The 255375-nt window shown below is 39.5% G+C and overlaps 3 protein-coding genes and 1 long non-coding RNA gene across 5 annotated transcripts; 2 read left to right on the plus strand and 2 right to left on the minus strand.

Moving 5' to 3' along the window:
- The first annotated feature begins 114335 nt into the window (after positions 1 to 114335).
- On the plus strand, positions 114336 to 136596 carry LOC130904443 (rho-related GTP-binding protein RhoA-D). Its single transcript, XM_057817192.1, has 5 exons — positions 114336 to 114541; positions 123959 to 124114; positions 124930 to 125050; positions 135584 to 135714; positions 136102 to 136596. The coding sequence occupies exons 2-5, from the start codon at positions 123959 to 123961 to the stop codon at positions 136273 to 136275; spliced, it is 582 nt and encodes a 193-aa protein (XP_057673175.1). The 5' UTR covers positions 114336 to 114541; the 3' UTR covers positions 136276 to 136596.
- Positions 136597 to 138415: 1819 nt separating this feature from the next.
- On the minus strand, positions 138416 to 163413 carry LOC130904435 (putative helicase mov-10-B.1). Its single transcript, XM_057817182.1, has 23 exons — positions 163137 to 163413; positions 162959 to 163058; positions 162506 to 162675; positions 156710 to 156803; positions 156469 to 156610; positions 156138 to 156378; positions 155545 to 155655; positions 152171 to 152348; positions 151809 to 151951; positions 150447 to 150623; positions 148368 to 148480; positions 148095 to 148294; positions 147740 to 147837; positions 145571 to 145668; positions 145399 to 145497; positions 145227 to 145329; positions 145034 to 145151; positions 144740 to 144922; positions 144599 to 144670; positions 144374 to 144499; positions 139001 to 139089; positions 138809 to 138921; positions 138416 to 138738 (listed from the first exon to the last, which is right to left on the minus strand). Exons 1-23 carry the CDS (start codon positions 163289 to 163291, stop codon positions 138671 to 138673), a joined length of 2991 nt encoding a protein of 996 aa, XP_057673165.1. The 5' UTR covers positions 163292 to 163413; the 3' UTR covers positions 138416 to 138670.
- Positions 163414 to 177847: 14434 nt separating this feature from the next.
- LOC130911920 (uncharacterized) lies at positions 177848 to 240068 on the plus strand. Of its 2 annotated transcripts, none has more exons than XR_009062502.1 (3): positions 177848 to 177994; positions 191178 to 191256; positions 239973 to 240068. It is a non-coding gene; the product is annotated as an uncharacterized LOC130911920 (long non-coding RNA). The 2 variants fall into 2 exon arrangements; XR_009062501.1 differs by lacking the exon at positions 239973 to 240068 and adding an exon at positions 224711 to 225276.
- LOC130911919 (protein Wnt-2b-A-like) lies at positions 187769 to 223657 on the minus strand. The gene is made up of 5 exons (XM_057829595.1): positions 223237 to 223657; positions 208790 to 209010; positions 205553 to 205830; positions 203258 to 203522; positions 187769 to 192545 (listed from the first exon to the last, which is right to left on the minus strand). The coding sequence occupies exons 1-5, from the start codon at positions 223401 to 223403 to the stop codon at positions 192316 to 192318; spliced, it is 1161 nt and encodes a 386-aa protein (XP_057685578.1). The 5' UTR covers positions 223404 to 223657; the 3' UTR covers positions 187769 to 192315.
- Positions 240069 to 255375: the final 15307 nt, after the last annotated feature.

Here is a 255375-nt window from a genome sequence, read left to right on the forward strand (position 1 = left end):
CGAATAATCTAAGAATCGGAAATTTCGCACGCCTCTAGTGTTATACTTATATAGCGCTTTTCCACCTTTCAAGGCACTCAAATCACTTTACACTACACCATCCACCTACTGGTGACGATGAATCGAACCCACAATCTCAGGGTTGGGGGACAACTACTCTACCACTGAGCCACGCCATCTCCAAAAGAAAGACAATAAACACGTTCATAAGAACACTATTTCTATGGTCTTTAATGCCATTAGTAAGAATATTGCTGTGCAAGTAGCCATTATATTGTTTTAGGGTGATGAATATAAATAAATGAGTTGATCACAACCCCTTCATACAATTGAACTTAAATTCAGCCCTTTAAGACCATTAAGCTGCAGTGGTAGCAAGATGCTGCCTCAGCAATCTTTACAATTTGGTTAATGTTATGGTTTCCCTTGACAAAAGCATATCCACCATTGGAATGGAAAATTCTCCATGCATGTAAATAACTCCTATCAACATTTTAACTCATTGTCTGCCATTTATGGCAATAGAAGTTCCATTTAAATATTTCACAAAGGCATATCTCATACTAAATCATTTCCAGCCGTTTCGTCATTGGCCACTGAACATGAGTCATGTTATGATGAGCTCTGTGATTGGTGCATTAAGTCCATCAATTCGTAAAGGCGCGCTTCCCTCGCATCAGCACTTTCTCTCACACTGCATTCATCAGGACAGATCATTACATCCTTCCACTCATCTCCTCCTGAGCCTCTCCCATTCTCCCGTGCCATCGCTCAAATGAAAGAGGTGGTGTGTCTGTGGCCGGCTGGTGGCTGAGCCAGAGGTGGAAAGATGAGGGGAAGAGGAGGAGGAGAGTTAAAGGCAACTGTGGCTGATGAGTCGACATTATAACTCTGTGGAAAGAAAACTGAAGAACTACCAAAGCAAGTTTGACACTCATACCAATAATAAGATTTGAAAGCACTCTCCCGCCACTTTATGTATAATCACTCCAAATACACCAAACTAGAGGTGTGCAAAATTTCCGATTCTTAGATTATTCGCGATTCGGCCGTGGAAGATTCGAAAACGATTCACAAACATCCAAATTCCGATTATTGAAATATGCCAAGTAAAGCGGAAGTACAACACACTCAGCGCGCCGCGCGGTCAATGAGCAGCGGAGCGAGAGTAGCTAAACATCATGCTTCTCATTACCCGGCCCCTCGGGTAATGCCAATGCTCAACTCACGGCTCTAGCTCACTCATGCCACGAGATAAAAAAACACAACAACATACCTGACTGCTGCTGAAAAGCTGCGCTGCAAAGTACGTCATCTACATAATGTTACGGTAGATATCATTTATATACGACTAGATGCCCTAGGGTAGCGGTAGCGGTAGCAGCACATCTACAAAAAGCTAGATGCGGACGTAGTAAACGGCCGCCATCTTAAAGCAGTACACTTCCCTGCAAGGCTGTTGTAGCGAACCTTCCAAGCGAACCTAATTAACTTTTTATCTAAAATACTCCTAAATCGGTAAAATATTGACTTGAATCTATCTTTAAAATAGATTTAAAACTTTCACATGTCTAAAGTAGACAAAAGGGAAATTATGGATAAACGGGAGCAATTTTATCAACTTTAACGGCTGATTCACAACATTAAATTAATTGAATGTAGTTTAAAGCTGCTGATACAGAATGGGGACTGGAGTTTTTTATTTACTGTTATTTTTGTATATTTGTTTACTGCTATATGTTAACTTGATACTGAAATAGTAGTTTGGTTTAGCCTGAGAGGATTTTTGAACAATTTTGGAACTAATGTACAAAACATTTAAAAAAAAAAAAAAAAAAAAAAAAAAGGAGGGGGGTGCATCAATAATCGTTTTAGAATCGAATCGGAGCCTCTGAATCGTAATCGTAATCGAATCGTTAGGTGCCCAAAGATTCCCAGCTCTACACCAAACCATGTACAGTAGCTGTTTTTCTCATTGCAGTATGACTAAAACCCATGCTCACAGTCAAATTGGTGGAATCATCATTGACTCATATTCTTAGCCGAGATGTCTACGTGGCCAAATACTTGAACAAATCATTAGCGTTTCATTCAGCGCTTATACTGTATTGTCATTATGGCTTTACTTCCCGTTTTGTTTCAATGCCGTATGCTTGATATAACTCGATGACATTGAACAACATATCTAGGAAAAACGTGAAATAATGTAACATAATAAATCCAGTCAACAAAACAGGTCGAACCCCTTCTTTTTGAATCCTGACTTGGGTGGATAGCAAAGAAGACTGTGACAAAGAAGAGTATAAATAAAAGACTCAACTTTTGTCTGACTACAAACTACATTTGGACAGGTTTGAGTGGTTCATTTGTGTTGCTTAAAGTTTTACATGAAGAGTTAGTGAAGAAAACAACTGATGTGTCCCTACAGGCAGCTACAAGGGACTGCTTGGTTCAGATAGAAATGTTTTTATTTTTCATTTTATAAACACGTGAATGTTCCTTATTTTACTAGCAACGGTGATTGTTTTATCTGTAAAGGGGCAGCCCATAAAGCCTTCAGGATCCTCTGGAAAAGGCGTGGGTTGTGTCCAATATATCATCACATTATTGCTAGCCTTTTCCCTTGCCAAGAATCAGAGAGACACTGTTGTGGACTAGACTGATTATCAGCCAAGGAACAATCACCGTGAGCTAAGTGGGTGTGGAATATGAATCCCATAAGCCTCTTTTATGAGCCAGTCAGACTATCATTTGCAAAAAACCATTAAAAGAAAAATAATGGTGATCTTGTACAATGAAAAATTATACTTTAAAGAATTTGTACAGTAAATGTAATTGATTAATAAATTAGATAACAGTAGAACCTTAAACAGCATGGTATCTTGCCCAGAAGCGCTTGCAAGGTTCCAAAAAATTCCACATTCCAAAAACACTCATGTCAGTTTAATTGAATACTCTGAAGATGCTAATGTGAGCTGAATGGTTGTTATTAGGGATGTCCCGATCATATAGTTTTGCACCCAAGTCCAAGTCACCTGATTTTGAGTATTTACTGATACTGATTGCTTATCTGATAACTCGGCAATGTATCACAGAGAAAAATCACACTTTCTTTTTTTTTTTTTTTTAACTTTTCAAAATGTTTGTAAATTATGTAAATTAAATTGCAGTTGAAATTCTGTGCTTAACATTTTAGCTGTAAAGTACAGTTGCAACCAAATATAATTTATAACATTTAAACATTTATAAATAATTGTTAAGTTTTTCGATGTTTAATTTTTTTTTTCCCCTTCATTCTCTGTATAACGAGGTATGGTAATTGAGAATATTTTCAATTGCAATCGCTGGTTGCCAATAAGAGTAAACAAAACAGTTGCATCTATGAAAAAAAGCATTAAATATATGAGATTAAAAGTATTGATGAATTAACCCTGAGAGAAAGCCGTTGTGTTCACTCATTTACCTACATTTATCTACAAATTAAAACATTCATATCACCGTTTTTCCATCGTCTATGGGTGACAAATAAAAACTGTTTGAAATCTGCACTTTGAGTTACGTTGACAGCAACGGTCTATGTGTACGAGAATATACAGTATTGTAGACGCTCATTGAGTGATAACATCAACGTTATCATAGGACTCAGTAATCTTTTAGCACTGTAACATTGTGTTATAAGATAGCATAACCACATTTTCTATTCCAATCACTGTTATTAACGTGACATCAAACAAATTTGTAGCTGTGGAATGTGCTAAAGTGAGTGAAACATCTGCAGCGCCCTAGCTAGGCTCAATGTGCTTTCAAATACTTCTCAATTACTGATTTAGAGGTTTTTACATTTCATTCGTTTTCACCAGGTAATTATTTTCGTAGCCTTCTTTGATCAAGCAGGGTGCCGGCTGGTGCGTCCCACTAAATGGTAGGCTCCAATGGCACGGTTTTGGATGCGCTGTGTCAGGAATCGAGAGCACCTGCTTGTGGCTTCTTTAAGAGGGTCTGGAGGCAGTGGCGCTCTACTTGACATTCCAGGCAAACCCCCAGTTGAATTAGATAGAGTCAGTGGCTTTGGCTGGTGTTTAGCTTAGCTGTTAGCTGGCGCACTCAACTCACTACTGCACATGGGTTTCCAAATCAGCGCACATACACGGAGGTGAGAGACGAGGCAATTTTAAGTTAAAAAAAAAAAAAAAGTTAACGATAACGCACTTGCAAACATCATCACTATTGCATGATGCTATATTTCCCTATTGCATGAAGGACAGCTACTGGAAGATCCTCCTAGCTCTGGCATGTTTACTACCGCTTTAGCTTTTTCTCAGCTATGTTGCGTATTGTAAAACGTATATATATATATATATATATATATATATTAGAGATGTCCCGATCGATCGGCATCGCGATTGATCGGGTCCGATCACATCATTTTCAAAGTATCGGAATCGGCTAAAAAATATCGGCCATGCCTTTTTTTTTTTTTAATTAAATTGTTTTCTAATTGTATTTAACGTTACAGACATAATATGTTACACTCAGCCAGAGTCTTTAGTTTAGGCTTAAGATAGGGTTATCAAATTTATCCCGATAATGGCGGTAATTAATTTTGTTAAAAATGTATCACGTTAAAATATTTAACGCAATTAATGCATGCGCTGCACGACCCACTTACGCATTGTTGCGCTCGATCTGTAATGGCGCCGTTTTACCTATATAGAGGGATAAAGGCAGCGTATAATGAGTAGAGTGAATTTTGGCAGCCTTTATAGCCTTTTTTTTTTATTGGCTAAAGCCTTACAATCCCTCTCCCTATGATTAGAAATATCATGGGAAGCATTGTGGGAAAGCAAGGTAGCAATTGATCTTTTTCTTAACACCTCATGTTATTTCCCAACGCAGAGAAGATATATCAATTGGTAGCACTACGCACAGTCATGGTTCCATTTCCCATCATGCATTTGGGCATGGCTACAGTATCATTTACTGAAAGCTCAACAAATACACTAGATGGCAATATTTAGTCACAATATACAAAGTCACAAGTCTTGCTATCCGTGGATCCCTCTCACAGAAAGAATGTTAATAATGTAAGTGCCATCTTGAGGATTTATTGTCATAATAAATAAATACAGTACTTATGTACTGTATGTTGAATGTATATATTCGTCCGAGTTTTATTCATTTTTTCTTAATGCATTGCCAAAATGTATATGATCGGGAAAAATTATCAGGAATGATTGGAATTGAATCGGGAGCAAAAAACAGTAATCGGATCAGGAAATATCGGGATCGGCAGATACTCAAACTAAAACGATTGGGATCGGATCAGGAGCAAAAAAAAACATGATCGGAACAACCCTAATATATATATTTTTCTTCTTTTTCCGATATCTTTATAACTTCGGATTATTTTGTTGCATTGTTGCATTGTAGCCCTTAAAAAATTTAAATTCTTAAAACCCGATCTTTTTCAACTGATTCTGATCCTCTGGAAAATTACGTGATCGGCCTGATTTCCAATCATGTGACCGTATTGGAGGAATCTCCCGTTGTTAGTGTGATTTACTGGCGACCAGTCTGGTACATACCTCACCTTTCAATCAAAGAAAATAAGCACTATATAACATGAATGGATTATACAACCTTTTAGGATGCACAAAACAGGAATTTGAAAGATAAAAACAAAGCAAAACTCTATGGGATCAGGGATCTTTCCACTTTAGCATGACTGCTCAAAGTATATAAATACTAAATAAAGTTGATATACCCGACAAATATACAAATATATACGAATATACTCCAGAAGGAAGCATTTTTTCTGGAAGGTGTTTCCAAAAAAAAAAAAAAAAAAATTTCAATTAATCTGAACTAAAACAAGCATAAACACTCAGCAGGGATTGAGTGATTTGTGCTTTAATGCAGCCCACAGAGTATTTACAGTGGTGTTCCGCAAGGATTAGTCGTGTGTGAGAGGATTAGTAAAGCTGCATTACTGCTGTTTTATTTAACTCACAACAGCAAAAGACTAAAAATAAAAGCCTCTTAACCACATTTAGGCAACATGAGAGGCCAAGCCTGACAGTTAGACAAACACGATGTTTGTGTCCTTTTTAAAGACACGACACGAGCTGGAAAAGGATGCACACAAATACAAACGCGTGCGCACACAGATGTTCTCACACGCTAAACTTTCTGCATGTAATCTCTAATCTAGTAATCTGCTGAAAGTTGCCCTGTGAAGCATATGCTCGGCATGAAACACTGTGTAATATTAGTTAAGGCGAATGTAAGAGTGCAGTATATGCGGGGAGCTAGGGAGTCGCTTCAACAGACTGGGAAACTCATGTAGAGTGCATGGGATTAAATCAAAAAGAGGAGGAGAGAGCTGGGGAGAAAATGAGAGCAATCTGCAGAAGCGGCACATTACCTCTCCTTCCCTTGCTGTCCATCTCCTTTCTTGCATCAGCATTGATCACAGAACATCAGGAAAGTAAAGAGCACGGCATCCATCAGGGCTTAGCTGCCCAAGTTGCTGTTTGAAATACTGAGGCTCTTGCCATTGTTCACAGAGACACATTTACCTCATTTTCTCCAAGGTGGAGGCAACTGAATACAATGGAATACAGTAACGCCTTGCGATACGACTTGCATGTCATTTGTTCCCATTTTTTTACGATTTAAATTGCCAGTTAAAATTTTAGAAACTGGATCCGGTACTGTATGGTAAAACAGACAGGGAATGTGTTCATGATAGTTTAAGTCAAAGTCACTACTGCCGCATACAAGCTGCTATAAAAAAGGCACTTTGTGAATAAAAACTATCTATCTATCTATCCATCCATCCATCCATCCATCCATCCATCCATCCATCCATCCATCCATCCATCCATCCATCCATCCATCCATCCATCCATCCATCCATCCATCCATCCATCCATCCATCCATCCATATACAGTGTGATTCGAAGAAAAGAATTTGCCAAAACTATTGCAGTATATTTAAAACAACAATAATAATAATAATAACTAGCTGGATACAAGTATTGTATATAACTTCAAGTTTTTATTTCATGCTTTACACGTGCTCAATGTGACCACCACCAGTGGCATGGACAACATCAAGCCGATATGAAAAACAACCCAAACTAACAAAACTTCTGCTGAGGAGTCGACATTTTGAGCGTGAATAATCAAGTGATTTTCAGACAAAGACAAATTGAAATTGACACCCAGTTAAACAAGGAAAAATCCTGCATCAAATGGCCGCAAATTGTCTATTTCAATGATTTTAAAATGAATAAATGCGTGATGCTTTTGGCATATTCTTTTTGAGAACACAGAGAAGGCTGAAAAAGCAGTTTCTGCTCTTACAACCCTCTTTAAAATAAAGTGCTGTATTTTACGCCAAAAGAACTGTTGTGTTTGATAGAAAAATGTCTATAGGCCGCCATAGCAGTTTCATGGTGCATTGAGCCCCCGAACTATTCTTAATTTGTCTGTTTTACCCTAAAAACCCCCATTTACAGACACCATGCAACTACTTTTGTTTCAAACCAGCCATAAAAAGAAGCTAAATAATTATATTTATTATTCGAAATGTCTATCATTTTTAGCTTGGAATCATTAATTGATGTCTAATATTTAGTTTTAAAAAATTAATTAAAAAAAAAAAAACGACTAAAAAAAATTATTCACTCGCATATTTTAAACTTTTTTAAAAAATTACGTCACAATGAAAAATGTTGTGTCTGTAAATGAGTATCGGATATCTACCTCATAACTATCGCTTAATTGTATTTTTTTGTTACTGTCGCATGATAAATAAACGATCCAAACAAAGAAAATTTGAAAAAAAAAAGTTTAAAAGGGTAAATATATGAAAAAGAAAATCTCGACCACTCCTTGATGACCCTTGTTGTATTACCATGTTTCACATATAAAATCCCCCAAAAATCCGGCTGTGGCCATTCACAGCTGTGTCTTGACACTCGGTGATACATACTCCAGGGAGTTTTTGGATCGAAACAAGGTAAGTATGCGATAATATCTCGTTAAAATCATGGTGTCATTAATTATGCTTTCTCATGCTCTCACCTACAGTTACGGTTAGGCTGTTCAAAAAAAATATTTATTTATTTTTTAAACGCCTTGCTGTTCAAAATTTTTCTTCCCCCAGAAAATAGAGATTTTAAGCTTTCCAATGATGTATCACACATGCATCAAGGACGATTTTGAAATTTCGCCAAATTGGGGGTCTCAGAGCAGAACTTCAAGTCACCTGAGTGTTTTCCGCCATGTACAAACTAGATCCGACATATGCTTGCTAGTCTTAGGGTTTAGCAAGGGACACTTTTGAATGGGGCATTACGGGACTCTGTGGTTAAGCAAAGGCAGTACGAGTGTCCGTTGCATATTTTTTTCATATTATTGTTATCATATCTTTAAATAAAAGTTGTGATTGAGGATGTTTCGCGGTTCAGTTGGTCTCTTAAAAAATGAATGGGTCCGATCGGTGCAGTAAGTTACCGTATTGGCCCAAATATAAGACGGCCCTGATTATAAGACGACCCCCCCCCTCTTTTTCAAGACTCAAGTTTGAAAAAAGACTTTTTGAACACCAAATTTTTATACAGAAAATAATTACAGTACATCTGAAACAAATGATTACAACAATATATTTGAGAGAAAAAACATGTTATTTTGCCTCATTCAAATCTTAATATCTGAACATTTAAATATGTAAACTAAATTGCAATCACATTCGTAAATGAATGGCTTCTGGTTTTTGAAATGTGAATAAACCAATCTATTGTGATAAAACAACAAAATTGCAATAACTGCATTAACCATCAAAGTGAAGTCTAACTGTAACTGTAGTCTTGAAACAAATCTGAATAAGGAAAAACATTGCGATAAAACGCAAACTGGTTAAACTTGAGAGTAGCTGAGATCTGTCATGACAGAACATCACTTCAATGATATCTGGCGCCATCTAGCGTCGGTAATGGGGAGATTAGCTGAGATCTGTCATGACCAGAGGTTGCGCTAGACTTTTTCGTTGTCTGTCATTTTGACTGACAGGGTCATAAAAATCCGGTCATAATCTATTTTTACCCGTCACTTAAATTTTTAAAATGATGATAATGACCTTGTGGTGACCCTTTGTTTGGCATAATTCACCTTCCGTACTTGTGTGTCCATTTGGCCGAGCGCGTTACCGGCTACGACACAGTCACGTGACAGAGACACTTAAGAGCCGAGCGGCTTGAATAGGGAGTTCACAGAGAGCAGCAGAGCTACAGCGGCTGGACACAGCAATTCGAGCTAACAAGACTCTTAACATTGCATACCACTTCAACATATTCAATAGTATTTAGTTTTCATTCATTTTAAATTAATATTCTGTCCGAACAAGCTTAACAGAGAATCCACACCGTGCCATCACACATCAAGCAGATGAATATGTAACTTTTTCTCAGCAGTGACAAAAACAGCTGACTGTGGCCCCAGTAGGTAGGCTACATTAAGGAACAATGAAATTAACAGTTCACCTGCTGTGGCCTGAACGGAGTCTTACACCTTCCTCCTGGTGCGCATGGACTTGAATTGCATGCCCGCTTGTGCAGTCCCTGTTTTTTCACCTCTTTTATCAACACCATCGTCGTTTTGGGGCTTTTTGAAGAAACTTCGGACACTCAGTTGCCTTGACATTTTTCAGAGTCAGGCCAACAACGTCATGCATCAAGAAAATTTTTATACAGAAAATAATTACAGTACATCTGAAACAAATGATTACAACAATATATTTGAGAGAAAAAACATGTTATTTTGCCTCATTCAAATCTTAATATCTGAACATTTAAATATGTAAACTAAATTGCAATCACATTCGTAAATGAATGGCTTCTGGTTTTTGAAATGTGAATAAACCAATCTATTGTGATAAAACAACAAAATTGCAATAACTGCATTAACCATCAAAGTGAAGTCTAACTGTAACTGTAGTCTTGAAACAAATCTGAATAAGGAAAAACATTGCAACTAAAATAATGCAAACTGGTTAAACTTGAGAGTAGCTGAGATCTATCACGACGGAACATTGCTTCAATGATATCTGGCGCCATCTAGCGTCATGAATGGGTATAACGTCTAGACCGCGAATATAAGACGACCCCCACTTTTTCAGTCTTATTTCAATGCAAAAAAAAAACAAAAAACACCGTCTTATATTCGGGACAATACGGTAACTTTATTTCTTCAGCAGAATCTAAAGAAAGTAAAGTTAAAGACTGCATTTGAAAGCTGCCGAGCTGAGTAAGTACTGCTACATTCCCCTTTAGTGTAAATGCGGCCGAGCCGGTAATGTACCGGTACATTTTCCTATGTCTGAAAACCAGTAGCCAAGTGATTCCAGGTCTAATTTTACAGCAATGTTCCAGTATATTGTGACTGAAAGCAGCTGCACATTTATATCTTACTTGCCTTTAAGTAAGAGTAAAGTCTCAGAAAAAAACAAAAATGATTTGAATCATATTAGAGGAAACAGGGCTGAAGAATCAGAATATTATCGATATTGCCAGATAACCTGATTAATGAATCAAGATCTGATTGGAAGTGACGAAATGTGGACCTGTGCATCCCGAACGCACGGTAGATGGCTTCTTTTACACCCCTTTCCTGCTAATTGTCCTACAGTTCCTATCTAGAATTTAGGCGATGCTATCCTCAAAGGAATGTCCCTTCTTCTTGTGATTCAAACGAATTGCTGATTCCAGATTTGAAGAAGCTAGCTACCCGGCGATGCTGCAACATGCGATTGTGAACCAACTGTTGAGTCTCTCCAATGTAGACTAGGTGATTGCACTCCTCACTGCACTGCACAGCTTGATAAGAAAGCTGAGTTTGCGTCTCTGTATTTTGTCCCTGGCGTAAAACAAATTTTGTCGGCGGGTGTTAGTTGTCCTGATTCAACCTATTTTCACAGACATGCAGAGACTTATGAACTGAAGCAGTGTAAGTCCCATATTATCTATCATCCAGCACAAACTACTCATGAGTCAACCTATTCACATTCTGAGCGTTGGCAGCAAGGATGACTATTTTGGAACAGTGATGTTACAGTACGTTAAAGCTGCATGAGCGCAATGGAAACACACTTGTAAATGTTTCCTTCTAATGGATAGCCACATGTTTTCAAAGCACGCTTATTGAGCTTTTATATAGGATAAGTACAAGAATGCACCCCATTCATTATTCACAACTTCGAGCACTTCTAGAGAACTACAGAGAAAAGTAGCTCAGAATCTAATCGGGACAACTCGGGGGATTCATGAACGTAATTAAAGAGTCTAGAGGTGAGGTATGGATATCTTTATTGTTGTGATATTAATATACATGAAATATATAATGACGAGAGGCCAGTCCAGCACTTCTGAAATTCAATCCATGACTATAAAAAAATATTTGGTTGCTTAGAGGGTAAATTAGTCCTTATTTTTTACCCATCTGGTCATTCGAAGCATCTCATGAGAAGGCCTAACAAATTGCAAACGGGAATTCAAGCAGGGGAGTAACACTGGAATACAAGCACCATGGGGGGAGACTTCATGCTGTGATATGCTTCCAGTTTGGCTGCAAAAACAATATCGTTCAAGATGATGTAGTGCAATGAATATAATGTACATAACTTCATTCGATGAGTCTTCTTAAAACGTGTAAGAATTGTTACATTGTATAAAAGCAATAACCGTTAAGATGTTCCTTATCTTGGTCAGCTTAGCATATCAATGGGAATTTAATGGGCTATGCCTTCATTGACAACCAGTGTTGTTAATCTTACTTTAAAAAGTAATTAATTACAGTTACAAATTACTTCGCCCAAAAATTAACTGAGGTAGTAACTCAGATACCTCAACGTAAGGGTGATTAGTTAATTGGCAAAGTAACTGACATTACTTTTCATGTTCTACACATTATTACATGATCCATTCTATAACATCTTTCACATCAAATATGTTTTTAGTAACTGATTTAATTGAACCGTCTTTTTCATTCCAAAAAAAACATAGGTCATCCTTTTTATATTTTTTAAAATTTCACCTTTATAAAAGTGTAATGGTATACAAACTTTAACTTCCAAATGCTGTGAGAAAAGCGCCTTTTTCCTGTTGTACTGAAACGTGACTTGTGTGTACCATCACACCCCTATTATATATCGATATATTTGTCACTATGCAGGTGAGGCTTGAATGTCTTCCCTCCTCTATCTTTGCTCTAGTTTTTTTTTTTTTGTTATTAAAAAGAAAAATATAAATATCAGGCACGGTTTAAGGATACGTCATTCAAGAAAAGTTTAGGGCAAGTGGCTATTTTTGGTAATAAAAAACTAAAATTATTATTGCAGCATCTACAAGGACAACACCCACTTGGTGATGATAATGCATACTGAACAGGAAAACAGTCCATTATTTTCAATTAATTGTACCCACCTGAACGCCACGAACTGAAAAAGTTTCCCGAGCTTTTAACATGACGCTCGTTGCGTTAAATGCTAATGCTAGCGAGAATTTGAATGTTTTGCTAATGCTCCAAGCCACCTAACATTGTTTGCACCCCATTCCCCCCTCCCCTCTAACGCGCTGCTCTCTCCGTGTCTCTCATACATTTCTAGCGACATTCAACTAACGTAGTAACACGCGCCTTTACACCCTCAGTAATGGTAATGGCTTTGCAAAGATGGGAGAAGTAATTAATTAGATTACTCACTACTGGCAAAAATAACGCTGTTAGTAACGTCGTTATATTCTAAAGCCGTTATTAACAACCAGTGTTGGGCACGTTACTGTAAAAAAGTAATTAGTTATAGTTTCTCACTACTTCTTCCAAAAAATTAACTGAGTTAGTAACTGAATTACTCTATAGTAAAAGTAACTAGCTACCAGGGAAAGTAATTATTTCCGTTACTTTAAAAAGAAGTTGTTGTATGTCAAAGAATTTGAAATTTTCTGAGCAGTATTCGAGTCAGTTGAACGGAGAACAGCAGACAGGTAGTTGTGTGAAAGAACCTTGTAATATTTATTGCACCTCACCAGCAACAGATTTATCCTACACTTGAAATGCAACAAAAATAAACAGTAAACAATATAATAAAATAACAATCAGCAGTAAACAATATAAAGTGAGTTTAATCAATTAAATCTAACTCTCACAACCTGAGACAACTGGTCAAGTAGACATAGCCTACTGTACTTCAAGTATTTTGACTTGAAATAGTGTTTATATCTCCACCTCATAAAGGACAAATTTTCCTCAGAATGCTCTGCCGTCATATCCCTCTGCATCTGTTTTGCGTGTGTGTGTTTGCCGCACGCGCTGATCCGGTTTGTGTGTGAAAACACCGCCTCCGATTGGCTTACCATGACACATGACTCTAACCCTCAGCCAGTCACAATCACTACCATCGAACCAAGTGGTGCATTCAGGTAGCCTCATCCCCTACTCCTCCCGTCACCCTCAAAGCGTCTGCCGTCCTCAAGATGGAAGCAGCATTCTTGCTGGCTGACAGTGGGGGATGGGAACGAGGCTAGCATTCAGTATAGCAAAAACAGAAATGTTAGCAAGCTTTTGAAAGCATTGTCTAATTGAATGAGCAGGGACAAACAGCTTGGAGTCATAAGAAGTACGTGCTGTAATATTCTGATACAGAATTATCCGAGGCACCTTAAAGTGCACACGGCACCAATATTGTTTTGCTCACATGATGCGGGACTGAGTTAGAGACCCGGCCTGCCGAGAGCTGTACGTTTGTGTTAATGTTGAAGTTATATGTGCTATTAAAGAAACAGAGTGCCAGCACGTCCTGTGTGGTATATCTTTGCTAAGAAAAAGCACAAAATAAAACACGTGCGCTATTCTCGAAACTGAACACAACCCAAGTCTTGGATGACCATTAAACAGAGCACAGTAGACTCGTTACGGCTGGTAGTTTCGTCAATTTATTCAGAGTAAGTAACGCACCGCTTTTGACCGTCAGTAACTGTAACGGCGTTGTAACGGCGGAAAAAATAATTAGTTAGATTACCCCGTTACTGAAAAAAATAACACTGTTATGTAACGGCGTTATTTATAACGGCGTTATTCCCAACACTGTTAACAACACTGTTGACAACGTCCACTATTAACTATCAATTACAATGCTGCCTTCAGATATAAGTAACCTGGCTAATACAGTAACAGTAAGGGGACTTTCACATTAGACCGGGGGTGGGCAACCAGTGTTTTAAGACCCGCATGCGGCTCTTTAGCACTGCCCTAGTGGCTCCCTGGAGCATTTTCAAAAATGTTGAAAATGGAAAAAGATGGGGGAAGGAAATATATTTTTATGTTTTTTGCATATGGTTCCCATAGAAGGACAAAAAGGACACAAACATTCTAAACGTTTTTAACGTAAATATTAAATTTCAACATTTCTGTCAATGATGATTTGCGTCATAGCCTGCGACACACGTTTCTATTAGCAGGGCGGGATGCCAGGCAGGTAGCTGTAAACAAACCGGCTGCCGTGTGATGGGCCATGGATCCGTAAGGGAAAAAGAGAGAAAAATAAATTAGGAGAACAAAGGGTCCAACGTTCCTTGGACCGAATTATTTGCATTCATTGCCAATGTGGAAGGATTGCCTGGATGTTTACTCTGTGGCGAGAAGTTGTCAGTGAGAGAAAAAGTGCAATTGCATTACTTCCGGAGAACTTAGAGGAAAACAAAAGGGGGGGGTCGCTACGTCGCGGTTTTTCACTTAGCGCGGTGGGTTCTGGTCCCATTAGCCACGAAAAACGAGGGATCACTGTATAGTAAGGGCTGTAAGGTGGAAGTGACTCAATTCACTTGATAGTGAGAATCAGTTTGGCAGATAATAAATAATTCTTAAAAATTGGCTTTGAACCGTTTATAGTTAAACCCAGTTAAATTTTGAAGTCTGACTTAACTTCAAAGACAATCACACGTTCTGTATTTCCAGCAATCATATTAATTTGCTTTTGAGGGCTCGGTTTATCTTAAATAATATGTCTATTCCTTTCAGTGAGGAGTTATTATTTGAGATAAAAGTATTTTGAGTTACAAGCTCATTCATGGAAAGAACAAAAGTCGTATCTCAACGCATCACTGTATTGCATTTTTACTTTAAATCCGGATAATCACTTGCAATATTCCAAACACATTGCAAAAATTCATGAATAAGACGTATGCTCTGTTTTTAATTTTTCAAGCACAAAAAACAAGAACAATCAGATTTTAGTTATTGGTATCTCAGGTTAAAGATACATGTTTGGTTAGTAAAATACTGCTGACCATTTTTGCTGTTGTTTGCGCCGTTACCTTCTGCATACATTGTGTTATTTGATTGTATTTATGTTTGTGCCTCTGCCCCTCCCTCCTGAAACCTGGTCCACTTTGGGCAGGTGTGCCTGTTTTTATCTGATTGCAGGTTGGTGGAGCGGCTACAGTTGCTGGCAATAACAATCAGCCATCTATAAAAGCCAGTGGATGTCGCCACCTCGTCACCCGATCAACTTGTCTGTTTCCTACGTCAGTTGCATCTCGCGTTCTTTATTGATTTCTCTGATCACCTGTTCTCGACTTATTTGCTCTCGCCCCAGGTCCTGCTTTTGCGCGCCTTTCGTCGGATTCTACACCTGCCATCTTCCCGATTTTCATCACCTCAATCCGGCTCGACTATCCCTATCGATCAGAAAGCTCGACCATCTAATTTTGATGCAAATAATTTGTTTTGTTCAATACATCAATAAATCAAGTGCTTGAGTCTGCTCAGGGATCCTCACCATTCCGCGAATCCACACAATTTATTGGTAAATTTTAGTGTTGCACCAGTACCATTTTTTGGGCCCGATACCGATACCTGGCTGTGCAGTATCGGCCGATACCGATACCATTCCGATACCACTCCGTTAGCCAAAACCCCCCCCCAAAAAACCACATATATATATATATATATATATATATATATATATATGTATATATATGTATATATATATGTATGTGTATATATATATATGTGTGTATATATATGTGTATATATGTATATATATATGTATATATGTGTGTGTATATATATGTGTATATATGTATATATATGTATATGTGTATATATGTACGTATAAGGGATGCAATGATACAGTTAAGTCATGGTTCGGTACGATTTTCGATACATTTCAATACATTTAATGCTCTGAAACAGAAAATACAACTGTTATTTTTTCATTTTTTTTTTTATTTGCTAACAAGCAAAAATAACTTCATATAAACAAACATTTTAGTGCATAATATTTATGTGCTTACTTCTTACTGATCTGAAGAAATTTTGTATGTAAGCGCTGAGAACAATCTTTACTGTTTGTAAAGTGGGGCACACTGTTGATTGCTGCAGCTCTCTTAGCAGCTATATTTAAACATCGTATTAGTGGTCCGAGTCCATCTGTAACATGTACTGAATTAACAGTATTTAAATCATTATCTATAGTCACTGGTATGGATTGATTTGGCCTGCTTAACTTCCATTCAGTCATGGCGGTTTCTAATTCATCAATGTAGTATATGGACTACGTGTCGCTCTAGGCTCACGCAGCTAATGGCATGGGATCTAATGTAGCACATCCAGGTTGCTATTTGATGATATCTAGTGTGTGCGCGCGAGAGTTGGCATGGGATCTAACACAGGACATCTAGGTTGCTATTTGATGATATCTAGTGTGCGCGCTGCGCCGCTTGTTTTCTGGCCACAGAAGTCACTTCTGCTCATTACTGCACAACACGTTTGACAACCGACTTTCATTAACAGGACGAGTTTCAAGTACAGCGCTCTTAATTTGCCACGCATTGTTCATCATGAAACCATGAGTTTGCTTAGTCTCCCACGGGTTTAAACTTTCCGATCCCATCGGCGCTATATTAGCAGGCATTAGCTTACGCATGCTAGTCGTTTGTGAATGCCCTGTTAGATGAGCAGCGTAACATCGCGGATATGCGTTGTACTTTACATCCTTAAAATTGAAGACGAAGGATTTAATTTCGTTTGGTAATTTCAAGACAAAGACATACAGATGTCATGCATCGGGATTTGGGAAGTTAGCTCACGTGGAGAGGACAGTACATTTGCGTTCAAGTGATGCCAGTAGATGGTATCGGCGCCCTAAATGTTGGTACTCGTTGATACCGATACCACCAATTCAGGACGGATCGGCGCCCCCTGCCGATACTAGTATCAGTATCGGTGCAACTTTAGTAAATTTATCATTTTTGAAAAATGATAAAGAAAAAAAAAGAGTACTTATCTCAAAAGAAAATTTAATGTAATGTTCTTTGTGTGATGCCAATCTGCAAATTCAAATGCATTTACTGCGGTCCAGGGAAGACCGAAAGGTGAGCAGTGAACAAAAAAAAAAAAAAAAAACAGCACTGCACCACCCACCAGGCAAACACCTCTGGAGGACGAAATAGGAATGGACTCATAAACAACAAAGCGGCAAGGTTGAGTTTGGGTAGGAGAAGAAAAGAAAGGGTTGCATTAAAAAAAAAAAACAAAGAAAGAAAAGTTCATTCTGTCTCTCTGCCTCAGCGGAAGTTCACGCTGTGCGAGCTGATTGAAATTTCCTGGTTTAATAGCTGTGAAATAAAGCAAAAGTTGGCAAGAGTCAGGTAGAAGTACTGCGAAAAAGAGGGCAAAAGTGAATAAATCGAGAAGGATGGAAAAGATAAGAGTGACAAAAGGAGAGTTTTTGAAAGGCAGAACGATTAGAGCTCTTTTAACTGATTGAATGGAAAGTATTACATATTACAAATTACAATTAACAGCAACAAAAAGAGCACTTTATTTCTGCAAGTAGCGAGAAGGAAGCCTCATTTGACACCATTAAAGAAAGCCTTTATAGACCTTGCTGTGTCCAAGTATCAAGGGAGGGTTCTGACTAATTTCTGATGGATTAGTTGAATGATTTTAGCGGTGCATCTCAGCACTTGTGCCTATCTCCTACACTTGCATGCATAACAACCAGCCAGCCTTTGTGAGTCAGCTCCTCACAGGCTGCTCTGTTCTGTCAGCTCCAGTGTTAAGTAAAAGTCATGAATCACAAAACCTCGAAGCAGAGTTCACCACCTTTCCACGTTCATAGATTATTATTTTCAGCATGTGGTTTTCAAACAAAATGGCTAAACACATTTTCCTCATCCAGAAAGAGCCATTTAGGCTGCTTTCTGATGTCCCGGTTTAATATTTTAGCAAGCAGGCAGTCTGCCTCGCAGACATGAGTAACTCTATTCCACACATGAGGCTCCGCTGAATGTACAAAGGGACATTATCGTGATGGAACCCAGAATGGTTAAAAACACAGGTGTTACAAGGACTTGCTGTCTGATGGTATCCTGTCTTATGTTATCCTATTCATTTGCACTTTGCGACATGGTTGTTGTGCCACTGTCGTGCAGAGTGCTTTTGGCTGTTTTGATTATGTTCATGTCAAAAATGTTCCATGAGTGCTAAATTGTGCTTTTAGCTATTTTGTTTTTGTTCGACTTTATGTGTTAACGCCAGACTGTCTGTTCTATTTGAAGAAGCACAAATCCAAACTAGACTACTACCGTATTTTTTGGACTACAAGTCGCACCTGAGTATAAGTCGCACAAGCCATAAAATGCCCAACGAAGAGAAAAAAAACATATATAAGTCGCACCGGAGTATAAATCGCATTTTTGAGGGATAAAATCCAACACATAGAACAGATATGTCATCTTGAAAGGCAATTTAATATGAAAATACATTAGAGAACAACATGTTGAATAAATGTACAGTGTACAGTGCATGAACAACGAAATGCGAATATACTGTCCTCACCAGGACGCTGCGGCTCGGTCCTGGCTATACAGCGAAGTCCCAAATGACGATGCTGGACGTCCGTATAATTTGCTAAATCAATTTGGTCCTCGATACCATACAGGTTCGCATCAACGTAAATAAATGATAATTAGGTTGTTTTACAGCAATGACATAAACGGTTAGCACGCGTTCGCTAGCATTAGCACATCTTTCAAACACCCACACAACTGGCTCTAAGTGTCCAATCGCGAGTGGAAAACACACAACAACAACAGAAAAGATGATACACACAGGCGTTGCTTCTGTACAGATATTTTAAAAGCATAAACAATGAACGTAGGTTCGCAGCCGTGTTTCTCTCTCGCTGACTCACCCACTCACTCAGAGCTACGTAGCTGTCCGTCTTCTTCTGGCGTGTGAGCGCTCTTCACGTAAACAAGTGTGAGTGCGCCCCCAGGTGGGCGTGAAAGCACCACAAATTAAAAGCATGCATTTCAATATGAAAAAAAGTCAACAATACATTTGAACACACATTGCTAAAGGCAGAACGCGAACGTGGCCATAGCTATTAAGAATTATTCAGATAACAAGTTACCAAACCATCAGTGTCACTCCAAAACACCAAAATAACATGTGAAATGATATCATAATGTGTTAATAATTTCACACATAAGTCGCTCCTGAGTATAAGTTGCACCCCCAGCCAAAATATGAAAACAAAAACGCAACTGATAGTCCGAAAAATACGGTAGTTCCTCTTCCATGTTTGTTCTGCTGGGCTCCATGACACCTGTAACCATAGTCATGAATGATGATGCTCATCCTTCATTCACTGAAGCTCTAAAGGCGGAAGACAGCCTGATGGCTTTTTTGGGGTTGGGGGGGGGCACAAAAGCCAGTGGCGATAGTCAGTAAATAATTTAAGGAGATGATGTGGAATGATGAAGAAACATGAACTTCAACTGAACTTCACTTGCTGCTGCCGAGTGCAGCTGTTGTCAGGAGTTGGCAAACCCAGACACACTTGAAATAGAATCAGTGGGAATATAAAATAATACCATGAGTTCAGACCTCGTCACTTCAATGATACTTTCTTGACATCAAATACTACATATATTCCAATCAGCAAGGGTTATAGCTCCATGTTGTTGCATTTTACAGGAAAATTACTGTATGTAGTTGACCAACTTGGGCCGATCGGGCCATTTTTCAGAGGCTCAGAATCGTGTGATCATGTTTAAATCTTTAGAATTGTTTTATTTTGTTATTTTTTAGGGAACTAAAAAGTAATGAAATAATCCAGAAATACAATGGCAGGACAAAAATATATACATTTATACTCCACAACACTCCTGGAAAAAACAGAAGAGAAGGTACTGTAAACCCCAATAGGAAAACATTCTTAAAGTTAACGCAGGAACTTAATGGGTAGCTGCTAGAGTGGTAATGTCTGCTGTGTGGACATATTTTACTATCAAACGGGGAGACAGTGACTTGCAATTTGTCAAAAGTGGGCATTTCGCATGGTGGATAGAAATTTGTTTTGGGCAATGTACCCCCCAAAAAATGAATACACCCTTTTGCAGCTGATAACATGACCTGTTCATACTTGAACTGTAATTTCATACTTCCAATAGCATTCAGTCATCATTATTCAATGGGTTTAATCTACAAAGAAATCCATAGACAATTTGTTTACCAACTGCTTAAGACTGTATAATTTTTTTGGGGACACCCTGTATACCTACGCATATATAGGTCAATAGTGCAAAAAAATAGTTTTTCGGTATTGGATCGGGACTCTCAGTAGATTCTCAAACTCAAGTGACTCGGACTCGGGTGCAAAACTGTGCAATCGAGACATCCCTATTTGCAAACGTTATTGAAAAAATCCCTCTTCTTGTTTTGATCAGCAAATTCCCTGTGAATCTTACTAAGTGCTTGTACCTTTGTCAGCATGAAACTTTCACATTTCTAATTTTCAGTTTGAATTTTTCATCAAGCCATATGGAGTCATGTCGGTGAAGCACGAAGTGTAACTTAAGTGTGGAGCAGCTTTTGGAGAGGCCAGACAGCCTGTCTCCACATATCACATTAGAGAGCTTCTTTGACGACCCAACACACGGGGGCCTGTGTGCATGTGCGAGTTCTTCCGTGCACGCTCGCTCAGAAGATCCTGCCGACGGTTTTTTAATTTGTCTGAGAAGAAACTGAATTGTAGCTCTACTGTATGTAAATTCAGGGTGCCTTACAGAAGAAATGAACCTCTGAGGCCGTTAATCAGAGGCGTTATATGGAGATTGCTGTCGATAGATTTTGAATCAATGAGCCGACAGTGTGTGGGAAAGTGATCAGCATAATCGCTGCTCTGCATTTCTTCAAAGTCCAAGCCAAGCTCTTTCTGAGACAGATGTAACTGCCACCAAGCTGAAGCTCAAATTTGACTTCATTGAAGGCTGTCTGCAGGATATCTGTTATGTAAAGCCCTGAAGCAAAGCCTATTCATCTACTTTTAGACTAAGTGGAAGTCCTTCTGGTCAAGGTGTGTGCTTTGCAGCTTTTGATTTTTCTCAATGTGGAGCTTAGGAAAAAGGTTTGGACGCCTCTGCTGTACATTGTTGAATAGTGAATGGTACATCGTAAATAGATCAATACAAGCTAAAAAGTAGAACATCACTGTGACTACCCATCGTCCAGTGTTAATTAATTAGTTAAAAATTTTGTATCATGCTAGAAAATAGCTTGATACAAAATTTCCGCTTTTATGCTTTTAAAATGCGTGAACTGAATGTTTTTTTTTTTTTAATGATTTAATGATTTTTTGATTAATGATTAATTGTTAGTGACACTGTTGTTTTTGTCAAAAATTACAATAATGAAACTATTTTATCGATGAACATTTTTTTCATGACGATGGCATGACAATGACCAGTGTTGTTCATCATACGTTAAAAATGTAATTAGCTACAGTTACAAATAAATTCTCCCAAAACGTAATTGAGTTAGTAACTCAGTTACCTCATTATAGAAGTAATTAGTTACCCAGCAAAGTAACTGATTGATTGAAAAAGAATAAAAACACTATATACAGTTTTTAGAAGATTTGGTATTTACTTGGATAAAATATATTACATTTTGTTTAGGAAAATAAAACTGTAATCTGACCATTAACCAGTTCAAATCTCTGAAACTGTATGTTAGGCCTACTGCATAAAAAGCAGAAAATAATTCAAGTTTGAGAGTGCTACCTTTGCAATTTCCTGGCCCGCGACATTATCTCTGTCTTGTTGTGTTTGCCAGAGCATATAGTGAGGCTAGGCATGATCCGCCCATCTAGCCAATCATCATCGCGTTTGCAACAGCATCATCCCTCCCCTTATCACCTCCCCCCTTTCGCTCTGCTCTCACCGTTATACTCTAACGCCATTATTAACAACACTGATGAGGACGAACTAAAAACATGGTTTGGAAGACGAGAACATCACGGGAAGAATGCCAGTCTGACGAAACAACAACGAGATGAAAATGCAATACAGTTTTCTGTTATTTGTACACAATGTGTGATCTTTTCATATTGTACGTCAGCTTGCATCATAGCCATGTTGAGATGTGCTGCACCTCTCCTTCAATCTCCTCATGCACCGGACTTTAAGATGCGTTTCAAGCTCGGCTGCGCTCCATCTTGCTTGTGTGAAAACACATGGTAAGATTTGTTTTCTTTACCTTGGCAAGAGAGAATATGCAATGCTATTTCAGTCTTTAAAGGTCTGCGCTGAGTGATCATAACACACTAAATGTAACTCATCATGTTAGCATACCATTTGCGTTAGCCTTAGCATCAACTTTAGCGTGGCGAGCATCCTATCAAATGCTCAGACTATTTTTTACATACAGTTCGTGGCTTCTAGATGGGTTTTATTGAAAATAAGGTACTGCTTTTCCTGTTGAGTGTGTATTTTCATCACAAAGTTGGCGTTGTCCTTGTAGATGCTACAATAAGTGCGCGTCCGTCTAAATTCATTTGAAATTGTTGGAAACATTTACTTTTGGACTAAAACATTTTAAATTTACAGACGAAAACATTTTAAGTAACTGTCGACTAAGACTAGTCGAAATTCATAGGAGATTTTGTCGACTAAAACTAGATGGAGACGAACACATTTTGAAATGACTAAATCATGACTAAGACTAAGTATTTTCATTCAAAATACTAAGATTAAGACAAAAACTGAAAGGGCTGCCAAAAACAACACGTATAGTCCATTGCTCAGTGGCCATGAAAAATGCAATATAACATTAAACAAGTTAATGATGTGTGTGAGAGACAATGTATACATATTGCACATTGGTGCATCAACCTTGGCGTGACCTCAGGGACAGTCTTCAGTAATTATCTGATTACATGTTTGTTTCCACCCATGCGACAAGCCGTAAATGGATGCTGCAAATCCCTGATGACAACTTGCTGGACAATCAATCATTAATTAAAAGCAGGACTGAGACACGACACACCTTCACACAGCCAGCTGGTGTTAAACTACAATACTGACATCAGCGTTATTGCCGCTATTTATTACAGCCATCAAGAAAGTGTGGGCTACATCAGACAAAGACAGATTGACTCCATCCGCGTTAAAGAGCACATTTCAGTCGTCTGCCCAAGTAGATAATGACGCCTGGCAGCTGGAGAACATTGACGGTAATATTTTGTGCCAACAACACTCATAAAATCACAGTTATAGCCATTTGCGCACTTGCTCATGTAAACTTCTAGAGAACGACAACCACACCCTCTCTTAGTCACACTGTTTGCTGAAGTGAAATTCTAAATTCCAGTGGATATCCAAGCATGGTAGTTAGTAGGGTTGCCAGCTATAATTTACTACACCGAAGGTCATTGCATTTTTTCATGTGTGTGTTTTTGGCTGTTTTTTTTTTTTTTTTTTTTTTTTTTTTTTTTTTTTTTAAATTAGTTGACCTTACAGTTTGTGCTGCATTTTTTTCATGTGTGTGTTTTTGGCTTTTTTTTTTTTTTTTTTTTTTTAGTTTACCTTACAGTTTGTGCTGCCAAAATTCCCTACCTCAGTTACCTTAACTTCACAAAAAAGTTTTTTTTTTTTCCATTACAACATTCAATGTTCCCTTTGCAATAAAAGTTTTTCAAATGATCATGCCAAATATAATGTGGAAATACAAATGAAATTGATGACAAAATATATATGGTAAAAGTGCAAGCCACCCTTTTGCTCACCTTGCGACTAATTTGTGCTTATTTTCTCAACAGCAACACCGAGCCTTCCAGCACATTCAAGAAAACTGCAGAGCCGCCATTTCTCACCAACTTTCCCTTTGTTTAATAAACACATCTTGGACTTTGGATTTCTGACTTCTCTTTGCTGTGCTTTTGGGTCACACCGTCTAGCCCCCATAACCAGTGTTAGGCACGTTATTTAAAACAAAAAACAAAAAAAATAGTTATAGTTACTCACTACTTCTTCTAAAAAGTAACTGAGTTTGTAACTGAATTACTCTATAGTAAAAGTAACTAGTTACCAGAGAAAGTAACTATTTCCGTGACTTTAAAAAGAAGTTGTTGTATGTCAAAGAATTTGAAATTTTCTGAGCAGTATTCGAGTCAGTTGAATAGAGAACAGACAGGTAGTTGTGTTATAGAACCTTGTAAAATTTATTGCACCTCACCAGCAACAGATTTATCCAACACTTGAAGTGCAACAAACAGATTTGAATTGCTTACCACAGATGTCGACAAAAGCTTTGCCCCGGGACATAAATTACACTTTACATGCACGTTCTTTCCTTTAATTTCGACCAACTTGAAATAGTGTTTATATCTCCACCTCGTAAAGGACAAATTTTCCTCTGAATGCTCTGCCATCATATCCCTCTGCATCTGTTTTGTGTGTGTGCTTGCCGCACGCTCTGTTCCGGTTTATGTGTGAAAACACCGGCTCTGAAGTACGTGCGCTATTAGGCTCGAGCGTTTACGTCACAGAATGGGGGATCACGTGAGATTTGACAACAACACAGCCATATTGGAAGCAGGTCTGGCTCGCGGGACATTAAACTTTAACTTGCCAGTTCGATAAAGAGACAAACTCGTTACTAAGGTGAAGAACAGATATGTGATCAAATTTAAGGATGTGAACAATTTTGACCCTTACGAGCAAGCCGAAGACACATGGAGTAAAGATGTCCACGGGCTTCCACAATTACGCGAAATGGACATTCTTCTGTATTTATAATTTGGTGTATGTTACTAAACTCATCAGCGAGTCTGAAATTACAAATCGCTACAAAGCTACGAACAGTTTTGCTGCGGATGGATGCAGGACCTGCACATTATGACCATATCAAACGGCAACTCCATCGTTCTTGCAAAGGTAGGCTATGTGCGTTTACTATTTTCATTGCCATGAACCTGAACGCACCTAGTCATGCGCCAGTTACCGGTTTCAAGGTTTACCGTGGTATGAAAACGCCACGGTTTCAAAACCACTAAAATTTTCCGTCATACTGCAGCACGGTATTCGCTATTTTACATGTCCCAAAAATGCAGCCAGAAGTGTCTTGGAGCGGGAGCGCTCACTCCTCCCTCTCCTCCGATTGTTGTTGTGGGTGTGTCAGTAACGCTATTCTGCTAGACATCTAGCGAACCAAAAAAGAAACACTCCAAACAAAAGGCGTACTTTTCTTGAAGTCATGAAGGTCTCATATCATGGTAACTGAAATGTACAAAATGTATACATTTAGTATTTTTAACGCGTGTGAATAGCTTCATTAGCACAAACACAACAGAATGTGAGGAAGTTATATCCATGAACGCCATGAAAAAGTTCGCTAAAAATAAAACATATTTTCCTTTCAAATTCAAAATACAAACTAACCAAAATCTTACAAAGACGAATGTTAGCCTAGTCTTAGCTGGGAGAGCAACTTCGTCGAGGTTATAGCCACTGAGAAACGAGCTTGAACGAAGGGGAAAAGAATGGCGTCAAAGATCGCTAATTGAGACAGATGATCTTGCCCTAAGCACAAATCCACATCCACTGGACAAGGAGAAGTCTCACTCCCAATGTTTTTTTTTTTAAGATGAAACCTTTACACAACAATATTTACATTTTGACTAACTTATACATTTTTAACTAACTTTATAACTTAATAACTTATGAATTCTTTATGTGTTTTTAACAAAAAGGCATGACATGTAGACTAGAGTTGACACAATGGCTAAAAATGGTGAAACTTGATGTCTTTGATGACAAATAAACAGAGCAGAGTACACTCGCTACGGCTGGTAGTTTCTTCAATTTATCCAAGGTAAGTAACGCACCGCTTTTGACCGTCAGTAACGGTAACGGCGGAAAAAATAATTAGTTCGATTACCCCGTTACTGAAAAAATAACGCTGTTATGTAACGGCGTTATTCATAACGGCCTTATTCCCAACACTGACCGTAACAGTGTAGCCCTTGTGTGCAAAAACAATTTCCCGGGTCATCTGACACCGAAATGACGCTGACATTTACCGAGTCAGGTCTTATTATAATGTGTGGGAGTTTCCCTGCATGTTTTTGTAAAGCACCGTTCCAGTATTCATTGGTTCTACCTATAAGACACTATTTTCGAGTTTCATTATAATAAGGGACAAAGCCTGTTCGTTGAAAGCTCAATACGGGACACGTACTTTTGTTTATGAATACGGGATGATTCCATTTTTCAAGGGATGGTTGGCAACCCTAGTAATTAGTTTTCGTGACAATTAAATGCAACAAAGACGACCAGTTCAGATGAAGGGCAGCCTGTGCAAATCCTTCTCACCACACGTGAGCCAAAGGCAGAGCTTAACATTTTCAAGCCATCACTCTCTATCTTCTAAGGTCAAACTAAACATACAGTAAAGCCTACTTTAATAACTTTCTGCTTTTCTCCCCAGGTGATGGTGTCATTGGTTATTAGTCAGTTTGGTCAGATGTTGTTTGGGCCTGATTGTGTTTAGGTTTGGTGTGCAGGGACCATGATATTATCTTTTTTTTTCTGCTAAATGATTGCATTTGTAAGAAAAGCACGAGAAGTTCAAAACAGATGCCTGGCATGTTGCAAGGACTGACGATGAAAAGTAAGTGTGACAGCACTGCACTGTGCATTGCTTTTGTCTAAATTTGTCTGAAATTGAGGATTTGTGAGAACGTATTTTTTTAAATTCATCTTAATATGACTGAGATGGACAAGATAGAATATTTGTTCTTTTTCAGCCTGACTCTGTTGCAGCATCTTTATTACTTCACTTGAACCCGAACACCCAATTTCATTGCAATGCACACCACAACCATGATTTCTGTGATTGACACATCACTGCCTACCATTGAGAAGTGGAATGGATGTCTATCGCCACCAGTGACATTGAAGGAGTTGAAGACTATTGGAATCCATAACACTTTACAGAGCATCTCTACTGTTCCTCAGAACCACAAAAATAATCAGTCCACCAATGATTCAGATAAAATCCAATCATGCAGACATGACAGGTAGAAACAATGCAGCAAGGTCATTTTCACTAACACACAGGTGATCACGGTGGACCTAAGGGGGAAAGATACCCAGCCCTCACAAGAGAAATAAAATGGAGAGGAGTAATAGGCCTGTGGGCTCAATTATACTTGTGACTCAGCCACTCGGTTCACACGGGAGCGATATCATGCAACAGAGGATTTCAAAAGCGTAAGACTCAGTCGCAACCTGCAGGCATTTTCCACAGTCATCCTCCCCTGATGGGACTGCAACAATGAGAAAGCACCTTACTTGAAGACCTGTTTTGTGGGGGTTACTCATATCCCTCCTTCCAGTTTATTGGACAATTTTAAGAAGGAGCTTCCTGGAGATTTGCCTCAGAGGTCTCATACATCATTCTCAATGCCAACAGGTATAAAGTCTAGTTTACTGCTCCAATTTTTAAATATATAAAAGAGGTTATATAGCGTAGTGGGAATATACAGTAGTCTGTTGTATAGCTGCTTAGCAGGAATTCCCCCCCCCCCCCCTTTTTTTCTTACAGATGCCTACAGTCATGTCATGAAATTGGTGAGCACATAAAAAAAAAATATGATAGCGCAATAATTCAAGCCAGATTTGTAGAATAATTATTGCAGCATTGTTTCAAACACAAGCAATCCTACCTGTGTGGCTCCTGTGTGCATGAGTGAGAGATGCCAGACACAGTGACAGCAGTAGGCTCCACACACCGACTCCGCACATATAAGGGCCCCGCTCCCGCATTCTGCCAGAAAACAATAGGGGGGAAAAAAATACATGCATACTTTATTGGAGAACATACGCACATTTTGTGACATCAAATTGTCATAAACGCAGGTTAACTCCCTTCCCCTTTTCTGTTTGCGTAAAGCATACATGCATAAAACATGAAGAGTTGCATGAAAATGGTACAACAAACCAGCCCAACAGGCATTCACAAGCACTCTGAAGTACCTCACCATCTCAGCAGAAGGAAAAAAAATGTTCACGCATGGGAAAATATTGTTTCCTGCCTAAATGTTCACATGGCTGCGGAGGCTGAGAAAGAATATAGGGACGAGGAAACAGAAACAAAGACATAAGGGTGAAGTCAAAGGATTTGGGAGAAATAATTGGTAATTTTTCGTGTTCACAGCATACTGGAACACAGCGTCAATATCAAAAACAGAAATGTCAGGTTCACTTGTGTTAATACAGGAGCCGTGTCAGCGTGTGTGAAAATTTGCAAATAGTTGGCATCTGCTAAATGAAGAGCACTGTCAACCCATACCAAAACGATTTCACAGCTTTCCTGGGTCTGCTGGGAAAACACAAGCAGTAAAAAGCCACATGATTAAAAACCAAATAAACCAATCATATTTTATGTATGACCAAGGTTTGATTAATAATGAATCACTTTGCCTTATTACATTCAGGGAGAGGAAACATCTCTCCCTATATGCAACGTACTTTAAGTCCCAAATAGCCAAATTACAGCATGTGTTTTCATAAAGTTGTTGAGCAGTATTGCATACAACTGCAGTACTTTGTTATAATCTGACAGAGGAAAATACCTGCAGACAACAGAGAAACAAACTGCATTCATCAACTCAGAAAAATACAGTTTTGTCTTTGAGCTAGTTTGCCTTGTGTATTCACTAGATGTCATTAATGGAGGTTAACCAAGAAAATAGGTGTGGGCTATTACACCCATTCAAAATTGGAATCGGGAAAAGGAAATACAATGTATAAATGAATGCTAAAATTAAACATCGTCAGTGTCCTGCGCATGGATCTGAAAGTATGTTTAACAAAACACAATTTAAAGGTTAATTCAAACTACCTTGAATCCTGTAAATGGTTAACTACTTGTATCAATTAAATACAAGTATATCAGTTTAAATCCTACATAATTTATATATTTTTAACATGTGTGCTACATCTCATATAAACTTGACTTTCCTTCAACAAAAACAAAAAAATTGTAAATTCACATCAGAGCCGTGTACCAAAAGTGTGTGTAGTTCACAGGAATGTTGAACATTGATGAACAAACGGCCATATTTTTGCACACAAACTTAACTTCTAGTGAGCCAATAAACAGCTAATATAATGATCATACATGTGTATTTTAAAATGACCTACTTCAGTTAATTTCTGAAAGTTGTAAAAAGCAACATTGAAACATTGATCTTCAGTAATAGGATTGAGAAGAAATACTTCCTGTTTTCATCCTTCTTATTTCGTCAAACAAAAATATTGTACAAAGGTAACTAACTACAAACTCAGAACTGGCGGTAGAAGCAGAATGCTGTATACTTTTTCATTTGTCAACCAATCATAAAATTTCAAGCTTTATGTTAGTGGATATTATTCTGGGGAAATGTGCATGTGTGTTATTTAAGCCTTGGCTTCACTTTTAAGCCGTAGTGTGAGTCATTTGGCTAGAGAAGCTGCAGAGCCACACAGGCTAAGCCAAGACTTTTTCAGACAACAGCCCATCACATACAAGGAACTATGTGCATGTATGTTTTATTGCCACATTTGCTGCTTTTACCACTAATTCATTTCCACCCACACTTTCTTCTCCTCACATAAGCTCTGCTGGTCAACAAACAGTCCCCCCTCTCAAGTGTGATAGCCTATGCCAAGTGTAGTGTGTGATAAGGCAGCAGCATTTCACAATGACTCAATCCATCCATCCATCCATCCATCCATCCATCCATCCATCCATCCATCCATCCATCCATCCATCCATCCATCCATCCATTTTCTCACGTCTATCTGAGGTCATGTCATGGGGACAGAAGCTTCAGCAGGGAAGCCCAGAATTCCCTCTTCTAGCCATTTCATCCAGCCGGGAGACATAGTCTCCCCAGTGTGTCCTGGGTCTGCACCGTGGCCTTCTCCCAGTGGTCTGGTATGACACCTTATCTCTACCTTTGATAAAAAGTGTGAGCTTCCCATGTTATCTAGAAGGGAAAGCCCAGACAACCTACGGAGGAAACACATTTCGGCTGCTTATTTCCGGGATCTTGTTATTTCGGTCACGACCCACAGCTTGTGACCATAGGTAGGTGGGAAGGTGGATCGATCAGTAAATGGTGAGCTTCGCCTTTCAGCTCAGCTCCCTTCTCACCACGAGGGACCAATCCAGAGTTCGCATCACTGCAGACGATGCAACGATCCACCTGTCAATCTCCCGTTCCATTTTCCCTTCACTCGTGAACAAGACCCCGAGATATTTGATGAAGCCAAAAGAACTACATCATCTGCAAAAAGCAGAGATGTAATATTGAGGCCACCAAACCGGAACCCCTCAACACATCGGCTACGCCTAGATATTCCATAATAATCCATAAAAGTTATGAACAGAACCTGTGACATAGGGAAGCCTTGGCGGAGTCCAACCCTGACTGGAAGCGGATCTGACTTACTACCGGCTATGGGGACCAAATTCCACCAGACTGACACACTGATCCGCGGCCAGGACGAAAACCACACTGCTCCTTCTGAATCCAAGATTCGACCTCCCAACAGACCATCCTCTCCAGTACCCGAGTATACTTTCCCAGGGAGGCTGAGGAGTGTGATCCCCTTATAATTGGGGAACACTGCTCGGTACCCCTTTTTAAAAAGGGGCGCTACCACCCGGTCTGCCAATCCAGAGGAACTGCTCTTGATGTCCACGTATGTTGCAGAGGCGTGTCAACCAAGATAACCCTACAACATCCAGGGCCTTTAGAAACTCCAGGTGGATCACATCTACCCCCCGAGACTTTGCCACCGAGGAGGTTTTTAACCACTTCAGTGACTTCGACCACAGAGATAGGAGGACCTGCATCAGAGTTCCCAAGCTCTGCTTCCTCATGGGAAGGAATGTTACATGGGGCTGGGTTCGTGATGTGACGATGGCCACAGAAAAGAAGGGGGATGGGACAAAAGAAAGTGTACCAGTAGCCACGTTTACATGCTGACTTTTATTCATACCGATTCAAATCATTCCGAATGGAAATTTAACATCAGCTGTCTACATGTCACTTCATCTATTCCGATCCAGCGTTTACATATGACTGCCTTTATTCCGAAAGGACGTTTGACAACTGCCATCTGACATGCGCAGATTAATCAAAACAAAGCGTCACGTTGCAAAACATGGAGATCGATCGTCAGATCAGCTGCTGTTTTAACTTTTCGAGTGGAAACAAAACTTCAGAATGATACGCCGTTCATTTAAAAAGTTGTGTGGGTGCGCTGTGCGTGTGCTTGGAAGCCATGTGTCAAGTGACGTTACTTACGTCACCAAGTGACGTCACCACGTCAGTACGGAGCATGCGCAGAAAGAACCCAACCAGACACCATTCCGCTTCCCTGTTTACATGATATAATTTTACTTCTAATCAGTTTGGGAAAAGGAATATTCCACCCCTGTGAATCGGAATGAAATTCCATTCGGTTTGGGCCTGTTCATTCCGAATGAGGTGTTTATATGGAACACATTTATTCGGTTTGAACAAATATTCCGATTGTAATTGGAATATTTGGCTCCATGTAAACGTGGCAATTGACTGACCCTCCATTATCACTAAGTGTGCGCAATATTGCTAGGCATTACAATGATACATAGTGCCAAAATAACAGTAAATTATGTTGTTAAATAAATCCTTTTCCTTTAAAAAAAAAAAAAAAAAAAAAAACTCTACAGTGACAGCTGATATTTCTTAAATCAAACAAAACGGCCACTAGATGTTCCGATACCCAGCAAAGAACGGTTGTGATAAATGGCCATATAATGCAAACGTGGTGCAAAAACAAAACAAACAGTGAACTCGATGGCTGTCATTGATAGTGAAAGACATCCATTCTATTTGAACTCAAACTCGTATCCTACTACCAGATTCAAGAACACACCAATTTTTAAACCGACTGCATACAGATGTTATCATTTAAATATTGTTCATAACGGTGTGTGTTGGAGATGTTCTATGCAGGAATCTCAGGTATTTCTCATAGATGTCATATAGAGAAGCCTACACATCTTCATGATATCTGCCAGGCAAAGTGGTAAATAGAAGCAGCGGTGGATCTTCCAAGCCTGCATGATGTAGCTTTCATTAATCGAACTCCAAGGAGCAAAAGAGAAAGGAAGAGCGAGAGATAGTTAGAGAAAAAGTGGTGGTCTCTGATGAGTTGTGCAGTCTGTTCCATTTCTTTAATTAGTCCCGTTGGAATGCACACCCAACTCTACACACGCAGTCAGCTTCCCCTTTATATATACGCTCTGTATTTGAGCGTGTGCGTCCTGGGCATGCATGTTGGTGTGCATCCTCACTAAACCCGGACCGGCGTCCAGAGGGCAAGTTTGAGTTCCCTAAGGTTTGATCGAAAATGTAGTGGAAATACATTAACATTCAAGGTGTAGCAATTCCCTGTGATATTTGGAATATATCCCACAAGACCAGTTATAGCAGTAATTACAAGCAAGTGGTTTTGGCAACCAAAACAACAACACAAAAAGCAAGGAATTTAGTTCTAGAGACCTGAAACAATTTAAATTTGACCACAAAAAGTGTCTCTTTTAAGGCTATGACATCACCTGATCAACTCCATAGCTACGCTCATTACTCAAAACACTTGTATCTCAAATAAAAGGATAACATCTGGGAAAAACTCCCCTCAAAGATTGTTTTTGATCTTTAAACAAATAATGACATACAAGAATGTAAATCTTGCACCGTTTTGCGTTTTGCCTCAGTGGACATTGTCCAGAGCATTCTGGTATATGCCTAGCACCAGGACACAGTAAAATACAAAAAACATGGCTTTGTGTGAAGGTCAAAACGCCTCAGTAAACCACAGCAGTAATAGCCATTCTTCGTAAAGAACAAAGAATGCATCCCTGAGTAATGATACGTGTCCCCCATCTTTTCAAGGTTCCACTGCTTTTGCTTCTAAAGTTGTAAAACTGATTATAAATCAGAGAATTTTTTAGAATAATCTGCTCATTAAACATATTTTTACACATTACTTGAAATATAAATATAAATAAATATATCTAGGTATTAGTACGCGCTTTCTCAACATCAAGGTCAGAATTCATGAGAAGAAAAATAATAGGGCAAAAACATTGCACCTCAGAATGGAAAATTACAGGTATAAATGTCATTACCCTTTTTATGGAATAGCAAAAGGACTGATTCTCCTCGGTAACAGAGTTGGCAAAGGTCAACACGATACTCACAGCAGCTGGGCTATTTATATGGCGGAAAAAAGTTTCTGCTCTTGCACTCCTCTTTAAAATAAATTGTTGACTGTGACTTCCGGCTTCAGTCTCGGGTTTAGGACGAATACAAATGTGACGTCACCCGGGTCAGCATCTCACAATACAGCATTACTTTATAGCATGCAGATGGACTGCGGATTCAGCTGGTTTTGCAGATTCATTTGTTTATTTTTCTCATCACGCCAGCCAAACGGCTGCAGAAAATTGTTGCTGCACCAGGGAGAGGCGTGTAAGCCTTTTTGGGCTTCAAAAGGTTCCCGTTCACCGCGGTAATTGGCAAAAACAAGCCCTATTCCTGTGGGACAATTGGAATTACGAGGAAGTGAGTAAACATCGTATTTTGTATTATGTCAAATACTGGGATCATGGCACACGTTTTAATACGGAGGTGGCTTGCATTTTCTGGCTGATTGTCCAACGAGAATATCACTCAGCCGACGACCGGCGACTTGTTTGCACACACCCCTCTATACTCGGTTTATTGCCCTCTTCGCGTGCCCGGTGTTATATCAAATTTTCAACCCCATCAGAAATTGCAACTTTGTGTTAAAAATGGCCATGAATACAGTGATTACAAACTAAACACTATAAACTTTCTTTAAATAAAGGACTATTTACTTACGTTTGATCATGGACTGACATGTAGAGAAGACATTCAATTCAATTTTATTTGTATAGCCCTATATCACAACAAGGTTGTCTCAAAGAGCTTTGCAGAGATAATATGATACACAGTCAGAAACAGTATCCTGTCATGTTAGCTGCAAAAAAACTGCAAGCCGCTCTGTGTTTATGTCGTCGCCATGTATTAAAGCATTATTTTACGTCTTATTCGTCGTGACAATGTGGCAGATACGCGCTCCTCCGACGTTGGCCGGTTTGTCCGGCGGTACTCTCCAGCTGCTTTCCTGGCGAGCTCTCCCGTCCGTAGCAGGGAAACAAGTTGTAACTTACTCGCCGTCGGGCGGTTTGCCGATTTCCGAAGATTGCTGAAGAAAAGTATTTTCGTAGTCAAGGGCGTTGCTATGGGTTAAACAAAGAATCTGGAAGGGTTGTGTTAAAAAAAAAAAATGAAAATATGCTTATAATTGTTTAGCCATTGATATTATTCAAAAACATGGTTGGCCAACCTTAGTTCACATTTGGCCTTTAACCAGGGTACATACCAAACCGTGACTAATGTGTAATATATATATGGCAGAAAATACTCAGGTGACTTGAAGTTCTGCTCTGAGACCCTCCATTTGGCCAAATTTCAAAATTGTCCTATATGCATCATTGGAAAGTTTAAAATCTCAATTTTGTGGGGGAAGAAAATTTTTGAGCAGGAGGGCATTTAAAAAAATAAAATAAAAAAAATAAACAGCAAAACCCTAACTGGAGGTGACATCACCATTGTAAACCGGAAGAGGGTCAACATAGAAGCGCGTTCGCATACAAGCCATGCTACTACTGCTTGTTTTCTGCCGGTAATCTTTCAAAAAAAAACATGCCGAGTTAACACTGCTGCTATGGAACTTGTACAAAACAACTCTAGACATCACGACATATGAAGGATGTTTTCTTCATACGTTTCCCGAAGCCATAAACTTAGAGGAAAAAAATGTGAACAATGGATCAACTTGTGCTGACGTCCAAAAGACCAGTTTAACGCCAGCAAGGTGACGCCAGTCACCTTCATATGCTGTAAAAACTTTTGTTGTTGGCCATGGTCCTACAGATGACAATGCTGATCAAACCCTGCCACAGCCTGCCCCGAAGTGGTAAGCCATTTTTATATTTTTACTTATTTTTTAGCCTGCCGTTTTGCCCTGTTGCTTATGTCTGACAATGAATGACCTGAAAAAAAATGAAATGCTATCTGACTGCCACTGTTGTTACATTTTCTGTTGTAAAAAAGAAAAAAAAAAAAACTTTAGTAAGGGGGAAGTGTAAATAAATTAATAAAATTAAGATTTGTTATTAATGAAAAAATTTAATGTGTTGGATGACTGTCACTGATTCGCATTTGCGATCGCTACACAATAAGAGTAATATAAATTACCTCCAAGAACGGTCAGAGAAGTAAGACAACCAGAGAATATATATATTATTATTATTATTATTGTTATATTATAATAAAGACAGGTCATATGGTGGTAAAGGATAGCTTGTTGAAACAGAACGTCATTGTCAGTGGCGTAAGGCAATGCACACAAGAAAAAGTGATAAAAAAGCTACCTCTGGATCAGGTCCTATCGTTTTTCCCGTCTTTTTCAGCCCTTGACACTCAAGCCATCTCTTTAACTGAACATTTGTATGTTCTTCCACATCTTTACCAGTGAATTTGGCACCAGGGACATCATTTTTGGACAGAATTGTTTGGTTTAGCTCAGTAAACATCTCGTTCGTACACCATTTACATGCATCCAGCATTAAGGGACAAACGCAAGTTTGACCCCCCTAGCAACAGTTGCTAACATCATGAATATTAATTAGCAAAGGTGACGTATTACATGCGGTATGCTATTGAATATTGATTGTAGTTCGTGTCTCCACAATGTGTGAAAGTCACCACACACATCAATATTGCCTATGAGCTTCCCACCGACACACCTACTTTACTGACAGCCCATGAGAGCAATGAGTATTCAAATTGGATCCAGTCAGATGTATATTAATGACAAACTGCATGCCTGAAAAAGTGCCCTGAAAGGGCCAACGAAAGGAGCTTGAAATATACATTTTGGCCACTTTCAACGTAACCTGTTTTGCTAAGAAAAAAAATTGTTTAAGGTTTCTGCTTTTCCCTTTTACACAGGCAGCATCTTACAGTATACCTCCAACTAGAGTATATACTGTAATAATGCTGTTTGAACTCAGACCAAATAAAAGCTGAAAAGCTAAATGAAAAATTCAATCGTCAGAGCAACTCTGTGTATTCCTCTGATTTATTGAAAGGAACTACGGTTGCGGAAATCCATCCAAACTAATTGTGACCTCAAGACAGTTCAGTTGTATGAGGGTCCCCAAGTACAGCCAGGAGCATGCATGTCTGTGTGTGTTTGCATGCATTTTTGAGTGGTTGAAGTGTGTATTACCTAATGAAATCCATAACTCCATGTGGCTTGTATATGAAGCCAGTGGCTCTCTCAATGGAACATGAATTGGAGAATTGAGCTGTGTATGAGCGCGCACTATCATGCTCTCATTAAATAAGGAGTATTCTGCGACTCCAGCAAAATGCACATCACAGACCTGACATTTCCCTACTTCAAATCAGCTTTTGCCTCTTCCTGCCATACATGCATGTCCTCAACATGTCCCCCAACACATCCCGAAAGCTTGATTCAACTCAAGGGTGTCACACTCCATCCATCTCCCCCTTCCCTCACTCCATCTCTCGTTCTTTCGCTCTGCATTGCTCTGTCGCTTGCTATGCTAACCTGGAGACCTTGTTTCACCTCAAGGTACAATCCCGATGTCACTATGAATTCATCGTTTGCAAGGCCACTAAAACATCCTCGGGTCAAACAGACGCGCACACGTGTACAAATGAGAGTGTGCCTGCTGACAGTGCAGATCCAGGTGGTAAATGCAGTAATGTTGACTGAGACCAACACCATCTAATAATGCAAGAAATGACATATAACCCATTGCATGCTGGATCCTGCGACACAGACGACAAGTATATATCATTTCATTTTCAACCTGATTTTGAAGCATTAACAGACACATCGAACCCAAAAAAAAAAAATAAAAAAATAAAAAATAAAACACCAGCCAAATGTCAAGAAAATATGTGCTTTGTGGGAGGAAGGCCGTTTTAAGCATGGGAGAACATGAGGTAGAGCAGCATGTTCAGTGGGAGGAAACGGTTGTTTTAATTCAATTTCTTTTCAGAAAAAGTATAAACTGGAGCACAAAACCTGAATTGAATTAATAGAGGGATGTAATCGTTTAGGGAAGGTGTCATTTGAACGTGTCTAAATACAAATTTGCAGTGGAGATGGACGACATAGAAGCAAGAAAACAGGGTGATTAAATGCGGGATGACGTTTGAATATCTTTGCAAAGGAGACCGATACATATTTTTAAAAAAGGTAACCTAACCTTTACGTATGTATTCATTAGGTGTAGTAAAGTGAAGGAATAGGGGTTGAATCGTGCTTTCTGCCATCAGGACCTGTAATTTGCACATAGTCCGTTTACCTTGATGACCAGCCTAAGAAAGTTAACTAGGGTTTTTTTTTCCAAACTATATTGCCATGCCCACACCTTATACATAGACATTAATTGGTAGCTATTGCATGAGACAAAGGCTGCTGCAGCTACAAAACACAACTGAGCTTAAAAAAGAAAAAAAGAAAAAAAAAAAAAGAGTTTGTCACACTAGTGGATGTTACGTTTATCTCTGAAAGGGCAACTTTTGAGGGAGAACTAGCGAAGGGTAAATGAAATAAGCCAGACTCATGAAAGATATTGAACAACTTTGATATCTGCACTAAAAAGACTGGAGGAGGAGGAAAAGGAACATATCTGTGACTACAGTGACATCTCGACATCCGATCGGTTCGACGCACAATCTTTTCGACATCCGACGTAAAATTTGACTCACCATTTGTTTCTACAGCCAACGAAATGCTCTAAATACTACAATATATGACAGCGCTAGATAGTTTGTTTTCTCGCAAGACGGACGCAAGGCAGATTTTCTTGCGAGAGAAGTCAACAGGGGTTCCAAAAATGTTAGTGCAGGGGGTGAAAAAAAGGAAAAAGGTGATGCTTACCATTGAAATGAAAATGATACAAATATATGAGCGTGGGGTGCGCATCCGTGAACTGGCTTGACAATACAGTACAGCCGTAGAATGTCTTCTCTCGACGGTCCTCCTCCTACCTCCTTTCGCCATTCTTTATAAGTTAAGGTGACCATTATTATTGTGGTAACATCGCCAAAGAAATCGCCAGGTTTGTCAGGTTTCTTATCATTTATTCCATCAACTTGTGCAACGCCTACATCTACTGTCCCCCGTAGCTGAACAAAGTAAACAAGATGTAAGTAAAAAGACCCATCTCACTCGGCCTCACTCTGACTCTATTATATTATTATGCAGTTTTTATTCATATTTTGTTTTGTTTTGCTCTGTGTAAATGCTATTTGCTATAGTACTAGCAGTATTTATTAAGAATTTAGTGAAGGTTTTCGGGCTGTGGAACAAATTAATGGAATTATATGTATTCTCATGGGAAAATCTTGCTTGACATACAAGCATTTCGAGTTACAAACCAGGTCCTTGAACGAATTAAGTTAGTAGGTAGAGGTATCACTGTATTTTTATATTTCCAGCAGTTACATAGTTGTCGTAAACTGTCACAGGAAAATTATGAATTTTTAAACAAGCAACCGAAACAGCACTTTGAGAGAAATGATATGTTAAATTATAACTTGCATGCAGTTTGATTACAACCAGCTTGGGCTAATAGAAAGTGCCAAACTATTTTATTGACAGACTGTTATCATATGTTTTGGCAAATCTGGAATCCTCTAGACATATCACTTGTCCGTTATGTGATACTATAATATATAAGAGGAGAGAAAAATGGGCACTGGAATTTTTTTGCCTTCAGTGTAGAGTAAAGATATGATGTTGTAATGAAAGGAATGCATTTAAAAGTGCAGTAGTATTTTTTTAACATAGACTCAAACAAGGACAGCTTTTCTTCACTAATAAGAAAATATGTTGTGCATTTTCTCTCCATCAATGGCATCATCAGGTCACATCCACTTCATTCTCATCATATGAAATTCAACTTGAAATCATCGGGAGTCCTGCAACACAGAACACTTAGAGCTGGAGGCTAACACTTACAATGCTGTAAGTAAATGCTAAGCAATATAGACACATCCCAGCAGAAAAGCACACTGACAGCAACACCTGCCTCTGAGTTGCACGCACACTTAATGGTCAGCACTCCTACACAAAGTGGCACGCAATCCAAATGAAAAACATTTGCCTTCCGTGTGTGCGGGTTGAGGGGGCCTGTCAGTGTCTTTCTTAACGCTTCAAGTAGACAGAAATTAAGATGAAAGCGATGGAAAAGGATAAAAGTATGAGGTGAAAGGAGAGGTAAAGATGACTTAGAAAAAGCCCTGTAGAATGTTCTTATTTTAATGAATGCCGAGAAGGGAACAGAGCCCAGGTGAAATGGGACTGGCTCATCTTCTTTGCTTCTATCCTTTTATTTCCTCATTTCCTCTCAAGCAAGATTATCTGACGACCAACATGGAGATCAGAACGGTGCATTGCTCTAATAGCTGTGGCCTTTTTCTCATCTTGTTCAGTAACTTTCCCTAACACTGTCGGTTAAGACCTATTTCCTTGCCCTAAATGCATAATTTCGTAAATGAAGCATCTGCTTGGGTGGTCTCACTCGCCCCTTTTCTGCATTTGGCTAAAGCTCACACACATGAAAACAGGCACGCCACTCAAAAATAGTTTGCATTGCTAACACTTTAAAGGGAAATGGCAACTTTCATTGAAAATATTCAATACCACTGTAGCATTGTCTTAAATTTGATTGTTATACATTGATATATTCCCTATTGTGGTCCCATCCATTCATATGGCGCACTGAGAAATATAGTCACATTCATATTCAGACCTTATTGACGATTGATACTAAGTCCAACTAGTAAAATGTGTTTCATTGCACAGAAAAAATCATTTTGGGAGTGATAAAATGTGACATATTTTTTACATTTGAAGTGATTAAAAAAACATATATATATCCACACACATTTTTTTGATTATTCTTTGGGGAAAAAAGTGGAATAAACATGTCTTGTATGTGTCTTTTCCATCCATCCATCCATCATCTTCCGCTTGCTCAGGGGTCATTGAACACACAAAAAAGGGGGGGTGCGCTACTTCACCGTTTTTCACTTATCACGGTGGGTTTGATTGATTGATTGATTTTTATTTCGAGCAATAACCCATTAACCGCGTAAAACGAGGGATCACTGTATTAAAAAATTGAAGCAAACCTCTTTTTCATGAAAGAATCCCATTTAGCCAAATCCGAAGAGAAATATCTTACTAGCTAAAACTTTAACTTAATGTATTCAGCTAACTATAATAGCAGACAAAGAGGAGTATCAATATTAATCCATAAAAAAACTTTATTTACATTAATGAATGCACAGCGGAAGGTAGATACATAATATTACAAGACACAATAAGAAGCAAGCTGTACACATTAGTAAACATATATGCCCATTGCAAATGTATTACATAATTATATATTTATTTATATATTTAAATAAATAGCAACCTATTCCAAACTAGTAAGGGTCAACAAACACCTTGATTTTCCTTTCAAGGCATGATTTTGTTAGGATTCCAGATCATACCTGTCACTGTTGGTGTTTCCAGGGTTTTATTTTGTTAATTTGGTAGGTGTTCACTTCCCCAGCATTACTTTCGGCTTTGGGTGTCTTTCCTCTCCCCTCGTTCATTCTGATCTCACCCACCTGTGCAACTCATCCAGCACACCTGATCCTAATCATCTGTCCCCTACTTAAGCCCTCTCTGTCTTCAGATCACTGCGAGTTTGTTAGCCTTTAAGCTACATCTGAGCGTTTTTCTGACCTTGATTAACTGGATTCTTGACACCTTTTGACCTAGTGGATTTTGCCCCAGCCTGTGCCTGCGCTTCTGCCTGTTATCTGCGGTATGCGTTTTGACCCTCAGCCTGCCCTGGACGTCGACCCAGCTTTTCCGTGCCTGTACCACTTCGGACCCCCAGCGCAACAACCCACGGTTGCTATTTCCTTACCCCCGTTAGCATGAATTAACGCCCGACTCAAGCTGCAGTCTCTTGCCAATAAAATTGTGAAATATACTTCTGTCCCGGAATCTGCATTTTTGGGCCTATTTGTCCCTTGGCACGTGACAGATTGGTGCTGCAAGTGGTAAATATATTAAAAAAAACAAAAAAACAATATGAATAAGCCTGCTTGGTGACATTATAGCAGGGCACACGCTACGCAAGTGATTTTATGTTTGGTATTTAGCAAATAAATGATGCGTATAGCCTGCTTTGAACCTACATTGTTGTTATAACAGTGTATCTGTGTGCCCATACTCAAACGAGAGAGCTTGCAGTTTTCTCAGAGCTTATTCACTTCCTACTGAACACACTCAGTTTCACTTGCTCCAGGTGAGTTTCAAATATAAATTGTATGTGTGCATTTATTCTTCTTATTAGTTTTTAAGCAGCAACATCCTCCCAAAGTAGCAGTACTAGTACTAAGCATGCAAACACATTACTAAATATTGAGCTATAATAATTTAATGTCCATAACTATGTGCGACCCTCTTAAGAGACGCTCTGGACGTGTGGGCTGTGACATAGGAGCAAGCAAGAGAGTGGAGCGAGAGAAAACGGGCTGGGAGCTAGTGACAGCTCTGCAGCAGCATTATTAGTATTATTGTTTTTATTGTTGTGACATTAAAGTGAGTGAAGCCATCCCTGACTCCACTCCTCTCTCAGCCGAGGGCATCACAGAATATAGTTTTATTTATTTTTACTCTTGACACTGGATGTGTGCTGGTCACTATGTTACATTTGTAAATTGATTTATGGTGAGTGGCTAGCCTAGCTTGTTTAAAAGGTGGGACTGGGTATTGGGCTAATTTAGAGAGAAAAAGGCTTCTTCGTGAGAGACAAATCGTTAAGCAACGAATGTTTAGGAGGGCACATAAACATTATTTGTTACCTCTGCGTAGGGGCTGCAGGCAGGGGCAAGGAGACTGGGTTGATGGAAGCTATTGTACTATGCTGCGGTGTGTTTCCACGTTTTGAGGACAGAGGGCAGTGTCACAGTGATTATGGCTGCGGCGCTGGGGGGGGCACGTGGTACTAAAATAATAATGGTCATGACTTAATAACCTTGACAAGGGCACTTGCTCGGTTAAGAAGACAAGGGCCAGTGCTGAATTGGGAATAAAAATCAAGCAACTGACTAAGGAATATGCCAAAAACCCGACAGACTCTACTAAGAAAGAACTCTTCAATATTACAGAACTGCTTAAAAGTATTCTATCAAAAAAAGCAACTACGACATACCAAATTTGAGCATAATAATAAATCCAGGAAATTCTTACCTAACCAACTTGAACGTAACAAGGAAAAATAATTAATCACAACAATACAAGACTCAGCCGGCAAACTAACACAAGCCCCAAAGAAAATTAATGACATTTTTTTTACAGTAACTATAAAATCTTATACTCGGTGAATGAACATAATGAAAAAGACATTGATTCATTTGTCAGTAATCGTAACATACCGCAAATACCTTTAGGCAATAGACAATTGCCAAATACCCCACTAACCCTTGCCTAACTATGAAATGCCTTAAAAGGATATCCAATGAGGCAGGGCGCCTGGAACAGATGAATTTTCTGTGTCGTATCGCAAACAAACTTCTGGAATATGCTGGCACCAATATTCTATAGAAACAAACTTCTGGAATATGCTGGCACCAATATTCTATAGAATGGTACTAGAAACAAATAAAAAACAATCAAATCAGACACAATATGAACACTGCAGTAATCAAACTACAGTCAAAAGCATGGAAAGACCTAACCCAACCAGCAAATTATAGACCAATATCATTAATGAACACAGACATTAAAATCATTGCAAATGCTTTAGCTGCTAGATTGGAACAAATCTATCCTACTATAATTCACAATGACCAGACAGGCTTTATCAAAGGAGTAACTCCAGCATCAATATAAAATGACTGCTAAACCTCATAAATTGGGTACAGAATAACAAAGAGAAAGCAATTATCCTATTTTTAGACGCAAAAAAACATTCAATAGAGTTAATTGGATTTTTCTCTTCAAGATACTGAGAAAATTTGACTTCGAACCATTTATCCGTTGGATAATAACATTTTGCAATGCCCCTAAAGCCACAGTTAACACTAACGGGATAAAATGCAAAGTTTGTGTCTTCAAAGAAGACCTAGACAGGGTTGTCCACTCTCGCTCTTACAATTTGCATTATTTATCAAACCGTTGGCAATTACAGTAAGTCAAAACGCTAGGATTAAAGGGATCTGCTTTTAAATACCAGAACACAAAATTGATTTATATACAGATGATATATAATTTACAAGACCTGGAATCTTCAAGCGGATTTTGAATTCATTACAAAATTGTCACAAATATCACATTATGCTATTAATTGGTCAAAACCAAGTATACTGCCCTTAGTGACAAACTATCCTGCAGATCAAAATGTAAATCACAATATTTCAATATCCCCCACACAGTGTCCAAGGGTAAATATAATTAGCTAACGATAGCATCACTATGTTCATAGGTAGCATAGGTATTTAATGTATTGCCAGTTGTTGTTTGTTGTTCTCCTCTTCTGTCTGCGTCCTTCCCTCTCTGCCCCCCCATAACCCATTCTTGCTCATTGCTTTCTCCTAATAAACATAATGAACAATGGGAGTATATCAAATTCCCACCTTGATACAGCAAAACTTCTAATCGTAAGGACACTCAGATTCCTATTATCCATGTCTAAGCAGCTGAACAGGACAGGTAAAAAAATATATATATTAAAAAAAAAAGTACATCTGATAAAACTATCTACTGAGCACAAAAAAAAAATCATGCTTCGCGGATACTGTAGCTCACTGTGTGGATATAATTTTGAGGGAGTTCTCTGCTCTCAGGGCCTTGAGACGAAAATCTACGTGCTCGAATTTGGTGGCCTAAAGAGGTGTCCTTACCACTAACTAGCTCATCATTGTTGTTGTTGTTTTTGTTGATGAGTATGTTCTTAGTCTGACTTATGTGTTTGTTTAAAATCAACTCTTACTATGAATGACACAAGGTCACTGATGGTGTTGTGTACTTTCACCTGACTTTGGCACAGGCAGCGTAATATAGATTACCACTCAATTGCTGTGTGATAGTGCGTGCGAATGGTTGTCTGTGTTTGCCCTATGACTGACTCGAAACCAATTAAGGGTGTAGTCCGAAATTCACTACTCAGCTAGGATAGGTTACAGCACCCCATGATCCTGAAAAGAAAAAGTGGTATTGAAGATGGATGGATGGATGGATGGATGGATGGATGGATGGATGGATGGATGGATGGATGGATGGATGGATGGATGGATGGATGGATGGATGGATGGATGGATGGATGGATGGATGGATGGATGGATGATGGATGGATGGATGGATGGATGGATGGTCCTTCTAGTCATTGCTCACCATCTTCACTTGAGAGGGTGGTTTCCTTATTATTCATGTTAGAACATTGAGTCACCAGCTGCTTCTGAGTCAGCGTGGAAGTAGGTCTCCTACTGATACACAGTTCCCACACATATGCACTTTATATAATCCATCTCCTGGGGACTGCTCTTAAAGTAGCACTCCATCAACTCAAGGCCTTCGACCTCTTATTTGGCTCGTGCAAAGGGTCTACGTGTGATGTCAAAGAAGTCTAAACTCAGGAGTTTGAAAAGGCGATGGCAGTTTTAGCATTTTGCTGCGATAGAGCAAAAAAAATTACCAAATAGTCCATTACATCTCAAAGCAATTTTCTTCTTTGCACAAGTTTTTTTCATTCACATCCTTCTGTGACAGTGTTTTTTTGGAGGTCAGCCAACCGCCAGAGGAAACGGGCTGATAAATGGATACGTGATCACGAGATGTAATTACAGTGTCAAATGAATTGCTATCTATCTAGTATATACACAGGTTTTGTGTGCGCGTGTGTGTGTATTTCAAACGTCCTTCGTAGCTTCCCGCAGATTCACTTGCAATTTCAGCGCACATAACAACAGATGGGCTCCAGTGACACACATATGCATGCAAATCCACACACAGGCAAGCAACAAAAATTACCATACTAAAAATTAAAAGGAGCATTTTTTATGTTATTTTTTGAAGAATGTGCATTCTCTGTGTAGGGATGGGGTTGGGGGTGTACTGGCATCATAGCAAACAGTTGTGTAAATCCTCATGGTGAGGCAAAGCAGGTTAGTGGCCACATTGTGATTTGTCACATCAGGATACAGTTTACAGAGACAGGATGTATGCTAAATCTGGAATACTTATCACACAGACACACAAAGCAGCAGTTACATCTAAACTACTAATGTAGTTTGATATAGCATTGTGTTCAAATTTGATTTTAACTAAAAGTTCGAAATAGGGACCTTCTGGCCTTTAACATATAAATTGTAATTGTCCCTCTATCATTGCCATGGTAACCACTCATTATGCATTTCAATATTCCATTATAATTAGTTAACTCGCACAAACACCTGTCGTGATGTGTTAGCACTTACAGTATATTTTGAAGCAAAATGTCGCAAGGACTTTTTCAGGTTTTTTTTTCTTTTTGTAAACTAATGTACACTGTATCACAAAAGTGAGTACACCCCTCGCATTTCTGCAAATATTTAAGTATATCTTTCCATGGGACAACACTGACAGAATGACACATTGACACAATGAAAAGTAGTCTGTGTGCAGCTTATATAATAGAGTTAATGTATTTTCCCCTCCAAATAACTCAAAATATAGCCATAAATAGCTAAACTCCAGGCAACAAAAGTGAGTACATCGCATGGGAACTATATACATCCCTAAATGTCCAAATTGAGTACTGCTTGTCATTTTCCCTCCAAAATGTCATGTGACTCGTTACAGGAGTGCTGTCAGCATTGCTGCAGAGATTGAAGAGGTGGAGGGGTCATTCCCACCACCATGCTTGACTGTAGGCATGACACACTTATCTTTGTACTCCTCACCTGGTCGACGCCACACATGCTTGAGACCATCGGAACCAAACAAATAAATCTTCGTCTCATCAGACCATAGGACAATAGCGGCATCAAAAAAAAAAATATATATATATATATATATATATATATTTTTTTTTTTTTAAATGTACATAGTTAATTATGTGAGCAAACATAATTTACCGTCCATTTTTTATTTATATGTTTTTAAATGTACACAGTTATTTGTGTTTTGGGAGCAACATAACCTCATATGTTGCTCACAAAGCATAATTACTGTAACTGTACATTTAAATGTTTTTCTTTTTTTAGTTCACCCTCCTGTCTTAAGGTAGATCACGGGAGGTTGTCTCATTTAAAAGTAGATCTTGGAGCAAAAAACATTAAGCACCCCTGATGTAAACAGGGAAGCGGAATGGTGTCTGGTTGCGTTCTTTCTGCACATGCTCCGTACTGACGTGGTGACGTCACTTGGTGACGTAAGTAACGACACTTGCAACATGGCTTCCAAGCACAGCGCACCTAATTGGAGTCCAGCGGAAAGTTCGTATTTAATTCAAACTTTAAAAGAATTGAATATAATTGCTCGCTTAGACGGGCGTAAAACGAGGAACAGTGAACTATTTAAAAAAGTTCATGTGAGGTTACACGAAGCCGGAATAGACTGGAGCGTTGACCAGATTAGAAACCGGTGGAAAACGCTGAAAACCGGCTACTACAAGGCAAAAGAGCAAAACAGCAGAAGCGGATACAACCCCACAAACTTTCCGTTCTTCGAGCCGATGGACGAAGTGATGGGAGGACGACCACTGGCCAACGTCGATGTCCACGGCGTGGACGTGGGTTTTGAGGAGGAACTGTGTGATGGGGACAGTTCTTCTCTGAAGTTAAAACAGCAGCACTCTGACGATCGATCTCCATGTTTTGCAACATGATGTTGTTTTGATTAATCTGCGCATGTCAGATGGCAGTTGTCAAACGTCCTTTCGGAATAAAGGCAGACACATGTAAACGCTGGATCGGAATAAATGAAGTGACATGTAAACAGCTGATCTGAAATTTCCATTCGGAATGATTTGAATCGGTATGAATAAAAGTCAGCATGTAAACGTGGCTAAAGTTCCAGTAATCTATGTGCTTTGGTGACATGTGTTCAGCAAATTGTTTGCGGGTTTTCTTGTGTACCGTCTTCAAAAGAGGCTTCCTCCTGGGGTGACCGCCATGCAAACCAATTTGATGTAGAGTACGGCATATGGTCTGAGCACTAACAGGCATTACAGGTTTCAGATATTAATGGTTATATTTTGAGTTATTTTGAGGGGAAAATAAATTAACTCTATTATATAAGATGCACACAGACTACTTTTCATTGTGTCAAAGTAGTTTCATTGTGTCATTTTGTCAGTGTTGTCCCATGAAAAGATATACTTAAATATCTGCAGAAATGCGAGGGGTACACTGCTTTTGTGGTACACTGTATTGGCTGCTGAAAGTCACTACAATGGTTTCAAAGCAGTGCTGTCCTTTTTTTTTTTTTTTTTTTTTGAAGCAGTGATGCTCAAATTGGTCCCAGGGGCCATTTGCGGCACATGAAAAGTGTGTTAAGGGGGGTGTGGTGGTAAATGTGCTTTCACTTTAGCACTTTTCTACCTTTAAGGTACTCAAAGTACTCTCCTCATTCACCTACTGATAATGCAGCATCAGGGGCAAAAAAATCGCCATATCTTGCTCAGGATCTTGCTCAAGGATACTCCAACATAGCCACAGGGCTGGTTTGGGAGATGACTACTGTGACATCTGAGCTATGCTGTCCCCCAAAAAGTGTCTGTTTTGGGACAGGAGGTTGACACACCACAATATCACACATAAACACCTGCACATAGACAAACAACCACTCACCCAGACACTCACACCTACGGACAATTTGGAGTGTTTAATCAGCCTACCATGCATGTTTTGAGGATGTGGGAGCAAACCGGAGTACCTGGAGAAAACACACGCAGGCATTGGGAGAAAATGCAAACTCCACACAGGGACAGGTGTATTTTATACCGATAATGAGTTAAAACAGGTGCCATTAATACAGGTAACAAGTGGGGCTTCGTTAGACCTCGTTAGACCTTGTTAGAAGAAGTTAGACCTCTGTGACAGCCAGAAATCTTGCTTGTTTGTAGGTGACAAAATACTTATTTTCCACTCTAATTTGGAAATAAATTCTTTAAAAATCAAACATGTTGATTTTCTTTTTTTTTTCCACATTCTGTCTCTCATGGTTGAGGTTTACCCATGTTGACAATTACAGGCTCCTCCAATATTTTCAAGTGGGAGAATCTGCACAATTGGTGGTTGTCTAAATACTTATTTGCCCCACTGTATATAGTTGATACCTAGGTGACACCAACTTTCTTCAACTGAATAAAATCTCTGCTCATTCCTCCATATGATATATAATATGATAATTTAACGTGATATTTCACATGTTAAAATAAGGCATTTAGCATGTCAAAGATGAAACGTTATACAGCAAATTTTTATTTTGTGACAATCACCATTTGAACACCTTGAAATGTGAAATGTGTTAAATTTTACCATAATGGCAAAATTTTAGAAAATATATCTATTGCACATGTCACCGTGCATTTTGAGGAAGCCTAAACTCTATTCTCTTTCCCCATTTTCAGACAAGTGTGATGTCCAAATAATTGTAGCACAAAAACAATACGATAAATTAGAGTAATGTGGAATACATTTTTAAGATCAAAAGATGCCCCTTGCTGTACATCAAGCAAGTATGGGAAAGAATTCAGCCTGCAAAGCTTCAACAAATAATGTCCTTAGCTTTTAAACGTTTATTGAATGTTGTTTGAAGGGAACCCTGAATTAAAATCACGTTTGTTCGGTATGCTGTATTTTAATGTTCATAACTCATCTATAATACACAAGCTGTGAAAATAATTTGCAGCTTAACTCAATATTAAAAAACTTTATTACGACATAAGTCGCCATTGTTATTTACGCTCCACTGTGGAGACTGTCAAATGGTGTCGCTGTAATTATGTTACGCATTATAAATTGACTATATTCATTTCAGCCCGCAAGGACAATTATTCTTTTTTTGTGCTTTGTTTTATCACATTACAACTGGAGAGTATTCCACAGTCCACGAAAGGACAGTGTTGATTTATTAGAAAGAAAAAAAAATCTCTTACTCAGAAGAAATAATATTTTGCTGAGAAGTTAATGCTGAGCCATTCTTCTGATCAAATTGCTGTGCACATGTTTCTGTACGTTCATCTTTGTCTTGTGCCAGCCATGTTACGTGCTTGTGTTATCTTTATTCGTTAAATTAGATAGTAGGCCTATGTGTTCTTGGATAGTGTAAGCTATGCTAAGCTATGCTAAGCTATGCTAAGTGCTAAGCTATGCTAATGGTGTGTTACTTCGATGACACTATGACTCGATGACACTATTAAAATTGAGGAATGTATTTTTTTCAGTAGTAGGTGGAGATTCCCAAATGTATTTTCTTCCAAAAGCGCCCATGGTCAAAAAAGCCCAAAGTGGAGCTCTGTGAGACTGGTAGACTGGCGCTAACTAACCCACAGAGCTATTAGACACAACCCTTTTGGGGCATTTATGTCTGCTAGTACATTGGAATTGGTGATTTGCATCATTTACCACAGACACACCATTGAACATGGCCAACTAAAAATTCCTCCTGCATGTCGTTCGACTTTTACTTCTGTCTTGGTTAGCCTTCATTTTTTCCCCCATTTTGCACTGACTCTAAGCTGTAAAGGCTGAATGACTGAGAGCTCATCGCTACAGCCGCCGCACCACATTAGATCACCACATTGCAACGTAAACAACAGTGTTGACTTATGTAGAAATACAGTTTTTAATAATTTGTTAGATAGCAAATTATTTTATTTAATAGATGAGTTATTAACATTGTTTATATAAATATACCGTACATATATGTATTTATATAATATATAAATAAAACATAAACTGTACAACCAACATGTCATTTCAATCGAGTTCTCTTTAAAGAAAAGGTGATGTAACACAGTGGTAAACACCCTGTCCCACCTGAATTGGAACGGGTTTAACCCATAAAATTCAAAGTTAATGATTATTTTCTAATAGCAATAAGTTTATCCGTTTGAAGAGTAGATATCACATCTTTGTAGCATTTTCCACTGAATATACAGTAGGTTGAACATGATTTGCAATTCTATTCTGTTTTTATGTTCAACACAACGTCCCGACTTCATTGGAATTGGGGTTGTATGATGAATTAAAGGAATATCACAGTCAAGCTCCTATGCTTCAATTTTTTAGTATCACACTCTCTGGGGAAGATGTTTTTAAATGTATTACACTTAGGGGCAGCTTAAGCAAAATGTTGACATGAAGAAATACTGCTCTGAACAAATTCTGTTTTGTAGTTGCTCATTATTATTCCTCTAAAAAAATGCGGTTTCTATTCCATGTATTTACTCACAAGGATGTAAAAATAGAGCAAAGAAAAGTGTGATTAATTCATCATGAATCATTTTGTTGAATTGTACCAGCAAAAATTTGACATTTGGAGCATTACAGTGCCTTTTAATTTCTGGTTTAGTTGTGTATACCCACTAAATCTGGGCAGATGTTACCCACACTCTTTGTAATTTGAGTACTGTATATAATACTTGGCATTGTGAACTCGTGACCGTCAAGACACAAGCTGATATTGTGGATGTGTTAGGAAAGCTTGATTGACAGAGGTCTGGTGATACACTCTGGACTGATCGCCAGCCAATTGAAAGACGCTCAAACAACAATTAACATTCATATTCAGAGCAATGAACAAGTTTGAGCCTGAGATTACGGTAACCCAATACTTTCTGGGAGGCTGCTGGTTGGTTTATTTTGATTACAATACTTGTATTAAGCTATTAGCTATTTTGAAACGACTAAAATATGACAGATATATTTTCGTCCAAAAGACAAAGACGGAACTTAAAAGGGCTGCCAAAAACAATAATGCTTGAAGTTAGAAACGCACGAAACATGTGTAACCCCTCAGTTACACCAGGTACAGCACTGATCTGATCAGACCGATGTTCCCGAGCGAACCGAATTCGCATCCTTTATAATCAATGTATGTAGTTACACATCCCACAGTTGCTGTTGCGTTGCTGCTCCATCTGTCAGAGAACATAAGGAACACTTTTATTTTTGTCGGATGCCACAAGCAAAACGCAACAATCTAGCATACTGCAGTCCGAGTGGTTGCGCAAGTTCTATCTAGCGACAGCAGGAGTGTCCTTTTTTTTTCCTCAGATGGTCACTTTTAGAAAAATCAAAGGATGCGAGGGCCAACTTGAAATCCTTCCACCTTCATTTTCAGCCCTTGAGTTTATGAAAATGCTCACTAGTGTGTCCGGGCTTACAAATGACGGCTTAAACCAAATATGGTATTTATGGATGGAACATTCACCGTCAAACAAGTTGGCTACCATTGAAAGCGACAGAAATGAAGTGGAGCTCTTTTCAGCAGACCTTCTCCATTTGCGTTGGCATTGGTGAACCACGGACACACCTGCCACCTCTGTCTTGGTCAGTCTTCATTATTTTCATTTTGGCTCGAACTGGAAAAGGTTGAATAGGTGAGCTCATCATTACAGATAGCCGCTACAGCTGGCAACCATCAATTTACCTCACTATCCATACACAGTATGACCTAAACAATAATGGCCACTTTCGTGTATTAAATGCGCTATATTAACTAAAGCTGCTTTGCCCACCTGTACAGATTTAGAATGTTTGTCGGCTATTCCACAGAGGCTTGTGAGTGTGGTTTTCTGTATTACCCATAATTTCTTTATCAGAACTGTAAGTATGTGGTCACTTTACCACATTCCTTTTGTCACACAATCAAGAGAGCACAAACATTCTTAAATGTAAACTGGCCTCACTTTAGAACCTGGTCCAAAGAAAAACAAAGTGTCATATGGTATGAATATTGTATGTCTGTGTTGTGATGAAAATAATGTAAGCGTACGAACCTTAGATGTGAAGTTTTGTCAGCTTACTGAAAAGTAAGGTCAATAAATTAGGGTGACCATATTTTGATTTCCAAAAAAGAGAACACTCATCCGGGCCTCGAGATACTTAAATTTTACTCGAAGTTCACTCATGATGTCTTATCACTTTAATATATTTAAAATGTGCCTCCTCCGTCAGGATAAAAAATTCCGTTTTATGACAAAATAATGGCTATAGTATATAACCAAAGACACAAATTCAAATTCTCAGGGGTTACTCAACGGGATTTATTATTCCTAAAATAATAGAACGATAATAATGTTAAAAAAAAAATAGAATGAAATAATGATTTTTTTTGTAATTCCTCTTCTGTTTTAGCAAATCATCCTTGCACAAAATAATAGTTGTCTCTTCAATTCTTATTGTACAAATAAGTAATCTGAAATTATGTTCCAAATAATACCTCTTCTGTAGAAAATCCAGCTTTGACAAAAAGCTATTTTCTCTTTCCAGTGAAATAATGTAAATCAAAACAATCACAACAATACTAATTAAATTTAGAAAAAGAAAAAAAAAAAAAAGTTTAGCGAAGGAGATAGGAGTACCTTTTCTCGTATTTACCAATCGACTGTTTGTATTACTCAAACACACTTAATATAATCAATCAGGGAATAGTATTGTTTCTCGTATTTACCGTTTGGCTGTTTGTATTAATCTAACACACCCAATATAAAATAAATAGCACTTATACCATAGTTTAAGGAAAACAAGCAGAACATATGGCATAAGAGATACATGACGCCTTCTTATCACGGAAGCCCAACGTGTGCGTCATACAACTGACTGAGCAAAATTGACGCTGACAAGCCCACGTCTGCACCACCAACTCTTGCAATCAGTTCTCACACACAGTCCAGAACAAATGGTGGGACACCCTGTCCCAACACAAGGAAGACAGGAAAACGCCCAATATCCAAATGATAACATGACTGATAAGACTCCAAGAGCCCCTTTGACGCTTAGATGGCAAAATCAACAACCCTCGTTGCCCTGACAACAGTAACTCCCGAGTCCTCCTGTCCAATCCACAAACAGACAACAATCTTAAACAACGCCCAAACACGCCCTTCTTCCTGCCCACAGCTCTCCCAGCGATAGCCTTCAAAAGACTGACTGTTTAACTCTTTCAAAATGGGGTCAGTACAAAGGGTTAAGACTAAGGTGAACGCGTAGGGTTCTGCCTTTTGGCCGGGATGTCGGAAACCCGCCGGCCCGGGTCGTTGGAGCTGCGCCAGCACGGGTCTGGCGGTTCGGCTGGCGTGATTCCAGCAGTCTGGCTAAAGGGTCAGATTCCTTTATTAGTCTTTAATTTTCTGTGTTTTAGCACTTTGGGGTACAATGGAACACTGATCCAACGTCTGTTTTCTCTGTTACTGAACACATCAGAACCAAACCACTGGGAAGGCTCTCTGGGAACACGTCACAGGCAATAAAGTACCGTGGTGTTCTTTGCAAACCGTCAGTCAATTTCAACACACGTTAATTGGTCCCTTGAAAAATAATGAAAACTGGTCATTTTCATGAATTTATAAAAAACCCTGCCAGACGCTCCAGAGAGGATGTGAAAAGTGAAAATGTCTGGGCAAAAGAGGACGTTAAGTCCCCCTACAATAAATGCCTTTCAAAATTAAAAAAGGAAAGAATGTCATGTAACACCAATGACTGAAAAAGAGCTTGAAAAGAACTTGAATTTTCTTCTTTGCCTCCAGTTGCATTGTCACCTTCAATCTTGAAATTCTCAAACCCGAGTCAGAATTGCTATTCCATTCCCTGCACACTCTCTGCACTTCAAAGACACATCTGCTGATACCGTATGAGGTGTAAAAATGGAAAGTAAATGGTAAAAGGTTAAGAAAATTCTCAGATAAGCATCACTGTGGCAAATGTGTACTCATTAACACCCTGCTGTTATAATGTACACAGAGAACATGCACTCTTTAGCGGCTTTCTCTCTTGCTTGTACAACTTAATGTTCTGCTTGATTAGGCTGGTTCACACATTTTTCATTATTTATTATCAAGTAATATTTCTGCATAAACACTGCAAAACTTGGACTACTGCAGCCGTACTGTACACCAAATCCACCCTCTGATATAAAATCCTATCTATAACACACAGGGTTCTCAGCTCTCATGCATTGCGTGTGTTTCTCATGCATTTCAGGCCGGCATTGCTCACTCATATTTTGTTGGTCTTGAAAGATCAGTCTGAAAGCTCTTAAAATCACGTCTGACTTTCAAAATGTTAGTTTTCTGAGATTTCATTATTTTTGTATTTCTACTGATACTCTCCAAAGGGATAGTCTATCTACTTTTGTTGTTATTTATCAAGTGAAATTCTATTTTTGTGCCGACCTTTTGCTATGTCGCCGTTTATTTCATGTTTTGATATCTCTGCCTTGTGCGTGCCTCTTTTGTATCCATGTTTGATGTGGACCTTTTATTAAAAAAATAAATAAATACATTGTACATTGTACTGGTCTTTTGCATCTGCTTTAGGATCCTTTTTATCTTTTTTATGGTTTATTAATACTCTTGAAGAGATTATAAGTCATTTGTGATGTAAAACAGACTTGTACAAAAGTATTTTGTCCTCTATTTATGTGTCACTGTGATAATTTAGTTTAAAAGAACAACTTTTTAATACCTTCTGTTCAGTGTGTTAAGCAGCACCCATGGCTCCAAATTAAGCACTAATCGGCTAAAGAAGGTGGTGTCATTAAATGATAGTGTTGCTTCTGCCCCTTACTGGTTTTACTATCAAGCAGCTTTATTTAGCTGTTGGGTGCTTTTACACAGAACACAAAAGAGAACAAACAATTAAGTGGACACTGCTATAAAAAGAATTCAAATAGCTGTTTTTTATTTTTTTCACATGAAACATTCGGAAAGTCAGCTCTTGTGAATTTTGTCCACAGCTGAAGCGTACGTGTGATGGATCCAAAATCACACCTGATTCCTGCTGAGTATCTCCAGAGATAAACACATGTGCATGTGCAGTCATGCATAGTGCCTCATTATGTCTCATTACGGGGATGCTGTCTACAAGGTGTGCCGTGATCTACACAAATGCACACGCAGAAACCGAGAGTCAGGGTCCCATCGGCCCTGATGGCATGCTGCCAAAAAAAACAGCATCAGCCTTGTCGACACAGATCTCGCTCTGCAAGGACAACATCAACACAGAACTGCTTGTCTCGTACATATACACACTTCAGTACAAATCTGTCTGCACACAATAGAAATACATCTGTCAGACATGTGCTAAAACTCAGCAGGGAGAAGAGGATCAGCAGGATATTGATATCGCACACACGCAAATGAATACAGCTCGAACAGTGATTTCCAGACAACCGCCTTTAATCTCTGCTAGCTGTTTTTATAGTCGTGCCAGTTAATAATAATAATAATAGAGTTAATAATCAACTTTTTTGAGTTACTGTATTCAACTCGAATTAATCATCGTTGTCACGCTTTTCAAACCCTTTTAGCTCAATCCCAAGGACCACTATGGTGCAGTGACGTGCGCTAAGGTTCATGACGAGTGAGGCACTGAATTCCAGTAAGATTTACAAACAATTCAAATTGAACCTATTTCAAGCCAAAATAAATAACTTTATGATCTTAGCTTTACTTGTACATGAAATCCATGCGTCAATCCTTCTGGACAAAAACCTTGTTGTCCACCTTGTTGTCCTTAAGTTTTAAAAGTCTTTCGGTTTCAATAAAGTCAGCGCCCTCTATAGGACACTTGCAGCATAGCTATCATTTACATCTCCCTTCCAAAGCGAGTGGTGCTGTATAACATATGCGTACCTGTCAAGTTGTACGGTTTCGGCGTAATTTGTACAAGTGAGCACTGATATTTAAATGTGTACGCCGTACTTTCAAAATCTTTACGTTTTTCGTGCTTTACGGGGGTTTTTTTACGCCTGGATTTTTTCACCGTTTCGGCAAAGAGGCAATGTGCGTTACTACGTTGGTTGAATGACGCGACAAAAGACACTGTGAGAGAAGAGTGTTGTGACGCTGTAGTAAATGCGATGCTAGGCTAGGTGGTTCCAATATTTCCTGACTGTAGCCGACAGCTTACAATACACCCCTAGATATCAAATGCTTATAGAACTACATCCGAAATGACAGACGGCGGTGTTAATAAACAGCCACCATTTTGAAGCAGTAGACTTCTCAGAAAGGCTCTGTTGTAGTGAACCTTCATAGCCAACTTATGTAACCTTTTTATCTAAAATACTCCTAAATCGGCAAAATCTTGACTTGAATCTATCTTTAAATGATGAAACAGTTTTAAAACTTTCGCATGTCAAAAGTAGACAGAAGGGAGCTAATGCAAAAACGGGAGCAATTATAACAACTTTAACAGTTGATTCACAACATTAAATGATTTCCAAACATAGCAAAGGTACTATGTTTTTGTTTTTTGTTTTTTTAATGAAAAAAAAAACATGAAAGGTAACACTAGTTACTTTGCCAGGTAACTAATTACTCTTACCTTCAGGTAACTGAGTTACTAACTCAATTACTTTTTGGGAGAAGTAATTTGTAATCAATTAATTACTTTTTAAAAGTAAGATTAACAACACTGGTCATAAAGATGAAGTCTGCAGAAGGAAAAGTGACAAAAGCGGAGATTTCATTCTGCCAATTTGTTGCTGAACACAATTTGCCCGCAACTATTGCTGATGACTTCTCAGAATTAGCTAAAGAAATATTCCCTGACTCAAAGATTGCATCGGTAAGTTAATTTTATCAATTGGCCGTTTTAATTTATAATTGGACACACTAACAAACTACCTTCAAGTCAAACTGAATTGCGAGCTGAAGTGCCATGAAGTGCGGCCACCAAGCGTGATAGAAATTGCCAAAAGCGCTACATACAATTATAACAAAAGTCACTGTTAAATTTTAGTAATCACGATGTAGCTGAGGATATTGATTGTTCTTTGATTGCACCAGTATTATCTTGGGGAGGTCGGGCAATAACATGGGCTCTCTCACCTGTTTATAGTGATATCTTGTATATATCTCATATTTTTGTATCATTACCTCTATGTCTTTGTTACTGTAATACCTGGGCCTAGTCCTCTTCCAGCTGTATGTTTCGATTTTTTTTTTTAATGCTGAAACGGACTAATTTTTAAGCGCTGTCTTTTAACATTAGTGGCTGATTGTTCGTGCTTATTTAGGCTTCAAGGCATATTCTTTATATTGCAATATCCATTTTGTGTCCAGACACTGACACTCGTTGAAAACAGAGGACAGGGAAAGCAGAAAGTGACGTTTTTTTTCTTATTCTTTCGTCTTCTTCGTTAAAGAACGAAGGCTCATAGTCCATCTATGATAGGCGCCCTCTGCTGTCCTGTGAGGCAGGCGCATTTTTTGCCTCACAGTGTGAATTATTTATAGCCGTTTTATAATTAATCAAAGAGTTTTAAAACCTTTCAGAAAAACATTTCATACATTACCCAGATTATGAAAATACGGGGCCAATCATAGTGTTTTATTTGTTATGTTTAGCAGAACAGAGACACAATATTTTCTGTACATACAAACAGGGTTACTGAGAGATTAAACCGCGTGCCAAGCAGCGCAGAAAGGGCCTGCCTCACAGCGCATCTCCTTCCTGTTTTGAAGTTATGAAGCATGGAAAATTAAATTCCAAATCGGGGGGGGGGGGGGGGGGGGGGGTTCCTATTGAATTTTAATGGAAAACAGTTTATAAATATATACCAAAATGAACAAAATTAAAATGTACTATATATAATAAGTTTTTTCTTCCAATGACTGACGGGGAGGATCTGCCTCCCTTGAATGCACGTCACTGCGTGTGACAGTATTCCTATTAGAGATGTCCCGATCGATCGGCATCCCAACCGATCAGATCCGATCACGTCATTTTCAAAGTATCGGAATCGGCAAAAAAATATGCCATGCCTTTTTTTAATATATATATTTTTTGATTAAATCGTTTTCTAATTGTATTTAATGTTACTGACATAATATGTTACACTCATCCAGAGTCTTTAGTTTAGGCTTAACGTAGGGTTATAAAATATATCCCAAAAACGGCGGCAATTAATTTATTAATAAATGTGTCACGTTAAATTATTTATCGCTATTAATATATACGCTGCACGACCTTGTCGCCCTTAATCTGTTATGACACTGCTTTACCTATATAGAGAGATAATAGGCTGCGCAAAATGCCTAGAGTGCATATAGGCAGCTTTTGAAATAGTTCTTCAACTGACTAAAACCTTGCAATCCCTCTCCCTGTGATTAGACATATCATAGGAAGCAATGTGGGGAAGCAAGGTGGCTGTAGATTTTTGTCTTGACACTTTAACTTATTTCCCAAAGCAGAGAAGATATTGGTAGCATGACGCACAGTCATGGTTTTACTTCCCATCATGGTTTCACTTCCCATCATGCATTGGGGCATGCTGCAGTATCATTTACTGAAAGCTCAACAAATACACTAGATGGCAATATTTCGTCACAATACACAAAGTCACAAGTCTTTCTATCCGTGGATCCCTCACACAGAAAGAATGTTAAAAATGTAAATGCCATCTTGAGGATTTATTGTCATAATAAACAAATACAGTACATACTGTATGTACTGTATGTTGAATGTATATATTCGTCCGAGTTTTATTCATTTTTTTCTTAATGCATTGCCAAAATGTATATGATTGGGAAAAATTATCGGGAATGAATGAAATTGAATCGGGAGCAAAAAAAAGCAATCGGATCGGGAAATATCGGGATCGGCAGATACGCAAACTAAAACGATCGGGATCGGATCGGGAGCAAAACAACATGATCGGAACAACCCTAATTCCTATGTGATACACTCACTTACTACTGTTATGAATTAAAGGGAGCCTCTGACTTAAAGACTTGTAGGCTCTTATAAGCCACAATTATTTTCTTATACTAAAACATGCTATGAGAAACACATATATTATTGCCATGGATTTATAAATCTATCATATTTAGTACATGTCTTAATCTCCGGAGGGCTCCATGTTTTATGCACGCAACGCACGCTGGGGGTGATGACGAGATTGGTCTGGACTGGGAGACTAGCTGTGCTAGCTAGCAAGCGAAGCTAGTGTGACGACTGGCATGATTTTGTCACATTATGCTGCTTGTCAGATTGTTTTGTTACAGAGATGTGGGATAAGTTCCCAACGTTGTACCTGGATCCAATTCCAGCTCATTAGCAGTGTCTTTAAACCGATCGTAGGCGGCTTGCCGAGATATTGACTTGCTGCAATTTGACAGTTTGTATATCCCTTTGTTGCTAGTTGCATCAATGCCTAGTTTTTTTTTCGTCGTCTACCTCTCACCGCAGTTTTCCCTCGTTTTTTTTTTTTTTTTTTTTTTTTTAATTGTTCCCCACCTACCGTCATGTATCCTTTTTGTGTCTCTGTTTTGTTTTTTTGTGTGGTCAATAAACCTTTTTACGTAATCCCTATGTCATTGTTGTCTGCTTGCTGTATGTAGAGAGCCGCGTTTTCCAATTCTGTTGTCAAGCCAGCTTTTTTTCAGTTGTTTCCCTTTCAGGTTTTACTGCACACACACACAAAACGCATTGTGGTTTGTGATTGCTTTATAAAGAAAATCATGACCCTAACGTCATGCGGAAGTATAGTCTTTTGGTCCACGCGCTCGTCTGTCCCACGGGAAATGCAGGTTCGAATTCCGCGGAAGACCTTCATTTAAATTCCTTTGCTGCTCGTTTTGTGAATCACTTTTCCGCTCGGGTTCAAATTGGAAGGGCAGAACCGACGACATGTTTATGTAGCTAACAAGTGACACCGTGAAAGTACGGCAGCGCTCCCCAGTGACATCACCACCCAGAGTGCATTGCGTGGTCAACAACAATGGTGACCTACTGATTAAACAAATGTTTTTAATTTTATGAAAACAAAAACATTAAGAGGGGTTTGAATATCAAATTATTATAACTCATATTAACATTCATCTTTTAAGAACTACACGTCTTTCTTAAGGCAAATTTTGCATTGTAAAAAAAAAAAAAAAAAAAATCCATTATCAAAATGTAATATTAATGTGACATGACATTATAAGCGGTGTTGAAAATGGAAGGATGGATGTTTTATGTTTTTAACACGTTTAACAAGTGTCATGTTTGAACTGATAGACTTCATACTTACAGGTTTATTTTCATCTAGTGGAGGAAATATTTTTAGATGAATGAACAAAGATACACTATTTATTCATTCTTAGTAAATGAAATAATTTCCTGACCAAAGTTAAAGTGAAATTGATATGGCACACCAATCTTTGTTAGATAATAGTCCTCATTGCTGTTGTTGAATAATGAAAATTGCTCTTCTTTTCAGTACATTTGGTGGCACCAAAGTTTTGTTTTTTTTTTTCTACGCTATTGCACAGTCAAAAAAATATATTCACTGACTTCCCACTCCAGCTTGAGTGGACTTCTTTGTGCGCCTGGTGAGCGTATTTCATCCAGGAGTAAAGCTTATGCTACTATTCCTGGTTCCAAAATCCTGAGATATTCCTTATTTCTACTTTAAAAAACTATTCACTCACATTGTCATATTGCAGACGTCCGTATGCAATGCACATGAAAGAGAAAAAAAAAGTTGATTCAAAACCAGGCAGAGAGGCTGACTTTTGCCAGCGTGCAAGCCGAGCAAGGTGCCTCTCAGCCAGCCAGAAGGCGAACCGCAGAGTGGAATGGACATCGCGGGAAAAAAAGTGAAAAAGGCAGGAACTTTTCGTAGGACAAAATATTGTACAAAACCACAGCAAAGGCACAGGTTCAGATTTATGTAATGTATGCTTAATGCGGCAGAGTTAAGAACCACGAAGTGGCAACCGCCAGATGGCTTTTCTCAGTGCTAAGAAGCTCTAATGTTAGTGGGTATGGAGGAAGAACAAACAGGGCAGATACTTGCATCATAAGGCACGGTGTGATGCGATTTCAATCAAAAAAAACAAAAAACAACTAAGAACTAAGAAACACTTCAACGAGAGCACACTCCCGTTGTGACTTATTTCATTAATGAAGAAGTTTAAAACATAGGAAAATGACTTTAGTCCCTCTTTCACAACTTCTAACAAGTCAAACATACAAAACAATCTATTTCCATGGCCCAGCATGTTCATGTTCCATGTTCATATACTGGACTGTCTCAGAAAATTAGAATACACAATATTCTAATTTTTTGAGACAGTCCTGTGTATATATACAGGACTGTCTCAGGAAATTAGAATACACAATATTCTAATTTCCTGACTGTCTCAGGAACAAATTGTGTATATTGTGTATTCTAATTTTCTGAGACAGTCCAGTACAGAGTGGAGCATCTCAAACCCCAGCCCTCAAAGAACCAGCAAAAGAGGATGTTCAATCTTCTTTAAGAAATGCAGGTTTTCTACACTCGTGTGCTCCGTCTGTGCTGGCATTTCCAGCTGAGCGCCTGTTGAACTCGTTTGTAGCATGATGGTGGGGGTTGCCAGATTGAGTGCTGCGGGGCTTGGTATGGCGCCAGCAAGGCCAGGTGGTGGGAATCTGTAGGAGATTAAAGTGCTCGCTGACTGGCTAACCAGCTCACCCTTGCCCTGACGCTCACGCCACCTCTGGCTGAATGACCTCCGTGGCAGGTGGCAGACGGCTGGAGGACGGCTCACTGGGTGCCCTTTGCTTCTCCGTGGGGAGAGAAGAGAATATGAAGGACAATTCATACGTCATAATTGCCAAAGTAATTTTTGATCAAATTAGGATGTTTTTGCGTGGTGGAGCCAGGCATCCAAAATGAAAATACACAAAAACACACACAAAGGTCAAGCTGGATGTTATGTCTTTAAATCCAAAAGCTACATTTTTTGTGACTGCATTTATGAATGCCCATCTTTAAGTTTTTCATGCTTAACATGTTACACTGCGCCCTCATTCAACCTGGTAGGCATTTGAATAATGAACACAGGGGCATAGCCTACATTTAATATCAAATATCCAGATTGGATTTTACCAAGGATGTCTGCCATGTGTATTGGTTTTACAGAGTGCGGACAGGATGGCACTAAATTTGTGGTGGGGTGCAACAGAGATACTGACAGTTTCATGTTTTATACAGTATGATAGGTTTAACATGATTAACCCATTGACTGTCGTTGTTGACGATACGCGTCCGATCCATTTAAAGTGGGTGGGTTGGCAGTGAATTCGCTGCAATCTCTCACGCTTCAAATGGATTGGACGTCTACTAGTGATAAACTCACAAGTGACAAACAAGAGCTACATGATTGGAGGCCGATTACTGTCAACGGCACTGAAAGCCTTTCAGGCTATTAAGTGAAAGATTTTATATTTAACGTGACACGACAAGGATAAGCTGCGTTGAAAATGGATGGATGGATGTTTTATGTTTTAAAATATTCTTAATATAACTCGTGTGTTTTTAACATGATAAGTTTTCACATTTTAGCATGATAAATTTCATGTTGTTTTGCCAAATGAGGAAGTCAACCTTATCATGATACATAACACGCATTAAACTAATCCATTACATTTATCAAGTTACAAGGTGACTTGGAACATTTTTTTTTATGTGGTTGCAGTAGACTAGTGTATATTTATAACAAACTGGATTTTTTTTTCTTCTTATGCAGGGCAGCAAAGTCATACCACTTATGAATTGTGTTGAATTTTGTCTAGCAGAATCTGAATACAGTTTTTCACAATTCTTAACGAACGTTTCTAAATGCAATAACGGCTTTCTCAATACTGCACACACAAAACTCAAAACTGCACATACAAAATGCTAAACCTGACAGTCCCTCTGCAAGAAAACTCTTGCCTTCAAATCTGTACATTGTGTTCACTCATGTTTTCATTTGCTACACACAGTCGTACTTCCAATTACAAAAATACCATTCAAGTACACTCAGCTAGTCTTTTGCTGCACACTACCAATCATGTACAGTACATTCTAGTGCAAAACTGAAAACACTATAGTCAAATGGAACACAACATATGAAGGAAAATGAATCTGGAAAATATGATATTTTCGCTTTTGAAAAACTGACTGAGTTTTTTCATACTTTTTCATAAAACAAACCTTCAAACAGCACACAAATATGCAGTCATTTTTTTCCCCTTTTTGTTCATGATTGAAGATTCATCATGATGAAACAGCATCATCATGCCTTTCATTTCTGTAAGGCCAGAGGGCCTCGTCCACATCACAGGCGATGTTCTCCCAATCTAGACATCTCTGGAAGAACCGCCTTGTGTGGCTTGTGTGGATCGTATTGAAAGCTGCATTATCTGCTAGGATCTTCTGTTTAATTTGTCTAAGGGTAATTGCATTGTTTTTACGAACAATGTTCACAATTAGGGGCAGTTTACATGATGACGCTCCAAGAATACGACAAATTTCAAATTTGCATTTACATGGTTCCGTCTCCATTCGAACAATGTCGCAATTTCGTGTGAAAATGATGTAGTATTTATGCCAGGCCCTAGGGAGCAGATTTATAAGTTGACAACCAATGATGCACTTTGACGCTAACAACGTCCTAAGCCCAGAAGAAAACATACCTGCCCACTTCTAGCAGTGGCATTTTTCTTTTGCTCCAAAAGGCACAAAAATTGAAACATTCAACACATTTAAATTAAAAATACTATAAAAACAGTAAATTAAAGCTGACGTTCTGCCATATTTGCTGTTTTTAATGTTTAGTAGCACCGCTGCGCACACCCAATGTGACGTGTGCGAGTGGTTGCGTGGGAGCTTTCCATTGATATAGATGCGGAGCAAGCCCCCACACTCGAATCCTTCCACTTTGGAGACCGGATTCCAAGGTTTTTGTCTTCGCCTTCCGTTTTCGCCGACACCATACAAAGGCAAGGCCATTCCGCAACACAGTCATTGCATCTTGGTGTCGCAGAGTTGCCCTGTAAACTGCACCTGAGCGTCTCCGGGTCTTGTGTGAAAACATGTCTTTTGCCCCCACTGTGAGGCTGTCTTTTGGTCCTGCAAATTAGAATTACTGTGAGCACACTGCATTACTGAACATTGAAATGCAGTATTGTATTACAGTACACAGTATATACAATACACAATGTGTATACAACACAAATACTGTATTGTCTGTATACTAGACATAGATTTACCTATTCACCATCTGAGATGTTCCCATGATGGCACCAACTGTGTATCAGCTAAGATTGGGCTGGACTCGCAAGCCAGCCTCCCTTATGCTCAAACTATGTTCAGCATGTGGTCTATCACAGTCTCTCCTTTCTGTTCTCTTCATGCTCTTTGTGTTCCTGCTCCTCTCTGTCCTCAAATCTGTCTTCCTCCTGCTGCTCCTTTGTTTTTCCAGTTCAGTTTAGTTTATTCACACATCATTCAAGGTATACAGTACATGGTCATATGTCCATCTTCTTCTTCCTCATCGTTGTTCTCCTCCTGCTCCAATCCGTCCTCCCAATCCTCCTCTCACTGTTGCACTTCTCTGGTTGCCTTCTTTAAGGTTCTCCATTGTACACCAAAAACAGAGGAGGAGGTGCAAGGTGCTATTTGCACGCCAGACTTGAATGTGTTGAGTTTTTGAACACTTGTGTGTTGCTGGTTGATACCACTGACATGTTACATGAGAAATGTGTGTAACAACAGATCATTGTGTGTAGTGTTTAGACAACAACATGATGTGCAATGGCATCAAAGTGTGAAGAAGGAAAATCAGAGTCTAGGAGGGAGAAGGGAGTGTGACGTAGTGACAATTCAAGTTCAACAAATGGTATGTGAAGTTAACGTGCAAATTGTGTGATAACAATCGTGAAAAACTGTAGGAAGCTACCAAGTTTAAATCCACACTTCTATTTCCTTTACAGCTTTTGCCTTTCACGTGTGTGTATGTGGATTGTGTATCGTCACGCTAATTAACATGCAAACCAACCAACCAGCCAGCATTCATTCATTCATCTTCTTTACCATTTATCCTCACGAGGAGCGATACTAGAGCCTATCCCATCTAACTATGGCATGGAAGTGGAAAACATCCTGAACTAGTTGCCAGCCAGTCGTGGGGCACAGACAGACAAGGAACCTTTCACATTCACAATCACACCGATTGAAAGTGTTAAATCAACCAACTATGCATGTTCTGTGAGAATGTGAAAGGAAGCAGGAGTATCCAGAGAAAGCCCAAACCAGCACAGGGATAACATGCAAACCCTACACAGGAAGGCTGGAGGCTGGATTAAACCCTTGACCACAACCCTACACAGGAAGGCTGGAGGCTGGATTAAACCCTTGACCACAGAACTGTGAGACGTACATGCTAATCACTTAAACACTGTGTCACCAACATAGAAGCAGAGTAATTTAATTTAGGTGCAGCAATAAGATTTGACAGATTCAATAAAACATGCGGATGCAGTCAGGCAGGTGATACAAAACAGAATACAATTAAAATCTCACACCTTTTTCCATCTCATTCCTTATAATAATTACAATGTATTTTGTAGGAAAGGCCAAAGAATCCGGCATTACTCAACTTTATCACACCCTGAGACGAAGCAAATATTTTATTTGTGCTGCTCACACATCCACCACTGGAGACCAGTGTGCAGCATTTTCAGAAATAGAGAAGCCACACTGAAAGGAGGTGAGTGTCAGACAAGCCAAGAGGCAGCAAGAGAGACCTGTTATAGTCAAGATGCTTTGGGAGAGGCAAACAGGTTGTAGGGAGAAGCTAGAGATTTAGAGAAGCTAGAGAGTTTTTTTTTTGTTCTGGGAACACAAGTGGCTCACCAGACAGCTCTTGACGAGTGATTCAAAGTAACATCGTCGAAATCAATCTTTTGCAGTGTGGCCAAACACCCTAGCGCTCGATAGCAAACACAATCAGCTCGACAAGACTAACCAAATGCAACATTTCCTGTGCTTGACCATGTGTTTCTTTACTGAGAAGAATTTACACAGCCAGTTAATTGGTAGCCACAACTAAGACCTGTCCAAGAACAGACAGACCATCCGCCTACACGCACACACAAATGGCCCATCTCCTTTTCTCTGTGCTTATTTATTCATGTCTGGGTTGGTTTCTTTTAGTAGGTTGACTTTCAAACTGCTTTTGTAATTGCCACTATATTCTCAGCACTTATTTAGCTTGCGTCTCTGCAACACACACATTCTGACATCATAATGCATGGGTCAACAGAGGGCTACTGCTTAGAAACACCTCATGCACCCCAATGTGACACATTAAAACTTTCCATTCTGCATCTCTGTGCAGCTGAACAGGACAGGTGAAAAGAAAGAAAAAAGTAAATTATTGAAACGCCTCATGCCTATCAATATGCTTTCAGAATCAGTCCTAAATGCTTGTTAAGGCCATGATTATTATTATCGTGTGTTGACGTGCAAGTGACCCTAATATGATTCATGATCCAATTTTATCTATTTCAGTTTATCAAGATACAAGCTATTGTTCAAAAAAAAAAATTCGCTTCGACTTGCAAGGAAAAATCTACGATACAAGTGTGGTACAGTGGCAATGAGCTCAAATAAAATCTCTTAACAATGAGTGGCAGTTTGGCACACAATTCTTAAAAAAAGGCTTTGTGGTGCTTGAAAGCACTTCCAGTCAAATTTTGTCAATTTCATCATAAAACAGACAATTACATGCGGTTTACTTAATATAATCACAGTCAATAAGTCGATACGTCGATAAACCGAGCATTTCTTTGTGTGTTTGTAGGTCATCAAACCGCGCGTTTCTGTTTTCATTTTGCGTTACGAAGATGGTAGTTTATCGGTTATCAGGGGCAATGTCTAGAGAGCGGTAACTAGTGGGCAACTTGGGGGATTGAGCACGGACACTAAATAAAGGACTATGAACGTGAAATTGTGCATATTTGTTGTTGTCTCGAAAAGGAACAAATATAACTTTGTGGAGCAGCAATTTTCCAAAGTTCATTTTTTTGGACCGGTCTAATTTATACATATACGTATATATTTTCACAATCTGAAAATAAATGCACCCAATTTTAAAAGCTTTCCATTTACATGCGTCTTACGTGGGGTGTCAGATGTCAGTACAATAATAACTTGAATCCCCTGAACAGCGGGTTGTCTATCATTTGGATGGCAAACTACGTGAGTGGGCGAAAAAATACTGCAGTTTGCCTACACCAGTACTTCTCAAATAGTGGGGTGTGCCCACCCAGGGGGGTGCTGAGCGATGCCGGGGGTGTTGCATGTGACCTCGCGGAACACACTTTTTTTTTTTGCCGTACTAGAATAAAGTGTACTTGTACATCCACTCAGTGGGTGGCAGTGGCGCTCTCATTTTCAGAGTGTGCGCAGTATTTTTCAACCAAACAAGAGCACAAAGCAAAGAGATATTATGAAGAGCTGTGCGCCGTTCTCGGGCCGGGCTCATGTTGTGAGCCAATGTCTTCTCCGGTTCTCACATGTCTGCCCGAGAAGCAACTTGATCGGCTTGGGAGCGTCACGATGACTGCTCTCACCTCAGGTTCTCCCCCAGCCGCTGAGAATGCGCCGTTTTCGGGCCGTTTGGCTTTTCCTACTTGAGAGACGAGGAAAGACCACTCCGTTTACTGTGTCTAAAAATGTGTATAGTGGAGAGCGGGAAGCCAAATCAATTAAGACGAAACTTAAAGACATTAGACCCCAATCTCATTGATATAAGCCACTTGATTCTTTTTCAGTGAAAACGTGCTGAATATTACCAACAATTGTCCCGCTTTGTCAGTGTTATATTAGTAAACTCAGTGCTAAATAACCCCACATCATTGCAAAAGAGCTGATATTGCGAGCAGCAAAAATAAAAACTGTCGCTCTGTCCAGTGACACTATCGTTTTTGTTCTATTCATTTTTGTTTATTTGGTTAAATTGTTTGGCATTTTGTCCTTATGACAATCTTGCTAATCAATTTGAATTTATTATAATTTATTGATTTTATTAAATTTTATTTTTCTGTATCAAATGGTCATAAAATGTACCTTATGTTTTTTTTTGTTTTTTGATGTGACATTTTTTTTAATTCAGGCAAATTGATGTGCTTTAAGTCTTTTCTGCTACAAACAAAACAATGTTAATAAAATTGTACTTTATTGTAAGTTGATCTATGTTACTTTTTTTTCTTCAATAGAAAAAAAATACACAATGCTGGGCAGAGGTATACTTATAATAATAATTTTATAGACAAATACTATTTATAGTGGCAGCAGAGACTTGGGGGGCGGGACATTTACGCCTTCCTGGGGGGGGGGGGGGGGGTAACAGAAAAAAATTGAGAAGCAATGGCCTACACAAAGCTACTCATAAAGACAAATCCTTTGTTGTAACTCTCCATCCACCTCTCAGCAGTAATAGTAAGTAAAGCATCTTTTTTTATTTTATTTTTAGTATTTTACTGTTTTTATATGAAGTATTTTGACATGAATTTCGATTTTAACAGTCAGAAATCTGACATATGCTGAAATTCTTGTTACGTCGCGTAGGAACGTAACACATTCGTAACTCGAAGACACCCTGTATTAGGCTACTGTACCTTAATGGGCAATTGTGACTGTCAACTTCACATATAAAATTATATCTGCAATATTCTGCGTCAAGATGGAACAGAAGAATTTTAATGCTTTACCTTCTATTGAATTCATCATGGATATAATTACTGTAATAGATGAGTGTACTCATGGAACAAATAAAATTAATCTCAAGGGTCCACTATATTTTATAGATTCTAAAGATATGAATTTGCTCGCATTTGTTCATTCAAATCATTAGTAAAGGGAAAAAAATTGAGACAGCAAGTATCTGGGAGTCGAGATGAAATCCTCCCGTCAGCACATCCTACATCCCACTTGCAGTAAAAATAGCATCAACCCCAGCACAATCTCGGGCAATGTTCTATTGACAACATTGAAACAGCATGGTGCACGAGAGAGACAGAGGGAGAGAGAGAGACATGCTAAACATGATTACATGATGAGAAGGATGTTTGTGTGTGTATCTGTTGATGTAGTGTGTGCATGTGGCTATGTGGGTCGGCAGGACGGGGGGTCTGCAGGGAGTGATAACGGCTCAAATCTGTCCTCTCCTTCTCACTCACACCCTTCTTTTCAGGCCTCTAAAAGCTTACCCCCAGGCTTACCCTGCGCAGCACACAGACACCACACACACACTAGCTCGGTTCCTCACATCAACCCTGAATCCAACTCTCATTTCAGTCACAGGCAAAGACAGATGGGATTCATTTTTAAGGGAACCCTGATTAAAATGACATGTTGGTTGTGTATGCTTTGTTTTAAAGTGGATTTTAAAAAGTCTTAAATAGCATTATTATGTGAATTAGAATCATATTTTGAGATGATTCGACTATATACAACAATTTGGCAAAGCGAAGATGAAGAGAAATTAAGTCTTTTAATTTGCTGTTTAGCCACGCCTACCATTATAGGTACCACTATACCACCAAGCCGCCGGTCGTCAGCCGAGTGTCATTCTTGGTGGATAAGGAGCATGTCAGCCACAAAATGCAAGCCACCTTTGTACTAAAACGTGTGCCATGATCCCAGTATTTTACATAATACAAAACACGGTGTTTACTCACTTCCTCCTAAGTCCAATGGTCCCACAGTTGTCGCACACTTGTTTTGGCCGATCTTGGCTCACACGCCTCTCCCTGGTGCAGCTACAAAAGCCTGCAGCCATTTGGCTGGCGTGATACGAAAAATAAAGGAATTAATCCGCAAAATCAGCTGAATCTGCAGTCCATCTGCATGCTATAAAGCAATGCTGTATTGTGAGATGCTGACCCGGGTGACGTCACATCCGCATTCATCCTAAACCCGAGACTGGAGCCGGAAGTCACTCATTCTCATGGCGCGGGATTCAAAAATTGAATATATAAAATGATTGCTTCCACACACATCCAAGTGGTCCATTTCATTCAGGAGCATAAATCACCACATGAAATATGAAATAAACATGCTTTTTGGTGTCATACGCACTTTAATGTTAGTTACTCATCCATAATATATACCCTACCCACCAACGTCACAAAACCACGTGCTCGCTGTATGGTTCCGCCCACTTGTCCGTCATTTTGTCTCTGTATTAGCATTGGTTTCAATTGATCGAGGAATTTAAAATGCATTTCATGGAAGACCCGGTGCTTTCTGATGCCGTAAACTCACTGGATGTGTTGCATAAAAGGCGTTATGTGGAAAAGCTTCGTTCTATACAGTCGCCAGATCCATATTTGATGCCTAAATCGATGATTTTTGACCGGCTGCCTTCGCCGTCTCTGCTTGACCCTGATATTTACAACTATCTTGTCCACACAAAATCAGCCTATTCTTACGAAAAGTTGAAAAACTTTAAGAGCTTGGAGGCTTATAAATGCTACGTTGCTGGTTGGGTGAAACAGGTCCTCGTACACGAAAATTCGGCAGGAATCTTGTGCTCGGAAGGGCAGTTACGAAATTTTCAATTCAAAATCTTTTGTTCTTGCTAACATCCACTGTCAAGTCTAATGTATTTCATGTCATTTGTCAATGGAGCTAGGGCTTTTAATGTTTATATGGATTAGCGATAGCACTCTCACTACATACATACGTGTATGTTGTCGGCGATTAGCCTAGCAATGATCTTAATTGTGGTTGTCAGCCCAAAACCCTCTAAATATATATTAAATGCATCTTACCAGATATAAAATGACTACTACATAATCTGTGGTAATCGTTTGGAGCCCAGTTTTCTCGTCGAATTGCAGCAGCCCATCTCGCTCTCTCCTCTCCGTGTCTCTCGGAATCCGGTAGAACTTCAAGTCTCTCCGTCTATCTTCTCTGTTATTGCAACCGACCGCCACACACGCCTTCACCATTTTGATTATTAATGTTAACGAGCAGAAAAACACGCCATAAATAGGAGGAATGTACGTAGCCGTAACAGGTCAACACGATGTGTTGACGGACAAGTGGGCGGCACCAGTCAGGAGAGCGGAGTTGTGACGTCACGTGGGTAGGGTCTATACAAGCTTTAAGCTCTGAAAATAATTTGCAGCTTAATGTAATGTCAAAAAACTTTATTTTGACACAAGTCCCCATTGATGTTCACTTTCTATCTTTCCTGTTTGGCATGTTGATATTTGCGATGTTTGTTTACCGCTTTTTATCTTACTGCGAAGAAAGAGGAAATGACGATCAGCCCGCAATGATGTTTACGTCATCACGCTGTGACACAGGAAAAACGGCTGCTTTCATGCATGCTGCGTCCCGGGTGTGTCCCGAACATTATAATACGACGCGACCTGGTTAATGTCTGTGTTATCTCCGTGTCAGTCGACCCGGGAATTTGCATTCAGACATAAGGTCTACCCGTTTAAATCCCGGGATTTAACCGGAGTTCAGCGTATATCTGAAAGGGGCTTTAGAAACACCAGATTTTGAGGAAACACATTTCTTCAATACAAAACACACACACTAACTACTCCCTTTCATTCTGATTTTGCTCAATTTACGCATTTTTTATTTAGGTTTCCCCCCATCTCCTCGTTCACCCCATATTCAAAACACCTTTGCAACGGACTTCAAAGAGATTCTTATGACCTTCATGCAGACAACTCCTTAAATAACCGCCTTCTGCCTGTCCTGCAACACTGTCATCATTGGCATGTGGGTCACCAGAACATCTGACTGATAAATCTCCAGTGAGACATATATTTTTTGTCTTTATCTACAACTGCCATGCATGCCAAGTTGTTTCCAGTGGCCGCAGTAAAGGGCTTTATTTCCTCTGAGAATTTCCTCAATGTGCTGCACTGGTCAGCATATCCAGACAGCTCCTCTCAGGATGAGATGCACCACACAGCAGTTTCAAAGAGACGGTCAAATGCCTCCAGGGACCCCATTAATATTGTCACGGATATGCAGATTGTGCATAAGAAAATACTCCCAGCTCAGTTTGACACTTGAGCCTCCGGCACACAACACGGCTTATAAATCTCACCTGATGATTCACCTTTTGAAGACACCGCCACCTCTGCTTTCACCACCATTCAACTTGAGGGGGATTGGTGAAGATTAATGGGTCTATCAAAGTGGATTAAGACAGTAAACAAGCGCATACTAAATACTGTGTTGTCACATGACATCTTCAACAGTGATTGGATTTGACTGTTTTACCCCTCAACTCCGGATCACCAATAAATCCCCTGAAATCGCTTTCATGTGGAACAACATCACAATCAAAACAGAGCGGTTAGGACCTCAATTCAAATATTGACAATTGATGATCTAGGAAATACGGTGAACCCTTGTTTGTCATGGAGGTAAAGTTTTGGACCAACCCGTCATAGGTATAATCCAAAATTGACAGTAATTCTTATTTTATTGTATTTATTCACTGTTTTGATGTTTTCAGAACTAAAAACTCAACAACAACAACAACAACTTGAAAGTGGAAAATATAAAATTCATCTGAGATGTTGAATTATAAGCAATAAATGGTAATATGATTTTTAAAAATATAGGCTGCACTGAACACACATTAGGTGAGCCGCAATATAAAAAATACTGACTCACTACATGATTCTGTAAAACTTACACACCTCCGCCACAGGTGCAGCCTCCAGAATAACATGAGGCCAGACTCTTCCTCGTCACAGAACGCAGTCGGAATGCTGATGAAATTGGATTCAATCAGATTGAAAGTAGTCTTTTGGCAATTCATGGCTTTGAAATTAGAATTCTTGTTGTGCATTCAGGGACTGACACAAAATCTCTTGCACAACAGAGCTTTGGTCTGCCGAGAGCTAAGAAACATGTGTTGTCCTCTGACTTAAAGACATGTCCTTTAGCAATAATACAATCTATTATTTATTTTGGGGTGGAAATACTACCTTTGGGACATTTTGGCATACATTATTGTAAAACCCAATATGATTGCTGAGCTGTTTGCATGCCCTTATCACACTAGGTGGTAATATGTGAGCTTTTACTCTGCACATACACTCTATTCACCGAGGCAAACAACTGCGTTTTATCATTATGGATATTAGGAGTAAAAGAAACTGTCTTAAGGATGTGATCCCTGGGAAGGGTGTCTGATACCGCTTGTATGACTGTAAACTCAGTCTATCGAGCAGACCGAGAGTTGTTTCGCCGGTATCTCTCAATGGTGTCTGGATAGTAACTTCACACAAAAAAACATGCACCCCTGATGGAGCTCAGTCTCCTACTAGTGTCAATTCTTTTATCTCATCTTTTAAGTGCCTTAGCCTTCAAGTGACTGTATAGTAAGTATCAACATGAGGTGCCTCTTAGAGCTCCCCGTTTGACCCTCCCAAAACGTTGGGATTTTCCATTAACCTTCCTAGTGATGACCAAGCTTCTCATCCTATCTCTAAAGCTTCGTTTCTACTGAATGGTCCGAGTTGGTCGTTGCGGATTGAGTAGAATAGTATATATTTATTACTTAAGCTGGTTTTCACTTTTATTTGCTGTACACATGACACAAAACAACGGCTGATGAAAAACAGCTGAGTGTCTAAAACTCAATTGCTTGGTAGCTCATTACCATTAGCAATACAAGCCACAGAGAGGACAAGGTAGCTGTAATGTAGCCTGATAATTACTTTAATATGATAATCATTTCGGCCAGTAATCACATTTTTTATTTGCTTAATGTCTGCACTTCTACTTAGTCCAAAGGAAGCTGTGGTGCTCTGTGCAACGAGCTGGAAAACATTTTTGTTCAGGACAGTCCTGTCAGATTACAGAGACATATCTGTACATCTTCACTGGTCAAAAAAAAAAAAAAAAAAGTTCTTGTAAGTCGGGCTGCATGAGAATAACGATACTATTTTAGCCAATCAAACGAAGGGAGTGATGACGATTCTGAGGCTACGTCTACACTAGGATGGATAATGGCCTTAAACGTGTAATTAGTTGGACTATACGGCTTGTCTGCTACACTAGTATGCCTATTATCCAGATTAGTTGTTAGACGGATAATGTAGGCGGGTAATGTTACCCGCCACCGACGCGCCGCCTAATATGGACTGCTGTCACCGTACAACATTCGAAAACTCGGGAAAGGATGTCATGCCGTCACTGTTTTTAGTGCGGCATGACAGCATCATAAACAATGGAGGCGGACGATCACGACGTGGCATTCCTGCTCTTTTCATTTCCACACATTTTTCTTGTACCTTCAAACTACGTCTCAATAATATGCTTAAATTCAGTGCCCATTTGGGGTCCTCCCATCGCGGATGAGGTGGAGATGAGCGTTTTTTACAGAGCTCGTCTCCCGAGCTGTCTCCGATCAGCTAGCTGCTAGGCTGCCCCCTCCCAACTCAATGCCGACCAAACATGAGTAAAAATGCGTAGAGGAAAATTAAACCCCGAAATGTGGCCTGCGTGGTACCCCCAGTCAAAGAGGCGCGCGATCAGTTTTTTTCCCAGACATTTCTACCTTTCAAAACTGTTGCCACTTCCAGGATCGCCACTTTTATGCACAAGCAGATCTGGTTGCTGCTTCCAGGAAATATACTCAGCGCCACACCATATGCTTCTATTTGTTATTTTCCAAGTGGTGAGAGCGCAACTGAGCATCGATTGTAACATCCAAAGTAAAGATGTCAGGCTTCAGTTGTTTTATAAAATTTTATTTCAATCACAACACGGCGCCTGCTCGTAAAAGCAGGGCGTGCTCTCCCTTCCACTCTCGCTCCTGTGTGATGCGTTTAATTGCGATCACAATAAAAACAGTGATCACAAAATAATGACAGTCTAGATAGAAGGTGTAGTAAATTCAAAATTTGCCACAGGCTAGGAATGAGTTTCTGTTTCAGTGGTAAACCGCGCGGGCAATGACGTAACATATGAGGCTTCTCTTTTCTACGCATGCGTCGTTTGCGCAAATGCAGTCGTACCTTGCAGGAGCGGGGAGGCCCTTAAACGCACCTTAAACGAAGTGTGGACAGGTATAAAAATAGTCGGCAGAATACCCTGGAGAAAATGATCTGTCCTAGCGCAGACGTAGCCTGAGTCAGCGTGTTTAGTTCTGCCTCATGGTCTCGAATTGGCCTGCATGGAACCCCGACACAACTTGGCCGCGGAAATGCTTCCAAATATTATACTATGCTACCCAAAACCACACCGGACTGTGCAGTGGAAAAGCAGCTTAAGGGAGAGCCTGGACACCCTGTTCTTTTGGTCATGACCCACAGCTCGTGACCATAGGGGAGGGGAGGAATTTAGATCGACCGGTAAAGAGAAAGGTTTGCATTTTGGCTCAGCTCCTACTTACAGTTTTTCACGATTGTTAAAACACAAACATTTAAACTTTGGCACAATTTGCACAACCTTAACTTCACGTACCATTCAATCAACCAAAATTGTCACTATTTCACACTTCCTTATCTACCCTAGATTCTGACTTTCCTTCTTGACATTCTGATGCCAATTGCACATCAGATTGTTGTCTAAACACTACATACAATGTTCAGTTGTTGCACACACCCCTCATGTAAAAGCTCAAAGCTTCAACCTACAACACACTGTAGTCAATACCACAATAAACTGTTGTCAAAACACTACACACAATGTTCTGTTGTTACATACACTTCTCATGTAACATGCCAGTGGTGCCAACCTACAACATACAAGTGTGGGTGTAGAATGTCTACGATCTCGATGGTCCTCCTCCGACCTCCGTTCGCCAGTCTTTATAAGTTATGGTGACAATTATTATTGTAACAATGCCGAAGAAATCGCCAGCCTAGTCAGGTTTTTAATAATTTATTTCAGAACTTGTGCAACACGCCTACTGTCCGCTGACGCTAACAACAAAAGAACATTAAAAGAGAAAGCAAAATTTCTATCGCACCAATCTCACCGTGTCACGTCAGCCACGCAGCGCGTTCAGGTACTGCACGCAAAACACGTCTGCCACATTAGAACCCGATTCATTACATTATTACAGTAATTATTGTTATTATATTTTTATTATTACTATGTGTAACTGCCATATGTAATAGTACCAGTAGTATTTATAAAGGATTATTTAGTGTAGGTTTCGGGCTGTGGAACGAATTAATGGAATTATAATGTATACTTATATGAAAATCCTACTCCATTTACGACCATTTTGACTTACAAACAAAATCCTGGAAGGAATTAAAATGGTATGTAGAGGTACCACTGTGCTGTGTGCTCACAGTAGTTCTAATTTTCTGGGCAGAAAGAAAACCTTAAAGTAGGGGCAAAAGACGTGTTTTCACACCAGACCAGGAGGCCCTAATTGTGAACATGTAATTACCCTTAGACAAATTAAACAGAAGATCCTAGCAGATAATGTAGCTTTCAGTACGATCCACACAAGTCACACAAGGCGGTTCTTCCAGATATGTCTAGATCGGGAAAACATCGCCTGCGATGTGGACGAGGCCCTCTGACCTGACGGAAATCGAAGGTATGATAATGCTTAATCATGATGAGTCCTCAATCATATCCAAAATGAAACAATGTTTGGCTGCATATTTGTATGCTGTTTGAAAGGGTGTTTTATTAAAAAGTAGGCTATACTCAGTCCTTTTTTCAAATGGGGAAATATCTTATTATCCAGATTCATTGTCATTCATATAGTCTGTTCCATTTGACCATAGCGTTTTCAATTTTACACAACAATGGGCTGTAAATGCTAGTTAGTGAGCAACAAAAACGTGTAGTCAATGAATGGTAGTGTGTCATTGGAAATACAACTGTGTGTAGCAAATGAAAACACAAGTGAACCCAATGCACAGATTTGATGGCAAAGTCTTCTTGCAAGGGGAGTGTCAGGTTTAGCATATTGTATGTGCAGTTTTGAGATTTGTGTGTGCAGTATTAAGAGAATCTTTATTGTATTGAGAAATGTGTGTTAACAATTGAGAAAAACTATGACACGATGGATCGATGCAGAGTCTGCATCACTGCAGATGTGGCACCATCTGCCTGTTGATCTTCTGCTCTATTCTTCCCCGCACTCATGATCAAATAAATACTGAAACTCTTCCATTTGGACCACATTATGAAATTCTTCCACTTGGACCTTATTATCCCTGACCATGTTTTCGGATTTGGAGGTGTTCATGCTTATTCCCCACTGCTTTACACTCAGTTGTGAACCGTTCCAGTGAGAGTTGAAAAATGCAGCTTGAAGAAGCCAACAGAAGCACATCATTTGCAAAAATCAGAGATACGATACTGAGGCCAACAAACTGAAACCCCTAAATGCCTCGGCTGTGCCAACATATTCTGTCCATAAAAGTCATAAACAGAATCAGTGACAAAAGTCAGTTTGGGTGTAGTCCAACCATCACTGCAAACGAATCCTACTTAGTGCCAGCTCTGCAGACCAAACTCGGGCACCAGCCGTATAGAGACCGAACCGCTTGCATCATTCGGTACTTCATACTCCCGGAGCATCTCCCATGGGAATTTGTACCAATTGATATTTAATTATGACAAGAAGTGTACATGTTATGTTTGATAAAACCAAACTTCACTTGGAAAATTATGAATGCCACAATAAATGTAAATGTCTATTCTACAGAAAATACAAAAAAACTAGAAGTGATGTCACTGAAAGTTACAGGGTATTCTCTGAAAGAGAAAGTTGAATTGTGTTAATGCATAAACTCACAAAGCTTAATACTGAATGAATAATTGCATAAATAGATGTATAAATTGTGTATGCTGTCGGTTTGCCTGACAACTAGATGAGGCAGACATAAAGCAAGTAGTGGTTCCACTTGAAAAGACATAATCAAAGACAAAAAGATAAAAGTGCATAGACAAGCACAGCAAGCAATAGGACAGGCCTGGAGTCAAACTAGCAAAAGGAGTTGAAAATCTGAACGTGTCTGTGTGCATGTGTGTATGTGTTCTCATTACAGTCTGTCAACAGAGGCTTATTCTGTCATGTTGTAGCCTTTGGGAATTAATTTGCTCTTCACCTTTTCTTACTGTTCACTACTGGCCAGGCAAACAGATTTAGAAAGCAGAAACACTCAAAACAGGACCTAATTATGCCAAACCAATGGCCAGACTGATTACTGTGTTGTTGCTTTTTATGAAAAAAGCTGCACTCTATGTTGCCAACTTGCGGCCATTGAGCTGTCAGGAGTAATGAGAGTGCCACAACAGAGCACCGGAGCACCACTGTCTCAATTGGTCCTTTTTCATAACTGTTCTTGCTAGTAAGATCACTTTCTGGCCCCCACAAGGCGGACAGTCCAGTCAACATAGACTCATTAGCAGAAACTGTGGCAAGCAGAAAGAAAAAGAAGCTTGCCGTGTTTAAATTGCTGTTTTGAATAACGACCGCGAGCACCAAGTCAAAAATGTGCAAGTCTTTTTTTTTTCTTTAATATCGAGTGAAATATTCTCTATAAGATCCATGCTTACATTTGAATACATTTCAAACAATATAAAGGTTACTTGCTACACTTCATACGTACTGTAACACACTTCACAATCAATATCTTTGTGCGACATGAATGTGATACATTTAAAGTGAATGAGAGGAGCTGCCTCAATTGCCAGCGGAAGGAGTCATCTGTGAAGGATGGATGTTGTTTAAAACTCTGGGACTGATGGAGAAAAAAGCCATGGGAAAGTCGAGGAATGATTTAAAACCATCTGCTTGGACAGTCTGCAGTTGAACAGGGTATTAAAAACAGGTAAATGTCATAATTGGGAGATCATACCTGAAAACCTTAGTTGATCACAAGCAATGATGAATAGATTCAGGTACAGTACATTTTATATTTATGAAAAAGACTATCGTCTGCCAAAGAGGCTGTATATGGACATTATCTGTACAAATGAAGGGAAAAGAGTAATGGCATCAGCACAGAAACACTCATGAGGAAGATGGATGGCTTTCACCACTCATACGGGGCAGTTCATCACTCTTATCAAAGGCGAACACACACGTTCATATGCAGGCCCGATCTGTGTATATTCATACCGCATCACACCCTCCTTCATGTTCTCTAAAATTGTCAGCCTTATTACCCCTATGAGTGCTCCACTTGCTCTTTCATTAGGTGGCACTGCAGTCCCAGCGTAATATTTTGTTATTTTCATTAAATGGAAGAGCTTGCTGTCAGTGTGTTCATTTTGTTCCGTTTATCTTTCGGATATTAGCATCCTTATATTAATTATTCATGCTGTATTTGATTGCTTCGATTAATATTAAGTAAGAAGAAAGAAAAAAAAACATCCTACTTTTTCCAAGACACATTTATGGTTTATGGACTTTTTTGCTTGCAGGCTGCCACAATAGCATTTAAGTGATCATTACAGCATTATACATACTGTTCACAACTCTTAAAAGTATTGTTAGTAATGACGCTTGTTCTTACACATCATGACATGAAGGCTGTCTAGGCCTGAAGGCTGTGTCGAATCAAATTGCCCTGGATGCAAGCCAAGATTTTTAAACCAATATTTGACTGTAAAATGACTGTTTACATTTAACACATTCATATTCGTATTCCATTTCATGATTAAAGTCATGCTGTTTTTCCACTGTTAACCACCTCCTTGCCTTGCCGTGTCATGTCCAAACAGGATTCTAGCCATGATGATACAATTCATCCAATCAACCTATCTCATCCATGGATCAGACAGGTTGATTGGATGGATTTACTCATTGACAGCGATAGATGTCAATGATGGCAACCACTGAGTTAATTTCTTTTCATTTAAGTGATCCAATTGTCAGCACCTCACACCTCTTTTGGTAAAGGATATCAGACTGCTCACTGTAGTCCTCTACTCTTACTCTTTGTGTAAAGAGAGACAGTGCGTGGGGCAAGGATAGACTAGGTAAACAGTGGTTCTGCAATTTTTTCCCCCGGCTTTGTATACCTGGGTAATGGAGGTGGTAATGGAGTTTGTTCAGGCTCACATAATCTAGGAGCTGCAAGCCCAGCAACTGCTGCTGTTCTTTACTGACGTGTCACCGTGTTCCACAGCAGGTGCTCTTGTTGTCATTGCCGTCCCCTGTGCTGTCCCACGTGAGCCATTCGTGAATGAAAAAGAAGTGGGTCTCCAAAGAAAGCAGCTCATATGTGTGTGCACACTGAATGGGGTGTGTTGGAAGGTGACTGGTGAAGAATGTTAAAAAATAGATGTTTGGATGTTATAGCTCACCTTCGGGACATGGGATAAGTAAGAACAGGGCTGGCGGCTAGGAATGAATTTACAGCACCCGATCTCTCAGAAACAATACTTTATGTAGGGTACACACATTTAGAGTGGCCGCTCACTCCCTCTAGGCCCAGGCACACAACACACATCTGCTGAAGATAGCCAATCAAATCCTTTTTACAGGACCCCAGCTTTTTATTTATGATTATCCATCTGCTGTTACCTGCTTCACCCCACAACCCCACCTTTTTCCATCCACTCTGTCAAGGTCCCCTTGTCACTCAGTCCTGTTTTCATTTTTGTGCTTCATTCATTCTCCTTGAGTCAGACAGAGCAACAGCATGTGGCAAATGAAAAAGAAATCACCTTTTATATGACATATTTTTTCTGGTTGCTCTATTTGTCTCATTTTCTCCATCTTGCTCTCTCGCGCTTGTTCACTGGGAAGGAGCTTCGATATTATCCCCATGGACTAGAGGGCTTATTGGTAGAAGAGTAGGATAGAAGAAGTTACGTGTAAGCAGAAAAGAGTATGTCGTATACTTGTATCCGCACTGACACATACATAAGTTATGGGAACGCTAACGCCTCGTGTATTTTGGGTTGTGTGTTTGTGTCTCAGCCGAACCATTGCTTAAATACGGATCCTTGAATGTACATTCATTAGACGTGGGATGGACATTTGAGTAAATTTCATTCATAATCTGTGGGTAAAAAAAAGTAATCTATTAATCCATTACCACGTTTAATGTGTGATCCTTATCATACAGAAGATGCAAGTTGTACTTTGTTGTACGTGTCTCATTGTTGACACACACATCGTTCTACTAACCACCGCATCAAACACACTGTCAAATCTATACATACAGTTGTGGTCAAAAGTTTACATACACTTGTGAAGAACATAATGGCATGGCTCTCTTGAGTTTCCAGTTATTTCTGCAACTCTGATTTTTCTCCGATAGAGTGATTGGAACAGATACTTCTTTGTCACAAAAAACATTCATGAAGTTTGGTTCTTTTATGACTTTATTATGGGTTAACAGAAAAAGTGATCAAATCTGCTGGGTCAAAAAATATACATACAGCAACACGAATTAGCAATTTCTTGTGAGTGATTATTGACTTGAACAATCATTGACTTGAACAAGTCAGGAAAGTCACTTGGAGCCATTTCAAAGCAGCTGCAGGTCCCAGGGGCAACAGTGCAAACAATTGTTTGTAAGTATAAAGTGCACGGCACTGTTTTGTCACTGCCACGATCAGGAAGAAAACGCAAGCTATCACCTGCTGCTGAGAGAAAATTGGTCAGGAGGGTGAAGATTCAACCGATAATCACCAAAAAGCAGATCTGCCAAGAATTAGAAGCTGCTGGAACACAGGTGTCAGTGTCCACAGTTAAGCGTGTTTTGCATCTCCATGGACTGAGAGGCTGCCGTGCAAGAAGGAAGCCCTTGCTCCAAAAGCGGCACCTTAAGGCTCGACTGAAGTTTGCTGCTGATCACATGGACAAAGATAAGACCTTCTGGAGGAAAGTTCTGTGGTCAGACGAAACAAAAATCGAGCTGTTTGGCCACAATGCCCAGCAATATGTTTGGAGGAGAAAAGGTGAGGCCCATAACCCCAAGTACACCATCCCTACCGTCAAGCACGGTGGTGGTAGTATTATGCTGTGGGGCTGTTTTGCTGCCAATGGAACTGGTGCTTTACAGTGAGTAAATGGGATAATGAAGAGGGAGGATTACCTTCAAAATCTTCAAGATAACCTAACGTCATCAGCCCGAAGATTGGGTCTTGGGTGCAGTTGGGTGTTCCAACAGGACAATGACCCCAAACACACATCAAAAGTGGTAATGGAATGGTTAAATCAGGCTAGAATTAAGGTTTTCGAATGGCCTTCCCAAAGTCCCATTGAGAACTTGTGGACAATGCTGAAGAAACAAGTCCATGTCAGAAAGCCATCAAATTTAACTGAACTGCACCAATTCTGTCAAGAGGAGTGGTCAAAGATTCAACCAGAAGCTTGCCAGAAGCTTGTGGATGGCTACCAAAAGCGCCTAATTGAAGTGAAAATGGCCAAGGGACATGTTACCAAATATTAGCACTAGGCCTGAACGATATTGGAAAAAACTATTGCTGCGATTTTTGGGGGGTTTGCGATATATTGCGATATTATATTGCGATATTAAAAAAAAAAGTATATATATTTTTTTTCAAGAAATTTTCACAAGATGACTTAAATAGCTGTTTGGAAAGACTTTAGATGACTCACCATCACCACAGTGTACAGTCATCCCTTGTTTTACGCGGTTAATGGGGACCAGAACCCTTTTTTTGTGTGTGTGTGTGTGTGTGTGTGTTTTTAGTGCCCAATGTATTTATTCAGATTTAGCATTGGAAAGAGATACATATAAGACATGTTTTTTCTCACTTTTCCTCCCAAAGTGATTTAAAAAATGTATGTAAATAAATGTTTTTTAAGCACTTCAAATGTCATAATTATGATAAGTTTTAAACATAACTGTCCAACCAAATCATTTTTGAACAAAAATTAAGTACTGTTGCAGATAAATGCTTGGCTTTATTAAATGCTTCTGTTTAGCTGTGACCGTTGAAGTGACATGTAGAAATTTCAAACTCCTCATGATCACTTCTGGCATTTAAATGTCTCCAACGTCCCTACAGTACACACATTCATTCCAGCGGGGCTTCCTTACAACTGTTTAACAAGTTAAACGATGATTGACAGATGCCCGTGTGAAGTCTGCTTCTTTGGCCAGATCAAAGCCATCGTTGTGCCGCAGTGACTGAGAGGATCAAAAGGCTGGGAGAGGGAGGGTAGGAGGCTGTGTGCAGACCAGAAAGTGAGGCGTATGTGGATAAAAAAACAAGAAAAACTATCGCACGTGCTTGCGATGGGACTATCGCGCACACGCACATCGCGATGGCGATGTTTAAACGATATATCGTTCAGGCTTAATTAGCGCTGCTGTATGTATATTTTTGACCCAACAGTTTTGATCACGTTTTTCTGTTCACCCATAATAAAGTCATAAAAGAACCAAACCTCATTAATGTTTTTTGTGACAAAGAAGTATCTGTTCCAATCACTCTATCAGAGAAAAATCAGAGTTGTAGAAATAACTGGAAACTCAAGAAAGCCATTACATTATGTTCTTCACAAGTGTATGTAAACTTTTGACCACAACTGTATATACAGTGAGGAGCAGAAGTATTTGTGATTTTGAAGTGAAGTTCACACACTTAGAAAATAGGTAGAGGTCTGAAATTTCAATCAGTTGCATTTCCATTCATAGAGACATAATCTAAAATGGGAGAAAGTCATGTGGTCAGATGAGACCAAAGTAGTTTTGCAAACTTTACTTGTCATGTGTGGAGGAAAAAGAACGATGAGTAGAATCCCAAGAACACTGTGAAGTATAGGGGTGGAAACCTTATGCTTTGGGGCTGCTTTTCGGCAAAGGGGACAGGACGACTGCACTGTATAAAGCAGAGGATGAAAGGTGAAATATATCGTCAGATTTTGAGGCCACAACCTCCTTCCCTCAGTCAGAGACTTGAAGATGAGTTGTGGCTGAATCTTCCAACATGACAATAATCCGAAGCACACAGCCAAGCTGACCAAGGAGTGGCTGCGTAAAAGGCATATCAAGGTTCTGGAAGGGCCTAGCATGCCTCCAGACCTCAATCCAACAGAAAATCTTTGGACGGAGCTGAAACTTCCTGTTCCTCACCGACATTCCCGAAACCTGACAGATCTAGAGAAGATTTGTGTGGAGGAATGGGCCCAAATTCCTGTTTTCATATGTGAAAACCTGGTGAAGAACTACAGAAAGTGTCTGATCTCTGTAATTGCAAACAAAGGCTTCTGCACTTAATATTAGCGCTGATTTTCTCAGGGGTATAAATACTTATGAACCCCAGTAAATTACAAATATATATTTTTTTATACATATGTTCTAAGTGGGCGAACTTGCAAAATCCCAAAGGGGGCAAATAATTCTGCTCCGCACTGTACATACATACATACATACATAGTTTACATACATACACTACATTCATTACATTACAAAAATCATCTACTGAGTTCAAAACATTTAAAAATCTCTCATTTTCGGCCTTATGAGTGCTGCCCTGCTCTGACCGGACATTTGTGTGGATAGGAGCAAATTGGGCTGATATTAAGAATATGTAAAATTATCATCGCATCACTTGTGAATTCGTCTCATTAAATTTTTCTACAACCTCGATAGTAGTATGCCGTTTCATAAAACAATGTAAACAACGTAAATATATGTATTTTTCACTAAATGCTTTGATTTTAAATAATGTGCAACTACCGGTACATCTTTGGCACTGACCGAGTAAATTAACGATTTATTATTTACATTCAAAGCTTGTGGGGGTGCCAGGGCCTATCCTGGCTAACAATGGGCAGTTGCTGGGTACACCCTGAATTGGTTGCTAGCCAATCGCATGGCACATGGAGACGAACAAACATTCATGCACACACTCACACCTAGGGACAATTTAGAATGTTTAACCAGCCTATCCTGCATGTTTTTGGGATGTGGGAGCAAACTGGAGCACCCGGAGAAAACTCAAGCAGGCGTGGGTAGAACATGCAAACGTCACACAGGAAGGCCAGTATCTTTGCCTTCAGAACTCTGAGGCAGACGTGCTAACCATTCGGCCACCGTGCTGCCTAGTACTTAGTACAAATTGAGAAAAAGGCAACACTCAATCAAAAAATAAATCCCTCAAACCCCGATGTGACAGTACCAGTTCATGTCTCAGTTAGCTAAATAACTCTTAACTACTTAATGACATTAGATCCCCATGAATCCGTGATGTCGCAATCGCAGAATTTACTGTTGAAAAGTCAGAGGAATGCAGGACGAGGTGCAGATTATCTATTTCACCTGTAGTTTTCAGCCCGGCTGGTATACATATATTGCAGTAAAATAGTGGCAGCCCTGTTTATTATTGAAAGAGAAGAATATCTCTATTTTTGAATGGCGTAGCCTCACTTACGGCAGCTGGAAACCATCAGGCAAATTGTTAATACTGTACATATATATTCCTATTTATTCGCCTAACCATATGTCCAAACTTTTCACATAGTTACATAACCATTTCCCAGACTCACATAATCATTCGCTGTTCTCATAACATTGTGTTTGTCTACTTTGTGAACACCTGGGACCAGTCCTGTTTTATGTACAAGGAATCTTGTTCAAGGTTCTGGACCTGGAGTTCTCACCCCTGGTGTTAGTCTACTAGTTTTCCACTGTTTTCATCTAGAGGCTGGCACTAAGCTGCCGCCTGTTACGTCAAATGTAAACTATATGATCTCGAAGGTCGGGTCCGATCTGCTCGAGGACACTCGGGGGCATTTGTCCTGGCCAGCCAGCATTTTTCTTTTCTTTCCTCAAAAACTGTACTTATCATAGACATTCGGTACTTTCTTTATTACTCTAGAATTGTGTGTCATCAGTTCTTGTCCATTTAAGAGAATAGAAGAACATGAGAAATTGAAGTAGTCTCGGGCAGTTCTTCCTACGACAACTTTTCTTCAACACCAAATGCTTTGCAAAAGAAAAAGAACAGCCGCAAAATTACCACAACAGAAGTACTGATTTAAAACGGAAGTGGGCTTACAATAGAAGCAGATTTACAACGGTAGATCACTTTGGTAGATTGCGCTTTGAGACCATCTCTGCTCAGAAGTACCATAGTCATCTCGCAGATATTTTCTACAGTATAGTGTTAGCCACTAAAGTTATCATCCAGTCAGGCTTGGTTGTAGCTTTGACATTAGTCGCTAATGTTAGCCAGTCGGTTAGTGTGTGCTTACTTCCATTGTAAGCCTTACAACGAAAGCACTTTGCTCCTGTAGGAAGAAAAATCATATCCGAAAAATGTTTCTGTTGTGTTTTAAATCAGAATAGAAAATGCAATACGTTAATTGCTCTACTGAATATTTCATTTTTGGGGCAATCAGCAGTTTTGTAAAACAGTTGTATAATTTTGTTAGGATTTGTGTTGGTTTCCTCCTAGTGTGTCCCCGTGATTGCCTATTAATTTCACCTGTTGTGCCTTCTCCTAGTTTATCTCTGAACTTGCATCCTCCTGTGCTTACCTGTTCCTCGTTGTCTCGTTACCCCTTGTCTGCGTGTGTGTGTATATAAGCTCCCAGTTTCTTTTCATTCCTTCTTGCGTCATTGTCAATGCCCATGTGCTCGACAATGTCTGTGTCGGTGTCTGAGTCAAGCCCTGTCCAAGCCCTCGTGTATCAGTCCCTCGGATTTAAGTAAGTTTTGTTTGAATCTTGCCCTTTTGATCCTCAGTGCTTTTGGTTGTACTTTGTGTTTTTGTTAGATATCATTAAACGTTTTTTGAGTTCACCTGCCTTGCTGCTTTTTGTTTCCCTGCAATTGGGTCCACACAACCTGGACGCGGGCAGGCAGGCGGGCCGAAGTGAAAATGGCCAAGGGACATGTTACCAAATATTAGCGCTGCTGTATGTATATTTTTGACCCAGCAGATTTGATCACTTTTTTCTGTTCACCCATAATAGTCATAAAAGAACCAAACTTCATGAATGTTTTTTGTGACAAAGAAGTATCTGTTCCAATCACTCTATCAGAGAAAAATCAGAGTTGTAGAAATAACTGGAAACTCAAGAGAGCCATGACATTATGTTCTTCACAAGTGTATGTAAACTTTTGACCACAACTGTATATGCCATTTGGGTTCCTAGCATTTTCTATGCCATCCAATCAGCCTATGACTTCATCCCTCCCGCCAATGCTCCCCCACTGTCACTTATTTCTCGCTCCAGCTTCTTGTTCTCATTAAATTGCAACTTCTCTCTCACGTTTTGCAGTGGGGCTTGTAAAAGCAAAGTGGGAGCAGTTGTAGATCGGAAGGATGTCAAAATGTACTGCAGTTGGAATAACCTTATTTGTTGCGATCAAAAAATACTTTGCATTTGCAAGGCAACGCTTTGAGGTTCTAAAGAAAGAAAATAAGACTCAATCAAAGGCCACAATAATCGGGATGGATGTAATTTGTTACCTTTGCGTAAACAGATTAGATTTCGACATATGTGCAGAACAGCACACTGAAAACATCCTCTATTCCAGATTACTGTGAACTCCCCCACCCACAATTGTGGGGGTTAAGTTTCAGACCACCACATTGACAAAGTGAACCTATCCCGTGACAATCCTTTAGTAAACTTCATGGGACATTTTCAGAGATCTAGGGTGGATGTTCTTGTAGATGTTCTTGTAGATGAATGAACTTGAAGGTTTTACCACAGAATTAAAAGCTGTTCAAATGGGGGACTGCTTACAGATGTTGAATTATTTGCCATATAACAAGCATCCGAAAAGTACATCGTTCACTCATTTCCAAAATGTGGTATGAGTTGTACTAGTGGAACATAGGTTCCCACTTGTGGGATGCGAATGATTTCCTGTTCCACTGCAGTTCAGTTATATTCAACTTTTACGTTTATTATATGCACATTTCATCTTTCAAAATTTTTGTTTTGAAACTTATTTAGCAACATTTTATTGACTTTCCATATGCAAAATATTTTTAGGTAGTTTTTGACTTGTCATAAAATATTTTTGAGTTATTTAGTGAATTTACTCTTATTAAAGTTAGATTATTTTTTTCTCGACTGTTTTTTTTTTTTTTTTAATGTTTCTTGTAGTATTCTATCCTTGTCTCTGATGTATTTTTTGTAATATTCCAACTTAATTACTGTAAAACATCTCTTTAGATTCATTTTGTTTATTTTTTCTCTTGTAACATGATGACTTAGTTTACCTGTAATTTTGATTCTTAATGTCTTCACTTCAATAAGTTAAAAACTTAAATAGTTTTTTTGTTTGTTTGTTTCAAATTATACAACTTAAAGAAAAACGACCAACTAAGTTAGTTAGTTTGTGTCAAGTTTCGCATTTAGTGTGGGCCCAAATGCAGGGAAAGGGAGGCGAGGCAGATGAACGATGCAAAAATGATTTAATTAAAGCCAACAAAAAACAAAGTACAAAACAAAGGCTGTGGTGATCCATAGAAAGCACAGAGGGAAACAAAACTCTGTTACTAACAAAAGACTGGTTTAAAAAAAAAAAAAAAAAAAAAAAACTTAGAACACGAGGGCTTGGATGGACAAGAATTAATGCTGACCAGAGCGTGGACATGGAGAATGAAGCAACAAGGAGTGAACAGAAACTTGGAGTTTATAAACACACAGACAAGGGGTAACGAGACAACCAGGAACAGTTGGTGACACAGGAGGATGCAGGTTGAAGGATACAGTAGGAGCAGGTACAACAGGTGAAATCAATGGGAAATCACAGGGACACACTAGGACGGAACCAACACACAACCTAACAGTTTGTTTGTTTGCTTGCCTGCTTGCTTAGACTTGCATCCATTTGCTTGCATTCAGGGGTGTTACCGGGGGGGGGGGGGGGGGGGGTTCAGGGGTGGACAGTGCCCACCCACGGACACGCTCTGCCCACCCAAAGAAAACTGGATGTAGTACTAACGGCAATCTGGGCACCGCGTATGATATCCCATTCATATAGTACTGATGTGTTCTAAGTCTTAACCTTTGCGTTGTTACCTCCTCTTTCACCTTAAAAAAGAAATTACATGAAATGTTGGTTTTGTTCCCAGGGGGCGCTACACACATTTACGAATAATTTTGGTGCATTTTGAAGCATTCTAAGGGCGTCAAACTGAGCTCAAAGGTGCTGCGGAACAAAGAATAACTATAATAATAATACTAATGAAATCGAGGAACCACAATAGATTACCTAAAAAAAAAAACATTGTCACCTGCATATTAATACTGTTCAGTTATGGATGTGTTCTACGTCAAATAAAATCAAATCAACTTTTATTTTTTGTAGACCACATCACAACAAGTTATTGCAAGGAGAAAACAAAACATGCTTCGACTTACCTGAGCATTGTAGCTTTTTTTTTTTTGCCCCCCACCCCCACCCCACCCCCAGGCAAGACTAATGCCCACCCACACCTGGCATCCAGGTAACACCCCTGCTTGCATTTAAGTTTGATCAGGAAGTTGGAACTTGGTGGGCCGATTGGGGATGCGTCTTTTAAATTTCTTTTAAATTTTAAATCCAGCGCCATACATCCAACGTGCTTTGGGTCGTGTCGTTTTTGTGTGTGTATGTGTGAGGGGGAGGGCGTGAATGCATACGTGCGTTGGGCCAATGAATGTTCGCACTTCGCAGGCTGTGCAACAGCCGAAACCACCGCATTCATTCGTCTTTGCAATCGCAGGCATGATGATAACAAGTGAGAGCAGATGAGCAGGCTGTTTTGCATATTGTTGCACAATCTCGCAAAATGGATCTAATGCTAATAAGATGCACTCAGCTGACAAACGGGATCGAATCCATTATGACATTTACTGTTTTTATATGAATTAACAATTTCTTATGAAGTTTTTTTCCCCACTTTTTCCTCCATAAATCAATCACCCCCAAAAAAATGGATCGAGCAGGTAGCCTTAGTGCAGGTAGGTGACATGCTATCAATACCTGTTGGTGCGGTGTGGTCTGGTTCTGTTAGCCCTGAGAGCAGACTTCTATCCTCATAGCCGCGACGAGAGAAGGGCTATCATCCCCTCTCCGCTCTCATTTTCAGGGCTCGAGCGAAAGTTCCAGCATAAACATCCGCCTCCACGGCCAAGTTGCACAGACGCGAACTCGGCACCACACTGGAATCCCCGGTTGGTCTCCCCAGAAAATGGTCCGTTTAAAGTTCGCCTGTCTTCCCTTTGTTTTGGCACGACGAGGAAAAACTTAGTTGCGGAGTGGCCCAAAAATCCAAGCGAAACCAGGCTTTGTTGCGTCCAGAATCCTTCTTTATCTTACCAGCTGAAAACGTGGAGAACGTGACGGGACAGATGTATTGCTGCTGTTTGTCAGGGACATACTGTTAGTGGTTTGTGCGCACCCCACCACTGCCCTTCTCCTGCAGGATGGGCATCTCAGATGTGCGTGACTGTCTGTTGTCGAGTCTCGACAGTGAAACAGCGCTCTCTAGCGGTAGAATGAGAAACAATTGATCAGAATCAATGTGGTTCTCCACTTTCCCCATTAAATTGACTAAAAAAAAAGCAATTACTGCAAACTAAGCCCCCTCCCATTCCAAAAATAAAACTTTTTTGAATGATAAATATAGCACAGGGACAATATTTTATTTCCTAAAAAACAATGTGCATTATACAAATAGGTCTACATTATACAGTGGCATAAAACAATTGGGCACCCCTGAATCATCAGTTGTACGGACCAACAAGTTCAGGTAAATTTATCAAATAGCAGCCAAACACAGAAATATTTGAGAAGGGCAAAAAGCTGGTATGTGCGTTGAGTTTTACTGTTCTCAGCATCCTTTCCCTCTGTTTAACTGAGATTTTTATTGGCCTGCCACCCTGGCCTTAACTAGAACTGTGCCTGTGGCCTTCCTCACTATGTTCTTCACAGTGGAAATGATAGCTGAAATCGCTGAGCTAGCCTTTTGTATCCTTCCTCTAAACCACGGGTGGGCAAACCGGTCCTCAAGGGCCGCAGTGGGTCCTAGTCTTTGTTCCAACTGAGCGCAGACATTTTACCAATGAAGTTTCAGCGGAAACAGAAGCACCTGATTGCAATCAAGTGATTGCACTTGTAAGAAACCAGATTGGTGAAAGGCTGGCCATCATTATGGGTTTGAACAAAAACCTGCGGTGCTGCGGCCCTTTGAGGGAAAACATCGCCCACCCCTGCAAGTCTTAACCACGATGTTGAATAATATTTCTTTTCAGGTCATTTCAGACTTATCTCAAGGCTCCCATGATGCCACTCTTCAGAGAAGAGAGGAAGTCTTGCAAATGGCCACAAATGGTGGGGTGGTCATCCTTACCATATCCCTGAAGGCTGGGTAGCTGCAAATTGGATGGGCCGGGGGACCGCCCTGGGACACAACCACAACAAAAAGCCACAATGGAAGTACACCAAAATCCCATGTGGCACATTAAAACTGTTCAGACTAGAAAGGCACTCAGATTTCCATACTATGTGTCTAAGCATCTGAACAGTTTCTGCTTTATGATGAATTTAACAGAAATTCCTGATTCAAATATGACCAATGATTTACATAGGAACATCTTGTAATTTATAAAGGGTGTTCAAACTTTTCATACCACTCTAATTAATGAAACATCATTTAAATTGGTACAATAAAAAAATTAAAAAAACAGCGAAATGAACAAACATAACAACTGTTACAGAATCCCTTTTGTACATGGTTGATGGTCAGCCTCAAAGAATAGGCAGGTTGTGTGACCCATGTCCATAGTTCGCCCATCCAAGCTCTGAAATCATGTTTTCCCTCAGATGCGGTTAAAAAAAAAAAATAATAATAATAATAATGGATTCTCAGCATGTGCTGCCCTCCCACAATACAAAAACATTCTTATTAGGGTAATTTTAGACTCTAAATAGCTTGTAGGCGTGAGTAAAAATAATTGTTTGCCATATCAACAATAACTGCTTGACAACACTGCAATTTCATACATAATAGACCTCCTCATTCTGAAGTTTTATTTTCACATTTTTTGACAAAATACTTTATCAGACACCTTTGTAGTAGCGGCAATGCAAAGTCTTATCCCTCAAAAAGTGCCTTTATAGACAGTGGTACCTCGAGATACAAAAGTTATTTTAAGCCTTTTTGCTTAATATTATCTAGCTTACGAAATATAATATGTACTGTAATAGATCATTCCCAATAATTCCATTACAAATAATGTAACTACGTTTCACTATAGATGCAAACAAATTAAATATACACACAACAATGTGCTACACAATGCTCGTGTATAAGAAACAAAAGAAGAATATCACAAGCGATGCTTCATCATGGCACTCACAGCGAGATGAAACAGCAAGTAATGGCTGCTGAAGTTAGCTCCTCTTTCAGCACTCCGTGTTTACTATGAGCTTGAGTAGTCATGAGATAACATCTGTAGAATGAGCTGGAGCCTAACAAACTAGTTATACTTAAGCACCACTAGGGGCGACAAAGCATTATAAATAAAGATGGGCAATCAGAGGAAACTACAGAAAATTTAATGTGGTGTTTCATTAGTTTGGAATGAACTTGGTGATTTAAATGTTTAACGCGATTCATTATACAAAAAAATCATGGTGCGAAAGCCACTCCAGAACAAATTAATTTCGTATCTTGAGGCACTACTGTACTATTTATATTACTTTGGGCAGACTATAAACATAACTAAGCAGTCGATAGAAAGTAGGGTTTTTATATGTGTTAACAGAGGTGATGATGAATGCATACACACATGGACACAGAGTTCTAACTGATCCATTTTGGGGGTGTGATTGCGCGCACACGTGTTGTCAAGCAGTCGGGTGCCACTCATATATCATCTCAGCCAGTGAACTAATCTGCTACTCTGTCAGTAAGTTCACATTACTGAGCTCTTCTTTCCATCCTCCTCTTTTCTCCTCTTTTCACCTCTGTCTTTCCATATGTCGATTTGTGATCCATCCATTTTATCTTGTTAATAAATCCAAGCCTTCATCGTGAAGTTCCCTTTCAAGTAGTGTCTGTGGATACCCAACCCGCGGGGTTTTTTTTCTTTGCTCTTTTCACTGGCTGAACACTTAAAGTCGACATGTGGACCTCAAGATAACAGACACATGCTTGGAACAGCCCATTGCTACTTGGAAGCCCTCAAAAATCATCCCTACTCCTTTGGGATCAGTGGCATTTGCACACATACACCCTCGCCCACTCATTTGTGAACACACTCCAGTTGGTGGCCTCCCAGTGACACACTGAGGGATTAAGATGTGCCAATCGCAGACCTTCGTGGATTTCTGTAACCAAAAAGATAGACCATTCCCTTAGAGAGGAGCTTTGCAGACCACGTGGCTACATTAGTCATGCAAAAACATGCACAACACCAACAAGGCCAAGTATATATAGTATATTAATAGAGTAGGTCAGAGTCATCTGATCACTTTTGTTTATCAAACATTTCCTTCTGTTGTGGCAATGAACAGTGAAAAAACCCTCAGATAGTAAATACAGCAAAATCCTGCTGGGTTTTGTGATAATCCCCCCAAACATTTGCCATGTGGCAAACATTCATGATCATCAGAGCTGTTAAAGACGAGTGAATTCAGAGGTTTCTTTATAAATACGTTGTACATGTTTGAAAACAAGTGCTGAAAACATTGAATTGTGATTTTAGACTTTGGATTCTCACGATGATAAAATATTACAATCAAAGAAGAATGAGTAATTGGTTGTTTATGGAGGTTTCATTGATATAAAAGCAATAAATGAAAGTATGTCCGAACAACACTTTGTAACATCAAAGATCTAACCTACATCCCAAAAAAAATCTCCAACAGGTGCATTTTATATTCTAGATGGAATAGGTAACTTTTAATACTATTTAGAACAGGCTGGTTTCTACAGAACTCTTGGCCATATGAAGTGCTGTACACATTGGCTGCCACTGATGGAGATGGATGTCCATTTAATTTGATCTGGGAGGACTGACAGTGAATAATAACCAAGTTACAGTAAATGCCATGTAGCTTGAAGTATATATTCTCATTGGAAATACTCACACAAACATATTCATGCACACTTCAGATTCGCCCTGGAAAGCAGTCACCATCATTAGCATATGAAAGACAGCAGCTGGAAGGTGTTGTTATTGTTGTTGTTTTTGCTTGTTGTCATCCATTTGGATGGCAGCTCTTCTGTTCCTGCTGAACTAACGCTCCCACTTGCATTTCCTCCAGTCTTTTTGTGAGTCTCTCACCACTCATCAGTTGTGCTTCATCTTCTGTGTGTGGCTAATCATCCCCCTCGGGACATGTACGCGTGATGTATGGACACCACATAGACTTCAGAAAAATTATGTCAAATTTCTCAAATCCAAACATATGCTATCATATTTCACCAATTTCGCGAGGTGGGTTTCTGTACTTTTACAATAGCCAGCTGTCCAGCTCCTTCAAGTTGGACACTAGTATTTAGAACACAACCAAAACACATTATTTGATCCATTTTCCATGCAATTTTCCCCCTGTGATTACATTCACATTCTCATTTATCGACAACTTATGGAGTCTTCACTCAACCTAACACGCATGCTTTTGGGATGTGGGATGAATTTGGTGTAGCTAAAGAAAATGCAAACTCAACCAGATTTTAATCAAGAACCTCAGAATTGATATGCTAACACTAGTGCTGCCATGCATTAATTCATCGAATTAATTCAACTAAATATTCTGGGGGGGTTGTGTTTTTTTAGACATGCACAAAAGTGCAAGTTCTGGCATTAAAAAAAAAAGTTACATTAGATCATTTATCACAGGCTGTAAGCTAAGTTGAAAAACGAAGCTGCCCTTGGCAACCAAGACTTATGTCAGATAGCAGCAGGGTGCGAGCTAAAACCTCAACTCTCTTCTCTTGTCTATATCTCCCTTTCCCTTTTTTTTTTTTTTTTTAACTCAAAGATGTAAAATGTTCAAACGGACTAATTCCTTCAAAGCTGCAATGAGCATGAAAGGCCAGTCTCCTCCCGCATTGCTAATTGATGGCCTCGGATCTCTGCATGAAAGCCTGGTGAGCATTGCTCGAGACTCATTAGCAGCACCGACAGTAAATTTACATTGCAGACATTCTAGACGCACCTTACAAAGGCCTCCTCGGTCAATTTCAAGCTTTGAATGTCATTTACACTGGCATTATTCTATAAATGGCTGAACTCATCCTTATTTCATTAACTATATCTATTTAAAATGCAAATTCGTGTCTCAATTTGTGTAACTTTTGTTGATTCTTTGATGAAGTTGGATTCTGTGATGATGTGGGAAAAGGTCCTTGTCTTCTCCAGCTTTCAATGTAACAATACACAAACTAACATAGGTGGTAAATCAGGAAATGCTCATGTGACCAGATATCGACAGAGTCACCTTCTGTCTCACTTGGAGGAAAAAAAGTGATGATGCTCTAACTTATCAGATGTCCATGCGTAGAAGGAGTCAGTCATCCTATACGTGATATGCACACCAGATGGAAAGCTGGGAGCAAGTGCAAGAAGAGAGGTTGCAAATGAGAATCGTTGCCAAGGCTTTTTAAAACATTCAGTAGTGGAGGTGAAGACAGCGACGGTTCACGTTTGTCATGCATTCCAACTTGCTGAGAGACCATAAAAGCAGAGTTTTTTATGGTTCTTTCTTTTGACATCCAAGGGATTTTATTGGGGGGGGCAATAAAGCAAATGGCTGGTCTTATACAGTTCAGTAGAAATAAAAGGTCTACGCCCCCTTATTCAAATGCCCCTATTTTTGCGAAACAGAAAAAGAAATGATGTTAATATTAGCTATAACCTGGGCAACGCAATTCAAACTTATATGTAAAATCAAGCAACTGAAGTAATGTGGTTGCACAAGAATGCACAGTGGCTGTGTTGAAATGAAACAAATCAAATTCAAACATGTTAATTCAGACCAAGAACACCCGCCACCATTTTGAGTACCTCTGAATAACCCCAAATAAAATTTTAGCTCTTATAATAGGCTTTTCCAGCTAGTATACTCCTCAATTGTGGTTTTCAGCAAGGAGGGATGGGTTAAAGTCTGATGTTTCGTCTCTGATATAATTTCAATCTTGAAAACAATTTGATCCCGGCTCAACCAGCAGTAGATGGCAGCGATGCACCCTTTTCAGGACAAACCAGCATTTTTAGTTCAGGTTTTCTAAGTGAAATGGCTTCTTTTTTTTTTTTTTTTTTTTTTTTTTTTTTTTAATCGAATCTGTCCATGTTGTGTTGCTTATTACTAAAGAATGGAAAAGGGAGTAGAAATCGATCATCTTTTTGTTCTGTTTAAAAAAGAGAATCTTTAACATGGTAGATTAACAGTATGTATATTCATAGAAAACAATATTTGTGAGTGTAACAATCAGTTAAAATGCTCTGGAAATAGCTGGCAGATTTTTTTAATACTGTAGGTCGGAACAATGGTGGAAATTTTTCAGATGTCCTAATTTGTGACAGTGCAAAAAGCTGTCATTTGAACACGGGATGTGTAGTCCTTTTATATCCTTTGTGACAATATTATTATTCCTACTCTTTATGTGCACCAATCCACTCAGTCTTCTAATGGTGTGACCTTTCAACTGGTTTAAGCAACGTGGCAATGGGGTCACATTAATAACTTAAACACAGCCATGAGGTTTCTCCAGGCTGTCCCAATGCAGGATTTGGCAGCGGAAAACAAAACCAGTTGAAATCTGGGATTTGTTGTTCCGCAGTTCTGATTCTTTGACATGCATTTCTGTTCCTCCTTCAGTGTTTTTAATCCTCCCACTCTGTTTCCCCTTGCATTCCTTTCTCCCGATCTCTCCTTTTCTAAAGCTCATAAACAGATTTAGCTCTTATCGGGATGGGATCACAACAGAACGGGAAGTTAGAGAGAGTGACATTTTTGCAGAAGTATTTATGAAATTTATATTCAGGGACAAAAATACAGGCAGATAGAATTGGGCAAGTGACTTTTACAGGCTTCTTTTTCACTTGCATGCGAATACACAGGTATTTATATCAGCTCTGTCCTACCAACCCATGCCTGCCTAATATCTGTCCTCACTTTGGCTCAAGTGTACATAAAACTGGATTAAATAAAGAACGGGAACATAAGCACGGATACATGCCATTTTCTTCATGTATCACAGTGGCTCTGTTGAACAAGATTTGAGCAATAAATTTTGATTTCACTATTTGTTTTTGTTGTTGTAATTTTGCAGGATCATGGCATTGCTGTGAAATGTGGCGATACTACACTGTAAAAAAATTGCTGTAAATTTACGGCCAATTTTGAACACTAAAATACCGTTTTTGTGTTCAACAGTTTATTACTGTAGTTAGCAATGCATTGGGGGGAGTTAGCAATGCATTGTGGGTTACCAACATTAAAGCAACAAGACAAATGCTGTAAACGGTATGTTAATGTTTCAATTACATGACACTACCGTATTTTTTGGTAGCCTAACTGAGTTTTGACTGGAAATTTGGAGCATGGTCAGAAATCTGACATCTTTTACATTGTGGCAATATAGACTATGTTTTTTGCCAATTTAAATTAAAATAACTGGACACCGCAAATAATTTGCCATAAAATCCTGGAGGACCTAATTAGCCATAATTTGGATGTTGGAGACTCTTCAGAAGATGACTTTAGATGACATTTGCTGCTCTTCAGTGCTTGTTCTTCAACTTATATTGTGATATATGTGTACCAATTTATAAACGGTGAGTTAATTAGGTCTTACTCATATTACCGAAATTATTATATATTAAACTAAAGTTCTGAGGATTGCTGGATAGCAATATATAATATTGAATTTAATTCCTCTGGAGTGCCAGTAGAGGGCAGTTTATTATTGTTCTATTGTTTCTATTGTTGTTGTTATTGCAAAAGATGCAGTTGACTGAATTTTGGGGGGAAATAAATAAAAGGTGTTTGCCGGTGAGCGGTTAAAAAGGCAAAATTCGAGTGTCTCATATGTATCCAACAAAATTTATTTTTAATTATTTCTCTATTTATGTTATTATTTCTTTAATTTATTATGTTTATGTTTTGATTGTTAGTAGTTTTAAATTTTGATGTTGCAAATGTTAGCTAAATGCATTAGCGTTAGCTGTAGCGGATGATGTATGGGAGTTAAGCCTCAGACTACAACACAATCACATCGACGCAAATACCAGACTGGATGTTTTGTTTGCCTATATCAGGGGTCCCCAAATTTTTCCTGTGAGGGCCACATAACTTTCCCTTCTCTGATGAGGGGCCGGGGTCAGTTTGTAACAGAAAAAGTGTGACGATTGCAGTAGTGCCCAAATGTAAAAACTGATTGTTTTTCAGAAAGCCACAATCAAATAACCCTTTCTGGATTCTTCACGGAACAAAAGCAAATAATATAATATAATATAATATAATATAATATAATATAATATAATATAATATAATATAATATAATATAATATAATATAATATAATATAATACAATGTAATGTAATGTAATGTAATGTAATATCATATCATATCATATCATACAGGGTGACCCAAAAAAAAGTTTACACTCAGTTGACTGCTTGTTTAAAAGCCATTGAAACATATCTAAATAGGTTGTCATGGTTAAGTGATACATTAAGGTCACTCAATGCAGCTGGTAATCTCTCATCTCTACAATTCCTGTGCTTCTGCTGAAAATGAAGAAAACTTTAGCTGTACCTGAATTGCTGCGTGCCGGTCGGACACCTACTGAGATTGCAGCAAATCTGAGAATATCCAGATGTGCAGTCTACAAAGTTAAAAAGAAGCTGAAAGATACTGGAACAGCCTCACGAAAACCTGGGTCTGGAAGTGAAGATCTGTGCGGACCAAAAAGCTGATTGACAAGGGGATATCGATCCCCTGTATTATAGCATATGGGCAACTGTGGAGGACAGTGTCTGTAAGAAGCCACAAACTTCTGTGGCAGCCTTGGAGAGGTCCATTGTTAGATCTTGGGAAAAGATGACAGCATCCTACATAAAGAAGACCTGTCAAGCGTCCGCAGGCGCCTGGAGGCTGTTGTGACACTTAAGGGAGGACACATTGAAAAATAGAGTGTACTGTACATGTTCTTTACAATAATGTATAATTTGTGATTAAATTCTAATTCTAAGCTGAATAAACATGGCATTTAAGTTGTATTATGGCAGTGTAAACTTTTTTTTGGGTCACCCTGTATAATATAATAATAACACTATTAATTAAATAGATAATAACCAAATAACCCTCTCTGGGTTCTTCACAGAAAAAAGCAAGAAAATAAATAACACTTGGGGGAAAAAAAAAATGTTCATGGGGCTGGACCAAATGTGGAGGTGGGCCGTATCCGGCCCGCGGGCCGTAGTTTGGGGACCCCTGGCCTATAAGCTATATTATTATATTATTTGACGTCGCCTCCATTCTATTCTACTCATATGTTATATGTTTCTTGTTGTATCCCCACTCTGATCTAAACTGGCACTTCTCCAAAAATTGTAGTATTCCATCACCCTGAAGGCTGATTTATGCTTCTGCGTTGTGGTGACGGCGGACCTACGCCATCAAGCGCAGACCCGATTATGACCCTGCGCAATAGCCTGACGTGCACCTCCAAAAAGTCCTGACTACACATCGCGTCAACGCGCTTGACGTGAACGTTGAAGGACTGTGATTGGTCTGCTCAGAGCATTGTTTCCGGTTCAGCACAACAACAACACCATTTTCACACATTCACAAACGACTTCTGTGGCACCTATACTTCAACATTTGTATCGACAACATTTGTTGTTTAATATTAATCAGCTGCAGCTGCAAATGCACACGTTCCATCTAGTGTTGCACCGATACCATTTTTTGGGCCCGATACCGATACCTGGCTGTGCAGTATCGGCCGATACCACTCTGTTAGCAAATAAAAAATAAAAAATACATATATATATATATATATATATATTTATATATATATATATTAGGGCTGTCAAAATTATCGCGTTGACGGGCGTTAATTAATTTTTTTAATTAATCACGTTAAAATATTTGACGCAATTAACGCACTAGGCCCGCTCAGACAGATTTAAATGTCAGTACAGTGAAAGGCCAACTTGTTAATTGTGTTTTATGGAGTTTTTCCGCCCTCTGCTGGCGCTTGGGTGTGACTTGCATATGTGATGTGGCGTAATGTAGCCCTCTGCTGGCGATTCAGTGCAGCTGATTATTTGGGTTTCGGCGCGCTTTTCTGACGTGATTATATGTTGACGCGAACTCACACTAATAGACAGTGCTATTCAGACCAGCTAACGTCCGCAACCAGTATTCAGAGGCAGTTCTCATAGCCCCATCACACTGTTTGTGTCTAATACATGCATCGCTTGTGAGTTATATTCCTCCTTTGTTTATATTCATGAGCATTAGATAGTTATTGATGATGTGTATTTGAATTTTTTCACATAAATGGTGAAATGCAGTTACACTGTTAGATGCTTGTGAGCTAATTGGCTAGTGCTACTGCTCAAATGGACACGTGTGTGTACATTTTATGTTATTTTGTGATTCATGCAAGTTATTGACACGGAGAGATGACTTCAGTAAAGCCCATGCAACTTTGCCACACCGTCTGATTTCTTTTTGGAACTTATGTTCGCTATCTGTCAATTTGTGTACTCACACACATTGAGGACAGAATAGGGCTACTAGTTTATTTTTTGATTGAAAATTTTACAAATTTTATTAAAACGAAAACATTAAGAGGCGTTTTAATATAACATTTCTATAACTTGTACTAATATTCATCTTTTAACAACTACAAGTCTTTCTATCCATGGATCACTTTAACAGAATGTCAATAATGTTAATGCCATCTTGTTGATTTATTGTTATAATAAACAAATACAGTCCTTATGTACCGTATGTTGAATGTATATATCCATCTTGTCTTATCTTTACATTCCAACAATAATTTAGAGAAAAATATGGCATATTTTATAGATGGTTTGAATTGCGATTAATTACGATTAATTAATTTTTAAGCTGTAATTAACTCGATTAAAAATTTTAATCGTTTGACAGCCCTAATATATATATATATATATATATATATATATATATATATATATATATATATATATATATATATATATATATATATATATATATATATATATATATATATATATATATATATATATATATATACGTGTACGTATAAGGGATGCAACGATAGTTAAATCATGGTTCGGTACGATTTTCGATACAATTCAATACATTTAATGCTCTGAAACAGAAAATACAACTGTTATTATTATTATTATTATTTATTTTTTTTTTTTTGCTAACAAGCAAAAATAACTGTGCCATCATATAAACAAGCATTTTAGTGCATAATATTTATGTGCTTACTTCTTCCTGATCTGAAGAAATTTTGTATATAAGTGCTGAGAACAATCTTTACTGTTTGTAAAGTGGGACACACTGTTGATTGCTGCAGCTCTCTTAGCAGCTATATTTACCATATAAGCAAAACATCCTATTTGTGGTCCGAGTCCATCTGTAACATGTACTGAATTATCAGTATTTGCAGCATTATCTATAGTCACTGGTATGGATTGATTTGGCCTGCTTAACTTCCATTCAGTCATGGCGGCTTCTAATTCATCAATGTAGTATATGGACTACGCATCGCTCTGGGCTCACGCAGCTAATGGCATGGGATCTAATGTAGCACATCTAGGTTGCTATTTGATGATATCTAGTGTGTGTGCACGAAAGTTAGCATGGGATCTAACATAGGACATCGAGGTTGCTATTTGATGATATCCAGTGTGCGCGCTGCGCGGCTTGAGTGATTTTTGGCCACAGAAGTCACTTCTGCTCATTACTGCACAACACATATGACAATAGACTTTCATAAACAGGACGAGTTTGAAGTACGGCGCTCTTAATTTGCCACTCATTGTTCATCATGAAACCACCAGTTTGCTTAGTCTCCCACGGTTTTAAGCTTTCTGATCCCATCGGCGCTACAATAGCAGGCGTTAGCATACGCATGCTAATCATTTGTGAATGCCATGTTAGATGAGCAGCGTAACATCGCGGATAGGCGTTGTAGTTTACATCCTTAAAATTGAAGACGAAGGAGTTAATTTCGTTTGGTAATTTCGAGACAAACACATACAGATGTCATGCATCGGGATTTGGGAAGTGAGCTCACGTGGGGAGGACAGTACATTTGCGTTAAAGTGATGCCAGTAGATGGTATCGGCGCCCTAAATGTTGGTACTCGTCGATACCGATACCACCAATTCGGGCCGGATCGGCGCCCCCTGCCGATACTGGTATCGGTATCGGTGCAACTTTAGTTCCATCTCCATTGCCATTGCTGTCAATGACCGGTGGAAAATTAAAGGAATTCGACAAAAGTCCCCCAAAACCATACAAAGCCCCACCAATCTAGTGGTATGGCAGTGAATTACTGTGAAAATGTCACTGGCTGCGACAAACTTTGTCCCCACATCACACGAGACTAATGTTTACATTTGGAGTAAATTGGACAGGTGCTTTTATGCTTCAATTTTTTTTTTTTTTTTTTTACAAACTCTTACTTCTCATATTGAAGAACCCATGCGAGGCATGGGAGTATTATGGACAATGATTTTTCACGCATTGTAAAGTCAAACCCTGATAAACATCAACAAAAAAGCATTGAGCAGACAACCAGAGCGTGAACTGGAAAAGCACCGGCATGCAAGCACTATGGAAATGATGCACAGCTGGAAGAGATTGGCCAATCAACCCATGAGCAACCCAGACAGAGCTATAAAAGCAGGAAAGGAAGCTTGCAGCCTGGTTTGGCTATTGGCACTTGCAGTCCTGTGCAGCTGGAGACGTTGGCAAAAGATAACCAGAGAGGCAGCCGGTAAGCAGCAGAATAAAACGATGAAATTTGCCAGAAGCGGCCATTAGCACATGGCTATATTCACCGGTGGAAATGTTTGGACAATTGTAGTATATTGTTTAGGGGTAATTTGGGATTTGTCCTTCACCGATCACCACTTCTGACCCGGCCTGTCCTGCTTGACCCGACTACACCAACTCTCCAGCCCGATCAACCTCCTCAGCCTGTCCTGCTTGACCAGACTCCATTGAGCTCAACCTGTCCTGCTTGCCTGTCCCGATTACGCCAGATCTCCAGCCTGCTCAGCATGACCCATACACGACCCGACTGCACCATCTCTCTAGTTCCTGTCCGTTTTCACTGCCTGCCAATGCAATGAAATAAAACCTGTTCTATTTCGCACCTGACATCAGCATTTTTTTCTGTACTAGACGTAAATATATGCATTCATAGACTGTAAGGTCATTTTCCCAAATGCTGTTAAAAACGCAGCATACTTCAGCTCCTCATTTGCCTGCTCTTTACTGTGAATTCTGGTAATACAGGACTATAGACCCTACTCACCTGTCGCTGTATCCGGCCGCCATATTGTCCGTATTTTTTAGACCTATTCTCATTGTTTTCAATTAGTCGTGCAAGTTATAGAGCAATTCATGGAAGCCCCGGTTTATCTGACGCTGTAAACTCATTGGATGCGTTGCATAAAAGGCGTTATGTGGAAAAGCTTCAGTTTATCCATTCGCCAGATCCATATTTGATACCTAAATCGATGTTTTTCGACCCGCTGTCTTCGCCGTCTAAGCCTGACATCTGCTACCCTGATATTTACAACTATCTTGTCCACACAAAATCAGCCTATTCTCACGAAAGTTTGAAAAACTTTAAGAGCTTGGAGGCTTATAAATACTTCGTTGCTGGTTGGGTGAAAGAGGTCCTCGTCCACGAAAATTCGGCAGGAATCTATCTATCTTGTGCTCGGGAAGGTGAGTTACAAAATTTTCAATTCAAAATCTTTTGTTCTTGCTAACATCCACTGTCAAGTCTAATGTATTTCATGTCATTTGTCAATGGAGCTAGGGCTTTAAATGTTTATATGGTTTAGCGATGGCACTCTCACTTCATACATATATAATATGTAATAAATATGAAGTGCGATAGCACTACTCCAGATTGTCCCTAGTTGAATTTATTTTTTGGCTTTTGACCTCAATAGTGAAATTGTAAATTAATTGTATGACAACTGTCTTATTATCCCCTTATAATTATATATTTTCAGCTAGTTCATTCACAACGTCTGAGTGTATGTTGTCGGCGATTAGCCTAGCAATGATCTTAATTGTGGTTGTCAGCCCAAAACCCTCTAAATATATATTAAATGCATCTTACCAGATATAAAATGACTACTACATAATCTGTGGTAATCGTTTGGAGCCCAGTTTTCTTGTCGAATTGCAGCAGCCCATGTCGCTCTCCTCTCCAGGTCTCTCGGAATCCGGTAGAACTTCAAGTCTCTCCGTCTATTTTCTCTGTTATTGCAACCGACCGCCACACACACCTTCATCATTTTGATTATTAATGTTAACGAGCAGAAAAACACACCATAATAGGAGGAATTTACGTAGCGGTAATGCATCAACAGTGACGAGTTGATGGACAATATGGCGCGGGGGCGTGGTTGTGACGTTATGTGAGTAGGGTCTATACAGTTTTTCCTGGATTAGACTACTACTGTTAAATATTTTTACATTACCAAGCCTGTAAAAAAAGTCTGGTAATGGCAATCTTGCTGACCGACTTTTACTGTATTTTCTATAAATACAGGAATCAACCGATTTTCTGGATTACGGACTATTACTGAAACATTTTTACATCACCAGGACTGTAAAATAACGGTCTGGTAATGGCAATCCTGCTGACGGACTTTTACCGTATTTTCTATAAATACAGGAATCAAGAGTTTTTCTGGATTACGGACTATTACTGTGAAACATTTTTACATTACCAAGACAGTAAAATAAGTGTATATAATTTTACTTTTTTTTTTTTTTTTTAATTATATATTACAGTATATAAATGGCAACCCTGCTGCCAGCTCTTTACCGTTATTTTACACTGAAATTTTTTATACAGTGTAGGCTAGTATTTTTAAGAGCCCAAAAGGAGATGGTCTGACAAACAAAAATGTCTCCAAGCAGCCTCACAGAGGGTTAAATTGCCTGAACGTTCTAGCCAATGTGCGCCAATAACCCGTAGAGACATCAGTGTGCAAAGGGAGGCCACTGAAAGCAATTCAGTCTATTTGCCAGTGGAGCCACACTGCACTCATTCATCCATCTCATCACTTCTTCCCCACCTGCTTCTCCCTTTCCACACTTGTTTTTCTCCAATTTCTCCCAATGAAGACACCCACATATGAATAATGGTAATCCATGCAGGCCATTGGCAGCAGTTTGGACGTATTTTATAGAAGACAGCAGGGGGATTTTTCACCCAATCTTTCTTAGTTCTCAGAAGTGTCTTTTACTCAACTGACTTACTGAGGAAAAAGACACCAGAGAGAGGCAAGATGAAAGACACTTTGGAAAGTAGAAACCCATGGGCCTACGTTTTGTGATACTGATAGCACTGTTTGGGGGGGATCAGCTCCGAGCATGAGTGGGAGGAAGAAAATGACAGTGACGATAAATGTCAATTTATGAAGAAGTGTGAGTCTTTTTATTTCATTTAAGTCTTGTTTAAAATCTTCAAAGTATCCTCTCGAGAAGCAAAGGCGCATGAACAATACTTTGCAGTAGTTCATTGGGCGTCAACTACTTTTTAATGAGTCGTCATAAAACAGTCTGAACTTAAAATTAGTCATGGTTGCAACCGCAAGGGTTTTATAGCGCTGTGAAATTTCACCTTGTACGCGAGTGCCCTCTTTTGGAGAAAGGCACAATGACTAAAGCAGTAGTCCAACATGTTCGAAATCAATACTTAAAATGCACTGCACTATTGTTAATTGGTATTATAATTGTAATCCACTTTTACATTATGCAGGTCAAGCATTAGCACCGCCATAAAATATAGATGATTTAATAGATAATGTTGATGGGGGGGGGGTGCTACTTAAACATTTCATCAATTATTATAAACGTATCACACTTACAAGTTAAATATTGTATGTAAATAAAAATAATAATAATAATAATAATAATAATAATAAAAACAGCCAGTTCTTGAAGATGAAATGTTTTGGATTTAACGGGAATAATGGAACCTTTACCATGAATTGAACAAACCAGTAGTAGGCGCTATGTACTAACATACAGTTTGTTTGTTTTTTAACAACAACAACATGACAGAACAAACAACAATACAAACACAAAAATAGAAAAATAATCAATAATACAAGCCAAAAACCAAAATAATACAAACACAAATATGCCAGAGGGTATAAACATTCCAAACATTGCGCAACAGAGAAAAAAAAGAAAAAAAACAATGAATAATACTATAAGCAATTATTCACAAAAAAAGTTGTAGCTTTTCACCAATATCAATTATTTTTTTCCGCTTTCCTATTCTTTTACTTTTTTAAACACATTTATGTAGCATAACATTTCATTGTGAAAGTGAGAAAAAGATGGTAACAGTTTGCTGAGCTTACATTTGTGGAGGTAGAATTTTGACAACAGAATGAGTAGATTAATAATAAAAACATTTTCATTCCTGATTTTTTTATGGAAACAAAAAATGACATTTTAGCTTGACGTCCACATGAAGATTCCAGTCAATGAATTTGCAAAAATCTTTCCATAATTTATTGGAAAAAGGACAGGTCCAAAAAAGGTGCTGAACTGTCCCTGGAAGATCTCCACAGAACGAACAGTTCGTGTCCAGTATTTTTAATTGTGTTATCGCCCTTAAGTGACGTGAGGTCAGGAGCAGTCCATTTTCCAAGGCACCATTTTACATACATAAATAAATCAATCTCAAACACTCACCAAACAAAATAAGCAATTGACTTTATCAGTGTGAATCATGGGCCCGTCTATTTGGAAACAAACTTCTGTTATTCATGTCATGCCAACAGGTTGTAACGATTATTGTGCCTTCTGGCAGTTTTAGATGGAATCACTAGATAGTTCTCGGAAACGTTTGTACATGTGTGTCCCAGGCATAAAAACACCCTCGACACAGCCGATATGGCTGAAAATATCGATCCCTCAAAGGTCAAAGATTGACATACAGTTGATGTTGTAAATGTTTAAGGTGTTATGCTCCATTTAGCAAATACTGTCAAACATTTCAAGTTTGTAGTTAAAAGGAACCCCGGCTATGAGTAACTGAGTTCTTGATAGATCAATGTTAGTATCAGTTACAGTATAATAATTTGAAATTAACACCCCTCATGATGTTGTTGTTTTCATAAAATTTGTAAAATTAGTGTGACTAGTAGGTCGTCATTGATCTTGATGTTGCGATGCACTCTGGGTGATGACCTATACCGGAGTGTGACTGTTTAGTGGCATAAACATGTTATCTGTTCAGCCATGTCAATTTAAACCTGAGCGAAATATTAATGAGCAGGACAGCACTGATATTGTTTCACAAAACAAGCAGCAAACTTAAGAACAGGAAAGACAGGATGAGATGACAGTGGGACAAAACCCGTGATGTACGTGCGACAACGGCATCTCACTAATAATGGAGGGAGAGGGAGAACTCCAGTCGAGTGCTTTGCAGATAATTTGGCGATACAGAGAGAGATGCAGTTTGATCATTTTTGAAGATGTCCCATGCATCACAGCATGCTAAAACTTTGATGCAATCTGCCTTATCCAAGATGTCTTATGGGCTGCCTCCATCAGCCCCCACTACCAAGAAAGTGCTGCCTTACCCATACAGAACCGGGTCGTAATCATTGTCACTTAAAAGGGCTGTCCAGATTGATGCTCGTTCTGTTGGAGCTAGGAGCAGCAACCAAGCTGTCCATAGCATTTAGTGGTCACGCTTTATATTTGATTTGTGTTGAATAAAAAGTATCATGTGTTTTGAGCATCTCTGTTCACAACGTTAAAACGTATTCATGCATTCTCTCATGTAATGCTGTACAACATGCTCAATTAGAGATAAAGTGAAATGAAAACTGGAGGCACAGTGATAAAGTGGATAGCGCTGTTGCCTCACAGCAAGAAGGCTTGGGGCCTTTCTATACAGAGTTTGTATATTCTCCCTGTGTCTGCATGGGTTTTCTCTGGGTACTCTGGTTTCCACCCACCTCCCAAAACATGCAATATAGTTTAATTGGCTATCTTAAAATGACTGTAGTATACAGGGCCCTGGGCATAGGCGAGCTAGGCGGTTGCCTAGGGCCATATCTAGTGGAGGGAGCACCAAATTGCTTTGGGAAGAAAGAAACAAGCGGAAAAAACATTCTCATCCAATGCATTTTCTAACATATGAAGTCCAGTTCAGTATTCGACAAATTAATTTTTTTTACTGCTTTCATAGCCGCCTGCCCATTTGTGGCACGCACAACAGTTCGCGCTTGCAGCATGCAAGCCAGGGGTATCCAACTCCGCTCCTCGAGAGCCCCCTATCCATCTTGTTTTCCGTGTCTCCCTCCTTTAACACACCTGAATCAAATGATCCGCTCCTCAGCAAGCTCTGCAGGGGCCTGATAACGATCCTGAGTATTTGAGTCAGGTGTGTTGGAGGAGGGAGACATGGAAAACAAGCTGGATAGGGGCTCTCGAGGATCGGAGTTGGATACCCCTGATGTAAGCAGATCCACTTCACGTACAATGCCAAATAATTCAAACTCGTAGTTTCAGAATGTAACTAAAATGATCACATAACAACAAACCAAGTAGCATGACTAGCAATTAATGAAACAACTGGAAGAGTAACTGAAGAAATAATTTGCGCAAAACATGAACTTTGAACGATATTTACAGCGCTGCATGGTATGCTGGGAGGCATGAGGCACGAGTGGAAATTTGTAGTACAACAACGGTGTTGACAGGAGCTGGCGGGAGAGATTGTCTCTCCCAAAGTAAGTGAGATATTACATTGAACAATGATGGCCAAATGAACTTTCTTGATGAATTAAGCTTTGAATGAAGCTTTGCACCCAATTAACCACCAAGCTTCATGGTGGTTAATTTTCTATATGCAGCTTTCAAATGGTCTTGAAACCCAAAAGGTAAACAGTGTTCAGAATTTTATGGCTATTTGTTTAAGAAAACGATTCGAATGTACTTGTGTTACTATATAAACAACATGCAACAAGTGCTATAAGGTTAATTTACTATTCTTTATATATGGCGTAAAACACTCAGGTGAGTTGAAGTTCCGCTCTGAGACTCCCAGTTTGGCCAGATTTCAAAATTGTCCTATATGCATGTGTGATACATCATTGGAAAGCTTAAAATCTCAATTTTGGGGGGGAAGAAAATTTTTGAACAGGAGGGCTTTTTTTTCTTCTTCTTCAATTTTTCTTTATTTGAATCGATTATTAATCATCTAACATATCGGAGAAAATGCGACAGTAACAAAAAAATATATAATTAAGCGATTGTTATGAGGTAGATATCTGCGACTTTTTTACAGACACCATTTTTTCATTGTGACATAATTTGTTTCAAAGTTTAAAATATGCTAGTGAAAAATTGCTTAAAGTCGTTTTTTTTTTCCAAACGAAATATTAGACTTCATTTAATGATTCTAAGCTAAAAATGACAGACATTTTGAATAATAAATATAATTAATTAACTTTGTTTTATGGCAGGGTTGAAACAAAAGCGGTTGCACGATGTCTGTAAATGGGGTTTCCAGGGTAAAACGTACAAATTAAAAATAGTTCGGGGGCTTAATGCGCCATGAACCTGCTATGGCAGCATATAGACATATTGTTCTATCAAACACAGCAGATCTTTTGACTTAAAGAGCATACGACAGTAGAAAAAAAGTCTTAAATAGCATTATTATGTGAATTAGAATCATATTTTGAGACAATTCGACTATATCCAACAATTTAGCAGAGCGCAAATGACGAGAAATTAGTCTTTTAATCTGCCGGTTAGCCACGCCTACCATTATAGGGCTCTAGCGTCCCCAACAGGTGGATGACGTCAGCGGGTGACTGGGCTCATCGGTTTTACTATTTAGCCCATTGAGGGGGAATTATTCTGAACGAGGAAAACGCGACTAAGAGAGCCGCAAAATGTCATTGTTTTAGTCTCTCTACTCCAATATTTTTACAGGATATTCTTTTTATCCAAGTATTTTTCCCCAATAGCTAAATAAATGGCTTGAGAAGGACCAGTCAGCCCGTCGAGGGGGAACTATTCACAACGAGGAAAACTCGACGAAGAGAGCTGTAAAATGTCATTGTTTCTGTCTCTTTACTTCAATATTTTTACAGGATATTCTTTTTACCCAAGTATTTCCCCCAATTGCTAAATAAATGGCATGGTCATGACAAATAACAGTCTTGTGCTAAATGGAATATGAAATCATAAAAATGCACTTATTCAGGACGACATGGTAAAATTACTCCATAATGGTCAAAACTGTCGACTTCACCTTTACTGTCGCACCTCCTGAACGATATTTTATGACACCTAAATCGGACATATGTCATTTCCCTTCCCCGGCTTCGGAGAATGTAAACAAACCAAGAGGCGTGACAGCTAGCCGACATGCTAACCCGAACGGAGTGATGTTTCAAAGTCTTCGAAGCGGAAAATCATACATAACTAGCCCGGATTATTTGACACGACGACTGGGTTGTTGATTGTCTTCGCGGATCGGCAAACTGCCCAGCGGAGAGCAATATACAGTTCGTTCCCCGGAGGAGTGCGACTGCAATTGTTGTGCAGCTAATGTGCAGCTAATTTGCATGAGGAGAGCTTTTTATATGCCTATCAATGATCAAACGTAAGTAGTCCTTTATTTAAAGAAAGTTTGTAGTGTTTACTTTGTAATCGCTGTATTCGTATTTGACATTCGTATTGACAAAACTAGATGTTTACTCACTTCCTCGTAAGTCCAATGGTCCCACAGTAATAGGGCTTGTTTTGGCCAATATCCACGGTGAATGGGAACCTTTTGAAACTCCAAAAAGGCGCACACGCCTCTCCCTCATAAAGCAAGATTTTTCTGCAGCCGTTTGGCTGGCGTGAAGCGAAAAATAAACGTATTAATCCGCAAAATCAGCTGAATCCTTAGTCCTCATACACAACAGTACCGCTGTTTAGTGAAGAGGACGCCTTCACCCGTACACGTCACAGCGCCCTCCTCCTCAATGCAAGACCGAAGGGAAGTCACTCATTTTCATGGCGCAGGATTCAAAAAACTAAATAAATATAGCGATCGCTTCCACACACATCCAAGCAGTCCATATCATTCAGGAGCATAAAATACCGCGTGTATTATGAAATAAACATGCTTATTCGTGTCACATGCACTTTAAAATACAGAAGTTTTTTTTAAAGAGGAGTCCATGAGCAGAAAGCTTTTTCAGTCTTGTCTGTGTTTTCCACCACACACATATACTGTACAGTATATATATAGTTTTCCCACAGTGTTTTGGATTTAAACTGTACACCCTTTGAGTTGTGATATAAACATACAATATTTATAAAAGATATCGTGTCTGACAGTGTGTGTGTGTTGTTTTTCTTTCATGTAGCCCTACAATGCACTGTCAATGCGAGGGAAGTCCGCCATGGAACAGTATTGTTGCATTGCTTCTCAGTAAGATGCCACGGCGGTGTGTGGCGATGTATTGTTCTCAATGTAAAGAAAACTTGTATGAGTGGCCAAAGGATAGCAGGGCACGTAAATGGACATCTTTCGTTCGCACGACACAAATGAATTTCACGCCATCATCGAGTAGTGTTCTCTGCTGCAAACACTTCGAAGATGCCTGCTTCCTCAACCGGTCTGCTTATGATCAAGGATTTGCCAAAAAGTGTGATTTTTGGATAGATGACTGATGACTTTGTCAAAGCAGAGCTGCCAACTGTTGTGGAATGAATAGTAGAAGGTAGCGACGTTAGCCCAATAGTAACTCGAGGCAAACCCCCGATCGTGTTGTGGAATGAACAGTAGAAGCTATCGACGTCAGCCGAAATCTAACTCGTGGCAATCCCCAATCATAGTTGTATTGAGTTCATTTTGCCTACACTTATAAGTTGGTCAAAACTTTTCTTTTATCCCAGGCAGTAGTAGGTGGTTTATTTACCTGACATGTTTTGGCAACACTTCCGCATTCGTCAGAGGGTCAAAAGTTTGAATAATTGTTTGAAGGGCTTTGTATGGAGCGCTGCCATCGCTGTTCTCGGTGTGACGTATCACTTCCGGGTTCGTCCCCTTTCAGGTTCGAACTTCGGAAACGCGATTATTTTGTCAAATTTACCACATATAGATTATTTTTTTCATGCTTTATTTGTTGAACAATGTTTAATTACTTTAATTGTGAACCTATTTGGCATTTTATGAAATTACTTCACATTTGGTCTTTAACAACTGGGCAGGCGTTGTGGCCAAATCGTCAACCCAGTAGATGGAGGTAATGCCTCATGATAGGGGTAAACTGCCAACAAAAACAAGAAGAACTACTCCTTCCCTCCCTACTACTAGGAGCCATGTCATCGCAGGCAGGCGCTACCACTCAGCGACCGGAGGGATTCTCTTCAAATTGGTCCCGTGAAAAATCATAAAAACCGGACATTTTTATGAATTTATAAAACCCGCCCGGACGACGAGGACACTACGTGAAAGTAGGACTTGTCCGGGCAAAAGAGGACGTTTGGTCACCCTACCCTACACTATATCCTCATATCCCACTATATCCTCATCTACCTGGTGATGCAGCACTAGGAGCAACGTGGGGTTCCATATCTTGCTCAGGGATACTTAGACGAGTTCGTCAGGGTGGAGAATTGAATCCACAGCTTCTTGGCTTGGGAACAACTCCACTACAACTGACCCACGACACCCCTAAGCCTTACTAGCCGTGGTTCCTTTTAAAAATAAATACTTCCCCCAATAGCCTGTGTTTTGCCTGGTGTTGTAAACATGTTGGTAAGAAAAATTCTGTCAAAGGCATGGTGGTGGTCACCTATTTAAAGATGATACGATATTGATTCTACGGACAATATTGTGAAATTTGCCAGTATTACAAAGTCAGCCCCAATTCAATTCATAAGCCTTTGATTGATTTAATACAAAACTCTATATATATACATTTGTATAGTACTGCTTTTCACTTTTTTCAAGTCTCTGGGATTTGGGACTTTTTTCCATTTTCTGGGAAGGATTTAAAAGATTTCAAGTGTACTTTAGCTGTGGTCGTGAAAATTACACACACACACACACACACACAAAATAAGACTAGACGATAGCGATGGCGGTTGTTTGCGTTTTTCCGCTATGATCACAAAACTATATCAAAACTATTTAGGAATTATATTTAAAAATAAATCGCAATGTTTACGAATGCGCATCAGAAGTTTGTCTTTATTGGTTGTAGAATGACAAAAAAACAACACAATTGTGTTCGGCGGCTGGAGAGCAGAAACGTGTTTAAAACCAAATAAGTGACGTCATCGTCTAACCGTAATCGGGTGGGGGAAATTGGAGCAGTTAAATAATGTTAACCAATGGCGTTCATGTACTGGAAATCGTAATCAAGTTGCGTTCACATTAACCCGAATTTTTCGATATCTACGGGTCTATAATGAAACTCAACTCCACGCCCCTTAGGTGAGCCGGGTTACATAAAGGATTCTTCTTTAGTTAAAAAAAAGAAGAAATATAATTTACTAAAAAAAAAACACACACACAAAGAAGTGATCCACTAAATTTATTTTGCTTACCGAATGAGCAGACTAGTCAACTCATTTGGTTTTACAAGTAGCACTTGAACGCAGCTGTCTGGGAGGTTAGAGTCTGGTTCCGTCTCCTCAGCTGGTTCGCTTCATTCAACTGCTTCTACTTCGAGCCCGCAGAGGGTGTGGGAAGGAATCACGGAGGTCCTCAGTATTTGAAAGTCTTTATTGGCCGAGGTAGGCAAACAATCATCCCTTAAAATTTTCTGTGTGAGCCATGAAGGACAGTTGGACCTGAAAGTTCCAGTACCATTGCTCTCGTAGCTTAGCTAACTAGCAACAGCTCACTGACTTGTTGAAACATGTTACTGTACTTTCGCCCAAGTTTGCCACCTGTACATTAGAGATCACTTCAAAATTTCCGGGTTAACATCACCAACCTAGAAAACCTTATATAAGACAAGGTTCTCTCTCAGGCTAACCTTCGACGTTGAAATGGATTTCTTAAGCAAAACCATAAACCAAGCAACCCAGCCCTGAAATGAGCACGGTGTTTGTAATGGGATGACGTCATCTGATTGTAAAGTTCAAGTTTAGGCTTTTTACGCGTGGTTCCTCTAGTATAAACCTTCCCAGTGCTTTGCTTTTTTTTTGTTGAGGCGCATTGTGTAAAGGCTAACAAAAGAAATCTAGGTGACTGGTTGTGTCAGGAGTGTGAGGCCAGTTGAAATGTTTCTCCGGAGGAATCTGAGCCACCACACCCTTGTTGTCCTGCTCGACTCCAGTTGAGCAGACCCTCGTGTTTGCAAGAGTCTTGTATCCATGCCTCGGCATGCCTTTCAATGAAAAGAAGAAGAAAAAAAAAAAAAAAAAAAAAAAAGATTTGCACTCTGTACTAGTACCTGAACCGGCGGCAACCCCACCACCACACACATTTAACGAGACAGGCACCAACGCATAATTGATTCTAACGTAGCTAATCAATTTAATGAGATCCAATAATAGATTGCTGATCTCGATGAACTTAAGTTTAGTGTCCCAAACGTTAGACTAATTCTCAAAGGGTGGGGGCGGTGGTTGAGCAAAACTTAGTTACATCACTTACTACCAGTATTAGTAACTTAAAACAAGCTCAAGTGTGTTACTCCAGGCTGAAGGCTGTGATAAAAAGTGTGCATGCCATCTACTTAGTTACTTCACTTACTACCAGCGTAAGTAACTTAAAACAGGCACACGTGTGCTACTCAAAGCTGAAGGCTGTGATGAAGAGTATGCATGCCATCTACTTGCTAATCCTAACAAGGTCCAAGTCAGCAAATAATTAACTAGCCCCAATAAAAATAAATAAATAAATAAAAATCAGGCTTAGGGGATCAATGCGGATACATCCCTAGAATATACCTATCAAATTACATCGCGATCCATCCACGATAACTCCATGACGGAGTAATAGAAAAAAAATAGTTTATACACCCCCAACAACATGAGCGGCATCTTTACAGGCCTTCTGCCTGTATAAAATTGACTGTGATGTATCTCGTATTTAAGCCTGCACAATATATCGTTTGAACATCGCCATCGCAATGTACGCATGCGCAATAGTCACATCGCAGGACGTGCATTCCCCCCCCCCAACATTTAAACTTTTGTTTTACTCCATGAACACAGCAAGTGTGCATATCCTGTATTAAACTGAGTTATAAAAAATTTAGGGCCAATGGCGCCATTTTTCAGAGCATCAGAATTTAAAAACAACATACATTCATGTTTTTCTGCTTCATGTTCATACAGCACCACAGTGTCTCACTCTCCCTCCTGTGAGGCAGCGCGACCAAAATGTTTTTCATCGTCAACAGTGCAGCTATCCCGAACGGAGCTATTCAAGTTATTTTGTGTACATTTTCTCGTTTTAATATCTCAACATATCGCAAACTCCCCAAAAATGCCAATGATAGTTTTTTCCAATATCGTTCAGGCCTATATTGTAGTGTACAAAATCAATGTTGGTTGAACAAAGGAACTTCTTAAATTGGACTAATACCAGTATAGTTACACCTTTGAATTAGACAAGTGAAAGGGTGTGTTGCCAAAATATTTTGAGTGAATCAAGAGTTGTAATACGTCAAGAAAATGGAATACTGTTACAAAGACCGCAACTGATTGAGCATGTACAGAAACTTTAAAATGTCTGTGCTAATTTGTTATCTACTTTTTAACTGTTTCATCATGTATCAGAATTCATGTGCTTTGAGCACATAGCGCGACTGACGTCATGCTTGTCCCACAATGTGTGTTCTTATAAGCAGTGTAATTTTTTGGTTTTAATCAACAGTGTATTTTCTCCATTATTGCTGAACGATTAACCTACACCACACTGACATTGAGGCTTTTACTGATGCAATAGTCTAATGAAGCTAATTTATTTTCTCTCGTATTTGAGTGACAAACCCTTTCGTCTAACAGTGCACGTACAGTAGTCTGCAGATTGGTCGGTAGAAATAATGATAGATATGAGACAAGTATAAAAGAAAATAAGTTGGGTAAAATATTCAGCGAAAGAGTTAGTCCCTCTGCTGATTCTTAAAGGGTACCACAGATAGAAAGACATGTAGTTTTTAGATAAATGATAGTATGAGTTATAATAATTAGTAAAACTAGTAAAATTAGTTAAACTAGTAGGTCACCATTCCATTGTTGTTGACGGCAGTGCACTCCGGGCGGTGAGGTCACTGGGCGACGCTACCGGGCCTCCACAGTGTCAGTCTTTACCTATAGCCTATAAGTCTTCAAGTCCGAGGTTCCCTTTAAAACTCTTATAAGCAACAATTGTTCTCGTCTATGAAAATGTTATTAGAAACACATAAAATATTGCTATTGATTTAAAAATTTATAATATTTAGTACATGTTTTGACCTACGGAGGGCGCCATATTTTATGCGCGCAATCGAGGCTCGGAGTGATGACGTAGTTTGTCACTGTTACTGTCACTAGACGAACACTACCGGTGTTCTGCAATGCCTTTTACGCAGCGAGATGTCCTACACAATGCTCAGTGCGTGCACACACGCGCACATCAGTTAAAAGCGACGAGTACTCACAAATTTTTATTTTTATTGAGTTTTTTATTCTCTTTTCATTGTCGGAGAAATACTTTTTGCATGTATTTCCCTCTCATACTTTTAACCATTGTGCTTTCTTGTGGTAGCAGTGTTGATCTGTTAGTCACGTAGCATATTTAAACCGTCCTTATTTGATATAGCTATATTTAAGTATTTTATTAAGGCATTTTTAGTATGTTCTGCCTGTACGCATCCAAAGAAAAGTTGGAAGCGCACGATAGTACTTTGGGTGTCGAATTCGCCAGGTGGAGGACGTTTCGCCGACTTAGGACATTTTGGCATAATACCAGGTTACTCCAATTCCATCTACGTGGCGAGACGTCCAACACACGCGTACATCAGTTAATAGCGGCGAGTACTGACTAGAGGTGGGAGTCTTTGGGCACCTAACGATTCAATTACGATTACGATTCAGAGGCTCCGATTCGATTATAAATCGATTATTGATGCACCACAAGGCCCCACCCCCCCGCTTTTAATTTTTTGTACACTGCAATTGTTCCAAAATTGTTCAAAAATCCTCTCAGGCTAAACAAACTACTATTTCAATATCAAGTTAACCGTTAAAAACAGTAAAATACTCAAGTCCCCATTCTGTATCGGCAGCTTTAAACTATATTCAATTAATTTAATGTGATGAATCAACCGTTAAAGTTGTTAAAATGGCTCCCGTTATTCCATAATTTCCCTTCTGTCTACTTTCGACGTGAAAGTTTTAAAACTGCTTCATCATTTAAAGATCGCTACAACAGAGCCTTCTAGACAAGTCTACTGCTTTAAGATGGCACCTGTTTACTAGCGCGGGAAAGTCTGTCATTTTGCATCTAGTTCTTGGTATATGATCTAACACGGCCGTCGTCTGTCATTTCACATCTAGTTCTAGATATATGTGATATCTACCATAGCCGTATGTTTGTAGCAACTAGCAACTGGGTGCTGTTTGTAGTGGCTGACGGCCGCAGTCAGGTATTATTGTTTTGTTTTGTTTTTTTTATCTAGCGGCATGAGTTAAACGTGATATTTACTCTCAGTCCGTTCCTCATTGTGTCCTGAAGACCGCGCTGAATGTGTTTTATTTCCGCTTTACCTGGTATAATTCAATAATCGGAATTTGGATGTTTGTAAATCGTTCTCGAATCTTCCACGGCCGAATCGCAAATAATCTAAGAATCGGAAATTTCGCGCGCCTCTAGTACTGACTATCTGTGTTTTTTATTTTTATTACCTTTTCATTGCCTCAAATTACTTTTTGCATGCGTTTCCCTCTCATACTTTGAAGCATTGTGTCTTTCTTGTGGTAGCTTTAAAGCAGATTGTTGATCTGTTGACCACATTAGTCACGTAGCATGTTTACACCACCCTTATTTGATATTACTACATTTAAATATTTTCTTAAGGCATCTTTAGTATGTTTGTCTGTATGCATCTAAACAAAAAAAGCTGAAAGCGCAAAGTAGTACTAGGGGTCTCGAATTCACCTCTTGTAGGACATTTTGCAGGTGTAGCACATTTTGGCAGAACAGTTTTTTCCCCCATACTGCCGTCTCGTCTCATCCTGTCTTTCCTGTTGATTTTGCTTTTGTTGCTCGTTTTGTGAAATATCGTCAGTGCTGTCATGCTCGTAATGTTCATCTCGGGTTTAAATTGAAAAGGTGGAACAGATTACATGTTTATGTCGCCAAAGTCATACTCTGGAAGCCCGGCTGCGTAACCATGTGACGTCACCGCCCTGCGACGTTAAAAACAATGGCGACCTACTAGTTAAACTAATTTTACAAATTGTATAAAAACGAAAACATCAAGAGGGGTTTTAATACTAAATTATTTAAACTCATAATAACGTTTATCTTTTAAGAGCTATGTCTTTCTCTCTGTGGATCCCTTTTATAAAAAAAAAAAAAAAAAAAAAAAAAACTTTTGCTTACAATTTATAGTTACACACTACACAGATAACATTTTAGGCGTCATATTTAGAAATTACATTTTTAAAATTGTGTTTTCTGGATGTGGGACAGACCAGAGCTAAAATCAGAGAAGCTGGTTAAAGCTCAAAAAAGAACAGCACCACTGAGACCCAGACTAATTAGCGTTGTGGCTGCACACAACCAAGCCCAGAACCAACACTCTGGTCTGTCCATGTTCAAGTGTTTACCTGCGCTTTCAACACAAAAGACAGGTCAAATACCACTATGTAAAAGCAAAGGTTCATCTTACTCCCAACAGGCATTAACCAAGCACCTGTTACCTAGACACACTGGCTAGGCGACGCTGAAAAATGATGAGTTACGTGAATCAAACTGATGGTGTAGTAAAATATCAGCATGTCTCCATTTGCTAACATATTTATAGTAAGCACTCTTTGACACAAATTTGCAGGTGACACTTAGAGGTGACATGACAGGCAGGCATATACATATACTGTGGTACCTCGACATACGAATTTAATTCGTTCCAAGACCTGGTTTGTTGGTCGAAATGATTGTATATTGTGATGTTATAATTCGATTAATTTGTTCCATAGCACAAAAACATATGACAAATCCTTAATAAATACTGCTGGTACTTTATGAATAGCAAATACACATATAAAAACAAATACATTTTTAAATTAAAAGGAATTTTAAAAAAACGTTTTCATTGTCTCCTTAACTAATAGAGATTGGCAAAAGGGAGTCAGAGGAGACAGTGAGTGTGGAGGTAGAGGAGGATACGGTGAGCTGTGTTCTGTCTAATTTAACAAATGGATTAAATTAGACACATGTAGAACAAATTATGAATAAATAAGAGAAAAAGCTGTTTTATTGTCACCCAATTTACTGGTGAACGGGGGTTGGAGAAGACAGTGAGGCGTGTTCTGTCAAATTCTAGTTCACTCACGCGCATACCACACTCATGTTTTTCTATGATTTCCTTCTTTATTTCAATGGTAAGCGTCACCTTTTTTTCACCTTCATTTACCCTCTTGGGACCCATGATGATTTATCTCCCAAGAAAATCCGACAATCTGCCTGCCATCTTGTGGGAAAACAATCAGATTGCGGCGCTGTTGTAAATCATCGGATTTCGAGCATTTTGTCATATGTCGAGACAGATGACTAGTCAAATTTTACGTCTTATGTCGAAAAAAATCGCATGTCGATCCATTCTAATGTCGAGGTACCACTTTACTGGCTTGTTTACGCCCAAAAGGTTTTTGCTGTCTTGCAGTTCTTATTTCTTCTTCTTGTCTTATTTACTGCCTGTACACAAATCAAGCAGTCATAATTTTTTAGGCTTTTCACCATTCTCTCAGAACTTTTGACCAAGGGTGTACTCCTGGCTGGCATTCACAGTGATAGATCTCCTGTCCATTTGAACTGGAAGGTGTTGGCAATGAATGATCAGGTTTCAGTACCGAGAATGATCACTGTCAGCCTTCCAAGTTTAAACGGTACAGGGCTGGTGTCTTTTGCTGTGCTCCTGTGCCACATGAGCATAAAGCCTGACCGTGGATGCTATTAGCTCCCTTGAAAAGTCAACAGAAATTGTCTTGCTTTCTAAAATGTGCTTTTTAGGACTTCCTGTCATGAGAAATAGAGAAATTAACCAGGAAACACTCCTAGATTATTTTACTCGTGCATGACTGACATTTTTTAGAGAGTCATTGGTCACAGTCACAGATGCAATGAGAGAGACTCATCATTTTCTTCTGTTCCATTCAAAGCCATGGCCCGTATATAATGGAGAACTGACTTGGAGAATCCATTGAATGGAAAGTTCACCCGATTATTCTGTGTTAGGAAACCTCCCCCTGATAAACGCCAAACAACACCTGTACGTAGCCTGTACGAAACTAACTAAAATCTTGTTACGGGGGACAGAGAACATTCAATGTGACTAAGAAACAATGTGGCAAGATACAGTAGACCAACATAATCAAGGTTTTTTTCTATGCCTTTTAAACAGACTTGAACGACAATCCTTGCAATCTTTAATTTGGTTATCAAATAACCCAGTTTTTGATATTTGCTCACATCAGATAAGTGTAAAGATCAGTCGGTAGGTTATCCTCTGTTTACTCACAACTGCTTGTCAGTGTGAAGCAAGAGAAAGAGAAGGGGTCTCTAGGTGGGGCGGAGTATCGTGTATGAGTGAAGAGCGAGGGGCGTGCGTTAAAGCGGGTTACACATTCCTCCTAGCTTGTCGTCTCACATTTTTACACAGTCACACCGGGTTGTGTGTGAGCATTCAGTGGCCCATTATTAATGATAGAGGAATGCAGTTTCTAGCTTGCTTTCACTATTCCAGCGCTAATGTTATCAGTTCCATTTGATTTTTTTTCTCTCTCTAAATTTATTTTGGTGTGATGGACGGTTAACTGTTGAATGCAGGGCTGAATAATCTGGCCCCCCAATTTTATTTTATTTTTTTAAGCTTGATTTTTCAACTTTTTTGTCTTAACTGGTAGTTTTGATGAATCAGTCCTGAAAAGACAAGTTGAAGATTAGTTATACCTTTTATTTGTATGATAAATCTGCGTCTGTTAAACAAGTCTCCTCACGATCAACTTGAAACAGCAACACAAAATTACAAACATACTAATTCAATAATAAAGAAAAAAAAAGACATTTAGAAAAATATATTGAAAAATATGCATTTAACAATGTAAGGAATAAAACAGTGGCTTTTAAATTGACATATTTTCGGAAGGTAGAATGATTTTTTTTCCTTCTCAATTTTAAGAAAAAAAGCGAAACTGACCATTCAGTTATAATAAAGACCCTGGTTTTCATTATCCAATTAACATTTGTGGTTCCTTGAAATGTGCAGTTTTTTAATGACAAGTAGTCGATGGTGACATAACATACTAAGCCAATAATAACAAATGAATTAAATAATGAAAAGCAGAAAAATAAAATAAATTCGCTCAACAAAGCAAGGGATTTTATTTTTAAAAAAAAAAGTACTGCTGATTTTGTGCACACCTTTGCCACTGGGAGGCATTCTGGTGCTTGACAAAGAATCACTAGGCAATAATAAATGGAGAGTAGTAGAAGAAAATAAAGTTGATAATGTTGATAGTTTAGTTTTTCTCAGCGTGGAAAGAGCAGATGGGTGTAAGTGTTATATTTCATGTCCATGAATGTTCCTGAGGTGTTCGCATTCAATACAGTGACGCAATTCTAATTTTCGATGGAGTGTGTATGGCGTCTTCCATTATATATCAGCATTAAGCTAGCAAGTTTTTGGGACCAAAGGAATGCTAAATCTATTTTTTTATTATAATGTACCCTTTAGTGTTGTCCTAGTCCAATATTCAGGATTGGTATTGGCGCCTGATGTGGCTACTTTTGAACTATCGAATTTGGTTACAAGATCGGACCTAATCTTGTGTTTGCAGCAGTGTCGCACTTTTCGGCTTCTGCAAATCAAATCACTGGGCAAGTGAGTGTGTGCGTGAATGGTTCTGTGTCTATTTGTGCCCCGCGACTAGCTGGCAACCTGTTCAGGGTGTACCCCGCCTTCTGCTTGGAGTTAGCTGTGATAGGCTCCTGCACCCCCGCGACCCTTCACCCTTGTGAGAATAAGCTGTTGAGAAGATTAATGAACGTTCCAATATCGTTCAGGCCTAATTTAAGGTTTTTTATTTATTATTATTTTTTAAACTTTTTAATGACTAAAAAGTAATAGAAGAATATTATTGTATTGGCACATTCTCAAAATCAGGTGACTCTGACTCAGGTGCAAAAATATGGGATTGGGACATCCATAGTTTCAATACCTTCCTAATTCACAGTTGCACACTGTAATTTTCACGTCAACTGTCGTGTAAATAATGGCTTGAAAACCATCAACATCGGACTCTTTTTGAGGGACTGTTCGCTATCTGCCGAACTATGGTCAGGCTGCATTTCCATCACATTTGATTGATTAAAGAAGCCATGGCATTATAAAAAAATTCAGCCCCCCAAATTTTAAATCTATGATTTTAAAATCAGTCAGTATGTATCCGCTCCCATTCTTGTTCTTGTTGTTTAGGCAATTTCACTTTTAAATGCATAATACAATATTTCCAAATTACACACCTGGAGCGAAAAGAGTGATAGCTTGTTGGTAACCATGTAACCAGTACTAGTAGTGTATTGTACTAGAACGCTATGAGTTGATCAAAATGAAAATACGTGTGTGCTGTATGTAACTACTGTGGGAACCTTGCACTTTTGGACTTAAAAAATGCTGTCAGTTCCAAATGTTATGTAAGATGTGGTCATTTATCTTGAGAAGCAGATCTCGTGACCATTATGTGGTGCGTCATCTCTTATGGGTCAGCGTTGTTTAACGGATGTCCCTGAGATTGCTGAGGCTGTCATGTGGCTTAGGTTGATCTTTGGACAGCTCTGGTACAGTGCTCTGATCAATTTGATAGTTTGAGATACTACTTTTTTCCCCCCTTGAGTTGTGAGGGCAGTATGTTTGCACGCAATTTTGAGTGCTAGAAGTGTGGAGAGTGCCTCGCGTGTCGTAATTCCACCAAATAAAAGTGTTGCATTTTCAGATGGCAGCCATCAGGAAGAAGTTGGTCATCGTCGGGGATGGCGCATGCGGGAAGACCTGTCTGCTCATTGTCTTCAGTAAGGATCAGTTCCCAGAGGTCTATGTCCCCACTGTTTTTGAGAATTACATCGCCGACATTGAAGTGGACTGCAAACAGGTACATTTATTTGAACTTTCTGCATGCTCAACGTGGCTCGTAATTTAAAAAAAAACAAAAGGCAAAAGCTGGGGAGTTTCTTTGCAACTCCGCTCCTGAACTCAAGTCAATAACAGGAAATGGATCAGTGCCACCTTCCTGTGCAGTCATGGAAATCCCCCATCCCCCACCCTTTGTACAAAATGACTAAGGTCGTACTTCCTGTTCCTGCTTCCTGCTCCTCAAAATCTGGCATCAGTAAAGTGGGAGTTGAATTGAAGCTGCTCACACTGAAAGTATGACGTCACCGTCTGAGTGAAATGAATGTTGTGATGAACCCACATGGGACATATCTAGTAGCCAAAGTTCTGAATCAGAATTTATTTGTTTTGCACTGACAACAAAATTGAAATAAAATCCGCACATCTCAAGGACAGTGCAAATAGAGGAAATGTACAGGTCAATGAATAATACAAATGCAACAAAAAAATAGATTAATAAATCGTAATAGTTGAAAGAACACAAATTGCTTTTTTGGAGTTAGAGCACAACAATGTACTGTCCTTGTTGCGCATTATGCTATTGTTTAACCTTTAACATTTTTCCTTTTAACTTTTTTAAAAAATTGTATTAAAACTATGTTGGGCAAATTAATGTACTCAAGGGGGCCCAAAATGCGATCTGAAATAAAGTTTGTCTAAAACTCTGCTAAAAATATGTGGCATGCAGTCGGGTTTAGAGTTTGAAGTCGGCTATCATCCGGCAGAGAAGGCAGCAGGACATCCTCCCTCCTATTTTTGACGAGTGCTGACCTCCTTTTGTGGCCCTGGCGGCAGGTGGAACTGGCACTCTGGGACACGGCGGGTCAGGAAGACTACGACAGATTGAGGCCTCTATCCTACCCCGACACAGACGTTATCCTCATGTGCTTCTCCATAGACAGCCCCGACAGTCTTGGTAAGTGACAAAGCATGCGCATGACAGTGCAAGGACACTCTGTTGCCGGCATTCATATTGGTTAAAAATTGTGCTTAACACTGCTTTGATACCCTTCTACTTTCAGTGAATCAATCTGCAATTATAAAACCACTGGATATTTTTTAGGACGGTATGAATGACAAGCATGTCGGGTGTGTTCTTTCCCACGCTGTGTTGGTATTCCTTCTTTCCACGCATTAGTAGAGGGTCAGTGACCTCTCCGTGTTTATATGTGACCAGACTAAGGAGGAAGTGCCGATGCTTTCCTTTTAAGGAAAAAAGCTGGCATTCAGCACCATAAGGTAGCAGTTCTCAGCCTGCTTAAATGTCAGTTTATTTTTTTTTTTTAATGTTCAAACAAACTTGTTTAAGATAATTTATTTGTTCCTAATCTTTAAACATTTGTAATTATGGTTTTATTCCTGATTTATTGTTTAATTCATGGGTTTGATGAGTGATGCGTGTGTTTCTTGAGCACTTTGCTGGATCGGTAAATACAGTTATGCTCCAACAGAAAAGATTGGAGCTGGTTAAGTTAAAAAAAAAAAAAAAATCATACATAAAGCGCACTTTCAATTTTCAGGAAAATGATTTTAAATGTGCCCTATAGGCTATTACAGTCATGTTAAAAAATTAGGACACCTCATGAAATATTTACTGGTGCACGATAATTATTGGTCTGATAATTATCGGTCCGATAATAGGAATTATGACGTCATCCCGATAATTCCAATAACATTTATAATGGGACCAATAATATGTACTGTTCTGGCCTTACAGTTTACACACTTGTATGGGAAATCAGTTGACCATTTGCGGGGCATTGCTCCCACCTGCTGGTCAGAATAATTCACTGCATCTATTTTTTGTTACAGTAGTTTGGTTCAATCACTTACACATTGTGGTGTCTAGCGGTAGCGTTGACAGTAGTGAATGCTTTCTGTTACGTTTCCGCCTCGGAAATATATGTATTTTATGTTTACCATAACATATGGATGTGCAATATATGTTTACTTCTGTGGTGAAGGGTCATATGTACAGAACTTCATAAGTTGTGTTATAGAAGCCAGCCAATGTTTTCGTAGCTCAAGTTAGTGTGCAATGCTATACATACAGTGGGGAGAATAAGTATTTGATACACTGCCAATCAAATACTTGTTCTCCCCACTGTTATAATAGTTGTGTATATAAGTGTATTTTGCAGTTTGTTGTATATTGAGTATTGAATATGTGTATTTTTCTGTTGTACTTTCACAATATTAAGACGAGTGTATTCCCATAAAATCAAGAAAAGACCAAGCCTTGTGGTTTATGGAAGTGCATTCATTCTTAGCTGGCTGTCGGGCAGTGCAGGAGTAAAACGCACTGTTTTGTTCATGTCATTATAAAAAATCTGGTGAGATCAAAGGCAAAGCTATGTTGAATTTATTTATTTTCCCTTCAGGCATGACAAATCCAAACAAACATACAGGGTTTATATGTGTTTACAATTAATTCAACCCGAAAAGAAAAGAGCTGACGGGAGAAGCCGAAGCTTATTGAAACCCATCCCCAGTATACCATATAGGACACAGAAAATATCGAACATCAATTTTTGACATCCAGATTTCGTAGTGATTACGAATTTTTTTTATTTTTATTTTATTTTTTATAGTAACCATCCCCTCTTATTGTTCATTTTCATCCACCACAATTTTTTTTTTTTTTTCCCCCCCCCGGTTATACATTCAAAAAAATTATATATTTATCATCGGTTATCGGTATCGGCTTTGAGGAGCAGGAAGTTATCGATATCGGTATCGGTTTCAAAAAATGGATATCGTGCACCCCTAGAAATATTCAGTTCCTTATTAAGAAATGTCCACATATCAATGTCTGATCTTGTTTTTAACTCTGAAAAAGAAAGTGATTTAATTGAAAGTAAACAACAAACATTAACTTCATGGTGAATTTATGATGGTGACGGCCGTCTCACTTTCGCCGAAAAGTCCGATCCAAAATACTCTAATGCCCCGGATGGGGGGGGGGGGTCTGTATTGTAGGCATGCAAACTTGCCACCTTTCGGCGAAATTTCGCCGTTTTGAAATCAAAGCGGGCTTCTTAATTAATGCTTAACGACATGGCGAAGTCGTTAATGGTGAGAGCAGTGTGCAGTTTTTGTGTGCAGCTAACATGGCAGGATGTATCTGTGGAGAACTTTTCCACAAGTCCTTCCATAATCAAACATAAGTTAATATTCCTTTCTTTCAAGAAAGTTTGTGTAGTGTTTAATTTGAATCGCTAAATGTGCGCATTTTGCGGCTGTTTAACGTTACACGGATGCGCATAACCACATCGTTGCAATTTTTGATGGGTTGAAAAATTTGTCAGAACACCGGTCCATGAAAATAAGACCAAAATTACACCGGTCCGTGGTGCAAAAAAGGTTGGGGACCCCTGCTCTAGTCGGATGACCTAGACCTATCACCGCCACTCTCTTCTCGTGACCACAAATGACTGACAATAGTGAGACAGGAGTACAGCTGTTCTCTGCTTAATGCAAATGGGACATACTATATATTGTATAATTTAGATTTTGTACAATTTGCTACTTAATGCGTCTTATATGTTCTGATTTCAGGATGAGAGATTTAGACTTGTATATGTTAAATTATTATGTACTGTGTTTAATTCGAGATGTCTCTGGTTGGACTATGAAATGCACTTTTCCGCGCATGCTGTGTGTCCATGTTACTTTGTCACCTTTTTCACCCCTAACCAGTTTGCATGCGTGGTACTGGCTTACCCACTTTATTGTGGCAACAATAATAAAGAAAAACAACAAAATTACAGCGGGTTTCCGCGACATGCGACTGCTACCTCGCCCGTTCTCCTTTTCGCGTCCCTCTACGTCACAGCTCCCCGTCCAATCAGCTCTTAAGGGGGCCGTGCATAGGTACGGACATTACAATACACAATGAATAGGTTGCTGCTGAACCCTTCACACTATGCTGCCGCTGGTTTGAAACGGCCTTTAAAAAAAATCTTTTGCACAGCGTGGCAGCTTTTATTTTGGTGTGGCAGTGCGCCACAATATTTAATATGCAGGGGAAACCCTGTCCTCGAATGCTGTATTAGGTTTACACCAAACATGTCCTCTGTTCTAGTGTTCAAATAATGGAATTTTAAATTTTAGATTCATGGCTAGCGGCCGCCTGGCGTAAAAAGAGCTTTTCTGGCGAAGATTCTTGTGAATAAATGCTTAAATTCTTCATAGATATGGACGTAAAACAGTCTCGATTCTTGGTTAAAAGTAAAGAAACAGTACAGTTAGCGTTTATTTTACGTATATTGACGAAGTACCATGCTACTATGTTAGCAAATGAGGCTAGCGGCCGCCTGGCGTAAAAGGAGCTTTTCTGGTAAATGGTGTTATACTTGTATAGCACTTTTCTACCTCTCAAGGTACTCAAAGCGCTTTACACTACATTGCCATCTACCTACTGGTGACACAGCACCAGGAGCAATGCGGGGTTCAGTATCTTGCTCAAGGATACTTAGGCGAGTTCATCAGGGTGGAGAATCGAACCCACAACTTCTGGGTTGGGCGACATCTACTCCACCACTGAGCCACGCCATCCCCATCCATCTGTTGAAGATTCTTGTGAATAAATGCTTAAATCCCTGAAATCTTCATAGATATGGACATAAAACAGTCTCGATTTTTGGTTAAAAGCAAAGAAACCGCACAGGTAGCATTTATTTCGAGTAAATATTGCCAACTATGAGGCTAATCAGTGACAAAAATTAGCCGCCTCCATGTGTAAACAAAGAAGAAAATTCCTGCGAATAAATTCTTCAATTACACATGCATGGTACGAAAATTATAATATTTACCTTGACTCCTTGAACAAATCACTCCTGAGACAATACTTCTTGTTTGTATGTGGTACAGCTTTCGTAGTTAAATCCATCGTAAGTAGAGATGTCCCGATCGATCGGGTCCGATCACGTCATTTTCAAAGTATCGGAATCGGCAAAAAAATATCGGACATGCCTTTTTTTAATATATATATATTTTTTAATTAAATCGTTTTCTAATTGTATTTAACGTTACAAACATAATATGTTACACTCATCCAGAGTCCTTAGTTTAGGCTTAAGGTAGGGTTATCAAATTTATCCCGATAGCGGCGGTAAGTATTTTTTTTAAAAATGTATCACGTTAAAATATTTAACGCAATTAATGCATGCGCTGCATGACCCACTCTCGCATTGGTGCACTTAATCTGTAATGGCGCTGTTTTACCCATATAGACCCCACTCACCAACGTCACACAATGACGTGTCGCTGTATCCGGCCACCATATTGTCTGTCATTATTTATCCGTATTCTCAATGGTTTCAATTTGTCGTGCAATTTATAGTGCAATTCATGGAAGCCCCGGTGCTTTCAGACGCTGTAAACTCATTGGATGCGTTGCATAAAAGGCGTTATGTGGAAAAGCTTCTATCCATTCACCAGATCCATATTTGATGCTTAAATCGATATTTTTCGACCCGCTGTCTTCGCCGTCTCTGCTTGACATCTGCTATCCTGATATCTACAACTATCTTGTCCACAGAAACTCAGCCTATTCTCACGAAAGTTTGAAAAACTTTAAGAGCAGCACTCTAAGCAACATTACCCCGTGTGACCCTTTACTTTCAATTTTCTAAAATGGCGACAATCATAAAAAAAAAAAAGTTGACTGCGATGGCCGACACTTCAAGAATAGGTGGATATTGGACTATTTATTCAATACAGTACGCAACAACTGTGTCTGCCTCATTTGCAAAGAGACAGTCGCTATTTTCAAAGAGTTCGATGTGACGCGATATTACCAAACAAGACACGCTGACATGTACGACAACATTACAAGGAAGATACACAGCAAGAAATTATAGCAACTTGAAGCTAGTTTAATTTCACAGCAGCAGTATTTCGCAAGAGCCCGAGTGTCGAAAGAGAACGCCACAAAGGCGAGATTGTTGAAATTATGAATTAAAAAATAATAATAATAAAGCAAATGTGACACACAGAAGGGCTTGCTAAAACTGTTTAAATATATTGTTCTACGTAAATCAGCCAAGGTAGCCCCCCGCATTTTTACCACACCAAATCTGGCCCCCTTTGCAAAAAGTTTGGACACCCCTGTTTAACTGATGATCCGTAGACGAGGCCAGCTTCTTTCACTTGGTACCAGCTAAATATTATTCAAAAAAATAATGATGGCGGAAGAAATAAACATCTTGAATTTGAAACTGTATGTTGTTGGCGATTAGTCTCGCAATGATCTTAATTGTGGTTGTCAGCCCAAAACCCTCTAAATATATATTAAATGCATTTTACCAGGTATAAAATGACTACTACATAGTCTGTGGTGATCGTTTGGCAGGCCCGGATCTAGGTTTACCCACCAGGGTGGGCACTAAGAAAACTTGAGGGGGCACCCCAAATGTGGGCTTATTTTTAACCCTCTGCATTTCTCCAGGCTTGGGAACGGCGCAAGTAGGACACTGGCTTGTGTCCCGTTGAGGCTGCATTAATTTTGGGGGGGTTTGTTTTTTGTTTGTTTGTTTTTTTTCATTCTCGCTGTCGGCGTGATGTCACGATGACGTCATCTCGCATAGCAACGTGTCGCCATTTTGAGATGGGGGCACACACAGGTAAACATCCGTAGACAAACGCCTGAAATTCATATATTTCAGGTGTGTTTTGCGTCTTTTTTTCATTAAAAACATCTTAAACATGACTTATTATCAGGAGTCACTGCCGACAGACGCGAGGAGGCGATACAACTTAAAATTAGCGTGTATTGGCCTGCAAATCTGCCCATACAAAGTCGCAGCTGATAGCTGGATAAACAATCCAAAGGAATTGCCTGCAGTGGAGTTCGGTAACATCTACAACTACCTCACAAAGTCACCCAGTAAGTTGACCTTTACCAATTACGTGGAATATGTACTGTGAGGAACTAAGAAAACTGGTAGTATATACGGAGTGATCATTTCTCCCGTAACCGGTAATTCGCCTCCAAGCGTTATTTAGCTGTGAACACGTCACGGCAAAATAACCAATTCCCACCAGGCCAATAATATACCGATTGACCGATCAGAGCAGTTCATGGCAAAAGAAAAATAACGCTTTGCAAGTTGTCAGTTACGGTAATAATAAAAATGCTTAGTCTATTGAATCCTAGCAGCTAATTGGGGCAAGAAAAATCGATTAAAGTTTACTCACCAGTAATAAAATGTCAGCTGCAAACGTACAGTAAATGTGCCTGGATTTAGGTTCCCACTGGCGAGAATGGTCCACTGAACCGTCTTGTTTTACTGTTCCTTAATTAATTGCTTTCAGCCATTTGCTTGTCCTTTTCTTCTCACGAGGAAGAATAAAGAACTTCAAATGCGGCTCCGAACTCTTCCTTGTGTTACAAACCTCAACACGGCAACTTTTAGTCATTCCGATGGAAAAAAAGACCGCAAATAAGACAAAAGTTCAACGCGTTTGTACTTCAATAAAGGACAGAGCAACTGCTTGTGACTCGTGTTTTGCCCCCATTTCAATATGGCGACGCATTGTTGTGGCTGGTGACATCATTAATGCCCGGATGTCCGACTGCGAGAATGTGTCTGGAGGAGAGAGAGGAAGCGCGCGGATAACAAATGAGGTTGGAAAAACAGCTTGTTTTGGTGATTGCTTGTTCGGCGTGGTTGCGGCCGACAGTAACCGTTAATCCTGCAATAAAAAAGTAGGTGAGACCAACTCTCCGTGCGTTCTCTATATCCAGTGCGACGCTAAATAGAGACTGTGCCGTCACGATAGTCGTGGCTATGAACACCTTTCTCGTATCAACGACTCTACAGACGTGGCTATGTCTAAGCAGGTTTATTAACACTCAAAAGGGTGAAACTAAAGAAAACAGACAAAACAACACAATCAAATTATGCACAATATATGAAATCGCATATGTACTGCCCTATCTGTAGCAAACTGCATATGAAAATATGAATAAACAATTAGCAGAGCGCCCGAGACGCCATTTTGCCGACCCTCTAACTCGTGGGTAATTAGCATATCACAAGTTTCATGCTAAATAAATCTGTCTCACTTTTTTAGCACTGAAGTACACACAATTCACATATTTACGTTTTTAAACACATTTAAACAATACCTACCGGCGATGCAACCTCAAATTCAAGGCAAAGTGGTCACAGAGATGGTGCGAACTGACTGCGGCCGTCGTCGTCTGATTCCCTACTGAACAACTACTGAACATCCGTGTGACAGTTTCTTTCAAATAAAGTGCACATGGGATGCAGTAAATTAAGGCGTCCACTAGATGATGCTAATAAGACGTAAAAGCAATAAACTCAGGTATTCAATCACAAAACCCATCAATCTTTTATGCATAACAGAACACCGACATTTTGATTGGGTGGGCACGACTCACATCTGGGTGGGCCGTGCCCACCCTGGCCCACCCATAGATCCGGCCCCGTCGTTTGGTGCCCAGTTTTCTCGTCGAATTGCAGCAGTCTATCTCGCTCTCCTCTCGGGGTCTCTCGGAATACGGTAGAACTTCAAGTCTCTCTGTCTATCTTCTCTGTTACTGCAACCAACCGCCACACACGCCTTCACCATTTTGATTATTAATGTTAACGAGCAGAAAAACACGCCATAGTAGGAGGAATTTATGTAGCGGTAATGCATAAACACGACGAGCTTATGTACAATATGGCGCGGAGGCGTAATTGTGACGTCATGTGAGTGGGGTCTATAGAGAGATAAAAGGCAGCGTGTAATGAGTAGGGTGAATTTGGCAGCCTTTGCAGCCTTTTTTAATTGGTTAAAGCTTTACAATCCCTCTCCCTGCGATTAAAAATATCATGGGAAGCAATGTGGGGAAGCATGGTAGCAATTAATCTTTGTCTTAACACTTTAAGTTAATCCCCAATGCAGAGAAGATACAGTGGTACCTCTACATACGAAGTTAATCCGTTCCAGGAGCTTGTTTGTAAGTCGAAATGGTCGTATGTCGAGCAGGATTTTCCCATAGGAATACATTATAATTCCATTAATTCGTTCCACAGCCCAAAAACCTGCACTAAATCCTTAAAAAATACTGCTGGTACTATTACAAATGGCAATTACATATAGCAAAACAAATAAATAATAAATAAAAATCGGATTAATAATATAATAATAATAATAATTCCTGTAATAGTGTAACGAAACGGGTTCTAATAAGGCGGACGTTTCTTTCTGTACCTGAAGGCACCGCGGCGCTGACGTGACAAAGAGGGAGGGGAGCGGGTGAAAGTTTACTTTCGCTTTCAATGCTTTCTTGAGAACATCGTCAATTGCGGCAGACAGCAGGCGTTTTGTGTTGAATAAGTTGTGAAAGAAATGATGAAAACGTGGCGAAGCTGGCGATTTCTCTGGAGATGTTACCACAATAAGAATTGTCAGCTTAACTTATAAAGACTGGCGAACGATGGTCGGAGGAGGACCGTGGAGATGTATTGTTGAGCCATTTCACGGATGCCCACCCTACGCTCATATTTTTCTGTCATTTGCATCTTCATTTAGAAGGTAAGCGTCAACTTTTTCCTTGTTTCACCACCTGTACCAACCTTTTCTGAAACCTGTGTTGATTTGTCACACAAGAAAATCCGCCGTGCATTCGTCTGCGGTGCTGCCGTTGTCGTCGTATTTCGAGCATGTCGTCGGATGTAGAAACAAATGGCGAGTCAAATTTTACGTCGGATGTCGAAAAGTTCGTGTGTCGAAGCGATCGTATGTAGAGGTACCACTGTATATCAATTGGTAGCACTATGCACAGTCATGGGTGCACTTCCCATCATGCATTTGGGCAGAAGTTAAATGCCTGAATTATCATTTACTGAAAGCTCATAAAAATCCACTAGATGGCAATATTTAGTCACAATATACAAAGTCACATTTTTCCTTTAAGAATTACAAGTCTTTCTATCCGTGGATCCCTCTCACAGAAAGAATGTTAATAATGTAAATGCCATCTTGAGGATTTATTGTCATAATAAACAAATACAGTACTTATGTACTGTATGTTGAATGTATACATTCGTCCGAGTTTTATTCATTTTTTTCTTAATGCATTGCCAAAATGTATATGATCGGGAAAAAATTATCGGGAATGATCGGAATTGAATCGGGAGCAAAAAAATGCAGTCGGATCGGGAGCAAAAAAACATGATCGGAACAACCCTAATCGTAAGTATATCCAAGCTTAAATGCGACATGAGCGTGTGCAATCTTCGGCTATTACCAAATGAAGCTCTGCCCCCTCTGATAAAAATGCAAAGAATGACGAAGTGTCAGGTCAACAGATTTTTGAAGTCTATGCTTGGACGGCCAGACCTGGGCATGTTTGCAGTTGTTTTGAATGTCCTCCACTTGTAGACTATTTTCTGGACAGTGACGGTGACAGTGACAGCTGATTTTATATTCTTTTGAGATCGTCCAAAATCCATTACCAGACTTATAAGTGTCTACAATCTTCTTTCTGAAGGCCTTAGACAGCTCCTTTGATCTCACCATGGTTTTTTCTCTCACTTTAACAGTCACACAGTTTAACAGGGGCACACCAAACTAAATGTGAGGTTTAAATAATGCAAGCCTCCTTCAAAACACTGGATAATGTTCTAATCACGTGCATCTGATGTGATACACTTGTGTGTGATTTTAGCCATTTTAAGTGGGATTAAATGTGTGGGTAATTTGAGGTAACGTGTGATGTAATTTATTCCTCAACAGAAATTTATTTAAAATTACATTGTACAGAAAGTTATAAAACATCTTTTTTTTCTTATTTTTTTTTTTCAATTTCAATTGTTTAGTTCTATTACTTGAATCAATATTGTTAAAATTTATATCAAATATCCATATGACAAAATATGTTAGAAAATAGGCTTTCATAGGGTGCTGTAATTTTTTCACATGACTTTAAATACGTTACATATTGTGTATCAAGAAACTATCATCTACTCTGACTTCACGGTTTGATTTTGATTGAACGTTGATTCATGACTTTGTTGCCACTTCATACTTTCAAACAAGGTCTCTTTATTAGCATCCATTAAAGTAGCAAAATTATCTTATTTTGCAAAAAAAAAAGAAAAAACAAAAACAATGTTCCAACTTGGGGAAATACAGTGTGATGACAGTCTCTTCTTATTTTCGACAAATAAAGGTGATCAATGACCTAAATGCTAAACATTGTGTCAAAAGCAGTTGAATTTTTATCTAAAAGCGCAGAGAATTTACTATAGTGGAATGAATTCACACAACACATTCTGAATGTTTACACCTTGAGAGTTTGTGTGCTTCACCATACACGTGTCATGCCACAGTAATTCTAAAAGCGTTACCACAAATGTCAGCATATATTCTTTATCCTCTGTGAAAACCAACTAACATTAGTGGCTCTGGTTTCCCCTTCTCTTAGAGAACATTCCAGAAAAATGGACTCCTGAAGTGAAGCACTTTTGTCCCAACGTCCCTATTATCCTGGTGGGCAACAAGAAAGACCTACGGAATGACGAGAACACGCGCAGAGAGCTGGCAAAGATGAAACAGGTACCTGAAAAATCACTTTTCCTTTTGACTCACCTCCCCTCCTCTTTCTCCCCGGTTATTCCCCTTACACAGTATCTACGGTTAAATATAATTGGCTAACGAGTGCACCATTATGTTCATAGGTAGTATAGCTGTGTAATGTATTTTCAATTGTTGTTTCTTCTCTGTCTGCTTCCTTCCCTCTCTGTACCCCCACACCCCCTTCCTGCTCGCTGCTTTCTCCTAATAAGTAAAACACAATGGGAGTATATCAAACTCTTCTCTCGAATTCAGCCGAACAGGACAGGTTTAACCAAAAAAAAAAAATGTAACAGGTGCACCCCGACTAACTGCTGAAGATGCCAAATGGCCAAATTATCACCTTTACTGTGACATTCCAATCCACAGGAGCCGGTCAAGTCAGACGAAGGCAGAGACATGGCCAACCGCATCAGCGCTTTTGGCTACCTGGAGTGTTCAGCCAAGACCAAGGACGGTGTGCGGGAGGTGTTCGAAATGGCCACTCGCGCCGCTTTGCAAGTCCGTAAGCGCAAGAAGAGGAACGGCTGTACGCTCCTGTGAAAGTGCAGGTCGCGTGCCCAAGGGCCAATGAGGAAGGGCTTCCCCTAATCACCTCCCACTACCACCACTGGACGTGGAGAAAGCTTACATCAGCGGCTTCCGTGGACCGTGCAGCCATGCCACCGGCCAATATGAAAGACTGACACGCTTATAACAGCTAAACATCAGCCTTTGTAGGACTTTCCTCTGCTTCTTACATTTTTTTTTCATCATCCTTGTGTCGATGCTGAGGACCCGCGCCTTCCTCCTCCTGATGTTTGTATTTATATGTGCATTTAATTTACAAATATATCACATCTGCTTCTGCAATGAGTAATGACATGACTTTGTCAATGGTCTAACTTTTTTCAATCTCATTTGCTTCACAAGCCATGACATTAACACTCACCCCCTTTCCATCGCAGGAGTTACCCAGCAATAAGGGAAATACACCAGTTTTTCTAAGGTCATTTCAGCACATTAAAAAAAAAGTATTGTGAAGTGCACGCAACCGTTTGACACGTAGAAAGTGTTCCACATACAAATGAACACTGACGTGTACTTCTATCTACTGGTTGACAGCTGAATTACACCCAAAATAAAACGTCAATGACCAAAATTTTTCCTTTTATTGATCTCCAGAATTGGAGGATATTTGTTCAAAATTAATACTTTTTCACGTTTTTGCTATCTTTATCAATAATCAAGTGCTTAGCTCAGTTGACTGATCAATGGTAAACATTGTTCCATGATTTTACAATATCGCAGTAAAAAGGTTGAAAATCAGAACTTTTTTTTCTTAGAAGTAGAAGTTAGCTGTTTATCCAGATGTCACTAACCAAGAGGACACTTATTTATGTACATAAGTCAAGAAAAAAAATCCCATATGTATGACTGGTTTGTATGATGGAGACACCTTTGTAAAATTGTATATAAAAAAATAGAGAACTGATTGTCATTGTAACGTTTGAAATTGAATTTTATCGTTGAAGGGCAATTTTTATTTGTATACCCATGGATTTCATAAGTCTGCAGTCTATGGTATAGCAAAATTCGACACAAAGTGCTTTTCATCACATTACAATCCAAACAAAATTATACATAAAAATCACAAATCTTTAAGACAAAATAGAAAATGGAACTTAGATTGAATGAAAAGCAAAAGTCATAACTTGAAACCAGAGGTATATGGGCAGTTATAAATGCCCTTTGGTAAACGGTAGCATTTTAAAAACCAGCAGTATTTTATAGTCTCTTTGACACAGGAAGCCAGTGTAATTATTTCATAACCGGTGTAAGTATGGTCCAGTTTTGTATTTCTAAGGACTCTGGCAGCAGCATTCTGTATAAGCTGCATCTGATTGATTTTTGTTAAGACCTGTAAATAAACTGTTATATTAGTACAGTCTAGTAAAAATGAGGGCATGGATAAGGTTTTCGATGTTTGGGGAAAAACTGCCCCTTCATCCTGGCTATATTTTTTAGTTTGAAATAGGCAGTGACAATGGCTGACAAAATTATGACAATAGATGGCTGTCAAAATTTAGGTCCGAGTCAATAATTATGCTAAGATTTCCGGCTTCGTTTGTAGCTGTAATTGAACCCTTGAGGAACACCAAATGGGAGTTTTGTTTGTTCAGCTTGGAACAAGTGAATTAATTTGAGTATTACAGTAGTATTTACAGAATTTTGTATGTGGACTATTTAAAAATTTGAAGAGTTGGAATGTTTCCAACTCGTTTGCGCTTTATTTAAATAAGTGTTGAGTCATGTTAACTTGTAGCATATGGCGATAACAGGACTTGATAAACTGGTACAGCCATGGGGTGATGATTAGACCACCTTATGTGAATGCCAATTCCCACTGAATGTGTCATGTGACTGACAAAAAAGGTAAATGTATAAAATTGGCACATAGTTAAGAATTTAAGTGATTTAGGTTATTAAGAAAGCCATGAAAAATGGCCAGTTATTTCTGAATAACTTTTTGACGTATTTGTCCTAACGAGTACCATCAATTGTAGCAGTCATTTAAACTTGAATGAACAAGAAACACTGTGTGCAATTTAGAAATGCGCCAAAATGGCTCAACACATACACAATAATACTGGTTTTGAAATATCCCCCACTCACTTGAGGCAGAGAAGAATTTATGACCAGCATGTCTAGAGTAAGAAATCTTTATTTGACCCATTAAAAACATTCACATTCCATAACATGAGTAGAAAAAAAAATCAAGCTAAGTATTATGATTCCTCAAATGCTTCACATGACTTATTTTGATGGTAACAAACTTATTAAAGTAGCATGTGCAGTTATGATGATGCAATCTCATCTCTTAAATCTGGTTGATTTGGTCCATGGTAAAGATGCTGAAACATTCTGGACGATATTTTTCCCCCTATATCATCACAGGTCACTCCTCAGCTCGAAAGTGCAATTCATCCACATCACCCTCCAGCCTATCGTGCTGTTCGCCCTCCGCTAAAAAGAAAACAGTTTTAATGTCTGCCTTCAAATGTTCAAATTGAGGACTTCGGGCATGTGCCGTTACCTTGAGCGCGCATCCTTTGGTAGAGACTCGAATATCTGTCGACCACAGCTTCATCATCCTCCACAGGCTTGTACCCAAGGTAGGCCCCGGCTTTTTGACAGTAAATAATAAACCTGCGCAATAACATGACATTCGATTATGATTGTTCTTCAAGAGTGCACGTGCATGGAAGCTGGCAAAGGAGGAACATACCTCTTCCAACTATCTTCAGTGCTGAGTACAGTCGGGTTTCCCACCACAATCAACAGCGCTTGAGCTCGAGTCATTGCCACGTTGAACCGCTGATTAAGGAAATTGGTGTTATAGGGACAGTGTAGTTGAAGTCAAACTTGAATCCTTTCGTGCACCAACTTTGGTTTTAATTTTTTTTTTCCCCCATTTTGACTGGGAGTTAAATGCTAGATCCAGTTAGAATGGATTGGACATCTAGTGCCGACAATGGCACTCAAACATGAACATTCACAGCCTGTCTTCCTGTTTTATATGAATTGAACAAGTCAATATGTCAACTTTAACAGAGTAACAGTGGTACATCGACATACAATCGCATTAGACATCACATCATCATTTATTTACATATATATGTATATTACATACGACGATTTATGACAGTGTCGCAAGTTCATCGTTTTCCCGCAAGAATGACACACGACGGATTTTCTTGTGAGAGAAATCAACATGGGTCCCAAGTGGGCTAGTGCAGGTGGTGAAACAAGGGAAAAAGGTGACGCTTACGATTGAAATTAAGAAGGAAATGATAGAAAAATATGAGTGTGGTTTGCATGACTAAACCCCCTCCCCTTACCTACTTACACACTCACCATCTTCTCCCTCCGACCTCCGTTCGCCAGTAAAGGTGACAATAAAAACGCTTTTTTAATTATTTTTTTCATAATTTGTTTTACATGTGTCATATAGAATGCATTTGTTGAATTAGACAGAACACGCCTCACTGTATTTGCGTGCACCTGCCGTCTCCTCCCACCTCTATAAGTTGGCCCAAAAAAAAAAAAATTTTTTTTAATTTCCATTTATTATTCTTAGTCCAATTTGTATTTATAATGTGTTTTGCTATGTATAATTCCTATTAGTAATTGTACCTGCAGTTTTTATGGAGGATTTAGCGTAGAGTTTTGGGCTGTGGAACAAATTCATTCATTATCTGAGCCGCTTATTCTCGCGAGGCTCGAAAAATCTGCTTGACATACTGGTCCTTCTCAAAAAATTAGCATATTGTGATAAGGTTCATTATTTTCTGTAATGTACTGATAAACATTAGACTTTCATATATTTTAGATTCATTACACACAACTGAAGTAGTTCAAGCCTGATGACAATCAAGATGATTTTGGCAAGAAGAAAAACCAAAAATCCCTATCTCAAAAAATTAGCATATCATGAAAAGGTACTCTAAAGAAGCTACTAACCTGATCATCTCAATTAACGAATTAACTCAAAACCCCTGCGAAAGATTCCTAAGGCTTTTAAAAACTCCCACCCTAGGTTCATTACTCAAAACCGCAGTCATGGGCAAGACTGCCGACCTGACTGCTGTCCAGACGGCCATCATTGACTCCCTCATGCAAGAGGCTAAGACACAGAAAAAAATTTCTGAGCGAATAGGCTGTTTCCAGAATGCTGTGTCTAGGCACCTCAGTGGGAAGGAAAAAGTGTGGCAGGAAACGCAGCACAACCAGAAGAGGTGACCGCACCCTGAGAAAAATTGTGGAGAAAGGCCGATTCCAGACCTTGGGGGACCTGCAGAAACAGTGGACTGAGTCTGGAGTACAAAAATCCAGAGCCACCGTGCATAGGCGTGTGCTGGAAATGGGCTACAGGTGCCGCATTCCCCAGGTCTAGCAACTTTTGAACCTGAAACAGCGACAGAAGCGCCTGACCTGGGCTACAGAGAAGCAGCACTGGACTGTTGCTCAGTGGTCCAAAGTACTTTTTTCAGATGAAAGCAAATTTTGCATGTCATTCGAAAATCAAAGTGCCAGAGTTTGGAGGAAGACTGGGGAGAGGGAAATGCCAAAATGCCTGAAGTCCAGTGTCAAATACCCATAGTAAGTGATGGTCTGGGGTGCCATGTCAGCTGCTGGTGTTGGTCTACTGTGTTTTATCAAGGGCGGGGTCAATGCAGCTAGTTATGCTTCCATCTGCTGAAAAGCTTTATGGAGATGAAGATTTCATTTTTCAGCACGACCTGGCACCTGCTCACAGTGCCAAACCACTGGTAAATGGTTTACAGACCATGGCATTACTGTGCTCAATTGGCCTGCCAACTCTCCTGACCTGAACCCCATAGAGAATCTGTGGGATATTGTGAAGAAGTTGAGAGACACCAGACCCAACACTGTGGATGCACTTAAGGCCGGTATCGAAGCATCCTGGGCCTCCATAACACCTCAGCAGTGCCACAGGCTGATTGCCTCCATGCCACGCCGCATTGGAGCAGTCATTTCTGCAAAAGGATTCACGACTAAGTATTGAGTGCATAGCTGGTATAATTAATGGAAGGTTGACTTATTTTGTATTTAAAAAAACACTTTTTTTGTATTGGTCAGATGAAATATGCTAATTTTTTGAGTTAGGGATTTTTGGTTTTTCTTGACTTTTTTGCCGAAATCATCAATATTAAAACAATAAAAGGCTTGAACTACTTCAGTTGTGTGTAATGAATCTAAAATATATGAAAGTCTAATGTTTATCAGTACATTACAGAAAATAATGAACTTTATCACAATATGCTAAAGAGAAGGACTAGTACAACCATTTCGACTAACAAACCAGGTCCTGGATCAGATTGAATTCGTATGTAATGGTACCACTGTACAAGGGGCCCATAACCAGTGTGTTTTTATTCATTGTAATTTTAATAATTAACTTTTTAATAACATCTAGCACCTTAAAATATATAAAAACATATGATATGATTACTAAATAAATAATAGTGGCCAATATTTTATTATTTAAATGACCAAAATTAGTCATTTGCTCTATCAAGGGTTCTATAGCTGGTCACTGTAGTGAGCACTGTCCCCGAAAGTATTAACAAAGTATTTGATAGATTCGAAGAACAGTGTTGTTAGCCAGCCAAATTTAAATCTAATACTTTTTTAAAAAAAGAGCAAATAAATTTTATGAGGCTTCAAAATGGGGAAAAATATGGCCAGCACTTCAAATCTCAGATGCTGTTGGCGTGTCCGCTGACTGTTCAACCCACGCCCTACTCAAGTGCCAAATGTCTACTTGTTGTTGTAATTCGAAAATTTAATGATACTTGATTTTGATGGTTGCTATGTCTGTACAACTCATCTACTATGCCAGCAAGTCTTTGTGAACGTGACACGATAAACGAGGTAAAAAGATCCAACCGGTGGTGAGCAGCGACCGTAGGAAGCCAGTAGATAAGCAATGCCTTGGTCAGTAGATGCGTACAGTCGGATACAATTCGCTAGAAATTCAATGAGCTCTTGGTGCTATTGTAGCTGTCCGCACACATCCACCGTCTGGCCTAGTTCGCTAATTGCGACCGGTCATATGTTACGTCGTACATTATTGCAGAGCCCACAATACAATAAACAAATAGGCACCCGACAAAAGATGTATTTTGGTGACGTGCACGACAACAAGTTAATCCAGCTAACTCTGCAAGTACACCTAGAAATTTAGCTCGTTTCTGATTTAAAAAAATAAAAAAATCCAATGTGTTTGAGCTGATCAAAAATGAATCGCAAGCATATCTGACCCATCAACTGAAAAATAAATAGTAAAAATGTACTTAGTTCAATGTTATCCAAAGACAATGAAACATGGGATCATTTGATTGTCATATTTCTCTAGATTTCCGCTTAAATGTCAAAAACAGGTTCTCTATAATCAAAATCAAAGTTGTTCCACAATTTGAACCATGTCAAATTATTTTCTTTATGGATAATTAGAACATATTTTGTTTTATACATAATTTTGTTTTTGAGTAAGTAGTAGTACCATAATTATTAGAGGTGTGCAAAATTTCCGATTCTTAGATTATTCGCGATTCGGCCGTGGAAGATTCGAGAACGATTCACAAACATCCAAATTCCGATTATTGAAATATGCCAAGTAAAGCGGAAGTACAACACACTCAGCACGCCGCGCGGTCAATGAGCAACGGAGCGAGAGTAGCTAAACATCATGCTTCTCATTACCCGGCCCCTCGGGTAATGCCAATGCTCAACTCACGGCTCTAGCTCAACTCATGCCACGAGATAAAAAAACACAACAACATACCTGAAGCTGCTACAAAAGTACGTCATCCACATAATGTTACGGTAGATATCATTTACATAAGACTAGATGCACTACGGTAGCGGTAGCGTTTGCAGCACATCTACAAAAAGCTAGATGCAGACGTAGTAAACGGCCGCCATCTTAAAGCAGTACACTTCTCTGCAAGGCTGTTGTAGCGAACCTTCCAAGCAAACCTAATTAACTTTTTATCTAAAATACTCGTAAATCGGTAAAATATTGACTTGAATCTATCTTTAAAATAGTTTTAAAACTTTCACATGTCGAAAGTTGACAAAAGGGAAATTATGGATTAACGGGAGCAATTTTAACAACTTTAACGGTTGATTCACAACATTAAATTAATTGAATGTAGTTTAAAGCTGCTGATACAGAATGGGGACTGGAGTTTTTTATTTACTGTTATTTTTGTATATTTGTTTACTGCTATATGTTAACTTGATACTGAAATAGTAGTTTGGTTTAGCCTGAGAGTATTTTTGAACAATTTTGGAACAAATGTACAAAATATTTAAAAAAAAAAAAAAAAAAAAGGGGGGGGGTGCATCAATAATCGTTTTAGAATCGAATCGGACCATCTGAATCGTAATCGTAATCGAATCGTTAGGTGCCCAAAGATTCCCAGCTCTAATAATTATTGCACAAAATGGAGAAATACCTCCTTTACGCTGGACATTAAGGCTTTTGATGGGCTTAGTGTTAGTCACTAGTGTTAGTAGTTAGGATTTTTGATACCTGAAAGTTAGTTAAGAAACTAATGATATAACCAGAGTTTTATTATTTCAACATATTTGCTTTGGTTGTTGCTTCCATTTATGTAAATTTGATTGCCTAGTTCACGTTTGACTGAATGCTTCTCGAATATTTTGCTTTGATATATTTCTGTAATTGTTTTGTCTACGTACATTCTGTAACTTGTTTGGAGTCTGTATATCTTCATTAAAATTTTGAAATTTTGTATTTAATAAAAAAAAAAAAAAAAAAAAAAAAAAAAAACTCAAAACGACCAATGATTTGTTAATTCAAATTTATAAAGGGAAATATGATTAAAATCATGTCTAATTTTTAATGCGCTCGTATAAAGTTAAAAAGGTGAACTTTGTTGCAACGTATGTTTAAAAACATTTTAAAATATGCGCTGTATCATGGTAAAGCTCAAATGTTGAAACATTGTATCACAATTATTCCAGGATACTTATCACATTCAAATGACAAAATTAGGTTAAAACATAATGGCGCCTTAAAAACATGCAACTTATCATTTAGGCATACCTTCTCGTTGCCAACAAAGCCAAGGTTGAAGCATTTGTCAAAATCAGTGTAATCGAGGCTGCTACGGACTGTCGACACCAAGATCACTCTTCTCTCCTGACCTTGGAACTCCTCCACCGAACCAACCTGACACGAACAATTCATGAATGACTTGGACGTTCCCTGTGTAATGTTTAAATATAGAAATGGGGTGAACTTGAAATAGGATTCATGCCTTGTAATTACCTTAAGGGCACTCATGTCACTAAATCTAAACTTCTTCTGAATTTTGTTGAGGGCCTGATGGATTTTCTGCACCTGTTAAAGAAAATTTAGCTAAGAACAAAGTAACTCAATTCATTGAGCTACTTCATTTAGTTTTCTTACTTGTTTCCTGTAAGGAGCAATGATGCCGATATCTTTGGGAGCGAGGCCATTTTTGCCACCCGTCTGCAGCAGTTTCTCCACGTAATCCATCAGAACCTGAATCTCTGCTCTGTTGAAGAATGATGGGCTGCTAGCCTCACGCTCATTGATTCCCGTTACCCCGTGGAAAATCACAGGGAAGTCCTAACACAAAGTATGGCACTTGTCATTTAATTTACAGATCTTTAACTAGACCCGATATAGAGTGTTTTCAAAAAATGAGGCGAAAGAAGCAAACGCTTGAATGTGACATACCTGTTTCACAAGATGTTCCCATTTACACAAGGAGTTGATTTTCATTTCTTCGCCACGGGCCTCCAGCTTCCCTTCATAGAAAAGCTCGTTGGGAACTGCCAGAATGGCTTCATGGGACCTTACGAGGGCAAGACAATCATACAAGTTAACCTGAGGATTAGTGGAGGAAAAACAAGGTGAAATTTTACAACACCTGTAATTGTGCAGCAGTTGGGTGACGAAGAGGTCATTGAACGCACCATCCTCCTTCTGATACACTGTGGTAATGTCCATCATTCGCTCCAAGAAGGAAATTCCTGCAAACAGCATTGATACGCTAAAGCTTGTATACGTCAATACGAGGACTCTAGTGCATAGTAGCATACCCATTCCGTATTTCTCAGCAAGAGGGGATGCCACAATGGGTCCCAGCTGCTTGTGGTCTCCAGCCAGAACCACCAGACCAGACTTTGGATCCAACAGTCCTTTAACCCAAGCAAATTTCAACCAAGTTCAGTGCCATTTTAGATAGCATTTCATCATGTCTTCTGTTTTTACCAGCTAGTGGGATTAAACAGTCAGGCTCCGTAGCCTGTCCGGCCTCATCGACGAAAATGTGAGTGAAATGACCGTTTGGGAGGTTTCCTGTGACCAACCTGCCGAGAGCAGAAATTACATGATGAGGGGAGAACACAATGCGCTTCCCACTTCCTTGAGTACACCTGCACAAGCTATTGGAGCAAGGTCTAGACTAGTGTTGGAGCTGAAATACTGGGTTTTGCACTGTATAGACCCTACTCACCAACGTCACAGAATGACGTGTCGCTGTATCCGACCGCCATATTGTCCGTCTGTTTAGCCCTATTCTCAATGGTTTCAATTAGTCGTTCAGTTTATAGAGCAATTCATGGAAGCCCCAGTGCTTTCAGACGCTGTAAACTCATTGGATGCGTTGCATAAAATGCGTTATGTGGAAAAGCTTCAATCTATCAGTTCCCCAGATCCATATTAGATGCCTAAATCGATATTTTTCGACCCGCTGTCTTCGCCCTCTCTGCCTGACATCTGCTACCCTGATATCTACAACTATCTTTTCCACAGAAACTTGGCCTATTCTCACGAAACTTTGAAAAACGTTAAGAGCAGCACTCTAAAAGCAACATTACCCTGTGTGATTTCTAAAATGGCGACAATCAAAAAAAAAAAAAAAAAAAGTTGACTGCGATGGCCGACGCTTCAAGGATAGGTGGACATTAGACTATTTCTTCAATAAAACACGCAACAACTGTGTCTGCCTCATTTGCAAAGAGACAGTCGCTGTTTTCAAAGAGTTCGATGTGACGCGATAATATTACCGAACAAGACACGCTGACATGTACGACGACATTACAGGGAAGATACGCAGCGAGAAATTATAGCAACTTGAAGCTAGTTTAATTTCACAGCAGCAGTATTTCGCAAGAGCCCGAGTGTCGAAAGAGAACGCCACAAAGACGAGACTGTTGAAATTATGAATTAAAAAAAATAATAAAGCAAATGTGACACACAGAATGGCTTGCTAACATTTGTTTAAATATATTGTTCTATGTAAATCAGCCAAGGTAGCCCCCCGCATTTTTACCACACCAAATCTGGCCCCCTTTGCAAAAGGTTTGGACACACCTGTTTAACTGATGATCCGTAGACGAGGCTAGCTTCTTTCACTTGGTACCAGCTAAATATTATTCAAAATGTAATGATGGAAGAAATAAGCATCTTGAATTTGAAACTGTATGTTGTCGGCGATTAGCCTCGCAATGATCTTAATTGTGGTTGTCAGCCCAAAACCCTCTAAATATATATTAAATGCATCTTACCAGATATAAAATGACTACAACATAATCTCTGGTAATCGTTTGGAGCCCAGTTTTCTCGTCGAATTGCAGCAGTCCATCTCGCTCTCCTCTCCAGGTCTCTCGGAATACGGTACAACTTCAAGTCTCTCCATCTATCTTCTCTGTTATTGCAACCAACCGCCACACACGCCTTCACCCTTTTGATTATTAATGTTAACGAGCAGAAAAACACGCCATAATAGGAGGAATTTACGTAGCGGTAATGCATCAAAACGACGAGTAGACGGACAATATGGCGCGGAGGCGTGGTTGTGACGTCATGTGAGTAGGGTCTATTGGTGCATTGTCTTCTCATTTGAATCTGTTGAGACTCAGATGAAACAGAAAAAAAGGCTAAACATTTTCCCAGATGTTAACGCACAATTTAAAAAATGTTATTTGTTTAGATAGTTTACTTGGAGTTGACTCTTTAAAGCAGGCAAAAGGCTTCACTTTTTCACACAAATTAATAAACAATTTAAAATGCCTTAACTGATGAAAGTTATCTCGAGAGTAAACAGTTATCTTGCCTTACCTTAAAAGAAAAGCTGTCATTATTCATTCTTTGTGCATTTTCAGTTCGCACAATTACAACATTTTATTGAAAGTACCTGGGAACTGTTTAAAATTTTCCAATAAAAGTTTTTCCTTTAATAAGCACAACTAAATACTATATTACTGCATCTCCTCAACCCGAGCTCATACTGTTTTTATAACATTTTGCATAATCCAAAGACCGACCTTTGCATTCAATATGATGACACAACCGCTGTACATGGACGCTTCATTTACAAAATACACACACGACCCAACAGTGTAATGCACGTCAACAAATATGCGCATCTGACGCTACCTTCCAGCGGTGATCAGAGTGGTGACGATGATTCGATACGTCATCAGTTTCTCTTTGGAAGGGAAAATGAAACCATCTCCAACTAGGTTAGAGTATGCCTGTGAAATAACCGCAAACAGGGGAAACACACAAATTTCACACTGCAATAGACTGACAATTCAATAAGGTCAATCAGGCGGAGCACATCAAAAGTGAGTTTTTCTGTGAGTGCATCGTCGACTGTGGCTCCACTATAACTCATATTTGGGCTCATAACATCATGAAGTTCATGATCATCAAGAAAATCAATTTCTGAAATTGGTAAGTCAAGCAACCAGTGTCCATGTGCATCAAGCACAAAGTGACTTCCACTGACCTTTATATCCTCACTGACACTTTGCGGGTCACGGTTGCTAGCAAACATGCGGTACACCTTGCTCTTATTCCCATGGTCCTTCAGAATCCTGCTGCAGAGGACATCCACAGCACTGTTGGAAGGAGCGCAGGCAAGAATGTGGCAGTCACTCTCAAGCTTGTCAATCTGTTTGATGGCCTCCACCAAAGTAATGGTTTTTCCTGGACAAAGATCCATCTGAGTGAAGACTTTGCTTTAATTAAGTGCGAACACGAGCAGCCCAATGGGATTTACCTGTACCAGGCGGTCCAAAAACCAAGTATGGAGCAGGTTTGGAAGTACCTGCTACAATATGACGAACAGCTTGCATCTGCTCAGGGTTTTCCGCCAATTGTCTGTTAAAGAAACTAATACACACACAAGTAGAAGACATCAATGATGATGGTATTAGTTATACAGGTTGTATAGTAGTATAGTAGAGATCAACAGATGTGGGGGTTTTTTAGGACCGATACCGATTAATAGCAGTTAGGCCAATAACAGATTTTTAGAGCTGATATTCATTTGCAGTAAGTGTAAAAATTGACAATAAAAATTTTAATAATGCAAACACTAAACTTCATTGAAATGCCTAAAGCATGTTTATTAAATCACACAAATAATTATTTGTTATTTACATATATATATATATATATATATATACACACACATACAGTGCCTTGCAAAAGTATTCGGCCCCCTTGAACCTTGCAACCTTTCGCCACATTTCAGGCTTCAAACAAAGATATAAAATTTGAATTTTTTGTCAAGAATCAACAACAAGTGGGACACAATCGTGAAGAGGAACAAAATTGATTGGATAATTTAAACTTTTTTAACAAATAAAAAACTGAAAAGTGGGGCGTGCAATATTATTCGGCCCCCTTGCGTTAATACTTTGTAGCGCCACCTTTTGCTCCAATAACAGCTGCAAGTCGCTTGGGGTATGTTTCTATCGGTTTTGCACATCGAGAGACTGACATTCTTGCCCAGTCTTCCTTGCAAAACAGCTCGAGCTCAGTGAGGTTGGATGGAGAGTGTTTGTGAACAGCAGTCTTCAGCTCTTTCCACAGATTCTCGATTGGATTCAGGTCTGGACTTTGACTTGGCCATTCTAACACCTGGATACGTTTATTTTTGAACCATTCCATTGTAGATTTGGCTTTATGTTTTAGATCATTGTCCTGTTGGAAGATAAATCTCCGTCCCAGTTTCAGGTCTTGTGCAGATACCAACAGGTTTTCTTCCAGAATGTTCCTGTATTTGGCTGCATCCATCTTCCTGTCAATTTTAACCATCTTCCCTGTCCCTGCTGAAGAAAAGCAGGCCCAAACCATGATGCTGCCACCACCATATTTGACAGTGGGGATGGTGTATTCAGGGTGATGAGCTGTGTTGCTTTTACGCCAAACATATCGTTTTGCATTGTGGCCAAAAAGTTCAATTTTGGTTTCATCTGACCAGAGCACCTTCTTCCACATGTTTGGTGTGTCTCCCAGGTGGCTTGTGGCAAACTTTAAACGAGACTTTTTATGGATATCTTTGAGAAATGGCTTTCTTCTTGCCACTCTTCCATAAAGGCCAGATTTGTGCAGTGTACGACTGATTGTTGTCCTATGGACAGACTCTCCCACCTCAGCTGTAGACCTCTGCAGTTCATCCAGAGTGATCATGGGCCTCTTGGCTGCATCTCTGATCAGTTTTCTCCTTGTTTGAGAAGAAAGCTTGGAAGGACGGCCGGGTCTTGGTAGATTTGCAGTGGTCTGATGCGCCTTCCATTTCAATATGATGGCTTGCACAGTGCTCCTTGAGATGTTTAAAGCTTGGGAAATCTTTTTGTATCCAAATCCGGCTTTAAACTTCTCCACAACAGTATCTCGGACCTGCCTGGTGTGTTCCTTGGTTTTCATAATGCTCTCTGCACTTTAAACAGAACCCTGAGACTATCACAGAGCAGGTGCATTTATACGGAGACTTGATAACACACATTTGGATTCTATTTATCATCATCGGTCATTTAGGACAACACTGGATCATTCAGAGATCCTCACTGAACTTCTGGAGTGAGTTTGCTGCACTGAAAGTAAAGGGGCCGAATAATATTGCACGCCCCACTTTTCAGTTTTTTATTTGTTAAAAAAGTTTAAATTATCCAATAAATGTTGTTCCACTTCACGATTGTGTCCCACTTGTTGTTGATTCTTGACAAAAAAATTAAATTTCATATCTTTATGTTTGAAGCCTGAAATGTGGCGAAAGGTTGCAAGATTCAAGGGGGCCGAATACTTTTACAAGGCACTGTAAGTTATGGCCGAAAATCCTTAATTGCCTCACCTCAGTTGAGGAACATTTGAAGTTTCTTTCGAGGCAAGGCTGGCTGGTGGGAACAACACCTCTTCCAGTCCAAACTGGGTAGCAAGATCTACAGCTCGGTGCTCCAGACGAAGAATCAGACGGTTGAGTGTGAACTCCACATTGAACTTCATGCCATCAATAAAAATGTTCAACAATCTGTGGGCATATTTACAAAGGTTAAAAAAAAATGTTTTAAAAACGTCTTAATAGTCATAGACTAAACTTATACTATCGTACAGCATTAAGTGCTTTTCCTCTTGCAGTTGGGTGCTCCTTGTGAGAAGTTTGTTTTTACCGTAGACAGGTAAATATTAAGACTTCAGAGCTTTATAGAAGTCTTTATATAGTATACAGTGGAGGTGGGAATCTTTGGGCACCTAACGATTCGATTTGATTCAGAAGCTACAATTCGATTATAAATAGATTATTGATGCAACCCCCCGCTATCAGCTGCTTTAATGTTTTTTACAATAGTTAAAAAAAAAATGTACAAAAGTCCTCTCAGGCGTAAATAAACGACTATTTCAGTATCAAGTTAACAGTTCAAAACAGTAAATAAAACATTCACGTCCCCAATCTGTATCAGCAGCTTTAAACTACATTCAATTAATTTATTGTTGTGAATCAACCGTTAAAGTTGTTAAAATTGCTCTCGTTATTCCATCATTTCCCTTCTGTCTACTTTCGACACGTGAAAGTTTTAAAACTGTTTTAAAGATAGATACAAGTCAAGATTTTGCAGATTTAGGAGTATTTTGGGTAAAAAGTTAATTAAGTTCGCTACAATAGCCTTCCAGGGAAGTCTAATGCTTTAAGATGGCGGCTGTTTACCAACGCCGGCAAGTCTGTCATTTCGCATCTAGTTTTCTACACGTGCTGCTAACGCCGCCGAGTCGGTCGTTTCGCATCTAGTTCTTTATACATGTGATATTTACCGTAGCTTTATTTGCGCGTAGTTTGTAGCAGCTGTCGGCAAACTACTAGATAAACTAGTCCTTTTATCTAGCGGCATGAGTTGAGCCAGAGCCGTGAGTTGAGCATTGTCATTACCCGGGTAACGACTAGCATGATGTTTACTCTCGGTCCGTTTCTCATTGAGTCCCGAAGACCGCGCTGACTGTTTTAGTTCCGCTTTACTAGGCATATTTCAATAATCGGAATTTGGATGTTTGTGAATCGTTCTCGCATCTTCCACGACCGAACCGCGAATAATCCAAGAATCAGAAATTTCACACACCTCTAGAATACAGAATCTTGACTTCAACCTGACAGATGCCGTGCCTTGGCCTCAAGAAAAGAATTTTACTGAACTGGGTGTTGTGACTGTCTGACAGGACTTACTTTGAGCTGAAGCCCAGTTTGACAGAGTCCCGCTCTACTTTGTGGACATAACCACAGTACTTGTGTTTTGTTTCTCCTTGAGGGTAAACCAGCAGCTTATCTCCACGCAACACAGAAGGGCGATTCTCAGACAAACCAGGTACCTGAAAGGGGGTGAAACAGAACGATTAATGTTCAAGACCTTACGTGAAATCAGAAATTTTATTGGCAGCATGCAGGTTGGGGTTTTAACATTCAGCAGAGGTTAAACATTGTGTTTTCTTGTCATCTGCGTCAACATACGTAAATCTGTAAAAGTAGCTTATAGACCATTGTAAAATATCATTATAATAATTATATTCATTTTAAGTAAGTTAGTTGACCTTCAGAATGAGAAGCTTTGAGTTGGCTGGATCTCGTTCCATGATTGCGTATTCATTGTCACTGTTCGGTATGAAGTATCGCCTAATGTTCAGTTGCATCTGCTCCTCCTCCATATAAAGCAACTCATGGAACCTTTTAGAGTAGTTCTTAAATCTCAAAGGGCCGGTCAGCACCTGACTTAAAAGAATAAAAGGACAAAATGAGTATGGAAAGTAATTTTGAGAGCAAACAGTAAGCATAAAAAGTCAAGCCAACCCTGCTTGAATTCTAAATTTATTGCGATATTTTAACAAATGAGACCAAGACCTTTTTCACCAATAAGACTTTCGCAAAGTATATTTTTTGAGTGGAGGCCTGGCAGTGAATGATTGCCTCAAACCCTTCCCAATTTAAATGGATTTGACATCTATTGCTAGGAAAGATTAAAGCAACACTTAAGTTTGTTTCTGGTGATTTTGGCGACGCCAGTGGACTAAAAAGGTAGTGGTTTGCCGAAACGGCAGACTGCATTTCCCATGAGTACGGTGGCCGAGAGGTGTCAGGCGAAATGCAAAGTCCAAACACTTTGCAAATAGAGAAAGCAAGAACCCCAATTGCAAACGCTTTGCAAAAGAAAAGCACGAATGCAAACTGCCACAACACTATCCCCAATTCCTAAAGCGCGATCGCAAATTGGCAAAAGCACGAACCCCAATTGCCACAACACGGCAGCAAATGGCTCGCAGCACGAATGCAAATTGCCACAACACAATTCCTAAAGCGCGACTGCAAATTGTCAAAAGCACGAATGCCAGTTTCCACAACACGACAGCAAATGGCTCGCCGCACAACCGCAAAAGGCTCGCAAGACAATTGCAAAGACGATGACCCAGAAGTTAAAAAAATAATAACAATAATAATAATAATAATAATAAAAAAGACGTCACTTTGTATATTGCTGTATGTGCTTTGTGACCATCTCTACGGGCCTCCGTAAAGTTGCCCCCCCCCCCCATCAGACGCAAATTTATATAAAAATGATGTTAATCGTTTGTGCTGCAACAGTTTTGTAGATACATTATTATGCTTTTATTGAGATATTAATTTCGGGTGGGGACGTCACTCGTAGCTTTTTCATAGCTTGGCTCCCGCAGCTAATGGAGCGTACCAACTCTCTCAATATCAGAGGGGTGTCCTAACAACTAGCACAAACAGAGCACAAAAAAATTCGGGTCCATTTTGCGGTAAATTGGGGGGCTTGAGATATTAACGTCGAGTGATGACGTCCCTCTAAGCCCCTCATTTACTGCAAAATGGTTCCGAATTGGTGCCATTCGTTTGTGCTAGTTGTTAGGACACCCATCTGTTATTGAGAGAGTTGGTACGCTTCATTAAAATAACAGAGGAAGAGAGTTGGTACGCTCCATTAACATAAACATAACAGAGGGGTGTCTAAAAAGTAGCACAAACGAATGGCACAAATTCGGAACCACTTTGCAGTAAATGAGGGGCTTAGAGGGACATCATCACTCGAAACAAATATCTCAAGCCCCCCAATTTACCGCAAAATGGACCCTAATTTTTTTGTGCTCTGTTCGTGGTAGTTGTTAGGACACCCCTCTGTTATTGAGAGAGTTGGTACGCTCCATTAGATGCGGGAGCTAAGGTAAGAAAAAGCTACGAGTGACGTCCCCACTCGAAATTAATTTCTCAATAAAAGCATAATACTGTATCTACAAAACCGTTGCAGCACAAACGATTAACATCATTTTTATATAAATTTGTGTTTGATGGGGAGCAACTTTACGGAGGCCCAGAGAAATGGTCACAAAGCACATATAGCAATATACAAAGTGACGTCTTTTTTTTTTTTTTTTTTTTTTAACTTCTGGGTCATCGTCTTTGCAATTGTCTTGCGAGCCTTTTGCAGTGGTGCTGCGAGCCATTTGCTGTTGTGTTGTGGCAATTGGCGTTCCTGCTTTTGCCAATTTGCAATCGTGCTTTAGGAGTTGGGGATTGTGTTGTGGCAATTTGCATTCGTGCTGCGAGCCATTTGCTGCCGTGTTGTGGCAATTGGGGTTCATGCTTTTGCCAATATGCGATTGCGCTTTAGGAATTGGGGATGGTGTTGTGGCAGTTTGCATTCGTGCTTTTTTTCTTTTGCAAAGCGTTTGCAATTGGGGTTCGTGCTTTTTCTATTTGCACAGTGTTTGGACTTCGCATTTCGCCTGACACCTCTCGGCCACCGTACATGAGGACCTGCGCAAGAAGTGTCGTAAAGTCCGGCTCCCGCTGTCACCTGGAGTCGGTCTGAACTACATTTGTGTTTCCTATGGCTGTGCAAAGGATGAATAGCAATTAGGTTATGAATCTAAGTGTGTCCAAACAATATCAAATGACAACGGATAGAAAGGGTAAAGAGAGACGTGACGCATGCCGTAAAGCAGTCAGTACATTTGAAGGTTTTCTTTTTGTGTGGCAGGGTTCCTACCATCGTCTTCGAAGTTGCTTAGTACCAGTGAAAGTGACACAGACACCCCTAGGGCGATGGCAGAGATGTAATTCAACTGCTTGTCAGTCAATGTTTAATCACAAAAGTTAAGAATGTACTGTATAATCAAGGTTGAAGAGTTATTAAATGTTGCGTATAGGTGAGCTATGTCTCACTTGAAAGCTTTCCAACAGTATGTGTGTGTGTGTGTGTGTGTGTGTGTGTGTGTGTGTGTGTGTGTGTGTGTGTGTGTGTGTGTGTAAATATATAAATATGTAAATATAAATAACTTAAGGCAAAGTGGTTGCATATGTGCACACCCTTTTGTAACTGGGTACGTTAATGGACGTTGACTTAATCACATTAGAACTCTTGTCTAATGAACCCCAAATAAAGTTCACCAGTTTAAGGAGGTTGGTTCATGGATTGATACAAAGGCGAGGGGCAGGAACGGGGCTTATTGATCAATGCACATACCACTACTTGAAAGGTGGAAAAGCGCTATATAAGTATAACACCCTTTACCATTACTGTGAGAGAGAGGGACTTTCAGGTCATAAAGAAGTCAAAGTCTTAATGTTTATTTTTGAGCAAGATGTGTTTGTTTGCATCAGCATAGGTTAAGAAAGCAGAGTCATTAATGCCGGACTAACAGGATGTGAGGACCACTTTAGTGGCTGGTGTATGCTGATTCATATTTTCAGTTCACCAGTAATTGGTTTACTTTCAAAACAAGCACATCAAGAGTTGTAGAATTAACACCCTTTTCCCCATCTATAATTGGTCGGGAAAATTTGTGAATTACTTTTCTTGGCTTTTTCTTTTATTCTTAAACATAGCATTTCTATAGCAGTAGGTAGACCTTTTATATCAATTGCACATCATTATCAAGCTTTGAAAAACCTTTTATCAATGGGGGGATTCCGCATCAATGCCTTGATGCGCTGGCCTAAGTCTTTTGGCATCTCATACGAATAAAGCCGGACTGCATTTTTTAGCTCCATCGATGAATGCCTGAGAAAAAAAAGAAAGTGCATCATAATTAAATAGTATCATGAGGTTGCATCAAGTAGGGGTGCAAAAGGCCAATCAGATATTTGTCAGTATTTCAAGAGATGCTGTGCAGGATTTCTGCTTTGTTTCAAGATCGGATTGTGGAAAATAATCTTTAAAATTTACACGTTACTCTGCCAAAGTTAAAAAAATAATAATAATAAATAAAAAAAACACATCTACAAAAAGGATGAATTACTATACTCTGCTGCTAATAAGAAGAAAGTGGTCAATGTTGCCAGATCAGAAGGGAGACCTGCCAATTCTGTCGTGTGTATTCAAAGTAGGTACAATGGAAAAACAGCTGTATACGAGCAATTTTAAGGGTGCAAAATTGATTTAACAATTTTAAGAGCTGAAATTATAGTAACATCTGTTGATTTTCAAAATACTGATGTTTCCCCGTTTTTAAAATCCTATCCAAATGTGGAATGTAAACATACCCATCAGGTCGAACTCCTTCCACAACACAGCATTCCAGTTGAACCATAGCAGCATGACACGAGCGTTTGAAAGGAGCAATAGGTTCCAGCTCTTTTCCCAGCTTGTTCATAAAATGAAGATGAATATCACGCACGATGTAGAAAAGGGTGGAATTCTGCTTAAATTCAAATGTCAACGTCACTGGATAGTGACCAGCATACTTAAGCTGATGATAGTTAACCGTGATTGGATAGGTATCGCCTGAAACACATCAAATCATACTTGGTACCAGGGTGATAACTGTCAAAGTGGAGTGATGCAATAATTGAAAATGAATGGGCTTTTTATTACCTGGTTTGAGGGAAAGAGGTTTTCTTCGGGTCACCTTCTGCTTATCATTAAGGGTGAAGCAGCTCAACTTGTTCAATGGGGCATAGTACATAAAATCCACAGTATGAGTTCCAGTGTTTTCCACTTTTAGGTTCACATCAAACTTTAAAAAAACAAAAAAACAAACATGAAATGCAATGAAAACGTGTTTCAAATATTTTACGGAAGACGTTAATACAACTTCAACAAAAATAAAGAATACCTGCTCTGTTTCCACATCCCACCAGATTGAGCCATCCTCGAATTCTTTGTCTGCGGTGATGGTGATACCTTTTTTATCAGAAATTAACTCAGACCTTAGGGTAGAAGGGGGGGGGGGGGGGACGGTAAAGTACTGGTAGATATATAGTGTATAATTGGCACTGAGTGAAAGTAAGTAGACTGGCCTTTGCTGTGACACAAAATCATTGTCAGTTTTTGGGTTCAATTCCTGCTTTGATTCCACAAGAACCAACATGGTAAGTAGGGTTGCCAACAGTCCCGGATTGGGTGGGACAACTAGGAATTTAGGAAGTTCTGACTGGTACCGCCGTACCAGTCAGAACTTCTTAACGGTTAGGTACATTGGCTGTTTTGTATTACTCTAATCCCTTAATTTAAAGGGACAGTGCAATCGAAGTCAACAAAAATAAATTATTTGATTAGGTGTAACAAAAATGCCAAATTTAAATGAATTGAAGAACACGAAGTACCTGCGTATGTGATAAAGCATTAAAATACAAAATAAGGTTAGCCCTTCAGGTCTCAGGCTCTGTAGGTATGTTTCCTGACTGTGCTGAAACAATGCCCTTTTTTTCAGATTATTAGTTTTTTAAAATATTTTTCATATTTCACAAATGGTTTTGTGTATCGAATCATGGGTCAAGAATTGTGATATGAATCGTATCCTTACAGCCCTACTCATTACAGGTATTAATTGTTAGGTTAGGTCAAGTGAATGATTCAAAGTTGTTGTTTTAGTCTGGTTTCTGGTTGGAATGAACATTCGCTGCCATCCCTCCCACTTCAAACGGATTGAACGTACAGTGGTACCTCTACATACGATCGCTTCGACACACGAACTTGCGAAATGAAGATGCAAATGACAGAAAAATATGAGCGTAGGGTGGGCATCCGTGAAATGGCTCAACAATACATCTCCACGGTCCTCCTCCGACCATCGTTCGCCAGTCTTTATAAGTTAAGCTGACAATTCTTATTGTGGTAACATCTCCAGAGAAATCGCCAACTTCGCCACGTTTTTATCATTTATTTCACAACAAAAACACCTTCTGTCTGCCGCAATTGACGGTGTTCTCAAGAAAACATTCAAAATGAAAGTGAAACTCAAGCTCACCGGTCTGTCTCTGGCACGTCAGCCCCGCGGTGCGTTCAGGGTCAGCAAAAAACGTCCGCCACATTAGAACCCGATTCGTTACATTAATACAGGAATTATTATTATTATTATTATTATTATTCCGATTTTGATTTATAATTTATTTGTTTTGCTATGTGTAATTGCCATTTGTAATAGTACCAGCAGTATTTTTTAAGGATTTAGTGAAGGTTTTTGGGCTGTGGAACGAATTACTGGAATTATAATGTATTCCTATGGGAAAATCCTGCTCGACATACGACCATTTCGACTTACAAACAAGGTCCTGGAACGGATTAACTTCGTATGTAGAGGTACCACTGTATATGGCCGTCATTGGCAGCCAATGCCCGGCAATTAGGTCATTTTGGGCCATTTAAGGTCATTTACCGATTGATTTTGGGATATTTTATGGGTCACTACCTGTTTTTTTTTTTTTTTTTTTTTTAGTTACAGAGCAGGAAGTGACCTGGGCATCACCCAAATGATTAGGCAGCGACTCAAACTCAACAGGAAATGACCTGTAAATGAACAGCAACTGATCTGTAAAGGTCCCGAAAATCGGACAGAATGACTGTGAATGCTCTGGTTACGAATTAGTGCTGCAACGATTCATCGATTAACTCGAGTATTGGATTAGAAAAAAAGATTCAAATTAAATTTTGTTGCTTCGAGTATTTGTTTCATTAAAGTGGTGTTGTAATGGTTTGTTTTAAAAGAATTGATTTGGGTGGACACACGGCCCTCTAGTCTACCTCATTTCACATCTGCTCCCTGTTAAGACCAACATAAGTTTTTGTTTGAGCTAATGATTTTTTTGAATGCATTTGTAATTTAGTTTAAAGGTATATTTAGCAATTTTTTTGTGGGAATATGTCTGAGCCATTTGTTAAGAGCATTGTAAAAAAGCATTAGTATTTTATAGCATTTAAGCTAGCGGACTTTTGCTATGTAAGTTAGCCAATTGTTCTTTTGTTGTACATAGATCCTCTTTATATATATATATACACAGTGCTTTGCAAAAGTATTCGGCCCCCTTGAACCTTGCAACCTTTCGCCACATTTCAGGCTTCAAACATAAAGATATAAAATTTTAATTTTTTGTCAAGAATCAACAACAAGTGGGACACAATCGTGAAGTGGAACAAAATTTATTGGATAATTTAAACTTTTTTAACAAATAAAAACCTGAAAAGTGGGGCGTGCAATATTATTCGGCCCCCTTGCATTAATACTTTGTAGCGCCACCTTTTGCTCCAATTACAGCTGCAAGTCGCTTGGGGTATGTTTCTATCAGTTTTGCACATCGAGAGACTGACATTCTTGCCCATTCTGCCTTGCAAAACAGCTCGAGCTCAGTGAGGTTGGATGGAGAGTGTTTGTGAACAGCAGTCTTCAGCTCTTTCCACAGATTCTCGATTGGATTCAGGTCTGGACTTTGACTTGGCCATTCTAACACCTGGATACGTTTATTTTTTAACCATTCCATTGTAGATTTGGCCTTATGTTTTGGATCATTGTCCTGTTGGAAGATAAATCTCTGTCCCAGTCTCAGGTCTTGTGCAGATACCAACAGGTTTTCTTCCAGAATGTTCCTGTATTTGGCTGCATCAATCTTCCCGTCAATTTTAACCATCTTCCCTGTCCCTGCTGAAGAAAAGCAGGCCCAAACCATGATGCTGCCACCACCATGTTTGACAGTGGGGATGGTGTGTTCAGGGTGATGAGCTGTGTTGCTTTTACACCAAACATATCGTTTTGCATTGTGGCCAAAAAGTTCACTTTTGGTTTCATCTGACCAGAGCACCTTCTTCCACATGTTTGGTGTGTCTCCCAGGTGGCTTGTGGCAAACTTTAAACGAGACTTTTTATGGATATCTTTGAGAAATGGCTCTCTTCTTGCCACTCTTCCATAAAGGCCAGATTTGTGCAGTGTACGACTGATTGTTGTCCTATGGACAGACTCTCCCACCTCAGCTGTAGATCTCTGCAGTTCATCCAGAGTGATCATGGGCCTCTTGGCTGCATCTCTGATCAGTTTTCTCCTTGTTTGAGAAGAAAGTTTGGAAGGACGGCTGGGTCTTGGTAGATTTGCAGTGGTCTGATGCTCCTTCCATTTCAATATGATGGCTTGCACAGTGCTCCTTGAGATGTTTAAATCTTGGGAAATCTTTTTGTATCCAAATCCGGGTTTAAACTTCTCCACAACAGTATCTCGGACCCAGAGGTTGCGCTAGACTTTTTCGTTGTCTGTCATTTTGACTGACAGGGTCATAAAAATCCGGTCATAATCTATTTTTACCAGTCACTTAAATTTTTAAAATGATGATAATGACATTGTGGTGACCCTTTGTTTGGCATAATTCACCTTCCGTACTCGTGTGTCCATTTGGCCGAGCGCGTTAGCGGCTATGACACAGTCACGTGACGGAGACACTTAAGAGCCGCGCGCGTTCCGGTGTTCTGACAAATTTTGCAACCCATCAAAAATTTCTACCTTGCGGTTTTGCGCGTGCGCGTAACGTTAAAAATGGCCACGAATGCAGCGATTCCAAAGTAAACATTACAAACTTTCTTTGAAGAAAGGAATATTTACTTAAGTTTGATCATGTAAAGACATGTACTAAAGTTCTCAAACACATCCTACCATATTAGCTGCACACAGCAACTGCACCCCGCGCTCTCACTGTTAACGACTTCGCCGTGTCGTTAAGTATAAATTTACGCCATTTTCGTGTTGCACATGTATGTTTATGATGATGTCTAGTTTAGTTAGCACCTTTGGATAACATTTAGAGTCCAATTAAATGTAAAAGAGGGCTTTTTCAGCGCCACAAAAGCTTTGGGAGCAAAATTTTATAAGGGAGCAAATTTTGACAGAACAGCCATCACACATCAAGCAGATGAATATGTAACTTTTTCTCCGCAGAGACAAAAATAGCTGACTGTGGCCCCAGTCGGTAGGCTACATTATGGAACAATGAAATTAACAGTTCACCTGCTGTGGCCTGAACGGAGTCTTACTTCTTCCTCCTGGTGCGCATGGACTTGAATTGCGTGGCCGCTTGTGCAGTCCCTGTTTTTCACCTCTTTTATCAACACCATCGTCGTTTTGGGACTTTTTGAAGAGACTTCGGACACTCAGTTGCCTTGACATTTTTCAGAGTAAGGCCAACGACGTCATGCATCAAGACAGACAATAGCTAATTAATATGGTTACTCGCCACCCTGTGGTCTGGGGTGTGAATTGCAACCTGTCAAAATGACAGGTGGACTTCAGTTTTTTCCGTCACCGTTTTAAAAAATCGGTCAACGACGGAAAATATTCGGTTAACGCGACCCCTGCTCGGACTTGCCTGGTGGGTTCCTTGGTTTTCATAATGCTCTCTGCACTTTAAACAGAATCCTGAGACTATCACAGAGCAGGTGCATTTATACGGAGACTTGATTACACACAGGTGGATTCTATTTATCATCATCGGTCATTTAGGACAACATTGGATCATTCAGAGATCCTCACTGAACTTCTGGAGTGAGTTTGCTGCACTGAAAGTAAAGGGGCCGAATAATATTGCACGCCCCACTTTTCAGTTTTTTATTTGTTAAAAAAGTTTAAATTATCCAATAAATTTTGTTCCACTTCACGATTGTGTCCCACTTGTTGATTCTTGACAAAAAAAATTAAATTTCATATCTTTATGTTTGAAGCCTGAAGTGTGGCGAAAGGTTGCAAGATTCAAGGGGGCCGAATACTTTTGCAAGGCACTGTATATAATGTATGTATATATACGATGTGAGGCTCAGCTCCGGTTTTCAAATTTTTTATGTTCCTTATCCAATTACTCGATTATTCAAACTAAATAGTTCATCGATAAATTAACTACTAAAATAATCAATAGCTGCAGCCCTATTTCGAATGAACGAAATGCATTGGGTGTTGAGCACCGTCATTTTTTATTTATTCATTTATTTATTTTTTAACATTGACACCTTTTTAAAACGATATCTCGATTCTTGGCAGGAGCATATCGATAACCTTTTGGGATACAAAGTATCACGATATATCACCATTTTGATATTTTGTCACACCCTTAATTTACATATTGTTTGTTTAAAAGCAGTACAATAACAGATCATTGAAACAAAAAGGGCAAGCGTCACTCCTGTTGCAGTAGTGACTCATAAATATGCAGTTCCGTATTTAGACCTATGTTACCAGGTGTGTCTACCTAAGATTTAAATATGCCCATAAAAGGAAACTGATGACGGCAGCAGAAATATTTGCGCTATTCAATGGACAAGATATAACTAGGTTCTGTATCAGTTTACACAGCATTCATGTCACAAACATGCCTTTTAACTCCTTTGTCGTCATTGACGGCAACAGACGTCCAATGAATTTTCAATAAATGATTAATAAAGATTGATGGCAACTGACGTCCCAGCCAATGGCCAAATAAGAACTCATTTAATGCCACTGAAGGCAATCCATGAATGAGTGAATGATCACTGCCAGCACTCCCAGTTCAAATGGGTTATATGTCCATTGCCATCAATGGCACTCAAAAACGTGACTGATCACTGCCAGCCCACCGAGCTGAAATGGCAGCCAATGAGTTAATAGAATATTTGAATTACATTTACCTGTCCTTCTTGAGCATTTCCTTCAGAGATCTGGCATTGTTCATATTTTCTTCCATCGCAGAACGCAGTCTCTGATCTGGAGCTGGTGCATGACTCACAACCATCTGATTGACTTTCTGTGGTTTTTGTCTCCTGGGCCTATGCCACTGGTCCACCATAATCCCTTGAACCTGAGCACATCACGTAATGCTAAAATTGCAAACCCAAGCCACACATTTTTTTTCATTACAGCTGGTAATTCTGCTCATGTTGACATCTTAAAAAGACGTTGTTTGTGGGCGATTCCGTGGTTCCAGTTTAAAACTTTCCGTCAATCAGATCAGTTCATTTTTTGAACACAGATTGTGATAAAAATAAATAAAAATAAAAACACTTTTGTCTATACCGCTTGACTCGTGAAATCTGACACTAACATAGTGGAAGTTTAGGCTTGATATAAGTGACAAGGCATACCGATAGGAAGTGAACTTCATCTTTCCGCGTGTATACTTTATTCTCCAATTTCATGAAGTAAAAGACCTTGCTGAAGTTTGGCACCTTGGTTTCTTGATTCCTGAAAAAGGGAATAAAGAAAAACATGAAAGTAGTCCACTCGAAAAACGTACCGTTACAGCGAAGAATCGCAGCACACCTGGCTTTGAACTCCGTGTTGTAAATTTCTTTCAATTCGGACTTCTTTATGTTGTTTGCTCGCTCGGTTTCTCTCAGAAAGACCAAGAATTGGACACCAGCTCGGTGGCCTGATTTCCTTCTTTCGGGCATGATGCTTTTTCGGGCATGGACCATGCAGCCGTCTCAAACTTCTGAGGTCCCCTCCCGCTCAAATGCGGAAGTTCTAGTGAAGAACGACTTCTTACTATGTTTTATAATACAGTTCGGATGGGCGGTGTATACTTTTATAACTGTGACACCGGAAGAAGCGTGGCTTGACAGTGCAGTCTCGGTGTTAAAACCACGCGCACCTTCTCAAATCACCGAATCCAGAGAAAACGAAACTTAAAAACGATTGAAGGCTAAACAAAAAAAAAAAACAAAACAAAACAAAAAAACACACACACACACACACACACACAAATAAAGATACAAAGATCTACCTTTCAAAATGTTAGTAACTGGCTTTTCCTTAGCGAATTAGGTCACAAAGCAACTGTGGCTGTACTTTAAACGAATGCTCCCCCGAATTGTAAAGTGAAAGTAAAATGTAGGATTCCTGTGAAACAAAAGTAAAATATTAGATGGACATGAAACATTTCAGATAATGTAATACAAAGATATAAAGATAGATGCGCTTGCATGTCGTTGTAGTTAATACTCCTATTAAAGGTTTCTTAGCTCATTTCAAACACAATCAGATTCAAACTTTTATTTCATGCAAGACAGAATTTGTTGAAGATGACAAACAACAACAAAATGGATAAGATACTTGACAGTTTCAGGGCAGTGGTCACTACAGTGGACAGCTATTCAAATGTTGTCACTTCCTTCAATCCTTTATTGGGCATAATTTAATCCTTTAGAGGCCCAGGGAGACTATATTATCTACCTGTTCTGCGTGGTCATTATTTCCTGTGAACAGAAAGTCATTCAAAATACACAACAAAAGACACACACTTAATGTCATAACTGGCTCCGAGGACATCAATTTCAGATAAAGTTCAAATACAGACACAGAATATTCTGGTTTGTATTTTCCTTTCCCTTATAAATTACACGATAGTGAAAATATCACTGCTGTCCCTCAAAACTACAGTCCGTTACAAAAGTCTTGTCGCGTATCCATTTTGTAGAAACAATTGCTAATAACCTGACTTTTAATTATTCAATTGGTTTCAAAAATGGCTTATATGATAGCTAAGACAATCCCAAATGATGATGAATGTACAAAAATATATTTGTTTCACTGAAAAAAGATTTATCATTCAATGAAGACATAAAGGTCGAATATTGTCAAGACAAAAGTTTTGTCGTCTACATGAAGTACTGTGAAAATTGAACCAAAAATGTACTTCAAACGCATAAATATATTACATAACATAAACGAATTAAGTAGTGGCACTGCGACATCCAAATTTAATATTTTGTACGACTTCCATGGGCTTGAAGGACTGCATCCATGCGGTTCGGCAAGGATTCATACAATTTATTGATGAAGTCATCAGGAACATCAAAGAAAACAGTCTTGCATGCCTCCCAGAGTTCATCAACATTCTTGGGTTTCATCTTCCATGCTCCCTCTTTCATCCTACCCCAGACATGCTCAATGATGTTCATGTCTGGTGACTGGGCTGGCCAGTCCTGGAGGATCTTGATCTTTTTCCACTGCAGCAGAGCTCCTCGAGACCTGGTCACCTGAAGTCCCTGTGTCAAACAGAACAGTCTGTCGAATTCTGTCTAGAGATGGCCTCCATGTTCGAATCAGTGCCCAGAAACCAGCATTAAACAAAAGACAATTAAAAAACCGTGTGGCATTTGCCAAGGCCCACAGCCTGTCGAAAGGATGGACGCTGGAAAATTGGCAAAAGGTGGATTTTTCAGATGAATTTTCCACTGAATTACACCACAGTCACCGCAAATATTGCAGGAGACCTACTGGAGCCGTGATGGATCCGAGATTCACTCAGAAAACAGTGAAGTTTCTTGGTGGCAAAATCATGGTCCGGGTTTACATCCAGTATGGGGGTGTGCGAGAGATCTGCAGGGTGGAAGGCAACATAAATAGTCTGAAATATCAACAAATCTTAGCTGCCTCTACATTCCTAACTATAAAAAAGGACAAATTTCTGCAGCAGGATTGTGCTCCATCGCATACTTCAATCTCTACCTCAAAGTTCCTCAAGGCAAAGAAGATCAAGATCCTCCAGGACTGGCCAGCCCAGTCACCAGACATGAACATCATTAAGCATGTCTGGGGTAGGATGAAAGAGGAAGCATGGAAGACGAAACCCAAGAATGTTGATGAACTCTGGGAGGCATGCAATACTGCTTTCTTTGATGTTCCTGATGACTTCATCAATAAATTGTATGAATCCTTGCCGAACTACATGGATGCAGCCCTTCAAGCCCATGGAAGTTATACAAGATATTAAATCTGGATCTCACAGCACAACTACTTAATTCGCTTATGTTATGTAACATATTTTTGTATTTGAAGTACATTTTTTGTTCAATTCTCACACTACTTTCTGTAGGCCACAAAACTTTTGTCTTGCCAAAATTTGGCCTTTACGTCTTCATTAAATGATAAATCTTTTTTCAGTGAAACAAATATATTTTTGTCCATTCAACATCATTTGGGAGGGTCTTAGATTTCATATGAGTCATTACTGAAACCAATTGAATAATTAAAAGCCAGATTATTAGCAATTGTTTCAACAAAATGGATAAGCGACAAGACTTTTGTCAGGGACTGTATGTACTCCACAGGCGTGTTAATTTTAGCATTCTATTACATGTCACAGATGAGGTGATGTCTTCTTCTCGTCCCATGGAATCTTCGCAGTCCCTTTTTTCCCGTGTTTCTGCGCCTGGAACCATGACCTCGTGACCTGTTGTTTCACTGCGCTTAACGATTTATAGGTATAGCTGTGCAGTCAAACTTTGTGTAAAGAACACCAGACACATTTTTGCAGAAGTGGCCCTTAAGAGTATATTTGAGCTAACATTGTGAGAAATGAATTAGGTCTTAGTTCACTCTCTCACGACCATCAGAATGCAGGCATGTGACTCGCTGTTAACTTATGCGAATAGATTCATAATCAAGTGGTGATCAACCTATGAATAATGATAATTAGATTATTATTAAGTGCTGTAATGTAAAATCACTTGTGTTTAAGTAGTACATTTATACATGCATATAAAGTTAAAGACTTAATTTTATTTAATACCAACAGTAACAATCGAAATACAAACTAGTTACAGACCCGAGTAACACTATAAAGTTGACCCCCCCCCCCCCACACACACACACACACACACACACACACACACCTCATTGTATTTAACTCAGGGGTCACCCACTCCGGTCCTCAATGGCACCTATTCAGTCAGTTATCCATGTCTCCCTGCTACAACCCACATGAATCAAATGATCAACTCATCACCAAGCTCTCAGGAAGCCCATAACGATCAGGATTATTTGATTCAAGTGTATTGGAGGAGGTAGATATGGAAAGCAGGTACACTCGATGACCTGAGTTGGTGACCCCTGATTTATCTCAATGGAAGCCATTGATGGTGATAGACGTCCATTTCATTTAAACCTGTACAATGAATGGTCGTGTTTCAGAGCCATTGATGGCGCTAGACGTCCAATCCATTTTGACTGGAGGAGGCGAATGAACAAATATTTCCCTATTAATCATTTAGCCGTTGTGTGAGCGTACATCCCTTCACAACAAGGCAAAAATGTTTTAGTTCTGGGTGCCGGGACCTAATTCCACACCTCTGACAATCTGGCCATGAGCAAGCACACAATGTTCCTCCTTGCACATGGAAACGATTGCTACTCATGTTTTGCCTTTTCAAGGCCAACTCTTATCCCTTGGTGCCCTGGCATATCTCGGTGTCTACTTCACACTTTTGGTACTGCACTGAGAAACTGTGGGCAAGCTGCGTATGGATGCAGCAACTTGAAGGAGTGAACAGCTAAAAGCTACAAAGGATATTGGAGGAGCAATTGTAAATATATTTATTATACATTTGCTGCAATAAAGAAGAAGAGATCTTTCACTGTATGTGTTGCGATATTGGGATGAGGCAACCATGCTCAGCATCGACGAGACTGGAGATTGACACATCGCTCAAAGAAGAAATCAACTAACAAAAGACTGATTGGGATGATGAAATGACTGCTAAAGATTGCTAAATGCCTTATCACACATATACAGAGTAATTTTCCACTTACATGCACACACATAATAAACAAAAACAAGTTCTTCTCCCTTCCCCCTTTAGGGTGTATCTGATAGGGACGTCGAAGCAAATAAAAAGAGAGTGCTCAGAGAGACTGCTTGAAAACGCAGAACAGAATTGTGTCGTGCAGTCCTTCTCCGTTCTACTTGCGAGTAGAAAGGAATTTTGGTGTCTTCCCTCCTCATTGTGTGGTGTTTACAAATGTCACTCTAAGTGAACCTGACATTTATACTGCCTCGTGCAACTAAAATGTGCAACAATCTGAATGGGTGGTCTCACATATTGTGTGTTTAATTTGTATGGTGGAAGTTCAAATAGATTCACTGTCATAACTGCTTGTTAACTTTAAAAAGGACTGTTGTTTGGAATTGTATTGTTATGACTGTGGATGCCTTTGTTTTTTCCAGTCTAAGAACACATCTCACCAAGAGGCAAACACCAGATTATGACTGCCTTTGGCAGTGGCATGAGAAACACTTGAGAGTCGTTGGCCTTTGAGGGTAAGATAGGTTTCACATTCCTGGGAAATCAAGAACTCAAATTAAATGTGGTTGGATTTAGTGCTCAACACTTGTTTTGCTGTCATAAGATTTGACCTGTGATCTTTTTTAATCTGTTGTGTTAACAGGGAGCAAGTGTAACCAACCGTCTGTTTTCACCACAAAAACTATTGCAATTTCTGTGAGTCATAACAATGAGACAAACCTAAAAAGGGAGGAGAAGGCAGATGATTCAATCTATGTGAAAATAAATTCAACTTCAGAGTAAAAAAAAAATGAAAGCTGTTGCGTGTATGAGTAACAGCAAATAGAGTCAAAAGAATATCTCCTAGGGAACATGCATTTGATTTATGCACAGGAATGCATGTAGTGCACATGCAGCAACCTCCAGGAACACACCCGGAAGTAACTGTGTTATGGAAATAAGTGAACAGCATTTGTGTATTAAATATAACCTGTTAAAGCAGTTGTAAATAAAGTCCATTTAGACAGTGTTGTCTCTATTGCTACAGGGGTCATAGTAGGGCGTGGAATACTGGTTAAAGTAAGACATTTTCAACTTCAAATGTTTATAAGGGCTGTCAAAATTATCACGTTAACGGGCGGTAATTAATTCTCTTAATTAATCATGTCATATATATTTGTCATCAATATTTAATGCATGCGCAGAGCGACCCACTCATGCATTGCCGCGGCGCCGTTCTATGTATATAAAGAGCTATGAGGCAGTGACAAGCGCGTGGAATGGACACAGGCATTTATTGGAGCTGCACTATTTATTGGTATAACTTTTGACATCTCTTCTACAACAATTATAACTTTTGTGGCGAGGAACATGGGGTAGAATGACAGGAGATAAGCTTTTTCTTAACACCCTGTATTGTACACAACGCAGAGAAGATATACCATTTGCAGCCACCACTGACAGTCATGGTTGTACAACTTCCCATGATGCATTTGGGCAGTTAAGAACAGTTAAGTCGCTACAGTTTCATTTAGTGAAAGCACAACAAAAATAATAGTCCTATCTCTCAATAATAATTATAATAATAATAATAATGTTCACAAAAAGAAACGCGCTCAATGCAAAGAGAACTGGCATTCCCAATCAAAATAGCTATGCAAAATACTCAGTTTAGTCAAACTCTATTCAAACATTTCGTTTAGCTCAACAAATACACTAGATGGCAATATTTAGTCACAATATACAAACTATCAAAATTACTATAACTTGTACTCACATTTATCTTTTAAGAATTACAAGTCTTTCTATCCATGGATCCCTTTCACAGATAGAATGTTTATAATGTTCATGCCATCTTGTGGATTTATTGTTATAATAAAAAATACAGTACTTGGGTACAGTATGTTGAATGTATACATCCGTCTTGTCTTATCTTTCCATTCCAACAATAATTTACAGAAAAATATGGCATATTTTAGCGATGGTTTGAATTGAGATTAATTACGATTAATTAGTTTTTAAGCTGTGATTAACTCAATTAAACATTTTAATCGTTTGACAGCCCTAGTTCATACATAAGTGGTCAAAGGAGCATGCAAAAACACCTGCATACTCTACTTCAGTACAAAAGATGGGTTTCAAAAAAGTGAATGTTAGGCTAAAAAGAGCTGCTGATTGATCTATGTCGATAAGGCTTGTTGGACGTGTGGGCAATGATGGTCCCTAAGGCCCAACATGAGGCCCAGGAATATCTTGTTAAATCATTTTTTATTCAACTGCATGTTTAATGTCACTGAGAACATAGATTAATGAATAACCCACAGGCCAGTTGCAATTTGTTCCATATATTCAGTATAGATATTAGAGAGACATTGGAACACAGGATCCTGGCTAGTATTTCCTGCTTCTATCAAGTAAGCATGTCCAAGTACCAGTACTGTCCCTCAGCCAGTCGGATGTTTTTATACAGTGCAGGTGTGGCTATTGGTGTCTTGTGATGTTCTTGGCATCAGCAAAACTTGCCTCGTGACCGAGTGGTACAGTAAAGAGCGATGATTTAAATGGTTCCCCTTTCTAGGTCGTGTGACTTAAAAACTGAAATTCACTTGCAGTTTTCTTAGACATTTTTTGTTGAGCTAAGCGGCGGCCTAAGCTGGTACAAGGTCACTTTATGGCTGTTCTTTCATATAACTATGTTAGTAATGCACTGCTGCCTAAGATTATAGTGTATGTGTGTATATATTCTTTTCTCATTTGGTTATTGTCATTAATAGCCCACTGTACGTTACTCCCATAAGCTCAATAGAAGTAGCCTAAAGTATCGATTTCTATCAAATTCTTTTTTTTTTTTTTTTTTTTTCATAAATCTGTAGCAAACCAGGATCTATTTTATGAACATATACAGGAAATCCAACATTTTCTCAACCTAGCAAATATAAAGTGTCATAAATGATCATTCCAAAACGTTAGGTTGATTAACTATTAAGAAAAAAAAATAACATATGAAAAAAGCCCTGGGTGTCATCCTCAATAAAGTGAATTTGGGAAAACAAATGAAAAGAAAAAAAAAAAGAAAAGAAAAATGAAAAAATGATTTCCTGATTGAGGTTTTGATGAGTTCCAATTTAGTCCACTAGAGGCTGCCAGAAGCTGCATTTTTGCATACTTTTTCAGAGGTGGGCAAGATCATTTGTGACTCTAGGCTTGGATCTAAGGCCAGAACTTGTAAACTGATGACTCAGCCTCAGAACAATTAGTGATGCTTGTTTTTCCTGTTCAGTGTTAATGGCACGCGTGTTTTTGTGTCTGTGTGACACCAGCTTGACCTTGTCTGTCTTTGACAGAGCATCGTACTGTAGAACTACTGTCGTGTTGTGTCACTGACCTGGTGCTCAAAACCTCACACGAGCAGGAGTCATCCTTCCAGCAGTTGAACTCACTTGAATATTTTTCTGTGCCGAGCTAAGAGTTTTAAACGGCCGCAGCTGCTTTTCCATGGCCACTGGGTGTTTAAATGGATGGGCATTATGGGCTGTAGAACAGGGTAATGACCGCTCTGGCCATCGGAATGCCTTGATCTTATCAGTGTGGTGAGAGGGGATGCTCCCACTTTCTGATGCTCTAATAGCCCCTGCCCTAATAGACCACCGAGGTCACTCGGAAACCACCCCTTATACATGCAGACACATGCAAAGACAAATCCACTTTAACTATGCTAATCGCCTGATAATAGTCACTTCTTTTCTGATCAATAGCTGTATTTCGTGATATTAAACTGTTTTCAGAGATTTGAAGAGGGTGACAAGGTTCTGATGAAATGCGTCCCAGCAGAAAGAATCTTGTTTTAAAATTTGAATTAAAAAATATAGAATTTCATTTTCATGATGCCTCAAGAGAAAAACATCAGTAAAAGCCAGTATTCCCAGGAAGTAGAAAATATTGCTGCAAGCAGACATTTTAAAATGCTGCCAATTTTTTGCCAAAGTATTTCAGATAGTCCAGCTTTGCTTGTGACATCAGTTATACCCACAATTTCCCAGGCTGTTGCGATGGCAATGCTGCTTACAAGTGAGTCACGTAAATAGTTGTATAGACACGGATTTTGATAGGAAAAAAAGGAGTTTGTCCCACTCCTGTTGCTGTAAGTTGATCTATGATGCCGTAGTTATGTTTGGTGTGTCGAATCTGCGGCTGCCAGTCAGCTGCTTTGCTGGCTAGTGTGCTAACAGTCGAGTAGTTTTTAGTTGTTTCATACACATATTTAATACAGGAATTTTACTTGTAAAAAAAAGACATAAATAAAAGGAGAAGGCCATACCAATAAGCCAGTGTTTGGCTTTCAGCAGCATGAACAGGATAGGGTAAAGGCAATAGTCCACCACTTAGGACGCTTCCTTCTAAAGGGTTTGTTGATGTGTTGGCTTTGAAGAGAAAAATTCCACTTTTGTTTTACACTTATACAAAAGCCTCGTTCAACCTGTTCGGCACACACTGCGGTTTGGTAAGCTGAAAAATGTCAGCAAAGATAGGCACTGGAAGAGGAAAAAAAGACACCTCATTTAAGGATGCCAGTTACAATTCACCCCGGCAAAATGGGAAACAGCCTTTGTCTGCGTACAAGATGAATAAAACATGAAGACCACCAAAAGAAAGAAGTAACTTTAAATAGTGTGCACCAAGGTTTATAATTAGTTTTTCCGTATAACTGTTTTCGAGTCTATCAGTGTTTATGTGCTTTGCGCTGACAGTGCCTGCTGCTAACGTTGTAGCCTATCGTGAAAAGTGCACAAACATCAAAATACAATGGTACCTCAAGATACGATCTTTTCGACATCCGACGTAAAATTTGACTTGTCATTTGTCTCGACATGCTCGAAATATGCCAGCGTCGGAATTTATTGATTTCCCACAAGACAGAAGCACGGCGGATTTTCTTGTAAGAGAAATCAACGTGTGTCCCAAGAAGCAGTGGCACAAGTACACATTGAGCAGAGATTGCACCGCATGTGGCCACTAGCTGACAGGGGGCGCTGTCACGAGGAATCTCCCCCAGCCCCAACCTATCACTCCCGGTCCCAGTCAAAATTACTCCCACTCACGTTTTTTTTTTTTTTTTTTTTGGGGGGGTGGGGGGGGGTTGTTGCACAGCACACCTCCCAAGAAGGTTAGTGCAGGTGGTGAAAAAAGGAAAAAGTTGACGCTTACCATTGAAATTAAGAATGAAATGATAGAAAACAATGAGCGTGGTGAGCGTCAGTGAACTGGCTTGACAATACGGCCGGAATATGTCTACAATCTTGAGGATGACTCTCATTACAACGTAACAAGGAATAATTTATTTGTTTTGCTTTGTGTACTATTTATTTGTAATTGTACCTGCAATATTTATTAGGGATTTAGCGTAGTTTTTTGAGCTATGGAACGAATTAATCTTATATATACTATATTCTTATGGGAAAATCCCGCACGACATACGACCATTTCGACTTGCAAACCAGGTCCTGGAACGCAGAAATTCGTATGTAGAGGTATTTGTCATTGATATGTAACACTGTGCGACGTAAGTGTGTAAGCATTGGAAACAATTCATCCTCACATTGATGACTGATCAATGACATTGATATCTGACTGACGCGCTGATATTTTTCCCAATGAAGCTGCTAAATCCAATCGTCGTCTCGGCTCAAACTGTTAGCATGCACTGGCTTTATAATACAGAATTTGAGAAAGACTTATCGCTGCATTCACCAATGCATTTTGCCTCTTAGCCAAAATCTGATGAGCCCACAGCTTTCTCTGGCATTGGGACTCAATATTATTTTGAAGTAATGCTACTAATACTTGAGTAAAATATTTGGCTACTCTACCGACCTCTGGGTATAATTGACGTCACATTCGTCCAAAGATGGCACCACCTATGGGCTGTCATTTTCTGTGTTTAAATATTATTTTCTCTGTTATCGTGGGTCAAGACATTTGTGATTTGTCTCTTTACATTCTTTGATCAACCATTTTTCACACAAAGGTCATTTGTACTTAGTCATTCCCTTTTACAGGAGGAGAGAACACATTAGAAACAAAAAGTGGAGAATCTGCACAGGAACAGCCTGCCGCTGTTTTGGCATCCTCATGTACAATCTCATGCGCAGATGTATAAACAGACAAATCCTATAAGTCTATTTGAATACAACAGCACTCATCTTCTGCTGTGTTTGTTTAAAATTTGTGATAAATTAGCAGTTTTTCACAAACTCTTGCGTCGTCCTATCCATAATTTGGCGGACCAAACCCTAACCTGTCTAACATATCCAACATTTTCATGTTAAGGTTTGACCTATTTCTCAACGATTGATGGATGCCCGTGTAAAAGTCTGTTTGTGCGTATGCTGTTGTGTGTTTGTAGGCACAATGACAGAGACAGATAGGGTGTCTGAGAGGGACAGATAGCCTTGCAACCAACCTCTACTCACTCATTGAGTCAGATAAAGAACAAAACAAAGACACACAAAGACGAGCATTGGCCTCCTCTACGCTTAACAATCACTGCCGGATACCAGCAAGGACAACATGATTTATGCTTCAATTTGATACTTGCGTGCATGTAGCATTCTCAAACTGTGCCACCAATTTGTTGTTCATTACCAGAGGTGAGTAGTAATGTCAGTCGATCTTTAGTACATCAAATTATTTATAGGGTAATTATATGATTGAGAATTTCTGCCTGGTGACTTTGTAGTTCTGTTTCATGAGTGCAAGTATTGTTAATTATAATAAATTATATAATGATTTTATATATTTTTAAAAAGCACTTCTGAAGTGATATTTTTTGGCATTTTTTCCCCTGTATATTCCAATTCATTTTATTTGATTATTTGACATTAAGACAGTATATAGGAACATACTAAATACGAACACCAATTACTCAGTTTTATCTTTCATAGACTTCAAAAATCGATTGACCAGACACTTCGTCATTCTTTGCGTCAGGCCCATAGGGGGCTGTACCAAAGTCCACTTTATTTAATAATAGTCAGGCAAAGACAGAACACGCTGCGAGCCCAAGCTTGGATTTTTGAAAAAATATGAAAGCTATACTGCATACAAACAGGAAGGATTATCTCAGGAGCGATTTGTTCGAGGATTCAAGGTAATTATTATATTTTTCGTAACATGCATGCATTTTGAAATGTGAAAAAAAATTCATGGGAGAAAACGGGCTACGGCATTGGCGTCCTACTTCGACATATTTACGTAAAAAATCTGCTAACTGCTCTTTTTTTTTTGCTTTTAACCAAGAATCGAGACTGTTTTACGTCCATATCTATAAAGCATTCAGGGATTTAAGCATTTATTCACAAGAATTTTCAACGCAAAAAAGATGGAAACTCCTCTCATTACAGTCCTTCATTACTGCCAATGAAGTTTCCTGGAATAGGCTGGAGCTAAACTTTGACCTGGTTACAGTTTAGTATAATCCAAAAGGAATGGATGAGTAAAACACGATTATCACTTTCATAGAAGTTCCTTGTGGATGAGTTTGTGTGTTGAAGTTAGGAATACAGTATTTATCATAAGAGTGTTGTGTAATCCATAGTGGGTATTGATAGGCATTCCTATTTGGCCAAGGCACACAAACAATGATGAACGAGAAGACTTGCAAACCTAAACAATCAATGCCAGAGCAGCGTACCACATTTGGTGATGCTCCATGCTGTTTCTGAGTGAGGACAAATGTGCAAGTCATAGAGTTTCAAACATCTATTAGTCTCAAGACCGCACGCAACACTGAAGCCGCTTTTATAACTCGTTTTCACCCTCTTGTAAATTGGAAACACAAGATTTCGATTGTTTGTAGTATTTGTTATTGATACTGTACATTATTTAAAGGGCCTTTAGCAAAGACAGGAAATGTAAAATTTCAATCAAGATTATTATATCCTGTCTGTTTAAAAAGGACAGTATAATCTGATTTTAGGCATAAAATATTACAAAAATATTAGGTTGTACATGTTTTAGGCATAAAATATTACAAAAATATTAGGTTGTACATGTTTTGAGTTCAATAGTGTTTTTTAAACAAGGTCAATGACCCAGGCTGTTGAAAACTGACTGCCGGAGTGACGAGTGCTAAGCAGCTGTTGGTGTGCACTTGCACTGTTTCTAAACACACGAAAGTTTGTTTACAGTCCAACAAACGATCATGGGTTTAAACACTTGACATTGAGGACCATTGATGCAAATGCCGGTGTCATAATCAGCTGTTGCAAAACATGTTGGTTTTGCTATTAAGCATGATTATTATTCATATATTATTACTATCATTATTAAGCATTTTTCCTTGCATCAGTGGATTATTCAGGTTTTAAGTTTGTCATGACGTGTGTGCAAAAAACATCGTTCCGCCTGCTTTTGCTCCTCTATCCACACATTCCACATAAAAAGCAACATTTGTGTATCAGTGACTGATTTATGATCCTCCAGCATTCATGTGTGCACTTTGCACGCGAGCATCCCTGCTCTACGTATGCGAAATGTACACTCAGCAGCACGCCACAGAATCTGCTACCGGCCTACACAGTCTTCACACGAGAGGTGTCTGAGCTGGATCATATTGTGCCAGGAAATGCTTCTGGAATGGAGGAGGAGGATATCGAAATGCTGTGTCACAACTAGAACAAGTGCTGCTGATGATCATATGTCAGTTGTTCTACTGAGAGAAAATTTGACAGAGCTGACATTCATTGTTTTTCTTGGGGCGCCACAAACTTACCCAATACAGCAACTCGTCAGTAAATCGAACTAACTTGGTCATCAGTGCAGTTAGTCGAAATGTATTAGTTTACTACTTTCGAGTAAACGTTTTATTATTTTGATGATTTAATTTCTTTTGTCCCTTTACGACAATGTACATTTACAGTGGGAAAACAAACTAAGATGTTGAAATTTTTTAATCAAGAAATGTATTAAAGTTTGCCTTTAAGGGTCTCAAACCAGTCCTCAGAGGGCCGCAGTGGGTGCAGGTTTTCATTCCAACCGAACAATAGGACACCTTTTCACCAATCTGATGCTTTACCAAGTAATCAGTTGAAGACAGTCAGGTGCTGCTTGTTTCAGGAGAAACCTCATTGGTTAAACTGTCTGTGCTGGATCAGTTGAAATAAAGACCAGGACCCGCTGCGGCCCTTTGTGGAATCAGTTTCAGACCCATGTACTTATTCCTAACATAAAAGCATCACCGTAGCAGAAAGATATCGGACCACAAATGGTGAAGCAACACATTTGATAGTGAAATAGATACTCCAGCCATATTTTTTATTATTTGTAAGGAACAACTAATCACGTGTGGATTTTGGCCTCTTAGTGTAGATGCTTGGCTTCATTATACTGCCTCTCACTTGGCTAATGACTAGCACAATGTTCTAGTAAGAAATGAGGTACAGGGAAATTGTTTAATTAATTTATTTATAACTTAAAGTTATATACCACTCAGTAAGGTTGTATGAAATTGCATATACGCTGTATACAAAACAGCTTCGTATTTTGATTTGCACTGCAGTGTTAGAGCTGACACGAGAGCTTCATAAGAACTGATTGTATTAAGGCTTCGGAGCGAAGGAGACCAAAGCCTAAACAATTTCCCCCTCGGCGGCAAAGGGACAGATTACTTTGTGGCTCTTGTTTTTGTTCCACCAGCACTTTATTGTAAAAGTGAAATGATATTGTTCCCATGTCAGCTCTGTGTAAATGTTTTTATGCACGGTATTTCTCCATTTCATGCCAAGCGCTTGCTCTGTTTACCTCTGTTTACTGGGAGACTGAGGCTACTGTACTGTGTCCTTGCTTGTGATCATATGCCTCGGCACTGGTGGAAGTTTGACTCCTTTTAATTCTTGTGAAAGAATGACACAAATGGTCACACGAACGTAAAATTTAGCAAAAATATTTTTAGGATCCCTCTCGTCTAAAAAAATATTGTTGGATCACAGGGCTGCTACTCCATAATCCAAGATGTCCATCCAGAAATGTTTTTTTTCTGTAAATGGAAAGATGGCACCTTTATCATGTCCATCCCAGCGGGAATAATATCATTTAAATTGGAAAACACAAAATTTGCAATAGTGGAGAAAACCTAAATAAAAGCCAATATTTCCGGGAAGTACCAACCTGACACAGGGGCAGACATTTTGGAATGCTGGTTCTATTTTCTGTCACGTGCGCTCAGCGTGCGCTCATGTGCTAGCATATTGCATCAGGCTTCCATCACAAAGTCTGTTCTGTCATTCATTCATTCATTCATTCATTTTCCATGCCGCTTTTTCCTCACAAGGGTCGGTGCCACCATATTGCATCGCAATCATGCATCACAAAGGTTTCCATCATAAGGACTGTGTGCTCCTTAATATGACACAAAGAACAACTGGGAACAATATATAAGGCACAAACAAATAGCATTCAGTGTCAGGTCGTCAGTGTTCCAGCATACGCTACCATGTCAACTGTCCATTAACGTTTGACCTGATTGTTTCCTTTGCCTGTCAACATCAATAAAGTCCTGTGTCTGTGATACGCAACTGGTTTCTCCGTTCCCTACGTGACAATTTTCGCCAACCAAATGTGAGTATCTCAAATTGCCTAACTTTCCTCGTTACGTTATTAACACCCACTAGCAAATTCTAGAATCTATCATTGTATATATGCGTGGATAAGATTGACTCACAAAATGACTGTGCCCGTAAGCGTTTTTTGTGTTTAATCATTGTAAGATATATAAGAAATTGACGATTTTCACACTGAAATACTTTTGAGCAACCGTCTTTTACATAAAGATTATTAATACTTGCTGATGTTTTACCCTTTAACTGTAGATGGATTAATTTTAAGCCAAGAGGTCAAAGTTACACTTTAATAAGAAATATTTTTTATGTGTCCATAATCTGTAAGATTTTCTTTTGCATCAAGTGTGAAATTCTTTTGGCATGCCATAACTGTTAAGAGTAAGGCAAAATGGACACAAATGAAGAGAAGTAAGAATGCAGAGCAGGATTACAGTTGTAAACTAGAACTAGGCCAATAATTAGCCAGGCCTATTATTGGCGCCAATATTTAGAAATTTGACGGGATCTGCCTTTTATTTAATAATAATTTAATAATAATCTAATATGAAAAAATCAATTCAAAACTGGGTTATATATTTGTTATTTTTATGATTACCTTTTCCCTTAGTCTAGACCTGTTTTTATATTCATGGCTATATATTTTCTGTGGAAGATTTTCAGAGAGCTATTTATTTAACTTTTTATTCAACTTTATAAGAGATATTTCTGAGTCTAGGAAATTCAGCCACTTCTGGAGCTATTATTTTTTTTATTTGAGTGATTCAATAAACGTGCTTTAGGCATTTCATTTAAGTTCAGTGTTTGCATTATTCTTTTTTTTTATGCCAATTTTTACACTTGTCGTGCAAAAAATCATCGGCTCCAAAAATCAGTTATCGGCCCCTCTAACTACTAATAATCAGTAACGGTCCTGAAAAACCCGTATCGGTCGGTCTCTATTGTAAACCCTTAAACTTGTTGCTAAAATACAAAAAGCAATCAAGGAATAAGTAAAAGGCTAAATACCTGAAAACCTAGATTAAAAGTAACAAACAAATGAGGAATTAACATACTACAACGGGAAACACACTGCAATAATATCTGAAATTTAACATCAACATGGACTGACAAAGACTGATTGTAAGCAGTAAACTAAATACAAATTAATGACAATGTAATGAGAAACATTTGGTCAAGACTGGGGAAAACCAATTGGTGAAGACAAGGGACAGGCTGACGAGAACAGGTGGAAATGAAAATCTGAGCAGTAGACACAATACCCTCAATGTTACTTCAATGACACATAATACAGACAATAACAAAGGCTTTTCAACCTGCTACAAATGATGCTCAAATGATCTTGAGGCTGTCAACTCATGTTCACACAGTGGGGAAGATTTTTGTATTATTTTGACATTGATGCAATTTTTAAGTGCATTCTCAAGGAGCACCGGCTGGAGATTGATCTCCTCAGCCTTGTTTTTCAGCGGTCCAAAAGAAGTCTAAAAGCCCACAACCACCTAAAAGCCAATGCTGTATTGCAAAGCCATGTCACTCAAGTTGGCCTAGTATCACTGTTGGGTGTCAGCATCAACATTTGTCAGCTGGTTTCGCTCACTGGTATCTTCTACGTCTGTGAGACCTGCACAATTTGACCCTGACCTCCCGTTTCACACACCTCCATCTTTCCTTGTGTGTCAATGTGTGCTGCCTGCTCAAACACACTGATTCTATGGTATGTTGATGGAATTTCGGCTATTTTTCCAGGTCACTGTTGTTTGTACCTTACGAGGTGTATCTGTAAATTCCCTTAGAAGAAGGAAGATAAACACACTCACACAGTGACGTATGTATACAAGCCTCATCGTATCACAGCCCATCCCGTTTAGGCTAAACAGTACTCTCATTTGGCTCAGAATTTGTACATTTTAGGGGGGAAAAAAGAATTATTGTAAAACCACATTTTATCCTACCAGCAATGTTCCCTCTATTTTTTCATGTGTCTGAGCAGACACACAAGCTCCCTGAGCACACTGCGGACCACTGTGAGCAACATCAGATGTGTACCCTTGGGTACACATGCCTGTTCATAACCCTGTTACATGGCTTATTTAAAGAATGAAACTACAGCAGCAATTTTCATTAGTTTACTTTTAATATAATTGATTTAGCCCACATTAAAAGAAAAAGACAATCTGACAATCATGAGATGTGTACTATGTTATATGTGAGAGTCATGCTTTAACCATAGGAAGAATCCTGCTTTGACCTGGGTAAGGTCCGGTTGTGACATAGATTACTTAATAAATAAAACATAATTAACGACAAAAATGGGAGTACATTATAACAAACTCACACATTAAAACTGTTCAGACAATAAGGACAATCAAGATTCCTATTGCAGCTACTCTGCAAAAACGCACCTCCTTAAAACTAGTTAAATTCCCTTGTTTTCGGTGTAAATCTACTAGAAACACGTGAAATTGTTAGCCAAATTTTACTCACTTAGATATCTGGAAATAAGCTTATTTTCAGCTAGCTATTATTCTTAACAGACTTGTTTTGAGCAAAAAGTTAGTTTATATAATCTTAAAATAATCATGTTTGTCTGAAATGCAAGAATAGATATTGTTCAAAACATTATTTGAAAGCAAACTTGGAACAAGGATGGACTTGTACGGAAAGTGAAAATATCCTTTGGTGATAAAAGACTGATTTACAAAGGGCAACGCACTAGTAAGCCTTCTGTTGTAGAGCGTCCTGTACAAAAGCTCATTCTTGTGTTGCAATGTTCGAAAGCTTACTGAACTGTGGTTATTTCACTGTTGAAAATTATTCATTTGATTGTTGTTACTAGTATGCATAATTTTAGTGGAGGTGTAAATAACCAAAGCCTAATTTCTGTCTCACGAACGTATTTTATTTTGTAATTCACCATAACTTTCTGTTACGCTTTTATTTTGGTTTGTTTCCTGTTCCGTGTGTTATGCAATGTTTTGTAACTTGAATGCGGGCCAAAATGAGTAACGATGAACTGTGACAGTTCTGATCTAGTCTAGCGGCTCCTCTGGAAGAGGCAAATCTCTTACGGTGATCCTGGTGATCCTTTTAGTTTCTAAGGTGATCGGTTTGTTTAATTAACTAGATTATATCAGTTGTAAAATTAGATATTAATTAATACTTTAGCGCTTGCAAAGACTGGCCTTGGAATGTTGCTTCGGGAAATTACCACAGGAGTCTAGCTCTCTTTTCACCACCAATGGAAGCGTCGCGTTGCCGTATCGAACGCACCAATACTGCGGCCCTGACAGTAGTAGTGACGCTACAATACATTTATGTTGAATTTAATTTTGTGCGCTGCATAGATTTTCTTCTGCACAGAGTATGTTCAAGCAGTGTGCGGTTTAGCAGGAACATTGACGACCAGACATTTTCAGCAGTCTTGTAATATACATGAAATGAAATCAAATTTTAGTTTGCGTATATTGTACTTTTTATACATTAAAATACAACATAAAGGTTCTCGCTATACCCACACGAATTTGCACCCGCACATTCACACATAGCAAGTGAAGGTGCAGTTGGTACCGGACAGGTGAGAGGCGGATTTCCTGGCCTGCGTGTATGTGCATGTGATTATGTGTGTGAAACATATCACATGTCTCAAGACCACCCCAAGGTGAAGGTCATTTGGGGGCTGTTGGTTAGCTACTGGCTGGATTCCCTCCAAGCCAGGGCGGCATCCAAAGCACCCGGTGGGAGCAGGAGGGAGGTGTTTTGGGAGGAACCTGGCAGGTGGGGTCTGGTAATGATGATGAATTGCAAGGTTCTTTCTCCAAAGATTAGGATCTACTGATAAACATGCCCACCGGGCCTTTAGGGAACCTAATACATTTCTCTTCTCTATCTGTTCCATCCGTTTGACTTGTTCTTTCATCACACATTGAGTTGAGAAAGTTGTCAGAATTCTCGCTGTCTAGTCAGGCTGGTTTTTACAAAAAATGACGTTACATCAGCAGAGAAAAAAAAGATACAGTTAATGGCTTTCTGAGAAAGTATTTTTTTCTGTCAGAGGACATTTCGATTACTAGTTTTAATTTGGATTTGGAACCTCTCTTTTGTGCCATTAATTGGCTGATCCCGGTTAACCACTGACTTACCGCCACACAATATCAGCAGAGCAGTAAATGTACCAATAGAAAACCATAGGCCCAAACACAACAATATAATTGTTGTCTTCCATTGTTTATTTTGGCTGTGATGTTAAAAACTGTGATCTTACAATCTTTACAAACCCTCATAATTTCCAGTAAACAACCCCGACAGTGACAGACCGTGCTGTCCCCGGGACCACACATATTGAAATTTCCAGTACATTTTTGGTTATATTTTGCCCTTTTCCTGTCATCGCGAGCAACGTCTCAACTGGAAGTCTGGCAAACACACGGGTCTGACACTGGGAAAATAGCTGGAAAATATTCGCTTTGATAATATAGCCAAGAAGCCTTTGATTAAATGTGGCTCTAGCAGGAGATCACACTAGGGCCTCTGTGGCATGACTGTGTCCAACCGCCAGCTCTCAACAACCCTGGGTAATTACGGCCATCTTGTCATAAGCTGGGACCCACCTGGAATTATGACGGGTGCGATGAGGCCAGCACTGGTTTCGTTGGGTTGTCAAACAATCGCTGTGGTGAGCCCTGAAGGGATAAGCCAAAAGGAAAAGAAGAGTTCCCCATCCCATCTGACAAAAAATACGCCTTTTTTTGCTGGCATTACTTCTTGTGTTACTGTGTGTCAGCAATTTAACTTGTGATTGAGCCCAAGACTTTTTTTCTCTCGCTCTCATTTCAAGTTTTATCTCTCCCAATTTTATCTGTCAGTCTTGGCAATTGAATTTGTTTTCATGGTCACACTGCTATTCCTTATAAATACTGGTACAGTGGGGCAAATAAGTATTTAGTCAACCACTAATTGTGCAAGTTCTCCCACTTGAAAATATTAGAGAGGCCTGTAATTGTCAACATGGTTAAACCTCAACCATGAGAGACAGAATGTGGAAAAATAAACAGAAAATCACATTGTTTGATTTTTAAAGAATTTATTTGCAAATCATGGTGGAAAATAAGTATTTGGTCAATACCAAAAGTTCATCTCAATACTTTGTTATGTACCCTTTGTTGACAATAACGGAGGCCAATCGTTTTCTGTAACTCTTCACAAGCTTTTCACACACTGTTGCTGGTATTTTGGCCCATTCTTCCATGCAGATCTCCTCTAGAGCAGCGATGTTTTGGGGCTGTCGTTGGGCAACACAGACTTTTAACTCCTTCCGCAGATTTTCTATGGGGTTGAGACCTGGAGACTGGCTAGGCCACTCCAGGACCTTGAAATGCATCTTACGAAGCCACTCCTTTGTTGCCCTGGCTGTGTGTTTGGGATCATTGTCATGCTGAAAGACTCAGCCATGTCTCATCTTCAATGCCCTTGAGATTTTCACTCAAAATCTCTCGATACATGGCCCCATTCATTCTTTCCTTTCCACAGATCAGTCGTCCTGGTCCCTTTGCAGAAAAACAGCGCCAAAGCATGATGTTTCCACCCCCATGCTTCACAGTGGGTAGGGTGCAATTCAGTATTCTTTTTACTCCAAACAAGAGAACCTGTGTTTCTACCAAAAAGTTGTATTTTGGTTTCATCTGACCACAACCCCGTGTTGCCCAATGACAGCCCCAAAACATCACTGCTCTAGAGGATATCTGCCTGGAGGAATGGGCCAAAATACCAGCAACAGTGTGTGAAAAGCTTGTGAAGAGTTACAGAAAACGTTTGGCCGCCGTTATTGACAACAAAGGGTACATAGCAAAGTATTGAGATGAACTTTTGGTATAGACCAAATAATTATTTTCCACCATGATCTGCAAATAAATTCTTTAAAAATCAAACAATGTGATTTCCAGTTTTTTTTTTCCACATTCTGTCTCTCATGGTTGAGGTTTACCCATATTGACAATTCCAAGCCTCTCTAATATTTTCAAGTGGGAGAACTTGCACAATTAGTGGTTGACTAAATACTTATTAGCCCCACTGTATATACTAATATACTGTACATTTGGTATCCTAGTATATAAATCAATCCATCCATCCATCCATCCATCCATCCATCCATCCATCCATCCATCCATCCATCCATCCATCCATCCATCCATCCATCCATCCATCCATCCATCCATCATCTTCCGCTTTATCCGAGGTCGGGTCGCGGGGGCAGCAGCTTTAGCAGGGAAGCCCAGACTTCCCTCACCCCAGCCACTTAAAACAGCTCCTCCGGCGGGATCCCAAGGCATTCTCAAGCCAGCTGAGAGACAGTCTTTCAAGCGTGTCCTGGGTCTTCCCCTTGGCCTACCGCCGGTGGGACATACCCGGAACACCTGTCCAGGAAGGCGTAGGGGAGGCATCCGAACCAGATGCCAGGGCCACCTCAGCTGGCTCCTCTCAACGCGGAGGAGTAGCGGCTCGACCCTGAGTCCCTCCTAAATGAAAACGAAACTCATTTCGGCCGGTTGTACCCAGGATCTTTTGGTCACAACCTACAGCTAGTGACCATCGGTGAGGGTAGTAACGTAGATCGACTGGTAAATCGAGAGCTTCGCCTTTTAGCTAAGCTGCCTCTCCACCAGTGTTGTCAGTAACGCGTTACTGTAATCTGATTACTTTTTTCAGTAACGAGTAATCTAACGCGTTCATTTTTCCAAGCCAGTAATCCGATTAAAGTTAGTTTCCCTAGTGCCTGTGCGTTACTATTTTGTTTTTGCCTCATGATGTATGTAGAATGAAGAACAGTCATGTACGAAGAGCATTTCTCATCGGGGGGGGGGGGGGGGGTGTCACGTGTATTACGATGCTGTTTGAGGCTGTCTGCCACGGCGGTCAACAACATAGCATTCTGACGAGGCAGCGAGGCAAACAGTGAAAGGCAGGATATATACCGCAAATGGATGCCATTGCTCATCAGAAATACAGCCATTACTTCACATTTCTGTTCAGTAAAGATGACAAAAATATCTCTGTGCGTTGCAAACTTTACGCTGGCTGAAAAAGACTGTCGGCTGCTAAAAACTCTACATTCAATTCAACAAGGAAGCACTTGGAATTACGGGACAACGCGACAAAACTCCAAACAAAGCCTACAGGTCACAAGACAGCCAGCACTTCTACAGTTTGTAACCAGCCTTTATGCACATTTTATTGTCAGTGTTTGTAACCATAAGCGGAGTTTTGCTTTTGTGGGGCTGGGGGCAAAGCATGTTGATGACTGAAACAAAAGTCAAAAGTTTGGACACACCTAAACATTTTTACGTTTTATATATTTTCACTACTATTGTAAATCCTCTCTGAATACATAAAAACTATGAAAGAACATGTGGAATGGCAAAAAAAGGGAAATAACTGAAAACAGGTTTTATATTCTACATTCTTCAAAGTATCCACCTTTGAGGTGTCACCAAACTTTTGGCCAATATAAAACTGTTCAAGCTCAGTTGTTGTTGGTTGCATTTGAAAGCTTAGGTTTACAGAAATTCTAAATACCCATCTTGCCTCCATAGGTGTAGTTTTGGCTTAGCAAAGCAAAAGCTAGTGTCTTAGGTGCTAGTCACATGATCTGCTCGAAAAATGATTTTGAGCCATTATGAAATACGTTGTAGGATTCTTGTTCATTTCATTAATTTTTGTTGTTTGTTTTATTGCTTTACAACTTTTATAGACAATATTTTAACAGCTAGGTCTTTATTTTAAAAGGGAAGTTCAGAATTTTTGACATCTTGGAGTTAGCCGGGGTTTATTTAGTCGTTGGAGTTGATTTGAACAAATTCCGTGCAGTTTGTCAGTTATTCGTTAGTTTCAGGGCTCCGGGGTGGCTAAGCTAGCGCGAGTCAATGGTGGTTGAAATCAACTCCATTGACTAATTAAACCTAAGCCTTATGTGAAAATTCAATTACATGCGATGACATTTTTTTGTTGTCATTTTTATGTTGAGGCAGCAAAAGGAGAAAAATTGGTAAAAAGTAACTGATAAGTTACTTTTAAAGGAACTTACTTTGATAATAAAGTAATCAGTAAAGTAACAAGATTACTTTTTTTAGTTGTAATCAGTAATTAAATTACTTTTTTAAGTAATCTGTGACAACACTGCTCTCCACCACAACGGACTGGTGCAGAGTCTGCATCACTGCAGATGCTGCACTGATCCACCCGTCGATCTCCCGCTCTCTTCTAGCCTTACTCATGAACATCACCCCAAGATACTCCTCCACTTGGGGTAGGATCTCATCCCAAACCCGGAGAGGGCACACCACCTCTTTCCGACTGAAGACCACGGTCTCGGATTTGGAGGTGCCTATCTTCATCCCAACCGCTTCACCCACAGCTGCAAACCGCTCCAGTGAGAGTTGGAGATCACGGCTTGATGAAGCCAACAGCACTACATCATCTGGAGAAAGCAGAGATGCAATGCTGAGGCCACCAAACCAGACCCCCTCAACACTTGGGCAGCGCCAAGAAATTCTGTCCATAAAATAACCCTTTTATCACACATCACACTTGACACATTTCTCCACCCGTTCCAGCTTGCCTGCACACACTTCTTCAGTTCTTTTCCACACTCTCCATTGCTCTGGACTGTTGAGCCTAAATACTTGAACTCCTCCACCTTCTTGGTCTCTTCTCCCTGTAGCCTCACTCTTCCGCATAGGTCCCTCTCATTTCACACACAGATACTCCATCTTACAACGGCTAACCTTCATTTCCCTCCTTTCCAGGACAAACCTCCACACCTGTAGTTTTTCCTCAACCTCTTCCCTGCTCTCACTACAGATCACAATGTCATCTGCAAACATCATAGTCCATGGAGATTCCTGTCCAATCTTGTCTGTCATCCTGTCCATTACCATAGCGAACAAGAAGGGGCTCAGAGCTGATCCCGGATGTAGTCCCACCGTCACATGTCAACTCCTCCGTCACACCAACAGCACACCTCGCTACTGTCTTACAATCTTTTTTTTCTCCTCATTTTATTTTTTACACAACAATCTCACTTTATTGGTTTTGTGGTTTGTATTTTGGACCATCATAAATGATTGAGGGTACTCTCCTCCTTTCTGAAATTTATTCATGTAGCATGGTTGGGCAATGGTTTCATTGGTAGACATTTCCTAAGCATTTTGAAAACATTTCCGTGTCATCTCGTCTGGATATGGACTCCAACGAGGCCCCAAGCTTTTGTTTTCCTACCTACAGACAGTTTGTGGTGAGCTTTGATTCACGCGAGAGCTTGCTATGGCAGTTTAGTTTTCATGTCACGATCAATTATTGCTAAATATTCCGCTAGAAAGTGTAAGGCTGGTAATAATCACCTGAAAAGAGAAGTACTAAATTTATTTACATAGTTTTCCTCACATTTTGTCCATTTTAATGAGCACTGTATCACAGATACTCTAACCTGGTCTTGGTTTTGACACCAACACAAGTGTATATCAATTATTGTCTATGACAGATAACTGCACAAACAGTGGAAACCAGAAGTTTACATACACAATATCAATAGAAACATTTTTTTTTGCCCTCTTGCATAAAATCAGACCGTAGTTTTCCTGTTCACTTAGGATTACTTTTTAAAAAAAATTTTTTTTTTTTTACATTTGTTGAATAACAGAATAACCAGAGACGGGTTATTTTTAAGATAGTTTGTTATTACTTTGTTCAAAGTCAGAACTTTATACAGTGTACAGTGAAATTACCATGCCATTAAACAGTGTGGCGAAAACCCAATAAATAATGTAATATTTTGGCAAACTACTGTATATTCATCAGTTTCCTGGACTTGTGACATACACACGTCTGTTGCAATTTCTATATATCTGAATGGGCATCATTCATCTATTTAACCCATTCGAAGGGAAAGTCCAACCATTATTAAGTTCAGAAAAGAATTGTGTCCGAAATGTGCAATTAAAATCAAGAACAAAAGCAAATAAAATGACCTTATGAAGATTGCAATTGCAGCTGGTAAAAGTGTTCACAGCAAATCAACTACTGTACGGTAAAAGTGTGTCTACAGCAAATCAAGTACTGTATCGACATGGGTTGAAAGACCAATCTACAGGAAGATGCCTTTTCTTAAAAAAAGACATTAAAAAACCAGGTTACAGTTTTAAAATGCACCGTGGGGCAAATACCTTAATTTTTTAACACGTGTCCAGTGGTCTGAACAGAACTAAATTTAACTGTCTGTCATGAGCATTGTTTCATTTCAAGTAAAGAGGAGCAATTTTGCATGACTGCAGAACAACCAACGAAATTGTAGAATACAAGGCTGGCATTTGCTTTAGGGACTAGTGCACTTGACAAAATAGACTGGATCATGGGAAGACGACATTACATTGTAATTATAAAGCTGGTCATTGACCCTTTAAATATTGCCCGACTGGTTGCAAAGTGGTTGAAATGATAACAAAGTCAATGCTTTTGATTCCTCATCACAAATTCCAAACTGAATTAAAGTGAATTATATTAAAAATTAATTGGCATACTTAGGCATGTGTGAGAAACATGGCCTAAAAACACAATTCCTTTACATTAACTCTGTTAGGTGCCAAACAGGCCAAAAATCCTGCCAACTGCTGTGAGAAAGCACCAAAATCTTTGACCCAGGTCATACCCAGGTGCTTCAGATTTTGGGAGAAAAAATGGTTAAAAACAAAACAGACATAATCAGTTTCTTATTGTTCTAAACGTTTGAAAATACTATTTTTCCCCCCCAAACCGAACAAAAACAGGAAAAGAATTGCCCTAATTCATGTTAAACAGTGAGGGGGAAAAACACCTTTTTTATGTGGTGTATGTAAACGTCTGGTTTCAAGTGTAATAACACTTGTTCACTAGCACTTGTTCTGTTTTCGATGTCATTTATTTGTTTGCTGCTAATCTAATCTAACTTCACAATGTATTTTCTGATAAATCACCCATTTATAATCTGTTCAATCTGTGCTCTTTTTTAACTCATAAAAAAAAGAGACATAGATCTAGTGTCATACTAATATACTATATATTTTATATGAACATCTGTACTTGAATATAGTACAAAAAGTTATACAAGGAAGCTCAAGAACAAAGTTGTCAAATGTGTTTAGGATTTGTGACTTTTGTGTGACTGATTGTCGAACCAGGATAGCTCCTATTGAGTCAAATTAGTGCCAGAGACAATTCGTGTTCACAAAAAAAAATGTTGTTTGTAAAAAATAATTTGTGCTCGTAAAAACATTTACTCAAGGGAGTAGGTTTGGTCTTAATATTGGTAGGGACGATATGACAGCATAACCTGCATGTACACTTTTTGCTGGGGACGGGACATTAATAAGACTAAACATATTTGGTGAATGGGGTTCAGGGCTACATTTCTCACCTATATATATATAACCTAATTAATTGATAAGCTAAATGATTAATGCAAAATAAATCTGTATTGACCTATACTAACTTTCACACTGCAAATTTATAATGTCTTAATCTGATTTTTTTTTTTTTTTAATCTAGTCAAATAATTTTCTCCATCTTGTTTTGAGTGTTAAAGGCTAGTTAACAGATTATTGTGTCAGATTCTTCCACTTACTTTAAGTAAATATTACTATTGAGCCCATACATCTGAAAGTTGGCCAACTTTCACCTAAATCAAGAAAAAAAAATTCAAATAATATTTTGAACAATATTCTTGAATTAAGAAAATTTCTGACTAGCAAGTTTGTCTTTTAAGATTCTTAAGATTAAATATTAGGGCTGTCAAACAATTAAAACATTTTAAATCACAGCTTAAAAATTAATCGTAATTAATCGCAATTCAAACCATCTATAAAATATGCCATATTTTTCTGTAAATTATTGTTGGAATGGAAAGATAAGACACAAGACGGATATACTGTATGCATTCAACATACTGTACATAAGTACTGTATTTGTTTATTATAACAATAAATCAACAAGATGGCATTAACATTAACATTATGTTAAAGCGATCCATGGATAGAAAGACTTGTAGTTCTTAAAAGATAAATGTTAGTACAAGTTATAGAAATTTTATATAAAAACCCCTCTTAATTTTTTCGTTTTAATAAAATTTGTAAAATTTTCAATCAAAAAATAAACTGGTAGCTCGCCATTGTTGATGTCATTAATAACACAATGCTCAGAGTGCTTAAACCCATAAAATCAGTCGCACAAGCGCCAGCAGAGGGCGAAAAAAACACCAAAAAACACAAGTAACAAGTGCACATGACACTGTGCTGTCATTTTAATATGTTTGAGCGGGGCATGTGCATTAATTGCGTCAAATATTTTAACGTGATTAATTTAAAAAATTAATTACCGCCTGTTAACGCGATAATTTTGACAGCGCTATTAAATACACAAACTTTTTGCTTAAAAGGAAAAAAAAGTCTGTTAAGCTTATTTTCAGCTAGCTCTTTTTCTTATTTCAAGAAATCTCAGTGAGTAAAATCGACTTGAAGCACTGTAGCAGTAGCAAAATAAGTGGAGTGTTCCCCATCTCCACAACATTGACGTCTTTTTACATTACTGACAGTGGCTGCTGCTGGCAGAAAGAAACTTCTAATATCCCTCGTCTTTGAAGGGGGCGGGGGAGGCGACATGTGTTATTTCTGTCGGGCTATGAATGTGTGTGTGTGTGGGGGGGGTCAAATCATCAGCCAATCAAACGTGCGTTTCAGGGGAAAAATGGACTGGCACATTCAGCAAGTGAAAAGGGGTCAGTGTAAGTCTGAACATAATGAGAGTACTGTAATTCACTTAATAATGGCAGGATCAATTCTATCCTTACAACATATAGGAAGACAATCTAAATGACCTATATAACTGAAGTCATTATATAATGCAAACAACGTTGCTTAAAAGTTGGCTGGGACAATTTGAGCATCCTGAAAAGTTGCTAGTGTTATGTCCCTACCGTCCCTATGCAAAACTACACCCTTGCATTTTGTCTCCACAAAAATATTTGTATACTTGTAAATACATTTTTGTGTGTGAAATTATTGTTTTGTGCTTGCAAAATTTTCTTTACACAATTATTTTATGTGAGTGTGATTTATCTTTTTTTTAATTAATCTATTTTCAACACCATTTATCCTTGTCAGGGTCGCAGGGTGCTGGAGCTTTTCCCAGCTGACATCGGGGGTAACGTGGACTACACCCTAAACTGGTTGCCAGTTCCTTGTAAGGCTCACACAGAGACAGACAGCCATTTGCACCCACAATCCCACCACCACTGAGTGGCAACTGATGTAAATTTGTTTTGGAACATTTTTTTTTTTTTAACGAGTGCGCAAAACAATTTTGTTTCTTTGTTTTTGTTGTTTTTTGTTATTTTCACACACAAGAAATATTTTTGCAGCCGCAAAGATTACTTTTGCAAACAATTCTTTTTTTTACGAGTGCATAAAGATTTTTTTATGAGCACAAATTATTTTTGCAAACACAAATTGTCTCTGCCACTTATTTGACTCTATTTGCTTCTGTATAGTAACAAGAGTGCTCTCCTTGTAATAGTCATTAGTGCATCACATCGAAACATGGGGAAAACCAACAATTAGTAGTATTTAAATAAATCATTAAAAAGGTTGTCCTTATTCCCTTACAGTATTGCATTCAAATGCATGTCAATGACTCATTTGTCCATTTATTCAAATAATATCCATCTCCATGTTCTCCATCAGTCCTCTTTTTGACTTCTTTAGCTTCAATGTCCACTGGTCAAAGTGCACAAAGTCTAATAAAAAAATGTTGCTGGGATTACACAATTGACTTCTGCTTTCAAAAAATTAAAAGCAAATATACGACTATATCACATTGTTGCTATAATACTGGTTCAAAGGCTCATTTTAGTTAAGAATGTGTCTTTGAGCATTACGAAAACAGCAAGCCATTTCAAACCCAGAACAAAAACACCTAGAGAAAAAAGTTCCACTGGACTGACACTTTAAGGCCTATCCTTCTAAAGCCCAAGTTTGCACTTTTTCACAGTTCATCCTCCGATCGCAGCAGTTTGCAAACAGGGGCTAATGGGTTTGTATGTATGGATGAGTATTGAGTTTGACACAGACGGGTACATAAGCCATGCAATGAAGAACTGAGATGGGACGGGGGGATGGCGACGATGCAGAGCACTTTCAGACACACTTTTCTAGAATGCCGTCTTCTGCAGGATAGCCTGCAAAGGGGAAAGGGGTGGGGGTCCATCACAGGATACTGTGTGGGTTTAGGAGGGGCGTACTCTCAGGTCTTGTCCAACCATTCAGCTCGCTTAGGGGCTTTGCATGTGTGCACATCCACAGCTTCCATGCAGTCTTTGCATTGCACGGCGCAGCACCATTTGAATTTGCATTCACACTTGGTCAATTGCTGAACTCTGGTGGTGTCATAGCCCCGTCCACAGCACATGACCTCACATCCATCTGGGCTGTGCGATGTCTTGTTGCACAGCCTCCCGGCGGTGCCGATGATACCTGCAGAGTTTGAGAATGTTTGATTAGTGGTGTTGTGCAGGTTGCCTGTATGCATTACATTGACATGGTACTCTACATTTCAGCTCCCTCAATAACTAATATTCAACACAGTTACTGTGAGACCCTCCTACTAGCATGAGTCAGTCTATTCACGGATGAATCCCAGGAGTTTTTTAATTTTTCATTTTAATTTAATTTTTTTTTTCCTTTTGTCTCAACACTGCAGTAGCAGAGATTGCCAGTGGAGGAGGGCTTCAAAACAAAGCAATGTCCCATTCACTAGCATTATAAAATGTCTGGGCTTACCATCAAAATAAACCTGTTTAAAGTCTGACGTATTATATCTTTTTTTAAAAATGATAAAAATAGGAGCTATTTGAATTCGTCCTCGCGCATCAACTTGTTGGTCTGTAAATTTTTGTTATGAATGAGCTAAAAACAAAGCCATCAGACATTAACAATGGTAATCGAGCACATCTTCAATGAGAGTTTTTCATTATTAAAATACTATGTAATCATTTTAAAGTCAACAAATCATTATTGCAATGTAACATCACAAAACAAAAGTGCTGTAAAAAAAAAAAAACATAAAACAAAATACTTAAAATATACTACTAAGAGAACTACACCAATGATCCATAGTTTATATCACGGGTTTACTGGAGCTGTTCTCAGTTGCTCTGGGTAATAATGACTGCCATATGTACCTAATTAAAATGTTATTTTCTACTTTAAATATGCAAGAGCTTTACTTTTGTATCTTCTGTATATAAAGTCAATAAAATAGATCGATGACAGACAGACAGACAGACAGACAGACAGACAGACAGACAGACAGACAGACAACACTCAAAACACTCGTACCCTACTCATACCTCAAATTATCTTTCCTCATTGGAGTGAATTGTAATGGCATTATTATGTCCACCCCCACTTCCCCCCAAAATAATTGACCTCTCTTTCAATCTTGTTAATTGATTTGCTTATTGGTCCCCCGAAGAGAAGTTGTCTTCACTGGCGACACATTACATAGAAAGGCAACATTAAACATCACAGGGTAACATTACACAAAACAGGGGCAAACACCAACAGAAATTTCAAGGCAAAAAAGAAAGATCAGCGATGCCTGTTGCTCAAGGCAGTTATAGCTGCAGGAACAGTGTTGTCACAGATTACTTGAAAAAGTAATCTAATTACTGATTACTAATTACACCTCAAAAAAGTAATCGTTACTTTACTAATTACTTCATTATCAAAGTAACTGAGTTTTATTCAAATTAATTTATCAGTTGCTTTTTACCAATTTTTCTCCCTTTGTTACCTCAACATAGAATGACAACAGAAAAATGTCATCGCATGTAATTGACTTTCCGATAATTTAATTGAAAGGGGAAGATCAGAATTTTCAGGCTTAATCAGGCTTACATCAGGCTTAATTTTCGAGTTAGCGAGGTTTAATTAGTCGATGGAGTTAATTTCAACCACCATTGACTCGTGCTAGCTTAACCCCTCCGGAGCGCTAAAACTAACAAATGACTGACAAACTGCACGAAATTTGTTGAAATCAACTCCACCGACTAATTTAACCCCGCCAACTCGAAGTTTAAGCCTAATGTCAAAAATTAGGAATTTGGGATTAGGGTTAACAGCATATCAATGCCAATGTAAAACAATGCAAATTGACTGCACATTAATCAACAACACACAAATGAATTGCACAAACACAAAGGTGGGGGCAGGCGCAGATGCGCGCGCTCAACCCGGAAGTACGCCATACACACACGCAGTCAATTTGGCAACAAAACGTGGCGGCAACTAAGCCCTTTACACTCAATCGGATTTACAACACATCCCGAAGATGCTAAAGGAACACATAACCTCACGGCATAAATGTGCAACACGAATATGATGTAAACAATGCTTGCCAACTTGTTGCGATGACTGCCTGTCGTTGCAATGGGAAAGCTACGAAACGGCCGCGCATGTAGGGAGTCCATTCTATTGCTGATACCCTCCAGAATGAAGGAAAAATACTCACCTTCATTCATGGATGTACACAGATCAACATTCCCTCACACATCTCAACACTTGGCCCGAATGTGTATTGCCCATACCCTTCTCATTCCCACAACACTGAGCGTGTGTGACTCAAGATCAAAACAGGAAGTAGCGGTGAATGGTTACCATGGAAACACATACCGGGAACCATTCATTCATTCAAAATGCTCTTCATACATGACTACTATATTCTTCATTCTACAAATATTATGAGGCAATAACAAAATAGTAACGCACAGACACTAAGGAAACTAACTTTATCAGATTATTAGTTTGGAAAAATGAACGAATTAGATTACTCGTTACTGAAAGAAAGTCATCAAATAACAGTAAGGCGTTACTGACAACACTGTGCAGGAATCAGGCTCAACGCATGAGGGTAGAGGGGTGATGTGTGAGTGTAGTGTGTCTGGTGTCTTGTGTTATGATATTTGCTACATGGAAGATGGACCTATTGTTTGAGTTCTTCTAGTTTGGGAAACCAATGAGTTTGGCAGTTGTGTTTGCGATGAGTGTGATTTGGTTCAGTTGGTGACAGAAATGTATAACAGTACAAGAGGATGGGTTGAATGTTGCTTCGGTAAAGTAATAATAGGAAGTGAGCTTTAACATTCAGTACGTATCGTCTTTTGAGTTTGCGAATGGCTGACAATCTACCAAGCCTTCTAATAATTTAGTGGCTTTGTCGGTATTGTTGTTCTTGTAAGTGAGGTTATTAACATTAGCCACATATCTTGGCTCAACAGCAAAACTGAATTAAGAGACTAATCCTGAATGCAGACAAAGATTTAACGTTACGTCAGCTCTGGCTGCTGTACCACAATTTTTCTGTGCAGTCTTAATTCATTAAGTAGTTTTCAATTCAATTTCTTACTTCGGCAAAAACAAAAACTGCATACTCCCATATTATACTTACAAATAAAAATTGCAAAATTCACAAAACAAAGAAGTAAGTAAGCCTTAAGACTACAGTTTCTTTAAAAAATATAGTTAGGTCTGAGCCAACCTGGAGTCCAATCAATGAGACCTGCTTGAAGGTGTTTAATGCTGCTGGAAAAGAATTGCCACGAATCATTGCCTAACGTGTAGCATGCCTCATTCGAAAGATCTCTCAGAACCTCTATATTTTAAATAAGTTTACTTTTTTTAAGGCTTTAAAATGTTATCTCTAAAATTCTGGATGTCTAAACATCATGGTCAGACAACTTGTTTATACAGTAAATGGAAAAAATTCTGCATCGTTTCTTCTCTTCTCTACCAGCAAAATAGTTGGTGGACAGATCTAAGCAAACGTTAAAGTAACACTATGTAAGATTTGCACTTCAACTATTCATTAAATGGTCCAAATATTTCAATAGACATTAAAGAAACATGTTGTGTATAAATATTTGTAACAAAGTTTTCAATGATTAAGCCGAGATTTTCTTATTTTAAAAGTGGATTGTTTAAAATTTGTTATTGTTTTGATTCTGTGTCTAGAATGGATTTCCCACCCTCCACCAATTTGCCAATTACAAGATCAGTTCAAACGAGTCATGACAAATTCAGACATAAAACAAGGGTATTCATTGCAGATGCCTTTGATCAATAGAGACAATTGAAACAAAGTCGTACACAACTGATGATGTATTTTTGAGATTTCCTATAATCGTAAATTGAAATTTGGAATATAAGCATGTGTGTCCATCAAACGGGGCAACGTTAGCATATGTTGGTCGGTAATTGAAATTGAAATGGTTTGAGGAATACGAAAATAATCGTCTTTTTGGAAGCTGTCAATGCTAGGAGTGGGAACCTCTGGGTACCTGAAGATATGATACGATTTGCGACACAAGGCTTACGATAACGATGATCTCACAATATGGCGATACGACGATTATCAATACATTGGTCAGGAAATTAACCCAAGATAGTCTACAAAACGACTTATAAACAGAAAAACAAGCTTTTGTTGTGAATTGGAATGAGTTTACCACTAGTAGACATCCAATCCATTTGAACTGGGAGGGTGGCAGCGAATGAACATTCCCACTTCAAACGGATTGAACGTGTATGGCCATCAGTGGCAGCCAATGCTAGGCAACGAGGTAATTTTGGGACATTTCAGGTCATTACTTTATTGATTTTGAGTCACTTCCTGTTGATTTTGGGTTACGGAACAGGAAGTGGCCCAGGAATCTCCCAAATGAATAGGCAACGACTCAAACTCAACAGGAAGCGACCTGTAAATGTAAATGTGAATGCTCTGGTTTCGAATGAATGAACATTCGTTCGACCCTCCCAGACTAAATGGATTGGGCGTCCAGCGCCATCAATGGCAGCCATAGAGTTAACTGAGACACTATTATAGTTGAAGATTTTGATAGCAACTTGTTGGTTCCTTTTTTTTTTTTTTTTTTTTTTTTTAACATTGACACCTTTTTAAAACGATATCTCAATTCTTGGCAGGTGCATATCGATAATCTTTTGGGATACAAAGTATCACAATATATCACCATTTCGATATTTTGTCACACCCCTAGTCAATGCAACCAAAGTACGTTGGTTCCCTCTGGTCATTGCATGAGAAACTAAACTGTGTGCATAATTGGCCTTGTTTTTTTTTTTTTTTTTAACTTTTTCTTTTTTGTATTAACCTAATGCGCCAAATAACCTAACCTCTACGTAATTTGAAACCCTTATGTTTGAAGACTGTCATGTGTACCTATTTAATTTTTGCTATGTAATATACATCGGTTTTAGACTACACATGCAATCATAGGCGGAGTTTGACTTTTGGGCCGGGAGGGGCACAACATGTTGATGACCCCGAAACGCAGTGTCAGCAATAAAATTAACTTACAAGAATATAATAATTATAATAATAAGTTGAAAATGAGCTTTTTTTTGTTTCCCATCATTCTTGAGGGGAATTCTAAATCAGACTGCCTAGGACAGCTAAACTTTTCGCCAAGATCGTCATCCATTGAGTATGGTATGCCCGCCACTGTCGTGCCAATGTACAGTGCCTTGCAAAAGTATTCGGCCCCCTTGAATCTTGCAACCTTTCGCCACATTTCAGGCTTCAAACATAAAGATATGAAATTTAATTTTTTTGTCAAGAATCAACAACAAGTGAGACACAATCGTGAAGTGGAACAACATTTATTGGATAATTTAAACTTTTTTAACAAATAAAAAACTGAAAAGTGGGGCGTGCAATATTATTCGGCCCCTTTACTTTCAGTGCAGCAAACTCACTCCAGAAGTTCAGTGAGGATCTCTGAATGATTCAGTGTTGTCCTAAATGACCGATGATGATAAATAGAATCCACCTGTGTGTAATCAAGTCTCCGTATAAATGCACCTGCTCTGTCATAGTCTCAGGGTTCTGTTTAAAGTGCAGAGAGCATTATGAAAACCAAGGAACACACCAGGCAGGTCCGAGATACTGTTGTGGAGAAGTTTAAAGCCGGATTTGGATACAAAAAGATTTCCCAAGCTTTAAACATCTCAAGGAGCACTGTGCAAGCCATCATATTGAAATGGAAGGAGCATCAGACCACTGCAAATCTACCAAGACCCGGCCATCCTTCCAAACTTTCTTCTCAAACAAGGAGAAAACTGATCAGAGATGCAGCCAAGAGGCCCATGATCACTCTGGATGAACTGCAGAGATCTACAGCTGAGGTGGGAGAGTCTGTCCATAGGACAACAATCAGTCGTACACTGCACAAATCTGGCATTTATGGAAGAGTGGCAAGAAGAAAGCCATTTCTCAAAGATATCCATAAAAGTCTCGTTTAAAGTTTGCCAAAAGCCACCTGGGAGACACACCAAACATGTGGAAGAAGGTGCTCTGGTCAGATGAAACCAAAATTGAACTTTTTGGCCACAATGCAAAACGATATGTTTGACGTAAAAGCAACACAGCTCATCACCCTGAACACACCATCCCCACTGTCAAACATGGTGGTGGCAGCATCATGGTTTGGGCCTGCTTTTCTTCAGCAGGGACAGGGAAGATGGTTAAAATTGACAGGAAGATGGATGCAGCCAAATACAGGAACATTCTGGAAGAAAACCTGTTGGTATCAGCACAAGACCTGAGACTGGGACGGAGATTTATCTTCCAACAGGACAATGATCCAAAACATAAAGCCAAATCTAAAATGGAATGGTTAAAAAATAAATGTATCCAGGTGTTAGAATGGCCAAGTCAAAGTCCAGACCTGAATCCAATCGAGAATCTGTGGAAAGAGCTGAAGACTGCTGTTCACAAACACTCTCCATCCAACCTCACTGAGCTCGAGCTGTTTTGCAAGGAAGAATGGGCAAGAATGTCAGTCTCTCGATGTGCAAAACTGATAGAAACATACCCCAAGCGACTTGCAGCTGTAATTGGAGCAAAAGGTGGCGCTACAAAGTATTAACGCAAGGGGGCCGAATAATATTGCACGCCCCTCTTTTCAGTTTTTTATTTGTTAAAAAAGTTTAAATTATCCAATAAATTTTGTTCCACTTCACGATTGTGTCCCACTTGTTGTTGATTCTTGACAAAAAATTAAAATTTTATATCTTTATGTTTGAAGCCTGAAATGTGGCGAAAGGTTGCAAGGTTCAAGGGGGCCAAATACTTTTGCAAGGCACTGTAGTTACAGTCAAAAATTGTATCCCCTGGGCGGAGCCATATGAAGGTAGATTTGTATCTTCATTATTCGATTAAAAAATGTGTTTGAATGCAAAAATAAATTTGAAACTAAAAAATGTATTTGAAAGCTATTTCTCTTTGATTTTTTTTTTTTCATTGAAGTCAATTTTTTTTTTTTTTTTTTTGATTGAAGCAACTTTTTTGATTGAAGTAATGTTGTTTCGCGTTTGAGCCACATTTTGGCTAGGACATTTGTGTCTTTATTATTCAATCAAAAAATAAGTTGTTTCAAACAAAAATCTATTTTCAAACGAAAAATCACTTCAATCAAAAAAAGAATTTCAATCACAGAAAAAGTTTTTGAATACGAAAAAATATTTGAGACTCAAATATTTGCATTTGAACACTTGATTTTTAATTTACAAAGTTTTCTTTGATTTTAGCAATCCTTTTTGTGTTTGGGCCATATTATGGGTAGGACATTTATGCATATATCATTCAATCCCCAAAAAGTTGCATCAATCAAAAAAATTATTTTCAAACAAAGAAAAAAATCATTTGAAAAATAAATTGCCCTCCTCTATTTTTTTTTAAATAATATGCAAAGCAAATGACCGTTAAGATGATGGTCACATGATCTGTTTGAAAAATAATTTTGACCCATTATAAAAATAGCATTTTTTGTTCATCTCATTCATTTTTGTTGTTTGCTTTATTGCTTTACAACTTATATATATAGAGGAAAGTCAATTTCATGCAATGACACTTTTCGGCCACCGGGGGACCTGGTCCCCCTGGCTCCCCCTTAAACTCCACTTATGCATGCAATATGTTCACACGATCATTGTTAACGTTATTGTGTGTTTTGTTCGTCTCCGTCTTTTCTGATTGAAATGCAACATTTGTATGATAACGCAGCGTGATTCTCCATTGCGAAGCGTTTATCTGGAAACTGAAAGGAGAAGGGGAAGTTGCGCGCTTCAATAGTTTGATTCTGGTTGCAGTACCATTTTTGATCAGCAATCTTGCATAGTGCTTGTTTATTTTCGGGGAGAGGAACACACAATGCCATGTATAGAAGAAGCAGCATTGTAAAATCAAAACTTGATCTTACAGTTTTTCCCAACTGCTTCAGTACGTTTCTCTGCTCAGGCAAAACTACTTGTTCAATCCCCACAACTAATCACAACAAAATCACTAGTGCACATCAAAAAAGCAGTTTCTGGTCCAGTTGTTTTTGTACATCCATGCAAATGATATGTACAATTCTCTGCTGTTTCCTACACTATCAGCTGCATCTGTCATGATGGTCGAAATGGATTATCATGGGTCTCTATTGAAGACTATAGTCATTAGTTCATTGTATAAGTCTTTAATGCAAAATGGATTAACATGTCAGAATATGTCAACATGTGTGTGCTTATTTGTCAGCATTTTTGTTACTTATTTTACGTAACTTGTTTTAACTTGCCAAAATTTGTAATAGTTTTGGACAATGTGAGTTTCCACCATGCCAACATAATCAGGGAATGGTTTGCAACCTACAACAGAATGGTAATGGAGTTCCTCCCACCATACTTCCCATTCCTCAATCCCATAGATGAATTTTTCTCCACATGGAGATGGCAAATGTATAATCGCCAGCCTCACACTCAGATGACTTTCCTGGATGGTTTGAATGCAGCATGCAATGACATCACAGCAGATGCCTGCAGAGGCTAGATGAGGCATTCAAGTAGATTCCTTCCACCCTGTATAGCAAGAGAGGACATCCGTTGTGATGTGGATGAAGATTTGTGGCCCAACAGAGGGGAATGTCAAGACGTGTAGAAAGAATGGGGGGGAAATCCAGACACCACCTGAAGTTTAGTTGTGCCGATAGTCTTATGTTCACATTTCTAATTTTGCTTTTGTTTTTTTTCTGTGTTATACTCAGTGCTGTCTTTTGCTCTGTTTCGCAATGACATGGTCTGTAAAGACATTGTAAAAGCAGTAAAAGTGTAAAGTGAATCTTGTCCAGTCCCTTGCAATCAATCTCCCACTCAGAAAGGTGTAACATACTAACAATTTTCATCAAAACTCACGTAAACCATCTTCAGCATCAGAGCCTTCCACCAGAGTAACTGTTATATTGATAGCATGACAAAGGACTTGTCATTCTGACAACACTGGCATGTTCATTAATAAAGAAATTTAATTTTGAATGAAAGGCTAAGAATTTTGCACAAAAACACTGGCTTTTGCAGGTAATCCATGTTGTTTTGCTACTTGTGTGACATGTTTTGAGAAATGCACAAACTGTTTTGAGAATTTTAATTCTGATCTGAGAAATGTATAAAAGCAATTAAGGAAAACTATAATTGTGAAGCTTGATGGACGGAGCTGTGTGTTATGGGCATGTCTTTTTTTTTTTTTTTTTTTTTTTAAGGCTTTTTTCTTTGGTAAGTAGGGTAGATAAATATTGGGACAGGCACACAAATCTTTTTGTTTCTGTTTTTTTTTTTTTTTTTAAATTTATTTTATTTTATTTTTTAATAAAACCTGTCCTGTTCAGCTGTTTGAACGGAGAATGGAAGTCTAAGTGTCCGGTTGGTTTGAACAGTTTTAATGTTTCACATTGAGAGTATGACATACTCCCAATGTGATCAATCTTTTTGTTTCAAAATATCACCACAATGGATTTTTAAAAAATTAAATGGAAAAAAAACAGTCATACATACATTTGTTTTCAGTGTAGACTTTAAGATTTTATTATTTCAATTTATTTAAACTAATTAAGAGTATTCACATCCAAAACAGGTGAACAGAGAAGGGATAACAACAGTTCTCATATGTGCCTCCCACTTTTTAAAGGACCAAAAAGTTATTTGTTATAAATGACAGCCTGACATTTGGAACTCATAAACATCACCAGATACTGGATTTATTCCCCGATGATGCACTGCCATGCAACTGTCTTCACTTCCTGCTTGTTTTTGGGACCAGTTTCCCTTGACTCTAGTCTTTAGCAGGTGAAATGTATGCTCAATCAGATTCAAGTCAGGTGATTGACTCGGCCATTTCACAACATCCGACGTCTTTGCCTTAAAAAAACTAATTGGTTGCTTTCACAGTATGCTTGGGCTTATTATATATCTGCACCATGGAGCGTGGTCTGATAAGTTCTCAAACATGTGTCTAAATATGAGAGGATGATATTGCGTGGGTGGGTGTGCTTGTGTGAGGTGTGTGAATGTCATCCACATGGAGCTTACTGCCACTGTTTGATTTGAGAAGCTTGCGTGTTTGAACTGCTACCTATCACAACAAGCTGCCCAGAGAACAACAGAGACATATACGCAGCTATGCGCTGTTGGTAGAGTGGCCTATAGTTACACTGCCTTTCCCAAGCCATTGCTCCCTTTGAAGCCGCATTGTGTGTGTGTTTGTGTGTATGTGTGTGAGACGGTTGAATGGACAGTGGAGCGTGACAGACAGACAGGCTCTCACACTCTGAGGCCCACTCTGCCCTCCAGCTACGCTTAGTTCAGACAGACAGAGAGCGAGAGAGACTGGCAAACAAAAAGAAGCAATTTTTTTTTTTTTTAATTAGTTGCCTGTGTCCCTAGGCTGTGAATTCCACTGGGAAGGTGAGAAAAGAGGGGGAGGATTTGCCGATTGTCAGTGATAAAGGGGAAAACAGACAGAGGTGTTGATCCCCAAAGATTGCTCAAGCATTTCATCCATGGGCCAACTGAAGAGAGGCCATCATAACTAGTTGAGTGCATTAGGTCAAGGTATGGAGACATGCTCCAAGCAGCGGGTGTGCGTAGGTGTGTGTTTGTGTTCGCGAAGACTGACAGAGGTCAGGTGGTCACAAAATGACCATGTCCCCCAGGCCGGTAGGATATTAGCTTCCACTGACGTAGACATCACACAACAGGGCAACTGTGACTGATGTGATTGACATCCACACACAAACAAAGACATTAATATACACACATAACATGTACTGGGCCCATCTATCAACGTGGAAGCAGATTACCTGCTGATTTGTCCGGCAGACAATAATTGGGTGAGTTTTCAAAGTAGACGAGGTCATTCTTGGTGGCCTTCCGAAAGGCTTTATTGGCAACAGTGAAGCCTGTTCCGTCTTGGTTCATCGTCACCTCGATGGCTCCGTTGTACTTCCGCCTCAGGTAGTCGCCGGTTTTTCTGAAGTCCGACATGGCCATCCAGCAGGTCCGCAGTGTGCAAGAGCCGCTCACACCATGACATTTGCACTCCAGCTTCATAAAACGCTTCACGGCCTAAATGAGTAAAGACAGGTGTGCGGTGCATCAATATCTGTTTGTTTTGAACATCATAAGATCCTGAGCTAAATTGATATGTAAAAAAAACTGCAACAACTGTAAACTCAATGAATGAGAACCACAGGCTAACGACATTATTTAGTCATGATACACAGTACAGTGGTTCACAAGAACCAAGATTCACAAGAACAGAAATCATAAGCATATTCTAATAAACTTTTGTTTTAACATATTTCCAGCCACTTAAATGAGATCAGAACAACTTTCGAGTTCCAAAAAAGGATTTGGTTGTGAATTTTGGCTTTCCATGTTGACCACAAGGAAGAGAAATTCCAGCACATTCAAAGTCATATATGTTTAACACTAGAATGCCCAGCAGTGGCCGATTTGGCCTTTCCCATGGCAAATCCTCATGATCCAGAATTCGCTGGGACTTGTAGTTAAGCACCTGACACTTCTACAGTGTATGTACCGTTTTTGAATGCTAATAACATGGCAAATGTGTTAGTGTGTGGTGCCATCATGAGAAAAAAATGCCGCGGCACAATGTGTAAAACGTGAAAGGCATAAGAGAAAGCCTCATTTCCAAGTCACGTGATGAGTTAGAATTGCTAACAGTGAGTTTTTGCATTTAAAAAAAAAAAAAAAAAAAAATGTTGTCATTTAAATCCCTTCCTAAACAGTTTAAAAATATTAGTTTCAAAGTCTGTTTGACATTTTTCACAAAAGCTCATTTCCCCTTTTGTTTTTTGTTTTTATTTGGGGGTTTTTTTAATCAGAAAAAATGTATATGGCGGAAAACACTCAAGTGACTTGAAGTTCCGCACTGAGACCCCCAATTTGTTTACATTTCAAAATTGTCCGATATGCATGTGTGATACATCATTGCAAAGCTTAAAATCTTAATTTTCTGGGGGAAGAAAAATTTGAACAGGAGGCCATTTTAAAAAAAATAAATGTTTTTTTAAACAGCAAAACCCTATCTGGAGGTGAGAGCAAGCGACAACAGAATTACAGACGCCATGACTTTTACGAAATATTATCGCGTACTTACCTTATTTCAATCCAAAAACTCCATGTAGCATGTATCACTGAGTGTCAGGACACAACTGTGAATGGCCACAGCCATTTTTGGGGGATTTTATGGGTGAAACATGGTAATATAACAAGGGTCGCAATGCAGACATCGGAGACATCAAGGAGTAATCGAGATTTTCTTTTTCATATATTTATCCTTTTAAATGTTTTTCTTTTTTTTTTCAAATTTTCCTTGTTTGGATCAATTATTTATCATCTAACATTTTGGAGAAAATGCGACAGTAAAAAAAAAAAAAATAAATAATAATAATAATAATACAATTAAGCGATAGTTATGAGGTAGATATCTGTGAATTTTTTACAGACACCATTTCTTTCATTGTGATGTAATTAGTTTAAAAGTTTAAAATATGCAAGTGAATAACTTTTTATAGTCTTTATTTTTTTTTAAATGAAATATCAGACATCAATTAATGATTCAAAGTTAAAAATGACAGACATTTTGAATAATAAATATGATTAATTACTTTCGTTTTATGGCTGGGTTGAAACAAAAGCAGTTGTGCGACGTCTGTAAACGGGGGTTTACGGGGTAAAACGGACAAATTAAAAATAGTTCGGGGGCTTAATGCGCCATGAATCTGCTATGGCAGCATATAGACATATTGTTCTATCAAACACAACAGTTGTTTTGGCTTAAAATGCAGCAATTTCTTTTAAAGATGAGTGCAAGAGCAGAAACTGCTTTTGCAGTCGTGTCTGTGTTTTCCGCCATATTCTTCTGATGAGGTAGAAAAACTTTTCTTAGTAAAATAGAGTCCACACTTCATTTTGGTATTGGTGATCACAATATCATTGATCACAATGTTTTATGGGTGTACAGGTTCAACATTAGCATAAGATAAAAGACGATGATTGATATACGACACAGTTTAAATATGTGCGTTTTGGATGATTCTAGTATATATACAGTACATTGACATACTCACAGTTCTGCCACAGCGGTTGTTGTGCAGGTTCATAAGCGCCCGTGCATCACGGACTGTCCTCTCTTTGGCGTCTATGAAGGCTTTGGCAAACCTGATCCCATAGTTGATATTATCACTACACCCACCCCAGTCAAATTCTCCTCTCTCATCCTTGTGTCGACCGCGTTTATGTGGATCACAGTTGCACATTTTGAGTTCTCCTTGGCTGCACGCATGTGTAAGTGCATACACCACTCCGGCGGAGGAGATGGCGTAGACGAAAGCTGCTTCACGGCTGCCTGCAATAGCGACATAGAGAAAGAGTATGGAAGGCCCATTAGACTGGCAATAAACATCAATTTCACACTTAGAATCAGTAAATCCAGTGATTTGTTTGAGAAAATGTTTCTCAACATTTATGACCCTGCGACCAAAATATTCATACTCTCACCTAATTAAAACCCACTTTTGAAGAAGTGACGAATAAATATGTACTAAAATAATCCTTGAAAACATGCATGTCACATTATTAAAAAAAAAAAAAAAAAAAAAAACACTAATATACATGTTAAAATTTCTTCTCAGAGTATCTTTTTAGGACATTGAGAAAAATGGGGGGGGGGGGGGGGTGCATTATTGTGCACCAATGGCAATTTGAATATTTAAACGCCACTATACGAAAGTAACAAATAGCCTGTCAGTGCAGGTTCATTTTAACCACATATACAAATGAAAGTCAGGTCAGCAATACCCTATTAAATATTTAACATTTTACTAAGGCGTGATTTGGCTTGAATTTATAAACAAGTTGGAATGTGCCTTGACATCCCACTAATCTATGGCAGTACTAAAGCCATAAGAACAGGTAAGTATGTTAAGGAAAAAAGAAAAATATATAAAAAACAGTCCGATGAAAAGATGTAAATACGGCACTAACTCCGTGTGTCTTCTTGTACCACATGCAAAATTTATTTTTACGTCTTCTATATTCGAACCATTGTAAGACCGTGGATCACTTTTATTTTTTGTTTTACCACCTGTTTGCTACCCAGACAAAATGCATCTGTGACCCGCCCACCAGAATCGTTGGCTTAAGGGCTCCAGGACCCCGGCCATGACATGAGCACAATGTGGAGTGAAGGATGCTTGTCTCAATGTCTGTACGGAAATAATCATAACTGGACATATACATCTCCATACATGCATCCATTACAATCACATTTCAGTTCTGAAGTACAATGACTTGTTTGCTAGGGGGTGTACTGGTACACAAAAATCTCGGTTCGGTACGTACCTCGGTTTTGAGGTCACAGTTCGGTTCATTTTCGGTACAGTAAGAAAACAAAATGCAAAATATAAATGTGCTAGTTGTTTATTACACACCTTTGTGCTTTCGACAATAGGAATATTAGCCTATACAAAGCTTGAATTCTTCTCAAAAAGTAGCGGGTATTTAAAGATAATCCAACAACAATTTGCCTTTCAGACCCCACGTATTGGTCAGCTTTCTTTCTGAAAGAAAATTAGAAAAAAGAAGTCCTGTGCTAAAGAGAAAAGCAATCCCAATGACAAAGATTTTAACATGTATTTTACAAATGAAATACCTCATTGAATCATTTTTTTCCCTTATGAACGGTTTTCAAAAGCTTTATTGGCGGATTTTCTCAAGTTAAAGCGCCACACAGAAATTAATAAATTTAGTTGTGTAAGCATGATCAGTTTATTATTCTTATTCTTTAATTACAAGTGTTTTAGCTCATTTCAATTTATTTTATTTAAATTGGCTATTATTTATTTTATTATGTGTTTGTATTTTACAATTGTGATGTAATATTCATTTATATCGTATATTTTATGTTGTATAACTTTAGTTCCTACTTGTTTTGTTGTGGTAGGAGGGTTTTGTATTGAACACGGGGCCGTGTTGGTTATTATTATAGCAGAGAAGACAGCAGTAAATCAACAAAGACAAGTCAACTGTGCCCCGATCTACCACTCAAGAGATCTGATGGACTCTAAAAGTGGGTTACGATTGCATATTAGTTTGAAAATCGACCGTATCCACTGTATTTTTACACGAGTGACTTCCGGTCTGCCCGTTCCTAGCTACTGGTAGTAGTATTGACGAAGGAGGGTCGCGTCTCGCGTCAAATAATAAATTCTGTCGTTCCTTTCGCGTGCGTCGTGTTGAGCCGCTTCTGGGATGCGTCTAACACGCGGCCGCACTGCGACTGGTGTGCATTGGCTGATTGACTTTAACGCCCGCGTTTCACTGCGTTCTCGCGGCAGCCACGTTGTCGCGCCGTGGACGTTTCTGGGTTATACTGTCCTACCGTGTTTGTCCTCATTATAGTAGAGAAGACGGAGTAAATATAATCTACGCAAAGAAACTGTAACCCGATCGACTCAGCCTCGAAAAGTAAGGATTACATTACGTCAGAAACTCGTTCGGTACGCCTTTATTCCGAACCGAGCACCACATACCGAAACGGTTCAATACAAATACATGTACCATTCCCCCCCTATTGTTTGCGATTTTTGGTGGAGACAATCCAAAACCCATTAGTGATGTTCATGAAAATCTAATTCACAGGAATTGATAAATAAATGACGATGCTCAATCTTAGATTTGCATGAACAACAAGAAAATAAATTAGGTACAGTTTGATAGACCGGGGGATAGTAGTTGTACTTTAGCCCTTAGTATTTTTGCTTAAACAGACATTCTTATATAAGCTTTTTCCCAACCATGAATACACGGGTGTCCACTTCATATCCTTTTTACATTGCTGATAATAAATAATAGAGCCAAGAATAGTCTGTTATCCAACCTGTTGACTCTGCATTGACTGGAATGTCTTGTTTCATTAGTCGGGTGGGAGGTGGAGTGAAAGGGGGGCAGTGTGTGTCATGGGTGTGTTTGTGTGGGAGGATGAAGGAGGGCATTGCTGTTCATCATTCAAACTCACGCTGTTAGTCTGACAATGAATATCTCCAAATATTTACATCTTCAATAATGTTTATCCCTCTCCACCACACACACAGTCTTTATCTCCATATCTAATGCTGATTTCTCCCAGTACTTTTCTATCACTTACAATTTACTTTTGAGTATAACTTTTAAGAAAGCATTTGCCTGTTTCCTCCTGTACGATTTTTTTCCACTGCTAGATTTAAGACATGAGGTTCCACTGCCCCATTATGCCTTTGAAAGTGCCCTCGTAAATTTGTAGGATGCATCCGTATCGACGGACTTACTTCTCAGTAGGACACGTCCAAACACAGAGTGATCGCGCTCTAGCGTGCTGCAGTTCCAGCGATGGTGTCTGAACTGATGCTGGCACTCTCTGATCCATTCCTTTGTACCCTCACCGATGGCCTGCATGATGTCGGGGTGGCGCTGGCAAAGTTGCCGCTGCTTGTTCACTAAGGCTGGAATGTTGTCACAGATGACACGGGCACCCAATGCACCTATGTACCTGCGTATGGAAAAATCACTAGTGATGAACTGAATCAACTTTTTCAGTACAGTATATCCTGGCACACTCTGAAAGAAGTTAAATTAGATTTTGTCATTTCATGCCATGTGTCCTCAATGAGGAATCTGCTTGAGCACTGGCTGATAAGAAATAGTTTACAAGGAATTAGCTCAACTGTAGAAGCTGAGTTATACATTCAGAGGCTCACAGTTCAAATCCAACAAAAGGCGAAAAGGCAACTGCAGTAGTACCTTGATATATTGATTTAATTCAAGGAGTTTCACAAATGATTGATTGAGTAAACTTCTAAAGTTGTGGTTGTCTGTTTTAGAAGCAATATATGCCTGTCAATGTTGTTATGTTGTCAGTTATGTAGTTAAGGGTTCGATTTGCTCTCTTGAAGCTCAAGAAAGAGGAAAGGGACAGGGAGATTGAGTACAAACATATGCAGGCCACATATTAACTAGAACTGGAGGATAGAATTGGTGTCATGTTGAAGGAATTGGAAGTGGAAAGTAAAAGGCTTGACGTGACGTTAGGAGCTAATTCTATGGCAGTTCAGAGTGATAATTTATTCCATAAACTGGTTGACACTAGTCGGCAAATTGTCCTCGCCTGTGAGTCTGAGGTGGATGAGTACTTTGAGACCTGGCCACAGCTTTTAAATGGCCACTAGAGGCGTGGGCACTCTTGCTACAGAGCAAGTTGACTGGAAAAGCTCATGATGTGATGAATAAAATGCCTCTGAGGGATAGCATGACTTACGCTACATTAAAAGAGACTGTCCTGCATTCGAATAGCCTTGTTCCGGAAGCATACCAACAGCATTTTCACATTCACACAAAAGGTCCGGAGAAAACATTTGTAGAGTTTGCTAGTGGAAAACAGACTCTCTTCAACTGTTGGTTAAAGGCGAGTGAATTTGCAGCTTTTTAATCTTTATGTGATTTAATTATAATGGAAGATTTTTTCAATTGTATTTCAGACGAGTTGGCTACTTATTGAAGTGAACAGAAAGTCACCAATGTGACAGTGACGGTGTTGATAGATGAGTATGTAATTACTCCCAGACAGCACGTTAATGAAAGGGATCACTTTGAGAAAAAGGACAAAAATAAACTTGAGATTTAAAAGTCGGTCTCAGTCCGGACGGGTGTGCCATCTTCCTTGGCAAAACGTTGCTGTTTTCTTTGTCATGGAATTGATCATTTCATAGCCAACTGTCCAGAGCGAAGAAATAGAGACAGAAAGGCCAAATCTTCTCCCAATGGATTATGCACTGTGTATTCTGAACCAGTTTGAGTAAATGAAGGTGGGGATTCCTCTTATGAACCTTTTATGCTCGATGGTTGTGTTTCTCTATAGGCTCAGGCAAAAAGTGTTCAGTAAGCAGTACAATCTTTTATCTTAAGTGATGTATTGTCTTTTAATGAGGAGTCTTCATGTGGATCGAGTGTAGTGGTCCAAGGAATTGGAATGGAGTAAATCACTGTACCTTTACACTGGGTAAACTTGTTTTGTGATCTCTTGGCAAGCACATTTTCGGTTAGTGTTCCTCCATCGTTGCCGATGCAAGGTGTCCCGTTTTGTTGGGGAATGACATCACCAATGGAAAGGTCACGGCTGTGTTGTGTAGAAACCTGATGGGTCGCAACCGGATGAAGGGGGACAGGCTTAACCTGACTTGTTCCCGGTCTGCGTCGCCACCCGTGCAAAGGCGAAAAAGCTTGGTAATGTAGGTCATTTATCGAACACCATTTTCGCTGACGGCTTAGTTGACCCCGAGATGCGGGCGTCTACCGAGTCTGGGTTAAAAGGATTGGCATTTGATGTCGTTTCTTTGGCTATGAATCGCAATGACCTTATTGAGGCGCAGAAATCTGACACCCAGTTTGGATGTTTTGATGCTGTTAAGCGCCCCCATGAATTAAAGAATAGGGACGCAAAGTATTTTATTGAGGACGGGTTGCTGTTGAGACCCTGATTTTAGCCTTTTGACACAGATTTTAGCGTTGTTCAAGCGGTTGTGCCTGTACGTTACCCTGTTGAAGGGGTACTGGCAAGTGGCCCTTACTGATTGTGCGTCGGAGATATCAGCTTCTGTGACACCAGAAAACATTTTGCAATATACTGTGATGCCGTTTGGACTTCACAAGCTTGTTTCCAAAAGTTGGTAAATACAGTCCTTGGCGATGTCTCAGATTGTACTGCATATTGGATGATGTGATAATCCATTCGAATGAGTGGCAGGATCACATCAGACGCTCAGAACCATCTTCCAGGGGTTAGCTGATGCGTCACCTACCATTAATTTGGCTAGGTGTGAATTGGTCAGGCTTCAGTTACCTACTTGGGCAAACAGGTGGGTGGTGGAAAAGTGCGCCCCTTAGCCACCAAAGTAGAAGCTATAAACTCATTTCCAGTGCACACCACCAGAGGGAATTAAGACTCTTCCTGGGCATTGCAGGATACTATAGGTGTTTTTGTAAGAACTTTTCTTCTGCGGCAGCACCACTAACTGACCTTGTCATTCCAAAGCATCCATTTCAGTGGACTGACTTATGTCAAAGGGCATTCGAAAACTGTAAGGCTCTATTATGTAGTTCACCTGTTTAGAGCGCTGCCGAATTTGTGAGACCATTTGCCAGGAGGTCGAAGCCAGCTGTACGGGTGCGGGGGCAGTTTTGTTGCAGTCAGATGATGAAGGGTTAGACAATTGTAATCAGGAAAAGTATTCAACTATCGAACAGGAAACCCTAGCTCTTCTGGCCTTACAATTTTTTTATGTTTATGTCGGCCCCTGTGTTGCACCTGGGGTTGTGCATACAGAGCACAATCCCCTGGTGTTCATACACAAAATGTGCAATCAAAATCAGCAATAAATGCAGTGGTCTTTGTGTCTTCAGGACTATGACCTCATCGTTGTACTGTTTTGTCTGTGGTGCTCGATTTTGGTAGATGCAAATACTGTTGTTCTGGTACTACCCCATAGCTGTACTACCCTTCTGAAATTTGCCAGCATTGGATGGATGGGTTAGTCCGGGTATGCCTGTTTATCAACTGGAAGTTGATATTTAAGGGGGGGAGTGTTACGGATGGGGTGTAATTTCTGGTCTAGAACAGGTATGTGTTTGTTTTCCTTTTACTTCAAACTGGTTTATGTTGTGCTTTACCTGTTTTTTTCCCCCTTTGCAATAGGTTCCACTTGTATGATCAGTAAGGGCCTTCAAGCTGGAACACCTTCATCAGTCAATCAATCATCCAATTATCTGTCTTTCCATCTGTTATATAAGTTGAATTGTTTGGTTCGTTCACAAGAGGTGGCAGCTCCCTGTTTTGTTGTCTTTTTATTTTGAGCCTGTTATGTTGCCGTGGATTACTTTTGGTACTTGAAGTTTGCTTTCTGCCATTGATTTATTAACATCCTACTTTACTTGACTTTTCATAGAAAAACCAACAGTTTGCGCTGGGCACAGGAATCTGCAGTGTTGAGACACCAATTCCAAGTACGCTGTTTTTTAGTTCGTGTAGTATATAATTCGCTATCCATTTTATAAATATTACTGATTATTTAACAGTTGTTTATAACAGCGCTATGAGATGTTATGTGCCATAAATTTTAAATGTGCACAAAGATATAAACCCACCGACACAATCAAGGGCATAATAGGGCCCCACCCCCCTTCCCCCCACACACGGAGCCCTGATCTCAACATGATGCAGTCAATCTGGAATTAAGAGACAGACATAACTAAAATATCAATATGCAAAGAAAAAAATGTGCTCTCTCTCTGCTTCTCTGATGAGTATATGCGAGGGAACGGAGTTGGCGGACTGCAGCCGTGCGCAGCCGATATAATTTGCCTGTTTTTGATGTTCTGCGTGGCACGCAGTCAACACTGAGCCGGACCGGAACCGGAACGATCATGCATCTGGTGTATTTGGGCCCTCATGTTAACGCTCGCGGCCTCTGACCACTGGGGGTAAACGTAACATTGAGACATTGTAGTTTGTATTTAAAGCAACAAACAGCACCTTGTATGAATTACCTTCATTTGAAAGACTGGTGCACAAAGTATTGAAGTATTCTTATTGCGCATTTCTTAGACCTTTGATATAGGAAATTTAAAAACAAAAAATGGCACTGCTTACGAAGCCATTGTTTGACGACAGTTAATAGAGGGAGATGGTTGTGAAAGCTGGAGGACTTCAAACGATTAGACCATTACCCCATCAACCCTGTGAGGTTGAAGGCACCAGTGACATGCTCAGTCACAAAGGTGCACATATTCAAAACCAGATGACAATGGAGGATGGAGTAGATTAACTATTGTTATTGGAAGACATTTTAAACATTTTAGAACATGCCTAACAGCTAACAATTTAAGTTCAAATAGTACCTATTTACGGGTCTAATTTCCTCAGACATGTCAACTTTTAAAATCTTGTCTAGTGCGTCCATTTTTTTCTTTTTTTTTTTTTTAAAATTTTCTTTTTTTTTTTTTTTAATTCGAAGATGATGGCCGTTTTTTCTCTGAGTGCAAGGTTGATAACACTACAGCTTGCAGCAACAACTAGGAAAAGATTGTGATTTCTTCCAGTGTATGTATGGGAAACATCTCAAAAGTTGGACATAAAGCCATACTTACAGTGTTGCAAATAAGTATTTAGTCAACCACTAATTGTGCAAGTTCTCTCACCTGAAAATATTACAGAGGCCTGTAATTGTCAACATGGGTAAACCTCAACCATGAGAGACAGAATGTGGGAAAAAAAACAGTAAATCAAGTTGTTTGATTTTTAAAGAAGTTATTTGCAAATCGTGGTGGAAAATAAGTATTTGGTCAATATCAAAAGTTCATCTCAATACTTTGTTATGTACCCTTTGTTGGCAATAACGGAGGCCAATCATTTTCTGTAACTCTTCACAAGATTTTCACACACTGTTGCTGGTATTTTGGCCCATTCCTCCATGCAGATCTCCTCTAGAGCAGTGATGTTTTGGGGCTGTCGTTGGGCAACATGGAATTTTCTATGGGGTTGAGATCTGGAGACTGGCTAGGCCACTCCAGGACCTTGAAATGCTTCTTACGAAGCCACTCCTTTTTTGCCCTGGCTGTGTGTTTGGGATCATTGTCATGCTGAAAGACCCAGCCACGTCTCATTTTCAATGCCCTTGCTGATGGTAGGAGATTTTCACTTAAAATCTCTCGATACACGGCCCCATTCATTCTTTCCTTTACACTGATCAGTTGTCTTGTTCCCTTTGCAGCCCCAAAGCATGATATTTCCACCCCCATGCTTCACAGTGGGTATAGTGTTCTTCGGATGCAATTCAGTATTCTTTCTCCTCCAAACATGAGAACCTGTGTTTCTACCAAAACGTTCTATTTTGGTTTCATCTGACCATAACACATTCTCCCAGTCCTCTTCTGGATCATCCAAATGCTCTCTAGCGAACCGCAAACAGACCTGGACGTGTACTGGCTTCAGCAGGGGGACACATCTGGCAATGCAGGATTTGAGCCCTTGGGGGCGCATTGTGTTACTGATAGTAGCCTTTGTTACTGTGGCCCCAGCTTTATGTAGGTCATTAACTAGGTCCCCCCGTGTGGTTCGGGGATTTTTGCTCACTGTTCTTGTTATCATTTTGACGCCACGGGGTGAGATCTTGCATGGAGCCCCAGATCGAGGGAGCTTATCAGTGGTCTTGTATGTCTTCCATTTTCTAATAATTGCTCCCACAGTTGATTTCTTTACACCAAGCATTTTACCTATTGCAGATTCAGTCTTCCCAGCCTGGTGCAGGTCTACAATTTTGTCTCTGGTGTCCTTCAACAGCTCTTTGGTCTTAGCCATAGTGGAAGTTGGAGTGTGACTGACTGAAGTTGTGGACAGGTGTCTTTTATACTGATAATGAGTTAAAACAGGTGCCATTAATGCAGGCAACGAGTGGCGCCTCGTTAGACCTCGTTAGAAGAAGTTAGACCTCTTTGACAGCCAGAAATCTTGCTTGTTTGTAGGTGACCAAATAATTATTTTCCGCTCTAATTTGGAAATAAATTCTTTAAAAATCAAACAATGTGATTTTCTGTTTTTATTTTCCACATTCTGTCTCTCGTTGTTGAGGTTTACCCATGTTGACAATTCCAGGCTTCTCTAATCTTTTCAAGTAGGAGAACTTGCACAATTGGTGGTTGACTAAATATTTATTTGCCCCAATGTATATATTTCAATATCTTTGAGTTTGAAGTATTTCTTGCAAGTGTGCACTTTGTCATATTGAATCTCCTTGAAATCCTGGTCAATTTCTTGAGCTTTCATTACTTCGCTGAGCCAGTCGTTTACCCATTTTCGATGCGTTTCAACTTTCGCGGCAGGCAGCTTAAAAATATTCCTGTAGATCATTTGCATGGTCAGCAGGCAAGAACACAGCAGTTCTGGAATCACTTTTGAATCTTCAGATGACACTTCAATTAAATAATTTCCAGATAAACCTGAATAAACTCGAGCAATGTCGTAGCATGGCTACTTGCCATCTGTGCATCTTCACTGTCACCTGACATGCTATAAACCAAAACAGAGTTCCTCCTTTGAAATATGTTAGCTTTCATAACCATCTGCCTCATTAACTTGTGTGACAAATGTGATGTAAGTCACGCCATAAGAAAATGAGCACTCACTTTTTATAGTCTCTTCACCTGTTCAATCAATTGCTGTCTTTCTCCTTTCTCTGAGATTCAGACTAAGCGTGTTTCACTTTCTGGGTCCATTAAAACTTGTTTCCTTCATTCTTTCACGTGTAGCGCAGTGGGTAGCCAATGCATGACGAGTAGGCACGACAACCTGAGATACTCGCATTTGGTTGGCTAAGATAGTACAGGCATTTAAAAGTGTCTGACAACAGCTATTTCACCTACTCCTGGCAAATATTGTTTTTTAATTATGTTTTTTTCACTATTCGTATATAACATAAGTGAAAAAAATGTGTTCTTTCTTCATCAAACGTCTTTCTTCTGGAATGCACATAAGAGAGGCGATGTCTATCACTTTAAGATAAATAAAAATAGTTATGAGAGATCAAGAGTGGATCGCATATACAGTACAGCCATGCTACGCTGAGTAGATACGCTTCAATAAAGAAAAGTGATAAATTATCCTTGGAATCCTTGTCCACAATACTTAATGGTTTAAAGTTTGTGTAGAAGAGGGAAAAGCAAAACATTTACTCTGCTGTGAAAATAAATAGGCACTTAACCTCTCTCCACCCGGACATATGTTGAAATGTTTCCCAATGAGACAGTCGAAAACTACGCTGTCACAAATCAGAGTAGGGGGCCTCAAATAACCCTGTCCATTTGAGACTCCTTTAAACTCTCATTTTCTTTTCACTGGTGTCTCTCCCACGCTCTGTTCAATCTTCCATACAACCTTCATAAAACAGACATGAAACACTGCTGCCAGCTTTTCCACGGTAATGGCTGAAAGTGATACATGCAAGTGTGTGCCGAGGAGCGGCCATCATCACAGTGGGTCATTGAGAGGGTGTCGCGAGGTCCATATCTGTGTGGTCGTTTTACGAGGCCCAGCGAGCGAAGACGATGGAGACCAGCGGCTCTCTACCCCCCAAGAGACGGATTAGAGGTGAGGAACACCACGAGAGTGCTCATCAAAGGCAAGGACGAGCCGAGCAGCAACTCATCCTTAATTTCTCCTCTTTCTCTCTTGAGAGTCAAGAGGACTTGAGTTTATTGGGTTGTAAATCATCATCTGCACACCTAAAACGGCATGCTTGTGCGCTACATGGTGGATGATGGGAAGAAGACAGCCAGGGAGGGGATGAAGTTCATCGGGGTGGGGGTGGGGGTTGAGATGTTCCACTGGCTGCCATGTTAACTGTTCATGTTTGAAAACACACCAATCAGAATACAAATATTATGCTTTACATTATTGGCAAATTAGCTGATATATAAGCGTTTTTTTTCTGTGTACATAAAATGAGCTGCTTAGAACAAGAGTATGCCAGCTGCAAGTGTAGAAATTGGAAGAGAAAAGGCCTTTCATTCAGATGAAAATCCATCAAAATCTCTATATACTTCCAATTCTGACCTATAGGGGCACTAAGCACATTTTTTTATTTGTCAGCTCAACAATGGGCTAACTCCCTTGTCCGAGATGACCCATAAAATCTGACTTCACTTAAGGATTTCTCGTAAGCATTTCAACTCTGAAACAACATTAACTGAGGGTGCAAAAGTGACATTGATTCAAAGATATAAAATCGACAGCAGAATGTTGATCCAACATCTTTTCAACGTCGGTCTGCTATCTGGGTATGTTTTAACCGATGTCGAATGTGTGTGGTTTCTGCTGTAACCAAATTGCCCTTTAAGTGACATTAGTACATAAACTGATTGAAATTGACTGAATGTTAATTATCGTCAAATTAAGATTGCAAAAGTTTCAGAAACCACAGTTTGTAAAATGTACTCAACCAAGATGTCAGAAATGATCTCAAAACAGCAAAAACAACCATCCAACATCCATTCAATTTCCTGTTTTTGTAACTATGAAATTCGCCATTTAAAGGTGTCACCATAAAGATGATAATTCCATACCCATTTTGATAACTATGTTGTTATGAACTAAAATTAGGGAGGGAATGCCAAAGGATTTTGAACTGAATCGAATCGAATCATGGCAAACTTTGAAATATTGGCAAATATTGCATAATTGTCCATGGAATCAAAACACCTTTGTGCCTCCTGCTCCTTCCTTGGTCCTCTTGATGGAGGGTGACAATGTTCATGTTTAGTGTGCTACAAAGTTAACATATGCACTTCTGCGTCTTGACTTGCGTCCTCCAGAGTTTACTGTAATCTCAGTGGTTATCTATGGTTGACTGCCCTGAGTGGCGCGGCTTGGTTCCTCTGACTGTCAAGTCCAAAATTGGCCCTTTTCCTCATTCTGGTCCACTGTGGACCAAGGGTGTAGGTGTGGTCTCAACATTGGTAGAGACGATATAACAGTATAACCTGCATGTACACTTTTTGCTGGGGACGGGATATTGATAAAACCAAACAGATTGGATGAACGGGGCAAAGGGCCATATTTCTCATGACTAGGGAACCTAATTAATTGATAGGCTAAATGATCAATGCAAAATAAATCCATATCGACTGATAATAACTTTTACGTGCATTGGTTCAGGTGATACACTGTTCGATTCAAACATTTATTTTCAAAAACTTCTAAAGAAACATTTTTGAAAACTTCCAGAATAAATGTCTGTTTTTTATTTGCAAACATAAACATAATGAAAATAATTCACTTAACAATGATCGGGTCAATTCTATCATTACAACATATGGGAAGATAAACTAAATACCCTAGATAACTGAACTCATTATATAATGCAAATAAGGTTGCTTAAAAGTTGGTGGGGACAATTTTAGTATCCTGAAAGGTTGGTAGTGTTATGTCCCTACTGTCCCTATGCAAACCTACACCCTTGCTGTGGACGCTTCATTCTCTCTGTTATGAGGTCGCAACATTGAAATTATACCGATGATCAAGGGCCTTCATTGTCTTTTCTTTCTGGATTTTTTTCCCCCTTAGAAACTCCCTCTGTGGGTTATTCATTCTTGTTGGGTCTAAAGGAGAGAATGTCATGACCCATGAAATGATCATCAAAGAGAGAAAAGAAAAAAAAATTAAGAGAATCCCCCATCTCAGTCTGTACTTTTTACCGTTTGATTCATGCCAAGTCCAGATTGAATTTTTTTGGGAATACATGATGTGATGTTAGGAGGAGACTTAGTTTTGGGATGCCTCTTAATATATTGTGGTCTTCTATTTTGGAAGTGGTCTCACAAGATGTAAGCTGCATCTCTCCAACACTAGAATGTACTGTGGCCATTCCTTGTGAACTGTTTGTATGATGAATGAAAATCTCAGCATCAGTAATTTGAGTCATCTCCATGGTTGTATTGAAAAACAGTCTTCTCTGGAACAACTACTACAGAATCACACTGAGTCTTGAATTCAGCTGAGGAAGAAACACCAAGAGCTGAAGATGTTTATGAGAACCACTGAGGCCACACCAAAGAGCTAATGTCGTCGACGAACTGATATAACAAGCCAGCTCACTTCCTCCCTTAAGATCTTAGACTGGTGGGTTGACTCCATCTGGAGTGCCTGCTGGTTTGAATGCCTTTTCTCACGTCTGTCTTCGCTTTGTGCTGCTCAGGACCTGTACGACTGCAAGCATGTAGTTTTCAAGAATGCCGCTGAGGAATTCTAGACAGGGTTCTCCTGAATCTTTCAAGGCATCTGGAGGAGCTGGTGCCACATTTGGAAGGATGTCATCTGGTAGGTCATCGCCTTTAACAGGATGAATGCCATAGTCCTTAATTGTTTTGGAGGCAATGATTTCAGGGAATAATTCAACCACCTAGGTCAAGTGCTGAAGAGTATTGCTGCTTAGTTTTTTTTTTTTTTTATACTTTGTAATACTCGGTGTTAAAATCAAAGCAACAGGCAAACTCCATCTTTATCATGTCGCTCATCTTTTCAAATCCTAAATCTTGACTTGACTATATATTTATTTAACTGGCTACATTTGAAAAGGGATATCAGTTGTCTTTCTTATTTTGTCACAGAGGACTTGTTACTTTTTTCAACCTCCGTGGTCGATGACATAACGTAAATAAAGCCACATGATTAAAATGTGAAATTCATGTTTTAAAAGATGACTAAAGCTTGATAAATTCCACATATAACGTTCCATGTTTCAACATGATGCATCTTGAATAATTTACAACAATATTATGTTACGTTACACATAATACCGTATTGGCCCGAATATAAGACGATGTTTTTTGCACTGAAATAAGATTGAAAAAGAGGAGGTCGTCTTATAACTGCGGTCTAAAAAAAAAAAAAAAAAAAAAAAAAAAAAAACTGCGGCCTAGACATATACCCATTCACGACGCTTGATGGCGCCAGTCATCAATGAATCGAATGCTGAACGCGACTCGGGCGGCCAAAGGGAACCCCTGACACGAAGAAGAAAGTGGTAAGAAGGAAAAGAGAAGAAAATACCGGTAATAGAAGAGATAACCGAAAATGGAGAAACTTCGCGACAATTTGGAGAAAAGTGGGTCGAAGATTGGCCAGGTTAACCGGTGTTTGGCCATTCCTTACTACGCGGCGAAACGTCCTACACAATGCTCAGGGCGCTTGCATATGCATTCACACGCATGCGCACATCGGTTGGAAGCGGCGAGTACTCACTATTTTTGTTTTTATTTAGTTATTTAGAACCTTTTCACAGCCTCAAAGATACTTTTTGCATGTATTACCCTCTCATACTTTTAACCATTGTGTTTTTTTGTGTTAGCTTTGAAGCAGTTGACCACATTAGTCACGTAGCGTATTTAAATCGTCCTTATTTGACATAACTACATTTAAGTATTTTCTGCAGGCATTTCTTTAGTACGTTATTCCTGTATGCATCTAAACAAAACAAGTTTAGAGCGCACGGTAGTAATTTAGGTGTCAAATTCGACTAATGTAGGACGTTTCGCCGATGTAGGACATTTTGGCAGAACACCGGCAGCTGAGGAGAAGTTATGACGCAAACTTCAAGTTGATGGTGATAAATGAGGCGGTGTCTTCAAACAACTGCAAAGCGGCTGTGAAATATGGTGTCACAGAGTGTAATGTACGGAGATGGAGAGCTCAAAAAGATCGCCTAAAAAATGCTCAGTCAGAGAAAAGCTTTCCGTGGTCGTTTCTGTATAAAAATTAATTTGGTGTTCAAAAAGTCTTTTTTCAAACTTAAGTCTTGAAAAAGAGGGGGTCGTCTTATAATCGGGGTCGTCTTATATTCGGGCCAATACGGTACGTTTATTACACGTTTAAATACGTTATACGTTTAAATGGATGCAAGGCTGAAGTGGATTGATTTAGTTTCCATTCATTTCAAAAGACAATTCAAGTGTTTTTGTAAATGGGAAATGGGCTTACACTTGTATAGTGCTCTTTACCTTTGAAGGGATTCACGGAGACAGACTTGTAGTTCTTAGAAGATAAACGTTATTATGAGTTAAAATAATTTGATATTGAAACGTCTCTTGATGTTTACATTTTTATACAGTTTGTAAAATTTGTTCAACCAGTAGGTCTCCATTGTTTTTGACATCGTAGGGCGGTGAGGTCACATGGTTACGCTGCTGGGCTTCCAGAATATGACTTTAGTGAAAGAAAAACATGTCTCATGTTCAACCCCTTTCAATTTGAACTCAAGAGGAACATTAATGAGCATTACAGCACTGTCGATATTTCAAAAACGGGAATGGGATGAAATGAGACGAGAGTGGGGGGGGGGGGGGGGGGGGGTTCTGCCAAAATGTGCTACACTGGCGAATTTGACACCCAAAGTACTACCATGCGCTTTCAGCTTGTTTTGTTTAGATGCACAAAACATACTAATGATGCCTTGAGGAAATACTTCAACATTGTAATTGTCAGGGAAACCGGGAAGGCAGGTGGTGTGGGCCCAAATGCAGGGAAACAAAAGGCAGCAAGGCAGGTGGCGGTGAACTCAAAAAATGTTTTAATAATAACTAACAAAAGCACAGAGTACAACCAAAAGTACTGGGGATCATAAATGCAAGGTTCAAACAAAACTTACTTTATCGGAGGAACTAATACACGAGGGTTTGGACAGGACTTCGACATCGACGTTGACATAGACAATGACGCAACAAGGAATGAAAAGAAACTGGGAGCTTATATACACACACACACACAGACAAGGGGTAACGACACAACGAGGAACAGGTGAGCACAGGAGGATGCAGATTTGAGGATACACTAGGAGTCACAACAGGTGAAATCAATGGGCAATCCAAGGGACAAGTCACACTAGGAGAAAACCAACACAAAACCTAACAGTAATATCAAATGAGGGTGGTTTAAATATGCTACGTGACTAATGTGGTGAATGGATCAACAATCTGCTTTAAAGCTACCACAAGAAAACACAATGCTTAAAGTATGAGAAGGTAACAAAAGCAAAAAGTATTTTGAGGCAATGAAAAGGTAATAAAAGACCCAATCAAAACACATTTTTAAAAAATCAATGGCGATATTTGGCGTGTTTTTAATAACATATTTTAGTAAAGGTGAACGATTGTGCCTTATTGGAGCCTATAAGTCTTTAAGTCCAAGGTTCCCTTTAATGTTTTTCATTTACCTACTGATGACGCAGCATGAGGAGCAACGTGGCGTTTAGTATCTTGCTTTCACAAGACACTTTGACATGGTCACCAGTGCAGGGGGGAATCAAACCTTCTGGGTGGGACATCCAGTAATCACTGTACCACTGAGCTATGCTGCCTCATAAGTGTTTAAAATTATCAACGTGGTTATGAGATGAATAAACACACATAGTATTCCAAGGTAAAACTGTATGTCATTTGTTCAAATCAGAAAATGGAATCGAGGTACTTCGGAAGCTCTAATTAACAAGAACAAGTGCAACTAATAATGTGACCATCAACCAAGTAAATTTATGAAGCCTGTAGATCAAGGTTGTCAAAACTGTTCCTTGTGGTTGCAAGTTTTGTTCCAGACAGTTTAAGCAATAAGGTTTCAAATAAAACAAGCACCACACTGCAATCAACTAATTACACTTTTAAGGCACCAGATTAATGAGAAGGTGACCTCTTGATCGGATGGAATGAAAATCTACACACACTGCGGACTTTTATGGTATAATGTGGACACACCTGCTAGATTTTTGAATTAACATGCATTTTTTAAATACTTTGCAACATAGGCATTGTATGGCGAATATACAGTAAATGAGGCATATTTCTTTAAAAACCACAAATGTCTAAACGTTCATACATCTGTGTGTTTAAAATAAATTAACGGCTGGTGCCAGTTCCAACTGACTTGAACATGAGTCAAGGCAACTGCCACATAAATTACATTTATTGCTCCATTATTATAGCAGACCTACAAAGTGACAATGACACTCATATCGTTTAACAGAAATGAAAAGGTGAGTCGAGTTGATGGACTATTGATAAAATGGCATTACCTTGAACGTGTTCTCCAAATTGTTAAAACTAATGAAAAAATCCCACATACAACCAATTAAGCTTCCGTGCATTTTAATTTTTCGTAGCCAAGCAGTGATCGAAAGAGACTCACCACCATGAAGAATCCACTCGTGGTGTTACCAGCAAAAGCAGCAAAACACACGCAAAATATATCCGAGAAGCTCTAGGATTCTGCCTTGACTTGGAGAACACTCCCCGGGGACCGCGACTCCCAATTGGCGCTGCCCCTGCGCTCAGAATCCCGTTGATCGTGAACATGTTTTGTTTTGCTTTCTTCCTCCGTGGTTTCCCTTTCACGAAAACTGTTTCGAATCCAGATGAAATGCGATTGACGATAGGGTGGAAATTCAGGTGCCGTTATCCAGCGTGTGGCTCCATGTTGTGCTTTACTTGCAGCGAAATGTGCGCGTCATGGGTGCCATGTGCGCCATCTCACCTGAGCGCACCAGCAACAAGTGCGCAGGCCACAGACTTTACACTGTGCACAGATTTATCCTTTTTGGGGGTCGATTCAGAGGCAAAAAAAGGGGGGGGGGGGGGGGGGGGGGAAATAATAATGTCCAAAAGGAGCGCTGGATCTGTCACCACCGTGCCGGGAGTGATGCTCGGACCGAACCAGTCCTTTATCAGACCGCAGTACGCACTGACGAAGCTGAGGGGGAAGGAGAGATGGAGAAAAAGAGGGGAGCTAGGGGGAGGGCACCAGCTGACGCCCATTGGAGGTTATGGAGTTTGACTAGGAGGGCGATATTGAAGAGGGCTGTGTGGGTGCGTGTGTATATGTATATGGCTTTGGCTCAGTAATGCCCCGGTTTAAAAAAATATATTAAAAAAATAAAGCAGTACAAGGCAATAAATTTCTTCTTCCTTTCCACTGCACTTTAATCGGTTATAAGACACACATGGCAATGCTAAAGAGTAAAAAAGACTAAAAGTAAATGTTGCTATAAAAGTGACAATAATAACAACAATATAGAATTGAACTCCAAATGATGCAAAAATGAAGATGAATAAACATTGAATTCGGGGAGATTTATCTTGTTTGAAATGCTTCCATTTACGTGTCCCTTTAAAGCTCAAAACAAGACTTTGACCGAGTGTATCCCGAAAGAATCTTGTTTAACAATATGAAAAAAATTATAATGTGTAATTTTGGAGAAAATGTCAATAAAAGCCAATGTTTCCCAAAAGAAGGGAAAATAGCCATTGTCAGACATTTTTGCAGTAATACTTTTGCCAATGGAATGTCAGTATTTTTGATTGCCCCGCCTATTCATCATGCATTGGTTACCCACTGTAGTAAGTGCATAGCAGAAATAAGCTATAATGGAGCCAGGAAGTGAACAGGGCTTTGCCTAAATCTCACACAGAGAAAGAAGAAAGCCGGAGACAGATTTCACAGGTACAGAAACTATCAAGAGTATGTGCCTATTTTCTTAGATTTTTTTTTTTTTAACCTGTTTCACCTGTAGCAGCATATAGGCGCATATATACGCCTGTGCACTATGGTTGTTTTCACAAGTGGTGTCATTTTTGTGTCTATATATATATATACATACGAGCAGAGTGGCATAGGAGGAGAGGTAGGGAGAGAGCCAGGAGATGGGCAGCCTTCATCTCAAATCCCTTCGGTTTCACCAAGATCCTCGGGCAGAAAAGAAGCGGCCATCTCTCCTGCACCGAAGACAAGGTCAACAACTACCTCAATGCCTCCTACAGTGACAGTGCAAGAGAGGAAGATCTTGGGCCATGCAGAACCTTGTGGATCAAGCGAGGCTACACGTGGTCACGTGCTCTTAAGACACAAGCCGGGACTTGATCAACCCCGGCTGGGTCCCCTGGGCGAGGGTGTATGTTGTGAGACCCGAAACATCCAGTGAACCCAGATGCCAACACTGACGATGTGTCTTAAATTGCACCAAAAGTGTAAATTAGAACTAGGTCTAAGAAATGTGTTATTTGCATACTTTGTGTAACAGTATATCACCTGAAGGTCATTTATATGGTATCATGCCTTTTCCTATAACATATTAGAAATGCATTCTTAATTTCAAAACTCAAACATGAATAAAATGTGCCTGTTATTGTTAACACATTTGACTCGAATACTGATCTAGAGTTGTTGATGTGCCTTGGGGAGCAGTTAAGTGTGCTATCTTTTACCTACTGTAAATTTCTCTTTTGTTATTAAATGTCTTATTTGATAATTGTATTTAATACTTCATTTTCATGTTTTTAGGTAGTCATTTTTTGTGCTTATGTAATCCCTTCCAATGACAGTTCATTGATATTCACTAAATGTGACTTCACGTATCAAGGCTATCATAACCATGATAAAAACATAAGAATAAAAGTACCATAATTGTTTTTTTAATTATTATTATTATTGGTATTATTTTTTGACTAGAGAAAGCCAGTACAGTACTACAATTTATTACCGCTGCCATTTTTTAACATGATGCCTGCAGCTTCATACTGCACTACAAAAAGTCCAAGAACTTGGCCAGAGAGCGGAGCCACATTGTCCATTGGAACAACGCAATCTTTTAAAATATGAACCACATGTGTTCAAGACAAATTGCTGAGACAGCTTTTGAATAAAAACGACACACACGTATAACTTACCTTACTCCTGCAGGTGGTCCCAATGCTTGGCAGTGAGATGCCACTTGAAATTCTCAATGGCATTTGCAGTATTGATTAATAGTAGGTGGGTGTGTGCGCTGACCCACAAACAAGTGAACAAATCAGGAAAATCCCTACTGGAATTGAAACTACAGTATTAAAATTTGTGACTTGCCAACTGCTATTTCATGAATAATCTACTTTAGGAGATGTTTTTGTTGCGAGCTTAATCTGCATATGTTGGTGTAAGGGTGACTTTTACAGTCTAATCCCACCGATTTCTGCGTTGATACATTTTAATCGTATTATGGAATAAGAAGGCATACTCAGTAGAAATGCACACTGTCACGTGGCTAATGGCTCTATAAAGTGCCCAATGGTTGAGATTATATAGAGAGCAAGCAGTCCATGGGATGAGCTCAGAGTATATCCGTCCTTTAGCTGGATGCAGCTAGGCCGGATGGTTTTTTGTTAGTGCGAAACAGAAAACTGAATATTGAAAAGACTTGGCCGAAAACCGAAAGGCCGAAAAATACAAATGTATACATTCATTCATTCATTCATTTTCCATGCCGCTTTTCCTCACGAGGGTCGCGGAGGTGCTGGAGCCTATCCCAGCTAACTACGGGCAGTAGGCAGGGGACACCCTGAACTGGTTGCCAGCCAATCGCAGTTCTTTTTTTTGTTTGTTTTAAATTATTTGATTGAATCATTTTCTGATTATTTCCCTTTGCCTTTGCAATGGTTCTACCACCCCGGAGGCTCAAGAAAATGAGTTAGAAAGGTGCCAATTCTGAAACCCCATGGATGGGTGCGATCCCGGGGGCAGTGAGCGTTTTGTGGCAAATTCACAGAATGCAGAGGCGCTGGCGTCTTCATAGCATTCTGTTCGGTGGACCGTGACACTGGCCTGGACTGGCACCGCGTTTCCCCTTGGCTTCAGGTTTACACCACCACCCACTCCAGCTACAGTTCCGGATCCGCTCTGGACCTGGTGCATGTGTTATTTCTATGTTAGCTATTGATACCACGATTGTTGGTAATTTAGTCAGGTTTTTTTTTTCTAATGAACGACACCTTTTCCTCGCTTTGGATTAGCACTTAAGCCTGCTACAATTTTTATGGAGTCGGAATTTGAGATGGTACTTGGTATAAAAATTACAAAATAAAATTTAGAATCACTACAACAATAAAAACTAAATGGCTCAGAAAATTAATATTAACTGATCAATAGTTTGAAAATAAATCTACTGTCAATCTGACTTGCATCATGGTAAGATGTTATATTATTATTTATGTTCATATTTACTATTAAACAAATATCTGAGTTTATTGTGAGCTGCTTTAAACATTCTCCTTTAAGCCATTTTTACCCCTCACTGGAAACTTAAAAGAATTTTAAGAAGTTTTTTGTGTGTGTTTCCAGACTCAGATTTTTATAGTCGTAACCATAAATCAAATACAATTTTCTGTTAAAAACCCACCAACTGAGAAAGATCAGTCATACTGTAGACGTGAATCAGCAAAGGTCAGCATATAACGCAAAGCCTAAAAATACTTTGTCCACCAGGGACAGATGAGCCTCAATGTGCAAGTGTATGTGTGTGAACAAGACCAACCGATCCGTGATAATTTATTGTTGAGTAACTTTAGATCTGCCGACACGCAGAGGCCCTGGAAGTCCAGAAGCTTCTGGAATGATTGGCCAGCTCTCACAAAAAGTGTTGGGCCTTGTTGTCAGATACTTTTCCTTTTCTGTGAAGGATGCAATGAATTGCGCGAATACTGACTGGAAAGGCTCACAAATATGTGCACAATTGATGCCTGGGGTCATATGTCATAGTTAGGTACAAAACTGCCATCTTCTTGGGGAGTGAGTTGAAATGAGTTCATTACCACAACACAGATCTTGCCAAATGTTTGTGCAGAAGCAAGCAAAAGTACAACAGCCCTTACCTGGAAAAACTTAAGTTGCATCTCAAGACAAGTTGCATCTCAAGGCTTTACTGTAATCACCCTTCAGTTACGCCTTACGTCTTTACAGTCTTTGGTCTGTTTTGGGCACATTTAATTTGAGATTCTAAGACCTACTCCCGCACACACAAATACACAGTTGAACATAAGATACCGTAAGATAACATACACTGTACAAAACCACAAATTTTTTTTGTTTGTTTGTTTGTTTTGTTTCACTGTTGTGAATTCAAATCAGATGAAAAGTTTCAGGTCAGTCAGGTTTACTGAAGTTATTCAATTTTGTTAAATGCCACCATAAAGGGAGAAATAATTGCTCGGAGAATTTACCTATTATTTCAAACATTTACATACATTTCTTTAGTATCCAGTAGCATTTAATTCGAACTGCAAAATTGGGTAAAACATTTTTAATAACCTTCCACAAACTTCTGACAGTTCTCTGCTGGAATCTTGGCCCATTCCTACTGACAGAACTGATGCAACTGAGTCATGTTTGTCGTTCGTTTTGCTCGCACATGCCTTTTCAGATCTGTCCACAAATATTCGATGAGAATAAGATCAAGGCTTTCTAATGGACACTCTAAAGAACTTGTTATTCTCAAGCCTCTTTCCGCTTACTATTTAGAAAATAGTTTGTTCCCCAGATTTAGCTTCCGGGTGTCATGTACCAATGTACGAGCATATTGCATCACACTCATACATCATAAAGCTTCCATCACAAAGACTGTGTACTCTTTTATATGTCACAAAGAACAACTGAGAACAATATATAAGGCACAAACACCTAGCATTCAGTGTGAGGTCAGCAGCGATTCAGCATACGTTTGCATGCCAACTAGCCATTACCGCTTCACCTGATTGTTTTCTTTGCCTGTCAATATCAATAAAATCCTGTGTCTGCGATATGCAACTCCAGCAACAGCAAGAACAATCGACTCAGGTGATCCAAACTCTCATCAAACTGGCAACTCCATCGTCACCACAACCTCTGGTTCCAGAAGCCCTGGTTCTGGTGAACCCAGCTTTGGCTATTTATGCCCCCGAGCCAAAGATTGGAAACCCCGAATGCTTTAATGGCGACCCAACCGATGTACGAGCCTTTCTGACAAGTTGCAAAGTCCAATTTTCCCTGCAACCCCGGACTTTTGCAAACGAAGGGGCCAAAGTTGGGTACGTCATCACACACTTGACCGGTCGGGCGCGACTTTGGGGAACAGCAGAATTTGAGAGGCAAACACCAGCCTATACCAACTTCAATGCTTTTGCCGATGAAATGATGAAAGTGTTCGACCCGGGCCTTTCTAACTCTTATCCCACGCCCTTATGACCATCCTTTCATTCATTCATTCATTTTCCATGCCGCTTTTCCTCACGAGGGTCGCAGAGGTGCTGGAGCCTATCCCAGCTAACTACGGGCAGTAGGCAGGGGACACCCTGAACTGGTTGCCAGCCAATCGCAGGGCACAAGGAGACATACAACCATTCACGCACACACTCATACCTACGGACAATTTAGAGTGTTCAATCAGCCTACCATGCATGTTTTTGGGATGTGGGAGGAAACCGGAGTTCCCGGAGGAAACCCACGCAGGCACGGGGAGAACATGCAAACTCCACACAGGAAGGCCGAAGCCCGGGATTGAACCCTTGATCTCACAACTGTGAGGCAGACGTGCTAACCACTCAGCCACCGTGCCGCCCTTATGACCATCCGTCAAGGCAATTGGTCAGTGTCGCAGTATTCAATTGATTTCCGAACTCTGGTGTGGCGCAGCAACTGGAACACGGAAGCAGTGATCGACGCATTCTATCACAGCCTGGCGGACTACATCAAAGATGAGCTCATCTCCTATAATCTACCCAGCACCCTTGATGAAGCCATTGCCCTTGTAACCCACATTGACCGTCGGATTCAGACCCGATGACGAGAGAGGGGACATCGGAGTGCACCCTCTGCCTCTCAGCCTTTTCCAGTTGTTACTCCCACCCATTTAAACCAGCCTGAGTCCATGGAGATTGGCCGTGCTGCCCTAACTCCTGAAGAGCGCCAGCGACGTTTCACTTCTAACCTGTGCCTGTACTGCGGGGGTGAAGTTCATCAAATCGCTACCTACCCAGCAAAAGCCAGAGCTCACCAGACATCAGGGAGATTTCCCCATCTTTTCCTGCACAAGCTCTGGATGGACATCTACTACATCTACAGTGACCCACATCTCAGCCTCGGTAACCATGCTTCTGTCCGGAAACCACCACGAGTCCATCCAGTTCCACCTGATCCGCTCACCAGGTCAGCCTCTACTCCTTGGTTATCCATGGCTGCACCAGCACAACCCTAACCTCGATTGGGAGACTGGAGAATGGGGCAGGAGATGCCACCAGACCTGTCTGAAGGAAGCGGTCATACCCACCAATCCTGAACCTGTCAGTCCTGTCCCAGATATCTCCAACATGCCTGCCTGCTACCATGCACTCCGTGGGGTCTTTAACAAAACCAAGGCCACTTCACTGCCCCCTCACCGGCCATATGACTGCGCCATAGACCTCCTGTCCCGCACAGTGCCAGCAAAGAGACGTCTGTACTCCTTATCTGCACCAGAAAGAAGCGCCATGGAGAAGTACATCAATGAATCTCTAGCTGGTGGGTTAATCCGTCCATCGTCCTCACCTGCTGGAGCTGGATTCTTCTTCGTACCGAAGAAGGATGGCTCCCTCCACTCATGCATAGATTACCGTGGACTCAGTGACATAACCATCAAGAACCGCAACCCCCTGCCACTCATGTCATCTGCTTTTGAACTTTTCCAAGGTGCCACTGTGTTCACTAAACTGGATCTGAGGAATGCTTATCACCTGGTTCGAATGAGAGAAGGTGATGAGTGGAAGACGGCATTCAACACGCCCTCCGGACACTATGAGTACCTAGTCATGCCCTTTGGCCTAACCAAAGCCCCTGCAGTATTTCAGGCCCTGGTAAATGATGTCCTGCGAGACATGCTCAATATCTTTGTGTATTTAGATGACATACTGATATTTACCAAAACTATGTCTGACCATATAAATCACGTCCAGCAGGCTCTGCACCGTGTCCTGGAAAACTCCCTGTTTGTCAAAGCAGAGAAATATGGATTCCACGCCAGATCGGTATCATTTCTGGGACAGATAATGGCAGATGGAAGTCTTTATATGGACCCTGCAAAAGTGACGGCAGTTACATCCTGGCCTGTACCGGAGAACTGCAAAAACTGCAACAATTCCTGGGCTTTGCCAACTTCTATAAACGATTCATCAGGAATTACATCACAGTGGCATCTCCTCTCACAGCCCTTACCAGCACAAAGGTTCCGTTCAGGTTGTCTCCAGCAGCTGACAAGGCCTTCGAGACACTTTAGGCACACTTAACTTCTGCCCCAATCCTCCAAATGCCCAACCCAGAACGACAATTTATGGTAGAGGAGGATGCGTCCGACGTGGGGGTTGCGGCAGTGCTTTCACAGCGTGCAGCATCGGACGGCAAGTTACATCCGTGCGTCTTCTACTCTCGCCGACTGTCCCCGGCAGAGCAGAATTATGACATTGGGAATCACGAGCTACTGGCTGTATAACTCACTCTGGAAGAATGGCGACATTGGCTTGAAGGATCAACCGTTCCGTTTCGGGTGTGGACCAACTACAAGAACCTTGAATACATAAGAACAGCTCGGCGGTTGAACCCGCAGCAGGCCCGGTGGTCCCTATTCTTCACACATTCCAATTTAACCCTCTCTTACCGCCCTGGTTCCCGGAATGCAAAGTCTGATGCCCTCTCTCGAGTATTCCAGAAGGATGAAGCACTAGTGGAGGATTCCAAGCCTAATTTCCCGGATTCCTGCCTAGTTGCCACGCTGACCTGCGACATTGAGGAGCAGGTCAAAGAAGCCAGCCGGGATCAGCCTGGCCTCTTTGTTCCTGATAATCTGAGGTCCCAGGTGATCCAGTGGGGCCACAACTCCCACCTGGCTTGTCACCCTGGTGTCACATGCACCATCAACCTGCTCTCCCAGAGATTCTAGTGGCCATCGTTGAGAACAGATGTGTAAGACTTCGTGAAAGCCTGCCCTACCTGTATCCAGAACAAGACCACCAGCCGTTCCCAGCCGGCTTGCTCCAACCCCTGCCAGTCCCCAAACGACCCTGGTCCCATATATCAATGGACTTTGTCAACGGACTCCCTCCTTCTGAAGGAAACTGTTACGAGTACCCCTGGTGGTCAGGGGCCGCGAGCGTAACATAAGACGGCAGGTGTGCAAGGAGGAAGCAGTGACAAATCAAAATTGCTAATAAAAAGTTTATTTAACAGAAAAAAAGGCAAAGGACACAGAGCACACAAACATTTACCCAACCCCCTGCACTATGCAGCAAACAACAAATAAAAGTTCCAAAAACCCCCCAACTAAACCTAGAACCCAAAACAACCCCCGAACTAAATCACTATTGTGGCAGGCACCTAGTGTACCCCAAAATACATGGGTGGTGTTGCCGCTCTATCTAATGGACTAATACAGAGAGTTAGTACCTACGTGAGGTGGGAGACACGATGTATACCTGCAGGTGTCTAACTAAAGTCCCTACCTCTGTGCTCTGCGCCAGCCTAAAGGAAAAAGACAAAAGAGATCATTAATAAACAAGTGGCAGAAAGCAAACTTCATAAACAGAATCTAAGTCAAAACATAACAGGCTTCAACAAACCAAGACAACCAAATTGAGAGCTGCCACCGCCTCTCCTGAACAGAGCAAACAATTCAGCTTATATAGTGGCAGAACGAATAGATGACTGGCTAATGAGGAAGTGGTTCCAGCTGTGGAGGCCTTCCGAGATCACACAGGTGGAAACTACTGCAAAGGAAAAATACAGGTGAAAACCAACATAAACCAGTATAAAGTGAAAGGGAAAACATACATACCTGAACAAAAGGATAAATTACTCTCCATCCGTAACAGAAACACTGTCATCCTCATGGTTGTGGACAGGTTCAGCAAGATGGCCCACTTCATCCCGCTGCCAAGATTGCCAACTGCAAAGAAGACGGCACAGGTGGTTATGGAGCAGGTGTTCCGTATTCACGGACTACCAAGGGATGTCGTATCTGACCGAGGTCCGCAGTTTGCATCCTCCTTATGGAAGGAGTTCTGCCACCTACTGGGAGCCACAGCGAGCCTCACATCAGGCTATCACCCCCAGTCTAACGGCTAGTTGGAAAGGCTCAACCAAGAGCTTGAGACATCCCTCCGCTGCATGGCTTCACGCAACCCCCATTCTTGGGTGCAACATGTGCTGTGGGTGGAATACGCTCACAACTCCCTTCCGAGCTTTACGCTGTCTTCGGCTATCAACCGCCCCTGTTCGACAGCCTGCCCTTCCGCCCAAGCCTGTGTACGGAGATGTCGCCACATCCGGTCTCAAGCCCGTACCGCTCTTTTAAAGTCTGTTTCTGGTTATGCCATCAGAGCCAACTGACGAAGGACTGCAGCCCTGCATACCGAGTGGGCCAGAAGTTATGGCTTTCTTCCTGGGGCCTGCCACTCCAGGTGGAATCACGTAAACTGACACCCAGGTTCATTGGTCCATTTCCCATTGAGAAGATCATCAGCCCATCAGCTGTCGGATTCCAACTACCCCGGTCTATGAAGTTTCACCCAACCTTCCATGTCTCCAAACTAAAGCCAGTCCATGAAAGCCCCCTGGTCCCGAATGCAGCACCACCTCCCACTCCTCGCATGGTGGACGGGGGTCCTGTCTACACAGTTCTCCGCCTGCTCAGGTCACGCCACCGTGGCAGGGGCCTCCAATATCTGGTGGACTGGGAAGGATATGGTCCTGAGGAGAGGATGTGGGTCCCAGCTGGGCGGATTGTAGATCGGACCCTTATATCAAACTTCCACCGCCTCCATCCGGACCAACCGTCCGTTCCCCGGGGTCGACCTAGAGCGGCTTGCTCTCAGCCCATGCCTGCATCTGACTCTGAGCCCGACCCTGTGCCATCGGTACTTGATTCCTCCACTAGCGAGGAGGAGATTGAGCCAATGCCCTCAGCAGATGAGGCCAGGAATCTGACGGGTCGGTGGATTAGTAGCCCTTGGTTGCCTTCTGGAGCCGTCCCTTGAGAGGTCATGTACCAATGTACCAGCATACTGCCAGCACATTGCATCACACTCATGCATCACAAAGCCTCCATCTCAAAGACTGTGTACTCTTTCATATGTCACAAAGAACAAGTAAGAACAGTATATAAGGCACGATCACCTAGCATTCAATGTCAGGTCGTCAGCGATTCAGCATACGTTTGCATGCCAACTAGCCATTACAGCTTGATCTGATTGTTTTCTTTGCCTGTCAACATCAATAAAATCCTGTGTCTGCGATACGCAACTGGTTCCTCCGTCTCGTACATGACACCTTGATGTCTTGCTTAATATCGCCATATAATGTTCTTTCTTCTTCTTTTCATGAAGAGTCACAGTTCAACTCTACACATGATGCTGTCACTTCCATGCTCTTTATCTGGTAAAGTGTTTTTAGGTCAACAAATATCCCCGTTTCCTCCAGATGGAACGTTGGGCATTATGGACAAACAACTCCACTTTAGTTTGATCAGACCACAGGATTTGTCTCCAGAAGTTAAGATGATAGTCTTTTTTTTTTTTTTTTTAGCAAACTGTAATCTGTTTTTTCGGAGTAGTGGCTTCATTCCTGGTGAGTGGCCTTTCAGCCCATGTCAGTGCAGTGCATTCCTTAGCTTCATCCGGCATCTTTACAAGGTCTGTTGTTAGCTTTTGTTCTAAGGTTGATTGGCACATTTTGGACCAAAACGCGTTTGTCTCTGGGACAGAGATCCCCTCGCTTTCCTGAGCGGTATGATGACATGACATTCCCATGATGTTTATACTTGCGTATAATTGTTTGAACAGATGAACGTGGCACCTTCAAGCATCTGGAAATAGCACCCAAGGAGGAGCTACACTAGTGGAACTCCCTGGATTTTCGTGATTTCCTGGCTGATTTCTTTTGATTTTCCCATGATTTCAAACAAGGAAGCAGACTGTTTGAGGTGTGGCCTTGAATACATCTCCAGGTGTGCTGTCAATGAACTCACATGCTATCAGTTAACCTATGAGGAGCTTCCAAAGCAATGAGCTCATCATCTGGACTTTCCCATGTTCTATATAGACATAGTACTTTTTTGTATGTAAACTTTTGACTTCAGAAAACAATGTAAAATTCTCCCTCTTATTATTGTGAAATTTAACAAAATTAAATATTTTCAATAATCCTGACTGGTCAGAAACAGGAGGGGTTTAGTTTGACTTGTAACTGAACCTGTAATTGAAACTACATATTAGCACATGTGGAATTATGTACATAGCAAAAAAGGTGAAATAACCGATAACATGTTTTATATTCTATGTTCTTCAAAGTCACTACCATTTTCTATGACTACTTTTTTGCACACTCTTGGTATCACAGTGAGCTACAAGAATTAGTCACCTGAAATTGTTTTCACTTCATGCCTCATCAGCAGTGTGGAAAAACTGACCCTCAAAGGTCTTAGTGGGTCCTGGTCTTTGTTCCATCTGTTCCAGCACAGACCATTTAACCCACAGGTGTCAAACCGATTCCAGAAAGGGCCAAGTGGGTGCAGGTTTGCTTTCCAACCAAGGAAGAGGGCACCTTTTCACTAATCAGATCTTTTACATGTATAATCAGTTAAACTTTTGTCAGGTGCTGCTTGTTTCAGTAGGAAGTTCATTGGTTAAACTCTCTGCACGGTATCGGTTGGAACAAAATCCAGCACCCACTTGGCCCTTTCTGGAATCGGTTTGACACCTGTGATTTAACCAATGAGGTTTCTGCTGAAACAAGAAGCTCCTGACTGTGATCAACTGACTGCGCTTCCAAAACACCAGATTCGTGAAAAGGTTTCCTCTTGATGGGTTGGAACAGAATATTTTTTATATTTATATTTTTATATTTTTGTGGAATATTTTGCCCACCCTTGCTTATTCAATTCAATTCAATTCAATTCAATTTTATTTTTATAGCCCTGGATCACAACAACGTTGTCTCAAAGGGCTTTGCAGAGGCAATATGATACACAATCAGAAACAGCAAACGAAGCAACAAAGATGAATGAATAAATTCAAGTCCTGGGTATCCCCCATCCTTAGACCCTCCATGTCGGCAAGGAAAAACTCCAAAAACTCCAGAGTCTTCGGGAGAAAACGAGAAACCTTGGGGAGTACCACAGTCAGGAGAAATCCACTCCCAGGACGGATAGACAGGAAGCCCCAGGACCGCTAATGGGAATTAGCAGGCGAAGTTACAGTCCGTAAAGATGCAGTGGAGTAAAGGAACAAGAAGAGGTCCATCTAGCCAGATGAGACGGGGGTATCAATGAGGACGTCCATCCAGCTTGGGGTCCGGACAGTCAGGAGGCTGCAGCTGAAAAATAGCCCCTCCCCAGAGGGGAGGGGGGAAGAGGACACCGGGTGACTAGTGATGAAGAGACTAGACAACTAGATATTAACATTGGAAAATAGAAATAAAGTAAGATAAGTGGTAGGTAGAGTGAGAAAAAGGAGATAGAACTCAGTGGCTGTACTTCCCCCAGCTTTATAGCTTCTAGTGCAGCTTAGACTAAACTTTGAGTCTACTCCGACTTCAACTAGCCTGACCATAAGCTTTGTCGAATAGGAACGTTTTTAATCTAATCTTAAATGTGCAGACTGTCTCGGCTTCTTTAATATTAGCTGGAAGCTGATTCCATAAAACAGGGGCTTGGTGGCCAAAGGCTCTAGCTTCGACAGTACTTTTAGAAACCCTGGGAACTACCAGTAGACCTGCATTTTGAGAGCGGAGTGTTCTGTTGGGGCGGTATGGAACCAGAGCATCGATGAGATAAGATGGCCCCAACCCATTAATGGTCTTAAATGTAAGAAGAAGGATTTTAAATTTAATTCTAAACTCGACTGGAAGCCAGTGAAGGGCCTGGAGCACAGGGGTGATGTGCTCTCTTCTATTGGTTCCTGTTAAAAGTCTTGCTGCTGCGTTTTGGACTAGCTGAAGACCTTTTAGAGAACTTTTAGGACAAGCTGCAAGTAGGGAGTTACAGTAATCCAATCTCGATGTAAAGAAACACGTGAATTAATTTTTCTGCATCTCTTTTAGATATTTCTAATTTTGGCTATGTTGCGCAGGCTTATCAGGGTTAATGAGTGGAATTTCTTTCTTTAACAATGGATTTGGGACAATGCATGGAAGACGTGTGTCCAAACCTTTGGTCTTTACTGTTTGTGAAATAATTAGTTGTAGAATGTCAAGGCAAAATCCTAAAAACTCACACCGGCCATTCAAATACTTATATTGTAAACTGACTGGCAATTCCTCTTGTGAAGTGTGTCTGCGCCCTTAAATGTGATGGTGACAAGTCGGACAATAATAAAATGTTTACTAGGTCATCAGAGAATGCTGTCATGCTCTACACATTCAGACCATTCACACGCACACTCAATAGCAGGTTAGCTGGATGAGATCAAAGGATACTTTAAATGTGGTGACCCCTTTTGAGTGAAACACACCTCTGATACAGAAAACACACGTTGATACACAAAGACAAAAATAAATGCATGTGGTAGACGCTTGCATTTGTGTTGATTCCACACTGCAGGGAGGAGGCTGCCCTCAAGAGAGATTTGTGCTGCAGGATTATCCATGAAAGTATCCACAGATGACTAGACTCATCAACAGCAGGACAATCTGACTCACCCCCAGCCATTGCAAATTATAGTGACAAAAAACACACTCTTAAACACACACAGACAAAAGAACATGGCTGTAATGTCATATGCTTGGATTTGTATTAATCCAACACAGCAGGTTGTTTATTCTGGTCATGAGTGGAGTTTTGCACTTTTGTCTGACTGCAGCTTTGTTTGTGCTGAATCATTTCCTGTTCGCACAGGAAATTGACAGCTGATGTACAGTACACATGTTATTCATAGAGGGAACTACTGACATTGTGCTTGCCTCTGTATAAACTTTTTTTCCGTATCGCATTTACATTGTGGCTTTGAAATTAGCCAAAATGTACCCACACACCACTGCTAGAAATTCTTGTTCTAATGGAGCTAGGCTAAACTAGTGGTTCTGGTGTCCGTAAAACAATGATCACTTCAAGTTGAATGATATTTTTAGATAGACTGCAGCATCCTCATTAGTGATGTTGACTCCATGGAATTTTCTGAAATACTAGGACTTGGGGAACAAAGCGGTAAATAAAACTGCTTAAATGGAGAGGGCGAGTATATGAATGGTGAACAGTGAAAACAGATATAGTGGGGTCCTACAATTTCATGTTTTGTAATAAAAGTATTTGTTCTCTGCGATTCACTGCTATCCCTCCCAGCTCAATTGGATTGGACATCTCTTAGCGTCATGTGTAGCCAATGTGTCACATTGATGGCACATTGACTGTGCAGGAGAGTTCATGCAGTATTTAGCTAAGTAAGGAGAGATGTGAGAGCCATTTTTCAAGTGTCCCAGAGTACACGAAACTTTTACAAAAACGCAAGGTTTCCTCAGCTGTGACTTGTGTGTATCTGTCCGCTGAAACAGCCTGATAGCATGGATATCAGTCCTTCTGCTCCTCTAAAAAGACATTATGTAATTTGAAAAATTACTTCGTGAAAAACATTTTTTATCTTGTAAAATCTTTTTCATAACAATATTACCCTGCCCTATTCTTTTCATTTAATTAATATCCAAAACGTACACACTGACGAATCCACGAGATGATCGATTTGGACATTGTCTTTTTTCTTTCATTTACTTTGAAACAATAGTTAACACTAGGAAGCTCATTAGTCTATCTCAGTTCGGGGGATACCTTAGAAATTTTAACAATTGTGTATTTTTTACAAAGCGCGATTATGACTTCAATGATTGGATGGGCAGTCACATTTAAAGTTTGCACTATTTCTGTTGTGATAGTGAAATATACAGATGATATATAATATTAATATGGAGGGTGAAAGTAAATTTCTCTATTTTGAAACCCGCCTTCAGTGGCAATGCCCAGTACAGCAGGGTTTTATTACACTTCTAGGGACTTATTTTTGGCTTACGCATAAGATGCTAAAGGGAGCCCGGGTGCGAGAGGTGAAAAAAAAGAAAAAGGTGATCCTTAGCAGTGATTTTTTTTCTAGTACTGAAATTAAGAAGAAAATTATAGTAAAATATGAGCATGGTGTGCGTGTCAGTGAACTGGCTCGATAATACGGCCAGAATATGTTTACAATCTCACCAGTCTTTATAAGTTAAGGTGACAATTTTTATTATTGTAACATCGGCAAGGAAGTCACCAGCTTTATCAAGTTTTTGATCATTTATTTCAAAACTTGTAAAACACAACACAGCTACTGTCCACCGTAGCCAACAACAACAGAACATGAAAAGTGAAAGTAAAATCTCTAACTCACCTCTCTCACCCCATCATCAGTCACACGGTTCGTTCAGATACAGCATGCAAAACACAACCGCCACATTAGAACCCGATTTGTTACATATTATTATCATCATCATTTTGATTTATATTTATAATTTATTTGTTTTGCTATGTGTAACTGCTATTTGTAATTGTACCAGCAGTATTCATTAAGGATTTACCATAGGTTTTTGGGCTGTGGAATTAATTAATTGAATTATGTTGTATTGTTATGGGAAAATCCCTCTCAACATACGACCATTTCGACTTAAAAACCAGGTCGTGGAACGATTTAAATTTGTATGCAGAGGTACCACTGTATCGTAATTCATCTCTTGGATTTGTGACATAGTGATTCTAATGAATACGATGAGTTCATCAACGTCATGTCGGTCACCACAAACCTTACTGTAAGGCAGGGGTCTCCAAACCGGTCGTTAAGGGCCGCTGTGGGTCCTGGTTTTTGTTCCAGCCAATCAAGCACAGACAGTTTAAGCAATGAGGTTTGGAATATAGCAAAAACCGTGCACCCACTATGGCCCAATGTGAAATAGTTTGGAGACCTCTGCTGTAACGTATAGCAGGTTTGTGTAATTGACATTGATTCTGCAGTGAAGTTGTAGTGGTTACCTGATGCTTCAGGTGTGTGTCTTTTTGCAGGATTTTTTTTTTTTTTTTTTTTTAAAGCTGAGTGGATTCTATGTTGCAGGACAAGTCTCTCCACACCCTGAGGAATAGGGCAGGTTTTAACCGGCTACAGGTGCACTTGAGAAGGGCAGGCCTGGCCTTTGATGTTGAAGCCAACTGGGACCGCGGCCCATGTCTGACCAGGAGCCAGCTCAGACACATTCGCTTTCAATTAACACTCTTGTTTCACTCCTCCATCCTGCTTTGTTGACATTCTGTCACTTGTGGTCTTCAATAAGGGCTTCTGATGACAACATTAGCAATAAAACGGTTGAATGCAGTGCAAAAACAATTGTATTGCTCTTGGAGAATCTTTGGCAAAGTACATGCAGTCATAGAAATTCCAGCCTTTTGTACAATATCAATATCAATGAAGTTTGGACATTGTGGAAACACAAAACAAGCAGAATAAAATTATTTGCAAATTATCTATATCTAATTCAATGCACTAAGAAAGTGAGATATTTAATGTTCAAACTGCTAGGTTTTTTTTTTTTTTTTTTTTTAAAGAAAATAATCATTTAAGTTGATTTTTATGGCTGCAACACATTCTAAAAGACATTTGATAGGTGGCAGAAAAGGCTGAGGTAGTTGAGGAATGCTCATCAAACACCTATTTAGAACTTCTCATAAGTGAACAGGCAAACTGGGAACATTTCGGTGTCACGATTATAATAAATCATTTATTAAGGACCGCAATCTGGCCTGTGCCTCTTGACACATCAATATGTCTATTGACTACTGACTAATCCGAGTTGAGATTTGTGTGCATTGCTATTTAGTGGTTGGCTGCCATTATTGGGGTGCGCACCTATAGCAGCCCAGAGTCAGTCAATGTAAACAGCAATGATAGCTTCTGTTTGGCATGTGCTGCTGGCGGCGACGTCTTTGGACAGCTTTTTTAAGGGGAAAAGCCACCTGCTGAGCCAGGAGAGGAGCCTACAACCATGTCCATTCTGAATAATATGTGGGTGAAAGCTATCAAATGAGGCAATAAAAGCGAATGTACTGAGAGCATCATACCTTGCAGCGAACTGTATTGCTAAAGTCAAGAAACCTTTCATTATTGGAGATCAACTCACCCTGCCTGCGACCAACGATATTTGCCATCAAGTTTTAGGAGAGGCTGTTACATTTTCCCTGCAATGTTCATTTTTATCCCCGTTGCGTTATTTTATATTTGCTGTTATTTTCTGAGGCCCACATTACACCGGTCCGTGGTGCAAAAAAGGTTGTGGACCACTGATCTAGGATTCATAATATCAAAAAGCTCAGAGAATCTGGAGAAATCGCTGCATTAAAGCAGCAAGGCCTAAAAGCCACATTGAACGCCGTGACTTTCAATCCTATCACAAACAGAGATCAATCACCGCATGGGCTCAAGAACATTTCAGAAAACCAAAGTCAGTAAATACAGTACGATGTCCATTTGTGCAACTTAAAACTCTGCTATGCACGGACACTTATACAAGGCGTGTGATTGGTTCCTGTTGCGAGATTGACACATTAGAGCACCAATTAGCACCATTGCTGCCTCTCCAACTGATGAGACCAGTAGTAAGAGTGGCTTCATCCAGTGAGCTGATTGGCTGGGCACTATCACAGCTTCCCCCATTATGATCGACGGATGAGTCCACTAATAAAATTGGCCTTATCTCGTGAGCTGATTGGCTGCACACATCGCAGCATCGCCCAGCCTCTTTCCTTGTTCTCCAGTTGTTGATCTCCAGTCTCAAGGGGGAATTTCAGCAAGAACACTTCCAAGGTCATTTTTAGTGGTACTTTTCTCGCGGGCCAATATATCGGTTGACCTCTAGATATATTTCCACTTTCAAAGCTTCAACAGTTCCGAAACTTTTATTGAAAATTGTTTAAAGAAAAGGTGATGTAACACAGTGGTAAACCTGACCCTGTCCTAGCAAATTTAGAATATGTTGCAGCCATTAAATCGAAAGTTAATAATTATTTGCTAAAATCAATCAGGTTTAGCAGTTTGAACATTAAATATATTTTCTTTATGGAGTATTAAATTAAATATAGGTTGAATCTGATTTGAAAGTCATTCTGCTTAACAAAATGTTCAAATTACATTGGAATTGGAGTTGCACTTCCTGTACAGTGGGGCAAATAAGTATTTAGTCAACCACTAATTGTGCAAGTTCTCCCACTTGAAAATATTAGAGAGGCCTGTAATTGTCAACATGGGTAAACCTCAACCATGAGAGACAGAATGTGAAAAAAAAAAACTGAATATCACATTGTTTGATTTTTAAAGAATTTATTTCCTAATTAGAGTGGAAAATAAGTATTTGGTCAATACCAAAATGTTAATCTCAATACTTTGTTATGTACCCTTTGTTGGCAATAACGGAGGCCAAACGTTTTCTGTAACTCTTCACAAGCTTTTCACACACTGTTGCTGGTATTTTGGCCCATTCCTCCATGCAGATCTCCTCTAGAGCAGTGATGTTTTGGGGCTGTCGTTGGGCAACACAGACTTTCAACTCCCTCCGAAGATTTTCTATGGGTTTGAGATCTGGAGACTGGCTAGGCCACTCCAGGACCTTGAAATGATTCTTACGAAGCCACTCCTTTGTTGCCCTGGCTGTGTGTTTGGGATCATTGTCATGCTAAAAGACCCAGCCACGTCTCATCTTCAATGCCCTTGCTGATGGAAGGAGATTTTCACTCAAAATCTCTTGATACATGGCACCATTCATTCTTTGCTTTACACAGATCAGTTGTCCTGGTCCCTTTGCAGATAAACAGCCCCAAAGCATGATGTTTCCACCCCCATGCTTCACAGTGGATATGGTGTTCTTCGGATGCAATTCAGTATTCTTTCTCCTCCAAACACGAAAACCTATGTTTCTACCAAAACGTTCTATTTTGGTTTCATCTGACCATAACCATTCTCCCAGTCCTCTTCTGGATCATCCAAATGCTCTCTAGCGAACCGCAGATGGGTCTGGACGTGTACTGGCTTCAGCAGGGGGACACGTCTGGCAGTGCAGGATTTGAGTCCCTGACGGCGCATTGTGTTACTGATAGTAGCCTTTGTTACTGTGGTCCCAGCTCTCTGTAGGTCATTCACTAGGCCCCCCCGTGTGGTTCTGGGATTTTTGCTCACCGTTCTTGTTATCATTTTGACACCACGAAATGAGATCTTGCATGGAGCCCCAAATCGAGGGAGATTATCAGTGGTCTTGTATGTCTTCCATTTTCTAATAATTGCTCCCACAGTTGATGACACCAATTACCTATTGCAGATTCAGTCTTCCCAGCCTGGTGCAGGTGTACAATTTTGTCATAGTGGAGTTTGGAGTGTGACTGAATGAGATCGTGGACAGGTGTCTTTTATACCGATAATGAGTTCAAACAGGTGCCATTAATACAGGTAATGAGTGGAGCCTCGTTAGACCTCGTTAGAAAAAGTTAGACCTCTTTCACAGCCAGAAATCTTGCTTGTTTGTAGGTGACCAAATACTTATTTTCCACTCTAATTTGGAAATAAATTCTTTAAAAATCAAACAATATGAGTTTCTGTTTTTTTTTCCACATAGTCTCTCATGGTTGAGGTTTACCCATGTTGACAATTACAGGCCTCTCTAACCTTTTCAAGTAGGAGAACTTGCTCAATTGGTGGTTGACTAAATACTTATTTGCCCCACTGTATATACAAGTACACTTACTAGATGGGTATAGGTGTATACAGTGTGCACACATCTCATTAAAGAGTGTGCAAAAGAGAAATACATGGATATTTCAACACAAAGCTCCCCAGGGAGAGCTACATCTGGCTTCTGTTAGCCACAAGCATATAAAAATCAAATAAGGGTTAGTTGCACACACACACACACACCCACGCAAACTGGGAGGTAGAGGAATCTTGTATGGTGGTCACCCCCACTGGTCCCTGTATCTCCATTGTCAATCCCTATTAACCTAGCAGACATGAAGTGGCTCAGACGTAGATGATCTGGGAGAAATAAGCAACAAAACTCAAGCCTTTTTTTCTAAATACTAAACGCAATAAAACCACTTCAGACTGTCTCATTTGTGTCTTCTAACATGCCCGAGGGAAATGGTGTTGGAGATGTGCTGTGATAAAATAACAATTTTCACTACTAAGGACGTCATGCGAAACTTTCGCTTTTGTCATTCTGGCGTATAAAATGAGAAGACAGGAATTTGAGTTTGCCAACAGGATGAGCGAAATAAGCAGACACTCACGGAACACTTTTACATGACAGACATCCAAACAAATCTGCGTATACTATGTGACACATGCTGCAAAGTTTCTCTAACAGTTGTGTGTCAATGTCTTCTATTGATGGTGAAATCAGTGATACACTATCAAAGCATTTAGTCAGTTATCTATGTGTTCAAAAATAGAAAAACAAGAAGTTTAAAGCTACCATATACTTCCTACATGGTAAGCACTAATATTTTTCAAAGATCTTGCAATTTTCAAGATAGTCGTGTCTTTCGATGTCAGTGAGGTCGAAGATTGCTCATCCTGGCCAGCGGGCATGTCTGAAAGAAGCCCCGTGAAGATCCCGCTAGTCTTCAATTTCCTGCCATGTTAAATCCTGGAGAAAGCATCTGTCTTTATTTCAGCTTGGGTGGGATTGGCAGCACTTCAATCACATTTTTTTAATTATTGATATCAGCATGTAATTTCAGAATAGCTGCAGGAAATAGATTTTTTTTTTTAAATCGTTACTTTGTTGTGTAAATTTTGGCCAAAAAAGGAATTGTTTATTCCAAAATGTTCTTTTCTGAAAATCCCTGTTTGTTGTCCAGTAACAACAAGTTGTTACAAGTTGTTGTGTACAAGTTTACTAGCTCACTAACTAAGCTTTTATGAACATGAAAACGGTTCTCGCCAAAAACAGCATTTTTGACACTGTGCTTGAACTATTGTGTTGTGGCCAGTTGAAACACTCCAATAGAGACTGGCATGTCCTTGGCAGTAGGCCCCCTCCTTTCCTGGACTGTCAGAGTGAAATGTTGCCCATATGTTGGCTTTTGGACTTTCTCTGACTGTGATGGACGGGCTCCCTGAAGTCTAACCAAACGAAACTCGAATGTTGTGGATGAAGGAGACCATGACATCAGCTATTAGTCTAGGGTTTGGAAAGTGTTGAGACTCAGAGGCAAACGTTTTCATTTTACTGGCTTTCTCTATCACTTGGCATTTGAAAAGCAGATGATTGTCAGACCTTAATCTAACAGGATTTTAGGGAATTGGATAGCTGCATATGTATACAAATTCAATTTTGTGGATTAAAGACACATTTCATTCATAAATATGACAATAGCAGGCATTAAACTCTTAAAAACATTGAGGCTGGAGAGCAAAAAGCTAACCTGCTATGAACCACCATGATGAGCATCTGTCCTGACAGAGGATGAGCTAAGAATAGTTACGGGGAATTTTAAAAATAAATGACTACTGGAAGACCTGACATGATGTTCTGAGAAAATCCCACACACTGCCTTATTATAGCAATTTGAAACAGGCGCCCTGTTCCTTAATAGTTTGTAAGCTGGTTTTGTGCCCTGTAGCAAGCTGAGAAACACATGTCCACACTGAAGTGTTTTCGCTGATCTTGCTGATACGGGAGATGAAAGCACACACTGTCAGCCTCCGGTGAACAACATGGCTCGTGTTAAGATTTAAAAAAAAAAAAAAAAATGCTGTATGTCAGACAAAATTGTCTCAAATTATCGAAAAGCACTTTTATGAAGTGTTAATGTGTCTCTCTCCTCTCTGCTGTTTGATTGGAGTGACCAGTTTCCCTAGGAAAGAACACTGTCAGTCATTTATTTGGATGTGGATGTTTGTTCATGGCTTATTATCCATTCCAGTGTTCAAGACAAAGATCATAACACAGCGTTATTGGCATCTCCCGTAGGTAAAGATAAAGAGTTCAGAACAGCAAGGGAAAAAGCACTACGGTGACTGATTGCAAGTGCAAATGGGAACCAAAGAGAATGTGAAATGTCAGGACTGCTGTAGATTTATACTTTACCTGCTCCCATGGGATCCGCCACACATACACCCACTTCAAGCAGAACAAAAGTGCAGTGAGGGATGTGAAAAGGTATGGGCAGGGAGTCAAAGGTCAAACAGTACATGGGGATTAGGAAGGGAACCTACAAAGATTGAAGAGTGAACAGCAATCTCAGCTGGGGCTTATTTAGATCAACCTTTTGTAGTCGACTGTACACTCACATGTACATCTGCCCTCCGTATGTTCTACTGTACTCCACTGGGCGGGCTGCCCTTTTTGACCCCTTATCACTCTGCTTCGTCTGCGGTGTCAGATGCCTCTGTCTGCTGGAGCAGAAACCATTCATGCAAAGGTAGCGGAGATTACATTGTGTTGATACCTGTGACAACACACATAGTCATTAAAAAAACTGATACAAAAAATGCAATTCTTTGGATATTGTAGCTGGAATTGAAAAAGATTCTTTATGCACCATTCCTCATGCCAAGTTTTGCAAAAGTCGGCCGACTGATTAATGGATACAATGTGAAAACATAACCTTTTAAGTTGTGTGCTTGCCTGTAAATTAAGCCCGTCGGCTGATAATGGCTGGTCTATATGCTGGTGGGCAACTTATCACAGCCTTCCAGGTGGAATACAGATACAGCCTGACAGTTGTGCTTTGTCTCACTGCACACAGCTTGCAGAGAACTCAGCGTGAAAGCAGCAACTGACAGGCGCGCACGACAGGAGGCGCTTCATCTGTCAGCTGACAGAGCGCCAAGGTGTAAACTATCTTTAAATTGCTGTCAGAGACAGAAAATGAGTACAAATATCATGCAAAAATAATTTTCGTTTCATAAATACTGAACATATGTACTTGTTGCATCTGCCACTTAAAGATTGAAAATCGGGATGTTTTTTGTGTCAGCCTCTTTTGTTGATATATGATGAGTGCAGAATGAAAAGATCTGAGATGTGTGTGGCTGGACAAGCAGATGAGTATTATACTATAAACCAAAAGTGACAAACAAACTGAAGAATGGTGCGCAGTGGCGCGGGAAGTGGTGTGCTGAGGGTGCTGCAGCACCTCCTGGTGTTGGGGAGAAAAAAATTGGCAGATGGTTTTAAAAAATAACATAAAATATAATTAATTAATTAATTAAACACATTGAAAAAATACCATATTTAACTTTGGGGATTAAATATATATGTTGAAAAAGTTTTTGTCAGTAACATGGTCACCACCTTACACCTTGCTTGCTACCAGGTCACAGTGAATAAGGCGCTATTGGACCGGAAAAGGTAACTTGATAGAGGAGGCATTAACATGGCGCAAAAATGTTTTACTTTACAAAGAGAGTGAATTTTGTCATAATAGAATTCGATGTCGAAAATGAGCATGATTATAATGATAGTTCTGTAATACTGCCCAGCGAGGAAAAGCTAGCTCTAGATTTAGATCATGAAGTCCAGAAAGGAAATCTAACTTTAGTGTCTTCAAATAGGTAAGACATGCTTGCATTGTAGCAATATTATTATTTGTCGTTTCTGTTGAGCTTCTGCCGTGCAGAGCGCTGTCGGTTATTCGTGTGCAACTGACCTGTGACCTTTTAGTTTTCAAATGTGTTCGTGTGTCATTGCGCCGTCTTCCTGCAAGGATTTGCATTATAATATCCGGGCGCTTTTATTTCCAATACAACAACTCCAACACACACTATAGGTGAAATAGAACGCTGTCTTTGTTGAAGCCTAGTAGTTGTACGTAAACTATCTAGCATGCATATGTACTGCCATTGTACACACCTTGTATGGCGAAAACGCATGCACATGACAAATTTGGAACGAAATGGCTGTTTTTGGATGGGAAAAAAAGATCCTCAGCACCCACTGCTATGAGTGACTTCCAGCGCCTCTGAGTGGGCGTGGCAGCCCGTAACACGAGGATGAAAAGACAGAAAAGGTAAATCGGTCCAAAAGTAAAACCACTGGTAAAACATGTTCAACTACGACCACCCAGCTCTGTTTAATGGTGACTCAGAATCTACAACCTATCAGAAGTCTGCAACTAATTAATGTAATTAGGGCTTAATGCGTATATATCCCTAGACTATACAGTTCAGTCTTTTCATGACTATTTACATTGTAGGTTCTCACTGAAGGTATTAATACTATGAACACATGGAATTGTGTTGTTTGCAAAAAAAAAAAAAAAGGTGAAACAACTGAAAATACTGTATGTTTTAATATGGTAGTTTCTTCAACCTTTTGCTCGGAGTACTTTTATGCACATTCTTTGCATTCTCTCAATGAGCTTCAAGAGGTTGTTACCTGGAATGGTCGAATTCCTTGCTTTATCAAGGAGGTTGGGAGCATCATTTGAGTTGCGTTGAATGAGATGCGTTAATCAATCTCATTAATCAGCCCTGAAATAAAAGAAAGATAATAATATAATAAAAATAAAAGAAAGGAATAGGCCTCTGAGGATCGATGCATCCGTGAAGCATACCATCCAAATTTTATTATGATCTGTTGCAGCACGTCACTTAAGTGACACGACCAAACACTGATGCGATGCAGGCTAACTACACGTACGACAAGAAAATGTCACACATTGTGAACCAATGACGAAAAATATGATGCATTTTCATCTCGTTCTCATCTCGTCAGACGAAAACTGGCATTGGTCTGTTTTTTTTAGTCTCCCAAAATGTTCTTAGCTCATTGTAATGGAAAAATTGTTCGTCGACAAAATTCATCATTGACAAAAACAACACTGATTCTGATCCATCCACGAATAACGGAGGAGTGGCAATTTTTGTGTCCTCCCCAAGAAGAAGAACCAAGTAAGTGAGAACTTGAGATCTCCCTCCGAGAGTTCCAAAAACTGGGAAAAACTTCCAAGATAAAGTAATGAACAGAGATACAAATGTATTCCAAGTGAGAACAGGCAGCAAGGAAACTCGAGAGAATCAATGTGAGCCAGGAAGCAAGGCATGGTGTTACCGTAAGAAGAACAAGTCGTTCTGAAAAGGTGTGGTGGTCAGACCAGTTAAGTACTGAGGGTAATGGATAACAAAAGACAGATGTATGTGATGGGTTCAGCACACCTAAACCACACCCAGTTCTGCAGACAAACGCCAAACAGGAAACAGAACCAAAACGATTTTAAAAAGATTAAAAAAAAAAAAAAAAAAAAAAAAAAGGGGGGGAAATGACTCATAACAAGATTTGTCACAAAGGTCAGCATGATCACATTCCGCCAATTCAACTGTTTTGTCAGTTACTCAATGTTGTTTCATTGGATCACTCATAGCTCTAATTTGGGGAAATTATGGAACCAGTCATTTGCTTTTGTGGAGTAATACAGATTTTGATATGTACTTACAATTTTAATCAATGACAGTGCAATAAAGTACTGTTTTTTTTTTTTTTTTTTTTTTTAATGAATTGTATTTATAAGATGGTGATTCCCAACCGCTGTGTCACAATGAATTAATGCAATGTGAGGGCTCGTCTGGTAAAATTATCCGATTTAACTCAATTGGTCCTGAAATTGTAACCACTGTATAAAGCAGAACAACTAAATGCTCTTCAAATGGATGTCATCTATTCATCATAGTAATTATTTTGTTTAGTTTGGATGTCATCCATACATCCTAATAATTATTTTGTTTCGGTTTTTTTTTTTTTTTTTTTTTTTTTTGACTGAATAGCTTTCACACTAAGTAAATGAGAGATGATAGAGAATAAATAATCAATATTGTAGTGCAACATATGCCAACATTGACATTTTTCACTTACCGTAGGGTCTGTCACATTTTAAAATTCAGTTAAGATATGACACATTAATATGTGAATGAATGACATGAGGAGAAAAAATATTATTCAGTACTATAACAAATACACTTTTCTAAACAAAACCCCCAGATCTACAGATGCACATGCACTAAAGGCTGGCAAAATCAATAAAATGTAGAGTATTAAAAATTCAGGGATGATGTTGCATACTTGCAGAAAGGTCAAATCAGCTTGAACTGAAAAAGGTTTGGACTGTGTGGAAAGGTCACAGTGGCCTCTACTATGTTCGTAGGTGTGAGCGTTTGAAGAGAAGCACATCCAGATGTGCATTTGCGTGCGGCCGGACAGCTAATGGTCCACAGTGACTTGCTGATCACAAAGTGCACACACCACGGGAAAACAACACATGAAAGCTCTGTCTAAAGAAAATCCTGAAGCCCCTTGACAGGAAGACCCCATTACTGTGCATTCATCGTTAACAGTAATCCCCCTTTGTGCCCTGTGATCCTGATATCAATCTCCTCCCCTCACTGGGTTCTTACTCAGGCTGTGCAGGTCTGTCTGTCGAAGTGTCCCAAGAGAAACAACATAATGGAGTTAAGGACTCCACTTATGTACCATACAAACCTAATTTAGCGTAACTACATGCAAGATCCCCCATTTTGTGTTCTACGATTTGCATGGTCACCCTCGAGAACAAATACAGTCTGTCAAGTATTAAAGAGCACCCACTTGAAATATGTGCAAACACATAACCCATGCTATAAAGATATTCAACACTTGACGGCTTTATTTCTCATAAATGTTTTATTTTGATCAATAAAACCGCAGGAATGTGAAATAAAATTTCTTCCAAATGAAAGATGCCAAGTAGATAAAACACATATGCATATGTTCAAGGTGTTGTCACAAGAATTTAGAAGGAAACGGCACGAAAGCTGAAGCACTATATTATATTTGAAAGGAACTATTTTAGCTGCAATGTCGTGCATATGTCTGAAAACCTTGCAGCCCATTTTGTCCAGTTACAGTGCACTACATACAATTCATGCCACTTATCTGGTTGTGAGAGAAGGTAGATGTTTTACAAAAAGTCCCAATTTTGGAACATACATAGCGGTGCCTTGACATATGAGTGAGCCAAACGGAATGTCCTAAGGCTAAACAGAGACGTGTCTCCATGTCCTCTGTCATCTTCATAATTCGATCTCCAATGTTTCAAATTGTTTTGATTTTTCTGAGAAACACCGATTTGTATTTCTAAAATAACGGCTACAATTCAATTTGTGATCAAAATATGTATAATGAAGAGAAAAGGATTTTAAAATTCTGGTCATGACTGGAGTACAAGCTGTATTTAAAAAAAAAAAAAAACAATGAAAAAAACTTAAGTTGCATCCACCTGGAACTGATTTACGTATCCAAAAATTAGTAAAATTGTGTAATTAATGTAAAATAATTGGTAAATAGTCATACAGCAGAAGGGGAAGGTAAACAACTATGGAAAAGCTAAAGTATGGTGAAGGAAATTTATTGTGAAATGATAACCATCACCCTGTATTAGGGAATACTTGGTGTTAAGCTTTTGTCTTCATGAATAACTTGAAAGATTGGGAAGAAATTGAGTCTGTTGTCATTTTTTCTTACCACAAACAAGAAAACAGCCTCTAGGAACAAACTGGTTAAGGGCCTCAGAAAACACACAGACAAATACACACCTGTGAGGAACTGTGTTTCTCTTGATAATGGTTTCCAGTGATCAGAAGATAAAGCACTAGCGCATACTGAAAGGACAGATTAACACACAGGCCTTAAACGTGATTGGTACCAGTCAAAGGTCAATACACGTGCAGTCACAAGACATACAGTTGTGCAAACCAGAGTTGACTCTTGAGTCTTGACAGCAACTTTTTTTTAACGTTCACAGTGTACGCACTGGTTTGGTCAGTTAAGCTTCTGCATATTTATACAGTAGTTTCAACATGAGTTTTCCAACAAGAGTAAATGTTTAAAAATACTGAGAAAGAAAGAAAGAAAGAAAGAAAGAAAGAAAGAAAGAAAGAAAGAAAGAAAGAAAGAAAGAAAGAAAGAAAGAAAGAAAGAAAGAAAGAAAGAAAGAAAGAAAGAAAGAAAGAAAGAAAGAAAGAAAGAAAGAAAGAAAACATCAAATCAGACCTAATTTTCATACAAATATTGTATTATTTGTGTACCATTTCCGACTTTCCCTGTTGTTTGCTGCCCCCTGCTGGATGACAGCTAATAAGAAAACAAATCAAAACCGTAAAACTCAGTCACCGAAGTCAGTGCAGCGTGCCTTCTTCACAAATTTTGCAAAGAAGGCACCGACTACAAAACAAATTAGGACTTGGCACCAAAAATTTCAAGAAATTTCAGCGAGTGGCAAGAGCTCGAATACCGACTCATTTTTGCAGAGTCACAGGCGACGCATTTACATTTATGAGAATCTGTCATAGAACCAACAAATATTTGTACTTTTCTTTTTAAATTTAACCAATAAAACTTATGACCTTCAACATAAAGTGTATTTCGTTTCATTAAGATCCATCAAGTAGTTTCCGAGATATGAGCATTTAGAATGGGGTCAACCATTTTGGAACACCCTGTATTTAGACATATAGTATACAGTGGGGCAAATAAGTGTTTAGTCAAGTTCTCCCACTTGAAAATGTTAGAGAGGCCTGTAATTGTCAACATGGGTAAACCTCAACCATGAGAAACAGAATGTGGGGGAAAAAAAGAAAAAAAAAAGAAAATCACAGTTTGATTTTTAAAGAATTTATTTGCAAATCATGGTGGAAAATAAGAATTTGGTCAATACCAAAAGTTAATCTCAGTACTTTGTTATGTACCCTTTGTTGGCAATAACGGAGGCCAAACGTTTTCTGTAACTCTTCACAAGCTTTTCACACACTGTTGCTGGTATTTTTGCCCATTCCTCCATGCAGATCTCCTCTAGAGAAGTGATGTTTTGGGGCTGTCGTTGGGTAACACGGACTTTCAACTCCCTCCAAAGATTTTCTATGGGGTTGAGATCTGGAGACTGGCTAGGCCACTCCAGGACCTTGAAATGCTTCTTACGAAGCCACTCCTTTGTTGCCCTGGCTGTGTGTTTGGAATCATTGTCATGCTGAAAGACCCAGCCACGTCTCATCTTCAATAACCTTGCTGGAACGAGATTTTCACTCAAAATCTCTCGATAAATGGCCCCATTCGTTCTTTCCTTTACGCAGATCAGTCGTCCTGGTCCTTTTGCAAAAAAACAGCCCCAAAGCATGATGTTTCCACCCCCATGCTTCACAGTGGGTATGATGTTCTTCGGATGCAATTCAGTATTCTTTCTCCTCCAAACACGAGAACCTGTGTTTCTACCGAAAAGTTCTATTTTGGTTTCATCTGACCATAACACATTCTCCCAGTCCTCTTCTGGATCATCCAAATGCTCTCTAGCGAGCCGCAGACGGGCCTGGACGTGTACTGGCTTCAGCAGGGGGACACGTCTGGCAGTGTAGGATTTGAGTCCATGGCAGCGCATTGTGTTACTGATAGTAGCCTTTGTTACTGTGGTCCCAGCTCTCTGTAGGTCATTCACTAGGTCCCCCCGTGTGGTTCTGGGATTTTTGCTCACCGTTCTTGTTATCATTTTGACGCCACGGGGTGAGATCTTGCATGGAGCCCCAGATTGAGGGAGATTATCAGTGGTCTTGTATGTCTTCCATTTTCTAATAATTGCTCCCACAGTTGATTTCTTTACACCAAGTGTTTTACCTATTGCAGATTAAGTCTTCCCAGCCTGGTGCAGGTCTACAATTTTGTCTCTGGTGTCTTTCGACAGCTCTTTGGTCTTGGCCATAGTGGAATTTGGAGTGTGACTGACTGAGCTTGTGGACAGGTGTCTTTTATACTAATAATGAGTTAAAATAGGTGCCATTAATACAGGTAACGAGTGGCGCCTCGTTAGACCTCATTAGAAGAAGTTAGACCTCTTTGACAGCCAGAAATCTTGCTTGTTTGTAGGTGACCAAATACTTATTTTCCACTCTAATTTGGAAATAAATTCTTTACAAATCAAACAATGTGATTTTCGGGTTTTTTTCCCCTACATTCTATCTCTCATGGTTGAGGTTTACCCATGTTGACAATTACAGGCCTCTCTAATCTTTTCAAGTAGGAGAACTTGCACAATTGGTGGTTGACTAAATACTTATTTGCCCCACTGTATATACACATAGTCATGGATGAAATTCATGAAGGAAATACACTTTTTACTCAGGGATTTTTTTATTTATTATTTTTTTTATTTAATCTTTATTTTATCTGGCAGTCTCATTGAGATTAATATCTCTTTTACAAGAGAGGCCTGAGCACAAAGACACACACAAATATCAAACAACACAAAATACACTAACGGAAACAGTTACAATAATCAGTAAAAACATCAGACAAAAGAGATTTATAAATTACCAAAATGGATGATTGACTGTAGTTTAAGAGTAGATTGCAATTTGTTCCATTTAAGAGGAGCATAATAGCTAAAGCCAGTTCTGCCAACATTAGCGCGTGTGAGTGGAATGTTTAGGGTTAAGAAGTTGGAAATCGTGTTTTGTAGTTACTGGATTTGAATGTCAGGAGAGATGTGAGGTAGTTAGGAAGTTTGCACGGTAAAGCCTTATTGATGAAATGACATGATGTGGATATTTCTTCTTGACTGAAGTGAAGACCAAGCAACGTTTTGATAAAGGGTAAAATGATGAGTGCAGAAATTGTCATTGGTGATGAAACGTAGTGCACTGTGATAGACCGGGTTTAACTGTTGAAGAGTTGATGGAGCTGCATGACAGTACAGGATGTCCCCATAATCAAGAACAGAAACAAAAGAAGATAACACAATGGTTTTTCAGTCAGAAGTTGACAAACAGCCTTTGATTCTAAACAGGAAGCAAAGTTTGAATTTAAATTTACGGATTAGATGATGAATATGAGTTTTGAATAAATTATTGTTAATCCAAATTCCTAAGTATTTGTATGAATCAGTGAGAGTAATCTGAGTACCATTTTGGGATTTGATTCCAGGTAAGTCATTGTCAGTATTAATGGTGGAAGTGGAGAAAACCATGTATTTCGTTTTTTCAGCATTTAAAACTAATCTGTGGTTATGAAGAGATATTTGTAAACAATCAAAATCAGTCTGTAAATTAATTAATTAATTAATGCAATTACGAAAGAAAATGGCTCTGGTACTGGGTGCCTTGAAAGTGTGCATGGAGTCATGAAATCTGGAGAATATATATATTTAAAAAAAGTGCTGCAATGTATGACCAGAAAATGTATGGTCAGAAAAGTAGGTCTATGTCAGAGATCATGCGTGTTCCAAAAACCGAGGCAGTTCCAGCAGTGAATATGGCAAAATAAAATAGAGTAGCTTTGGCCAATGTCAAGAAAGTTACTGCATATGAAAAGCAGTAATATAGATATCAAATATAAAACGCTAGATGTCTAGTGCGCGCTGTGAAGACGGCGTCGTCACTCGTCGGCATTTTCCGTTGGTGCCTTTGGATAAACATTAAAAGCACTCCTTCAAAGACACGTTTGCTGCATATACGTATA

Source organism: Corythoichthys intestinalis, chromosome 2, assembly GCF_030265065.1.
Source record: "Corythoichthys intestinalis isolate RoL2023-P3 chromosome 2, ASM3026506v1, whole genome shotgun sequence".
Lineage (NCBI taxonomy): Eukaryota > Metazoa > Chordata > Actinopteri > Syngnathiformes > Syngnathidae > Corythoichthys > Corythoichthys intestinalis.

What these genes read in the sequence shown, in the direction of transcription:
- LOC130904435 (XM_057817182.1), bottom strand. Translation starts at nt 163,291, where the DNA reads ATGGTCCATGCCCGAAAAAGCATCATGCCCGAAAGAAGGAAATCAGGC. An exon ending in AAACTGGGCTTCAGCTCAAA is followed by an intron (nt 150,624 to 151,808) that starts GTAAGTCCTGTC and finishes ATATGCCCACAG; the next exon opens with ATTGTTGAACATTTTTATTG. An exon ending in GTGTCAGTGAGGATATAAAG is followed by an intron (nt 147,838 to 148,094) that starts GTCAGTGGAAGT and finishes GTTATTTCACAG; the next exon opens with GCATACTCTAACCTAGTTGG.
- LOC130911919 (XM_057829595.1), bottom strand. Translation starts at nt 223,403, where the DNA reads ATGTTCACGATCAACGGGATTCTGAGCGCAGGGGCAGCGCCAATTGGG. An exon ending in TGGACGTGTCCTACTGAGAA is followed by an intron (nt 205,831 to 208,789) that starts GTAAGTCCGTCG and finishes TCGCTATTGCAG; the next exon opens with GCAGCCGTGAAGCAGCTTTC. An exon ending in ACAACCGCTGTGGCAGAACT is followed by an intron (nt 203,523 to 205,552) that starts GTGAGTATGTCA and finishes TTACTCATTTAG; the next exon opens with GCCGTGAAGCGTTTTATGAA.
- LOC130904443 (XM_057817192.1), top strand. Translation starts at nt 123,959, where the DNA reads ATGGCAGCCATCAGGAAGAAGTTGGTCATCGTCGGGGATGGCGCATGC. An exon ending in TTGAAGTGGACTGCAAACAG is followed by an intron (nt 124,115 to 124,929) that starts GTACATTTATTT and finishes CCCTGGCGGCAG; the next exon opens with GTGGAACTGGCACTCTGGGA. An exon ending in AGCTGGCAAAGATGAAACAG is followed by an intron (nt 135,715 to 136,101) that starts GTACCTGAAAAA and finishes TCCAATCCACAG; the next exon opens with GAGCCGGTCAAGTCAGACGA.